The sequence below is a fragment of the Patella vulgata genome, chromosome 1 (assembly GCF_932274485.2).
Source record: "Patella vulgata chromosome 1, xgPatVulg1.2, whole genome shotgun sequence".
In the NCBI taxonomy this organism is placed as follows: Eukaryota; Metazoa; Mollusca; class Gastropoda; family Patellidae; genus Patella; species Patella vulgata.
Window position 1 is genome coordinate 18,432,834 of NC_065879.2, and position 248,347 is coordinate 18,681,180.

Consider the following 248,347-nt stretch of genomic DNA (forward strand, 5'->3'; position numbering starts at 1 on the left):
ATATTATTTCTGAATTCTACAAACAACAAATGTCTTGTTACATAGCGACGACATCATGCGATAATATTTATATAGTGTTACATTCATGTTTTGTGTTCTTTCATCTGGTTTGTTTTACGCAATGATCATAAGGTTTATCATGAAGCCAAGTGGCGTGGTTTCGTTCCCGCACTTGTACGTGACAAGGAGTGAAATCGCCTATCCGATCCTCCGGTTTCCTCCCACTACTAAAAATCCCTACGCGCAAGCAGATTATTGAAATATAAATGAGCTATATGCTAGTACTCTCTGAGATGCATTTCAAGTTACTTATACGATGCGGATATACACATAAAATATCCAAATGCTTTAGTTTCTAAACATTAACACTGGTAGGGATGTTGGCATTAGTGAATTGAAATGAAGTGCATAGGCGTAGGCGGCCAATCTCCGTTGGAGGGGGTGGGGGTGGGGGGGAGCTGATGCTATTTTCCCCGAATATTTCAGAACGAATCAATCTTAAACTAAAACGAGTTTTCCACAAACGTTATTGTGCGAGTCTTAAGTATTATGTATTCAAAACGTAAACTAAGAGCGATTTCATTTTACTTGTATAATTATATTTCTATGATATATCGTCTCATTCTCTGTTTGTGCCCGAAAAACGGAAATACATTGCCCGAATCGCCCCCGCCTTCGAGTATGATGAAATGTACAGCCCGCCTGGTGTGGTCTTACAGTTTGATATGGCCTGTGCTAGAATTACAACTGTCAAGGGTTCTTTTACGTGAACAATATATACACGAGATCTCGTTTTTTTTACGTCCCATGTAATACTATGGTCTTTGCGATCATATAGTATCTTTAATTAATTATCAGATTCACACATTGTAGAGAAGTCATATCTCATGTACTCAAATGAATGAGTGAGTAGTTGACACATATGAAGATGTATACAACCAAAACATATTTGGGGAAATAACTGATGTAAACTTTATGGAGTCAAGGATAATTCATTGTGTAAAATACACGTGACTGGAAATTTACTGATTGCATCATACACTGTAACCATCCAATCATATCAGTAATTGCACAGATCGAGGTTTTTAAAAAGCCTGATCTGTTCGTGATAGAATTCAAGGCCAATGTCAATATTGGTCCTATAAAAGAGACCCTACCATGTCTTTACGATCAGATACCATGCGAGTTCCGTAGAGATGACCATCTCAGTTCCTAGAGGCAACCGCTAAATTCGGGAGAGACCGCCGAGGTTCAAGAGACATCAGCTGGGATGAGTAGATCCAATTGATTTGTAGGAGAACAATATGATGTGGCAGCCAGTAAACTCATCTGCGAGTCAGGGGTAGGAGAAAAAGACATGTTAATTTTAAGCATTGTAGTGTAATCTATTATGCATTGTAACCATATGTATCCAGTTTGACATAACAATGTAGAAACGGACTGCTGTATTGTTAGTCCTGGTAAGACAAATGTCTTAACTACTGAGATAGTAAGAAGAATATACACAACGTGAGTCCTAGCCAAAAGAAGAGAATGACAAATATAACCAGAGACAATGATAGACGATCACAAAGCATTAAAATATGTAACAGAAGAGAGTATGCGTCACACGTTGGAGGTGGCGAGTTTTGTTGTTGTCTTTCCACATCTAACCAGCGACCCATTGCACGCATGTACTACACCCACATCAATGACTACGACTGGAAACTGTTCCTTGTCAGACCATGTGTCCGTCCTGCATCACTAACAAGGGGAAAACCACGCCGCAAAATCCCGGGGAACTTTCGCGGCCAACACTAGTGATACTGTGCTAGAATTCCTGTATAGCGAGCCATCGCCTTACTCATTGAGCCACCGTTGCTCACGGGTGATTTAGTAGCACGTCTTTTACAATAATTATTCGCTTGGCTGCTGCTATCACTTATAGGAATGATATCGGGGCGTGTTATTAACTTTTTATTTCCCGTAACTTGAATTCCTAAACAATAGTATTAAGAAAGAAAATAATAAAGGTGTTTGAAGTATATCCGGGTGTAAGGTGACAAGATGTATTACATATGATTTGTTTAACAATTTGTTTGTCTTTATTACACTTTAGTCCGAATTGTATTTAAATGCATTTTTTACGATCCAAAACAATAAAAAAAACATGCAACGGAGGTCATCTTGCGGGTAACCTTTAGGATGTGACTTCATGCGTAGAAGTACAGTGGTAAAAGAAGCTGTTGTATCCCTTCTTTTCGGAGTGGCGGTGCCTCGGTGAATATGACGCTGGCTCGCTATCCAAAATGTCTTAAGTTCGCTTCCGGTGTTGGCAGAGAAAATTCTTCGGGTTTTCCGGCGCAGTATCCCCTAGCCAGTGGTGCAGGAAATAGTCATTCGGATGTTACGAAAAAACTAGTTACGGTGTACACATTGGTGTGCACGTAAAATATCCGTTGACAATTGGAATTCGATATAATATAAGGTCGTAGCGCCGCTTTCCTGGCAAAATGTCCCTTATAGCACAATAGGACGTTAAACCCATTTCATTTCATTTCTATTGAAGCTAACTAGACAACCAAGCACCTTCTTCTATTACACACATTGGCGTGCACGCAAAATATCCCTTGAAAATTGGAATTCTATATAAGAATAGGTCGTAGCGCCGCTTTCCGGGCAAGATTTCCCCCATAGCACAATATATGGTAATGCCCGTCTTCATTAGCCAAGTTGGAGTAGAACAGTAGGACTTTAAACGCCATTTCATTTCATTTCCTTTGATCTTATAGTTGATTTCATTTCTATTGAGTATAACTAGACAACCAAGTATCTTTTTCTATCACACGTGAGGATCACTGGACAACCAAGCACTTGCTTCTATTTTATGTAATGGAAACTGGACATCAAAGTACTACCCGGGAGCCCAGTGAGGTTTAATCAAAATATTGAGTCCAAAAGGTTTGAGATCTACAACACATATTTTACCCCTAGATCATTTTGGAAAGGCAAGTCTCTAGTTTTGTAACCTGTGCATATATCTGGGAGGGCTCCCCCTAACCCTCCCAAATTTATTGGGAGTTAAAATCCAATGTCCATCCACAATTTTCTTGCAAACGTTTCATACTTAACACTAAGAAACAAAATGCATGACTTAAGAGCATAAAATGTTGTGCTAATGCTACTCAAGAACTTAATTAATTAGCACTAATTAGTGACAGTAATTAAAATTTAGAGTCCATAACTGAAACAAAGCCTAAAAGCTAGCTAACCAAGTCAGGAAACCAAAAATATCACTTAAGAGCGACAAAAGTTGAACAAACCTTGCTTAAGAGTGGTTCAAAGGCGACAAAGGTCAAAGGTCACTAATTAGTGACTGTAATTAAAATTTAGAGTCCATAACTGAAACAAAGGATAAAAGCTAGCTAACCAAGTCATGAAACCAAAAATATCACTTAAGAGCAACAAAAGTTGAACAAACCTTGCTTAAGAGTGGTTTAACGGTGACAAAGGTCAAAGGTCAAATTGTGGGTCACATAATGACGTTTGAGTGGATTTGATTAAATTGTCTTGTCCCGATTGTTTTTCTTTCTAACACCATTTCTATGAGTTTCACTGCACAAAATGACAGCTTCATAGCATAAAATGCTGCACTAATGCTACCAAGAGCTAATTAATTAGCACTAATTTGTGACCATAATTAAAATTTTGAGTCCATGGCTGAAACAAAGCCTAAAAGTTAGCCAACCAAGTCAGGAAGCCAAAAATATCACTTAAGAGCGACGAAAGTTGAACAAACTTGGCTCAAGACTAGTGACAAAGGCCATATTTTGGGCCACATTATGACCAATTTCAGCTAATCAAATTGCTTATCTCTGTTGATCCTAAACATAAAATGCTCATCTTCGAACTCCATCAAGCCATTAACCTAATCAACACCTACACCAAGTTTGAACATTCAATTAGAAGAAGAGTTATTATGCCCCAAAAGGCTTGACGAACAGACAGACAGATGGGCAGGCCCATTTTAAAAGTCACCTGCTTTCTTCGAAAGACGTGTGACAATAATCAGTACAACCAAGAATTGTAAAATTGAAGGAGACTAAACTTCCTTTCAGGCATTATTCGATTTAAAGGAGTAGTTCCAGATATAGTTCAGTGAGTGAAATGTTAGTGAACTGTTTAAAGGGTGGTTAGCTCTATTCTTTTGAATAGACGAAAGTGGATCGGAAAGCACATATTATTAATATGAGTCTAAATAAAATAAAAACCAAGTACGAACAATCCAAACCATAAGACAGAATTCGAAGTCCTAAAAACGTTATAGGCAAAATAGTGTAATCAGCAAATAGACTGCTCCTCGTGTACAAAATACACGACAAACAGTGGTAAAGTAATATGCCCAATTTTAAATTTGTTTTATTGTAAATTCTAATCAATTATTAAGCGTCATCGTGAAAGAATAGATAAAGAGCTGACGCTTCTCACTATAACAGTTAAAAAATAGATAATGTAAAGAGAATATGCTGAAGAGTTCAGTAAAGTTGCTTAACTCTAAGCCGAGAAAAAACTCATTTCAATAACACTGTAGCCTCAGTTGTCATTGTTACTGTTGCAACGATAATAGACAAGTCTCGCTTATCCATTTTTACGAAGTTTGTGTTGAGTGGACGTTAAACCCCATTTCTCTCTCTCTCCATTTTTACGGTTAATCACCATGCATTGTCGAACAGCAGATCAGATTTAAATTTGTGTAAAATCGGACCCATCAGATGGCATCGAGGGTTGATTATGGTCTTGTCATGTTAATAAATGTCTAATTAATTATATGACATAACTAATGAAATACCTGCAACTGACATATTTAGCTCTTGCATAATATGTATGTTTATTATGTTCGGTGAAATAAGCGAACAATCGAAATTAAACGGAAGTCATTTGCGCCTGCCATAGTATATTCTATACGGTATGTTTTGTTCTGTTTTTGACGGGGGTGGGGTGTGTGAAACAGCCATTTTAAATTATTTCCGCATTTTCGATAATGTCTCAGGTGTGTGCGCTGCTAAAATTAAAGTACATATTTATTGTGGAATAAATTAGAATATTGAATTTGGATTGCGCGGGTGCTTAAACACATCATGCTTTCAGATAAAAATAAGTTTGCGAACAAGTTTTTATTTAACAGAACACAGTTTTTATGGGAAACAATAACAGGTTACTATAGCCTGCATGAAGTTTGACAGTACCAGATCCATATTTACAATCGTTAACAATATAATATTGTTACGAACAGATACATGGCATACAGTTAATGAGGAAACAGAAATGTATGGAATACAATGATGACAATACAAATATTATTTTGTAATTAATCACATAGACAGCTCTAAACTACTTGTCATGTGTCGGGCGCAGGAATTGTATGCCTCCTTTGAGAAGCATCTCTGGTGTTGAAATCTCCAAAACAGCACCACATTCCGAAATCTGTGCCTCACTCCACAGTAAATCTAATTTACAATTAGAAATATTTAGGAGCGATAAACCATAATATATAGAATGAAAATTGATGAAACAAGATTGTCAGCCAAAAACAGTATCGCATGTCTGTATGAATGTATTACTTGTGTGTACATGTATGTGTTTTCTATGTTATATGTATTATTAAATATATACGACTATGTCTAAATATATATGTATGCATGTTGTCTTAAATGGACGTTTTGGTGCATTTAACATACATGTATTATCTTATCTTATCTAGCACAAAAATCTAGTAAGTAAACAGTATAAGCCAGTCTTGATAGCATTATACCGAAAACAACCTTCCGATTTCGACTCTATTCCCGTAAATAGCCATGTTAAGGAGAACACATAAATGTTTCGAATCATATATATCTTTATATGGACTAATTTATTATTTAATTGTCTGCGTTTTTTAAAACAAAAGAATTATCCAGTTCTATACTTCCATTCCCAATATTTAGAATAATTGGAAAAACCTTACAGTTTTTGCTTTTCATTTACTATAAGGAATGCATAATTCGTCGCATAGTTTTTCATCGTCTCTTTAGGGCAAGCAGATATAAGCAATTTAACTTGTTGATTGGTCATAATATGGCCCAAAATATGACCTCTGTCACCATTTTTAAGCCAAGTTTGTTCAACTTTTGTCGCTCTTAAGTGATGTTTTTGGCTTCCTGACTTGCTTAGCTAGCTCTTAGGCTTTGTTTCAGCTATGGAGTCTAAATTTTAATTATGGTCACAAATGAGTGCTAATTAATTAGCTCTAAAGTAACATTAGTACAGCATTTTATGCTCCTAAGTAGTCATTTTGTGCAGTGAAACTCATAGAAATGGTGTTAGAAAGAAAAACAATCGGGACAAGACAATTTAATCAAATCCACTCAAACGTCATTATGTGAGTTGTGACCCCAAATGTTACCTTGCCCTTTGAACCACTCTTAAGCAAGGTTTGTTCAACCTTTGTCGCTCTTAAGTGATATGTTTGGTTTCCTGACTTGGTTAGCTAGCTTTTAGACTTTGTTTCAATCATGGACTCTAAATTATAATTACAGTAACTAATTAGTGACCTTTGACCTTTGTCGCCTTTGAGCCACTCTTAAGCAAGGTTTGTTCAACTTTTGTCGCTCTGAAGTGATATTTTTGGTTTCATGACTTGGATAGCTAGCTTTTAGGCTTTGTTTCAGTTATGGACTCTAAATTTTAATTACGGTCACTAATTAGTGACCTTTGACCTTTGTCGCCTTTGAACCACTCTTAAGCAAGGTTTGTTCAACTTTTGTCGCTCTTAAGTGATAGTTTTGGTTTCCTGACTTGGTTAGCTAGCTTTTAGGCTTTGTTTCAGCTATGGACTCTAAATTTTAATTACGGTCACTAATAAGTGCCAATTAATTAAGTTCTTAAGTAGCATTAGCACAACATTTTATGCTCTTAAGTCATGCATTTTGTTTCTTAGTGTTAAGTATGAAACGTTTGCAAGAAAATTGTGGATGGACATTGAATTTTAACTCCCAATAAATTTGGGAGGGTTAGGGGGAGCCCTCCCAGATATATGCACAGGTTACAAAACTAGAGACTTGCCTTTCCAAAATGATCTAGGGGTAAAATATGTGTTGTAGATCTCAAACCTTTTGGACTCAATATTTTGATTAAACCTCACTGGGCTCCCGGGTAGTACTTTGATGTCCAGTTTCCATTACATAAAATAGAAGCAATGAGTTAAGAGTTATGCTCTTAACTCATGAATTCTGTTTCTTTGTGTTAAGTATGAAAAGTTTGCCAGAAAATTGTGGATGGACATTGAATTTTAACTCCCAATAAATTTGGGAGGGTTAGAGGGAGCGCTCCCAGGTATATGCACAGGTTACAAAACTTAAGACTTGCCTTTCCAAAATGATCTAGGGGTAAAATATGTGTTGTAGACCTCAAACCTTTTGGACTCAATATTTTGATTAAACCTCACTGGGCTCCCGGACTATCTAGTATAGTCGAGGCTAACTGTCCAACAAAGTACTTTCTTCTATTATAAAAAAATAAAAATTTAACAAACACGATTATGAAATCCCTGTTAGCATGATTGACGTTTATTACTTTTAAATTAGTTTTGATTCTTAAAAATATAAAATAAAAACAAGAAAGATTGGTTAAAATGTTCAAACGGAGTCGGATATTTAAAGATGGAACTTGGGATAACTCATAAAACTTCAATATTAAGAAAATTTAAATTTCAAAAATTAATATTCGTCTTCTGCTTTCGACAACCCGAAACGACTCTTAGCTTAATATTCATTTTCTCCTTCTCCCCCATCATCGTCACCTCCTTCAGCACCAACTTCTTCATAATCCTTTTCCAAAGCAGCTAAATCTTCTCTAGCCTCAGAGAATTCACCTTCCTCCATGCCTTCACCAACATACCAGTGAACGAAAGCTCTCTTAGCATACATCAGATCAAATTTATGATCTAGACGAGCCCAGGCTTCAGCAATCGCTGTGGTGTTGCTCAACATACAAACAGCTCTCTGGACCTTGGCTAAATCACCTCCTGGTACAACAGTTGGTGGTTGGTAGTTGATACCCACTTTAAAACCAGTTGGACACCAGTCCACAAACTGGATGGTTCTCTTGGTTTTAATGGTAGCAATGGCAGAATTGACATCTTTAGGTACAACGTCTCCGCGATACAACATACAACAAGCCATGTACTTTCCATGTCGAGGATCACATTTGACCATCGAGTTTGCTGGTTCGAAACATGCGTTTGTGAGTTCTGCAACACTTAGTTGTTCATGGTATGCCTTCTCAGCAGATATAACAGGTGCATACGTAGCAAGTGGGAAATGTATCCGAGGATAAGGCACCAAGTTGGTCTGGAATTCTGTTAAATCAATATTCAGGGCGCCATCAAATCGGAGAGAAGCTGTGATAGAACTTACAACCTGTGCGATGATTCTGTTGAGGTTGGTGTAAGTTGGTCTACCAACGTCAAGGTTACGTCGGCAGATGTCGTAAATAGCTTCGTTATCCACCATGAAAGCGACATCTGTATGTTCCAGTGTCGTATGTGTGGTGAGGATAGCGTTGTAAGGTTCAACCACAGCAGTGGATATTTGAGGAGCTGGATAGATGGCGAATTCCAATTTCGATTTTTTGCCATAATCTAAGCTCAAGCGCTCCAAAAGCAGAGATGTAAAACCAGAACCAGTTCCTCCACCGAAGCTATGAAAGATGAGGAACCCCTGGAGACCAGTACACTGCTCTGTCAATTTCCTGATTTTGTCCAGAACCAGGTCGATGGCTTCTTTACCGACGGTGTAGTGTCCTCGAGCGTAATTGTTGGCGGCATCTTCTTTACCAGTGATGAGTTGTTCAGGGTGGAACAGTTGACGGTATGTACCAGTTCGTACCTCATCTGAAATAGAATATGGCTTATAGTGCCCGTGTTTTGTCTGGTAGGCTTGTTTTTTCTTGATCAACCCGGGGCATTTTATCTGTAATACTTATAAATAATGAACCCAGTGACTGAATATGCGGCACTTCGGGACATCACCAACATCAGAGAGAGAGAGAGAGAGAGAGAGAGAGAGAGAGTAGATCAATTCGATACTAACATATGGTTTATTTATATTTGAATGTGCGCGTAGGGATTTGTAGCAGTGGGAAGATCCGGAGGAAACTCACAAGGATGTCACGTTCAAGTTTGGTATCGAAACCACACCACTTGGGATGTTAATGTCCATTCGGCAGGACCTAGGTTATTTCGGGACCTACACAGATCCAAATATCATCACGCGGACTTATATAACCACTGCATCGGATTAACTATACGAATATAAAATTGCTAATTATACACGGCAATGGCAGCTCAATCATCTAGAATTCATATTTAATGATTGGTTCTTCAGATCGCCTGTAGAATGACAAGACTAGGAACTTACCGACAACACTAGATTCGAGATCTGCAAAGATAGCTCTAGGAACATGTTTACCAGCTCCTGTTTCACTGAAGAAAGTATTGAAGGAATCGTCTCCACCTCCAATAGTTTTATCTGATGGCATCTGACCATCAGGCTGGATACCATGTTCTAAACAGTACAACTCCCAACATGCATTGCCCATCTGACATCCGGCCTGGCCCACATGGATATTGATACATTCACGCTGAAAGGAAAACGATTTTACTATGTCAATTGCATAAACAAATCCAACGTCACGTGATCGCAGGTGTTCGATACCTGTGTTGTTTGATATCCCGGAGCGGTTTTATGTACATATTGGCTTGCTCGTAAAACAACCCTTTACTTCTGGACTTTGAAATAAGTGTTAGCGGCAACGGCGCTGTCTGGGCAAATTTTTACGGAAAGTATTTAGTGTATTCATTTTATGACAAGGGAAGACTAGTTTTGGAATACGCCAAGGATCAAATCCGGGACTTTCTGGTTGTACAAACGTCACGTAGCAAATAACCTAGTCCTGCACAAGTAATAGATGATGATCTTCTTATTTAACGTGTATCGAAATTAACCCAGTGTAATTTTGGTGTATATACATCTATTTTTTTCAACGTATAGCTGAAAATGTTAGATACATTTGAATCCTTTCCAGAAACAAATAAGCGATAACCAACGTAATCTCGTCGATTCACAAGAAGACCGTATTGAACAACTGAGCATTCCACAAGGCCAACGATAAAGTTGCCTGGAAACTATATAAAACCAAGGTTACTGCAGGATCATTTTGAAGGTTCGATCGCTGAACACCAAGATAAACAAAAGTCAGAAACTAATAAAATTAGCTGATAGCAGCAGAAGAATACGAATTAGATAGCATCTCTGACGATACTAACGACGAGGAGAAGATCCAGCAGGTTGAATCATCTGCTTTCTGCAAAGTAAAAGCGTTGCAACGAGTCTAATGCATATTATTAGTTATTTTTTCATTTCATGTTATGTATTGTTTGCGCGTTTAAATAAATCATCGGTCAAGTACATTAACTGTTTTGTAAATATTTACCGACCCTGACACTTTATATACATTTTGTTTCAAGTGGGAATTACTCTAGAAGTTGTGGACAATGACTCAGTTGATGCAGAACCAAATAAAAGATGTTGAGTATTGTTTATAATCGATATAGGATTCAATAATTAATAATTCAACCACAAAATATCATTAATTGCCAAAGCTGTTATTGACTAAGTTTGTTATGGAGTTTTATTTTAAAAGACATGCCGTGACGTGACTTCATTGGCTCACTAACTATGAGATCCCCGGGTGGACCGAGAAAGTCCCACGCCTAATACCCACGAAAAAGCTCATTTGTCTTTGTAAATGAAATGAAATGGGGTTTAACGTCATACTTTACTGCTCCAACTGGGCTTCTGAAGACGGGCATCAATCTGTTTGACAGAGAATTAATTACGAAATATCTCTGTAAAAGATGACTGCCTTTAACACGTGCCGTCACACCAAGCGGCGTCAATCATTGGCTGAATGGCGCGTGCATGGTTTACATAAGACGTTACTGCTTCGGGCAGAATGCTGCCTTTTAGTCATTTTAATACCCATTTACACTAAATAGGAAATAAATTTTACCTACAAATACGTCAAACGTCTTTATTTATTTTTCTAATACATCAAAAAATGTTTTAGAATTTAATTTGTTGGTGGAAAAAAGTTAATATTTGAGACTCATTAAGTCGCATTGATGTCATCCTTATCAGTGATTGTAGCGGCCTAGAGAATATTCACTGCTGATCAGTGTGGACGGACATGCGTCATACAGTGTGATATGAGGGACATTTTGTCCGGCCAGCGGTGCTATGGCCTACTCTTATTTCAATTTCTAACTGTCAAGGGTTCTTTTACGTGTACGTCAGTGTGTACACTGGACCTAGTATTTCGTCCCATCCCCACGACTAGATAGCTGAGATCCACATACTAGCGAGTCAGTGTCTTACTCGCTGAGCTACCACGGCTCCTTGTCTTTGTACATTACTTATTAAATAAAAATGACGACTAGTACTTACCATGATGAGGAATTAGATGCCAAGAAGAATTGGTAAAATTAATGCTGAAGTTGAGATGATGCTCAACAATCGCAGAATGAAATGATAGCTGTGTTTTTGTTTGATGTATTCAAGGATGGATGTTTTAAGTTGTTATTATGGAGATATAACTGGTCACCCAGAACACTCGAGACATTACAAATGCAATAGCATGGGGATGCTTCATTGATTATTCCGTTTGACAAGCGACTATTCCGTTCGTGTATTTAAAAGATAGGTGGCCTCAAGCAGTTTGTGAATAATATAGTCAAGTAGAATATAAGTAATCTATATTCTAGAAAACGAGAGTGGGGGCGCAAAAACACCCCCTTAAAAAGAGAAGCATACAATGTGCAGGCCGGTAGATCCGCGCAGCTGATGCCGACAGAGAGAGAATGCATTAATATATTTAAAATGAATAAACAAACTCATTTCTACCTAACGCCTGGGGTGTTTGATGGCCGAATGGTTAGCACATATACGTTATATCATAAGGTCTGGTTTCAATTCCCCGGTTGTACGTGACAAAGAGTGTGGTCACCTGTCTAACCTCGTTGGTTTTCTCCCACTGCTAAAGACCCCTACCCGCAAGCAAATGATTGAAATTTAACCTTGTTAGTCCCGAAATGACCTAGTGTGTGTCGAGTGGACGTTAATCTCTCCCTCTCTATCTCTCTCTCTCCCGCGCGCTCTCTCTCTCAGAGAGGTAGAAAAGGGAGAGAGAAATGGGGTTTAACACAAACACGGTTCATTTTTAATTCAATAATTCGCTTGCGCGTAGGGGTCTTTAGCAGTGGGAGGAAAACGGAGGACCCGGAGAAAACCCACGAGGTTGGACAGGCGACCCTACTCCTTGTTCACATACAACCGGGGAATTGAAACTACACCAGTAGACTCAATGACAGACTGTATGAAACAGCGCGCGCGTGCTAACCATTTGGCCACCACCCAACCCCCCTCCCCCCTCCCCCGCACATGTTGTAAACTAGGAGATAAATTGTCACCAGTGCGACAAAGCCTTTATAAAGATAACTCCACCAAGACGCCAAGGCTTCTGAAATCTAAACCAAACACAGGAACGTGTTCTGTGCTTGATCCGTGTTGAAGTCTGGACAACCTGATACTTCTTTCACCTATTTATTTGACTGTTTGACCCGTACTGTTATTGCCATTAGTAACGGGGACAAGCTCTATATGTTTAATTGTTTTTGTAGCTTGAACGTGGGTTCCAAGCGCTACTCATATTGATGCTGCTCTTTTTCTGATCTGAAAAAAAACCCCAAACCAACGGCTCCACTAATTCAAGTAAAAAAGCGATCTACGGTATTAATGAAATCATGTTTTTTTAGTGACAAACTCCAGGCTTGTCCTGGCAGTTTAAAAATACTTTTTGTTCATTTGAATAAAGTAATACACCATGAAATTATAAAAATAGAAATAAAATAACATCACTAAAGATGGCTGATGTGTCAGATCTGAAGGGTAAGAGAGAGAGAGAAATGGGGTTTAACGTCGTCCTGACACAAACTAGGTCATTTCGGGACTAACATGGTTTCATTTCATTTCAATAATTCGCTTTGCGCGTAGGGGTCTATAGCAGTGGGAGGAAACCAGAGGACCCGAAGAAAACCCACGATGTTGGACAGGCAACAGTACACTTTGTCACGTACACCCGGGGAATCGAAACCACGCCAGTTGACTAAATGACAGACCTTATGACACAACGCGCACACCATTCGGCCATCCACTCCCTGAAAGGTAAGTAAAGGTTCATTTATAACAAAGAGTTTATTAGAAATCGATACAATACAACAAGTTTTAGTGACAACCAGACATTAAGGGCGTCAAGTAGATGATATTTTACATTAATTATTTGTCTTCTGTTCTGTAAGAATGGCTGTCGTCGGGTATATATTGATTCCAGGTAATGAATCACGATGACATTTTAAACACGTTTAAAATTTAAACAGGTACAAACAGGTACACGTTGTTGTGCACGTAAAACAACTCTTCTCTTTTCTTTTTGCAAATAATATTGATTTTCGATTGGATAAAAGGGTATCAGGGAACAGATACTGTTGTGTAAGATAGGAATCTGACAAAGACAGTATCTAGTCGTTCAGATAGGACGAAAACGAAAAACCGAAGTCCCACGTACACAATAGCGTAACAAAAACTGACATTTGGAAGTCGATGTAAGAGAAGGCAACAGCGTCGCTGTCCGGGCAAAAACGTGGTGCCAAAAGGGGGTGGGTGGGGACAAGGATAGTGTCTAATCGTTCGAATGGTATGGAAACGGAAATCCGATATCCCGTTTACATTTGGAATTCGATATAAGAGGACATAGAGCCGCTGTCAGGCAAAATTGCCCCCAATGCACACGGCATGGCACGTATTCTAGAACCCAGTCAGCACAGAAGCGTTACACACCATTTTATTTCGGTACAAAACCGAACACCAATGACACCGGAGAGCCTAGCGACGGACAGCGGCTAGTCATTTGGATGGGAAAAAACGAGGTCCCGTACACACGTTAGCATGCACGCAAAAGAACCCTTGACAGTTGGAACTTGAACCAAGAGTAGGCCGTAGGGCCAAGGTCCGCACACACGTTACATAAGAGCACACCGTATTTAGCTGAGCTTTTAGTGCGCTTTTATATATTTCAAGCGTTCACGGAATATTTGATGTTAAAATCAAGATTACTGCTACATCTCATCTTTTCTCAGCGAGTCAGGCGCCTGTTCACTAGTCAGCATATCGGGGTTCGATCCCCTGCTGGGCGATAAAGTTCCCTGGGATCGCCGCCGTGGGTTTGATATGTTAAAGGTACAGGACCCGTTGTGGGGCTGGGGCTGACAAGGATCGCATGTAATCGTTGAGATAGTAAAAAACAAAACCTTGACAGTAGGCGGGCAATATATTCCGGATAATACAATGCATGACACATGTCCGTCTTCATTAACCCGGTTGGTGATGAAATGTCGCACGTTAAATCCCATTTGTTCACTGGATTTGTTAATTGAATGAAGCCATTAATTAAGTTTACTAGCCGTTTTTAAATGTGTGAGCCATTAAATTATTAATTGTGTGACGCCATTAATTTTGTGGAGCCATTAATTAAGTCAACTAGCCGTTTTTAAATGCGCGAACTATTAAATTGTTAACTGTGCGATGCCATTAAATTTGTGAAACCATTACTTATGTCAACTAGCCGTTTTAAAATGTGCGAATCATTAATTTATTAACTGTGTTACGCCATTAATTTTTTTTAACTTTGTGAAGTCATTATTTTTTGTCAACTAGCCGTTTTTAATTGTGCGAACCATTAAATTTGTTAACTGTAAGACGCCATTAATTTTCTGAATCCATTAAATATGTCAACTGGCCTTTGTTAAATATGCGAACCATTAAGTTTTGTTAATTTTGTGAAGCCAATATATTTTTAAACTGGAACTTCAAATGCGTGAAGCAATTAATTTTGTTAACTATTTGAAGCCATAAAATTCATTAAATTTAAAGTGACATGGAGTGTTCTAGAAAGCCATTAAATGTTACTGCACGAGACCATTACAAATTAACTGTATGAAGATATTGATTTTGTTAACTATGTGAAGCCATTAAATTTATTAACAGTGAGCATCTGAAGTGACACGAAGTGTTCCAGAAAAGAGTAGACATAATTAGCTAATTTTTTCAACGTGAATTTCAGACGACGAATCACTTAATAATTATTTGATATGATCAGTCAACCGAGGCCAGTAAATCGATTATTAATCGATTAATTTAAGAGGCTCCTGTTCAATTGATATTTGTATATTAACTGTTCTATTTGTTAAATAGTTCGAGTTTATTGATTGCATGTTCTGCAGGTTTTGTTTCCTGTTGCTAAGATACAGCCGTTCCGTCGGTTTGTTTGATTTTAAGAAGATGAGGATGCGATATCGCGATGCTATTTGTGTTGCTATTGACATCCAGCGCCCTTCGATCAATCATCAAGTTAAATTCCAACTGCAAGTTGGGACAGCATATTTTCACAATGCAAAATGTTATTTTTAAAAATGAACAGGTTAACTACGTGATAAAACAAAGTCGAAACTCGCCGACGCATGTAGGTTGCTATAACTACGTGATGTATACAGCAGGTTGATATTGCATAAGCTTAAACAGGAATCGCCGCGAGCTTATCTTCATTAAGCAGGAATTGATCATCGCGTCAACTTCAGCCACTGGGCGACTCAATTTTACTTTTAATTTGAAGAACATAATTATTCCCGAAACATGGTAAGTTTGGACAGCGCAGTCAGATATTGATTTTTGTTTTCTCTTTTAATTGTTATTACTTTATTTTATCATTTCTGAAATTGTTACTGCATATTATTGTACTATCGTACCAAATTGGATTGCCATGATCCAATCCTAACCAATGCTCTGTAGTCCGCGATACACAGAGTATGACTAGGAGAGAGAGAGAGAGAGAGAGAGAGAGAGAGAGAGATGGGGGTTTAACGTCCACGTGACACAGACTAGGTCATTTCGGGACTAACATATGTTTTAATTTTATTTCAATAATTCGCTTGCGCGTAGGGGTCTTTAGCAGTGGGAGGAATCCGGAGGACCCGGAGAAAGCCCACGAGATTGGACAGTCAACCCTACTCCTTGTCACATACAACCGGGGATTCGAAACCACGCCAGTTGACTCAATGACAGGCCTCGTGATTCGGCCATCCAACCCCGCAGTATGACTAGGTTCAAATCCTGTCTCCAGCTTGCTATAATCTGTGACGATGTCGCGCACAAGACAGTAATGCTTACTCTGATAACCACTTCACGTTTGAGGAGTTCACATAGCTAACTAATTTTAGTTTTCTTTTCTTGTATCCATTTATTGCAAGAGCTAAATCTGCCTACTGCAGGTCTTTCTTTAGGTCTGAAATGATATCTAAATTATTAACTAGACATTAAGTAACTTATCCAGAACATAATTAACTCTCGATGCCATCGGTAGCCTGTGATATTAACTGGATTTGAATATATTTTGTGATGGATGATGTAACGTCAAAATGGATAATCAAGACTTTGTTTTTTTATCGTACCTACTTTAGTAATGATGATCGAGGCTAGGCCTAAAATTCAATCGCTAATATCTCGGTTCATGGTGGAGCAGTTTGACTGAAATTTTCTGCATATTCTATTTACTTTATCTATTTTTTTTAAACTATTATAGCGAGAACTGTCAGCTCTTTATCTAATCTTCCATAATGCCCCTTTAAAGAACTCCATCCTATCTACCAGAATGCCTGGAACTTGCGCTTATTTCTCTAGAACACGATGTGCTACTCAGTATTTACTGCTGGGACGAAAAACCGAAGTCGCGTCTACACATTGGCATACACGTAAAAGATCCCTTAGCAGATGGAATTCGATAAAAGAGTAGGACGTAGCGCCGCTGTCCGGGCACAATTTGACTCATAACACTGTATGGCGTATAAACGTCTTAGCCCAGAACACTGTAGGACGTTAGATCCCATTTCATTCATTTCCGTTTTTAACTGCGGCTTTTCTGAAACATTTAAAATGTTTTAGTGTTCCTAATTGTCTCTAATGGACCACAAAAGACGCATAAGTATACGCATGTAAGTCGTTTCTGTTATTATAAGTATGTAAAATAATGACTCTTTAGTCGTGGTAAAATAATACCCTTTGTCAATTTTAGAAGCACGCGTCCAATTTCGTTTTGCAAAACATTATACTTTGACTAAATTATAAATCGATTTTTCATTCATAATAAAATGGCGGGTTATACTGTGGTAAATACACGTGTGTTCGTGTTTGTTCCCTCTAAAATACAACTCTCTCGAGATCATCTTCTGAGAAAGCGATTGCATATTCGTGGCTTTTCGTGACTTTAACTTTTTTACTCTCTCCTCCTTTTGTTAAATATTTATCTTTTCCATTATTTCAGCGTGAGTGTATTTCTATCCATGTTGGCCAGGCCGGATGTCAGATGGGCAATGCATGTTGGGAGTTGTACTGTTTAGAACATGGTATCCAGCCTGATGGTCAGATGCCATCAGACACTACAATCGGCGGGGGTGACGATTCCTTCAATACCTTCTTTTCTGAAACAGGAGCCGGTAAACATGTACCGAGAGCCATCTTCGTCGACCTTGAGCCCAGCGTTGTCGGTTAGTTGTTATGACTATTATTCGTTCATACTTTTAACGACATACATTCCACTTTGTTTACGAAAGTAACCTTTTATTTTATGGGAGTGTATTTTCTTTATCTGTAATAGTAAATGCAGGTGGACAAACCGGGGGTCAGGAAAGAAACTACACAGACATTACAATAAACAACAAATATCAAATGGACCCGGGTATACGAACTGCTTCACCAGAACTGATTGACGCCGAATGGTTAGCGCTTGCGGGTTGTATCATAAGGTCTGTCACTAAGTCAACTGGCGTAGTTTCGATACCCGGGTTGTACGTGACAGCGCTAATGATGCAACCACTCGTTAACCATTCCGCCGAACACCCCCCGTCCCCGTTAGTAAGGACAGACGGGTCACACGACATACCAGATATCAGTTAATCATAAACCCGGAAGCTGCGATCAGGACAAAACACAGACAATGTGATACATTTTCTATTTCAGATGAAGTACGAACTGGTACATACCGTCAACTGTTCCACCCCGATCAACTCATCACTGGTAAAGAAGATGCAGCCAATAACTACGCTCGAGGTCACTACACCGTCGGCAAGGAAGTCGTTGATCTGGTCTTGGATCGAATTCGACGGCTATCGGATCAGTGTACTGGTCTCCAGGGTTTCCTCGTGTTCCATAGTTTCGGTGGAGGAACCGGTTCTGGTTTTACATCCCTGCTTCTGGAGAGACTTGGTGTGGAGTATGGTAAGAAATCTCAACTGGAATTTGCCATATACCCAGCTCCGCAGATTGCCACTGCAGTGGTTGAGCCCTACAACGCTATCCTAACAACCCATACATCATTGGAGCATTCAGACGTTGCCTTTATGGTAGACAATGAAGCTATTTACGACATCTGTCGTCGTAATTTAGATATTGGGCGACCCACCTACACAAATCTGAATCGTTTGATTGGCCAGATTGTCAGCTCTATTACTGCTTCTCTCAGATTTGATGGCGCGCTGAATGTTGACTTAACTGAATTCCAGACCAATTTAGTACCATATCCTCGGATACATTTCCCCCTTGCTACCTACGCACCAGTAATATCTGCTGAAAAGGCTTATCATGAGCAAATGACCGTTGCAGAAATAACCAACGCTTGTTTTGAACCTGCAAATCAGATGGTAAAATGTGACCCTCGTCATGGAAAGTACATGGCTTGTTGTATGTTGTACCGCGGAGACGTTGTACCTAAAGATGTTAATGCGGCCATTGCTACCATTAAAACCAAGAGAACCATCCAGTTTGTGGACTGGTGTCCAACAGGTTTTAAAGTGGGTATCAACTACCAACCACCAACTGTTGTACCAGGAGGTGATTTAGCCAAGGTTCAGAGAGCAGTTTCAATGTTGAGCAACACCACAGCGATTGCTGAAGCCTGGGCTCGCCTGGATCATAAATTTGATCTGATGTATGCAAAGAGAGCCTTTGTCCACTGGTATGTTGGTGAAGGTATGGAAGAAGGAGAATTCTCTGAAGCCAGAGAGGATTTGGCTGCTCTGGAAAAAGATTATGAAGAAGTTGGGGTTGACGGAGATGACGATCCTGGAGAAGAAGATGAATATTAAATTTTTACACATAATTTAGACCTTTAGTATGCCTATGTATAATGTTTTTTGGCTATATATCGAGGGTTTAGAAGACAATTGTGATAAGTCAAAATTTCTGATTTTGAGAAAATTGCAAATTAAACTTTTGAATCAGAGAGAGAGAGAGAGAGAGAGAGAGAGAGAGAGAGAGGGATGGTGCTTAATGTCCACTCGACACAAACCAGGTTATTTTGGGACTAATTCTATTTCAATAATTAGCTTGCGCATAGGGGTCTGTAGCAGTGGCAGGGAACTGGAGGACCCGGAGAAAACCCACGAGGTTGGACAGACGACCCTACTCCTTGTCACGTACAAGGGGGAATGGAAACCACGCCACTTGACTCAATGACAGACATTATGATACAGCGCTCACGCGTTAACCATTCGGCCACCCAACAATAAATCAGAGAAACCACGCATGCTTCTTCTAGAATGTCACACCAATTTGGGTTTTTTTCTGCTCTTAGAGTTCTTGATAAATAAATAGTCACTTGAATCACGTAAAAGATATTTTGTTCAAATTTCAAAAATTTGAAATGTAGGATTTTGAACAGTAAGAATGAGTACTTTTCGTTTTTAAACAAGTCATTTTCCCGACGAAATAACCGTCTTCATTAACCTATTCGAAGTAGAACATTAAACCCCATTTCATTTCCTGACGAGAGAGAGAGAGAGAGAGAGAGAATTTTATTTCAGAGACTAACATATGGTTCAATTTTGTTTCAGAGACAGACAGACAGACAGACGTCCACTCACATTAAACGAGGTCATTTCGGGACTAACATATGGTTCAATTTTATGTCAATAATTCGCCTGCCCGCAGAGGTTTTTTGCAGTGGTAGGAAACCGGGGGTAGCGTTTATTCATTTAGGTGGTAATCGCCCGTGGATATGTACCGGAAAATTTGTTCAATAGTGACATCATTCGAAGAATAGTGAATGAGTCTACAGCTGTGACTAACCGGAGTAAAAAATCTCGGTTATAAAGGGAGATAACTGTGTAAATATTTCAATTTTATAAAAATTATCGAATATTCGTTGCAGTCATTATACTGATGTGGTGTTATTTGACGATATTATGTTGTGATTTGATAATATTGGGTAGTATTTGATATTAGTATTCGGTAGTATTAGATTATTATTTGTATGTTTTGGGTGGTATATAGGAAGGCAAATGGTACAACCAGACATCGGTAATCGCAATATAACTCGCGATATTACTCACTATTCTTGAAAAAAAATAATATGCCCATGGCATTTAGCAGCATTATGTTGTGTAGTATTGGGTAGTATGTGGTGATATTGAGGTGGTATTGGCTAGTATTGGGTAGTATTGGGTAAATCGCACCCCACCCCCACCCTTTTAAATTGGGTGATTTTAAGATATTTGGAAATGAGTAAGGATGATGATATCTGCATCAATGAGAATTACATGCTCTTCGTTTCTAAAAAATAAAATAAATGTTATTTTTGACTTTTAACAATTATGTTCTATACCCTCGATATGTTAATAATTTTTAGTTGATTATAATTATAATACAACATTTTTACAGATATTGTGCTTAAATACTCTTAATTCCGTCCATACTTTTTAACCTGTATTATAATTATAATACAACATTTTTACAGATAAGCTACGTCTACATTAGCAGCATTCACCGTCTACACTAGCCTTTTAAATCCCGGTTTTTTCCTAAAAGCCGGCTTTTTCAATTTCTCAATCGTAAAAGCCGGCTTTTTAAAATCCGGCAATTATTTAGGGATTTTTCAAAATCAAAAAGCCGGCTTTTTCAAAAAACCGGCAATTTTATGTGTGTAGACGGTAAATCCGGGATTTATCAAGTACCCGGATGTCATTCGTCCCGAGCTTCCGTACATTCATAACATTGGCATTGCTTCCGGTTCTAAGAAATTGCGGTAAATCTCAAATCCATCTATAGCCTAGCCTATTTAATTTCAACATGCCTAACCTAAAATGGGTTAACGAGGAGTTCTTATTGCTAATTGAGATTTGGGGGCGGGGGAACATTCAATTCAAGCTTTGTTTGATGGAACTGTCAAAGACAATAAAATTTACAGGGTTATATGCGCTGAATTAGCCGAAGCTGGCTTCTCTCGGTCCACCGAACAGGTCAAAAGCAAGTTAAAACGGCTCAAGAAGGAATACGTCGGTGTTCATCGTCTTTTTCCGTTCAGTCAGTGTAGACGCTACACTTGAAAAAGCCGGGTTTTGAAAAAACCGGGTTTTTAAAAAGCCGGCTTTTTCAAGCCTAGTGTAGACGAAGCTATATTGTCCTTAAATACTCTTAATTCCGTCCATACTTTTTAACCTGTACCTAAGCTACACATGTAAGTGGTTTAACTTTGGGACCTGGTTATACCAGTGTAACTGCAGATATTGATAATAGTGTTTTAACTATTGTCCTTAAATCTTCTTCTTTCCGTTTATATTTTTGACTATTATGAGGAAGTCGGGGGGGGGGGGGGGGTGTTTTTTTCTCAATAGATTTCAGTGTCTGAAAAATAATTTCTACATTATGAAAAATATAAGCAAAATACAATAGTAGCAATATACATATAATATTAGTATAAAGTAAACATATTTATACATACAAAAATACAGTTACATTCGTTTAATTTTCAATATTAGCCTATTTATAATTTACTGTGGCCGATGGTGTTTGTTAAGTATTCCTATTTTTCGCAAGAATCGTTATTTAAATTAAGTTCTAAATTCGCTGGTGTCAAAAGTAACTTTCTTTACATGGACTTTTTTTTTCTTTTTTTTTTTTGTTGTTGATAATTTTGATTTTAATAGTATTTAGTTAATATGATTGCGTGTGATTCAAGCATATCATATGGTTAGTATCATTAATTTTATAAGCCAAGATATATTACAGAGGGAAAAAGTTTACTATATATTTCTAATATCAAGACCTACTTGTTTGTAATGTAATGTGTTGCTAATACTTGTGTCCACAAGTGATATCCTTAAATTTCTAACAAAAACAAATTGTTGATAGTATTCCGTCACCATAGTTTTTTAATACACTTATATCACAAACTAGTTTTATTGTATTATGTTGCTATATGTGTGCTCAAATATGTGATTAACACTCATCGTAATGGTCAATCTAGACGATTAGAATTTTTTAAGATTTTTGTTCCCGCCACATCTCAAAAAAGAATGGTAAGTACCCCAAAACATTAATGCCAAAATCACAAATTTTAATCGCCACTCATTTTTTTTATTTTTTTTATCGGAATTTGCGACTTTGGCGACAGACAGTGTGAGTCCGGGTAGTGACTGACTGACAGTAACCGAGACAGCAGAAAAGGTCGACGAGGGATAATATTTTTGGTCCAGATTCCTATCAGGGAGAAAACAGAATATGCATTTTATTTTTAACGAAGTATCGGTATCGAGCTGCATTGAGACCGCTGGGCCACCCCCTTTCCAGATCAGAGGGGTCGGAAGCCTACAAAAGTCCGAAAAGACAACAGCACTTCTATAGAAATCTGAAATTTCTGGACCCTTCTGCTAAAATTATGGACCGCCCCTGGGATGCTGTATTATGTGTGTGGAATAGGTAGTAAATAATACCCTTGGCCGGAGGTTGAGGGATATTTCAAATACCGAACCGAGGGTTAGTTGGGTATTATTTAATATACACATCGACGTTAATAACAGTGTTGCCAGCATAGCCTCATATCACAACATAAACTTATCTGGTTTCTGTCGATTTCGAAAGGTTTTCGGCAAAGGTGGAATAACTCCAGAGCGGAAAGTCACGGAACACTGAATATCGAAGGGTTTGTCCTCTCATTACCACAATGCTTCACACAATGGTGCAGAGTTATGCCCCATTTTCCGAAAACCTTGATAACACGGAAGAGGCTATATTTTAAATTACATTTTGGTGCACATCTAATCTTCCGTTCCGGAGTTTACGCCAAATGTAAAGTAAGTACAAAGTTTGTGGATCCCCTGAGGTCATAATTTTCGTCCGACTCAGATAAAACTTTTGCCTGACCCCCGTCCATAAACATATCTTTGAAGTTTCATCAAAATCGGACAGAAATTGTGACCCTAGGGCTAGAGGTTCCACAAGCTAAAACGGCCATTTTGCGTACAATCAGGGACAGTAATCAGTGACGTTACAGCTAGTCCGCTACCCACCAAAATCGAACTCATCAAGTTTCATACGAATTGGATGAACATTGTGACCTGTAGAGTGTCCACAAACAAATGTGACCAGGCACACGTACCCACGGACAGGGGTGACAACATAATACGTCCACACGTGCACTGCGAAGACAACTCTGCTCGAGAGAATTTGTCAACTTGTCTTGACCTCTGACGTCACACCCGATACGTCATACGCCAATAGACGCGTAGAAGCAACATAAATTATTACTCTGTGGTTATACCCCCCATATTTCAAAAGTTTTCATCAAAGGCTAATATGCATAGTTATCTTTGAAATACAAGAATTTCCGCTGACAACTATCAACCTCTGAAATAACGTTACTTTAGTAAAATTCCTACATTGTTTCGAAATATTGATGTTTGCCACTTATAATGCACCCCACACAGTTGACAGTGTTCGGAAAATCTGATGGTGGATTATTAGTGGTCCATCATGACCAAAAAATAAATTAATTCTGATTCTAGAACACCCCCTGTTTAATTCTACCATACGTTTGAAATACGTTGCAATTTGACCTAGGTGTTGCAGAGGCTAAAATGGTGTATTTGCTACCTTTAAAGGATTGTCTTATCTTTAAAAGGAGTCTTTTACAGTTGTTTCTTACATTCAATACATTTTTGCAACGCAGAAATGTGCTAATCAATATTTCATTATCGCTCTGTAACTTACATGACGGATTTACATAGATATACTTTAATGCCTTCATGTTCACGTGTTTTACAATAATTTCATAAAAAAATCTATTAATAATAAACTAATAACTAACATTTACATACCAGGAAGCATTATTGGCTTTAATAGAAAAATCAATTTCAGATTGTACAACGATATGCAACCTTTACTCTGTGAATGGACTTCGATGGCGGTGTATTGTATGTTGGATAAAAACAACGCTTCATTAATTTAAACGCGAATATTTGTAGTACGACGATAGCTGTGCCACTACATTGGCTTCTGTAAGTATAAAATTATCTTATTTTTAAGATGTTACATGCATTAATAAAGAAATTGAGTTTGCATTATGTTGACACCCAATGTAGCCTGAACTTGAGGCACATCAGTCTAGGCCTATTCGTAGCTAGGGGCCCCCAACCTAACACAAGTGACCAGAACTTACGCAGTATTATTTCACACACATAAATGTAACTATATCAAACCTAATTTGAAATCGGTTAGTGATAAATAATCATATCCACGAAGGCCGTAACGTTACGACATAGTTAGTAACCACCCGGAGTTTATTTTTGACCAACGTGGAACACGACTAACCCAAATTTAAAGTCGCTAAGTTATATATAGATCAGTGCTCTAAGTCTAACCCAATATCATCAAAAATCTTCGGCATTGAAGACACGAATAATTTGTCAATTCAAATCAACATTGGTCTTGTGATCTTACAGGGAAAAGATGGGCTTCTGATATCCAATATTCAAGACAAAATAAACATTTTACCATTAGTACACGAATCGTGTATCATAATGCGTTTCAGCGCCATTTGGAACAAGGGACTCAAAGAACACGGCTAGACTATTCCACAAGTCATGTCAAATGGTGACGCTATATTCTTATCTGGAGAGCACGCGCAATAAATATCATCGGTGTAGACGCTAAAGATTGCCATTCAATTGAGACTTCTGGCGTATTTCGCGAAACATAACTGATTAGAAATTACAGTAAAAACAGAAACGGTTGAATGTCAATCAGTTTATATACATTCACATTACATACATTATTATATGCGTTAATTGCGACCCATTTGAATTTGTGTCAATTTCTAGGCCCCAATAGCAATTTAGCTCCTTTAAATGCGTTTTATTGGGACCAAGAGGCGAAATATCGTAAGTAAATAATGTAGTCTAGGGGCCTATACAGAAATTACACATATTATTATACACACCCACATAATGTGACATATCAAATAAATAGGCATATTTAGGCCTAAGGCCTAAACCAATGTTCACCGACAGCAAAAAGGAAAAACTATGTTTGGAGATTATCAATGACAATAAACGTATATTTTTGACAGATTTTCCGTTCAAAACTTTGAAAATCCGATGGAGGGCCTCGGAGGGCCCCATCATTGCCACTAGCAGATGTAGTCCAGTAGGCCTTAGTCCTCGGTCCAGTCATGCTTACTTTATACTAACAGTCTGAGTCACACATCGCTTTTCCCGCAACTGGGATTTTTTGTGCGGGACACCCTGATGTCGGAGGCCCTGGGCCCCACCATGTCACCTTGTTAATCCGGTCCTGCTCCTACCTATTCCTAATCAAGATATTATTTTTTGCATTTTGCTTTCATTCCCTAGTAAAAGCTTATACACCATACAACTAGAATAGATTCTAGTTCTATGTTATGTTTGCGCCGATTCTTCGACGTCAATTCCGCCTGACGTCAGAGGTCAAGAAACTAAAACATACATTATGCAAGAGTTAAATCTGAGTATTGCAAGTCTTAATTTAGGCTTCAGATGTTATAGAAATTATAAATTAGATCTTTATTTAAACAACAAGCCCAAAATCAACTCTGTAGACCCACGGATGGCTCGGCTACAGCTTGGATTTAAATAGGATTTCACTGATTGATTAAATCATAAATGGCGCCCCATGCGGAGATTATTAACCGTTACGTTGACGTCATCAGTTAGATCGAGGCTAAATGATAGAGTGTACGAAGCGAGGCCGCTGTTGAGCGATGCCGCATGTCAGTCAATTTGATTGAAAGTTCGATATATACGGCCTTGGTATTATGTTCAGTTGTGGTTCAGTTGCGTTTACAGAAAAATTATGGAAATTGATAAACATCGCAGCTAACATCACCCCAGTTGAATTGAAGCCCCATTGGATCACTGTGGTGTTTCCTATTTATTTATCTGCTTCGGGAGTCACGCAGGCTAACAAGAAGTCGGCTATAATTATGCCTTATTGATTTGGTCCATTCCTTTCAAACTTTCGCTTCTTATCTATATAATAAAAGTCTTATTTTTATAGTAAAAATAAATGTGATACGAATTGAACTGCAACCCGGTCTCAAGCCATTGAAAACGTTACTTGATAATCGAGATTATGTAGGTGGAGTTAACGCCTGTCAATCAAACGGTCGGCCAAGGAGAAGATACATTTGATTACCATTTCTAGTAAAATATTACAACGATGATAACTTTGTTCAGAATAAAGTAATTTGACTGAAATTTTCAATATATACTTTTTTCATTGTCTACTTTTGAACTGTTATAGGAAGAATGGCCAACTCTCTATAAAAAATCTCCCATAATGTATCTTTAACAAATTCTCCCGAGCAGAGTTGTCTTTGCAGTTCACTCGAGCGAAAGGGGTTTCACGGTAGACTAGAGCAGATTTATTGTTTAGAATCGTGGAATGGGCCTGGTAATTCTTTTGCAGGGACTAATTTTAAAATTTAAAAGAAATAACGAATCCTGAAAAAATGATGAAAAAAATTAGCCTAATATCTAACGACTCATTAGTAGGAATATTTTATGTTCATCATTTTTTCGGGAATCAATATTTTTTTGTTTTTGAATGTAATAGATTAAAATTTAAAACATTTAAAATCAGTGTAATAAACAGCTTCTGGTGCTACCCAGAACTACATAATTATTTTCCGGCATGGTCGTTATTTTTCTCCACTCTCGTCGGTGCAAAACCATATATAAATACGGTTATATTGGACCACTTTCTGGATGAGTAGGAAACCGCGTTTTCGGCCGTCTAATAAAGGTAATTTGTGACTTGCAACTAGAACTCCTAAGGAGTACTAACGTGTTTCAGTATGTCACGTCGGGCAATCTGAGATTATTTATTGTCCTATCCGCAAAGCACTTCCTGTTTGTCAAAAATGTCCAAATTTATATTTAATATTTAGTTCCACGGTGGCCAACTTCGCCTACGTTGGTAGAATTTTTGCACCATGCACAGTTTGGGCTGCAACTTCTGACTAAAAAAAATAAATAACTAGATCTGCCAGGCAGATATGAAAGCTTTCATATTCACGGTCACATCCTGTCAAATGACATGGGTTATATAAAGAATATCAAAACGGAAAAAGAATTATTGAAATCGGCAAAAAAACTCGCTGAGTTACAACGACAAACATTTCAACCGGGAAAAATTTGTCGTTATTTGTTAAGAATTAAATCGGTCCAAAACTGCCCGGGTTATAACGACCAGGCATCACTTCCCATCAGATGTTATAGATTTTGTCAACAATCTTAAAGAGATTTGAATTATTAACTAGGTTGTCAGGGTAATCATTTCAACGCCCGTTAATGTGGATTTTTCACTTTTTTCATATTCAGTACAAAATGGTGACCCCCAGTTAACCTTAGTCAATATTCTGCTCCGAATGTTTAGCGGCATTCCTTCAAGGATTCAGAAAATGTAAATCCGATGTCTGTTAGTAAAATATCGCAGAAGGCTCGGGGATTTTTCACGTTTCAAGACAAACTCCATATTATGTGTACGCATCAGTAATTTCTTAAGGTCATCTAACCTACTATTTTGTCGACTTTTTTGAAAACTTTGATCCTTAATTTCTCAAAGTGGTCATGTTGGTTTTACTTCAGGGATGAGATGTCAATGATGTAATATTCGGATTTCGAAAATCGGAAATAGCAAATTAAAAGTAAATGTTGCAAAGTACTCAAAGGAAAAATAATTAGTAAAATAGATCAAAAAGTCACAAAAGTACAGCTATGTGTGTCATTTTTTCATTAGTAAATTTCGGTGATTTCGGATTCGTAAAACGTTTTGAAAATATCTTGATTACAAAGCCATCAACCATTCTTGGAAGGAGGCTAACGAGAAATGTATTAATTTCGGAAATCTGAAACGAATTTACGAAATGACCGCCTATTCCAAGCATTTCCAAGACGTTAATGCGGATTTTTCACTCGTAAATAACTTTGTAGGAACGAAAAACGTTAAAGCGGAATTTCGAAATTTTGAATTTTTCAAACACCCAAAATTCGACAATGAATCCGCCTATCCAGAAATGTATTAATTTCAGAAATAGGAGACGAATTCAAACTACGACTTATTGTGTTTATTTACAAGCCCGTTAATGTAGATTTTTGCTATATTTCATATTCAATTCAAAATGGTGACCATCAGTTGACCTAAATCAAAATTCTGCTCTGAACGTTTTTTAGACATTCCTTCAAGGATTCAGAAAATATAACTCCCATGTCTGTACTGTAAGTAAATTATCGCAAAAGCCTTAGGGATTTTTCACATTTAAAGATGGTGGCACTTCCGGTTCGATCAAAAGACTTCATAATTTGTGTACGCATCAGTAATTTCTTAGCTAGTACAGAATAAAAATCAAGGCAATCTGACCTAAATTTTGTCGATTTGTTTTAAAACTTTGATCCTTATCCTTAATTTTTCCAAGGGGAGATTATTTAGAAAGTTTCTAATGACATATTTCAAGTCGCATCAGTAGAATGACTCAATTTATCGTTTGCCATTGACATTTTATTGATTTCAAAGTCTTATACTATTTTAAAAAAACCACTTTAAACGGCACTTTAAAAAATCTTAGTCAAATATCAAACTTCTAAACGTGCCACGATCGATTGCGAATTGTGAATGCTTTCCAAAAATATAACGATATTGAAAATTGAATAAAATTTGTAGCACGAGTGGGATTTTAAAGATTGGTGGCAATATTTTAAAATAAGGAAAAATTTAAGAAGTTAAAAAGGGGGAGATAATTGGAAAAATTATGTTGACATTTTTGCCTTAATCTACCCATTTGTAATGTATTCTGAAATTTTCAAGCCGAAATCTTCAAAAATAAAAAAGTTACGCTCAGAATTTTCACTCTTTTCACTTTTGAGCTTAAAATTAGGCCATACGCGTGCGTCGTAGAGGCCACAATGCCCCCCAACATAAAAACTGAGAAATACGAACAGCTACAAATTGGTGAAAACTGCATTCAAATTGGTTGGAAAACAAAAAAGTTTCCTTTGATGTCTAATATTAGTCTATTTTCGTCGATGACGTCACTCCCTGTTATCGTTTTTAAAGTTTTAAACTAATTAGCTTTCGGATAGTATAGAGTTTAATTTTAATTCTGTAGAATATGTACTTTTTCCAAAAACGCGATGGAAAAAAAAAAAAATAATAATCCAAACAAAAACAGTATAAAAAATAATAATCTGAACAAGAACAATAGTTTTTATACTATGCAGTAAAAATACTAATGAAGTGGGCCTATTCATAATATACAGTCTTTATATTCAGCTACCACAGCTGTCCCTAGGAAAATGACCAAATTTCATTAGATTCCAGATTTAATATACAGAAACTAACAAAAAAACAAAGTGATTTTTATTTAGTAATTTATTTGTAAATGGAGGCGTAACTTGATCAGAACGTAAACAATAAATTTTGTTTCATTTATATACATACGATATGAACTAATAAATATTTAGGTTTACTAAATACAAACCTAAATAAATTTTGGATTTGAAAAATAGAAATAAATAAACTCGTTATAATAAGATTAAAGCACACATAAATTATTAAATACATAAAACATACGTAAAGGGTCTGGAACATTATATGGCAAGCTTAATAGCAACATTAATCTCATACATGTACATTGAAGAATATATTGACGGTCACCTACTTTGGGTAAAGTTAATTTCATAGATTAACATGTTATATCTTATACTCCCTTTGATTATTAAAATGTTTTTTGATAAAACAGCAGTTTTCTATTGTAAAACTAACATTTGAAAAACATACATACGAGATTCTGAAGTAAATGATATTGTTGTCAAATGTACAATAAAAAAAAATAATTTCATTTACTCTGCCAATAGAATAAGTTATTACAATAAATGACACTGATATATCAAAATGGTTACAGTAATTTGGAACTAGAATGTATAAGTTATACAATAAATGACACTGATATATCAAAATAGTTACAGTCATTTGGAACTAGAATGTATAAGTTATACAATAAATGACACTGATATATCAAAATGGCTACAGTTATTTGGAACTAGAAAGTATAAATGACTTCCACCTCACTGATTTGGAATGTAAAATAAAACAATATCTCCAGCACTTAAATTATTATCTAATAATATAATAAAACTTATATTTAAACAATATATAAATAAATATTTAGGTTAATAACCTGCGGAAATAAGTTGGTCCCTGACATAACAAACTTGACTTGTATTATTGGAGGGCTGCACTTGATCATTGTCATATATTCCCAACACAAAGCCTGAAAAGAGAATTAAAATGAATAAATATTTATGATTGACGAGAAAGCAATATGGCAAACTGTTCTACTTATAAACAGGAATCCTTCCTAAGTTCCTTCTGAACGGGTTTAAAAGTGAACACGCAAAATGGGGTAGATCAAAGTAACGCTGAGTATAGATTACAATCGAAATTCCAACGTGTACTGTTACATGTTATTTCAGAAGCTTTTGAGGGGGATTGGATGGCCGAATGGTTAGCACGTGCGCGCTGTATCATAAGACGTGTCATTAAGTCAACTGGCGTGGTTTCGAATCCCCGGTTGTACGTGACAAGGAATAGGGTCGCCTGTCCAACCTCGTGGGTTTTCTCTGGGTCCTCCGGTTTCCTCCCACAGCTAAAAACCCCTACACGCAAGCGAATTATTGAAATAAAATTAAACCATATGTTAGTCCCGAAATGACCTAGTTTGTGTCGAGTGGACGTTAAACCCCATTTCTCTCTCTCTCAGAAGCTTTTAATTCATGATGGTGGGTTGAAGTAACTCGTGATTCTGAATTTCGACAGATTTTGTCCTTATGCCCTATTGAATAATCTCACCTATTTTGAACAACAAAACTACATATTCATGGTAGCAAAGACATGCAGTGTATTTGGAATGATTTTTGTTTTGTTTGTGTTTACCTCATTCATATGTTTGTGTTTACCCATTCATAAGTTGTTTTTACCTTATTTATAAGTTATGGATACTTCATCTATAAGTTATGGTTACCACATTCTTAAGTTTGTAGGCCTATATGGTTTCCCCATGTTACATCGTTTATAAAGTAATGGTTACCTCATTCATAAGTTTGTATACATGTTACCTCATTTATAAGTTTATATATCGTTACCTCGTTCATATTAAAGTTTGTTGGTGTTTGGATTTTGTTTTTGCCTCAGTAGACTATGTTTTAGATAGAGTTTTGATTATAAGAAGACAAAGGTAAGATTGTTCCCCAAATAAACTATTGTGAGGAAAACGAAAAAGGTAGGTTGCCAGACAACGAAACATACGGCCACAACAGCTAACTCGTCCGGGCAGTCAACAAGAGTTGTCGCATTTTTTTTCCGTTTGTCGGTAATGAAACATTTGTACAACTCGTGAAGTGATTTTCAGATAATCCTTAAAAATTGTTTGGCTTCTAGTTCTACCATGCTAATGTGATAGAGTGGTTTTATTTATTTTATGGGTATTTTAATATGGTCAGAATGCTAATGTAATATGTCACACATCACTGCATCTGTAAACTGTCCTATTCTGTTAATTCTTCTTAAAGGTATCCAGTGAGTTCAAGTTCACTCTACTCACTGATGTTTCATTTACATTTGACCCAAAGGTTTTATGGGTTTTTCTGTCAAATCACACTGTTCACTTTTCAGATAGAATCTTGATTCAAGTCTTGAAGTGTGAGGTTGGATATTTCATCCAATCTTGGTATAAGTTTTATATTTAAAGTTAATTATTAGTATATCAGATGTTTTCTTTCATCAACTGGGTGTCTGTGCTAGTATTTGACTTTGTCATCATCCAAACATTTGAAACTTGCAGTTTAAAGGTATGTGTTACTATTAAAAAAACACAACACAGTTTATATGGAAATACAATCACTGGTTTATAAGTATAGCACGACGTTTCGACAAGTATTCTCTTATCGTTATCAAGCACAAATCATCATTTGTGCTTGATAACGATAAGAGAATACTTGTCGAACCAGTGATTGTATTTCCATATAAACTGTGTTGTGTTTTTTAATGTGTTCAATCGCTAAATGCCACTCAAGGATTATATGTATTAATATTAGTTTTATATATTATACATGTATATATATTACATTGTGTAAATAGTTTGAGTTTAAAGTGGCGGCCATGTTGTTTTTCTTTAAGGAATCTGGTTAAGTTAATCTAATTTATTGATTTAACCTAAGCTTTATATATAAATACATAAATCAACTATTTAAAGTATTTCACTTTAAATATACATTTCATACATTGCCCTATATTCCATTACAGAGAATAGAGTACTTTACCTTGTCCCAGAGTCTCTGGCTGGTTCATTAAAAAAGAAACATCTTGGGTAAGAATTTATTATTATTATTATACAAACATATAATACCATGGATTTAGCTGTTCAAATTGAAAATCAATATACTTGTTCATCTCAAGACCTTAAAGTCTGTGTATGTGTCAATCTAAAGTCAATCGAATGATCAGGTACCTCGCTTGGCCTGTAAAGCATTCGCAAGATTTTTTCGAAGTAATCAAGGCTCATAACTCTGGCAGTAATTATCGGAAATCCTTGAAAATCTATAGGTTATCGGATGATAACTTTGGACTCTGGAACATCCACAAGATTTTTCAAAGTGATCAAGAGTCGTAACTCTGGCAGTAATTATCAAAAATCAATAGGCTTCTTCGTCTTATAACCTTAAACACTGTGTATAAATTTAAAGTCAATCGAATATTAACTTCAGCTTTTAGAGCGTCGCCAATAATTTTCAAAGTAATCAAGGGCCATAACACTGGCAGTAATTTTCGGAAATCGTTGAAAATCAATAGACTTCTTTGCTCATGACCTTAAACACTGTGTATAAATCTAAAGTCAATCGAATATTAGAGCGTCACAAGATATATCAAAGTGATCAAGGGCCATAACCCTGGCAGTAATTATCAATAGGGTTTTTTGTCTCATGACCTTTAACACTGTGTATAAATTTAAAGTCAATCAGAGATTAACTTTAGCCTCTAGAGCGTACACAAGCAATTGTGGACGCCAGACCGACGGAACGATGGACGGGGGCGACGACAATATACCACCACATTTCAATGTGGGTGTATAAAAACCAAATCGAAACATTCCGAAGAATCTATGTTATTATAATTATTATACTTACACGACTTGCCCCTTGCAATCGTACAACCCGCCCCTTTTTCAATACAAAGAACCTTTTATCGCCAAATTCTAGTTTACTGACAGCTGCGGCCCCTTTTGCTATGGCATCGTCAACCTTTTTGAAAGACTGTGGATTTATCTGCAGAAGAAAAAAGCATACAATTTCATAAAGAAGCCAATGTGTCGATCGCGGGTGGACATTAGCCTCCGCTCAACGTTTTTACCTACGTTCTCGTAGCTATTGTCCACTCGTCTCAGTCTCATAGGTAATCTGGTGTAGGACCATGACATGGCATTTTGTTTTAGCCTAGAGCATGTTCTAGATATCCTACAACACATGGAAGACAAAAGAGCTCTTTATTCAGTGTTCTTATATACTGGCCACAAGTCTATGGAATACAGTTTCTGCTTATGACTGAGCGATGTTTCGACGGAGACACCTCACTTTCCCACATCTATTGTTTAGAGCCAGGGTCTAAGTATTATAATAAGTAATACATAGTAAGTGCATATATTAAAATGAGTAAATAAATAAAAAAATAAATAAATAAATTTTTATAGTATAAATATTTATAAGTAATAGCAATGTATCACCAATGACCAAATCACCTTATTATCCAAAGGCCTAAAATTCATTCCTGTTTCTAGACCGAAGAATCATGACGATTACATCACGAATACGTCAACTAGCACCAGGTGGCAAGGTGGATTATGTTAGGCATCAGATCTCGAATATACTTTTGAAAACCAAACCTCAAACCAATAACCTATCCAAATCCCAGCAGCTAGCGCTAAAAGAATTGAAAGCAGACTCCAATATCACCATCATCCCTGCTGACAAAGGTAAAGCTACTGTGATTATGGACACCAATGACTATGTGGATACTGTGAACAACCTACTTCAAGACACCAAAACCTACCAAAGAATCAGGAAAGATCCCACAGCCACCCATGAAACCAGGCTGCGAAAATTTCTCACATCATTGAAAGACAATAAGCAGATCACACCAGCACTTTACTATAATCTGAATCCCTCTCACCCCAGACCACCATATGCACGAGCCACCATCAAGATTCACAAGAACCCGGTTAAGGCTCGCTTATTGGTTTGTTCCCGAGAGTCAGTATATTACAATACAGCAAAATTCTTAACCGTCTTTTAGTCCTTCATTGCCGACTCCAGCGACTTTTGCCATAAACTGGCATCCGTCCCATCAACCGGCACCATTCTTTCCTATGATGTAGTAGACCTGTTCACTAATATCCCCACAGCTCAGACACTCCAAATACTTAAAAAGAAAATCAATGAATTAGAGACCCCACTGGACACCAACCTAACCACTGATAATATCATTCAACTTTTACGTCTCTGTATAACTGCCACTTACTTTAAATGGGGGGATGAATATTATCAACAAACACATGGCCTGCCCATGGGTAACCCACTTTCGCCACTACTGTCCGAAGTATTCATGACCAGGTTCGAAACTGAGGCATTACAGACTTCCCCCATCAAACCCCTTTCTTGGTATCGTAAAGTCGATGATGTATTTGTGGTCCTCAATCAAAACGACAACCCAGATACGCTACTCCAACATCTGAACAGTCGACAAACGAGGATAAAATTCACAATGGAAACAGAAACGGATGACAGTCTCCCATTTCTTGATGTGTTAGTGACTAAATCTGACAACAATATCTCCACTGCTGTTTATAGGAAACCAACTCACACTGATCAATAGATTCACTATAATTCAAATCATTCACATCAAATAAAGAAATCCATCATCACCACTCTAACCAGACGCGCCACCAAGATATGTGATGAAGAAAGTTTACCCGAGGAATTAGAGCATTTAAGGAACGTCTTCATAAATTTTAACAATTGCCCCACCCAACTAGTCAATGACGTCATCACCACCACCATAGAGAACCAATACAAGCCAAGAACGCCAAATACTGACCACTTCGTCATCAGAATAACCATCCCGTTTCACGGCAAAATCTCTTACCAGATCAAAAGGTTGATGAAACAAGAAGTGGGCATAGACGTTACCTTCTCTAGTGGCAGAACCATACAGAATTTACTGCAAGCTAATGGTAGATCAACACAAACCAATCCCCCACAGCCCAAAGGATGTATCTACGAGATAACATGCTCCTGCTCCGAACAGTATGTAGGGGAAACTAAGCGCCCGCTTGATTTTCGAATAAAAGAGCACAAGTCACTAGCTTCCACCAATCCCTCAGCCGTAGCAGAGCACATTATTAACAACGAACATCAGACAATCTTGTGGGACCAAACAAGAACCCTTACAGTACATCATCACCAGAAGAAAACCAGAAAACTTCTTGAGGCCATCAATATAAAACGCATCAAGCCCAAGTTAAACCGTGATGTCGGACTATTTATACCAAGGGCTTATGACCAACTTATAGATTGATTCTAATACTTTATTTCTATTTCAGCGCTCATCAGGTTTTCACAGTCTAATTACACATCATACATATCTTTGACTTTCAGCTCTTACCCAACTCCACAGTCTGAGGATATATTTCCCATTTATTGGGTTCAGTTTATTAGAGGAATATATTTACTGTGTCCCTCGTCCAGATTTAAGTCTAATAATACCTTCTTCTCTCATAATTTTCTAGCTTTCAGAATTAACACAATCGAGTGCTTATCCAGTTTCACAGTCTAGTTATAAACTTTACATATCTTGGGCACTATGGTGTGTAACACCCTCTATTTTTCTAGTTAATAATTGTTGAGACCAGGCATCCCATCCGCTCATCCTTGAAAATGACTAGGAAAATAATAGTATTAGAAACAAACGGTAACCAATCTAAAAACACTGAGCCTAGAGATGATAAAGATTCGTGATGTCATTATTATTGTTATCAATGACGTCATGCTTTATCATCTAAAGCCGTTTGTATGGTGGCTGTTAGCGGCGGTTCTATATTAATAATAATAATAATAATAATAATGACTTTATTTAAGAAGGGTTGAAGATTAGGCTATGACAGCCTTTCTAACATCCTGCCCTTGTAGAATTTATAATACAAAAGATATAGCTAATAAATTAAACAACACATCACAATAATTTACAACAGAGAAAAAAAAAATAAATATACAAATCAATTAAAAGATTAATTTAAGTGTGTACATGTATATGCGGGTCATATAACAAAACGTTTGAATACATATAGATATAACATGTAATAACAAATATACAATATGTACATGCTTATAATATGGAGAACACAAGAGATAGGCTTATAGGGTTTTAAGATAAGGTATTTGAAGTAGATTTAAGGTAAAAAAAAAAGAATTTTTTTCCTGGAAAGATTCAGGTTATTTAAAGTTTTTAAAGAGGCTGACAACGAATTCCAGAGTTTGGACCCTTTAAAGCGTATAATGTTTTTAACTATATTAATATTTGACTTGACAGTAGTAAGTTTATTGGTAAGATGATTGTAAGTAGTTCGGAAAATCTGATGGTGGATTATTAGTGGTCCATCATGACCAAAAAATAAATTAATTCTGATTCTAGAACACCCCTTGTTAATTCTACCATACGTTTGAAATACGTTACAATTTGACCTAGGTGATGCAGAGGCTAAAATGGTGCTTTTGCTACCTTTAAAGGATTGTCTTATCTTAAAAAGGAGTCTTTTACAGTTGTTTCTTACATTCAATACATTTTTACAAAGCAGAAATGTGCTAATCAATATTTCATGTCAAACTTAAGTAATTATATGTGGGCCTACTGTTGCGCGAAACTTTGCTTATCCCTCTGTAACTTACATGACGGATTTACATAGATATACTTTAATGCCTTCATGTTCACATGTTTTACAATAATTTCATAAAATCTATTAATAATATCTAATGTTAATGTTTAGTCCTGTGAAATTTGTTTTTGAACTTCTAAGAGAATAATAGACACAATGGATAGACAATGAAAACTGTTATGGACTTTCTGTTTTCGTTGATATCTTTTTGTCCGATACATAATAAACTAATAACTAACATTTACATACCAGGAAGCATTATTGGCTTTAATAGAAAAATCAGTTTCAGATTGTACAACGATATGCAACCTTTACTCTGTGAATGGACTTCGATGGCGGTGTATTGTATGTTGGATAAAAACAACGCTTCATTAATTTAAACGCGAATATTTGTAGTACGACGATAGCTGTGCCACTACATTGGCTTCTGTAAGTATAAAATTACCTTATTTTTAAGATGTTACATGCATTAATAAAGAAATTGAGTTTGCATTATGTTGACACCCAATGTAGCCTGAACTTGAGGCACATCAGTCTAGGCCTATTCGTAGCTAGGGGCCCCCAACCTAACACAAGTGACCAGAACTTACGCAGTATTATTCCACACACATAAATGTAACTATATCAAACCTAATTTGAAATCGGTTAGTGATAAATAATCATATCCACGAAGGCCGTAACGTTACGACATAGTTAGTAACCACCCGGAGTTTATTTTTGACCAACGTGGAACACGACTAACCCAAATTTAAAGTAGCTAAGTTATATATAGATCAGTGCTCTAAGTCTAACCCAATATCATCAAAAATCTTCGACATTGAAGACACGAATAATTTGTCAATTCAAATCAACATTGGTCTTGTGATCTTACAGGGAAAAGATGGGCTTCTGATATCCAATATTCAATACAAAATAAACATTTTACCATTAGTACACGAATTGTGTATCATAATGCGTTTCAGCGCCATTTGGAACAAGGGACTCAAAGAACGCGGCTACACTATTCCACAAGTCATGTCAAATGGTGACGCTATATTCTTATCTGGAGAGCAAGCGCAATAAATATCATCGGTGTAGACGCTAAAGATTGCCATACAATTGAGACTTCTGGCGTATTTCGCGGAACATAACTGATTAGAAATTACAGTAAAAACAGAAACGGTTGAATGTCAATCAGTTTATGTACATTCACATTACATACATTATTGTATGCGTTAATTGCGACCCATTTGAATTTGTGTCAATTTCTAGGCCCCAATAGCGATTTAGCTCCTTTAAATGCGTTTTATTGGGACCAAGAGGCGAAATATCGTAAGTAAATAATGTAGTCTAGGGGCCTATACAGAAATTACACATATTATTATACACACCCACATAATGTGACATATCAAATAAATAGGCATATTTAGGCCTAAGGCCTAAGGGCTAAACCAACGTTCACCGACAGCAAAAAGGAAAAACTATGTTTGGAGATTATCAATGACAATAAACGTATATTTTTGACAGATTTTCCGTTCAAAACTTTGAAAATCCGATGGAGGGCCCCATCATTGCCACTAGCAGATGTAGTCCAGTAGGCCTTAGTCCTCGGTCCAGTCATGCTTACTTTATACTAACAGTCTGAGTCACACATCGCTTTTCCCGCAACTGGGATTTTTTGTGCGGGACACCCTGATGTCGGAGGCCCTGGGCCCCACCATGTCACCTTGTTAATCCGGTCCTGCTCCTACCTATTCCTAATCAAGATATTCTTTTTTGCATTTTGCTTTCATTCCCTAGTAAAAGCTCATACACCACACAACTAGAATAGATTCTAGTTCTATGTTATGTTTGCGCCGATTCTTCGACGTCAATTCCGCCTGACGTCAGAGGTCAAGTAACTAAAACATACATTATGCAAGAGCTAAACCTGATTATTGCAAGTCTTAATTTAGGCTTCAGATGTTATAGAAATTATAAATTAGATCTTTATTTAAACAACAAGCCCAAAATCAACTCTGTAGACCCACGGATGGCTCGGCTACAGCTTGGATTTAAATAGGATTTCACTGATTGATTAAATCATAAATGGCGCCCCATGCGGAGATTATTAACCGTTACGTTGACGTCATCAGTTAGATCGAGGCTAAATGATAGAGTGTACGAAGCGAGGCCGCTGTTGAGCGATGCCGCATGTCAGTCAATTTGATTGAAAGTTCGATATATACGGCCTTGGTATTATGTTCAGTTGTGGTTAAAATGAGTTTGGATGTCGGTATTATACGTTCTTTTGACACTTGCGTTTACAGAAAAATTATGGAAATTGATAAACATCGCAGCTAACATCACCCCAGTTGAATTGCAGCCCCATTGGATCACTGTGGTGTTTCCTATTTATTTATCTGCTTCGGGAGTCACGCAGGCTAACAAGAAGTCGGCTATAATTATGCCTCATTGATTTGGTCCATTCCTTTCAAACTTTCGCTTCTTATCTATATAATAAAAGTCTTATTTTTATAGTAAAAATAAATGTGATACGAATTGAACTGCAACCCCGTCTCAAGCCATTGAAAACGTTACTTGATATCGAGATTATGTAGGTGGAGTTAACGGCTGTCAATCAAACGGTCGGCCAAGGAGAAGATACATTTGACTACCATTTCTAGTAAAATATTACAACGATGATAACTTTGTTCAGAATAAAGTAATTTGACTGAAATTTTCAATATATTCTTCTTTCATTGTCTACTTTTGAACTGTTATAGGAAGAATGGCCAACTCTCTATAAAAATCTCCCATAATGTATCTTTAACAAATTCTCACGGTAGACTAGAGCAGATTTATTGTTTAGAATCGTGGAATGGGCCTGGTAATTCTTTTGCAGGGACTAATTTTAAAATTTAAAAGAAATAACGAATCCTGAAAAAATGATGAAAAAAATGAGCCTAATATCTAACGACTCATTAGTAGGAATATTTTATGTTCATCATTTTTTCGGGAATCAATATTTTTTTGTTTTTGAATGTAATAGATTAAAATTTAAAACATTTAAAATCAGTGTAATAAACAGCTTCTGGTGCTACCCAGAACTACATAATTATTTTCCGGCATGGTCGTTATTTTTCTCCACTCTTGTCGGTGCAAAACCATATATAAATACCGTTATATTGGACCACTTTCTGGATGAGTAGGAAACCGCGTTTTCGGCCGTCTAATAAAGGTAATTTGTAACTTGCAACTAGAACTCCTAAGGAGTACTAACGTGTTTCAGTATGTCACGTCGGGCAATCTGAGATTATTTTTTGTCCTATCCGGAAAGCACTTCCTGTTTGTCAAAAATGTCCAAATTTATATTTAATATTTAGTTCCACGGTGGCCAACTTCGCCTACGTTGGTAGAATTTTTGCACCATGCACATTTGCACCATGCACAGTTTGGGCTGCAACTTCTGACTAAAAAAAATAAATAACTAGATCTGCTAGGCAGATATGAAAGCTTTCATATTCATGGTCACATCCTGTCAAATGACATGGGTTATATAAAGAATATCAAAACGGAAAAAGAATTATTGAAATCGGCAAAAAACTCGCTGAGTTACAACGACAAACATTTCAACCGGGAAAAATTTGTCGTTATTTGTTAAGAATTAAATCGGTCCAAAACTGCCCGGGTTATAACGACCAGGCATCACTTCCCATCAGATGTTATAGATTTTGTCAACAATCTTAAAGAGATTTGAATTATTAACTAGGTTGTCAGGGTAATCATTTCAACGCCCGTTAATGTGGATTTTTCACGTTTCAAGACAAACTCCATATTATGTGTACGCATCAGTAATTTCTTAAGGTCATCTAACCTATGATTTTGTCGACTTTTTTGAAAACTTTGATCCTTAATTTCTCAAAGTGGTCATGTTGGTTTTACTTCAGGGATGAGATGTCAATGATGTAATATTCGGATTTCGAAAATCGGAAATAGCAAATTAAAAGTAAATGTTGCAAAGTACTCAAAGAAAAAATAATTAGTAAAATAGATCAAAAAGTCACAAAAGTACAGCTATGTGTGTCATTTTTTCATTAGTAAATTTCGGTGATTTCGGATTCGTAAAACGTTTTGAAAATATCTTGATTACAAAGCCATCAACCATTCTTGGAAGGAGGCTAACGAGAAATGTATTAATTTCGGAAATCTGAAACGAATTTACGAAATGACCGCCTATTCCAAGTCGTTAATGTGGATTTTTCACTCGTAAATAACTTTGTAGAAACGAAAAACGTTAAAGCGGAATTTCGAAATTTTGAATTTTTGAAACACCAAAAATTCGACACTGAATCCGCCTATCCAGAAATGTATTAATTTCAGAAATAGGAGACGAATTCAAACTACGACTTATTGTGTTTATTTACAAGCCCGTTAATGTAGATTTTTGCTATATTTCATATTCAATTCAAAATGGTGACCATCAGTTGACCTAAATCAAAATTCTGCTCTGAACGTTTTTTAGACATTCCTTCAAGGATTCAGAAAATATAACTCCCATGTCTGTACTGTAAGTAAATTATCGCAAAAGCCTTAGGGATTTTTCACATTTAAAGATGGTGGCACTTCCGGTTCGATCTAAAGACTTCATAATTTGTGTACGCATCAGTAATTTCTTAGCTAGTACAGAAAAAAAATCAAGGCAATCTGACCTAAATTTTGTCGATTTGTTTTAAAACTTTGATCCTTATCCTTAATTTTTCCAAGGGGAGATTATTTAGAAAGTTTCTAATGACATATTTCAAGTTGCATCAGTAGAATGACTCAATTTATCGTTTGCCATTGACATTTTATTGATTTCAAAGTCTTATACTATTTTAAAAAAAACACTTTAAACGTCACTTTAAAAAATCTTAGTCAAATATCAAACTTCTAAACGTGCCACGATCGATTGCGAATTGTGAATGCTTTCCAAAAATATAACGATATTGAAAATTGAATAAAATTTGTAGCACGAGTGGGATTTTAAAGATTGGTGGCAATATTTTAAAATAAGGAAAAATTTAAGAAGTTAAAAAGGGGGAGATAATTGGAAAAATTATGTTGACATTTTTGCCTTAATCTACCCATTTGTAATGTATTCTGAAATTTTCAAGCCGAAATCTTCAAAAATAAAAAAGTTACGCTCAGAATTTTCTTTTTTGAGCTTAAAATTAGGCCATACGCGTGCGTCGTAGAGGCCACAATGCCCCCCGACATAAAAACTGAGAAATACGAACAGCTACAAATTGGTGAAAACTGCATTCAAATTGGTTGGAAAACAAAAAAGTTTCCTTTGATGTCTAATATTAGTCTATTTTCGTCGATGACGTCACTCCCTGTTATCGTTTTTAAAGTTTTAAACTAATTAGCTTTCGGATAGTATAGAGTTTAATTTTAATTCTGTAGAATATGTACTTTTTCCAAAAACGCGATGGAAAAAAAAAATAATAATCCGAACAAAAACAGTATAAAAAATGATAATCCGAACAAGAACAATAGTTTTTATACTATGCAGTAAAAAAACTAATGAAGTGGGCCTATTCATAATATACAGTCTTTATATTCAGCTACCACAGCTGTCCCTAGGAAAATGACCAAATTTCATTAGATTCCAGATTTAATATACAGAAACTAACAAAAAAACAAAGTGATTTTTATTTAGTAATTTATTTGTAAATGGAGGTGTAACTTGATCAGAACGTAAACAATAAATTTTGTTTCATTTATATACATACGATATGAACTAATAAATATTTAGGTTTACTAAATAAAAACCTAAATAAATTTTGGATTTGAAAAATAGAAATAAATAAACTCGTTATAAGATTAAAGCACACATAAATTATTAAATACATATAACATATGTAAAGGGTCTGGAACATTATATGGCAAGCTTAATAGCAACATTAATCTCATACATGTACATTGAAGAATATATTGACGGTCACCTACTTTGGGTAAAGTTAATTTCATAGATTAACATGTTATATCTTATACTCCCTTTGATTATTAAAATGTTTTTTTGATAAAACAGCAGTTTTCTATTGTAAAACTAACATTTGAAAAACATACATACGAGATTCTGAAGTAAATGATATTGTTGTCAAATGTACAATAAAAAAAAATAATTTCATTTACTCTGCCAATAGAATAAGTTATTACAATAAATAACACTGATATATCAAAATGGTTACAGTAATTTGGAACTAGAATGTATAAGTTATACAATAAATGACACTGATATATCAAAATGGTTACAGTCATTTGGAACTAGAATGTATAAGTTATACAATAAATGACACTGATATATCAAAATGGCTACAGTTATTTGGAACTAGAATGTATAAATGACTTCCACCTCACTGATTTGGAATGTAAAATAAAACAATATCTCCAGCACTTAAATTATTATCTAATAATATAATAAAACTTATATTTAAACTATATATAAATAAATATTTAGGTTAATAACCTGCGGAAATAAGTTGGTCCCTGACATAACAAACTTGACTTGTATTATTGGAGGGCTGCACTTGATCATTGTCATATATTCCCAACACAAAGCCTGAAAAGAGAATTAAAATGAATAAATATTTATGATTGACGAGAAAGCAATATGGCAAACCGTTCTACTTATAAACAGGAATCCTTCCTAAGTTCCTTCTGAACGGGTTTAAAAGTGAACACGCAAAATGGGGTAGATCAAAGTAACGCTGAGTATAGATTACAATCGAAATTCCAACGTGTACTGTTACATGTCATTTCAGAAGCTTTTGAGGGGGATTGGATGGCCGAATGGTTAGCACGTGCGCGCTGTATCATAAGACGTGTCATTAAGTCAACTGGCGTGGTTTCGAATCCCCGGTTGTACGTGACAAGGAATAGGGTCGCCTGTCCAACCTCGTGGGTTTTCTCTGGGTCCTCCGGTTTCCTCCCACAGCTAAAGACCCCTACACGCAAGCAAATTATTGAAATAAAATTAAACCATATGTTAGTCCCGAAATGACCTAGTTTGTGTCGAGTGGACGTTAAACCCCATTTCTCTCTCTCTCTCTCTCTCAGAAGCTTTTGATTCATGATGGTGGGTTGAAGTAACTCGTGATTCTGAATTCCGACAGACTTTGTCCTTATGCCCTATTGAATAATCTCACCTATTTTGAACAACAAAACTACATATTCATGGTAGCAAAGACATGCAGTGTATTTGGAACGATTTTTGTTTTGTTTGTGTTTACCTCATTCATATGTTTGTGTTTACCCATTCATAAGTTGTTTTTACCTTATTTATAAGTTATGGATACTTCATCTATAAGTTATGGTTACCACATTCTTAAGTTTGTAGGCCTATATGGTTTCCCCATGTTACATCGTTTATAAAGTAATGGTTACCTCATTCATAAGTTTGTATACATGTTACCTCATTTATAAGTTTATGTATCGTTACCTCGTTCATATTCAAGTTTGTTGGTGTTTGGATTTTGTTTTTGCCTCAGTAGACTATGTTTTAGATAGAGTTTTGATTGTAAGAAGACAAAGATAAGATTGTTCCCCAAATAAACTATTGTGAGGAAAAACGAAAAACGTAGGTTGCCAGACAACGAAACATACGGCCACAACAGCTAACTCGTCCGGGCAGTCAACAAGAGTTGTCGGATTTTTTTCCGTTTGTCGGTAATGAAACATTTATACAACTCGTGAAGTGATTTTCAGATAATCCTTAAAAATTGTTTGGCTTCTAGTTCTACCATGCTAATGTGGTAGAGTGGTTTTATTTATTTTATGGGTATTTTAATATGGTCAGAATGCTAATGTAATATATCACACATCACTGCATCTGTAAACTGTCCTATTCTGTTAATTCTTCTTAAAGGTATCCAGTGAGTTCAAGTTCACTCTACTCACTGATGTTTCATTTACATTTGACCCAAAGGTTTTATGGGTTTGTCTGTCAAATCACACTGTTCACTTTTCAGATAGAATCTTGATTCAAGTCTTGAAGTGTGAGGTTGGATATTTCATCCAACCTTGGTATACGTTTTATATTTAAAGTTAATTATTAGTATAATAGATGTTTTCTTTCATCAACTGTGTGTCTGTGCCAGTATTTGACTTTGTCATCATCCAAACATTTGAAACTTGCAGTTTAAAGGTATGTGTTACTATTAAAAAAACACAACACAGTTTATATGGAAATACAATCACTGGTTTATAAGTATAGTATTCTCTTATCACACTTAGCATGGTAGAATGGTATATTAGCATGGTAGAACTAGAAGCCAAACAATTTTTAAGGATTATCTGAAAATCACTTCACGAGTTGTACAAATGTTTCATTACCAACAAACGGAAAAAAATGCGACAACTCTTGTTGACTGCCGGGACGAGTTAGCTGTTGTGGCCGTATGTTTCGTTGTCTGGCAACCTACGTTTTTCGTTTTCCTCACAATAGTTTATTTGGGGAACAATCTTATCTAAAACATAGTCTACTGAGGCAAAAACAAAATCCAAACACCAACAAACTTTAATATGAACGAGGTAACGATATATAAACTTATAAATGAGGTAACATGTATACAAACTTATGAATGAGGTAACCATTACTTTATAAACGATGTAACATGGGGAAACCATATAGGCCTACAAACTTAAGAATGTGGTAACCATAACTTATAGATGAAGTATCCATAACTTATAAATAAGGTAAAAATAACTTATGAATGGGTAAACACAAACATGAATGAGGTAAACACAAACAAAACAAAAGTCGTTCCAAATACACTGCATGTCTTTGCTACCCAACCCACCATCATGATTTAAAAGCTTCTGAGAGAGAGAGAAATGGGGTTTACCGTCCACTCGACACAAACTAGGTCATTTCGGGACTAACATATGGTTTAATTTTATTTCAATAATTCGCTTGCGTGTAGGGGTCTTTAGCTGTGGGAGGAAACCGGAGGACCCAGAGAAAAACCCACGAGGTTGGACAGGCGACCCTATTCCTTGTCACGTACAACCGGGGATTCGAAACCACGCCAGTTGACTTAATGACACGTCTTATGATACAGCGCGCACGTGCTAACCATTCGGCCATCCAATCCCCCTCAAAAGCTTCTGAAATGACATGTAACAGTACACGTTGGAATTTCGATTGTAATCTATACTCAGCGTTACTTTGATCTACCCCAATTTGCGTGTTCACTTTTAAACCCGTTCAGAAGGAACTTAGGAAGGATTCCTGTTTATAAGTAGAACGGTTTGCCATATTGTTTTCTTGTCAATCATAAATATTTATTAATTTTAATTCTCTTTTCAGGCTTTGTGTTGGGAATATATGACAATGATCAAGTGCAGCCCTCCAATAATACAAGTCAAGTTTGTTATGTCAGGGACCAACTTATTTCCGCCGGTTATTAACCTAAATATTTATTTATATATTGTTTAAATATAAGTTTTATTATATTATTAGATAATGATTTAAGTGCTGGAGATATTGTTTTATTTTACATTCCAAATCAGTGAGGTGGAAGTCATTTATACATTCTAGTTCCAAATAACTGTAGCCATTTTGATATATCAGTGTCATTTATTGTATAACTTATACATTCTAGTTCCAAATGACTGTAACCATTTTGATATATCAGTGTCATTTATTGTATAACTTATACATTCTAGTTCCAAATTACTGTAACCATTTTGATATATCAGTGTCATTTATTGTAATAACTTATTCTATTGGCAGAGTAAATGAAATTATTTTTTTTTATTGTACATTTGAGTCTTGACAACAATATCATTTACTTCAGAATCTCGTATGTATGTTTTTCAAATGTTAGTTTTACAATAGAAAACTGCTGTTTTATCAAAAAACATTTTAATAATCAAAGGGAGTATAAGATATAACATGTTAATCTATGAAATTAACTTTACCCAAAGTAGGTGACCGTCATTATATTCTTCAATGTACATGTATGAGATTAATGTTGCTATTAAGCTTGCCATATAATGTTCCAGACCCTTTAAGTATGTTATATGTATTTAATAATTTATGTGTGCTTTAATCTTATTATAACGAGTTTATTTATTTCTATTTTTCAAATCCAAAATTTTTTTAGGTTTGTATTTAGTAAACCTAAATATTTATTAGTTCATATCGTATGTATAGAAATGAAACAAAATTTATTGTTTACGTTCTGATCAAGTTACGCCTCCATTTACAAATAAATTACTAAATAAAAATCACTTTGTTTTTTTGTTAGTTTCTGTATATTAAATCTGGAATCTAATGAAATTTGGTCATTTTCCTAGGGACAGCTGTGGTAGCTGAATATAAAGACTGTATATTATGAATAGGCCCACTTCATTAGTATTTTTACTGCATAGTATAAAAACTATTGTTCTTGTTCGGATTATTATTTTTTATACTGTTTTTGTTCGGATTATTATTTTTTTTTTTTTCCATCGCGTTTTTGGAAAAAGTACATATTCTACAGAATTAAAATTAATCTCTATACTATCCGAAAGCTAATTAGTTTAAAACTTTAAAAACGATAACAGGGAGTGACGTCATCGACGAAAATAGACTAATATTAGACATCAAAGGAAACTTTTTTGTTTTCCAACCAATTTGAATGCAGTTTTCACCAATTTGTAGCTGTTCGTATTTCTCAGTTTTTATGTCGGGGGGCATTGTGGCCTCTACGGCGCACGCGTATGGCCTAATTTTAAGCTCAAAAGTGAAAATTCTGAGCATAACTTTTTATTTTTGAAGATTTCGGCTTAAAAATTTCAGAATACATTACAAATGGGTAGATTAAGGCAAAAATGTCAACATAATTTTTCCAATTATCTCCCCCTTTTTAACTTCTTAAATTTTTCCTTATTTTAAAATATTGCCACCAATCTTTAAAATCCCACTCGTGCTACAAATTTTATTCAATTTTCAATATCGTTATATTTTTGGAAAGCATTCACAATTCGCAATCGATCGTGGCACGTTTAGAAGTTTGAAATCAATAAAATGTCAATGGCAAACGATAAATTGAGTCATCCTACTGATGCGACTTGAAATATGTCATTAGAAACTTTCTAAATAATTTTCCCTTGGAAAAATTAAGGATAAGGATCAAAGTTTTAAAACAAATCGACAAAATTTAGGTCAGATTGCCTTGATTTTTTTTCTGTACTAGCTAAGAAATTACTGATGCGTACACAAATTATGAAGTCTTTTGATCGAACCGGAAGTGCCACCATCTTTAAATGTGAAAAATCCCTAAGGCTTTTGCGATAATTTACTTACAGTACAAACATGGGAGTTATATTTTCTGAATCCTTGAAGGAATGTCTAAAAAACGTTCAGAGCAGAATTTTGATTTAGGTCAACTGATGGTCACCATTTTGAATTGAATATGAAATATAACAAAAATCTACATTAAGGGCTTGTAAATAAACACAATAAGTCGTAGTTTGAATTCGTCTCCTATTTCTGAAATTAATACATTTCTGGATAGGCGGATTCATTGTCAAATTTTTGGTCTTTGAAAAATTCAAAATTTCGAAATTCCGCTTTAACATTTTTCGTTCCTACAAAGTTATTTACGAGTGAAAAATCCACATTAACGACTTGGAAATACTTGGAATAGGTGGTCATTTCGTAAATTCGTTTCAGATTTCCGAAATTAATACATTTCTCGTTAGCCTCCTTCCAAGAATGGTTGATGGCTTTGTAATCAAGATATTTTCAAAACGTTTCACAAATCCGAAATCACCGAAATTTACTAATGAAAAAATGACACACATAGCTGTACTTTTGTGACTTTTTGATCTATTTTACTAATTATTTTTCCTTTGAGTACTTTGCAACATTTACTTTTAATTTGCTATTTCCGATTTTCGAAATTTGAATATTACATCATTGACATCTCATCCCTGAAGTAAAACCAACATGACCACTTTGAGAAATTAAGGATCAAAGTTTTCAAAAAAGTCGACAAAATCGTAGGTTAGATGACCTTAAGAAATTACTGATGCGTACACATAATATGGAGTTTGTCTTGAAACGTGAAAAATCCCCGAGCCTTCTGCGATATTTTACTAACAGACATCGGATTTACATTTTCTGAATCCTTGAAGGAATGCCGCTAAACATTCGGAGCAGAATATTGACTTAGGTTAACTGGGGGTCACCATTTTGTACTGAATATGAAAAAAGTGAAAAATCCACATTAACGGGCGTTGAAATGTTTACCCTGACAACCTAGTTAATAATTCAAATCTCTTTAAGATTGTTGACAAAATCTATAACATCTGATGGCAAGTGATGCCTGGTCGTTATAACCCGGGCAGTTTTGGACCGATTTAATTCTTAACAAATAACGACAATTTTTCCCGGTTGAAATGTTTGTCGTTGTAACTCAGCGAGTTTTTTGCCGATTTCAATAATTCTTTTTCCGTTTTGATATTCTTTATATAACCCATGTCATTTGACAGGATGTGACCATGAATATGAAAGCTTTCATATCTGCCTGGCAGATCTAGTTATTTATTTTTTTTAGTCAGAAGTTGCAGCCCAAACTGTGCATGGTGCAAAAATTCTACCAACGTAGGCGAAGTTGGCCACCGTGGAACTAAATATTAAATATAAATTTGGACATTTTTGACAAACAGGAAGTGCTTTGCGGATAGGACAATAAATAATCTCAGATTGCCCGACGTGACATACTGAAACACGTTAGTACTCCTTAGGAGTTCTAGTTGCAAGTTACAAATTACCTTTATTAGACGGCCGAAAACGCGGTTTCCTACTCATCCAGAAAGTGGTCCAATATAACCGTATTTATATATGGTTTTGCACCGACGAGAGTGGAGAAAAATAACGACCATGCCGGAAAATAATTATGTAGTTCTGGGTAGCACCAGAAGCTGTTTATTACACTGATTTTAAATGTTTTAAATTTTAATCTATTACATTCAAAAACAAAAAAATATTGATTCCCGAAAAAATGATGAACATAAAATATTCCTACTAATGAGTCGTTAGATATTAGGCTCATTTTTTTTCATCATTTTTTCTTTTAAATTTTAAAATTAGTCCCTGCAAAAGAATTACCAGGCCCATTCCACGATTCTAAACAATAAATCTGCTCTAGTCTACCGTGAAACCCCTTTCACTCGCGTGAACTGCAAAGACAACTCTGCTCGGGAGAATTTGTTAAAGATACATTATGGGAGATTTTTATAGAGAGTTGGCCATTCTTCCTATAACAGTTCAAAAGTAGACAATGAAAGAAGAATATATTGAAAATTTCAGTCAAATTACTTTATTCTGAACAAAGTTATCATCGTTGTAATATTTTACTAGAAATGGTAATCAAATGTATCTTCTCCTTGGTCGACCGTTTGATTGACAGGCGTTGACTCCACCTACATAATCTCGATTATCAAGTAACGTTTTCAATGGCTTGAGACGGGGTTGCAGTTCAATTCGTATCACATTTATTTTTACTATAAAAATAAGACTTTTATTATATAGATAAGAAACGAAAGTTTGAAAGGAATGGACCAAATCAATGAGGCATAATTATAGCCGACTTCTTGTTAGCCTGCGTGACTCCCGAAGCAGATAAATAAATAGGAAACACCACAGTGATCCAATGGGGCTGCAATTCAACTGGGGTGATGTTAGCTGCGATGTTTATCAATTTCCATAATTTTTCTGTAAACGCAAGTGTCAAAAGAGCGTATAATACCGACATCCAAACTCTCATTTTAACCACAACTGAACATAATACCAAGGCCGTATATATCGAACTTTCAATCAAATTGACTGACATGCGGCATCGCTCAACAGCGGCCTCGCTTCGTACACTCTATCATTTAGCCTCGATCTAACTGATGACGTCAACGTAACGGTAAATAATCTCCGCATGGGGTGCCATTTATGATTTAATCAATCAGTGAAATCCTATTTAAATCCAAGCTGTAGCCGAGCCATCCGTGGGTCTACAGAGTTGATTTTGGGCTTGTTGTTTAAATAAAGATCTAATTTATAATTTCTATAACATCTGAATCCTAAATTAAGACTTGCAATACTCAGATTTAGCTCTTGCATAATGTATGTTTTAGTTTCTTGACCTCTGACGTCAGGCGGAATTGACGTCGAAAAATCGGCGCAAACATAACATAGAACTAGAATCTATACTAGTTGTATGGTGTATAAGCTTTTACTAGGGAATGAAAGCAAAATGCAAAAAAGAATATCTTGATTAGGAATAGGTAGGAGCAGGACCAAATTAACAAGGTGACATGGTGGGGCCCAGGGCCTCCGACATCAGGGTGTCCCGCACAAAAAATCCCAGTTGCGGGAAAAGCGATGTGTGACTCAGACTGTTAGTATAAAGTAAGCATGACTGGACCGAGGACTAAGGCCTACTGGACTACATCTGCTAGTGGCAATGATGGGGCCCTCCATCGGATTTTCAAAGTTTTGAACGGAAAATCTGTCAAAAATATACGTTTATTGTCATTGATAATCTCCAAACATAGTTTTTCCTTTTTGCTGTCGGTGAATGTTGGTTTAGCCCTTAGGCCTAAATATGCCTATTTATTTGATATGTCACATTATGTGGGTGTGTATAATAATATGTGTAATTTCTGTATAGGCCCCTAGACTACATTATTTACTTACGATATTTCGCCTCTTGGTCCCAATAAAACGCATTTAAAGTAGCTAAATCGCTATTGGGGCCTAGAAATTGACACAAATTCAAATGGGTCGCAATTAACGCATACAATAATGTATGTAATGTGAATGTATATAAACTGATTGACATTCAACCGTTTCTGTTTTTACTGTAATTTCTAATCAGTTATGTTCAGCGAAATACGCCAGAAGTCTCAATTGAATGGCAATCTTTAGCGTCTACACCGATGATATTTATTGCGCGTGCTCTCCAGATAAGAATATAGCGTCACCATTTGACATGACTTGTGGAATAGTCTAGCCGCGTTCTTTGAGTCCCTTGTTCCAAATGGCGCTGAAACGCATTATGATACACGATTCGTGTACTAATGGTAAAATGTTTATTTTGTCTTGAATATTGGATATCAGAAGCCCATCTTTTCCCTGTAAGATCACAAGACCAATGTTGATTTGAATTATTTGTGTCTTCAATGTCGAAGACCCTGTAAGATCACAAGACCAATGTTGATTTGAATTATTCGTGTCTTCAATGTCGAAGATTTTTGATGATATTGGGTTAGACTTAGAGCACTGATCTATATATAACTTAGCTACTTTAAATTTGGGTTAGTCGTGTTCCACGTTGGTCAAAAATAAACTCCGGGTGGTTACTAACTATGTCGTAACGTTACGGCCTTCGTGGATATGATTATTTATCACTAACCGATTTCAAATTAGGTTTGATATAGTTACATTTATGTGTGTGGAATAATACTGCGTAAGTTCTGGTCACTTGTGTTAGGTTGGGGGCCCCTAGCTACGAATAGGCCTAGACTGATGTGCCTCAAGTTCAGGCTACATTGGATGTCAACATAATGCAAACTCAATTTCTTTATTAATGCATGTAACATCTTAAAAATAAGATAATTTTATACTTACAGAAGCCAATGTAGTGGCACAGCTATCGTCGTACTACAAATATTCGCGTTTAAATTAATGAAGTGTTGTTTTTATCCAACATACAATACACCGCCATCGAAGTCCATTCACAGAGTAAAGTTTGCATATCGTTGTACAATCTGAAACTGATTTTTCTATTAAAGCCAATAATGCTTCCTGGTATGTAAATGTTAGTTATTAGTTTATTATGTATCGGACAAAAAGATATCAACGAAAACAGAAAGTCCATAACAGTTTTCATTGTCTATCCATTGTGTCTATTATTCTCTTAGAAGTTAAAAAACAAATTTCACAGGACTAAACATTAACATTAGATATTATTAATAGATTTTATGAAATTATTGTAAAACACGTGAACATGAAGGCATTAAAGTATATCTATGTAAATCCGTCATGTAAGTTACAGAGGGATTAGCAAAGTTTCGCGCAACAGTAGGCCCACATATAATTACTTAAGTTTGACATGAAATATTGATTAGCACATTTCTGCTTTGTAAAAATGTATTGAATGTAAGAAACAACTGTAAAAGACTCCTTTTTAAGATAAGACAATCCTTGAAAGGTAGCAAAAGCACCATTTTAGCTGATATAATAGAACGTTTTTTTAAATCGGATAAAAATTGTGACTTCTATAGGGTCCACAAACTAAAAACGTGATTTTTCGTACAATCAGGGGCCATAATTCAGGAAGTTACTGTAAGATTTGCGCGAATATCGAAAGGAACTGAGATCTTTGGGTTATAAACTTACATTTCAAGTTTCAACAAAATCGGATCAAAATTGTGACCACTATAGGGTCTACAAGCTAAAAACGTGATTTTTCGTACAAACAGGGGCCATAATCCATGAAGTTTCAATCCGATACATGCCAATATCGAAAGCAGCCGAGATCTTTTGGGGATAATCCTATATTTCAAGTTTCGTCGAAATCGGATAAGAATTGTGACCTGTAGAGAGTCCACAAACAATTGTGTCCGGACGGACAGAGGCGACGGCATAATAGGTTCACATGAAAATGTGGGCGTATAAAAAAACCCTAACCGTTGCATTTTCTTTCTGATCACCCATTAATTACAATCCGTACCTCCGAAAGCGGTGCAAATGACCTTCACCCTTTACAGGCATTACTCCTCGTTCAATGAGTTTTTGGCTCAAGTTTATAATTTGCTTTAATATGTGTCATATTATGTGGCATACTGTTTGACACATATCAGTAAGAGTATGTTGCATGTATTACAATTTGTTGGTGAAGTGTAACTTATGAAATCTAAATTGGCTGTGCCGGACTATTGCCATATTCGCTGCAGAACTCCTAGAAGGTGTCATTTGACCACTATAGGGTCCACAAGCTAAAAACGTGATTTTTCGTACAAACAGGGGCCATAATCCATGAAGTTTCGATCCGATACATGCCAGTATCGAAAGCAGCCGAGATCTTTTGGGGATAATCCTATATTTCAAGTTTCGTCGAAATCGGATAAGAATTGTGACCTGTAGAGAGTCCACAAACAATTGTGTCCGGACGGACAGGGGCGACGGCATAATATAGGTTCACATGAAAATGTGGGCGTATAAAAAAAACCTAACCGTTGCATTTTCTTTCTGATCACCCATTAATTACAATCCGTACCTCCGAAAGCGGTGCAAATGACCTTCACCCTTTACAGGCATTACTCCTCGTTCAATGAGTTTTTGGCTCAAGTTTATAATTTGCTTTAATATGTGTCATATTATGTGGCATACTGTTTGACACATATCAGTAAGAGTATGTTGCATGTATTACAATTTGTTGGTGAAGTGTAACTTATGAAATCTAAATTGGCTGTGCCAGACTATTGCCATATTCGCTGCAGAACTCCTAGAAGGTGTCATTTGGCCTCCAAATGTCAACAATTAAACAAAATCCGCCTATTGTAGGTCCTTCTTTAGGCCTGAAATGTTATATAAACTATTAATTAGACATTAATTAACGTATCCAGACCATAATCAACTCTCGGTGTCAACGCTAGCCTGCGATAATTGTTGGATTATGATCCGATTTGCTGCATAACTTTCCTTCTCGATTTAACGAGTAAATGGATAATCGAGACTATGATTTTTGTCATACCGACTTTAGTAATGAACTTTATATCGCTTATTTCTCGGTTTATAGTGGATCAATTTGATTGAAATTTTCAGCAAATTGCCTTTACATTATCTAGTTTTTAACTATTATAGTGAGAACTGCCAACTGGTTATCTAATCTCCCATAATGTATCTTTAAGAAATTTGGCAAAAACTTTATTTTGTGAATATTTTGAGAGAAATGATTTGTATGGAGAAAATTTATAAGGTACAGTGGCATCATGTAGCATCGATGTCGTTTGTGATCGGATAGCCGATCTCTAGAGATGTGCGTCTTTTTTGATAGGCCTACATGTGGTTTCGTCGTCAAGTGATTTCAAATTCGTCGAATAAATTTTATTTTCATATTGGCATTATTGGTAAGTACACACCGCATTCTTGCATTGCATCTTATATTGTGGTGGTGTCCATTAAAAAAAGTTTTTAATGGCTTATCCTGTATTTTGTTTGGGACTACGCAACGCCACGGGGTTTCCGGGGTTGTTTTATCGGTGTTTGGTATTATGGCGGGGTTCGTGAGTTTGCCAGATCCCGGGGTTTGGTATTATGGCGGTATTAATTTTTTTTCTTTCCTATTCTATCCTCTGGGCCCCAGAGCCTACCCGGACTGGCTTTCCCCTTTCAATACAACCAGCCCGAAATCCCGGCAAAGGACAGACACTTCGACTTTGTATCATACCTAACTCTAGCTTATTCCTCAATCTGGCCATAATACCGAACCCCGATATTTGGCACACTCATGAACCCCGCCATAATACCAAACTCCGGGATCTGGCAAACTCATGAACCCCGCCATAATACCAAACCCCGGTAAAACAACCCCGCTATAATATCAAACCCCGGTAATACAACCCCGGCAAAATACGCCAAACCCCGGCAAGCCCGCCAAATACTAACTACCGGGGTCCCTGAATAGTATAAATAGAACTTCACTTTTTGAGTCCAACCAGTCTGAAGAGTTCAATATGAACGAAACTAGTTACATTACAAAACTTGGGATAACTGGAAGAATCGCCCATTTCTACCTTTTCATTACTCATCTCGCCATCCTTCCAGTTATGGCAAATTTCATGACCCCTATCGGCAGTCGTGACTCCCTGTTCAACTCGGAATCCATTACTACATTAATGGAAGAAGCGCCATTGGCCAAAAGACAAAGAGTTAATTTTACTATCACAGACCAGTCAACTAATGTCAAAGGAGTAAATCTATCGGATAATAGTATCCTACCTGCCTACAAAACAATGAGGAACCTAAGAAGCAAACTTGCTCGCTTACAAGTACAAGGCGACTTTCTAGAATCTTGCTATACAGCTAAGATCATACCTACTTCGTTCAGGCCAAGAATTTACACTGTCAACACGATCTACCAAACTGAAGTCGCGGAATTTAGAGCCCGTGCCACGAAGGAATACTGCCTCACCATGATCAAAATCCACATTTAGAGCAAACCTGCCAGCAGATTAACAAAGATCTGCAAGAAGCTAAGTCCAAGCTTACCAGCTTATGCGACTCCGGCCAACTAAAGGAAGCAGAACAAGCCATTACAGCAGTGATTGAGAGAGAAATCTCCACGGGCAAATCGAGACTTCAACTGAGCCGATACAATCGACTCACTCTCGAGTCCCAAAAAGATGACCCATTCCAAGGGAAACATTTCCTCGGAAAAGGTCACATGTTCCATCCACCCGTAGACCTACAGCACGAGCCCCTAGGTTCAACCAGAACAACAAAAGGTAACTGTTCAGGTCCTCTTCTAGAAAAAGAATTCCAAACACCGAGTTCAACCAATCCAAGATCAACCACATGGTCCAAAAAATTGTTAAACATCTTAATTTTAATCAAAATAGTAATGATTGTTTTTAATAAAACTTCTAAAAATTACACCAAGTCGTTTGTCGTCAATTTGTCAAAGGTGGCGCTTACTACACCACAACACTCCTAAACAAAGGACTCACCTTTAGCCATACACCCATTGGAACAGACCTTAGTAAAACACTACTAGATCTTAGAAACTTAATCCGCAAAATGAGAACCACCTATCACTTCGCGAAATCACCTTTAACGCCCCCAACCTTTCATTCTAAATTGGACCAAAAATTCACACCACGGAGCACCTGGACACCGAATCCAGATGCAAATCGTAACTTAGAGATCTTCTTTAGAGTTATCAAACACCAATTATTCAACACAGAGACTATTAAATTCAAAAGGAACAACCTCTCTAAACTAGAAAGAGAGGCAACTTAAAACGAACTCCGATATTATCATCAAAAAAGCCGATACCCGTGAAGCCGAAAGACAACTTTCCAACACTGCCTTTTATCTGCCACTGGATGAGGACCCCACCTATGAATTCAATACTGAAATCACACTTTTCCTAACCAAAATCTACCAATCGGGACATATCACGGAAAACTCCTAAAAGGCCTCATTGTAGACGACCCCAAACCAGGCCGCTTCTACCTCCTACCCAAAATACATAAATCCTGTGAACGTGGCAAAGTTCCAGGCAGACCTATTGTAAGCGGGTATGGAACTCCCACGGAATTCATTAGTAGTTTCATAGATAAACATATCAAAGATTTCGTCCCTCGATACCCCAGCTACATCAGAGACACCACACAATTTATTCAAAGATTAGAAGACACCGACCTCACCCAAGAAACCGATGTCATTCTTGTCACTATGGATGTTACCTCCCTCTACGCTAACATCCCCACCAACGAAGGCTTAAGAGCAGTCGCCAAAAGCATTCTCACATACTTAATCGCACTCCTAAAACTATGGTACCTACCGAAAACAACTTCGTTTTTAATATTAAACACTACCTCCAGATACTAGCATGGGGACCAAAGTAGCCCCCAGCTTTGCTTGTGTGTTCCTTAGCGAATTAGAACAAATTATGTTAGACAAAATACCATTCAAACCTTTAGTCTTTGTCCGGTATTAGATTTCCTCCAACTTATGAACACCTTCCACAAAACCATCAAGTTCACAGCCGAATACTCCACTCATAAAGTGGCGTTTCTTGACACTATGGTAAGCTTTAACCCTGTAACCAAAAAACTCTCATTTGACCTTTACTGTAAACTCACAGACACACACTCTTACATTTCCTACACATCATGCCACCCGCCACATATCAAACATAAGGGACCTTATAGCCAATTTGTTGGAATCAAACGTATCTGCACAAGCCGACACAGATTATATCAAACATGCAGACAAACTGAAACTTTACTATCTCCAACGGGGTTACCCCAAGAGATATATTCAAATCAAACAGAACTTTAGCCGATTCAATTCAGAGGATAAATCTCCTAACAACTAAAACCACCGCGAGACCAACAAACGTCCAGTCTTTATCACATTGCAGATTTTAATCCTACTTCGGTACACATTAGCAAAATCATCAAGGACAACTGGCATATTCTCCATAGCTCTCAGGATTGCCTCAGGGCCTTCCCCCTTCCCTGTCTTACAGCTTTTAGACAGAACCCTTCCCTAAAAGATCTGTTAACCTCAGCCACCATAAAAAGTCAAACACAAAACCTCAAGTTAGTGGAAAAAGTTACGCATACCTAGACTCTATATGCAACTTACCTAATTGTCAATATTGCAAAACACTCAAACCAAGGACCACGTTCGATCTGTTCTACTCAAACTGGCAAAACGTACAAATCTACCTGTAACACGCACTCATTTTAATTCAGTTTTTAAAATACTTTTAATTCTCTAAATTAATTCTCCAAGGCAGCATGTTTAATGATTGATGTTTAATGATTGACTGAAAAATACAATAATACAACAATAAATATCTGTTATAAATAAAACTAATATGACAGGTAGGGTGTACCTGTAAAGCCTTCTATTGGAATTCAAAACATAGCCTAGATAGGCCTAGCTTCGCACTGAGTGAGAAACATTAATTTGGCACTTGCAGTAGGACATAAATAGCTGTATGGCCGTCAGTTTGCAATTCAGGCCGTAGCCAAGAAAGGCCTAGATCTGCACTGTGTGAGAAACGTTACTATGGAACTTGCAGTAAGACACAAATAATCAATAAGCCTTAAAATACTACAATAATGTATAATACTATAAATGGTAACAACATCGTGCGTGAAACAAAACATTTTAACGGAATTAGGACTTTGGGCATTACTGCGGCAAAACCCTTAAAACACTGGGCAGAGCAACACAGACTTGACTTATATAAAACTGGCTGTTTTGGGGGACATAATTTATGTAGCTGACCTTAAAGCAATAAAGGGTGTAAGCGTAAGGTGTGGGCCCTAGTTTGCATTGTTTCTCACCATTTTGTATGCTGATCTGGGCTCCAAGAAATCTACCAACAAATTTTAAGTCATGGCGTCTCTCCATGCAGACACAACAGCCTCGATTATCAAGACTTAAATATGACTAAACAAGCCAACAGTGAGGCTGATGTCCCCCGCCGAAATCCCCAAATAAATAGATGACACATATTAATTAATCGCACATCTATTTTTTTTCAAAAGTATCCAGCAATCAACTGATTATAAACTATACACTAAGTTTCATCACTCTCTATCAGATAGAATCAAAGTTATCTTGTTCCAAAGCATCGACCAAGGAAATTGCTTATCTCTTCTTAGCTTTAGCACGATATGTTAATCATTGAACTAAGTCAAGATGAACATCTACATCAAGTTTTAACATTCTACCTCAATTAGAAGAAGAGTTGTTATGTTCCAAAGTCTTAACCAATCAAAATGCTTATTGCTCCTTAGCCTAAGCTGAAAATTCTCATCATCGAAATTAGTCAGGGTATTGATGTAATGAAACTATACACCAAGTTTCATCACTCTCACTTAATTAGAACTAAAGTTATCGTGTCCCAAAGTATCAACCAATCAAATTGCTTATCTCTGCTTACCCTAAGCAGAAAATGCTCATCTTCACACCCCATCAAGGCATTGACCTAATAAACACCTACACCAAGTTTGAACATTCTAGCTCAAATAGAAGGAGAGTTATTGTGTTCCAAAGTCTCGTCCAATCAAATTGCTTATCGCTCTGCTTACTCTGAGCAGAAAATGCTCATTGTCGAACTTAGTCAAGGTATTGATGTAATGAAACTATACACCAAGTTTCATCACTCTCACGTAATTAGAACTAAAGTCATCGTGTCCCATAGCATCAACCAATCAAATTGCTTATCTCGGCTTACCCTAAGCCGAAAATGCTCATCTTCGAACTCCATCAAGGCATTGACCTAATAGACACCTACACCAAGTTTGAACATTCTAGGTCAATTAGAAGGAGAGTTATTGTGTCCCAAAAAGTGTGACGGACAGACAGGCGGACGGACAGACAGACAGACGGACGAACCCATTTTAATAGTCCCCTGCTTTCTTCGAAAGGCGGGGGACATTATCAAACTTAGTCAAGGTATTACTGTAATGAAACTATACACCAAGTTTCATCAATCTCACTTAATTAGAACTAAAGTTATCGTGTCCCAAAGCATCAACCAATCAAATTGCTTATCTCTGCTTACCCTAAGCGGAAAATGCTCATCTTCGAACTCCATCAAGGCATTGACCTAATCAACACATACACCAAGTTTGAACATTCTAGCTCAATTAGGAAGAGAGTTATCGTGCCCCAAAGTATCAACCAATCAAATTGCTTATCTCTGCTTACCCTAAGCGGAAAATGCTCATCTTCGAACTCCATCAAGGCATTGCCCTAATAAACACATACACCAAGTTTGAACATTCTAGCTCAATTAAAAGTTATCGTGTCCCAAAGCATCAACCAATCAAATTGCTTATCTCTGCTTACCCTAAGCGGAAAATGCTCATCTTCGAACTCCATCAAGGCATTGACCTAATCAACACATACACCAAGTTTGAACATTCTAGCCCAATTAGGAAGAGAGTTATCGTGTCCCAAAGCATCAACCAATCAAATTGCTTATCTCTGCTTACCCTAAGCGGAAAATGCTCATCTTCGAACTCCATCAAGGCATTGACCTAATAAACACATACACCAAGTTTGAACATTCTAGCTCAATTAGGAAGAGAGTTATTGTGTCCCAAAAAGTGTGACGGACAGACAGACAGACAGACAGACAGACCCATTTTAATAGTCCCCTGCTTTCTTCGAAAGGCGGGGGACAACAAATTACATTAAATTTAGACTGGGCAATCAGGTATCTGTTACAGAAGCTCGCGCAAAATATTGGTCTCGTACAAATTTCGCACTTAAAAAATATTGCGAATTACATATGTGGAACGAAATAAGAATTTGCGTCTTACACCGGCCTCCTAATCGTAAATGATCAAGAAGCGATTACCTAAAACAGGTATTGAAAGCAAATTGTAATAGCGATATCTAACGAAGTTTATAACTCTTAATCCATAAACCCAGAATACATTCTTAAAGGTAACTTAAACATATTTACAGTTATTACTACTTTACTATTACATGAAATACCTCACATAATCTCAGTCACACTATTTCCAAACAGTCTAGTGAACTTAGCTATCAATCTCAAAACATATTAAACCTCTTTCAAAACAGTCGAGGAATAATTTTGCCAAGGTAACACTATTTCCAAACAGTCTAGTGAACTTAGCTATCAATCTCAAAACATATTAAACCTCTTTCCAAACAGTCGAGGAATAATTTTGCCAAGGTAACACTATTTCCAAACAGTCTAGTGAACTTAGCTATCAATCTCAAAACATATTAAACCTATTTCCAAACAATCGAGGAATAATTTATAGACCTCAGTCTATCTACTAGGGATACAATATTCTGATTATACTTAACAAATAGAACACTTTCTTACATAAAATTCTATTCATCATATTTGCATGTACAGATAAACTTAGACTTTAGAGTTTCAAAACATAGTCTTTTGCCTACCCAAGCATTTAAACCCATAATGAAAATACTAACTATTGGGTTTTGGGGTCATTTACATCCATGGAATTTAAAATTCTGATTCTAACAGCAAGCTTAACTTATTTACAGGACGGTTTACTGTATTTGTCCAAGTCTTAACAGTGACAACTCTAACAAGGCCATTTTTGTCGGGGTGAACCTTAACCACACGCCCTAAGGTGTAGGAACTTCTTATATTTCCCTCCACAATTAATACAATATCATTTAGGGAGACATTTCTTTTCGGTGTCAGCCACTTTTGCCTCTCCTGTAGCAATTGCAGGTACTCTGTGGACCATCTTTTCCAAAAGATATCTGCCAAATATTGGATTTGACGCCAACGCCTTCTAGCAAAATTGTCCTTTTTGTCAAAGACACCAATAGGAAGTGATTCCCCAGCTCGCAACAACAAAAGGTGATTCGGGGTCAATACGTCCAAGTCATTTAAATCGTGGGATAGTTTTGTAATTGGGCGCGAAATTCATAATTGCTTCCACTTCACACAAAAGAGTCTGAAGATTTTTGTCATCCAGTGGTATTAGACGTTCACAGAGCAATCCGTATAAGATTTTCGGACAGAGCGAATTAATCTCTCCCATACACCACCAAAATTTGAACCTGACGGAGGATTAAACTCCCATTTTATGTTCTGCTGTAACAGTTCTTGACCAATTTTGGACAAATTCCACTTTTCAATCTCTTCGCGCAATTCACGTTCAGATCCTACTAGATTTGAACCATTTTATGTTCTGCTGTAACAGTTCTTGACCAATTTTGGACAAATTCCACTTTTCAATCTCTTCGCGCAATTCACGTTCAGATCCTACTAGATTTGAACCATTATCACTGACGAGGTACTGCATAGGTCCTCTGCGTGCTATAAATCGTCTTATAGAGTTAATACAAGAGACAGTATCTAAATTAAAAGACATCTCTAAATGAACAGCACGTGATGCGAGACATGTAAATATAACTCCATATCTTTTTACAGTTGAACGAATTGCTTTACTTCTAGAGGACCAAAGAAATCCATTCCAACACGCGAAAAGACGGGTTCGTCAGGTTTAAGTCTTTCCTGTGGTAAATTAGCCATCTTTTGCTCCACAATTTTGGCACTATATATATTTCCGACACAGAACACACTTTGACAGCAAATCTTTAACCAAGGCAGGACCATGAATAATCCACAGTTTTTGACGAATCCTTGACAAAACAGTGACCCTACCTAAGTGACCTACAGCTAGATGGGTGGACCGAACTATCAAATTTGACACAAGTGAATTTTTAGGAAGGATTTAGGATGTTTAGCATCGTAAGAAAGTTCAGACAGAATCAACCTTCCTCCAACTCTCAATAATCCATCACACAAAATAGGGTCAAGTCTCTTTAATGTACTACTCTTCTTGACACTTTCTCCTTTTTTTAATAACTCAATCTCCTCTCTAAAACTCTTACTCTGAATAAAGCGAAAAAGACTTTTCTCTGCTCTTTAGATATCTTCTAAAACCAAGGGACGATTAGTCTTCGTAACATCCTGTGCATTAATGTCTGCTGTGACCTTCACCTGTAGGTGTGCTTGGTCTAAAACACCATATTTTAAAGCTGTGGCGACTTCCTTTCGTTTACTCGCTCTTTCTCTAAGAAAATCAAAACAAATCAATAGTCGAGCGACAATCCGTTTTAATTTCGACCAGCTTGAAACACGTGTAAGCAAACGATCGGTTGTTGAATTAGGGACACCAAACGTAGCTACTGTAACAGCCTTCTTCAATTCGGGATCGGTTTCTGAAAGAGATTCGGTTGACAGATGTTGAATAAGCCATTCATTTTTTGGTTTATGTAAGAACAAAGGTCCATGTAACCAGCGATTCACATTATTAGTGTTTCGTACAGATATGTCTCGGGAAGCCAAATCTGCAGGATTCTCCTTGGTACCAACGTAATGCCACTGTGACACTTTACTTCCATCTCGGATAGCAGCTACTCGATTGGCGACAAATGTTAGGAACCTTGTACTTTCATTTTGAATGTATCTCAATACCGACATAGAATCGGTCCAGTAGAACAGCTGATCAATATTAATCTCTAATTCCTTTAGGATCATATTGGTAAGTTTAACAGCTATGGTTGCAGCCGTTAGCTCCATTCTTGGGACAGTTATCTTCTTTAGAGGTGCTGCACGAGACTTGCCAAACAATAGAGAGCAGTGAATTTTACCAGAACCATTTACCAAGCGAACAAGAGACCATTCCATAACCAGTATCGCTACTTGCATCTGCAAATGTATGGAGTTGACAGGAAACAACATTTCCAAAATTTTCTGGTTTATAACACCGTCGTATGACAAACTCCTGGAGGGTCGGGAGATCTTCCAAGAAATTCTTCCATCTTTGCAGTTCTGTAGGAGGTATTTCGTCATTCCATCCCAAATTTAGACGACATAGATTTTGGAGTATAGATTTTGCTGGAAGTATAAAAGGTGATATTAAACCAAGGGGGTCGTATATGGACCCTACAGTCGACAAAATACCACGTCTAGTTGGCGGCTGTACCTTTAGGTTAATTTTAAAACGGAAGACATCTTTTTCAACCATCCATGTTATACCCAGAGCTTGCTCCACGGGGAGTTCTTCACAATCCAAAATTTAGTTCTCGGACCTCTTTGGCTCTATGATCCGTAGGCACTGACGATAAAACATCACGACAGTTAGAAATCCACTTTACTAAATTAAATCCACCCTTAGCACAGAGTGAACGTAAATTTTTGACAAGTTATATCATCTCAAGCTCATCATCTAAGGACTTCAGACAGTCATCCACATAAAAGTTTCTCAAAATAGTATCAATCACTGATGAATTATAATTATTCACATTGTCAAACGCGGTTTGTCTGAGAGCTAGATTTGCACATGACGGTGATGACACAGCTCCAAATAGGTGAACAGCCATTCTATAGTCAACAGGTCTTGAGTCCAAATTGCCATCAGGCCACCATATGAAACGTAAAAAATCGCGATCGCACTCCGGCACACGTACTCGATAAAACATAGACTCGATATCACCCATGACCGCAATACTACCTTGGCGGAACCGTAACAGGACCCCTATTAAACTGTTCATCATATCTGGTCCTTGTAACAGTTTTTGATTTAGAGATATACCTTCAAACAGCATTGCACAGTCAAATACCACCCGAACTTGACCTGGTTTATTTTCGTTAAAGACACCGTGATGAGCAGTATACCATATCTTTCCTTCTTTTCCATCTAATTGATTTTCCGGTACCCTTTCCGCGTAACCTTTTGATAAAGGTTTATTCATGAAGTCATTATAGTAACCAGAATACACAGGGTCTCTCTTTAGTCTATTGCGAAGGCTAAAAAGACGACGTTCAGCTTGGATTTGATTATTGGGTAACAAAATTCGAGAATCTTTAAAGGGTAATGCAATTGAATAGTGTCCATTTTCAAACTGAATAGAATTAGTAGTCTTTTCAATAAACAACTTATCATCTTGCGAATTTTCCTTAACGTCATTTTTTGCACTTTCCGGGAAATCATGATTAAAAATTTGTTCTAATACTCTTTTTAAGTGCTGTAAATCGGGAATGGCAAGAATGTCTATAGAATTCACAGGTAGTCACATGTCCCTCATCAAATTCCAAATGATCCAACCTAAGGCAGTACGTGTGGCATTGGGGCTCCCCGACGGTCCGGATTTAAGCTCTAAAACTGAATAGGCATCTGGTACATTGTTTCCTATCAACAAACCTATCTCGGCCTTAACAACTGGTAAATTAATACCACTTAAGTGGAGCCACTTACAAATATCATCATTAGTAGGTATGTGATCATTCGTAACAGGCAAACAATCTTTTGTATACAATTCTGGCAAATCAATTTCACTATTTAAAGATAAATCACAAACTTGCATATTTTTAATAGCATAACAATTTAGAGCAAAAACAGAACCCATTGTCTTGATTGACAAATTTGTTAACTTTCCGAAACAACCTAGTTGGCACATCAGTTTTAGGGTACAAAATGATATACTAGAGCCAGGATCATAGAAGGCATAAGTTGTTACAGAATTAATACCATTTCTCATCTTTACTCGTACTGGTAAAATTGCCATTGTGCAAAAATTAGCCCCGGCCTCCATATGATGACCAGCTGATGAGACATGATTTTGACCCTCTTGAATTTGATTAGAATTATTAACAATATTTGGATGTAAAATTACATTGTGAAATTCATTACATTGAGGACATTTTGATTTTTTACTACAACGTTCTAAAATGTGACCTGGACGTAAACAACTAAAACATAACCTTGCCTGTCTTACAAAGTCAAATTTTTCATTGAATGCAAGAGCACTTAAAACCTTACAGACACACAAGGGATGCGATGGGTGTTTACAATACAAACAAGGCCTTTTATATGCTATATCATAAGGTATGAACTTATACTGATTTACAGGGAGACTTTCATGAGAGCGTGGGCTAGAGCTAGTTGCAAATGATCCTCTTGGTTGAATATAACTTGGTCTAGAATGACGACTTGCAGTCGATTACTACTACTACTACTACTACTACTCTTGGATCGGTCACCAGAAAGAGATAATTTTCCATAAGTAGGATCATTTGCCTTAGATGCCTCTGCTTTCACCAAGTTTACAAGTAGTCCGAAATGCACGCATCTTCCCTGTTCCTTGGTATTTTGATAAATGTTCCGCCATTTATCATGAATGTAATAAGGAAGCTTTTGAATTATCTTTTTCAGGTTTTCAGAGTATTCTAACACACAAATAGAATTATTTGACCTTAAAGCGTGAAAACATTCCACTAAGAAAACTGACAAATCTTCCAGTCCCTTCGGGTCATCCGATTTTACTGTGGGCCACCAGCGGGCTTTCTCTACATATCTATTCGCGATCACTTCATCATCCCCGTACTTCTCTTCAAGGACTCTCCAAGCTGTACGAAAGGCTCTATCAGCTGGTAGGTGACTGTAGCTTTTAACGTCGTTATTGGACTTATACCCTGTAAACTGGTCAAGATAATTTAGCCGTTCGTCATCGGTTTCACAGTTCGGCAGAACCACACTTTTAAATTGTCTTATAAACCTGTGGTAGTCCAATACATCCCCTTCAAAGGGGGTTACTCTTACTGTTGGTTTTTTTATTTGTCGAATCACAGACGTTAATGTTTCCTCAGTACTCTGCTGAGTATAAGGTCTCTGACCATATAAAGGTGTTTGCAATGTAGCGTAAAAATCTTGCGAGGGATAATCACCACCACCATTGGTAACTCTAGCTTGCGAGAGATTTCTGTTCTCACGAGTAAGTTCATGCTCCATCAACAACTTTAATTCCTGTTCCTTGAAGGATAATTCAAGCTTCACAGTATCTATTTCCCTCTGTTTATGAACGATATCTATTTTCGCAGCAAGTTTTTCATCAAAACTACCATTACAAGTGGGTCTGTGTAGATCAGGACGCAACAGAGAAATTGCACCATTACAAGCACCATCACTGGAACCGAACAGGGATTCAGATTTTGAAGTACCACTCTCCATCCTGAGCCCAACACAACAGGCCATCACAACATATAAGTCTATGTAGATCAAAGTCGCATCAGAGAAATTGCACCGCTACATCATAAGCACAACAGGGATTCTCATTTTGAAGTACCACTCTCCATTTCCCAACTTGGGCCCAGACCAGCAAAAATGTCTATGCATGTAACACGCACTCATTTTAATTCAGTTTTTAAAATACTTTAATTCTCTAAATTAATTCTCCAAGGCAGCATGTTTAATGTTTAATGATTGATGTTTAATGATTGACTGAAAAATACTATAATACAACAATAAATATCTGTTATAAATAAAACTAATATGACAGGTAGGGTGTACCTGTAAAGCCTTCTATTGGAATTCAAAACATAGCCTAGATAGGCCTAGCTTCGCACTGAGTGAGAAACATTAATTTGGCACTTGCAGTAGGACATAAATAGCTGTATGGCCGTCAGTTTGCAATTCAGGCCGTAGCCTAGATAGGCCTAGATCTGCACTGTGTGAGAAACGTTACTATTGAACTTGCAGTAAGACACAAATAATCAATAAGCCTTAAAATACTACAATAATGTATAATACTATAAATGGTAACAACATCGTGCGTGAAACAAAACATTTTAACGGAATTACGACTTTGGTCATTACTGCGCCAAAACCCCTAAAACGCTGGGCAGAGCAACACAGACTTGACTTACATAAAACTGGCTGTTTTGGGGGACATAATTTATGTAGCTGACCTTAAAGCAATAAAGGGTGTAAGTGTAAGGTGTGGGCCTTAGTTTGCATTGTTTCTCACCATTTTGTATGCTGATCTGGGCTCCAAGAAATCTACCAACAAATTTTAAGTCATGGCGTCTCTCTAAGCAGACACAACAGCCTCGATTATCAAGACTTAAATATGACTAAACAAATTACATTAAATTTAGACTGGGCAATCAGGTATCTGTTACAGAAGCCCGTGCAAAATATTGGTCTCATACAAATTTCGCACTTAAAAAATATTGCGAATTACATATGTGGAAGGAAATAAGAATTTGCGTCTTACACTACCAACAACTGGACCTGTCACAGCAAGAATGTAATATACCTTCTCACCTGTAATGTATGTCACAAACAATATGTAGGCGAAACCAAAAGACTGTTCTGCATTGGGCTGAAGGAACACTATGCTGATATTACCCACAGGAGAGACACCCCAATCGCCTCCCACTTCCATTTACCCAGACATTCCAATCGAAACCTTGTCTATCAAATAATTAAACAACTTGGCACAGACCCTGAGCTATATACTTCTACTACCAATAGACGCACAATCGAATTACATTGGATTATAAGATTAAAAACCACACGGTATCAACGACAAAATCTGAACTTAGGCCCCCCCCCCCCCCCTTTATTATCTTTGTTTTACAACCCTCCCCACTGGGTGTCCCAACTTTGGATCTTTTTTAGCCTCCCAACCCCACTTTAGGTGCCACCGTGCTACCTCTTTTATACTATTCCACGTTAAGTTACTTACTATTACGTCACAATACGATACCCGACGTCATAGCAACTCTTCTACCAAAATGGCCGCTTGCCACATCTGTGGGAAAGTCTTATCCAAGAAATGCCATGTCCTCCGACATCGAGACATGCGGCACCCAGGTTTACATGCGCCCTCTGCAGTAAATCCTACAGAAGGTCAGAATATCTTCAGAAGCATAACTGCAAGATAAGCGAGACCAGCTCCAGCAAGTCATCACCACCACTATAGGGGATCTAGGTACCACCAACCCGGCCATCAGTTTTTCCACGGAAACTGTACGTGTGGTATAACCCCTCACGTGTGGCCCCGCTACAATCTACTACCAGATCCGATGCCACCTTACACCGTCAGGGGCACCGTTCCCATGTTTCAGAAACTGGGATCACAACATCTCCACGAGCCAGTTAGCAGCAGAAACTTGGGACACAGTCTGCTCCAGCCGCAGTGACATCTGGAGGAACAGATACCCGTCCACTGACAAGTTATTCAGAGTCAACAATGAACCACAACTGCAACAAGAACTCGAGCGAGACCCGACGCTCGCGTGCCAACTGACTCAACTTGATTTCGAACACTCCTCTTTTATTTCTGGTCTAATAAATTAATCATCTATATTATTTTTTTTCTTTCCTATTCTAGCCTCAAGGGCCCCAGACCCTACCCGGACTTGCTTTCCCCTTTAAATCCAACCAGTCTGAAGAGTTCAATACGAACGAAACTAGTCCCCTGGCTTTGCTTTAGGTTATTCCTCAATCTAGCCATAATACCGAACCCCGATATTTGGCACACTCATAAACCCCGCCATAATACCAAACCCCAGGATCTCGCCAACTCTTGAACCCCGCCATAATACCAAACCCCGGTAATACAACCCTTGGCAACCTCGCCATAATACCAAATCCCGGTAATACAACCCCGCCAAATTACGCCAAACCCTGGTAAAATAACCCCGGCAACCCCGCCAAATTCTTTTACCGGAGTCCCGGAATAGTATAAATAGAACTTCACTTTTTAAGTCCAACCAGTCTGAAGCGTTCAATACAAACGAAACTAGTTACATTACAAAACTTGGGATAATTGGAAGAATCGCCCATTTCTACCTTTTGATAAAAACATATATTTAGAGTTACATTCAAATCGGATAAAAACTGTGGCCTCTAGAGGGTCCACAACCTTGATATTGCATATTTTTACACTATTTGTGTATAAGGGGCGGCCCTTATGTCTGTCAGTTTTTGTCTGATTTTTTTACGAAATTCGAACTCAACCATCATTAGTGTATAACTGTGATAAATTCACACTTTTTCTTTTTGTCCGGCTGTCTTGGTTCGATTTTCACAAAATTCGAACTCAACCACCATTAGGGTGTAACGGTGATGTACTAAAACGTTTTTTTTTTAAATCGGATAAAAATTGTGAGGTCTAGAGGGACCACAAGCTAAAAACGCGATTTTTTGTACAATCAGGGGCCATAATTCAGGAAGTTATGATTCACTATTCGCGAATATCGAAAGGAAACAAGATATTTGGGTTATACAATATACATCCCCATGAAAATGTGGGCGAAAAAACCCCCATATACACTTGGATAAAGTTTTTATTTTAACTAATACATGGAAAGATATGATCATAACCAGATTATTCTTCTAATAAGTAAGCTGTAGGTGACATTTCCTATTCCTGGAAAATAAACTACTTATAATGCAGTAATGATGGGTTGGTCTGTTGTCCATAGATACCACAACCTGCGTTTTACTTTGATTTGGCTGCCGGTGACACAGTTGGTGACGGAATTACAGGCTGAAATAATGAAAAGACAATGCAACATCAGTGAAATGCAGGCGTATACAAAAATGAAATGAAATGTCTTTTAACGTGGTACTGTTCTGCTCTGACTAGACTAATGAAGACGGGCATACGCCATACAGTGTGCTATGATGAGGGCACTTTTGCCCGGACAGCGGCACTATGGCCCACTGTTACATCGATTTCCAACTGCCAAGGGATCTTTTAGGCCTTTGCTAATGTATACACGATACCTTAGTTTTGCGTCCCATCCGAAAGACTAGACAGCACAAGGAAAATCCCAATGAACTTTCTCGTCCAATGTAGGGATCGAACACGCGAGCCAGCGTCTTACCCACTTAGCCACTGTGGCTCCGTCGGCGTATACAAACAAATCGGCACCAACGATTAGTAGTAACATGACTAAAACAGTATCTACGGTTACCCTGGGTCCTGTTTCTCGAAATCTTAACTAAAGATAAAATCCAAATTTTAGTAGATACTTCAATTTTGATTGGCTAAGAACTAAAATCAATCTAATATTATCCAATCAAATTACTAAAATTTGGATTTTATCTTACTTAAAATTTCGTGAAACCGGCCCCTGGTCGGCAACCATTAAAACAACCACCAACAGGTTAGCGAAAGAGTGGCATTTCGGATTCTGACTCATCCAAGCTCTTTTGGTCCCTAAAAAGGAGAATGCTATAGTAAAAGTTTAATTTTATTATTTACTAATAAGTTCACTGTATAACGCATTTCAGAATTCTTTTAATTTTTTGTTTTGTTTTTAGTAACAAATCGTAACAATTTCACCCGACAATTAATGAGCTGAAGCCAAATCATGTGACACGACAACATAGACAATACTCATGCATTTTCCATATTATCCGATATATGGCATCGACAGAAAGTGACAGCATGTCAGACAATGTTTTCGCTATGAATGTTCTTCCATATCAGTACGAGCCTAGTTGTAAATGCCTGTGACGATGATGGTTCAGAACATTCTAGCGAAGTGTATATGTGTATATGGGTAAACGGTCATAATGTTGTGTTATTTTTTTACATCGAGTTTAAATCATATTAATGTCATTAATTTAACGAATAAACCCCTATCTTTGCCCTAGACACGTATCAGAGAAAATTGTTTCTGTCACACTATCATTTGCCGACTGCAATAATTTCGATATAAGGCCTACTGACGAGGAAGACGCTTCGAAAAGGTGATATTCCCTGTGTTATTTACATTTCGTTGCTAGGGTTACATCAGTCATTTCTATTGTTAGATATTGCAAGCCTGTCCGTTTCACACACTGACATGCACAGTGTTAATAACATACAACATAGTCATAGAAGGAGAACTTGATCACCATATTCCTTCAATCGATCAGGACCACGTTCCTAAGCAGATGACCCCAAAGGCTTCGAACAGAGACAAGCATGTTTAGAAAGAGACTTTTTTGCGCGTCACCTCTTTAGGAAATTTAAAAAAATGACAAATTCTTCCATATTGAGTGTTGGTAGTAGTAGTACATCGCCAAGCAACGCAATTGTAATACTTTATAACTTGTGTCTCATCCTATTGTCATTTAATAAACAATAAAACATACACTTAAACATACATTATGCAAGAGCTAAATCTGTCTATTGCAGGTCTTTCTTTAGGCCTGAAATGTTATCTAAATTATTAATCTGGAAATGGAGACCGGTGCCCCAAGCTGTACTATACAGTGTCTGGATAAAACCAGACTTTTATTTCATAAAAATAATGTGTAGGTGAAATTTACCTTTCGTTATCAAGTACAGTACATACATCAAGCACTGTTTTGACCTCTAAAGACACGGTAATAGATTATTAGGTCACCCAATGAAAAACTGACCTGACGACCCCGACGTCTTAAAAGGTTTACGCGTCATGATGAGCGGTTTTGACGTTCACGTCTCAACGACTCAATATATTAAGCTGAAATTTTTAGACAATTTAATACACCATTCCTCTATATTTTGGCGATTAAATTTCATACGCACGCAGATTTTATTTCTGAGACTCTGTTAAAATCGGGATGGCCCCTTTAAGCTCTAACGGATCGTTATCTGACAGATGCTTGACTTTATACTACAATAATATAACAACAGGGTGTATTACCCGCCATATTGTTTTGACTTGTTGAAATAATTTCGCCTGCTATCATTTCACAATACTCACTAGTTCTAACTCTTTTCCTCATTTATATTGTTAACGAGACTTTATTTGATCATTATACCCCTCCCAATCGAATTAAATTGGCCATTTTACATGGTTATTAATTACAAATCAAACTTGAAGCCTGTCACTTGGCGATTATTAACTGCGTCGGACCGAAAGTAGCACTTATATAAATGAGGTCGATGACGCCGCGTTGAGGAGGGACATATTTTTGATTGGCCGAGGCTATGGGTTATATACTTGGACTGACAGCGGACAAAATGCCATCGTATAACGGGAAGTTAACGACATGTTAAAGTTAATGGGGCATCCAGCAACAGGCTTTCTCTCTGTTAAAAATTATGACACTCCATGTTAACGGGTCGTTTATGTTAATGGAGCTTTGAACAACCGGTACTAGGTCTATTCTTCAAGTTAGTCAAAATGACGGGATGCAGTGCTTAGTTTCAATAGGGATATTCACGACCCATGTCGTCTTTGACGTTTGATGTCACTCAAGGAAAAAATCAAAACGAGGCTACAGATATGCAAAAATGTCAATTAGGGTTATTTTGGTACGTTTTTCCTTTGTGATAATATTCAGAATGACTTTGTAATGGCGCCCAAGGTGGCTGCATGTGTTTTTAGCTCTTACTATTTTGTGTGTTTTAAAGGATATAACAATCTTTAATCCATGCTAATTTTGGCATGTACCTGTGTTTTGATTTGAAGATCAGTTTAGTGGAACTTGTTTATCTATTTTATTGGATATATTAGCAGAAATTGCAATTTAGTTTTTATTCATATTTTACTTCAACTGTGAGTTTATGTGAGTATGATCACCTACACCAAAGCTGAGTTGTTGAAGATTGGTGAGCTCTGTTATCAACATGCGAGGTTGGCAATGTTCTTCAAGATACACAGAGGACTAGTCCACATCAACAAGAACATCCTTGTGCCTCCACTACCGCGTAGCAGAAACACACATACCATTCATACCAAGTTCCATCCTGATGTTCCATAGTGATTACAGGAAATATGCATACTTCCCAAGGACCATCAGGGACTGGAATGCTCTAACACCGAACATTCCTTTTTGATCGTGGACATTATCTGGCAGAAGCAGAAGAAGCATTCGCTGGTTCACCACTCACAAATTTTTCTCCTGCTTCAAATACAGAACTCAAGGATTTGATAAGTAAATCTTCGTCTTCTTCATTCAACCTTGATCCAATACCAACATGGTTACTTAAACTGTGTATAAATGAACTTTTACCAATAATTACACACATTGTTAATACATCAATTATGCATGGTAATGTAAGCCAGTTCACAAAAATCGCCCATGTTAAACCGCTACTGAAGAAACTAAATCTAGACCCGAATAACTTAAAGAACTTTCGACCTGTGTCTGATCTGACATACATATCAAAATTAATTGAGAAAGTTATATCCACGAGACCAAAACATCATTTTGTTATTAATAGTCTTGACGAAAAATTTCAGTCAGCATACAAGAAGGGTCACAGCACTGAAACAGCACTGCTGAGAGTATATAACGATATTGTTACTAACATAGATAATAAACAGAACTGCTGAGAGTATATAACGATATTGTTACTAACATAGATAATAAACAGTCTGTCGTATCATGATATTCTATTAAACCGGTTACAAACACGTTTGGCGTTGATGAACTATGTCTAAAAAGGATAGCTCTTATCTAACTGATAGGTCACAGTATGTAGTTATTGAGAAAGCAACATCGTCTTCAAAAACCCTACGCTTTGGAGTTTCGCAGGGGTCGGTTCTTGGTCCTCTTTTATTCACTGCCTACACAACACCAATTGGCGATATCATCCGAAAACATGGAATTAACTTTCATCTTTATGCTGACGACACACAACTATATCTTGCTTTGAAACCATCGAGTGACTCCACCGAAATCTGTAAACTTGAGGCTTGTATATGACATAAAAAATTGGATGAATCTTAATTTCCTAAAATTACTGTCTGTTCCAGGTAATACTACGACTCAAAAATAGCTTGTCATTTCTTCAAATTTTAATTAAAATGGCTAAAACTTTGTGAAATACCTCGAATGGTCAACCCATTGCTTTCTTTCTTGTGAGAACTAATTCTGGGCCCTGTTTCACAAAAACTTAAATCTCCTTAAAATCGTCTTAAACTAAAATTCCATCCTAACTTAAGATAGATGCGTTTCACAAAACGATTTTAAGCATTTTAGATAAAATCCACTAAAATAATATTGTAAGTTAAAATTGTATCTTAACTTAAAATAGTGGCCTTTCACATAACTATTTTAGGGACAATTTTAACTAAAATCAATTTTAACTTAGGACAGCTGTCACCCTCTCCCAACTTAAAATCACGACATTAACACACATTTATTAGAGCTACGTTGTGAGATCTATTGCGACATATAGATAAGTTTGGAATAATGATAATATTGCCAATGGTATATTTAAACATACTATCATTCACAAAAATAATTTTCATTCAATTTCTTTTCATTGCAGATGAAATATAGCTGCGGCCCACCCATTTATTTTATTGTAAGGCAATATAAGCAATTAGATGACGCCCGAAATTAAAACCCCAAGAACAGAAAAAACCCTCAAAACCCCAGTAAACAAAACTCTTTGTTACTATTTTAACTAAAATCAATTAAAATTGCATTTTAAGTTACAATCGATCTTCGTGAAACGCATAAAATTTAAAATTTCAGTTTGATTTTAGTTAAAATCTATTTTAGTGATTTTAGTTTAAGTTTTTGTGAAACAGGGTCCAGTTCAAGTTTTATAGCCATTCTCCTTTGTAAAATCGAAGTTTGTTGACATCTTACTACTGGAAACAGCCATGTTTAGCCTAGTTATCTGGGCGAGCCTAAATGGACATGGGGTGCTGGGTTTGCTTTAAGTCGTTTCACCCTACTTGGATGTATTGGTGGTTGTTTCGGTCCAGTAGAAGATAACTCTGTTCAAAGAGTTTTTTACTGAATCCCAGACCGCGGTTGTTTGTCCCACTAACTTGAATATTTAATTGCCCTCCATCCGAAGGTTGTAATTTTTTGATATCGATATAAGCTACATGCAAATTTTAACCCGCTACCGTGCTGACATGTGATGGAATTGTGGAAGGAGGCTGCAAGACATACTCAAACGTAACTCGGTCCACAATGTCCATTGGTTATGGCGGTTTACATTATTCAGTGGCTTAAAATTTGCCTTGAGAACTGTTGGAAATTTTTAACTTGAGCTAATACTGGCATGGTGATCAACTAATTTTCTATGTAGGCAATTCCTAATGAAACCTTCAACAAAAATAATATTACTAATATATAAGATCATTTTGACAGTTATTAAATCAATAACATGACATATGTGATTGTTATCTAAAGATTAAGATAAAGAGCTGATAGTTTAAATATTATAGTTTAAAAATAGATAATGATAAAGGAATATATTGACACTTCAGTCAAATTACATAATTCTGAGCCAAGCTATAAATGTTGGGAGTTTTGATAAGAAAAGCGCAATCTCGATTTCCATTGCTACCATTTTTACGATAATAACAATATTCTCGATTATCCATTTCACTCCATTAAAATTCACGACTGGTCATGAGAATAAATGTCTAATTAATAATTTAAATAACATTTAGGGCCTAAAGGAAGACATGCAATAGGCAAATGTGGCTCTTACATAATGCATCTTTAAAAGAAATTCACTTACATTCGAGCCATTACTGTGTAGATTGTGGATGGTCGCTAACTGGTCAGGTCAAATGAATCTAATTTTGGTAAACAGTTTTTAACCGTTCTTAATTTGCGATCCGGCTTTGTATAGTCCCCGTACACAGAATTTACGTGTATAAACTTCCATTTCTTCAACATACCAAGTTTGACATTTCTTGTAAGTATATAACCGACTACATACTGGATAATGGTCCAATTTAAAATTTATTTTAGATTTTCTGTAGTTACCTAACCCTGTCTGAATTACCTCCCTTAATGTTATGCCTTTATAAATACACTTACATAGTACGATTACTTCAACATACCTGTTTTGCATTTCTTGTGTTGGGTATTATATTAATATATCATAAATTGTACAATTACATAACTTAAACATGCATTATGCAAGAGCAAAATCTGCTTATTACAAGTCTTTCTTTAGGCCTGAAATGTTATCTAAATTATCAATTAGACATTAATTAACTTATCCAGACCATAATCAACTCTGGATGGCATCGCTAGCCTTCGATCTTAAGTGGATTGTGAGCCGATTTACTGTATAACTTTCCTTCTCCATTAAACGATTAAATGGATAATCGAGACTATGCTGTTTATCATACTGACTTTAGTAATGATGACCGAGGCTAGGCAGAAATTTGATTCTCTTAGTTCTCGGTTCATAGTGGATCAATTTGAATGAAATTTTCAGCAAATTGCCTTTTCGTTATATAGTTTTTAATTATTATAGTGAGAACTGCCAACTCGTTATCGAATCGCCCATAATGTATCTTTAATAATTCTGATAAGTCGCTAAAACTTATAGTTTTTAAGCCTTTAACGTTATTTTATCTGGATTATCGCCCTTATTATTGTGATTTTTTATCACCTTCTAAGATATGACGTCATTGCCAAAATAACGTTGCAACTCAGTCAGCAGACGACTGTCCCTCGAGACAGTCTACATTTCCTATTTGCTTCTTTGTATTCAGTTTTGTTTTTGTGACGGATGTAACATGTACCCTATATGTATTGAATACTGAATGTCTCTTGATTGAATTTAGAGTTTAGACTACTCTTTTTTTATACATTTCACCGATGTCGGTACTTGTATAGTTGAATTTTACTACATACATATGCTTACATTTGTAATTCGTATAGCATATAGCAGATCATGACTCATGCTGGCATTGCACAACTGGTTCTTTGGGTTGTATTCCTAATTGTTTTCAAATTTGAGTGAAGTCTGTGTCACTACAGACCCGGAACTGTACAGCGCAGTGGACGCTTACGGCTAGCCCCCGGATCCATTCACTTTTTTTTTAATTGTCTGTGTGTTTGTGTTTTCCTGAGTATGATGTCCTGTCCGTGTATTTGTTTTTGTGTAAATTTTGTGTGGTGCAGTCCCCCTGCACTTACTATTAGAACCAGGGCTTCCACTTCAAAATTTTCGCTGCCGGTCATTTTTGATAACGCACAAAAACTTTTCAAGGTAAATTTATATTTCATGTTTATTATTCATGGTAGGGTATTGTGAATTCACGTGTCTATACAACTTTGTCACCATGGGGTGCACCCAAAAAATATATTTGACTTAAAAATGAAATATTAGTAATCCTCAGGATAATTATTTAATAATTAAATATTCCGTTTTGGCTACTTAAATAATGAAATAGTTGAATTGGCCGGAGAAAAACCATTTCAGTAGCTCACACGTAGTTAACATGTGCTCTATAGAAAACACACTGACCTGGATAATTTTGAGTTGTAATACAATAACTTTGAAATGAAGATAAATATATAATTATCCATGGCATATATCTCACATTTTTGGGGTTTTAGACCATCTGTTACGGAATTACGGGCCGCAGAATTGTGACGTAAATCCTAATAATGTATAACTAAATGACTAACGGATAACTAATTTCACGGCTAGCAACACTAGCGCCCCCTAGAATATGGTCGTGTATAAGAGTAACCGTATATACACGACATTTCTTCTACACGTGGAATTATTAATATTGCTGCACAATAGAACTGGAATACGTATTTTTCTTAATTGTTCGGTAAGCAAGTTAACTAATCTCTAGATTTTATTTCAACAATTTCCACAAGGCCGTAATACCGCTATAAACATTTTATAAACGTTGTTGAGGATTTACGTAATTTCTATGCTGTTTTTATTTGACATGACAGTTGGTTGGATTCGAACAGCAATACTGAAAATTCTTATGCGCGTGGACAATACGTGAATGATGAACAATGGGCCGCTTCACGCCGTTGATTAGATTCCCACTTATCAATTAACATTTATTGCTCTACTACCAGACACTCATCATTAATTATCAACACAACACTCAGTATAATCTGATGACGACTATATATACAACTCTATAACACCAATCACGAGATTGGCTTCTAGACGACGTGCATTCTTGGATAGTTACACAGTGAAGGTCGACCGTAGTCATGTTTGAAATTTTTTTTTTATAAAAAAAGACCTTCTTTCCGGCGTGCAAAATGACCGTTAGGTCAGATCTAGGAACGGTCATTTTTCATAGCCGTAGGTCTCGACCGGCATATACGGCTGACGTGGAACCCATGATTAGAACGTAGGCAGTATTTTTTAAAAAACTTTTCATTGGTTTATAATTCACTGTATTATGTTTCTCAAATAACTACAGTAATATAATTGTTTGACACACTCCTTGACATATTGCGTAATTTTTATCTTAAAATTGTGCATAACAATATTCCATTATTTAAGGGACTATATTATTGTCCTAACATTCGTTTGTTTTTCTTTTCTTTTCTACTGCAACATCGGAAACAGATCTGTTGTGCCTAAATCTAAAGGTCTATATTTAAAGGAAGTTTTATATAAGCATTAAGTTGCTTGTTACTGTATCCAACTTATTCATATTATTCCCTCTATGATTGTATATAAGAATTCTGAATAAATACTTTTTTAAATCAAAGGAATACCGGTATGTGAAACTATTGTAAATCCAAAAAATTTTAAGATATCTTACAAATATTTTACACTTTATCTCAAAGGTTACTATTCCAATCCGATTAAAATACAGATCTATATTTCGTTTCGATTTTTATACTTTCGATGGCCTACATTACTTGAAGATCTGACAAGTTATAGTGGAAGCTCACATCGGGGTTAAACAGCGCAGGGGCGCATCTAGGAATTTTGAAATGGGGGGGGGGGGCACCGCAAAATGAGGGCACTGACCCCAAGAAAATTATCCGCCATTCCAAGAGCTATTTGGCTGATATTTTTGTCTAAGTAAACTACATGAAGTTTAACTCATGTGCGTCGGTGATGGGCATGAGTGTATATGCCGCCGATTCCACAAGATGCTATCATTGATATCTGTCTATAGTCACGCTATAGGATTAGGGCACCGTCAGCTAAACAACAAGAATTCGTTTGAAAGTGGAAGCATTAATTAGACCAGACTGGTGTGTTTGAGTCGATGGTTTGAGTCATTTGGGATCCCTGCAACGGGTTGGGAACGGACATATTTTGGTCTGAGAAAAGGCACTTTCAGCAGTAAAAAGGGCACTGTCGAAAATTAGGGAGAGGGGGGGGGCGATGGGCCAACCCCTTGGATCCGCCTCTGCAGCGCGACTTTTGATCTTATGACATCAGACATTGATTAATCAATCAGCGTTAAGTATTACATACTTATATACAATTTGCGTACAAAGAGCAGCCATTTTCAATTTGATTTCCCCGAAATTCGCATTCAACATTCATTATGGTGGAATGGTCATATATCTAAACTTTTTTTAAAATTGGAAAAAAAATTGTGACCTCTAGAGAATCCACAAGCAAAAATGTGATTTTTCGAACAATCAGGGACCATAATCCAGGAAGTTACGTTCGGTTAAGTGTGATTACCACAAGGAACCAAGATCTTTATGATAAAATCATATATTTAAAGTTTCATCAAAATCGGATAAAAACTGTGGCCGCTAGGTGGTCCACAACCTTGATATACCATATTTTTACACTATTTGCGTACAATTTTTGTCTGATTTTCACGAAATTCAAACTCAACCATCATTAGTGTATAACTGTGATATATTCACACGTTTTTTTTAAAATCAGATAACAATTGTGATCTCTATAGTGACCACAAGCTCAAAACGCGATTTTTAGTACAATCAAGGCCATAATTCAGGAAGTTACAGTCCGATATGTGCGAATATCAAAAGGAACCAAGATCTTTGGGTTATAAACTTACATTTTAAATTTCAACAAAATCAGATAAAAATTGTGACCTCTATAGGGTCCACAAGCTAAAAACGCGATTTTTCATACAATCAGGGACCATAATCCATGAAGTTATCGTCCGATACATGCCAATATCGAAAGGAACCGTGATCTGTGGGAGATAACCCTATATTTCAAGTTTCGTTGAAATTGGATAATAATTGTGACCTGTAGAGTGTCCACAAATAGTTGTGGACGGACGGACAGGGGCGACGGCAAAAACAATTCCATAAAGATTAGATTATAATTTTTGTCGTTTGAGGGTTCACAAGGTTCTACAAACTGAAACAAGGGCCCTAACTCTGTAAGTAATTTATAGAAAATTTTGAAATTTGACAGGCTTTTTCATTTTACTAATTATGGGCAGAAATTGATAAAATTCAATAGACCTCCGTTTCACAAATTAAATGATGCATATCAATTTCATACATATCAGACGATAACTTTCATCAATCGAGCATTAACAAGGTTGAACAAATGAAACAAAGGCCATAACTCTAGAAGTAATTATTGTGAATTGCTGAAATTCCATAGGCTTCATGGTTTCACTAATGTAACTGATGCATATAAATTTCATACAGATCGGATGATAACTTTTGGCGTTGGAGCGTTCAAAAGGTTCAACACAGTGAAACAAGGGCCATAACACTAGACATAATAAACTGAAATTGCTGAAATTCAATGTTTCTTCGTTTTACTTATTTAAATAATGCATATTAATTTCAAACAGATCGGATGATAACTTTTGGCGTTAGAGCGTTCACATGGTTCAACAAAGTGAAACAAGGGCGATAACTCTAAATGTAATAAACGGAAATTGCTGAAATTCAATAGGGTTCTTCATTTTACTAATTTAAATGATGCGTATAAATTCCACACAGATCGGCATATAACTTTAGATGTTAGAGCATTCACAAGGTGCAATAAAGTGAAACAAGGGTCATAACTCTAGAAGTAATAAACGAAAATTACTGAAATTCAATAGTATTCTTCTTTTAACTAATCTAAGTGACGCTTATCAATTTCATACAGATCGGCAGATAACTTTTGATGTTAGAGCGTTCATAATGTGCAACAAAGTGAAACAAGGGCCATAACTCTAGAATTAACAGAAATTATTGAAATTAACTAGGTTTCTTATCTCACTAATATAAACAACATATATCAATTTTTAAACAATCAGATAACTTTTGGCGTTACAGCGTTCCAATAAATTGTGGACGGACAGACGGACGAACAGGGGTGACGGCTATAAACGTCCACATTTCCACATGGGCGTATAAAAATGCGATTTTCTGAACAATCAGGGGGCCATAATCCAGGAAGTTACGTGTACATTCGGATATGCACGATTATCGAAAGGAACCAAGATCTTTGTGATATAAACATAAATTTAAAGTTTCATGAAAATCGGATCAAAATTGTGGCCTCAAGAGGGTCCAAAACATTGATATAACCAGCGGCTGCCAGGCAGGATACGCCCACATTTTCGAGAGATGGATAGAGAACAAGCTAAAAAGAAATCAGGGGCCATAATTCAGGAAGTTACGGTCCGATATGCACGAATATCGAAAGGAACCGAGATCTTTGGATTATAAACTTACATTTCGAGTTTCAACAAAATCGGATAAAAATTGTGACCTCTATAGGGTCCCCAACCTTGATATACCATATTTTTACGCTAATTGAGAACGAACGGCAGCCATTTTGTCTGTCAATTTTGGGGCGATTTTCACAAAATTCAAACTCAACTGTCCTTAGGGTGGAACAGTAATATAATAATACGTTTTTTTAAATCGGATAAAAATTATGACTTCTATAGGGTCCACAAGCTAAAAACGTGATTTTTCGTACAATCAGGGGCCATAATTCAGGAAGTTACGGTCCGATATGCACGAATATCGAAAGGAACCTAGATCTTTGGGTTATAAACTTACATTTCAAGTTTCAACAAAATCGGATAAAAATTGTGACCCCTATAGGGTCCACAACCTTGATATACCATATTCTTACGCTATTTGGGACCGAACGGCGGCCATTTTGTCTGTCAATTTTAGGCCGATTTTCACAAAATTCGAACTCAGTCATCTTTAGGGTGTAACGGTTATATAATAAAACGGTTTTTTAAATCGGATAAAAATTATGACTTCTATAGGGTCCACAAGCTACAAACGTGATTTTTCGTACAATCAGGGGCCATAATTCAGGAAGTTACGGGTCGATATGCGCAAATATCGAAAGGAACTGAGATCTTTGAGTTATAAACTTACATTTCAAGTTTCAACAAAATCGGATAAAAATTGTGACCTCTATAGGGTCCACAAGCTAAAAACGTGATTTTTCGTACAAACAGGGGCCATAATCCATGAAGTTTCGATCCGATACATGCCAATATCGAAAGCAGCCGAGATATTTTGGGGATAAACCTATATTTCAAGTTTCGTCGAAATCGGATAAGAATTGTGACCTGTTGAGAGTCCACAAACAATTGTGGACGGACGAACAGACGGACGGAGAGACGGACAGGGGCGACGGCATAATACGTCCACATGAAAATGTGGGCGTATAAAAATTGTTACCTCTATAGGGTCCACAACCTTGATATACCATATTTTTACGCTATTTGAGAACGAACGGCGGCCATTTTGTCTGTCAATTTTGGGCCTATTACCATGAAATTCGAACTCATTCATCCTTAGGGTGTAACGGTGATATAATAATACGTTTTTTTAAATCGGATAAAAATTATTACCTCTATAGGGTCCACAAGCTAAAAACACGATTTTTTGTACAATCAGGGGCCATAATTCAGGAAGTTACGGTCCACTATGCGCGAATATCAAAAGGAACCGAGATCTTTGGGTTATAAACTTACATTTCAAGTTTCAACAAAATCAGATAAAAATTGTGACCTCTATAGGGTCCACAAGCTAAAAACGTGATTTTTCATACAAACAGGGGCCATAATCCATGAAGTTTCGATCCGATACATGCCAATATCGAAAGCAGCCGAGATCTTTTGGGGATAAACCTATATTTCAAGTTTCGTCGAAATAGGATAAGAATTGTGACCTGTAGAGAGTCCACAAACAATTGTGGACGGACGGACGTCCGAATGGACAGGGTCGACGGCATAATACGTCCACATGAAGATGTGGGCGTATAAAAACGTGATTTTTGTACAATCAGGGGCCATAATTCAGGAAGTTACGGTCCGATATGCGCGAATATCGAAAGAAACCGAGATCTTTGGGTTATCAACTTACATTTCAAGTTTCAACAAAATCGGATAAAAAAGTGTGACATCTATAGTGTCCACAAGCTAAAAACGTGATTTTTCGTACAAACAGGGCCCATAATCCATGAAGTTTCGATCCGATACATGCCAATATCGAAAGCAGCCGAGATATTTTGGAGATAAACCTATATTTCAAGTTTCGTCAAAATGTGGGTGTATAAAAAACGAAACAAAATAGAATCTGTGTTTTAATCAGATTACCATTCAATCTGCTGCAATGCAATTCTATGAATATCGATAATGTAATGAACAGTGGGGAATATTAAAAAATCTGTTGATGTATATATTTGCAAAAATATAATTTTTGCCAGAATGACGTCATTATCAGTGACCAATTGGTTACATCTAAGGAATATTCACAGAATGTAAAAATATTGCTAGAATTTTTGCTCTTGAAATAAGATGGCTTTATATTTCATTAATTAATATCTTTGGCAAGATTAGTAATTTCAAACATATTCACATATATAGTGTGCACTAAATCAACTTAGTCTGTAATTGACATTACATAAAAAGAGCTTTTAAACCAAAACATGTGTCACAATTTACCACCAGAATTACAGGTGAGTGGAATTATTCTAATTGCATCATTTGGTTTAAAGTAACCAATCATATCGTTAATTGCACAGGTTCAGGGCCATGAACAGGCTTCCTGTGCATGATAAACCTGGGTGCTATATAAGATATCTATTTGAACCTTTCAAGCCAGACTTGCATTAGATTCCAGAGATCGAGGGTACATCTGAGTTCCTAGACAGCCGAGAGGCTGGATAGGGTGGAGAAGTGGTTTTAGCTATATAGTATTGTAATTTGTGCTATGCTTGTATACCTGTATTCAGTTATATGCTATATAAAATGTAGAAGCGAACTATGCATTATTATTCCTGGTAAGACAAACGTCTTAAGAAACTGGAAGAAGTAAATACACAACGTGAAGCAGAAGTAAAGACAGCTAGAGACAAATTTTAGACGATCACAAGGCTACAGAAATATGTAGTAAGAAAAGATGCATGGGTCGTATGTAGGATGTGGCGACCGGTTTGACAATGTACGCTCTCCACGTCAGACAAAAGACCCATGGTGCTACAAGAATGCTGCAATTTTTTTTATGAAAATCAAACAACTATTTATTCCTTTATGGGCATAAAAAGTTGAAAAGTTATTCCCACAAAATTGCTTATTTCCTGGACATGTCAAAAATTTGAAATGATCTATGGATTTTCGTTTGCTCTTATATATATGACTTATAAATGCCTTCGAAAATAGTTGTGTTTCAGCCTTAAGATCTAAAATGCAGGAAAACGAAATTCGAAAATTGGTTTCAGTCTTGCTCTGCTTATTTACAACAGCAGCTAAATTTTAACCCCTAAAAGTATTCCGAAAAGGTAACCAGCGGCTGCCAGGCAGGATACGCCCACATTTTCGAGAGATGGGTAGAGAACAAGCTAAAAAGAAAGTGATTTTTCCTACAATCAAGGGCCATAATTCAGGAAATTACAATTCGATAAGAGCAAATATCGAAAGGAACTTACAAATAAAAATTGTGACCTCTATAGGGTCCACAACCTTGATATACCATATTTTTAGGCTATTTGAGAACGAAGGGCGGCCATTTTGTCTGTCAGTTTTGGGCCGATTTTCACGAAATTCGAGCTCTGCCGTCCTTAGGGTGTAACGGTGATATAATAATACAGTTTTTTTTTTATCGGATAAAAATTATGACCTCTATAGGGTCCACAAGCTAAAAACGCGATTTTTCGTACAATCAGGGGCCATAATTCAGGAAATTACGGTCCGATATGCGCGAATATATCGAAAGGAACCGAGATCTTTGGGTTATAGACTTACATTTCAAGTTTCAACAAAATCGGATAAAAATTGTTACCCCTATAGGATCCACAACCTTGATATACCATATTCTTACGCTATTTGGGAACGAATGGCGGCCATTTTGTCTGTCAATTTTGGGCCGATTTTCACGAAATTCGAATTCATTCGTCCCTAGGGTGTAACGGTGATACAATAGAACGTTTTTTTAAATCGGATAAAAATTATGACTTCTATAGGGTCCACAAGCTAAAAACGTGATTTTTCGTACAATCAGGGGCCATAATTCAGGAAGTTACGGTCCGATATGCACGAATATCGAAAGGAACCGAGATCTTTGTGTTATAAACTTACATTTCAAGTTTCAACAAAATCGGATAAAAATTGTGACCCCTATAGGGTCCACAACCTTGATATACCATATTCTTACGCTATTTGGGAACGAACGGCGGCCATTTTGTCTGTCAATTTTGGGCCGATTTTCACGAAATTCGAACTCAGTCATCCTTAGGGTGTAACGGTGATCTAATAAAACTTTTTTTTAAATCGGATAACCCCTAAAAGTATTCCGAAAAGGTAACCAGCGGCTGCCAGGCAGGATACGCCCACATTTTTGAGAGATGGGTAGAGAACAAGCTAAAAAGAAAGTGATTTTTCCTACAATCAAGGGCCATAATTCAGGAAATTACAATTCGATAAGAGCAAATATCGAAAGGAACTTACAAATAAAAATTGTGACCTCTATAGGGTCCACAACCTTGATATACCATATTTTTAGGCTATTTGAGAACGAAGGGCGGCCATTTTGTCTGTCAGTTTTGGGCCGATTTTCACGAAATTCGAGCTCTGCCGTCCTTAGGGTGTAACGGTGATATAATAATACAGTTTTTTTTAATCGGATAAAAATTATGACCTCCATAGAGTCCACAAGCTAAGAACGCGATTTTTCGGACAATTAGGGGCCACAATTGAGGAAGTTACGTTCCGATGGGCGCAAATATCGAAAGGAACCAAGATCTTTGAGTTATAAACATGCATGTCAAGTTTCATCAAAATCTGTTCAAAATTGTGACCTCTATAGGGTCCACAAGATAAAAACATGATTTTTCGTACAATCAGGGGCCATAATCCATGAAGTTTCGATCCAATACATGAATATATCGAAAGCAGCCGAGATCTTTTGGGGATAAACCTATATTTCAAGTTTCGTCAAAATCGGATAAGAATTGTGACCTGTAGTCGTAGAGAGTCCACAAACAATTGTGGACGGATGGACGTCCAGACATACGGACGGACAGGGGCGACGACAATATACGTCCACATGAAAATGTGGGCGTATAAAAAAAAAATGCTCATTTCTCTCAATCAGAGCTATAAAGTCCCAGAAAACAAAATTCGGAATCATTTTACCCGCCATATTTATTCAAATTTAAATAAGGGGTAACCTTTTACACCAATTTACTTATTTCTGAGAGTTCGCATGGTTCTGACATGTGCCGACTTTTCAAAATAGCTTTAATCTTTAAGTCACTCAAAATTATGCAATGAGAATTTTTGTGCGAAATAAGCACGGTGGAAACAGAAAAAAAACCATATCAATCTGAACAAAAACAACATTGTTTCAAACTAGACTCTACTAATGTTGCTGTTTTTAAAAAAAATCTTAAAAACCGAACTTTTTAAATAGCTTTTAAACTATGAACATGTTGACTTTTTAATGTTTTAGAACTATTTGTTTTACATTGTATTTATTTTAATTATGAAGAGCGCCGCGAAGCAGCTGTTAGCTGGCGCACTCAGCGCTATACAAATTGATTATTATTATTATTAATTTTGCAGTGAAATAGGCTTTTATTAAACTTCTTTTTCATATTAAAACAATATATACAAATTGTGAGCACTAGAGGGCCCACAATCTAAAAACGCGATTTTTGGCACAATCAGGGGCCATAATCCACAAAGTTACGGTCCAATACATGCCAGTATATCGAGAGGAAACGAGATCATTGGCATAAAAACAAATATTTCAAGTTTCGTCAAAATCGGATAAAAAATGTGACATCTAAACTGTCTACAAACAAATATGAAAAGTGATATTTCGTACACTCATGGGTAATAATCTAAAAAGTTATGGCCCGATAAGTGTCATTATCGAAAAGGCACCGAGATCTTTGGGATATAATCATATATTTTATCAAAACCGGATAAAAACGTGATTTTTCGTACAGTTTAACGTCTGTGACACAAACTAGGTCATTTCGGGACTAACACATAGTTCAATTTCATTAGTAAGTACTACAGTAGTGGGTGGAAACCGGAAGACCCGGAGAAAACCCACGAGGTTGGACAGGCAACCCTACTCATTGTCATGTACACCCGGAGAATCAAAACCACGCCAGTTGACTCAATGACAGAACGTATGATACAGCGTGCACGTGCTAACCATTCGGCCATCCATAACCCACCCACCCCTACCCCAACCCCCATAATTCAGGAAGTTGTAGTCCGATACGTGCCAATATAGAAAGAAATCAAGATCTTTGGATCTAAACAACTCCAAATATAAGGAAACGTTACATTTTCGGCTCATGTTTTTGAACGCTTACATATGAACTAGACTGTTATTAAAAATTTCTGCAATATGCAGAAAGTGCTTACCTTACTCGCACAGTAGAAGTTAAATAAGCTTAATAATAATCCTACTATATTTGCAATAATTATCACAGACAAATATAAAAATAATGCACATCCAAAACAGAGAACACGCAAAGAAAAAAAAATCGTAGTAAGAACATTAACTTTCAGTTTTATAAAATCGGTTCGGCAGCAGTGGTCCAAACGTCTTTCATTTCACCCGGAATTCTGTATAGGAATCAACTCGGAATCCGAAAATGCGAATTGTAACGTATTATGATCTAAACTGTCTTATAGATTATAAAATAAACCATAAATCAATTCAACCCGTTGTAAGGTGGACACTACCTGCTTTCTCGTACCGTGAGTTGTTGGAGCCTGGAGGCGTGGGGTAATCCAACAATAGAAAGACAATACGTCTCGGAAAAATGCCCTACGTGGGATTATCACGGGGCAATTATGTTATTAAAACCAAACTGCATGAACATGACTACATTATAAGTTAAAAGTTCTGCAATGAAGATCGTTCGATTGTAAGCGATGTAAATTTAGGGAAATGCTTAAGCAGTTTTAGTTAAATTCATTTTACAAACTTCTTATAAGTAAAATAAACGATCAGAACCACTTGTTTAGCCATAATATACTATTCAAAAAAAGTAGGGGATATTTGATTTTGGGGGCATAATACTAAAATATGCAAATGACTACGAAAAAAGTCACTATAGAACCTAACAGAAGAAACACTTTCAGTTACATGTGACGCCCAAACGCACCAATAGCTACCGCATGGAATGCAGGTGATGCTTGGGATCATCATGGGGGTCCAACCCAAGATTTGCACGACTCTGACTTTGAATGTTACAGTCATTGTGGCATTGAATTCCAGGGTGGAAACATCAGTTTAATTGTTTTAGTGACCAGAAAACAAATTTTGATATGCGTCGGCTTACCCAAAATGAAAGGTTACGTGCCCTTGGCATGCTACAGATCGGCACAACACAGGCGGTTGTGGCGCGGACGATGAATGTTTCTCAGTCTGTCATAAGCAGGCTATGGTCCAGATACCGTGATACACAATCTGTACAGGACAGACCACGCTCAGGTCGACCAAGGGCGACAACTCAAGCCCAGGATCGATTTATCCGTACCTTGGCCTTGAGAAATCGTGTCATCACAGCAAATCAGATCAGCGCTCGTCTTCAAACAGACACTGGTGTGAGAGTGAGTGGCCAGACGATTCGGAATCGACTGCATAGGGGTCACCTTCGCGCCCGACGTCCTCGCGTGATCCCTTGTTTGAGAGATCATCACATTCAGGCAAGACGTCGTTGGTGTAGGGATCGTCAACACTGGGATAATCGACGCTGGAGCAATGTGATGTTTTCAGATGAGTCAAGACGTAGGAGGGTGTGGCGTCGTCGAAACGAGCGCTTCCAAGACGTTAACGTCATCAGACATGATCGATTTGGGGGTGGTTCTGTTATGGTGTGGGGAGGCATCACTGTTGCTGGAAGAACGGCTTTACATGTTGTTGCAGGGCGTGTTACAGGCCAGTACTACCGGGACAATATCTTGGCAGTCCATGTTGTGCCGTTCGCACGACGTCATGGCCGCCGTTTCATCTTCCAGGATGACAACGCAAGATGTCACAGGGCCAGGATCGTTACAGGTTACCTCCAACAACAGAACATCACCACATTACCTTGGCCAGCACTGAGTCCCGACCTCCCCCCCATCGAGCATGTCTGGGACATGCTTGGACAGAGGTTACGTCAACGTCAACAACGTCCTGCCAATGTCCAAGAACTTGCTGCTGCGTTGCAACAGGAATGGGACAATCTGGACCAAAATGACCTTAGACGTCTCATTAGGAGTATGCCACGTCGGATCAATGCTTGTTTGGCAAACAGAGGAGGATTTACCCGTTACTGACTTGGTTGTGATGCTGTGGTAACTTTGCTGTTTGACCCCGGGTATCATTTTACCCTTATAATGGTCAGTCTGTGCCTTACTTAGTCTAACGATCATTTGGAATAAATCGATGAATGTGAACTTCATTTCATTTTGTCATTTGTTTCTTCGTCAGTTTCATTAGGTGACTTTAATAACACTTAAAAATCAAATATCCCCTACTTTTTTTGAATAGTATATAATTAAAACCCTTATAAGTCTATACCGTATTTTCAACACTGAGGCAATGCTATTGTGTTACTCGATATTCCCACGGTATATAAACAGGGAATTCCACGATAGAAAACACCGAAATACTGTGTTCCGTCAAACCATCGCGATGCCCGTACTGTAACACTAATTTTTCATTGAAAACAGGCGATAGCAGACAAATTTTTTCCAGATATGTACGATATTTTCAAGTTAATATTTTCGACCAATAATTATATGAGAAAATATCACATGGCGAAATATCGTCATTTTATTGGTGAACGGGTTATTTATCTTTACTCAATGGAGATACAACATTTCTAATGCTAAATAATTAAAAAAAAGCGAAGTCATGTAGAGTAGATTGTTTACTATCATAGCAACGGTATTTCACAATCGAGACTAATCTATTTTTATATTTAAATTTTTAAATCTCGGCCATTCGATCGTCTACAGAGGTGATTATAGGCTTGTCATGTGAATCGATGTATAAATAATAGTTAATATAACATCTGAAGTAATAAAAAAGGTCTGCAATAGGAGATTTAGCTCTAGCACAATGCATCTTTAACTTTGATGCAATATTAAATTTACTTTCCTACATGGTTGATTAAAAAAAATTCAATCTTCGGTGAGTGGTCGATGGGTTTCGTTAGGGTTCGGCTCTTTTGAAAAGATCAGCAAAATTCAATCCTCTATTTTCACATAAATCTAAGAAATTTGGCTGCTTGGGTTTTTGTTTAGACTGTTAGTTACCTTTTTCAACATCTTGAGTAAGAAGAATCCACCAACTCCAGCACCTGCTACGGCAACAACGCCTACTACGGCTCCTATTATTATTCCCATTGACCCACCTCCTTCTTCTATAATATATAAATAGAGAAATCAACTGAAATGGGGTTTAACATCCTACTGTTTTGGCCCGACCGGGATAATGAGGACGGGCATATGCCATACAGTGTGCTTGTTATGAGGGAAACTTTGTCCGGACAGCGGCACTACGGCCTACTCTTAATAAGTATTGGAACTATTGTCACCCAAACGACTATACGTTGTCTCTTGCCAGGCACCTAGTCCTTCAGCCCTGACTAGGGGGAAAAATGCTGGAATATACTGATGAACTTTCTCGACTAAAATCCAGATCGAACCTAGCGGTAAAAATTTGAAATTCGAACTCAGCCGTCATTAGGGAGTAGCGGTGATATATTAACACGTTTTTTTTAAATCGGATAAAAATTATGACCTCTATATAGGGTCCACAAGCCCAAAAATGTGTTTTTGCGTACAATCAGGGGCCATAATTCAGGAAGTTACAGTCCGATATGCGCGAATATCGAAAGGAACCGAGATCTTTGGGTTATAAACTTACATTTCAAGTTTCAACAAAATCGGATAAAAATTGTGACCTCTATAGGGTACACAACCTTGATATACCTTAATTTTACGCCATTTGAGAACGAAGGGCGGCCATTTTGTCTGTCAGTTTTAGGCCGATTTTTACGAAATTCGAACTCAGCCGTCCTTAGGGAGTAGCGGTGATATATTAACACAATCAGGGGCCATAGTTACTGTCCGATATGCGCGAATATTGAAAGGAACCGAGATCTTTGTGTTATAAACTTACATTTCAAGTTTGAACAAAATCGGATAAAAAATGAGACCTCTGTAGGGTCCACAACCTTGATATACCATAATTTTACGTTATTTGAGAACGACCGGCGTCCATTTTGTCTGTCATTTTTTGGCCAATTTTCACGAAATTCGAATTCAGTCGTCCTTAGGGTGTAACGGTGATATAATAATATGTTTTTTTAAATCGGATAAAAATTATGACCTCTATAGGGCCCACAAGCTAAAAACGCGATTTTTCGTACAATCAGGGGCCATAATTCAGGAAGTTACGTTCCGATATGCACGAATATCGAAAGGAACCGAGATCTTTGGGTTATAAGCATACATTTCAAGTTTCAACAAAATTGGATAACCAGCGGCTGCCAGGCAGGATACGCCCACATTTTCGAGAGATGGATAGAGAACAAGCTAACAAGAAAGTGATTTTTCCTACAATCAAGGGCCATAATTCAGGAAATTACAATTTGATATGCGCAAATATCGAAAGGAACTGAATGAACGGCAGCCAATTTGTCTGTCAATTTTGGGCCGGTTTTCACGAAATTCGAACTCAGTCGTCCTCAGGGTGTAACGGTGATATAATAATAGGTTTTTTTAAATCGGATAAAAATTATGACCTCTATAGGATCCACAAGCTAAAAACGCAATTTTTCGTACAATCAGGGGCCATAATTCAGGAAGTTACGGTCCAAAATGTGCGAATATCGACAGGAACCAAGATCTTTGGGTTATAAACTTATATTTCAAGTTTCAACAAAATCGGATAAAAATTGTGACCTCTATAGGGTCCACAACCTTGATATAACATATTCCTATGCTATTCCAGAACGAACGGCGGCCATTTTGTCTGTCAATTTTGGGCCGATTTTCACGAAATTCAAACTCAGTCGTCCTTAGGGTGTAACGGTGATATAATAATACGGTTTTTTAAATCGGATAAAAATTATGACCTATAGGGTCCACAAGCTAAAAACGCGATTTTTCTTACAATCAGGGGCCATAATTCAGGAAATTACAGTCCGATATGCGCGAATATCGAAAGGAACCAAGATCTTTGGGTTATAAACTTACATTTCAAGTTTCAACAAAATCGGATAAAAATTGTGACCTCTATAGGGTCCACAACCTTGATATATAGGGTCCACTACCTTGATATATCCTACCTTGTACAGAAAAAAACATAATAGATTTAATATAGACTCAATTTTAACACAAGTAAACAGGTAGGTGATATCTAGGAAAGTGTACTATATTACTACATGAAAATTGCTCAGATCTTACTGACAGCCACAACAGGGATAATATTCCATTATATGCCCTTCGGGCATCTCCGATTTATATTGCATATTTCTCATTGATCTGAATAAATATGTATACTAACTCAACATTCAAAGTCTAAAAATAGCACAATTGCACGTGCAGCACTGTGTCAACATACGCCTGACTATAAATAAGAGGTAAGGCTCGGCTCTAGTTGTCTTTTTCCTTTTTGATCTAGACCATGACTATTAGTAGTAGTAGTGGTGCACTACTCATAGTCATATTATATCGTATACTATTACTTTGCGATTTTGTTGGATCGTAGATTCAATTCCTTTTTTTACGTCATCGCGACCGGTACGCTGTGCCGGTCCATATATTTTTTGTGGCGTTGTTTCACGCCCGTTTATTGCTTTATTCCATGTTGAATTTAGTAAATCTCCAAGCGATGATTTTGAGAGGTTTTGTCCGGAGAGTCTGTTTCTATAAACTTAGCCCCGGACATTCTCATCCTTGATGAAGGTTAGACCTCTTGGTTGATGTAGATACGATCCGTAAAAGAAAAGCCGCCATTTAATTATATATATCTCAACCGGATGTTTACACCGGTAACGAGGCGGCTAAATAGGGACAAGTAATAAATCGTATTTTTAAAAAGAAAGGTATTGTGCCTTCTAAACCTTGTGACTAAAACAAGATTCGTAATGTCCCGACCAGGTAGATAAATTTAGGCCGAGTGGTATTGCCATTACGGATACTGTGGATTCTTTTGTTTCACCATTAATTTCACTCTACCTCAATCTGTCTGTTGATCGCAGTCATTTTGACATTTTCATGTCGGTAATAATCGTGTCGCTTGGTGTTGATAATCATTTTTTTCTATCTACGGGACCACGTGTCCTCTGTTCGGAGTGTATATTTTAATGGAAATAATTTGGTTTTTACTTCTACCGCCGACAAATGGATATATAGGCCTGTGTTATACATCTAAGTCCTATACCGGTAGTTTTAGTAATAATAGTCTTTATATATGACTATATAGTTCAAATGAAAATGAAATAAATGAATAAATGGAAATAATTATGCTTTTACTTCTACCGCCAACAAATGGATATATAGGCTTGTTATGCATCTAAGTCCTATACCGGTAGTTTTAGTAATAATAGTCTTTATATATGACTATATAGTCAAATGAAAATGAAATAAATGACACAGTAGCCTACCAATTTATAACACTTATGTAAGAAGGGATGATTTTAAAATCAATTAAATATTATATTTTTAACGATTTTGTTTACAGACAACAATGTTAATAATAATGTCATTGATGAGAAATAAAATGAAATGAAATGAGGTTTAACTTCTACTGTTCTTCTCCGACTGGGCTTATAGACGGGGTCATTGACGACCAATCTATGGAACCTAATGGTTCATAATTTTTGACCCTGAATCAACAGTATAATGATTTCAGTCCTGACCAGGGGTTCAGTGATTTTGTTTTTTCCCCCATTTTTCAGGGTGACAATGCAGTAAATGATTCGATCGTTAATCTATAAACTAGTTAATATGGTTACCATGAAGCATGTTGAGATAGATTAACTGGTTGTTAAAGACCCTATTTAAAAAGAAAAATTACAAATGCATGTGGCCGTATGTTGCACCTCCCTGGACACTGGACACTACGTCAAGCACAGTCACAAGATGCGGCTATTCAGGATATACAGAAGATAATAGGCTTTGGTGTTTCACCCTTATTGTCATTGCTGTCAAAAAATTAAGATACAAAAAATTCTATTGCTGATTCAGTAAGTGATCCAGGGTAATACCCATTTGAAATTGTCTTTTAAAACTTAGGAATTCCCTTAAACGCTATTTAAGTCGTTGATATCACCCACTCTGTTCTTCCAATCGGCCAGTCGATTCGACTTTATATAGATCAGTCAATCAATTATACGTATTATTTGATAATCATGTTGAGTCGAGTACTAAGCAGCAATCCTTTTACAGGCCTCCGTTTTCAGGGCAGCATCAACCCAGCTACAGTAACACCTGTAGGTAATACTTTTGTAGCCAGCCAGAATTCGAATACTTTTTAGGCAGTTGGTCTATCATGACATCAGATAACTGGAGTCTTAATACAGTTAGCGGGTACTGGTTTGAGTTTTCTTCAACCACCCTTTCAACTTGGCTTGCCTAACCACCTCTGTATATTTCAGAGCAGATGGAGTTTGTTGATTAATTTAATGTTAAGTAAGAAGGCTTTATGTCCAGGTATTCCCTGGTTTTCATACCAATCAGTTTATTTCTAATATCTTTTTAGTTACAGAAAAAGACTGACGATTATCATCCTGTTATAAACCTGAAAAATTTAGATATTTATAAGTTATGGACATTTTACATAAGAAACTTTATGCTTTGCTTCCATCAGTATAATACATAGAGAGGATTTTCTATCATTAATGGATCTAAAAGATGCCTTTTTTCTATTCATATTCGTCAAGATCATCATAAATAATATTTACATTTTATTTGAGATCAAACGGTTGAGATTACATGTCTCTGTTTCAGAGTTTCCTCAGCTCCAAGAGTTCTTTTTAAAGTTTTCAAATCAAATTTTGCAATCCTTCGCAGGCAGTGTATACATTGTACATATTTTACAGACAATTCTATTTTTTCTTTTCCACTATCAACACTGCAAAAGAATGTGGTTTTACACACAGAAAGCTGTAAGATATTTTCGAGAGCTAGGATTTCCTTCTAAAGAAATTATTTTTTAGAATTTACTATTCATTGTCATTTATTTACTGATCTCTTACTCAACGAAGGATAAAGTCATAACCAAGGCCAGAGCTTTATTAACATCGAACAAGCTCACTATCAGACAAAGAGTATTTTATTGGACTGTGTTCCTTTTCTACGAACAGCAATACTTTTAGTACCTTTACCTATATAAAAGAGTAATCTAGAGCTTTAAGTTAAACAGAATGTATTTCCCTCAATGACGTTTGAGTTTAACTGGTGGTTACATATAACATTAGCATTTAAAATGGTAACCATATTAGACCACTCTTGTGTCTTTACTTTGGATGCTTCTCTTTATGTATCGGGTGCTCACTCCTTATGATATTCACATCTATCTGCTTTGGAATAGTTCAGAATATCAATAAATTATCTTGAACTGCTGGCAGTTTTCTATGGATGGACATCATTGTGCAGCAATTTATCTAATACGCTTATACTTGTTCAATGTGATAACACTATATCCTATAATTATCATATATTTATAATATTGGGGAATTTAAAATTGTTTTAAAATAAGCAAACAAATTTGGTACCGGTGTGCTTCTAGAAATATTTATCTGCTAAATATCTATAGATCAATTATGTCTCATAGCATAACAGATGCATTATCTAGACATTTTTCTGACTTCACAGAATTGAAGTTGATTAAGCACATTTTTCAGAGGGTATGTAATCTTTTATCTGTACCGGACATAGATCTATTTACACCACAGATTATTTACCAAGTTGTAAAGTTGACAGTCTGATCCATTTTGTTTGGCTCTTGAATATGATGTATTTAAGATGAGTTGATTTAATTTTCACCAATACATCTTCCTCTTCTCACTGAAAGTTTCAGTGTAGTTGCCAAGTACCGGTATCTCAACCAAATAATCAGAGACCATGCTACAATTATAGTGCCAGGATGGCCAATACCGGTATGGTATTCTAGACTCTTAGCAATGCTAATTTCTAAGCCCATTCATTTGCTTCTACGGAAGGACCTCTTGCGTTTAGTTCACCATGGGATGTGCTACCCCATGGGAGGGAAAATTTTATACACGAATGCTTGTCTCAAGCAAACCCTCACTAATAGAGGACTATCACAACATGATATTGACACTATTCTCAGGTCCTGGAGACCAGGAATTAACAAACAGTATAATCTGGCCTTGAGACGATAGAATTTTTAGGCAGATCGGAAACAAATTGATCCTTTGGATCCCACTGTAGAAAATATTGCAAATTATTTGAGTGATTTGTCGTTGTCTAGTATTCCTATAGTGTTGCTAACACCTACACATCAGCAATTGTTCAGACTCTGAATGTTTCAGGCAGCAGGAAGTTCAGAAACCATGCCATGATTTATCGTTTTTTGGAAGGTATTTTTAATCTTGATCCTCCAAAATCTTGTTTTTGTAGCAACCTGGAGTGTTTCTATTATATTAAATTGTTTTTTTGCCTCAGAAGGTATATCTTTGAAGCTTCTCACTTATATAACAGTGAACTTATTGGCTCTAGCTACAGTCCAAAGGTGCCACATTAAGAGCTTTTAGTATTAATCGCTTTCTAGATTATGGCAATGCTATAAGGTGAGGAAGTGAAAGTTTGGAAAATTTCTTGTCAATCTTCTCATCTATACCAGGTCAAATTGGATTAGTTTACTGATATACTCTCCAGTATTATCTTGAATTAACTTCAGAACTTATTGTATCTCATACATGTATTACACTCAGAGCAGTAACGCCATCTACCATTGGCCGTTGGCTTAAGAAACCATTGTACTGGCAGGAATTGATACTTCTGAATATAAGCCTCATTGAATTCGTTCAACTTCCTGATCTGCATCGTTTAATTCTGGATACTCTATTTCAGACAATCTTAAAACAGTATCATGGAACAATGATAAGTTTTTTTTGTTCTACAGGAAATAATACATTTTTTTTAATTATATGGATAAATTTTAACAGCCTACTATTTGTTTTCTTTTTTGTTGACAACCCTTTCAATGATGCAATATAAATCGGAGATGCCCAAAGGGCATATAATGGAATATAATCTCCTCATCCGAGCGCCCGAAGGGCGCGATGGATGAGAAGGATTATATGAATATATATAGCCCGAGGGCTCGAGGATTTATATACCCTCCCTTTAGCCCTCCCAGTGCTATATATATGGTTGCCAACAAAACTTTAAAGACACAACTAGAGCCGAGCCTTACCTCTTATTTATAGTCAGGCGTATGGTGACACAGTGCTGCACGTGCAATTGTGCTATTTTTGGACTTTGAATGTTGAGTTAGTATACATATTTATTTAGATCAATGAGAAATATGCAATATAAATCCTCGAGCCCTCGGGCTATATATATTCATATAATCCTTCTCATCCATCGCGCCCTTCGGGCGCTCGGATGAGAGGAGAATTTGTGTGATTGGATCTGATTGTTTATTGGATTACTAGGCTTGTCATTAATTAACAATAAATGGTGTGATTAGGGTCTTGTATATTGCTACCGGAGTTTTATACTATAAAGTTTGATTTAATTAACTTTGTTTAATGTGTATATAACTAAGAAAATTTTACACATTTGTCAACCAATTTAGTGTATTTATTCAACACTTGTCTAGATCAGGAAGGTCTCTGTCTCGGCTACTACTAAATAATAAAATATTGGTTTGTAAAGGAATTGAATCGCCACCAAATGTCTCGTTATATGAAATAAAATGATATTTACTAATTAAAATATTATACAAAGAACAATTTGTCTGTCATTTTGTCAACTTCATTCATTACAAAATATCGCATTCGTTGCAGTAATTATACTGATATGAGGCTATTTGATATTGGGTTACAATTTGATTGTCAAGCAAACATATTTAAAACACTCTCGTCATTGGTCTGATCATGGTCCGAATCAGCCAAGAAATCTGGTCCCAATCAGCCAAGAATGTGAAGCGTCTTCTCTGCGATTTAGCTCATTTGTATTTAAGCCGTCATTCACTAATTACACTATTATTTGTGACTAATTACACTATTTATTGTGACTAATTACTCTATTTATTGTCATAGTTGTCTTATTATCAAAAATATGCAAACATATTTTAAATACTCGCGTCATTTAAGTAATGGTCCGAATGAGCCTTGTCGTGGTCCCAATCAGCCATAAATCTGGTCCCAGATTTCGTCGTCAAGTACATTATCATATTCTTGAAATATCAAAAGTAAATAACATAAACATATATGAAGCAAATTTATATAAGCTTTTAGCTTGTTTTTGTATCTTATCTTTAAAAAACTGTAATATATGATATTTTATGAATAAAAATATTGTTTAAACCATATGAAAATTTCGCCATGGATCACATGATAAATATTGCGTTTTCAAAGTTATTACCGGTAAATAAATTTGAACTTATTCACATACTTTGGAATCATTCTAAGTTTGGATCAAAATAATTAATTTTACTACTTGACTTCATGAACGACCTGGCTACCTATTGATTAGTAAATACAACTCCAACTCCCAAGATTAAATACATTTATTTGCAATGCATAACAATTGATTAAGTGTTTAACAATGTATTTAACAATACGTTAAATCGATGTAAATATACCTCAATCACATGACTGATTAAATGCTAGAAAATGACAGGGGATCAAACCGTCCGCGAAGCAACAACCCAAACAAAAAAGTAGGTTGGGTTGAAACAGTCCGGGGTCAAACGATTTGGGGATGAAAGGACATGCATTTAATTTCTGAATGCAAATTTATTCACAATACCTAATATCAATTCGGATTACTTATTGAAACTATTACGTCCGAAATGTCATAAATTCCAAACACTGTAACGCGTGCCTGTGGATTTCACTACCTTTTTTAATTCTTAGAACATGTCCATTCACAGAATTTAAATAGATCATCAAATATTTGCATCACAATACATTCATAGTGAGAACAAATGTTTCTTAATTTGGTTAAAAGTGCGTATGTACGCTGAAACACAGATTTCTGTTTCTGTTATTTAAAGTTAAAAATCGATGCTTATCTCATCATTTAACCCGGGAGGCTTAATAAAGCCTAAAATAAAATCTTTAGAACTCTCATTTTTTTCCTAGTAGATGTGTACGCAGTATATATTATTTATTATATATAGCTAATCGCACAGTACACATACTAATATTACATAACGTTATTGGTAGGGTATTACTTGACAGCTGGAGACCAAATAAAATTACAGTGCCTAATTCATTACTACTTATATTTATTTTCATTATATACTTAATTAGAAGTTTAAAATCTGTTTAATGTTGACATCTAGTACATGTTGAATATCTTCGTGCATGAATTTACAAACCGGGCAATATTCGTCACTTACTTTACCTATCTTAAATAGCTTTTCCGTTAATCATATATTATGTAAAATTTTAAAATCTATATCAATACATTTAGGATTTTTAAAAATACAAAAAACGGTTTTCCATATGATAGTAAAATTACACCAGAAACCCTAAAGAATTTCCTAATAATTTAAACAAATATAGGTTTTACAAATTTAGAGCTGAGCCATTTTTGGTGACAACATTTAGATGTTAATTGATTCGGTGTTACCAATTCATCATCTATCACGTGGTTCGTGTTGGGGAAGACATTGTTGTTATATTCAGTTTGGTTTGATTTACTCTCACTCATAATTGGAGAATGCTTGACTTAATTAATTCTTAATTAAATATCTAATAATCGTGCTATATCATGCAACAGAATGCCAATTTGAGATGTTTTGATATAAGCTTTTTTAAAACCAATGTTTATTTGTAAATTAATAATATTGGATTTTAAAAGTTTACCCGAGAGAGAGAGAGAGAGAGAGAAATGGGCTATAAATTGAACAAAGATGAAAGTGACTGCGCAGCCAGTATAACAGTAGTCCTTCAAATTCAGATTCGGTAGATGTAGGGTAAGTTTAGCATATAGGCGCCATTTAGTAATATTAATATTTCCACTTTTTCTTCAAGATGGTGGCGTATTTGTAGACGATTACTTTAAAGAAAATGTCCCATGCTATAGAGGACAATTGTCAAACTGTATGGAAATAAAATACATGTATTTCAATTTAGATTCGAAATATTGAGCTTGTGGTAATTGGTCGCCAAACTTGCAGTTTGAAAGCGCGTCGCCAATGATAATAAATTTGACTCTTCTTTAAACGGTTATCACCCAGTTTCAAATGAAGGTACTATAAACACGCCTTTCACACATACTTTTCGGTTTTGCTTTTATAAATATATCCTTAGTCGAAAATCAAGTTATTGACAGGTGTATTTCAATCAATATTAAACATTCCAGACTTTTATAATTTCAGTGATCAAGTGTGTTTGAACACGGGTACCACTATGGTTCTGTTAGGAAAAGTCTTGGCCGTTGGGAGTGAGGAGTGTAAGTAGTCATCGCCCTTATTTATTCATAATACTGATATTTGAAGATATTTAATCATATTCTCACTTTGAGAAAGTACCCGTAAAATATGATCATAAACGTTGGTTCTCGGAATTTGAATTATGAAGATCATTAAATAAGATCATTAGCATAAATTGCTAATGGATGTTAAACACCGTTTCCCTGTCTATATTTTTAGTTGTGAACGAAGATAACGAAATGTACGCCGAAATTCAGGTTTTATGCCACAGACCGGGATGTGTTGAATTCCTTGATAATGTTATTCCTGGTCAAAGCAAGGTACAGTAACTATTTTTAGTTGTCAGGAACCCAATATATCTGACACCTGTAATTGGTTAGATATTCTTGATTTATAGTCAATACTATCCATATAATTATGGATGAATTAAAGATGAATTATGCAAGACTTCGCTTATTATCGTGGCTCTATGGTACCCGACAACTCTAAATCATCAGGAACGAACAATTAATTAAGGCTATTTCTTGTCAAATATCCTTCGCGGAGAATAAAGTAATTTGACTGAAATTTTTAATGTATTCAATCAATTTATAAACTATTATGGCAAGAACGATCATCTTTTTATATAAGTAATACATAATGCCTGTTTAAAAAGACTAAGATAGTAAATTGTTATCGTTACAGGAGCTTGACGCCTATGTCCCAATAGTTAGATTATATACAAATCTACTAACCAAAGTATCACGAGGTAAGCTTCAGCCGTACTTGTATATTCAAAATATAAATTGAAACAGAATGATAGAAATGACTGATGGTTATTTTAGGTTTATAGCAGCCATTATTATATGTTATAATTATCTTTTAGATATGAAAACATTGCCAGAAGAACCTCCACGGGCAACGGTGCTTACGGAATTAAGCAATGTAAGTAAACATAACTTATAAATCATTTACAAAGAAAATTGTATTAGATTAATTTATTGAGGACAGATAATAGAGAGTGAAACCGCCGTATATTAGATTCAAAATTCTATATTTGTTAATTTTTAACTTCCAAAATTAAGACACTGTATAATCTAATTTCTGTATTTGTTTAGCGTAAATTTTAATTCTATTACCAAGACGCAAAATGTTTTCTTCACTGACGCGTTATATGTTTTGAACAAACATTTCTTTCTACACGGCAACAATCGTAATGAAATCGTTTGGTTGAATGATTGGACAATAGATCGTTTGGGTCGAACGAGAACCCTTGGCAGTTGGAATTGGAAATAAGACTAGGCGGTTGCGTCGCTGTACGGGCTAAATTTCCACCACAGCACACTGTGTGGCTTAGACCCGGTACGAGTTACTCCTATTTCAAATCGGCCAACTATCAACGGTTTTCGTCCGATCCGAACGACTAGAAACGGTCCTAGCAATACAAGAACGACGCCCTGCGCAAATCACACGGGTGAAACTAATAATGTCAGTCATAAAATAAAGCTTTGCCAGGGCTAACCTTTTTTCAAAGCAAAATTAAATTAGAAACTAGAACTGCGAAGCAGTAATGACGGGTTTCACCGGTGCCACGTTACCCTTGAACTTATGTCACTTACGGTACCAATGAAACCGTTAAACAGGTTTCCACATAAGCATTGCACACATGAAATAAACAACCAAATCCAGCAATCAATTCATTTGCTACATGTCAGTGATCCTGTCAAAATTACATTACTTCCGGTGATAATGAAAATGTTAAATTGGTTTATGAAATCCGAAATAGCATCATCACATGGTGAAAATTTTATGTAAATCCTATAATAATTGCCACCTTTATAGACCAAAAACCTTGAAAAATGACTTGTAGAAAATCGCCTATTTCTCTGCAACCGTACAAGTTAGAAACCATTTTGAGGTATCTGTATGATCGAATGAGTTCATTCTATTTGTTGATTGGAATCAAATATCATAATTTTAAAAACATTACAAATCTGATTCATTTGAATAAAATATCTGTTTTGAAGGCTAAAAATACAGTTTTTGCCAAAATGACGTTACTCCCGGTGATAATGAAAATCTTATATTACTTGTATGAAATCGTAAATGGCATTATGTATCACACAGTGAAAATTTCATGAAAATCGAATAATAATTGACACTTTTATTGACAAAAAACCTTAAAAAGTGACCTGTTGAAAATTGCCTATTTCTCCGCAACTGAACAAGTTAGAAACCATTTTGTGATATCTATATGATCGTAAGGGTTCATTGTATTAGTTGATTTGAATCAAATATCAAAATTTTAAACAAATAACAAATATGACTCATTTGAATAAATTACTGGTTTCGAAGGCTATAAATACAATTTTTGCCCAAATTACGTCATTTCCGGTGATATTGAAAATGTTAAATTGGTTTGACCTAGTTAAAATTGACATTACACATCAAATGGTGTCACTTTTATGAAAATCGAATAATAATTGACTCTTTTACAGGCAAAGTAGCGTAAAAAGTGACTCATGCATAATTGCCCATTTCTCGGCAACTGCGCATATTACAAATTAATTTTCACATACATTCTCTCCGTATAGATTATTGCTACGAGTTTATGAAAGTTACGAAGTAATATTTTAAAATATGAAAACGCTGGATGGGTTGTAAATAGCTTAATTTTACACCTTTTTTCACCTTTTAATCGAAATAGCCCGAAAACGGAATCGAAATTAAAAAAACTGGTCCCAACATTTTGTGCGCCTTTAAAGGGCGCACAATTTCAGTTATACCAGATTTGAAAAAAATAATATTTGCTTTCGAAAAATGGTACCTAACTGTCAAAATTGTAGTTTTTTGTCAATTTACGCCACTTCCGGTGCCGACAGATAACACTATTGGTAACAAAAAAAATGACAATTGAGACAACGGACATATGAACTTTGTTTTATACAAATCGAACAATAAATAATTAATCTAGGACTGAAAAACTGAATTAGCCAATGGGGGCCAAGGAAAATTACCGAGACAAAAAAATTTCACATTTTTGCCCAAGTCAGAGGACTCGTTATATTTGTGTAAAACACGACTAAAAAATATTCATAAATAAAAAAGTTTTTTGTAAAAAGTTAAATTTTCTAAATTTAGCGCCTAATATCTGCGAAGATTTGCCGAAAATCAAAAATCAAAAGTAGCGTAGCTATGTGCCCCGTCTTCGGCTATGCCAAAATGCATCGAAAGTTAAAATCCAATGATTATTGTTAAAATTACTGCAATATTTCTAAAAACGATAGCTTCGGTGATTTCGGACATTTCGCATTGTCGCAGAACGTTCAAAATAGCTTTATCCTCTAAGTCACACCCACTTTTCCGATAAAACCGAAGAAATCGTAACGATCCGACAATCAGTTGCTGAGATCTACTCAAAACAAAAGAAGAATAATAATAATAAGAACTAGAACTGCGATGCAGTAATGACGGGTTTCACCGGTGCCACTTTACCCTAAACATGTTACTTCCCGTACCAATGAAACCATTAAACAGGTTTCCACATAAGCATTGCACACATCAAATAAAATGGACGCCGAATCAACAAAATCCAGCAATATCAATTCATTTTATACATTTGTTACATGTAAGTGTACTGTACTTCCGGTGATAATGAAAATGTTCAATTACTTTTATGAAATCAGAAATGACATAGGGCATCACATGGTGAAAATTGTATGTAAATCGAATAACAATTGCCACTTTTATAGACCAAAAACCTTGAAAAGTGACTTGTAGAAAATCGCCTATTTCTCTGCAACCGTACAAGTTAGAAACCATTTTCTGGTATCTGTATGATCGTATGGGTTCAATCTATTTGCTGATTGGAATCAAATATCATAATTTTAAAAACAATACAAATAAGACTCATTTGAAAAAAATATCTGTTTTGAAGGCTAAAAATACAGTTTTTGCCAAAATGACGTTACTTCCGGTGATAATGAAAATGTTAAATTAGTTCTATGAAATCATAAATGACACAAGATATCATATGGTGAAAATTTTATGAAAATCGAATAATAACTGACACTTTTATAGACCAAAAACCTTGAAAAGTGACTTAAGGAAAATCGCCCATTTCTCTGCAACCGTACAAGTTAGAAACCATTTTGTGGTATCTGTATGATCGTATGGGTTCAATCTATTTGATCAATAGAATCAAATATCATAATTTGAAAAAAATAACAAATACGAATCATTTGAATAAAATATTGTTTTTTGAAGGCTAAAATTTAAGTTTTGAGCAAATGACGTCATTTCCGGTGGCAGCGCAAGGGGTAAAATGGTTTGACATAGTCCACTATGGCATTAGGCATCCAATGGCGAAAGAAAATTGAAAATCGAATAATAATTGATTCTTTTACAGCCAAAATTACGTGAAAAGTGACTTATGCAAAATTGCCTATTTCTCGGCAACTGCTTATATTACAAACTAATTTTCACATACATTCTCTTCGTATGGATTATAGCTACAAGTTTATAAAAGTTACGTAAAAATATTTTAAAATCTGAAAAGCCTGAATGAGTTGTAAATAGGTCAATTTTACGCCTTTTTTCACCTCTTAATCCAATTTGCTAGAAAATGAAAAAGAAATTAAAAAAACTGCTTCCGACATTTTTTGCGCCTTTAAAGGACACACTCTTTGAGTCATATAATTTTTCAAAAAAATAATATTTGTTTTCAAAAAATGGTACCTAACTGTCAAAATTGTAGTTTTTGGTAAAATTATGCCACTTCCGGTGCCGACAGATAACACTTTTGGTAATAAAAAAAATGACAATTGAGACAACGAAGCATATGAACTTTGTTTTATACAAATCGAACAATAAAAAATTAAGCTAGGACTGAAAAACTGAATTAGCCAATGGAGGCCAAGGAAAATTACTGAGACAAAAAATTTTAACATTTTTGCGCAAGTCAGATGACTCTTTAATTCTGTGCACAACACGAGTAAAAAATATTCATCAATAAAAAAGTTTTTTGTAAAATTTTAAATTTCCGAAATTTGGCGCCTAATATCTTCGAATTTTTGCTGAAAATCAAAAATCGAAAGTAGCGCAGCTATGTGCCCTGTCTCCAGCTATGCCAAAATGTATCGAAAGTTAAAATCCCATGATTATTGTTAAAATTACCGCAATATTTGTAAAAACGATAACTTCGGTGATTTCGGACATTTCGCATTGTCGCAGAACGTTCAAAATAGCTTTATCCTCTAAGTCACACCCACTTTCCCAGTAAAACCGAAGAAATCGTAACGATGCGACAAGTAGTTGCTGAGATCTACTCAAAACAAAAGAAGAATAATAATAATAATAAGAATAATAATTTTAACAAAAACAATAGTGTTTCACACAAGCTTCGCAGTGTGAAACCCTAATAACTAGAACTGCGAAGCAGTAATGACGGGTTTCACCGGTGCCACGTTACCCTTGAACTTATGTCACTTCCGGTACCAATGAAACCGTTAAACAGGTTTCCACATAAGCATTGCACACATGAAATAAAATGGACGCAGAAACAACCAAATCCAGCAATCAATTCATTTGCTACATGTCAGTGATCCTGTCAAAATTACATTACTTCCGGTGATAATGAAAATGTTAAATTGGTTTATGAAATCAGAAATAGCATGATCACATGGTGAAAATTTTATGTAAATCCTATAATAATTGCCACCTTTATAGACCAAAAACCTTGAAAAATGACTTGTAGAAAATCGCCTATTTCTCTGCAACCGTACAAGTTAGAAACCATTTTGAGGTATCTGTATGATCGAAGGAGTTCATTCTATTTGTTGATTGGAATCAAATATCATAATTTTAAAAACATTACAAATCTGATTCATTTGAATAAAATATCTGTTTTGAAGGCTAAAAATACAGTTTTTGCCAAAATGACGTTACTTCCGGTGATAATGAAAATCTGAAATTACTTGTATGAAATCGTAAATGGCATTATGTATCACACAGTGAAAATTTCATGAAAATCGAATAATAATTGAGACTTTTATTGACAAAAAACCTTAAAAAGTGACCTGTTGAAAATTGCTTATTTCTCCGCAACTGAACAAGTTAGAAACCATTTTGTGATATCTATATGATCGTAAGGGGTCATTGTATTAGTTGATTTGAATCAAATATCAAAATTTTAAACAAATAACAAATATGACTCATTTGAATAAATTACTGGTTTCGAAGGCTATAAATACAATTTTTGCCCAAATTACGTCATTTCCGGTGATATTGAAAGGGTTAATTTGGTTTGACCTAGTTAAAATTGACATTACACATCAAATGGTGTCACTTTTATGAAAATCGAATAATAATTGACTCTTTTACAGGCAAACTAGCGTAAAAAGTGACTCATGCAAAATTGCCCATTTCTCGGCAACTGCGCATATTACAAATTAATTTTCACATACATTCTCTCCGTATAGATTATTGCTACGAGTTTATGAAAGTTACGAAGTAATATTTTAAAATATGAAAACGCTGGATGGGTTGTAAATAGCTTAATTTTACACCTTTTTTCACCTTTTAATCGAAATAGCCCGAAAACGGAATCGAAATTAAAAAAACTGGTCCCAACATTTTGTGCGCCTTTAAAGGGCGCACAATTTCAGTTATACCAGATTTGAAAACAATAATATTTGCTTTCGAAAAATGGTACCTAACTGTCAAAATTGTAGTTTTTTGTCAATTTACGCCACTTCCGGTGCCGACAGATAACACTATTGGTAACAAAAAAAATGACAATTGAGACAACGGAGCATATGAACTTTGTTTTATACAAATCGACCAATAAATAATTAATCTAGGACTGAAAAACTGAATTAGCCAATGGGGGCCAAGGAAAATTACCGAGACAAAAAATTTTCACATTTTTGCCCAAGTCAGAGGGCTCGTTATATTTGTGTAAAACACGACTAAAAAATATTCATAAATAAAAAAGTTTTTTGTAAAAATTTAAATTTTCTAAATTTAGCGCCTAATATCTGCGAAGATTTGCCGAAAATCAAAAATCAAAAGTAGCGCAGCTATGTGCCCTGTCTCCAGCTATGCCAAAATGTATCGAAAGTTAAAATCCCATGATTATTGTTAAAATTACCGCAATATTTGTAAAAACGATAACTTCGGTGATTTCGGACATTTCGCATTGTCGCAGAACGTTCAAAATAGCTTTATCCTCTAAGTCACACCCACTTTCCCAGTAAAACCGAAGAAATCGTAACGATGCGACAAGTAGTTGCTGAGATCTACTCAAAACAAAAGAAGAATAATAATAATAATAAGAACTAGAACTGCGATGCAGTAATGACGGGTTTCACCGGTGCCACTTTACCCTAAACATGTTACTTCCCGTACCAATGAAACCATTAAACAGGTTTCCACATAAGCATTGCACACATCAAATAAAATGGACGCCGAATCAACAAAATCCAGCAATATCAATTCATTTTATACATTTGTTACATGTAAGTGTACTGTACTTCCGGTGATAATGAAAATGTTCAATTACTTTTATGAAATCAGAAATGACATAGGGCATCACATGGTGAAAATTGTATGTAAATCGAATAACAATTGCCACTTTTATAGACCAAAAACCTTGAAAAGTGACTTGTAGAAAATCGCCTATTTCTCTGCAACCGTACAAGTTAGAAACCATTTTCTGGTATCTGTATGATCGTATGGGTTCAATCTATTTGCTGATTGGAATCAAATATCATAATTTTAAAAACAATACAAATAAGACTCATTTGAAAAAAATATCTGTTTTGAAGGCTAAAAATACAGTTTTTGCCAAAATGACGTTACTTCCGGTGATAATGAAAATGTTAAATTAGTTCTATGAAATCATAAATGACACAAGATATCATATGGTGAAAATTTTATGAAAATCGAATAATAACTGACACTTTTATAGACCAAAAACCTTGAAAAGTGACTTAAGGAAAATCGCCCATTTCTCTGCAACCGTACAAGTTAGAAACCATTTTGTGGTATCTGTATGATCGTATGGGTTCAATCTATTTGATCAATAGAATCAAATATCATAATTTGAAAAAAATAACAAATACGAATCATTTGAATAAAATATTGTTTTTTGAAGGCTAAAATTTAAGTTTTGAGCAAATGACGTCATTTCCGGTGGCAGCGCAAGGGGTAAAATGGTTTGACATAGTCCACTATGGCATTAGGCATCCAATGGCGAAAGAAAATTGAAAATCGAATAATAATTGATTCTTTTACAGCCAAAATTACGTGAAAAGTGACTCATGCAAAATTGCCTATATCTCGGCAACTGCTTATATTACAAACTAATTTTCACATACATTCTCTTCGTATGGATTATAGCTACAAGTTTATAAAAGTTACGTAAAAATATTTTAAAATCTGAAAAGCCTGAATGAGTTGTAAATAGGTCAATTTTACGCCTTTTTTCACCTCTTAATCCAATTTGCTAGAAAATGAAAAAGAAATTAAAAAAACTGCTTCCGACATTTTTTGCGCCTTTAAAGGACACACTCTTTGAGTCATATAATTTTTCAAAAAAATAATATTTGTTTTCAAAAAATGGTACCTAACTGTCAAAATTGTAGTTTTTGGTAAAATTATGCCACTTCCGGTGCCGACAGATAACACTTTTGGTAATAAAAAAAATGACAATTGAGACAACGAAGCATATGAACTTTGTTTTATACAAATCGAACAATAAAAAATTAAGCTAGGACTGAAAAACTGAATTAGCCAATGGAGGCCAAGGAAAATTACTGAGACAAAAAATTTTAACATTTTTGCGCAAGTCAGATGACTCTTTAATTCTGTGCACAACACGAGTAAAAAATATTCATCAATAAAAAAGTTTTTTGTAAAATTTTAAATTTCCGAAATTTGGCGCCTAATATCTTCGAATTTTTGCTGAAAATCAAAAATCGAAAGTAGCGCAGCTATGTGCCCTGTCTCCAGCTATGCCAAAATGTATCGAAAGTTAAAATCCCATGATTATTGTTAAAATTACCGCAATATTTGTAAAAACGATAACTTCGGTGATTTCGGACATTTCGCATTGTCGCAGAACGTTCAAAATAGCTTTATCCTCTAAGTCACACCCACTTTCCCAGTAAAACCGAAGAAATCGTAACGATGCGACAAGTAGTTGCTGAGATCTACTCAAAACAAAAGAAGAATAATAATAATAATAAGAATAATAATTTTAACAAAAACAATAGTGTTTCACACAAGCTTCGCAGTGTGAAACCCTAATAATAATTTTAACAAAAACAATAGTGTTTCACACAAGCTTCGCAGTGTGAAACCCTAATAATTTTAACAAAAACAATAGTGTTTCACACAAGCTACGCAGTGTGAAACCCTAATAACATCAAAAGAATTGAGCATTTGGGCGAAAGCACGACATTAACAAAGTTAGAATTTTTAATAATAAATACCGCCCTATTGTGTAGGTTTTCCTATTTCGAGTTAAGTTGACAGTATTGGGACTCGGCACTCGTTTGAATTGAAGAAATAAATGTAAGTTATATCTTAGTTTCATTTACTAAGGATGTGGTTTTATACGTGATGTTTCACCAACATTATTTTTAAACATTTATTTTGTAAGATATATAGTGTTAGTACCCACATTTTTATCATATTCACAATATAATATAATATAATATATATACACATTTGGTTTGGCTTATTTACATCGAATAAAAGAGTAAACTCTTTTTTTAATTCCCTGTTGCTGTTTTAAATATATTCGAGATGTACATAAATAAATTTGTTTCTAGCCAAGCTCTGCAAAACTAACCATTTGATAACATTATATAAAAAAAAGTAAATTGGTAATGCTACGTTCACATAATGAATAATTGTTTTAGTATACAAGGTCCACCAGATTACGACGAAAGTTAAATTTTGCAACATCTGATACCGTTTTAAGTATTTTGAATGTAAATTCTTTATAATTCTTATTTCTTCTTGTGACACTCAATAAATAACCTGCTTGTATTTAACTTTAACAAGTTCCTAAACACACTTTTTTTCAGTTAAAGGCATGGGATGGCAGTTACAAAACTACAAAAAAGATATGGCAATAGAATGAAATAAAATAAAGGAACCACACCAAATTAATTGTGTGTAATATGGGTCATGGGTCAGACATGTACACTATAGAACAATGGTGTTTTAGACAGAAGATTAGACGAATAAAACTAAACCATGATCATGAACACAACTGACGACTTTGCGGCAAACCAATGGTGGAGTGAAATAAATAAATGTGATTTGGGTAAGATTTGCTCCGGGCAAATTCAATGGTCATTCCTGAATAACTCAATTATTAATTGGCAATCATTACTTGCCAATTATATACTTAAATCCAGATATTCTGTGCAATGTGATGTGTAATGTGATGTACAACGTGGTGTTAAATGTGATGTGAAATGCGATGTCATGTTGTCTGCTATATTTCTTGAATACCGGTAGATAGAAAAAAACTGCCATACTACAGAAGAAACTAGTCAACTAGGCTTTCCGATTTGGACACATTAAGAGTTAGCTGATTTGGAAGAATTAGTTGATGAGTGACACAAAATATTGTTCTAGTGTCATGTATTTTAGTCAATCAGGGATTTGTAGGGCGTCCAATCGCAACATTATTGTACTTTTGTAAATTGTAGATTTTATTTTTGGTGGTATTCATTCATGTAAGATATTTATTACAATTTTATAATAAAATATATAATACACCCCACTTTGAGTTTTGATTAGCATCTGCCACTGAAGTTATGGAAAATGCGATGGCTGATATATGTATAATTCACAAGCAGTATCATAATACAGATATTTGACGAGAAGCGAATATAAATATGGCCTACTAGCGGAGGACCCGGCGCTGCCCGTAACTCCGAAAACGGAAGGAGTAGGCCAACGCCACCTAGCCTGTATTATTCCCCGGTCCGAACTACACATATACACCAAATTTCAGCCTCGGGACAGACAGACAAACGACAGTCACAAATATTAGTATAGATTTTGTTGAAACTTGAAATGTAACTTTATAACCCAAAGATCTCTGTTCCTTTCGATATTCGCGCATATCAGACCGTAACTTCCTGAATTATGGCCCCTGATTTTACGAAAAATCGCCTTTTTAGCTTGTGGACCCTATAGAGGTCATAATTTAAAAAAAATGTATTATTCATTACACCATAATTTGAGTTCAAATTTCGTGAAAATCGGCCCAAAACTGAGATTCAAAATGGCCGCCCTTCGTTCTCAAATAGCGTAAAAATATGGTATATCAAGGTTGTGGATCCTATGGAGGTCACAATTTTTATACGCCGACATTTTTTTGTGGACGTATTATGCCATCGCCCCTGTCCGCCGTCCACAATTGTTTGTGGACTCTCTACAGGTCACAATTCTTATCCGATTTTGACGAAACTTGAAATATAGGTTTATCCCCAAAAGATCTTGGCTGCTTTGGATATTGGCATGTATCGGATCGAAACTTCATAGATTATGGCCCCTGTTTGTACGAAAAATCATGTTTTTAGCTTGTGGACACTATAGAGGTCACAATTGTTATCCGAATTTGTTGAAACTTGAAATGTAAGTTGATAACAAAAAGATCTCGGTTCCTTTCGATATTCGCGCATATCGGACCGTAACTTCCTGAATTATGGCCCCTGATTGCACAAAAAATCACGTTTTTAGCTTGTGGATCCTATAGAGGTCATAATTTTTATCCGATTTAAAAAACCGTTTTATTATATCACCGTTACACCCTAAGGATGGCCGAGTTTGAATTTTGTGAAAATCGCTCCAAAATTGACAGACAAAATGGCCGCCGTTCGTTCTCAAAAAGCGTAAAAATATGGTATATCAAGGTTGTGGACCCTATATAGGTCACAATTTTTATCCGATTTTGTTGAAACTTGAAATGTAAGTTTATAATCCAAAGATCTCAGTTCCTTTCAATATTCGCGCATATTGGACTGTAACTTCCGGAATTATGGCCTCTGATTGTACGAAAAATCACGTTTTTAGCTTGTGGACCCTATAGAGGTCATAATTTTTATCCGATTTAAAAAAACGTATTATCATATCACCGTTACACACTAAGGATGAATGAGTCCGAATTTCATGAAAATCGGCCCAAAATTGACAGACAAAATGGCCGCCGTTCGTTCTCAAATAGCGTAAAAATATGGTATATCAAGATTGTGGACCCTATAGAGGTCACAATTTTTATCCGATTTTGTTGAAACTTGAAATGTAAGTTTATAACCCAAAGATCTCGGTTCCATTTGATATTCGTGCATATCGGACCGTAACTTCCTGAATTATGGCCACTGATTGTACGAAAAATCGCGTTTTTAGCTTGTGGACCCTATAGAGGTCATAATTTTTATCCGATTTAAAAAAACGTATAATTATATCACGATTACACCCTAAGGACGAATGAGTTCGAATTTCATGAAAATCGGCTCAAAATTGACAGACAAAATGGCCGCCGTTCGTTCTCAAATAGCGTAAAAATATGGTATATCAAGGTTGTGGACCTTTTTGAGGTCACAAATTTTATCCGATTTTGTTGAAACTTGAAATGCAAGTTTATAACACAAAGATCTCAGTTCCTTTCAATATTTGCCAATATCGGACCGTAACTTCCTGAATTATGGCCCCTGTTTGTACGAAAAATCATGTTTTTAGCTTGTGGACCCATTAGAGGTCATAATTTTTATCCGATTTAAAAAAACTTATTATTATATTACCGTTCCACCCTAAGGACAGTTGAGTTTGAATTTTGTGAAAATCACCCCAAAATTGACAGACAAAATGGCCGCCGTTCTTTCTCAATTAGCGTAAAAATATGGTATATCAAGGTTGTGGACCCTATAGGTCACAATTTTTATCCGATTTTGTTGAAACTTGAAATTTAAGTTTATAACCCAAAGATCTCGGATCCTTTCGATATTCGCACATATCAGACCGTAACTTCCTGAATTATGGACCCTGATTGTACAAAAAATCGCGTTTTTAGCTTGTGGACCCTATAGAGGTCATAATTTTTATCCGATTTAAAAAAACATATTATTATATCACCGTTACACCCTAAGGATGGCTGAGTTCAAATTTCGGGAAAATCGGCCCAAAATTGACAGATAAAATGGCCGCCGTTCGTTCTCAAATAGCGTAAAAATATGGTATAACAAGGTTGTGGACCTTTATAGAAGTCACAATTTTTCTCCGATTTTGTTGAAACTTGAAATGTAAGTTTATAACACAAAGATCTCGGTTTCTTTCGATAATCGCATATATCGGACCGTAACTTCTTGAATTATGGCCCTTGATTGTAGAAACTTCATGGATTATGGCCCCTGTTTGTACGAAAAATCACGTGGACCCTATAGAGGTCATAATTTTTATCCGATTTAAAAAAACGTATTATCATATAACCGCTACACCCTAAGGATGAATGAACAATTTTTATCCGATTTTGTTGAAACTTGAAATGTAAGTTTATAACCCAAAGATCTCGGTTCCATTTGATATTCGCGCATATCGGACCGTAACTTCCTGAATTATGGCCCCTGGGTGTACGAAAAATCGCGTTTTAAGCTTGTGGACCCTATAGAGGTCATAATTTTTATCCGATTTAAAAAAACGTATTATTATATCACCGTTACACCATTAGGACGACTGAGTTCGAATTTCGTGAAAATCGGCCTAAAATTGATAGACAAAATGGCCGCCGTTCGTTCTCAAATAGCGTAAAAATATGGTATATCAAGGTTGTGGACCCTATAGAGGTCTCAATTTTTATCCAATTTTGTTGAAACTTGAAATGTAAGTTTATAACCCAAAGATCTCGGTTCCATTCGATATATGCGCATATCGAATTGTAATTCTTGAATTATGGCCCTTGATTGTAGGGACCAGCGGCTGCTAAGCAGGATACGCCCACATTTTCGAGAGATGGAAAGAGAACAAGCTAAGAAGAAAGTGATTTTTCCTACAATCAAGGGCCATAATTCAGGAAATTACAATTCGATATGCGCAAATATCGAAAGGAACCGAGATCTTTGGGTTATAAACTTACATTTCAAGTTTCAACAAAATCGGATAAAAATTGTGACCTCTATAGGGTCCACAAGTCAAAAACGTGATTTTTCGTACAAACAGGGGCCATAATTCAGGAAAGTACAATTCGATATGCGCAAATATCGAAAGGAACTGAAATCTTTGGGTTATAAACTTACATTTCAAGTTTCAACAAAATCGGATAAAAATTCTGACCTCTATAGGGTCCACAACCGTGATATACCATATTTTAAAGCTATTTGAGAATGAGGGGCGGCCATTTTGTCTGTCAGTTTTGGGCCGATTTTCACAAAACTCGAACTTAGCCGTCCTTAGGGTGTAACGGTGATATAATAATACGTTTTTTTAAATCGGATAAAAATTATGACCTCTATAGGGTCCACAAGCTAAAAACGCGATTTTTGGTACAATCAGGGGCCATAATTCAGGAAGTTACGGTCCGATATCCGTGAATATCGAAAGAAACTGAGATCTTTGGGTTATAAACTTACATTTCAAGTTTCAACAAAATTGGATAAAAATTGTGACCTATATAGGGTCCACAACCTTGAAATACCCAATTTTTACGCTATTTGAGAACAAAGGGCAGCCATTTTGTCTGTCAAATTCGAACTCAGTCGTCCTTAGGGTGTAATGGTGATATAATAATACGTTTTTTTAAATCAGATAAAAATTATGACCTCTATAGGGTCCACAAGCTAAAAACGCGATTTTTCGTACAATCAGGGGCCATAATTCAGGAGGTTAAGGTCCGATATGCGCAAATATCGAAAGGAACCGAGATCTTTGGGTTATAAACTTACATTTCAAGTTTCAACAAAATCGGATAAAAATTGTGACCTCTATAGGGTCCACAACCTTGATATACCATATTTTTACGCTATTTGAGAACGAACGGCGGCCATTTTGTCTGTCAATTTTGGGCCGATTTTCACGAAATTCGAACTCAGTCGTCCTTATGGTGTAACGGTGATATAATTATACGGTTTTTTAAATCGGATAAAAATTATGACCTCTATAGGGCCCACAAGCTAAAAACACGATTTTTCGTACAATCAGGGGCCATAATTCAGGAAGTTACGGTCCGATATGCGCGAATATCGAAAGGAACCGAGATCATTGGGTTATAAACTTACATTTCAAGTTTCAACAAAATCGGATAAAAATTGTGACCTCTATAGGGTCCACAACCTTGATATACCATATTTTTACGCTATTTGAGAACGAACGCCGGCCATTTTGTCTATCAATTTTAGGCCGATTTTCACGAAATTCGAACTCAGTCGTCCTAATGGTGTAACGGTGATATAATAATACGTTTTTTTAAATCGGATAAAAATTATGACCTCTATAGGGTCCACAAGCTTAAAACGCGATTTTTCGTACACCCAGGGGCCATAATTCAGGAAGTTACGGTCCGATATGCGCGAATATCGAAAGGAACCGAGATCTTTGGGTTATAAACTTACATTTCAAGTTTCAACAAAATCGGATAAAAATTGTGACCTCTATAGGGTCCACAAGTCAAAAACGTGATTTTTCGTACAAACAGGGGCCATGCCAATACATGCCAATATCGAAAGCAGCCGAGATCTTTTGGAGATACACCTATATTTCAAGTTTCGTTAAAATCGGATAAGAATTGTGACCTGTAGAGTGTCCACAAACAAATTGTGGACGGACGGACAGGGGCGACGGCATAATACGTCCACATGAAAATGTGGGCGTATAAAAATTGTGACCTCTATAGGGTCCACAACCTTGATATACCACATTTTTACACTAAATGAGAACGAAAGGCGTCCATTTTGTCTGTCAGTTTTGGGCCGATTTTCACGAAATTCGAACTCAGTCGTCCTTAGTGTGTAACGATGATATAATATTGAATTCATAATAATTTTGTTTGTTTCTTATTGACAAAATATAAACCAAAAAACAAAAATCACTCTACCGAATCAATTCTTTTACATCAAAATTAATTATTTTTACCCTTGGTTGGTGCTGTTTCACTTGGTGTTGTACTTGGACTGGGTTGTGGTGTAGTTGTAGTTGTTGGCGGTGGTGTAGTTGTAGTTGTTGGCGGTGGTGTAGTTGTAGGTGGTGGTGTAGTTGTAGTTGTTGGCGGTGGTGTAGTTGTAGTTGTTGGCGGTGGTGTAGTTGTTGGCGGTGGTGTAGTTGTTGGCGGTGGTGTAGTTGTAGTTGTTGGCGGTGGTGTCGTTGGCGGTAAGGTTGTGGGACCGGTTGTTGTAGATGGAGCCGTAGTAGTTGGACCGGTTGTTGTAGATGGAGCCGTAGTAGTTGGACCGGTTGTTGTTGGAACTGTAGTAGTTGGAACTGTGGCTGTGGTGGTTGCATGTAATAAAATTTAAACATCATTTATTGTAGACCAAGAGACCATGCGGCCCAAATCCATGTTTTAAAAAAAAAAATCAATTTGTGGGTGTGGAATAATCTGGAGTAAATATTCTATAAAAGTTATATCGTCTACAAATATGAACATATAATATATCCTATTTAAGCAAAAGCAACCAATGGGGGTCAATCTAATTAAAATCACATTTTGTACATTACATAAGATATATCATATATTCAGAACTGCCGATGGTGCCAGGGTTATATACACAGGACTTCAGTGAGATTATAAATACACCAGTGGACATTGTTTAGCCATGACTAGAACTTTGTTTTCATTGGATGTTTACAGTAAACAAGTAAGAACGCGACACAATGAAAATGCATTCGAAATATAAGATTTGGTATTTTTAAATCCCAATCATCAATCCCATATCGGCTTTTAGTGGCGTTTGTGGGTAAAGATTGGACAGAACTTTGGACCATCTATATACGGTCTATGATACATGGATATTTAAAGCCCTTTCAATGTCAATATAAATACGATAAAATGTTTAGTATCTATTTCCTAGTATTTTTAGCCTAATTACTGGCTAAGGTTATAGAAAATAATGCCGATTCAGACTGGTGTAAATACTGAAATTAATTTGTTTGCAGAAAACCATAGCAAAACCAATTAAATGGATGACTTGGGAAATCAGGACAAAGGGTTTAGGGTGGAACAAAAGTCCTCTTAATTAGTTCGGAACAGGGGAGAAATGAAAGTAATATGATGTGTGGTTGTACTTACTTGTTATTGGGTATCCTGGACACCAGATAGTGAAGTTATCTTCTACAATACCAATTTAATATCATTGTCAACATGAACAAATTTTACATGTAAACATAAGACCAATAGTCCATTGAGATTTAAATTCTTATGGTATACAGAATATATGCGCATGTGAGTAACAATAGTATGTCCAAGATATTTAACATTGTCGACCGTTCAAATTACTTTATTCTAGCCTGTTATGACTGAAGATTATCGTAGCAGCGGTACTTGACAATTGAAGCTAAGTCTAGATTTTCAATTTTATTGTTAAATCATGCGCGTGTTTCAATGCATTGCGAGTTGTTATTATGCTTGTTGCGTGAATAAGAGTCTCAATAACATTTGAAGCCAAAATAAAGGCCTGCAATAGGCAGATAATGCTGTTACATAATGCATCTTTGAGCTTTCTTACTAATTTTAGTTTGAACATAAAATAGGTTATATCTCACAGATCACGTTAAATCAACATTAATAAAATCAACAATTTATATTAGACTCTTGGAAATGAAAAGGGTTGTTACATTTTAACAATGATTGAGTACAGTGAACTTATACAATAGTAAATAACGAAAATACATTCTGGTTCTCAGACAATCCTTCCTAAAATTTGCTGCGGGATGGAGGTTTATATTTTTGTGGATTTATTTTGTCAGACGATCATACTGGGCTAGCTAAATGACATTTTATAAACATCACATTTCAAAGTATTATATTATTCAGTATCATTTTCGATTGTCAATAGCCTACAGTACATTTTGAGATTCATTCGAATATTTTTATTATAGAGTAACTTCCTGTCCCAGGGAAATCATTTAACCACGGTAATTAATGGTACTGGCAGATACTATCATGATTTCCAAACTGGTGCTATTGCATTTTACTAGTAAATGAAATTTAATACAATTAGATTATCCAGTAGAACTTGATCAATATTCATAAAATTTCATAAATTAAAATTTGAAACTTACTTGAACTAAGTACCACAAGTACAGTAGCATTCACGCCGGTTGCTAGCGTGTCGTTGGTAAACAAATGAAGGGTAAAGTTTTTATCGATGGTTACTGTGTCTGAAGTGAGGTCGTAGTTGCAAGTTGTTCTGTTTGTGGGATATAAGTCAGTACCATCGTCACTTCTTAATTGAATACCTACACAATCTCCATCTCCTCCATTCATTACAAAAACTTCATAGGTGACTGGACTCGTGATTAATACTGAGCAAGAAAGGTTGGTATTAGCGAATGATTCATAGCTGGATTTGGGGTACAAGGAATTGTACAAATGACGAGTAGTTAAATTTTCAAAAAGATAATAATGTTCATCAATTTTATCTGAAATACAAAAATAACTACTGTACATGTGGAATATAACAAAATAACGAAATGTAAAACATAACGTGTGAAATACAAAAACCAAAGGAAGCAGTGGTGGCTCAGTGAGTAAGGTGTTGCCTTGCTAACCTGGAGGCCCCGTTTTCGATTCCGGTGTTGGCCAAGAAAGTTCATCGCAAATTATAGCTTTAAACTATAACACATACATGTACTTATTGAAGAACAATTACTGATTGTTCTTCCGTATCACGGTATATTATAGTTTATTGCTCTATCCAAAAGATCAAAATTATAGCTTATACGAGTCCTCTGTCCATCTCTATTAACATGCAATGTGAAATTAATTTAGACATGATTTAGGGCCAACTTAAATCCCAAAAGAAATTATTAACATGACACATGTGGTTTAAAAACGGCTAAATCATCAGCTGCACTTACATTACTTTAATGATCATCGTGCTCTGTAAAAGACACGAAAGGCATGCACACACTTTGTGCGGTTTAACATGTACAATGTTGAAACGCTTAACATACACATTATATAATTGATTACGAAGGCCCATTAGTGCCAAACTAAAAAAAAAACAAAAAAAAAACAAACAAAAAAACCCACCCAAAATATTATTCCGTGAACTAATTAGTATTTCGTTTGAACGAATTAGTAATAGTATCTCGTAGCTGTTCACTGAGCTAGTGAAAATTCAATCTACCATTTCACTTCTTAAAGATACATTATGGGAGCTTAGATAAAGAGCTGGTAGTTCTCACTATAACTATAATAATTAACCAGCGGCTGCCAGGCAGGATACGCTCACATTTTCGAGAGATGGATAGAGAACAAGCTAAGAAGAAAGTGATTTTTCCTACAATCAAGGGCCATATTTCAGGAAATTACAATTCGATATGCGCAAATATCGAAAGGAACCGAGATCTTTGTGTTATAAACTTACATTTCAAGTTTCAACAAAATCGGATAAAAATTGTGACTTCTATAGGGTCCACAACTTTGATATACCCTATTTTTACGCTATTTGAGAACGAAGGGTGGCCATTTTATGTCAGTTTAGGGCCGATCTTCACGAAATTCGAACTAAGTCGTCCTTAGGGTGTAACGGTGATATAATAATACGGGTTTTTTAAATCGGATAAAAATTATGACCTCTATAGGGTCCACAAGCTAAAAACGCGATTTTTCATACAATCAGGAGCCATAATTCAGGAAGTTATGGTCCGATAGGCGCAAATATCGAAAGGGACCAAGATCTTTGGGTTATAAACTTACATTTCAAGTTTCAACAAAATCGGATTAAAATTGTGACCTCCATATTTTTACGCTATTTGAGAACGAAGGGCGACCATTTTGTCTGTCAGTTTTGGGCCGATTTTCACGAAATTCAAACTCAGCCGACCTTAGGGTGTAACGGTGATATAATAATACGTTTTTTTAAATCGGATAAAAATTATGACCTCTATAGGGTCCACAAGCTAAAAACGCGATTTTTCGTAAAAACAGGGGCCATAATTCAGGAAGTTACGGTCTGATATGCGCAAATATCGAAAGGAACCGAGATCTTTGGGTTATAAACTTACATTTCAAGTTTCAACAAAATTGGATAAAAATTGAGACCTCTATAGGGTCCACAACCTTGATATACCATATTTTTACGCTATTTGAGAACGAACGGCGGCCATTTTGTCTGTCAATTTTGGGCCAATTTTCACGAAAATCGAACTCAGCCATCCTTAGGGTATAACGGTGATATAATAATACTGTTTTTTTAAATCGGATAAAAATTATGACCTCTATAGGGTCCACAAGCTAAAAACGTGATTTTTCGTACAATCAGGGGCCATAATTCAGAAAGTTACGGTCCGATATGCGCGAATATCGAAAAGAACTGAGATCTTTAGGTTATAAACTTATATTTCAAGTTTCAAATAAATCTGATAAAAACTAGATAATGTAAAGGGAATTTGCTGAAATTTTCAGTCAAATTGATCCCCGCTGAATCAAGTATTTAGCGACTGAATTTTGGGAATACCCTAGATCATCATCACTAAAGTTGATACGATAAAAAACATAGTCCCGATTATTCATTTTTTGATTTAATCAGAAGCAGTAGGCCGGGTTCTAATCCAGTATCCAGTAAATATCGCAGGCTAGCGTGTAGGGGTCTAGTTTAGCAGTGGGAGGAAACCGGAGGACCTGGAGAAAACCCACGAAGTTGGACAGGCGACCCTATTCCTTGTCACGTACAACCGGGGATTCGAAACCACGCGAGTTGACTCAATGACAGGCCTTATGATACAGCACGCACACGCTAACCATTCGGCCACCCAACCCCCCCTTCCTGTTTAAGAATATACATGTCATAAAACAATGACTTCACTACAATGTTGTGGCTAACATTAAACATACTGGGCTTTTAAAATGTTGACAACTTTCAACGTAGTCTATACTAATTCCCCTTCTCATAAAGGCAAAGAAGGTTAGGCGTTGGGTTTGTTTTACCAAATTTACAGACAAAATATTAACAAAAAAGTGGCATGCACCAAAATAAATAGTTGCTGTCTTTACGGTATAAATATCCAAAGTTCCAAAATGATCCACTCAGAATTGCAGCCTGTAGATGATAAATACAAAAATTGGGTGTGGCTCTGCCTCTGGGGGTTGAATATTGAACAATATAAATGGGAACCACCCTGTTATTGAAATGACAACATCAATAGTTGCCGCCCTTAGGGTATAAAGAATACCAAGTTCCAAGATAATCCATTCAGTATTGTGGCCTTCGCCCCTGGGGGTCAGGGCATTCACCAAAATCAATAGTTGACGCCCTTAGGCTATAAGGAATACATATGCCAAGTACCAAGTTGATCCATTCAGAATTATGGTCTGTAAACAATAAACACAAAAATTGGGCGTGGCTCTGCCCCTGGGGGTCGGGACATGCAGTTGGCATCCTTACGGTATAAGGAATAGGTATGCAAAGTTACAAAAGGATCTGTAAAGAATTGTGCCCTGTAGACGAAACACAAGACACACAAACATTGGGTGTGGCTCTGTCCCAGGGGGTCGGACATGCACCAAAAATAATAGAGGTCAGCCATAGGGTATACTATAAGGAATAAGTATAAAAAAGTTTTCAAGACGACTGATTAAGCATTGCAAGCTGTAAGTGACATACTGACACACAAAAAGAAAATGGGCGTGCCTCTGCCCCTGGGTGTTGGGCATTCACCATAAACAATAGGGATGTTCCTTAGGATAGAAGGAATAAGTATCATGCAACGTTTCAAGGTAATATTAACTAATATGTTAAGAAATTTGATCTCTAGATAACAAACAAATAAATACAAGAAATGGGCGTGGTTCTGCCACCGGGGGGTCGGGCATGCACCAAAAACAATAGGGATCATCCTTAGGGTATAAGGAATTCATATGGAATTTTTTCAAGACGATCGATTAAGAATTGTGGCCTGTAGGCGATACACAGACACCCAAAAAGAAAATGGGTGTGGCTCTACACCTGGGGTTTGGGCATGCACCCCAAACGATAGGGTTGTTCCTTAGGGTACAAAGAATAAGTATGCAAAGTTTCAAGATGACACATTAAGAAATGCGGCCTGTCCATGCCAAACAAATACAACCAGCGGCTGCCAGACAGGATACGCCCACATTTTCGAGAGATGGATAGAGAACAAGCTAAAAAGAAAGTGATTTTTCCTACAATCAAGGGCCATAATTCAGGGAATTACAATTCGATATGCGCAAATATCGAAAGGAACCAAGATCTTTGGGTTATAAACTTATATTTCAAGTTTCAACAAAATCAGATAAAAATTGTGACCTCTATACGGTCTACAACCTTGATATACCATGTTTTACGCTATTTGAGAACGAAGGGCGGCCTTTTTGTCTGCCAATTTTGGGCTGAATTTCACGAAATTCGAACTCAGCCACCCTTAGGATGTAACGGTGATATAATAATGACCTCTATAGGGTCCACAAGCTAAAAACGCGATTTTCCGTACAATCAGGGGCCATAATTCAGGTAGTTACGGTCCGATATGCGCGAATATCGAAAGGAACTGAGATCTTTGGGTTATAAACTTACATTTCAAGTTTCAACAAAATCGGATAAAAATTGTGACCGCTATAGGGTCCACAACCTTGATATACCATATTTTTACGTTATTTGAGAACGAACGGCGGCCATTTTGTCTGTCAATTTTGGGCTGATTTTTACGAAATTCAAACTCAGTCGTCCTTAGGGTTTAACAGTGATATAATAATACGATTTTTTAAATCGGATAAAAATTATGACCTCTATAGGGTCCACAAGCTAAAAACGCGATTTTTCGTACAATCAGGGGCCAAAATTCAGGAAGTTACGGTCCGATATGCGCAAATATCAAAAGGAACCGAGATCTTTGGGTTATAAACTTACATTTGAAGATTCAACAAAATCGGATAAAAATTGTGACCTCTATAGGGTCCACAAGCCAAAAACATCATTTTTCGTACAAATAGGGGCCATAATCCATGAAGTTTCGATCCGATACATGCCAATATCAAAAGCAGCCGAGATCTTTTGGAGATACACCTATATTTCAAGTTTCGTTAAAATCGGATAAGAATTGTGACCTGTAGAGTGTCCACAAACAAATTGTGGACAGGCGGACGGACAGGGGCGACAGCATAATACGTCCACATGAAAATGTGGGCGTATAAAAAAATGGGCGTGGCTCTGCCCCTGGCGGTCGGGCATGCACCAAAAACAATAGGGATCATCCTTAAACATGCATTATGCACTTAGCAAAATCTGCTTAATAAAGTCTTTCTTTAGGCCTGAAATGTTATCTAAATTATCAATTAGACATTAATTAACTTATCCAGACCATAATAAACTCTCGAAGTCAAGGTTAGCCTTCGATGTTGGCTGGATTAGATTCCTATATGCCGCTTAACGGCCATTGATAATTAAATCAAAACAGTGGATAATCGAGACTATGCTGTTTATATTAAGAACGTGTTCCGTGAGACGACCATGCAAAATCGCCCAAAAACGATAACCTGAGGGGTCAGTGAAATTCTCGTACGGTGCATATTTACTCCCCCTCGACCCAATATTCACCACACAGAGTCTCATGATCTAGTACCCACTGGTTCCTGGACTACCGAAATCAGCTATTTTGGGTGGAAAATACCTGAAATTAATATCCCAGTTTTTTTGTGTACATGACGTCATCTCTTTATACCATTTAAAATAAAGCTCCCTGCTGCAGCTATTTATAAGAAAGTCGCCCCTTTCTTAGTATAAAGGAAAGTTGAGGTTGATAATTATGATTTCGGTTTTTATTTGTTATCTGAGACTAAAAGACTGTTTTTGTCCCATTCGGAAAACTGTTTTTTGTTGTTTTTTTTATTCCATTTACAATTCGTGTAGATCTCTGAAACTAACAGATAAAGTTCTGAATATTGATTTTTCCCTTGTTTTTAACAATTATTACGTATAACTATTGCGAAAGTTGTGGACAGATCGTAAGTTGTGTAAATTGAAAATCGGCCATAATTTTGTTAATACTCAATCGATTTTTGAGATAAGTACATTTTTGGATAGCGGGAGACATTTCCGAGAAAATAGCAGTTCAAAACTGTGGAATTTAAAAACTTTGTCGCTCTCATTTTTTTGGTGAAAAATGGAAAATTTTCAAAATTTTCTAAAAATTTTATTTTTAGGAATTTTGAAATTTCAGTTATATTTTTGGATAGCTGACATCAATCCGATTCCAATAATATAAGTTTCGTTCTGAAATGTTGACTTTGATTTTTCACTTTTTTTCGCATTTTGGTCAAATCGTAGAGTTCTTATTTTTTTAAAACGGCTCCAACGATTTTTCTGAAACTTCAGGAATATGAAGTCGAAGGACCAGACCAGTCCATGAACTATAAATAAAAATCCCCTAATCACCGGAAGTAGTCAAGAAAGGTATCCAACCTTTGACAAAATTGTGAAAAATGGGCGTCTGTGCGGAAAATGCGATGTATCAACAGTGTTCTTGTCGTTTAGTTAAAGTTTTATATCGTTTAATAGCCAATTGAATTGTCTATCAGATGGTACTTCAGCGACAAGTTTCTATCAAAAACTAAAAAAGTTATATGACCTTGAAAAGTAAGGTATTTTGCGATTTCGAGCAACTTTAGACGCATGTTTCTCGGAAACGCCCCCAACGATTTTTTTAAAACTTTCTCAATCGAGAGATAAATGGGTACTCTGTTGTGTGAAATCACTGTATCATTTTTTGAAATGTCAGGGGTAGCCGAAAAATGAGATCGAAAATCGAAAACGTCGTATTTTTACGATTTGGAGCATTTTTAGAGGTCTATTTCTCGAAAAGTCAACATAATATTTTTTTGGAACTTCTTCTACAGAGAGGCCTATCAGTAGTGTTATATATAAAACCATTGTACAACAGTTCCAAATTTCAGGAGTAGCAGAACAAAGGGATCGAAAATTGAACACGGCACCTTTCATTTTTAAGCGAAACATAAGAGGAGATACAATCTGTACGTTTTGTCAACGTATAGAGCCAATTCAAGAGTGCTTTTATCAGTGATGATATTTGAACTAAAATTATTTCAACTATGAGTGTTTTCTTCTATCCAATATATGGGTTTAGTGACCCTGTAACAGAAATAGTTGATAGCTGTGTGTAATAATTAGTCTTTGAATTAATATTGTTGATTCTTTGTCAAAATTATCTTATACCGGTAATCATCTGGATAGAAATCGACGGCTCGCGCTGTTTATAAGAAAGTCGAATTTGTTAAGCGGTTGCAGTAGTATCGTACAGAAGTATCGAATATTGTACCTGTGATAAAAGGCGTGACGCTGTTTGAGCATGGACTCTATCTGTAATTAGTATTAAAATTTTATTAGTGACGTCAAATCTTTAACGTGCACGAAACCAGAAAATTGGCGATATTTCATTGAATATTCAATCAATTTTTGAACCAGTTACATATTTGAGAAGCTGACATGAACGCGATTCCGAAGTCCCGTGTACACATTGGTGTGACCGTAAAAGATCCCTTGGCGGTTGGAATTCTATATAAAAGAAGACTAGCGCCGCTGTACGAGCATGTTTAGAGGTCATTTCGGGACTAACATATGGTTCATTATTTTAATAATTCGCTTGCGCGTAGGGGTCATTAACAGTGGGAGGAAATCGGAGTACCCGGAGAAAACCAACAGGTTGGACAGGCGACCCTACTCCTTGTCCCGTACAACCGGGGAACCGAAACCCCGCCAGTTGACTCAATGACAGACCGTATGATACAGCGCAGTCCCAAAGGATAGCCTACCGTGCAAATTACAGCCAGCATAATGAATCTATATAAGAAACATTTATTCCTACTGGCGAATTACAAACAGTCCCCAAGGCTAGCCTACTGTGGAATTTCCAGCCAGCATAATGTATCTATATAAGAGACATTTATTCCTACTGGCGATTTAGAAATATTGCATGAAGAAATTCAAATCAGAAGAACAGAAACACGACTAATGCACAGTATCATATTGATTATAAAAGAACAATGTATATATTGGTTACACTATATATGTCAAAAAACAACAATAATTAGATAATAATAATTATTTACTAATTATATAAATCATTTTAAGAGGTAGGAGTTATCCGTTGTTTAATTTAACAGTTATATAATTAATTTTCTCGGAAAAGCCACCAATGATTTTTTTCAAACTTGCTCAATCGAGATTCTACTGGGTAGTGTATTGTGTGAAACCCTTGTACAATTTTTCTAATTTTCATGGGTAGCCGAAAAAAGAGATCGAAAATTGAAAACAGCGTATTTTTACGAGTTAGAGCATGTTTAGGGGTCGATATCTGAGTTATGCTAGAGTGTGGATTTTTTTGGGCGTGGGGGGAGTGGTGGGGATAGTCTTTTGTCATGCATCTGGCGATCGTGTGACGCCTTTGCGACAGTGAAAGCCTTCAGTATTGCGCGCAATTCTAGTTAGGCTTTCACCTTCGGTGAAAGACTATTGTTATTACTAAGATTAATATTATTAGGCTTTCACCTTCGGTGAAAGACTATTGTTATTACTAAGATTAATATTATTATTAAGCTTTCATATTACATATGAAAGCTTATTGTTTCTGTTAAGATTATTATTAAGCTTTCATATTACATATGAAAGCTTATTGTTTCTGTTAAGATTATTATTGTTATTTTTTTTTTGTGTTTTGTCCACAAATCGGATTTCTCAGAATCTAACCATAGGATCGTTCTGAAACTTTTACCTATCCCCTCAAAAATGGGTGGTGGCTGTTGATTAAATATATTTTCAAAACGTTTTACGAATCCGAAATCACCGAATTTTACGAAGGAATGCATTTGACCTACAATGCTGTAACTTTGTGACTATTTGACCTATTTTACTAATTCTTTTTTCTTTGAGTATCTTGAAACATTTACTTCAAATCTGCAATTTCGGATTTTGGCATTTCGAAAATTCGTCGTTGTCATTTCGAACCGGAAGTTATTACCAATTTGACAACTTCTTTAATAGTTGTGCGATTTTCGTGAAATTTAGAATGTTAGTAGATCTTGCCAATGCGACTTGAATGATGTCCTTGGAAATTTTCTAAATTATCTCCCCTTGGTGAAATTAAGGATCAAAGTTTTCAAAAAAATCGTCGAAATATAGGTCAGAATGACCTAAAAAAAAAATTCGATACTAGACAAGTAATTACTGATTCGTACACAAAATATGGAGTTTGTGGATCGAACCGGAAGTGCCACCATCTTTAAACGTGAAAAATCAAAAAGGCTTTTTTGCTATTTTACTTACAGACTCGGGCGTCATATTTTCGGAATCCTGGAAGGAATGCCTAAAAATCTATCGGATCAGAATTTTGATTTCGGTCACGTGATGGTCACCATTTTGAATTGAAAATGAAAAATAGAAGCAATTTGAAGGGCCGGGACTTTGGAACACAAGAACTCTCCTTCTAATTAAGCTAGAATGTGCAAACTTGGTGTAGGCGTTCACTAGGTCAATGTCATGATTGAGTTCAAAGATGAGCATTTTTTGCCTAGGGTAAGCAGAGATAAGCAAGCTGATTTGTTGATTCTTTAGGGCACGATGACATTGGTTATAATGAATGGAGGGCGATGAAACTCTTGTCAATCGAGAGGCTAATAGCTGGCCTGTTGTGTGAAATCATTGTATCATTTTTTGAAAATGTCCGGGGTAGCCGAAAAAAGGAGATCGAAATCCAAAAAGTCGTATTTTTACGATTTGGGGCATTTTTAGAGGTCGTGTAAAGTAAAATAAAGCATGCATATACATATATTATTGATATTAAATATATCATATAAAAAACTAAACAATGAATCAGCTGTCATTGACAGATTTTATATTATAAGCATGGTCAGTGGAAGGTCAGCGTATTGTCTAACTTGAACTCACTGACTCCGTAACATTATTGTGGGTATGGTATAAGCTGAATTTGATGAGATGCACATATCTCGTATGACTATTTGGTACTTACAGTGTTAGACTTTGTCGTAACGTAAATCAAATTTACGCTGTATTATTCATTACCAAGGATTTAGAAAGGAACGAGAACAATTATTTACAAAATCTCGCTGGGATAAATTCTGTGAATGTGCCCATGAATGGCTAAAACTTGATGGGCGAGCGAAATGGATAGCTGAACAGGCGACTTCGGGTGATATAATCAAACAAGGAATTTATCGACGCGCCAAAAGATACTGGATTTCACCCAACATGTTACAGGCCTTTTACAGACAAATTCCGAATTGGGTCTGCCCGTAATCGTATAGATAAAGAAAAATTAAAATCCCCGGCTACAATCCAACCAGGGAATAGCGGGAGTGTAGACGATCTGGGACCTAGCTCTCCAAACAAATTACGCTCCTGAAGCAAAAAGAAAGAGTAAATCGGTGCTGCCTGTTGTGTGTATTATATGTAAAAAACGTGACAGATTTGTCACTGTTGGAGAAAATAGGAAGAAGGATGTATTAACACAGACTCAGACCCAAACAGGCTCAGGTAGGCCTAATGTTAATATTATGTTACTTACTAAATTTATAATTATTACTAATAAATATTAAATATATTCATCCTACAGTTTTTAATTATTGTGTTGTTGTTTTTGTTGTAAATGGAATCAGAAGTGCTACTGCAATCACTGTAAAATTGTTATGAAGCTAGCCAGTAAAGCCCTTTACCCCATTTGTTGATTTGGCACAGTCATTGGTTAAAGTGTTGCACATTTGCTTGCACAAGGGATGAAACATAGAGAAGTTAACTTGTTTTTTATTTTCTTGGCCCACTTGTAGGTGCCTTGCTAAGACGATCTGTCTCTAGACCATTTCCGCTCACACAAAGGATCTGAACTAAACCGCATGCCAGAGTTGACCAGCCAGGTACATGTACATGTAGGCCTCAAAGTGACATTCCCTCCCCCACCCTTGAGCACAAACAACATTCAACGCTATATGGTGTATAATTTGTTTGCAAATTTGTTTGTAGGCCAACTGTTGAAAGCTGCTGAATTGAAAGAGGATGAAGATATTTTAAGGCATATCAGAGGGCAAGATTGTGTGGCCATTGAGGTCAGATATCACCAAAAATGTTATAGGCAATATACATGTACTGAATTTCTTAGACAGTTATCAGAAAGGTAAATATTTGTGATGTTTTTTTTATTTGTATTCTCCGCCTTCTTGCCACTGGTATTATTCAAATAAAACTGAACCATGGGTGAGTCCTGAAATTACTATGTTTTTGTCCAGTGGACGTTAAACCGCAATTCTCCTCTCTATCTCTCCTTGTACTGCTAATGCCTTCCTGTCTTCATTAGCTGGTTTCTGCATGAAAATAAGATGTTAACCCCTGTGTAAGTGTCTTTTTCCTCTGTTGTACGAAATTAATGAGAGTAAACCAAGCTCCAGAATTTTGTTTTAATTGTGTACATGTATATGTTTATTTATATTTTTCAGCAAAGATGACTAGCCCTCCGTCGAATATTAAACCACATACAATATATTCTGTGAAGATGTCATAAGAGAAAGAATCATAAATGGCCAGCAAAGTTGTCTTGTACAGAGAGAGAGAGAGAGAAATGGGGTTTAACGTCCACTCAACACAAACTAGGTCATTTTGGGACTAACATACGGTTTCAATTTTATTTCAATAATTCGCTTGCGCGTATGGGTCTTTAGCAGTGAGAGGAAACCGGAGTGCCCGGAGGAAACCCACGAGGTTGAGAAGACGCCTCTATCTCCATGCCACATACGCTCACACCTGGGATCAAAGCCACAGCCACAAGCCAGAGGTGACCGACCAGCTAGAGGTCGAAGCGCGGCACTCTAGGCCATCCCAACCCCCCTTTCTTGTACAGACCTGTGCATGTGTAGTCAATGTGAAAATGAAAAAAAAACTGTTAAAGAGACCGAATTTGATGTTAATACATTTAGTGACAGTGATGATGATAATGAAGATTAACTTTGATGACATTTGATGTGCAGAGTAACTGTTTAATTTTGATTTTCAATGATTGTTTCACTTTAATAAATAATTTCACAACTGTTCATCCTGTTTTCTAACCTTTCCCTTCATTCCAGCCCAGATACACAATTATTTTTTTTAACTTATATCTACATGTATGTTTGTAATTTGACCATTAATCATATCCGAAATAGTAGTTCACAGCTACATGTACAGTTGTAAAAATACTGTAGTGGCTAATTGAAAGGGAACATGTATGTGGGTTTAGTATGTTTATCTTAGTGGAAAAAAATCATGTGGTTCAATGCTTATAAAGTGCTACTGATCTCCATTATTTCAAAAGCATATCACTCAACTACTGTCAAACATATCCCCTGGCTAGAATATGCTACAAATCGACTCGAGCATGTTCCATACAAGCGATAATTTCTGAGCAAACATCCAACAACCAACCCTAACAGGCCCTTGAGATCCAACAAACAAAATAATTATTGGGCTTGTTTGCCCACACCTGGTCTTATGATTCATACAAGACCTGATAGTCTATCAATTACAGGCATTTGACAGAAAGGGAGATAATTCTTTTTTACCGTTAATGGATTTCCACAATTCTTTATTCACCCATGACATTTGTGTTTTGAGCATTTTTATTTACATCAAAATCTGTCCAATAAACTGTTCATTGCCAAGGATGAAGGCATGAGGTGTTTTACCAACTATTTAATTTTATGTCAACTTCAGAATTGTTAGTACACAAATAGCATTTATTTGACAATTTTGACGAATTTCATCTGGCCCTAAATCAATAAATTGCAAACATTTTGCTTGGAACTCCCAGATTTTGTCTTCCTGGCATCATAAGCTTTCCAAAAATGTATAGTTTTTCTTTTATGGAAGACCGTGTAGCGGAGTTGTGTTTCTAAGCTAGCTAGAAATTTTGGCTGCAGGCCTACACCTCCCAAGCTAAATTTCCCTCATGTCATCCTGTATAGCAAAGGCATATGCCTGTCTTAATTAACCCAGTACTAAACACAATTTACTTGTTTAATTTTTCCAGCATTTTTCAGGATAGCTGATGGGATGCGGGTCAAGTTATGCCACTTGTCTATTTAATTATTTACCAGTGAAAAATCGAATTAACTTCACCAAATTTTTACTCATTATAATGATTTTTTTTTTTCTGTTCATATTATTTCTATGACATGTGACAGTGACTGTGAATATGAAAGCTTTAATATCTGCTTAGCAGATCTAGTTAAGCTTTCATATTACATATGAAAGCTTATTGTTTCTGTTAAGATTATTATTGTTATTTTTTTTGTGTGTTTTGTCCACAAATCGGATTTCTCAGAATCTAACCATAGGATCGTTCTGAAACTTTTACCTATCCCCCCCAAAATGGGTGGTGGCTGTTGATTAAATATATTTTCAAAACGTTTTACGAATCCGAAATCACCGAATTTTACGAAGGAATGCATTTGACCTACAATGCTGTAACTCTGTGACTATTTGACCTATTTTACTAATTCTTTTTTCTTTGAGTATCTTGAAACATTTACTTCAAATCTGCAATTTCGGATTTTGGCATTTCGAAAATTCGTCGCTGTCATTTCGAACCGGAAGTTATTACCAATTTGACAACTTCTTTAATAGTTGTGCGATTTTCGTGAAATTTAGAATGTTAGTAGATCTTGCCAATGCGACTTCAATGATGTCCTTGGAAATTTTCTAAATTATCTCCCCTTGGTGAAATTAAGGATCAAAGTTTTCAAAAAAATCGTCGAAATATAGGTCAGAATGTGCCACCATCTTTAAACGTGAAAATCAAAAAGGCTTTTTTGCTATTTTACTTACAGACTCGGGCGTCATATTTTCGGAATCCTGGAAGAAATACCTAAAAATCTATCGGATCAGAATTTTGATTTCGGTCACGTGATGGTCACCATTTTGAATTGAAAATGAAAAATAGAAGCAATTTGAAGGGCCGGGACTTTGGAACACAAGAACTCTCCTTCTAATTAAGCTAGAATGTTCAAACTTGGTGTAGGCGTTCACTAGGTCAATGTCATGATTGAGTTCAAAGATGAGCATTTTTTGCCTAGGGTAAGCAGAGATAAGCAAGCTGATTTGTTGATTCTTTAGGGCACGATGACATTGGTTATAATGAATGGAGGGCGATGAAACTCTTGTCAATCGAGAGGCTAATAGCTGGCCTGTTGTGTGAAATCATTGTATTATTTTTTTTTCGAATTTCTCCTTTGATGTTTTCCGTGCCGACAAGGTTGTTTTCGAGTTTAGCTGGATTTGACTTCGCGCATGCGCTACGCTGGAACCAAAGGTACCATGAGTACTAAATTCCGGCGAGCAACTTTTCACGTTGGTACCTAGGTACCCTGAAAATTTCAAGGTGATACCTGCATTCGTTCATGTCGTTTGTTCTTGTCACCTGCCTTTCGTCGTTTTTTTTCTAAGTCAATTTACGGCTTCCATGAGGGGAAAAAAGTGGAATTTCGCCGTGACACCGACACCGATTGTCCGAAAACCATGAAATTTGGACACAATACGTCCATTACCACCCCGGACTCTGTGCCTTACCCCCATTTTGATCCCATTAAAAAAAAAGGGTTTTAGCAAAAAAACGATTTTCGGAATTTAATATTGGTTTTAACCCTGTACCCAGACAAGATATAGATATTATTATAATCCCTATGAAATATTTTAATTATTTACTGCTATAATATGAATTATCACTTATTCCCCGTTAAATAAATATCGGTCACCGGGTGCAGCTGTACAACTTCAAGGACCCTGGCTTCAAGTCAATTTACGGCTTCCATGAGGGGAAAAAAGTGGAATTTCGCCGTGACACCGGCACCGATTGTCCGAAAACCATGAAATTTGGACACAATACGCCCATTACCACCCCGGACTCTGTGCCTTACTCCCATTTTGATCCGATTAAAAAAAAAAAGTTTTAGCAAAAAAACGATTTTCGGAATTTAATATTGGTTTTAATTAATTTTGAAATTGCAAATGCAAAGAGATTTTATCGCCTCTTCCGTATGTGATAGGTACTGGTACTATACACATTATCCTTAAAAGACAATTTTTTAAAATGACCGTAACGATGTATCGACACTAGAAACCGAAATCGCCTATTTTGACCTTTTTTGACTGCTGAGGCATCCAAATCTCTGGAATTTCTAGCGGTTGGCTGCGCCGCGATGATATTTATCACATACTAAATTGAGAAAAATCCTCAGATATCAAGAACAATAAAAATTCGATAAAATACGGCAATTTTTTAAGCAAAAAACCTTTGATTGTTGGGGGCGGGTTTTGAATTTATTTTGAACGTTCTCGGAATCCAACACTCTTCTATTTTTAATATGTGATAGCTAGAATCCCAAGGTACATTCTGTGCATATTTGAAGGCAATCGGAGAACAGGAACGTTGCCTGGGCAGAGCAAATCAAAGGCTTCTTCGTCTTATGACCTTAAACACTGCGTATAAATTTAAAGTCAATCGGATATTAACAGCAAAAGGGGGGCGACGACAATATACGACCACATTTCAATGTGGGCCTATAAAAAGTAAATCATTGCCAATAGAAAAGACCCACCTTTCCCCCAACAACAACCATGTAATGCACTAGCTATAATGGGGATTTTTCTGGAACACAGCGAAATGGGTCTTTTAAAATGTTCACAAGTGTATCACAAGGAGGGTTTGCTTCTTCTCTATGGGACACCCGATACCACTTCTCAACGAGGAATTCAGTCACACAGCCAACACCATTTTGTATGTTTGTGTAATCTTTATTCAGTATAAATCAAGTAATACAAATAAAAAAATACTTGGATTGATGAAAACATAATTTTTGAGAGTTATTCATACATGTAGCATAATTGTTCTTATTTAAAAAATGTACATGATTACATGTTTGTCATAAACAACATTAAATAAACAATCATGTTTCTTCACGATAACAGTAACAGTATAACAATTGTATGAAATATATTTTCCTTTATTTTTTTTTATTTTTAGAAAGGCCACTTCCTTGGTTTAAAATATATCATAAATTGTAGTTATCTAACATATACTTCCATGTATGTTTATCTAACAGATTACCACGTCGCCTTATCTAACAGAGAGTAAATGGTATACAATATCAAATTATAATCTACCAGCATTACTTGTTTCAGTAATTTAATCGTGTGTTATTCTTGTATTTAAGTGAGAAGAGTGAATAAACTATCATGGGTTGAAACAAATATATTGGAGTAGAAATAAACATTGTATATTGGTTTGCAAATAAATAATTGGTACAGATAATGCAATGTCATACAACATACTTTTTGGATTCGGTACAAATACAACCTTTTTATCATCAATGAAAATAATGTGATTTCAAAGTAACGATGAATAAAAAAACATTGCTTATATAAAGTACATGTAATTGGGTTCATTTAATTCACTTTGTATCTATAATATACATGTAGTATTAAACAATAAATATATTGATTAATGCCAATTCTATACAAATCTCATAGTTGTATTCATGTTTTCTTTACCATAACAAGAAACAGTACAACAGATTTAGTAACAATATATTCCTTTCTACATCCGTCAGAGTGGTTGATGATTCATAGATTCTAATAACCCCTTTTGAAGTTTATATGAAAGCTTTGATATCTGCTATGCAGATCTAGTTAAGCTTTCATATTTCATATTACCTGTGTATTTTTTCAGGATCACCCGGTTTCCCCCCACTGCTAGACCCCTACGCGCAAGCGAATTATTGAAATAAAATTGAACCATACGTTAGTCCCGAAATGACCTAGTTTGTGTCGAGTGGTCGATCAACCCCATTTCGCTCTCTCAATTTTAGCACTCCTAACTCTAAAACTAAATGCAAGGAACGGGCCTATTTACAGAGGTCACAATTTTAACCTACATGCACACCTACATGATATACATATTATTATAATCCCTATGGGATATTTTAATTATTTACTGTTATAATATGAATTATCACTTATTCCCCGTTAAATAAATATCGGTCACCGGGTGCAGCTGTACAACTTCAAGGACCTTGGCCTCAAGTGCATGGGACCAACTCTACATTTTCTGAAATGTCAATAAAAGCCCTGGAATGATTTCATTTAAAAAAAATAATCAGAAAGTAAATCTAGTTTTATTTATATGCTATTTGTTGCCAGAAAATATATTTTGTTACGAGTCTAATTCAAATTTAAAAATAAACAATGGGTCTGAGGCATATTTTATTGATATATAGAAATTAATGCAGTGTTCTCATTATGTGATAAAAGAGTGCCAGAAATGTCTCGAAATTCAGCCATTTGTGTATTTAGTATATCAAGTATATGCGTGTATTACAAAGCTCTGATTTGTGTGATTTGTGTACACCCCGCTCCCCCCCCCCCTCCTCGTGTCACTATCATGTACATATCAATTCTGCTGCCAACCCATACACGCGAACATGACTAAATTATGAAACATTGTCTAGTCGTTTGTATGTTACGACAAAACGAGGCCAGCGTGGCTCATTTGCTGCAGAACGGAAGGCCTTGCAAGGATTAGTGTCTAGTCGTTTGGATGGTACGAAAACCCGAGGTCAAAGTGGTTCCCCGTTGGCAGTGGTGAAGTATGGAAGGCCTAGCAAGGATCTGTGTCTAGTCGTTTCGATGGGACGAAAAACGCCCGTCCCCTCGTCCATGGTACAAGGATTAGTGCCTAGTCGCTTGGATGGTATGCAAAACAGAGGTCCCCGTTCTCTCCCTTTGTCTGTGGTTCTTGACCGAAGGCCCGACAACTAACTTTGCGTGCAGTTTTTTAGGTAGGACGAAAAATCGAAATCCTGTGTGCATATTGGCGTGCACGAAAAATAACCCTTTGCATTTGGAATTTTATGCACCCACCCCACCCTCGAACAACGCTTAACATAACATTTTGTTTTCACTACCTACATTGTAAAATTTGTTTGATTTCAGATGACTTAGCCCCGGTTTTTCACAGTGAAAGATTTTGATGAAACTTGACATGCATGTTTATAACCCAAAGATATGGTTCCTTTCGATATTTGCGCATATCGAATCGTAACTTCATGAATTATGGTCCCTGATTGTAAGAAAAATCACTTTATATTTCGCGTGTTCTCTATCTATCTCTCGGAAATGGAATATGGAAATACACAAGCTAGCTAGTGTATTACAGGTTGGTGGTGGTGGGGATGAGGTCTTCTATTTGCAATGATTTTTTGACTACAAAATATACGCTCTAACTCATTACTCAAACTACAGCAAAAAAAAAGCGGAACGGAAACCCGATTTTATATATTCTTACAATAGCAACGCACTTCGGGATTAACTTAGAAATGGTTCCACTACTGATGTCTTCCGCCTTACTCCTGCCACAGTAGTGGCTTGTCCTACGGAGTTCCTTTCCGCAAGTTTTTTTTAGTCAAATGACTACAAAAAGGTTACTGGCCTATGTATAGCTCCCTTAATTTACACATAAACTGACCTAAAACTGCACTGCACATATAATAAACCAATTCCCATTGAAATAAAGGTGAAGCCGTACCGCATAATTATATGATTTGATGAAACCCAACTGCTACCTGAAGTTTCTCGCCTATCGAAGTTATAATATCCGCCGGTGTCATGGCGGCTCGCACATTATAAGAATCATTGCTTTGAAAATGTAGAACGCATTAACACAAAGAAAAACTGATGGGTAACTAGTTTAGTGGTCCAGTCTTCACTATAATTTGTGATAGAATTACTTATTTAAAAAAAACTGAATGATGTAAAAATAAAAATGGTTGGAGTGCCCAAGTTTAGATTTGTCGTTGATTTCATAAAGATGTTAGGATATAGAACGTTAAATACTGTGTGATTCAACATGGCGGCCGAGGGGTTTAATATGATATAAGTACGAAATACATGTACATGTAGTACCAAATGGTTTATATGTATGAGAGTCAAGGTTTGGACTAAATGTCTTGGGGAAGTAGGGGGCGACTAGCATGTGCCTCTCTTTAGTGGACCGATGTGAGATTGCCCATTGTATTAACTGGACGGGTAGGCCTATTCACCTTCAGTTATGTGTCAATGTCAAATAAGCGGCTTCGTATCAACACGGTCGGCTCTGGGCCGGTTTAATTCTACGTATCTCTCGTAGCTGAGAGAAAACAGATTTTTTAGCCCAGAGAATATCTTCCGTCAGAGTGGTTGTTTATTCATAGATTCTAATAACCCCTTTTGAAGTTTATATGAAAGCTTTGATCTAGTTTTTTTTTGTGTTTTGTCCACAAATCGGATTTCTCAGAATCTAACCATAGGATCGTTCTGAAACTTTTACCTATCCCCCCAAAAATGGGTGGTGGCTGTTGATTAAATATATTTTCAAAACGTTTTACGAATCCGAAATCACCGAATTTTACGAAGGAATGCATTTGACTTACAATGCTGTAACTCTGTGACTATTTGACCTATTTTACTAATTCTTTTTTCTTTGAGTATCTTGAAACATTTACTTCAAATCTGCAATTTCGGATTTTGGCATTTCGAAAATTCGTCGCTGTCATTTCGAACCGGAAGTTATTACCAATTTGACAACTTCTTTAATAGTTGTGCGATTTTCGTGAAATTTAGAATGTTAGTAGATCTTGCCAATGCGACTTCAATGATGTCCTTGGAAATTTTCTAAATTATCTCCCCTTGGTGAAATTAAGGATCAAAGTTTTCAAAAAAATCGACGAAATATAGGTCAGATTGCCTTGAAATTTTTTTTCTGTACTAGCTAAGACAGTACTGATGAGTACACAAAATATGGAGTTTGTCGAGCAAACCGGAAGTGCCACCATCTCAAAATGTGAAAAGTCCATACGGCTTTTGCAATATTTTACTTAAAGACATAAGAGTTACATTTTCTGAATGCTTGAAGGAAAGCCTAAAAATCTATCGGTTTAGAATTTTGATTTAGGTCAACTGATGGACGCCATTTTGAAATGAAAATGAAAATTAGTGAAAAATCCACATTTATGGGCTTGAAAACATACACAATTGGTCGTGGCTTAGAGAATCTGTCTCCTATTACCGAAATTAATACATTTGAGGATAGCCTGGATCATGGACGAATGTTTGGTATTTGAATATTTCAAAAATTCGAATTTCTCCTTTGATGTTTTCCGTGCCGACAAGGTTGTTTTCGAGTTTAGCTGGTTTTGATTTCGCGCATGCGCTACACAGGAACCAACGGTACCATGAGTACTAAATTCCGGCGAGCAACTTTTCACGTTGGTACCTAGGCACCCTGAAAATTTCAAGGTGATACCTGCATTCGTTCAAGTCGTTTGTTCTTGTCACCTGCCTTTCGTCGTTTTTTTTTCTAAGTCAATTTACGGCTTCCATGAGGGGAAAAAAGTGGAATTTCGCCGTGACACCGGCACCGATTGTCCGAAAACCATGAAATTTGGACACAATACGCCCATTACCACCCCGGACTCTGTGCTTTACCCCCATTTTGATCCCATTAAAAAAAAAGAGTTTTAGCAAAAAAACGATTTTCGGAATTTAATATTGGTTTTAACCCTGTAATACCCAGACATGATATATTATTATAATCCCTATGAAATATTTTAATTATTTACTGCTATAATATGAATTATCACTTATTCCCCGTTAAATAAATATCGGTCACCTGGTGCCGCTGTACAACTTAAAGGACACTGGCCTCAAGTCAATTTACGGAGAGAGAGAGAGAGAGAGAAATGGGGTTTAACGTCCACTCGACACAAACTAGGTCATTTCGGGACCAACATATGGTTTAATTTTATTTCAATAATTCGCTTGCGCGTAGGGGTCTTTAGCAGTGGGAGGAAACCGGAGGACCCGGAGAAAACCCACAAGGTTGGACAGGCGACCCTACTCCTTGCGTCAATTTACGGCTTCCATGAGGGGAAAAAAGTGGAATTTCGCCGTGACACCGGCACCGATTGTCCGAAAACCATGAAATTAGGACACAATACGCCCATTACCACCCCTGACTCTGTGCTTTACCCCCATTTTGATCACATTAAAAAGAAAAGAGTTTTAGCAAAAAAACGATTTTCGGAATTTAATATTGGTTTTAATTAATTTTGAAATTGGAAATGCAAAGAGATTTTATCGCCTCTTCCGTATGTGATAGGTATTGGTACTATACACATTATCCTTAAAAGACAATTTTTTAAACTGACCGTAACGATGCATCGACACTAGAAACCGAAATCGCCTATTTTGACCTATTTTGACTGCTGGGGTATCTATCCGTACGTGACAAGGAGTAGGTCGCCCGTCCAACCTGTGTATTTTTTCAGGATCACCCGGTTTCCCCCCACTGCTAGACCCCTACGCGCAAGCGAATTATTGAAATAAAATTGAACCATACGTTAGTCCCGAAATGACCTAGTTTGTTTCGAGTGGTCGATCAACCCCATTTCGCTCTCTCAATTTTAGCACTCCTAACTCTAAAACTAAATGCAAGGAACGGGCCTATTTACAGAGGTCACAATTTTAACCTACATGCACACCTACATGATATACATATTATTATAATCCCTATGGGATATTTTAATTATTTACTGTTATAATATGAATTATCACTTATTCCCCGTTAAATAAATATCGGTCACCGGGTGCAGCTGTACAACTTCAAGGACCTTGGCCTCAAGTGCATGGGACCAACTCTACATTTTCTGAAATGTCAATAAAAGCCCTGGAATGATTTCATTTAAAAAAAATAATCAGAAAGTAAATCTAGTTTTATTTATATGCTATTTGTTGCCAGAAAATATATTTTGTTACGAGTCTAATTCAAATTTAAAAATAAACAATGGGTCTGAGGCATATTTTATTGATATATAGAAATTAATGCAGTGTTCTCATTATGTGATAAAAGAGTGCCAGAAATGTCTCGAAATTCAGCCATTTGTGTATTTAGTATATCAAGTATATGCGTGTATTACAAAGCTCTGATTTGTGTGATTTGTGTACACCCCGCTCCCCCCCCCCTCCTCGTGTCACTATCATGTACATATCAATTCTGCTGCCAACCCACCCACGCGAACATGACTAAATTATGAAACATTGTCTAGTCGTTTGTATGTTACGACAAAACGAGGCCAGCGTGGCTCATTTGCTGCAGAACGGAAGGCCTTGCAAGGATTAGTGTCTAGTCGTTTGGATGGTACGAAAACCCGAGGTCAAAGTGGTTCCCCGTTGGCAGTGGTGAAGTATGGAAGGCCTAGCAAGGATCTGTGTCTAGTCGTTTCGATGGGACGAAAAACGCCCGTCCCCTCGTCCATGGTACAAGGATTAGTGCCTAGTCGCTTGGATGGTATGCAAAACAGAGGTCCCCGTTCTCTCCCTTTGTCTGTGGTTCTTGACCGAAGGCCCGACAACTAACTTTGCGTGCAGTTTTTTAGGTAGGACGAAAAATCGAAATCCTGTGTGCATATTGGCGTGCACGAAAAATAACCCTTTGCATTTGGAATTTTATGCACCCACCCCACCCTCGAACAACGCTTAACATAACATTTTGTTTTCACTACCTACATTGTAAAATTTGTTTGATTTCAGATGACTTAGCCCCGGTTTTTCACAGTGAAAGATTTTGATGAAACTTGACATGCATGTTTATAACCCAAAGATATGGTTCCTTTCGATATTTGCGCATATCGAATCGTAACTTCATGAATTATGGTCCCTGATTGTAAGAAAAATCACTTTATATTTTGCGTGTTCTCTATCTATCTCTCGGAAATGGAATATGGAAATACACAAGCTAGCTAGTGTATTACAGGTTGGTGGTGGTGGGGATGAGGTCTTCTATTTGCAATGATTTTTTGACTACAAAATATACGCTCTAACTCATTACTCAAACTTCAGCAAAAAAAAAGCGGAACGGAAACCCGATTTTATATATTCTTACAATAGCAACGCACTTCGGGATTAACTTAGAAATGGTTCCACTACTGATGTCTTCCGCCTTACTCCTGCCACAGTAGTGGCTTGTCCTACGGAGTTCCTTTCCGCAAGTTTTTTTTAGTCAAATGACTACAAAAAGGTTACTGGCCTATGTATAGCTCCCTTAATTTACACATAAACTGACCTAAAACTGCACTGCACATATAATAAACCAATTCCCATTGAAATAAAGGTGAAGCCGTACCGCATAATTATATGATTTGATGAAACCCAACTGCTACCTGAAGTTTCTCGCCTATCGAAGTTATAATATCCGCCGGTGTCATGGCGGCTCGCACATTATAAGAATCATTGCTTTGAAAATGTAGAACGCATTAACACAAAGAAAAACTGATGGGTAACTAGTTTAGTGGTCCAGTCTTCACTATAATTTGTGATAGAATTACTTATTTAAAAAAAACTGAATGATGTAAAAATAAAAATGGTTGGAGTGCCCAAGTTTAGATTTGTCGTTGATTTCATAAAGATGTTAGGATATAGAACGTTAAATACTGTGTGATTCAACATGGCGGCCGAGGGGTTTAATATGATATAAGTACGAAATACATGTACATGTAGTACCAAATGGTTTATATGTATGAGAGTCAAGGTTTGGACTAAATGTCTTGGGGAAGTAGGGGGCGACTAGCATGTGCCTCTCTTTAGTGGACCGATGTGAGATTGCCCATTGTATTAACTGGACGGGTAGGCCTATTCACCTTCAGTTATGTGTCAATGTCAAATAAGCGGCTTCGTATCAACACGGTCGGCTCTGGGCCGGTTTAATTCTACGTATCTCTCGTAGCTGAGAGAAAAAAGATTTTTTAGCCCAGAGAATATCTTACGTCAGAGTGGTTGTTGATTCATAGATTCTAATAACCCCTTTTGAAGTTTATATGAAAGCTTTGATATCTGCTATGCAGATCTAGTTAAGCTTTCATATTACATATGAAAGCTTATTGTTTCTGTTAAGATTATTAAGCTTTCATATTACATATGAAAGCTTATTGTTTCTGTTAAGATTATTATTGTTATTTTTTTTTTGTGTTTTGTCCACAAATCGGATTTCTCAGAATCTAACCATAGGATCGTTCTGAAAATTTTACCTATCCCCCCAAAAATTGGTGGTGGCTGTTGATTAAATATATTTTCAAAACGTTTTACGAATCCGAAATCACCGAATTTTACGAAGGAATGCATTTGACCTACAATGCTGTAACTCTGTGACTATTTGACCTATTTTACTAATTCTTTTTTCTTTGAGTATCTTAAAACATTTACTTCAAATCTGCAATTTCGGATTTTTTCATTTCGAAAATTCGTCGCTGTCATTTCGAACCGGAAGTTATTACCAATTTGACAACTTCTTTAATAGTTGTGCGATTTTCGTGAAATTTAGAATGTTAGTAGATCTTGCCAATGCGACTTCAATGATGTCCTTGGAAATTTTCTAAATTATCTCCCCTTGGTGAAATTAAGGATCAAAGTTTTCAAAAAAATCGTCGAAATATAGGTCAGAATGACCTAAAAAAAAAATTCGATACTAGACAAGTAATTACTGATTCGTACACAAAATATGGAGTTTGTCGATCGAACCGGAAGTGCCACCATCTTTAAACGTGAAAAATCAAAAAGGCTTTTTTGCTATTTTACTTACAGACTCGGGCGTCATATTTTCGGAATCCTGGAAGGAATACCTAAAAATCTATCGGATCAGAATTTTGATTTCGGTCACGTGATGGTCACCATTTTGAATTGAAAATGAAAAATAGAAGCAATTTGAAGGGCCGGGACTTTGGAACACAAGAACTCTCCTTCTAATTAAGCTAGAATGTTCAAACTTGGTGTAGGCGTTCACTAGGTCAATGTCATGATTGAGTTCAAAGATGAGCATTTTTTGCCTAGGGTAAGCAGAGATAAGCAAGCTGATTTGTTGATTCTTTAGGGCACGATGACATTGGTTATAATGAATGGAGGGCGATGAAACTCTTGTCAATCGAGAGGCTAATAGCTGGCCTGTTGTGTGAAATCATTGTATCATTTTTTATTCGAATTTCTCCTTTGATGTTTTCCGTGCCGACAAGGTTGTTTTCGAGTTTAGCTGGATTTGACTTCGCGCATGCGCTACGCTGGAACCAAAGGTACCATGAGTACTAAATTCCGGCGAGCAACTTTTCACGTTGGTACCTAGGTACCCTGAAAATTTCAAGGTGATACCTGCATTCGTTCAAGTCGTTTGTTCTTGTCACCTGCCTTTCGTCGTTTTTTTTCTAAGTCAATTTACGGCTTCCATGAGGGGAAAAAAGTGGAATTTCGCCGTGACACCGGCACCGATTGTCCGAAAACCATGAAATTTGGACACAATACGTCCATTACCACCCCGGACTCTGTGCATTACCCCCATTTTGATCCCATTAAAAAAAAAGAGTTTTAGCAAAAAAACGATTTTCGGAATTTAATATTGGTTTTAACCCTGTACCCAGACAAGATATAGATATTATTATAATCCCTATGAAATATTTTAATTATTTACTGCTATAATATGAATTATCACTTATTCCCCGTTAAATAAATATCGGTCACCGGGTGCAGCTGTACAACTTCAAGGACCCTGGCTTCAAGTCAATTTACGGCTTCCATGAGGGGAAAAAAGTGGAATTTCGCCGTGACACCGGCACCGATTGTCCGAAAACCATGAAATTTGGACACAATACGCCCATTACCACCCCGGACTCTGTGCCTTACTCCCATTTTGATCCGATTAAAAAAAAAAATGTTTTAGCAAAAAAACGATTTTCGGAATTTAATATTGGTTTTAATTAATTTTGAAATTGCAAATGCAAAGAGATTTTATCGCCTCTTCCGTATGTGATAGGTACTGGTACTATACACATTATCCTTAAAAGACAATTTTTTAAAATGACCGTAACGATGTATCGACACTAAAAACCGAAATCGCCTATTTTGACCTTTTTTGACTGCTGAGGCATCATTCCGGTGGTCCAAATCTCTGGAATTTCTAGCGGTTGGCTGCGCCGCGATGATATTTATCACATACTAAATTGAGAAAAATCCTCAGATATCAAGAACAATAAAAATTCGATAAAATACGGCAATTTTTTAAGCAAAAAACCTTTGATTGTTGGGGGCGGGTTTTGAATTTATTTTGAACGTTCTCGGAATCCAACACTCTTCTATTTTTAATATGTGATAGCTAGAATCCCAAGGTACATTCTGTGCATATTTGAAGGCAATCGGAGCACAGGAACGTTGCCTGGGCAGAGCAAATCAAAGGCTTCTTCGTCTTATGACCTTAAACACTGCGTATAAATTTAAAGTCAATCGGATATTAACAGCAAAAGGGGGGCGACGACAATATACGACCACATTTCAATGTGGGCCTATAAAAAGTAAATCATTGCCAATAGAAAAGACCCACCTTTCCCCCAACAACAACCATGTAATGCACTAGCTATAATGGGGATTTTTCTGGAACACAGCGAAATGGGTCTTTTAAAATGTTCACAAGTGTATCACAAGGAGGGTTTGCTTCTTCTCTATGGGACACCCGATACCACTTCTCAACGAGGAATTCAGTCACACAGCCAACACCATTTTGTATGTTTGTGTAATCTTTATTCAGTATAAATCAAGTAATACAAATAAAAAAATACTTGGATTGATGAAAACATAATTTTTGAGAGTTATTCATACATGTAGCATAATTGTTCTTATTTAAAAAATGTACATGATTACATGTTTGTCATAAACAACATTAAATAAACAATCATGTATCTTCACGATAACAGTAACAGTATAACAATTGTATGAAATATATTTTCCTTTATTTTTTTTTATTTTTAGAAAGGCCACTTCCTTGGTTTAAAATATATCATAAATTGTAGTTATCTAACATATACTTCCATGTATGTTTAGCTAACAGATTACCACGTCGCCTTATCTAACAGAGAGTAAATGGTATACAATATCAAATTATAATCTACCAGCATTACTTGTTTCAGTAATTTAATCGTGTGTTATTCTTGTATTTAAGTGAGAAGAGTGAATAAACTATCATGGGTTGAAACAAATATATTGGAGTAGAAATAAACATTGTATATTGGTTTGCAAATAAATAATTGGTACAGATAATGCAATGTCATACAACATACTTTTTGGATTCGGTACAAATACAACCTTTTTATCATCAATGAAAATAATGTGATTTCAAAGTAACGATGAATAAAAAAACATTGCTTATATAAAGTACATGTAATTGGGTTCATTTAATTCACTTTGTATCTATAATATACATGTAGTATTAAACAATAAATATATTGATTAATGCCAATTCTATACAAATCTCATAGTTGTATTCATGTTTTCTTTACCATAACAAGAAACAGTACAACAGATTTAGTAACAATATATTCCTTTCTACATCCGTCAGAGTGGTTGATGATTCATAGATTCTAATAACCCCTTTTGAAGTTTATATGAAAGCTTTGATATCTGCTATGCAGATCTAGTTAAGCTTTCATATTACATATGAAAGCTTATTGTTTCTGTTAAGATTATTATTGTTATTTTTTTTTTGTGTTTTGTCCACAAATCGGATTTCTCAGAATCTAACCACAGGATCGTTCTGAAACTTTTACCTATCCCCCCAAAAATGGGTGGTGGCTGTTGATTAAATATATTTTCAAAACGTTTTACGAATCCGAAATCACCGAATTTTACGAAGGAATGCATTTGACCTACAATGCTGTAACTTTGTGACTATTTGACCTATTTTACTAATTCTTTTTTCTTTGAGTATCTTGAAACATTTACTTCAAATCTGCAATTTCGGATTTTGGCATTTCGAAAATTCGTCGCTGTCATTTCGAACCGGAAGTTATTACCAATTTGACAACTTCTTTAATAGTTGTGCGATTTTCGTGAAATTTAGAATGTTAGTAGATCTTGCCAATGCGACTTCAATGATGTCCTTGTAAATTTTCTAAATTATCTCCCCTTGGTGAAATTAAGGATCAAAGTTTTCAAAAAAATCGTCGAAATATAGGTCAGAATGACCTAAAAAAAAAATTTGATACTAGACAAGTAATTACTGATTCGTACACAAAATATGGAGTTTGTCGATCGAACCGGAAGTGCCACCATCTTTAAACGTGAAAAATCAAAAAGGCTTTTTTGCTATTTTACTTACAGACTCGGGCGTCATATTTTCGGAATCCTGGAAGGAATGCCTAAAAATCTATCGGATCAGAATTTTGATTTCGGTCACGTGATGGTCACCATTTTGAATTGAAAATGAAAAATAGAAGCAATTTGAAGGGCCGGGACTTTGGAACACAAGAACTCTCCTTCTAATTAAGCTAGAATGTTCAAACTTGGTGTAGGCGTTCACTAGGTCAATGTCATGATTGAGTTCAAAGATGAGCATTTTTTGCCTAGGGTAAGCAGAGATAAGCAAGCTGATTTGTTGATTCTTTAGGGCACGATGACATTGGTTATAATGAATGGAGGGCGATGAAACTCTTGTCAATCGAGAGGCTAATAGCTGGCCTGTTGTGTGAAATCATTGTATCATTTTTTGAAAATGTCCGGGGTAGCCGAAAAAAGGAGATCGAAATCCAAAAAGTCGTATTTTTACGATTTGGGGCATTTTTAGAGGTCGTGTAAAGTAAAATAAAGCATGCATATACATATATTATTGATATTAAATATATCATAAAAATTTGGACACAATACGCCCATTACCACCCCGGACTCTGTGCCTTACCCCCATTTTGATCCCATTAAAAAAAAAGAGTTTTAGCAAAAAAACGATTTTCGGAATTTAATATTGGTTTTAACCCTGTACCCAGACAAGATATACATATTATTATAATCCCTATGAAATATTTTAATTATTTACTGCTATAATATGAATTATCACTTATTCCCCGTTAAATAAATATCGGTCACCTGGTGCAGCTGTACAACTTCAAGGACCCTGGCTTCAAGTCAATTTACGGCTTCCATGAGGGGAAAAAAGTGGAATTTCGCCGTGACACCGGCACCGATTGTCCGAAAACCATGAAATTTTGACACAATACGCCCATTACCACCCCGGACTCTGTGCCTTACTCCCATTTTAGCAAAAAAACGATTTTCGGAATTTAATATTGGTTTTAATTAATTTTGAAATTGCAAATGCAAAGAGATTTTATCGCCTCTTCCGTATGTGATAGGTATTGGTACTATACACATTATCCTTAAAAGACAATTTTTTAAAATGACCGTAACGATGTATCGACACTAGAAACCGAAATCGCCTATTTTGACCTTTTTTAACTGCTGAGGCATCCTTCCGGTGGTCCAAATCTCTGGAATTTCTAGCGGTTGGCTGCGCCGCGATGATATTTATCACATATTAAATTGGGAAAATCCTCAGATATCAAGAACAATAAAAATTCGATAAAATACGGCAATTTTTTAAGCAAAAAACCTTTGATTGTTGGGGGTGGGTTTTGAATTTATTTTGAACGTTCTCGGAATCCAACACTCTTCTATTTTTAATATGTGATAACTAAGATCCCAAGGTACATTCTGTGCAAATTTGAAGGCAATCGGACCACAGGAACGTTGCCTGGACAGAGCAAATCAACCCGGTCGCGAAAATTTACTCATACTTCAAAGTGATTATCATGTTGTGTTATGATCGCCATGTTAGATCAATCTGAGTCTCTGATCCACCGTCATCTACCAAACCACTCCGAAATATACCCAAAATCCCAAAATCGACCGTAATTTCTTTTTACTTCGCGCATGTGCCACGCTGGAACCAAAAGTACGTTGACTACCAAATTACGGCGAGGAACCTTTCACGTTGGTACCTAGGTGCACTGAAAACTTCAAGGCGATACCTGTATTCGTTCAGATCGTTTGTTCTTGACACGGTTCCTGCCGTTCGTTTTTTCCGCCATTTACGGCTTCTGTAATGGCGAAAAAAGTGGAATTTCGCAATTCCAAATGCAAAGGGATCTTATCGCCTCCTCCGTATGTGATTGCTATTAGTACTATACACATTATCCGTAAAAGACATTTTTTTTTAAAATGAGCGCAACAACAGAAACCGAAATCGACTATTTTGTCTTTATCATACATTAAATATTATATGCCATCGGTTAATTTTTATACGCCCACATTGAAATGTGGTCGTATATTGTCGTCGCCGCCGTCCGGACGGCTAAAGTTAATATCCGATTACTTTAAATTTATACACAGTGTTTAAGGTCATGAGAGGAAGAAGCCTACTGATTTTAAGCGATTTCCGATAATTACTGTCAGAATTATGGTCCTTGACCACTTCAAAAAATCTTGTGCACGCTCTAGAGGTTAAATTCAATATCCGATTGACTTTAAATTTATACACAGTGTTTAAGGTCATGAGATGAAGAAGCCAATTGCTTTTCAGCGATTTCCGATAATTACTGTCAGAGTTATGGCCCTTCATCACTTAAAATAAATCTTGTGGATGCTCTAGAGGCCAAAGCTAATGTCCGATTGACTTTAAATTTATACACAGTGGTTAAGGTCATGAGACGAAGTAGGCGATTGATTTTCAGCGATATCTAATATTTACTGCCAGAGATGTGGCCCTGATCACTTCAAAATATCTTGTGGACGCTCTAGAGGCCAAAGTTAATATCCGATTGACTTTCAATTTATGCGCAGTGTTTAAGGTCATGACACGAAGATGCCTACAGTATTGATTTTCAGCGATATCTGATATTTACAGCCATTTCCGATAATTACCGTCAGAGTTATTGCCCTTGATCACTTTAAAAAATCTTGTGGACGCTCTAGAGGCTAAATTCAATATCCGATTGCCTTTAAATTTATACAGTGTTTAAGGTCATGAGATGAAGAAGCCAATTGATTTTCAGCGATTTCCGATTGAATCCATTGAAAATCACACCTAACGCTAAAACTAAAGGCAAGAAACGGGCCGGTTTACATTGAAGCACAACTAATTCCTGTCCTGCGTACTCTGTATATAATATACGGTTTTCTAAATATGCCTTGGATGGTAGCCACAAGTCGACAATTTTTGTTTTGTATTTTTCCCATTTTGTTCATAAGGTAAATGTAACTTTTCAGATACCTGATGACATTTATACTTATTGTTTCAATAGATTCTAATAACCCCCATTGCAGTTAATATGAAAGCTTTCATATCTGCTATGCAGATCTAGTTATTATTATTTTTTTTTTGTGTTTTGTCCACAAATCGGATTTCTCAGAATCTAACCATAGGATCGTTCTGAAACTTTTACCTATCCCCCCAAAAATTGGTGGTGGCTGTTGATTAAATATATTTTCAAAACGTTTTACGAATCCGAAATCACCGAATTTTACGAAGGAATGCATTTGACCTACAATGCTGTAACTCTCTGACTATTTGACCTATTTTACTAATTCTTTTTTCTTTGAGTATCTTGAAACATTTACTTCAAATCTGCAATTTCGGATTTTTTCATTTCGAAAATTCGTCGCTGTCATTTCGAACCGGAAGTTATTACCAATTTGACAACTTCTTTAATAGTTGTGCGATTTTCGTGAAATTTAGAATGTTAGTAGATCTTGCCAATGCGACTTCAATGATGTCCTTGGAAATTTTCTAAATTATCTCCCCTTGGTGAAATTAAGGTTCAAAGTTTTCAAAAAAATCGTCGAAATATAGGTCAGAATGACCTAAAAAAAAAATTCGATACTAGACAAGTAATTACTGATTCGTACACAAAATATGGAGTTTGTCGATCGAACCGGAAGTGCCACCATCTTTAAACGTGAAAAATCAAAAAGGCTTTTTTGCTATTTTACTTACAGACTCGGGCGTCATATTTTCGGAATCCTGGAAGGAATACCTAAAAATCTATCGGATCAGAATTTTGATTTCGGTCACGTGATGGTCACCATTTTGAATTGAAAATGAAAAATAGAAGCAATTTGAAGGGCCGGGACTTTGGAACACAAGAACTCTCCTTCTAATTAAGCTAGAATGTTCAAACTTGGTGTAGGCGTTCACTAGGTCAATGTCATGATTGAGTTCAAAGATGAGCATTTTTTGCCTAGGGTAAGCAGAGATAAGCAAGCTGATTTGTTGATTCTTTAGGGCACGATGACATTGGTTATAATGAATGGAGGGCGATGAAACTCTTGTCAATCGAGAGGCTAATAGCTGGCCTGTTGTGTGAAATCATTGTATCATTTTTTATTCGAATTTCTCCTTTGATGTTTTCCGTGCCGACAAGGTTGTTTTCGAGTTTAGCTGGATTTGACTTCGCGCATGCGCTACGCTGGAACCAAAGGTACCATGAGTACTAAATTCCGGCGAGCAACTTTTCACGTTGGTACCTAGGTACCCTGAAAATTTCAAGGTGATACCTGCATTCGTTCAAGTCGTTTGTTCTTGTCACCTGCCTTTCGTCGTTTTTTTTCTAAGTCAATTTACGGCTTCCATGAGGGGAAAAAAGTGGAATTTCGCCGTGACACCGGCACCGATTGTCCGAAAACCATGAAATTTGGACACAATACGTCCATTACCACCCCGGACTCTGTGCCTTACCCCCATTTTGATCCCATTAAAAAAAAAGAGTTTTAGCAAAAAAACGATTTTCGGAATTTAATATTGGTTTTAACCCTGTACCCAGACAAGATATAGATATTATTATAATCCCTATGAAATATTTTAATTATTTACTGCTATAATATGAATTATCACTTATTCCCCGTTAAATAAATATCGGTCACCGGGTGCAGCTGTACAACTTCAAGGACCCTGGCTTCAAGTCAATTTACGGCTTCCATGAGGGGAAAAAAGTGGAATTTCGCCGTGACACCGGCACCGATTGTCCGAAAACCATGAAATTTGGACACAATACGCCCATTACCACCCCGGACTCTGTGCCTTACTCCCATTTTGATCCGATTAAAAAAAAAAAGTTTTAGCAAAAAAACGATTTTCGGAATTTAATATTGGTTTTAATTAATTTTGAAATTGCAAATGCAAAGAGATTTTATCGCCTCTTCCGTATGTGATAGGTACTGGTACTATACACATTATCCTTAAAAGACAATTTTTTAAAATGACCGTAACGATGTATCGACACTAGAAACCGAAATCGCCTATTTTGACCTTTTTTGACTGCTGAGGCATCATTCCGGTGGTCCAAATCTCTGGAATTTCTAGCGGTTGGCTGCGCCGCGATGATATTTATCACATACTAAATTGAGAAAAATCCTCAGATATCAAGAACAATAAAAATTCGATAAAATACGGCAATTTTTTAAGCAAAAAACCTTTGATTGTTGGGGGCGGGTTTTGAATTTATTTTGAACGTTCTCGGAATCCAACACTCTTCTTTTTTTAATATGTGATAGCTAGAATCCCAAGGTACATTCTGTGCATATTTGAAGGCAATCGGAGCACAGGAACGTTGCCTGGGCAGAGCAAATCAAAGGCTTCTTCGTCTTATGACCTTAAACACTGCGTATAAATTTAAAGTCAATCGGATATTAACAGTAAAAGGGGGGTGACGACAATATACGACCACATTTCAATGTGGGCCTATAAAAAGTAAATCATTGCCAATAGAAAAGACCCACCTTTCCCCCAACAACAACCATGTAATGCACTAGCTATAATGGGGATTTTTCTGGAACACAGCGAAATGGGTCTTTTAAAATGTTCACAAGTGTATCACAAGGAGGGTTTGCTTCTTCTCTATGGGACACCCGATACCACTTCTCAACGAGGAATTCCGTCACACAGCCAACACCATTTTGTATGTTTGTGTAATCTTTATTCAGTATAAATCAAGTAATACAAATAAAAAAATACTTGGATTGATGAAAACATAATTTTTGAGAGTTATTCATACATGTAGCATAATTGTTCTTATTTAAAAAATGTACATGATTACATGTTTGTCATAAACAACATTAAATAAACAACCATGTTTCTTCACGATAACAGTAACAGTATAACAATTGTATGAAATATATTTTCCTTTATTTTTAGAAAGGCCACTTCCTTGGTTTAAAATATATCATAAATTGTAGTTATCTAACATATACTTCCATGTATGTTTATCTAACAGATTACCACGTCGCCTTATCTAACAGAGAGTAAATGGTATACAATATCAAATTATAATCTACCAGCATTACTTGTTTCAGTAATTTAATCGTGTGTTATTCTTGTATTTAAGTGAGAAGAGTGAATAAACTATCATGGGTTGAAACAAATATATTGGAGTAGAAATAAACATTGTATATTGGTTTGCAAATAAATAATTGGTACAGATAATGCAATGTCATACAACATACCTTTTTGGATTCGGTACAAATACAACCTTTTTATCATCAATGAAAATAATGTGATTTCAAAGTAACGATGAATAAAAAAACATTGCTTATATAAAGTACATGTAATTGGGTTCATTTAATTCACTTTGTATCTATAATATACATGTAGTATTAAACAATAAATATATTGATTAATGCCAATTCTATACAAATCTCATAGTTGTATTCATGTTTTCTTTACCATAACAAGAAACAGTACAACAGATTTAGTAACAATATATTCCTTTCTACATCCGTCAGAGTGGTTGATGATTCATAGATTCTAATAACCCCTTTTGAAGTTTATATGAAAGCTTTGATATCTGCTATGCAGATCTAGTTAAGCTTTCATATTACATATGAAAGCTTATTGTTTCTGTTAAGATTATTATTGTTATTTTTTTTTTGTGTTTTGTCCACAAATCGGATTTCTCAGAATCTAACCATAGGATCGTTCTGAAACTTTTACCTATCCCCCCAAAAATGGGTGGTGGCTGTTGATTAAATATATTTTCAAAACGTTTTACGAATCCGAAATCACCGAATTTTACGAAGGAATGCATTTGACCTACAATGCTGTAACTTTGTGACTATTTGACCTATTTTACTAATTCTTTTTTCTTTGAGTATCTTGAAACATTTACTTCAAATCTGCAATTTCGGATTTTTTCATTTCGAAAATTCGTCGCTGTCATTTCGAACCGGAAGTTATTACCAATTTGACAACTTCTTTAATAGTTGTGCGATTTTCGTGAAATTTAGAATGTTAGTAGATCTTGCCAATGCGACTTCAATGATGTCCTTGGAAATTTTCTAAATTATCTCCCCTTGGTGAAATTAAGGATCAAAGTTTTCAAAAAAATCGTCGAAATATAGGTCAGAATGACCTAAAAAAAAAATTCGATACTAGACAAGTAATTACTGATTCGTACACAAAATATGGAGTTTGTCGATCGAACCGGAAGTGCCACCATCTTTAAACGTGAAAAATCAAAAAGGCTTTTTTGCTATTTTACTTACAGACTCGGGCGTCATATTTTCGGAATCCTAGAAGGAATGTCTAAAAATCTATCGGATCAGAATTTTAATTTCGGTCACGTGATGGTCACCATTTTGAATTGAAAATGAAAAATAGAAGCAATTTGAAGGGCCGGGACTTTGGAACACAAGAACTCTCCTTCTAATTAAGCTAGAATGTTCAAACTTGGTGTAGGCGTTCACTAGGTCAATGTCATGATTGAGTTCAAAGATGAGCATTTTTTGCCTAGGGTAAGCAGAGATAAGCAAGCTGATTTGTTGATTCTTTAGGGCACGATGACATTGGTTATAATGAATGGAGGGCGATGAAACTCTTGTCAATCGAGAGGCTAATAGCTGGCCTGTTGTGTGAAATCATTGTATCATTTTTTGAAAATGTCCGGGGTAGCCGAAAAAAGGAGATCGAAATCCAAAAAGTCGTATTTTTACGATTTGGGGCATTTTTAGAGGTCGTGTAAAGTAAAATAAAGCATGCATATACATATATTATTGATATTAAATATATCATATAAAAAACTAAACAATGAATCAGCTGTCATTGACAGATTTTATATTATAAGCATGGTCAGTGGAAGGTCAGCGTATTGTCTAACTTGAACTCACTGACTCCGTAACATTATTGTGGGTGTGGTATAAGCTGAATTTGATGAGATGCACATATCTCGTATGACTATTTGGTACTTACAGTGTTAGACTTTGTCGTAACGTAAATCAAATTTACGCTGTATTATTCATTACCAAGGATTTAGAAAGGAACGAGAACAATTATTTACAAAATCTCGCTGGGATAAATTCCGTGAATGTGCCCATGAATGGCTAAAACTTGATGGGCGAGCGAAATGGATAGCTGAACAGGCGACTTCGGGTGATATAATCAAACAAGGAATTTATCGACGCGCCAAAAGATACTGGATTTCACCCAACATGCTACAGGCCTTTTACAGACAAATTCCGAATTGGGTCTGCCCGTAATCGTATAGATAAAGAAAAATTAAAATCCCCGGCTACAATCCAACCAGGGAATAGCGGGAGTGTAGACGATCTGGGACCTAGCTCTCCAAACAAATTACGCTCCTGAAGCAAAAAGAAAGAGTAAATCGGTGCTGCCTGTTGTGTGTATTATATGTAAAAAACGTGACAGATTTGTCACTGTTGGAGAAAATAGGAAGAAGGATGTATTAACACAGACTCAGACCCAAACAGGCTCAGGTAGGCCTAATGTTAATATTATGTTACTTACTAAATTTATAATTATTACTAATAAATATTAAATATATTCATCCTACAGTTTTTAATTATTGTGTTGTTGTTTTTGTTGTAAATGGAATCAGAAGTGCTACTGCAATCACTGTAAAATTGTTATGAAGCTAGCCATTAAAGCCCTTTACCCCATTTGTTGATTTGGCACAGTCATTGGTTAAAGTGTTGCACATTTGCTTGCACAAGGGATGAAACATAGAGAAGTTAACTTGTTTTTTATTTTCTTGGCCCACTTGTAGGTGCCTTGCTAAGACGATCTGTCTCTAGACCATTTCCGCTCACACAAAGGATCTGAACTAAACCGCATGCCAGAGTTGACCAGCCAGGTACATGTACATGTAGGCCTCAAAGTGACATTCCCTCCCCCACCCTTGAGCACAAACAACATTCAACGCTATATGGTGTATAATTTGTTTGCAAATTTGTTTGTAGGCCAACTGTTGAAAGCTGCTGAATTGAAAGAGGATGAAGATATTTTAAGGCATATCAGAGGGCAAGATTGTGTGGCCATTGAGGTCAGATATCACCAAAAATGTTATAGGCAATATACATGTACTGAATTTCTTAGACAGTTATCAGAAAGGTAAATATTTGTGATGTTTTTTTTATTTGTATTCTCCGCCTTCTTGCCACTGGTATTATTCAAATAAAACTGAACCATTGGTGAGTCCTGAAATTACTATGTTTTTGTCCAGTGGACGTTAAACCGCAATTCTCCTCTCTATCTCTCCTTGTACTGCTAATGCCTTCCTGTCTTCATTAGCTGGTTTCTGCATGAAAATAAGATGTTAACCCCTGTTTAAGTGTCTTTTTCCTCTGTTGTACGAAATTAATGAGAGTAAACCAAGCTCCAGAATTTTGTTTTAATTGTGTACATGTATATGTTTATTTATATTTTTCAGCAAAGATGACTAGCCCTCCGTCGAATATTAAACCACATACAATATATTATGTGAAGATGTCATAAGAGAAAGAATCATAAATGGCCAGCAAAGTTGTCTTGTACAGAGAGAGAGAGAGAGAGAGAGAAATGGGGTTTAACGTCCACTCAACACAAACTAGGTCATTTTGGGACTAACATACGGTTTCAATTTTATTTCAATAATTCGCTTGCGCGTATGGGTCTTTAGCAGTGAGAGGAAACCGGAGTGCCCGGAGGAAACCCACGAGGTTGAGAAGACGCCTCTATCTCCATGCCACATACGCTCACACCTGGGATCAAAGCCACAGCCACAAGCCAGAGGTGACCGACCAGCTAGAGGTCGAAGCGCGGCACTCTAGGCCATCCCAACCCCCCTTTCTTGTACAGACCTGTGCATGTGTAGTCAATGTGAAAATGAAAAAAAAAACTGTTAAAGAGACCGAATTTGATGTTAATACATTTAGTGACAGTGATGATGATAATGAAGATTAACTTTGATGACATTTGATGTGCAGAGTAACTGTTTAATTTTGATTTTCAATGATTGTTTCACTTTAATAAATAATTTCACAACTGTTCATCCTGTTTTCTAACCTTTCCCTTCATTCCAGCCCAGATACACAATTATTTTTTTAAACTTATATCTACATGTATGTTTGTAATTTGACCATTAATCATATCCGAAATAGTAGTTCACAGCTACATTACAGTTGTAAAAATACTGTAGTGGCTAATTGAAAGGGAACATGTATGTGGGTTTAGAATGTTTATCTTAGTGGAAAAAAATCATGTGGTTCAATGCTTATAAAGTGCTACTGATCTCCATTATTTCAAAAGCATATCACTCAACTACTGTCAAACATATCCCCTGGCTAGAATATGCTACAAATCGACTCTAGCATGTTCCATACAAGCGATAATTTCTGAGCAAACATCCAACAACCAACCCTAACAGGCCCTTGAGATCCAACAAACAAAATAATTATTGGGCTTGTTTGCCCACACCTGGTCTTATGATTCATACAAGACCTGATAGTCTATCAATTACAGGCATTTGACAGAAAGGGAGATAATTCTTTTTTACCGTTAATGGATTTCCACAATTCTTTATTCACCCATGACATTTGTGTTTTGAGCATTTTTATTTACATCAAAATCTGTCCAATAAACTATTCATTGCCAAGGATGAAGGCATGAGGTGTTTTACCAACTATTTAATTTTATGTCAACTTCAGAATTGTTAGTACACAAATAGCATTTATTTGACAATTTTGACGAATTTCATCTGGCCCTAAATCAATAAATTGCAAACATTTTGCTTGGAACTCCCAGATTTTGTCTTCCTGGCATCATAAGCTTTCCAAAAATGTATAGTTTTTCTTTTATGGAAGACCGTGTAGCGGAGTTGTGTTTCTAAGCTAGCTAGAAATTTTGGCTGCAGGCCTACACCTCCCAAGCTAAATTTCCCTCATGTCATCCTGTATAGCAAAGGCATATGCCTGTCTTAATTAACCCAGTACTAAACACAATTTACTTGTTTAATTTTTCCAGCATTTTTCAGGATAGCTGATGGGATGCGGGTCAAGTTATGCCACTTGTCTATTTAATTATTTACCAGTGAAAAATCGAATTAACTTCACCAAATTTTTACTCATTATAATGATTTTTTTTTCTGTTCATATTATTTCTATGACATGTGACAGTGACTGTGAATATGAAAGCTTTAATATCTGCTTAGCAGATCTAGTTAAGCTTTCATATTACATATGAAAGCTTATTGTTTCTGTTAAGATTATTATTGTTATTTTTTTTTTGTGTTTTGTCCACAAATCGGATTTCTCAGAATCTAACCATAGGATCGTTCTGAAACTTTTACCTATCCCCCCAAAAATGGGTGGTGGCTGTTGATTAAATATATTTTCAAAACGTTTTACGAATCCGAAATCACCGAATTTTACGAAGGAATGCATTTGACCTACAATGCTGTAACTTTGTGACTATTTGACCTATTTTACTAATTCTTTTTTCTTTGAGTATCTTGAAACATTTACTTCAAATCTGCAATTTCGGATTTTGGCATTTCGAAAATTCGTCGCTGTCATTTCGAACCGGAAGTTATTACAAATTTGACAACTTCTTTAATAGTTGTGCGATTTTCGTGAAATTTAGAATGTTAGTAGATCTTGCCAATGCGACTTCAATGATGTCCTTGGAAATTTTCTAAATTATCTCCCCTTGGTGAAATTAAGGATCAAAGTTTTCAAAAAAATCGTCGAAATATAGGTCAGAATGACTTAAAAAAAAAATTCGATACTAGACAAGTAATTACTGATTCGTACACAAAATATGGAGTTTGTCGATCGAACCGGAAGTGCCACCATCTTTAAACGTGAAAAATCAAAAAGGCTTTTTTGCTATTTTACTTACAGACTCGGGCGTCATATTTTCGGAATCCTGGAAGGAATGCCTAAAAATCTATCGGATCAGAATTTTGATTTCGGTCACGTGATGGTCACCATTTTGAATTGAAAATGAAAAATAGAAGCAATTTGAAGGGCCGGGACTTTGGAACACAAGAACTCTCCTTCTAATTAAGCTAGAATGTTCAAACTTGGTGTAGGCGTTCACTAGGTCAATGTCATGATTGAGTTCAAAGATGAGCATTTTTTGCTTAGGGTAAGCAGAGATAAGCAAGCTGATTTGTTGATTCTTTAGGGCACGATGACATTGGTTATAATGAATGGAGGGCGATGAAACTCTTGTCAATCGAGAGGCTAATAGCTGGCCTGTTGTGTGAAATCATTGTATCATTTTTTGAAAATGTCCGGGGTAGCCGAAAAAAGGAGATCGAAATCCAAAAAGTCGTATTTTTACGATTTGGGGCATTTTTAGAGGTCGTGTAAAGTAAAATAAAGCATGCATATACATATATTATTGATATTAAATATATCATATAAAAAACTAAACAATGAATCAGCTGTCATTGACAGATTTTATATTATAAGCATGGTCAGTGGAAGGTCAGCGTATTGTCTAACTTATACTCACTGACTCCGTAACATTATTGTGGGTATGGTATAAGCTGAATTTGATGAGATGCACATATCTCGTATGACTATTTGGTACTTACAGTGTTAGACTTTGTCGTAACGTTACGGTCTCCATTCATCAAATCGTCGTTGGGGCTATAATACGATTTTGAATCAAGTTATTTATCACTGAGGGACTCAAAATTAGGTTTGATGTAGCTCTGCTCATTTACAGTGGCGAATTTAACGGGCTCATGGGTTCCAGCTCCCTCCTCTAGAAATTTCACAGCACCCGCATGGATTGTGGCTAATTTTGTGGCAGAATTTTATTTTTCTGGGGGAGGTATTTCTAAATGGCTCCGACACAAGTGCCTGAAATGCCATGAAATCACGTTTTCGGCCTCCAATTAAAATTTCTTAGCGGGAGAACCCCCTGACCCGACCCCCTTGCGGGGCTTCACGGTCGGTATCAGCCCCCCTCCCCACCACCATGGTTAATCCGGCGTTGATGTTCCCTCTTGTGCAGCTGCAAAAGAATGTACAAGTTCATTGCCTCATTGTCAAAGATCCCACTTTTCTACCCCAGTTCGGGTAATGAGGTCGAGCGTATATTGTATAGGGGATATTAAACAAGCAAACAGTATGGCTGATGTCTCCCGCCAAAACCCCAAAGTAAAAGATGACACATTAATTAATCGCACTTTCATATTTTTTTCAAAAGTATCGAGCAATCAAACTATACTGTAAATTTCATCACTCTCTGTCAGATAGAAATCAAGGTTATCTTGTCCCAAAGCATCGACCAATGAAATTGCCAAGCTGTAGCTCAAAATGTTCAGTCAAGACCTGATGAACATCTACACCAAGTTTAAACATTCTAGCTCAATTAAAAGCTGGGTTGTTATGTTCCAGTACTTCATTATAACCAAAGTTATCATACCCCAAAGCATCAACCAATTCAAAGTCCCGGCCAATCAAGTTGCTTTGCTTATCCTGACTAAGAGAATGCTCATTGTCGAACTTGGTCAAGGTAATATGGTCAAGGTACTAATGTAATGAAACTATACACAAAGTTTCATCAAATTGCTTATCTCTGCTTACCCATTTTAATAGTCCCCTGCCAATCGAAAAGCCCCCCGACCCACCCACTCCACTCCCGTGTAATACATTAGGTTATAATTGTGTTACAAACGTATCACAAGGAGCATTTGAATATTCTCTCTGAGGCATCTGATACCACTTGTCATTGAGGTGTTCACACAGCCAACTCATTTTTGTTTGTTTGTGTTATCTTTATTCAGTATAAATCAACTAATACAAATGAAAAAAAGTACTTGGTTTAATGAGATTATCTTTTGAGAGTTGGTCATACAGGTATCACTAATCATAATTGCTCTTAACTTCAAATATATACACGATTATGTGTATTCTAAATATCAAATAAAACAATGATGATTTCTTTACAATAGCAGTACAACAAATTTATTCGCAATATTTTCCTTTGATCAGTTGATCAAAAACCTGATTATATTTACAATGTATTCTAGGTCTTTGCTCTTTATTCCACTGGTTCAAAATATGATAAAAGAGGCTTATCAAAAAGTTTATATCATGTAGTCTTATATAACAAATAGAACAATGACATACAAGATGTTTCAAATCATAACTTATATCTACATGTATGTTTGTAATTTGACCATTAATCATATCCGAAATAGTAGTTCACAGCTACATGTACAGTTGTAAAAATACTGTAGTGGCTAATTGAAAGGGAACATGTATGTGGGTTTAGAATGTTTATCTTAGTAGAAAAAAATCATGTGGTTCAATGCTTATAAAGTGCTACTGATCTCCATTATTTCAAAAGCATATCACTCAACTACTGTCAAACATATCCCCTGGCTAGAATATGCTACAAATCGACTCTAGCATGTTCCATACAAGCGATAATTTCTGAGCAAACATCCAACAACCAACCCTAACAGGCCCTTGAGATCCAACAAACAAAATAATTATTGGGCTTGTTTGCCCACACCTGGTCTTATGATTCATACAAGACCTGATAGTCTATCAATTACAGGCATTTGACAGAAAGGGAGATAATTCTTTTTTACCGTTAATGGATTTCCACAATTCTTTATTCACCCATGACATTTGTGTTTTGAGCATTTTTATTTACATCAAAATCTGTCCAATAAACTGTTCATTGCCAAGGATGAAGGCATGAGGTGTTTTACCAACTATTTAATTTTATGTCAACTTCAGAATTGTTAGTACACAAATAGCATTTATTTGACAATTTTGACGAATTTAATCTGGCCCTAAATCAATAAATTGCAAACATTTTGCTTGGAACTCCCAGATTTTGTCTTCCTGGCATCATAAGCTTTCCAAAAATGTATAGTTTTTCTTTTATGGAAGACCGTGTAGCGGAGTTGTGTTTCTAAGCTAGCTAGAAATTTTGGCTGCAGGCCTACACCTCCCAAGCTAAATTTCCCTCATGTCATCCTGTATAGCAAAGGCATATGCCTGTCTTAATTAACCCAGTACTAAACACAATTTACTTGTTTAATTTTTCCAGCATTTTTCAGGATAGCTGATGGGATGCGGGTCAAGTTATGCCACGTGTCTATTTAATTATTTACCAGTGAAAAATCGAATTAACTTCACCAAATTTTTACTCATTCTAATGATTTTTTTTTTCTGTTCATATTATTTCTATGACATGTGACAGTGACTGTGAATATGAAAGCTTTAATATCTGCTTAGCAGATCTAGTTATTATTATTTTTTTTTATTTGGGGGAAGCTAGATCTCAGCAACTATAAGAGATAGTGGTCTGAAGTTTGGTTTTCTCCCGGGAAACTGGGTGGTGGTTAGTGCTTAAATGTAAAACGAAATTTGTGCGCATAGTAGAAATGCCTCAAATCTTTAACGTGCACGAAAATTGAAAATCGACCATAATTCTGTTAATTCTCAACCGATTTTTCTGATATTTACATTTTTACATAGCTGGAGACATTTCTGAGCAGATAGCATTTCAAAAACGTCGAATTTAGAAACTTTGTCGCTTTCATTTTTTGGGTGAAAATTGTTAAATTTTCTAAAATTTGTATTTCTTGGAATTTTTCAATTTTGATTACATTTTTGGATAGCTGGTGTCTATCCGATTCCAACAATATAAGTTTTGTTTTGAAATTCTGATTTTGATTTTGGTCGATATTTTGCGATTTTTAGTCAAAATTTAATAACTCTAAAACGGCTCCAACGATTTTTTTGAAACTTCAATACTATGAAGTCATAGGAGGAAACTAGTGCTTAAACTATACATGAAAATCCTCTAATCAACGCAAGTGGTCAAGAAAAGTATCCAAACTTTGACAAAATTCTGAAAAATGGGTGCCTGTGCGGAAAATGAGATGTCTCCATTGTGTTTTTGCCGATTAGTTAAAGTTTTATATCTTTTGATAGCCCATGGAATTGTCTATCAGGTGGTACTAAAGCTACAAGTTTCTATCAAAAATTGAAAAAGTTATAGGACTTTGAAAAGTAAGATTTTTTACGATTTCGAGCAAATTTAGACGCCATTTTCTCGAAAAATAAGCCTATTTGGGTTTTTTAAACTTTGTCAATCGAGAGTCTAATTTGTAGTCTTTTGTGTGAAACCATTATATCATTTTTTGAAATGTCAGGGGTAGCCGAAAAAAGAGATCGAAAATCGAAAACGTCGAATTTTTACGATTTGGAGCATTTTTAGGGGTCTATTTCTCGAAAAGTCAACATAATATTTTTTGGGAACTTCTTCTACAGAGAGGCCTATCAGTAGTGTTATATATAAAACCATTGTACAACAATTCCAAATTTCAGGAGTAGCAGAACAAAGGGGTCGAAAATTGAACACGACACCTTTCATTGTTAAGCGAAACATAAGAGGGGATACAATCTGTACGTTTTGTCAACGTATAGAGCCAATTCAAGAGTGCTTTTATCAGTGATGATATTTGAAGTAAAATTATTTCAACTATGAGTGTTTTCTTCTATCTAAAATATGGGTATAATGACCCTGTAACAGAAATAGTTGATAGCTGTGTGTAATACTTAGACTTTGAATTAATATTGTTGCTTCTGTGTCAAAATTATCTTATACCGGTAATCATCTGGACAGAAATCGACGGCTCGCGCTGTTTATAAGAAAGTCCAATTTATTAAATGATTGTAGTAGTATCGTACATAGGTATCGAATATTTCACCTGTGTTTAAAGGTAAGACGTTGTTTGAGCATGGACTCTATCTGTAATTAATATTAAATTTTTATTAGTGACGTCAAATCTTTAACGTGCACGAAACCAGAAAATTGGCGATATTTCATTGAATATTCAATCAATTTTTGAACCAGTTACATATTTGAGTAGCTGACATGAAGGCGATTCCGAAGTCCCGTGTACACATTCTTGTGACCTTAAAAGATCCCTTTGCGGTTGGAATTCTATATAAAAGAAGACTAGAGCCGCTGTACGAGCATGTTTAGAGATCATTTCGGGACTAACATGGTTTATTTTTTTTTTATTTCAATAATTCGCTTGCGCGTAGGGGTCTTTAGCAGTTAGAGGAAACCGGAGGACCCGGAGAAAACCCACGAGGTTGGACAGGCGACATACTCCTTGTTACGTTCAACCGGGGAATCGAAACCCAGCCAGTTGAATCAATGACAGACCGTATGATACAGCGCAGTCCTAAGGGCTATAGCCTAACGTGCAAATTACAGCCAGTATAATGTATCTGTATAAAAAAACATTTATTCCCACTGGCGATTTACAATCAGTCTCAAAGGCTAACCTACCGTGTAATTTACAGCCAGCATCACGTATCTATATAAGAGACATTTATTCTTACTGGCGATTTACAAATATTGCATGAAGAAATTCAAATCATAAGAACATAAACACGACTAATGCACAGTGTCATATTGATTATAAAAGAACAATGTATATATTGGTTACACTATATATGTCACAAAACAACAATCATTAGATAATAATAATTATTTACTAATTATATAAATCATTTGAGAGGTAGGAGTTATCCATTGTTTAATTTAACAGTTATATAATTACCCTGGTTAGAGAGAGAGAGAGAGAAATGGGGTTTAACGTCCAGTCGACACAAACTAGGTCATTTCGGGACTAACATATGATTTATTTTTTTTTCATTTCAATAATTGGCTTGCGCCTAGGGATCTTTAGTAGTGGGAGGAAACCGGAGGACCCGGAGAAAACCCACGAGCTTGGACACGCGACCCTAAATGGGGTTTAACGTCCACTCGACACAAGTAGGTCATTTCGGGACTAACATATGGTTCAATTGGTTCATTTCTTTAGCAATGGGAGGAAACCGGAGGACCCGGAGTGATATATATGTGAATGAAAAGAGAGAGAGAGAGAAATTTATTCCTACTGGCGATTTACAAATATTGCATGAAGAAATTCAAATCATAAGAACAGAAACACGACTAATACACAGTATCATATTGATTATAAAAGTACAATTTATATATTGGTTACACTATATATGTCACAAAACAACAATCATTAGATAATAATAATTATTTACTAATTATATAAATCATTTTAAGAGGTAGGAGTTATCCGTTGTTTAATTTAACAGTTATATAATTACTTTTCTCGGAAAAGCCGCCAATGCTTTCTTTCAAACTTGCTCAATCGAGATTCTACTGGGTAGTGTATTGTGTGAAACCCTTGTCCATTTTTTCTAATTGTCATGGGTAGCCCCAAAAAAGAGATCGAAAATTGAAAACAGCGTATTTTTACGAGTTGGAGCATGTTTAGGGGTCAATATCTGAGTTATACTAGAGTGCTGGGGGGGTTTTTTTTTGGGGGGGGGGAGTGGTGGGGATAGTCTTTTGTCATATATCTGACGATCGTGTGACGCCTTTGCGACCGTGAAAGCCTTCAGCATTGCGCGCAATTCTAGTTATTATTATTATTATTATTTATCCCGGGAGCCTATTTCTCCATGATCGAAAACAGATATCGATTTGGTGGCTACTCCTTAAAACAATTTTGAAACTTCTGCGCATACCGGAAGTGACCGAACTTTGTACTTTTTCGCGATATTGAAAATTAGCCGTGGTTTCGTCAATTATTTACCTATTTTCAAACAAATGACATTTTCAGAAACCCTGATTCTTTTCCGAGACAATGGCTATCTCACATTTTTCAATTTCGAAAATTCGTCCTGGACTTCTGTCGTTCGAAAATTGAAAAAACGTAGTTTACGAGACATTTTTGTTATTTTTCAAAATTTTCAAATTTGACCTACATTTTTGGATACCTGAAGACCATCCAATCCCAGAAATATAAGTTTCATTCCGAGTTATCGCCTTTTATTTTTCGTTATTTACGAATTTTGGGCCCATTCCCCAACTCTTATATTTTTTTGAAAGGATTAATTGATGTTTCTGAAAGTCCTGAAACATAAAGCAATATGATCATTCTGTTTTGTAAAGCAATTTCAACAACGATCCGTAAACCGGAAGTAGTCGAAATAATGTCAGGAATTTTGAAAAAAACGCAAAAAATGAGTGCTTTTCTGAAAAACGCGATTCAGTCGGATATCAACTCGATGAGTGGCTCGGGGAATGGACTGTCGTATGATGCCCGATTTATACGGATACTGTGAACAGGCAGCAAAATATGGCATGCTGAAAATCAAGTATTTTCTGATTTGGAGCGTTTTTGGACGCCTGTATCTCGAAAACTGCTCCAAGGATTTTTCTTAAACTTTCCCTATCGAGAATCCATCCAATAAGACATTGAAATGTCTGGAATAGGTAAAATAACGTACTGAAAATCGAAAAAAGTTGAAAAATCGTGAAAGTATTCAAAAAATGAAGAAAAAGGGTTAAAATAAATAGCACTCTTACGAAAAACTTGATTTCTCCATCAGATGTTAGCGGACCAAAAGAACTAAAGTTTCGCTGGATAGCCCCATTAATGGACTATCATATGACATCTGAATGATACGATTTAGATGGCTAGAAAAAAAAATATGGTACGCCGAAAATCTAGTATTTTCCGTTTTGGAGCATTTTGAGACGCCATTTTCTCGAAAACGAACACAACGATTTTTCTTAAACTTTTTTTACTTTTTTTACAATGATCCAAAAACCGGAAGTAGTCGAAAAAATATCCGATATTTTGAGAAAAAAAAAAGTAAAAAAATGTTGATCTTGCGAAAAAAGTGATTACTACGTAAGATTTCAAAACAACTAAAGTGTCATTGGATAGCCCGAACAATGGACGATCGTATATGACATCTAAATGGTAAAAATTCGCCGGTTAGGCAATATATAATGGGACGCTGCGAATCTAGTATTTTCATTTTTGGGGGCTATTCAGATACTTTCATCCCGAAAACTTCTCTTTTTTCCTTTCTTAAACTTCTGTTTATTACAGTCCTAACGGTGGTCTAGTGCGTGAATCCAAATTTAAAAGCCTCAATATAGTATAAATGAATCGTTTCTTCCATATCTCGGTCTTGTCCCGGTCTTGGGGGCGATTCAGATGCTTTCATCTCGAAAACTTCTCTTATTTACTTACTTAAACTTGTATTACTTAGAGTCCTGACGGTGGTTTAGAGTGTGAATCCAAATTTAAAAGCCTCAATATAGTATGAATGGTCCAAAGAAGTTTAAAAATCGTTATATCTTTTTCTAATGGTATAAGGGAGATAAGACATTGGCATCAGACTACCAATTATTTGCTAAATATTGTTAAATATCTTCTAATTTTCCTTTCTTTTAAAAACTGTCCAATGGATCTTTCTGAAACTTCTGGTACAGGAAGTTAAGTTCCCATACAATGTGTTAAATCTATCCCGACAATGATCCGTAAACCGGAAGTAGTCGAAAAAATATTCGATATTTAAAAAACCCCAGTAAAAATCGGTGCTCTTGCAAAAATCGTGATTTCACCGTCGGGTGTGACCGCATCAAAACATCTAAAGTATCGTTTGGTAGCTCGATGAATGGGCTATTGTATGACACACGTCCTGTCTGATTCCTGAAAGCCGGTTCAGTGCTGCTTGCAGGTCTAGTTTTTATTATTACTTTTTTTTTCGCTGGAGCCTATTTCTCAGTGCCTGTAACAGATACCGATATGGGACCTAATTTCCTATCGGAAACCATGTGGTGGCTACTTGATAAACTATTTTTGAAACTTCTGCGCCGACCGGAAGTGGTCGAATTTCGTGCGGTGCATAAAAATTAAAAAACATCGTCACTGACTTTTAGCGTTCGAAAAATGAAAAATTTTGTTTAAAAGACAGTTTTTGTTATTTTTCAAAATTTTCAAATTTGACCTACATTTTTGGATACCTGAAGACCATCCGATTCCAGAAATACAAGTTTCATTCCCAGTTATCGCCCTTTATTTTTCGATTTTTTTCGATTTTTTTCGAATTTTCTGCCCATTTCCCAACCCTTATATTTTTGGGAAAGGATAAATCGATAGTTCTGAAAGTCCTGGAACATAAAGCTATATAGTCAGACCGCTGCATAAAGCAATTTCAAAAACGATCCGGAAACCGGAAGCAGTCGAAATAATGATAGATATTTCGAAAAAAAAGCAAAAAATGGGTGTTTTGGGGAAAAACTCGATTTCTCCGTCCAATATCAATGGATTAAACGAATTAAGCTTTCGTTGAGTGGCCCGAGGAATGGACTGTCGTATGATGCCCAATTTATACGGATACTATGACCAAGCAGCAAAATATGACAAGCCGAAAATCAAGTATTTTCTGATTTGGGGCGTTTTTGGACGCCTGTATCTCGAAATCTTAACCGCAACTTTTTTTTTAACTTTCTCTATCGAGAGTCCATTCGATAATCTTGTGAATTATGCCATCCAATAAGACTTTGAAATGTCTGAAATACGATTAAAAAAGGGACTGAAAATCGAAAAAAGTCGAAAAATCGTGAAATTTTGCAAAATGCTCTATTACTTTATTATTTAAACAAATTTTTACAAAAAGATTACAGATTCTGATTGCTGACCTAATTACAATTCTAACGATGTATAATATGTATTGAGTTACTGAAATTTAATTTTCGATATCTTGACATTTTTGCATTTTTGGCACCTTTGAACATACGATTTCTCAGGGTCATTTTAACTAATCAGATACTGTAATATATCATTACAGAGCCCTGCCGCTATTTAATTGCCCAAACTGGTTATTAAAACTATTCCGACAATAATCTCCATACCGGAAGTATTCAAAAAATGAAAAAAAAAGGTAAAAAAATTGTCGCTATTGCGAAAAGCTGGATTTCTCGGTCAGATATTACCGGACCAAACGAAGTAAAGTGTCTTTGGATAGCCCCATTAATGGACTATTATATGGCATCTCAATGGTACGATTTCGATGGTTAGAAAATAAATTGTGGTACGCCGAAAATCTAGTATTTTCCGTTTTTGGAGCCTTTTTAGACGTCTTTTTCTCGAAAACGACAACTCCGATATTTCTGAAACTTTTTTTAACGCCGAGTCCTATGGGTGGGCTATGGCGTGAGTCCAACAATAAAACCTTTGAAATAACATAAGTTGCCCAAAAAGAGCCTCAATCTTTGGAAAAAAAAGTTGAAAAATCCTTAGATTACTGAAAATGATCTTCTAATTTTCTTTCTTTGGAAAACAGCTGAATGGATTATTCTTAAACTTCTTGTACAGAAGGTAAAGTAACCAAACAACTTGTTAAAGCTATCCGACAATGATCCAAAAAACAGAAGTAGTCGAAAAAATTTCGGATATTTTGAGAAAAAAAAACGTAAAAATTAAAAAAATGGAGATCTTGCGAAAAAAGTGATTACTACGCCAGATTTCACCGAATAAAAACAACTAAAGTGTCATTGGATAGTTCGAACAATGGACAATCTTATGAGACCTAAATGGTAAAAATTCGCGGGTTAGGCAACATATAATGGAACGCTGAAAATCTATTATTTTCCTGTTTGGAGCCTATTCAGACGCTTTTATTTCGAAAACTTCTCTTAATTCCTTTCTTAAACTTCTGTTACTTAGAGTCCTAACAGTGGTCTATGGTGTGAATCCAAATTTAAAAGCCTCAATATAGCATAAATGGTCCAAAAGGGCCACAATCTTTGAAAAGAAGTCGAAAAATCGTTATATCTGTAAATCTGCTTCTAATGGTATAAGGGAGGTAAAACTGTCCAATGGATCTTTCTGAAACTTCTGGTACAGGACATTAAGTTCCCATACCACTTGTTAAATCTATCCCGATAATGATCCGTAAACAGGAAGTAGTCAAATAAATATTCGATATTTAAAAAAAAAAAGACAGTAAAAAAAATCGGTGCTCTTGCAACAATCGGGATTTCACCGTTGGGTGTGACCGGATCAAAACATCTAAAGTATCGTTTGGTAGCTCGATAAATGGGCTATTGTATGACACACTTCCTGTCTGATTCCTGAAAGCCGGTTCAGTGCTGCTTGCGGGTCTAGTTCTTATTATTACATTTTGGCATAGCCGGAGACAGGGCACATAGCTACGCTACTTTTGATTTTTGATTTTCGGCAAATCTTCGCAGATATTAGGCGCCAAATTTCGAAAATTTAAATTTTACAAAAAACTTTTTTATTTATGAATATTTTTAGTCGTGTTTTACGCAAAATTAACGAGTCATCTGACTTGAGCAAAAATCTGATTTTTTTTTTCTCAGTAATTTTCCTTGGCTGCCATTGACTAATTCATTTTTTCAGTCCTAGATTAATTATTTATTGTTCGATTTGTATAAAACAAAGTGCATATGCTCCGTTGTCTCAATTGTCATTTTTTTAGTTACTGATAGAGTTATCTGTCGGCACCGGAAGTAGCGTAATTTTACCAAAAACTACAATTTTGACAGTTAGGTACCACTTTTCGAAAGCAAATATTATTTTTTTCAAATCTGGTATAACTGAAAGGGTGCGCCCTTTAAAGGCGCACAAAATGTTAGGCCCAGTTTTTTTAATTTCGATTCCGTTTTCGGGCTATTTCAATTAAAAGGTGATAAAAGGTGTAAAATTAAGCTATTTACAACCCATCCAGCGTTTTCATATTTTAAAATATTACTTCGTAACTTTCATAAACTCGTAGCAATAATCTATACGGAGAGAATGTATGTGAAAATTAATTTGTAATATGCGCAGTTGCCGAGAAATGGTCAATTTTGCATGAGTCACTCTTTACGCTATTGTGCCTGTAAAAGAGTCAATTATTATTGGATTTTCATAAAAGTGAAACCATTTGATGCATAATGTCAATTGTGACTAGTTCAACTCAATTTAACATTTTCAATGTCACCGGAAATGACGAAATTTGGACAAAAACTGTATTTATAGCCTTCGAAACAAATAATTTATTCAAATGAGTTGTATTTATTGTTTGTTTAAGATTTTGATATTTGATTCTAATCAACTAAAAGAATGAACCCATACGATCATATAGATATTCTAAAATGGTTTCTAACTTGTTCAGTTACAGAGAAATAGGCAATTTTCAACACGTAACTTTTCAAGGTTTTTGGTCCATAAAAGTGTCAATTATTATTCGATTTTTATAAAACTTTCAGTATGTGATACGTAATGCCATTTACGATTTCATACAAGTAATTTAAGATTTTCATTATCACCGGAAGTAACGTCATTTTGGCAAAAACTGTATTTGTAGCCTTCAAAACAGATATTTTATTCAAATGAGTGTGATTTTTAATATTCTTAAAATTATGATATTTGATTCTAATCAACAAATAGATTAAAACCATACGATCTACAGATACCAAAAAATGGTTTCTAACTAGTACGGTTGCAGAGAAATAGACGATTTTCTACAAGTCACTTTTCAAGGTTTTTGGTCTATAAAAGTGGCAATTATTATTTGATTTACATAAATTTTCACCATGTAAACTGTCATTTCTAGTTTCATAAAACTAATTGATTTCATTATCACCGGAAGTACTGTAATCTTGTCAGGAGTACTTACATGTAAGCCATGTATAAAATAAATTGCTGGATTTGGTTGATTCTGCGTCCATTGTATTTGATGTGTGCAATGCTCATGTGGAAACCTGTTTAATGGTTTTATTAGTACCGGAAGTGACATATGTTCAAGGGTAACGTGGCACTGGTGAAACCCGTCATTACTGCATCGCAGTTCTAGTTTATTGTTTGATTTGTATAAAACAAAGTTCATATGCTCCGTGGTCCAAAATGTCATTTTTTTTGTTACCGGTACATTTTCCTGTCCACTTCGGTACCACTTTTTGAAAGCAAATATTATTTTTTTCAATTCTGGCATGACTGAAAGGGTGTGCCCTGTTAAGGTGCAGAAATCATCGCGCTCAGTTTTTTGAATTTTTATTTCGTTTTCGGATCATTTCGATTTAAAGGCGAAAAAATGCGAAAAAATGACCTATTCATAACCCATTCAGGCTTTTCATATTTTAAAATATTTCCTTGCAACTTTCTTAAACTTGTAGCAATAATCCATACGAAGAGAATGTATGTGAAAATTAGTTTGTAATTTGAGAAGTTGCCGAGAAATGGGCAATTTTGCATGAGTCACTATTTATGCTATTTTGCCTGTAAAAGAGTCAATTATTATTGGATTTTCATAAAAGTGACACCATTTGATGCGTAATGTCAATTTTAACTAGGTCAAACCAATTTAACATTTTCAATGTCACCGGAAATGACGTAATTTGGGCAAAAACTGTATTTATAGCCTTCGAAACAATTAATTGATTCAAATGAGTCGTATTTGTGATACCTAATGTCATTTCCAATTTCATACAAGTAATTCCAGATTTTCATTATCACCGGAAGTAACGTCATTTTGGCAAAAACTGTATTTTTAGCATTTAAAACAGATATTTTATTCAAACGAGTCTGATTTGTAACATGTTTAAAATTATGATATTTGATTCCAATCAACAAATAGATTGAACCAATACGATCATACAGATACCCAAAAATGGTTTCTAACTTATACGGTTGCAGAGAAATAGACGATTTTCTACAAGCCACTGTTCAACGTTTAGGTCTATGAAAGTGGCAATTATTATTCGATTTACATAAAATTTTCACCATGTGATGCCTTATGCCATTTCTGATTTTATAAAACTAGTTTAACATTTTCATTTTCACCGGAAGTAATGTAATTTTGTCAGGATCACTTACATGTAACAAATGTATACAATGAATTGATATTGCTGGATTTGGTTGATTCTGCGTACATTTTATTTGATGTGTGCAATGCTTATATGGAAACCTGTTTAATGGTTTCATCAGTACCGGAAGTGACATATGTTCAAGGGTAACGGGACACCGGTGAAACCCGTCATTACTGCGTTGCAGTTCTAGTGATGATTGATTTTTGGTAAATCAACATGTTGACCGTTTTATTTTACACTTGACCATATCTCAGAAACTACTTGGCGTATCTCTCCGATATCTCTGGTTTCACAGGAAAGTCAGCATGAATTAGAGATAAAACCTATTTCGAACATTCTGTGACAATGCGAAATGTCCGAAATTACCGAAGTTGTCGGGTTTTTTAAATGTCGCCGTAATATTTACAATAATCTACAATAATCGACAGATTTTAACATTTGGTATATTTTGACATAGCTATGGTACTTCCGATTTTTGATTTTCGACGAATCTTCGCTTATATTAGGCGCGAAACTTTGAAAATTAAAATTTTTACAAAAAACTTTTTTATTAATGAATATTTTTTATGGCATTTTACACAGGATTAAATGGTCATCTGACTTGAGTAAAAATGTGAACAATTCTTCTCTCAGTAATTCGGGTTAGCCGCCATTGGCTAATTCAGTTTTTCGATCCTAAATTGATTATTTATTGTTCGATATGTATAAATTATATACTATAATAGAAAGTTCATAAAGGTCCGTTTTCCATAATTTCATTTTTTTGTCACTGTTAAAGTGTCCTGTAGGCAACGGGAGTGACATAATTTTACCAAAAAGTACAATTTTGACAGTTCGGTACCACTTTTAGAAAGCAAATATTATTTTTTCAAAATTTGATATTACTAAACGGATGCGCCATGCAAAGGCGCACAAATCATCGGACTCAGTTTTTTTAATTTCGATTTCAAGCTATTTCTATTAAAAGGTGAAAAAAGGTGTAAAATTAAGCTATTTACAACCCATTCAGCGTCTTCATTTTTTAAAATATTTTTTCGTAACTTTCTAAATCTCGTAGCAATAATCGATACGAAGAGAATGTATGTGAAAATTAATTTGTAATATGCGCAGTTGCCTAGAAATAGGAAAGTTTGCATGCGTCATTTTTCGCATTATTTTGCCTGTAAAAGTCAATTATCATTCGATTTTCAATTTGTTTTCACCATTTGATGCCTAATGCCAATTGGGACTAGATCAAGCCAATTTAACATTTTTACTACCACAGGAAATGACGTCAATTGGTGAAAAACTGTATTTTTAGCCTTCAAAATAGATATTTTTTTTAAGTGAGTTTATTTATTATTTGTTTAATATTATGATATTTCATTCAATGGACATATTGGATCAATACGATCATATAGATGTCCAAAAATGGCTTCTAGCATCTTCCCTTGTCGAGAAATAAACAATTTTGTCAGGATTACTTTTATAGATTTTTTCCCATTTTAAAATTTGCCATTAGAAAGTGAAATAAGTTCAAGGATAACGTGGCACCAGAAGTGACATTAGTTCAAGGATCTTTCTGAAACTTTTACCTATCCCCCCAAAAATGGGTGGCGGCTGTTGATTAAATATATTTTCAAAATGTTTTACGAATCCGAAATCACCGAAATTTACGAACGAATGCATTTGACTTACAATGCTGTAACTTTGTGACTATTTGACCTATTTTACTAAATCTTTTTTCTTTGAGTACCTTGAGACAATTACTTCAAATCTGCAGATTCAGATTTTCGAATTTTGAAAATTCGTCGCTGTGATTTCGAACCGGTATTTATGACCAATTTGACAACTTCTTTAATACTAGTTGTACGATTTTCATGAAATTTAGCATGTAAGTAGATCTTACCGATGCGACTTCAAAAATATGATTAGAAATTTGCTAAATTATCTCCCCTTAATGAAATTAATGAAAAAAAAATTTCAAAAAATTATGGAAATATAGGTCAGAATGACCTAATTTTTTTTTTTTCGATACTAGACAAGAAATTACTGATTCATATACAAAATATGGAGTTTGTCGATCGAACCGGAAATGCCCTCATCTTGAAACGTGAAAAGTCTTAAAAACTTTTGCGATATTGCACTTACAGACATGGGAGTTATATTTTCTAAAAAACGTTCAGAGCAGAATTTTGATTTAGGTCAACTGATGGCCGCCATTTTGAAGTGAATATGCAAAATAGCGAAAAATCGACATTTACGGTCTTCTAAACAAACACAATAGGGCATAGTATGTTCAATACGTCTCCTATTTCTGAAATTAATACATTTCAGGATAGCCGGGATACGGCTCGAATGTTTGGTATTTGAATATTTCAAAAATTCAAATTTCGCCTTTGATGTTTTCCGTGCCGACAAGGTTGTTTTCGAGTGTAAGCCCGCGCATGCGCGTCACAACCCTACTATCGTGCACACCAACTTCAAACTTACCGGGTATCTGGCTTATGGTCCCAAGCACAATTCCAAACAAGAAATTTTAGGGCCCGACCCATGGGGGGTGAGCGGTGGCCATTTTCCCGGGGGTACATAAAGTAAAACAAGAAAATAGAGATGGAACTAGGTGTTCGATTTTAATTTGGAGACAATTTTTTGATGCGCTGATGTCGGAAATGGGGGGTTAGCCGAAGTTTCGAAGGTCCATTTTGTAAAAAAATCCCTTCATAACAAACATATTTAGTTGCTTTTGACTTCGCGCATGCGCTACACTGGAACCAAAGGTTCCGGCGAGGAACTTTTCACGTTGGTACCTAGGTACCCTGAAAATTTCAAGGTGATACCTGCATTCGTTCAAGTCGTTTGTTCTTGGCACCCAGGTCACCTGCCGTTCGTCTTTTTTTTTTTCTAAGTCAATTTACGGCTTCCATAAGGGGAAAAAAAGTGGAATTTCGCGCGACACAGATTGTCCGAAAACCATGAAATTTGGACACAATACGCCCATTACCACCCCGGACTCTGTGCTTTACCCCCATTTTGATCCCATTAAAAAAAAAGAGTTTTAGCAAAAAAAATGATTTTCGGAATTTAATATTGATTTTATCGCCTCTTTCGTATGTGATAGGTATTAGTACTATACACATTATCCTTAAAAGACAATTTTTTAAAATGACCGCAACAATGTATCGACACTAGAAACCGAAATCGCCTATTTTGACCTTTTTTGACTGCTGAGGCATCCTTCCGGTGGTCCAAATCTCTGGAATGTCTAGCGGTTGGCTGCGCCGCAATGATATTTATCACATATTAAAAGGAGAAAATGCTCAGATATCAAGAACAATAAAAATTCGATAAAATATGGCAATTTTTTAAGCAAAAAAACTTTGATGGGTGGGGGTGGGTTTCGAATTTATTTTCAACGTTCTCGGAATTCCACACTCTTCTATTTTTAATATGTGATAGCTAGAATCCCAAGGTACATTCCGTGCAAATTTGAAGGCAATCGGACCAAGGGAACGTTGCCTGGGCCGAGCAAATCAACCCCGGTCGCGAAAATTTGCTCATTCTTCAACGTTATTATAATATTGTATTATGACCGCCATCTTAGATCCATCTGGGTCCCCGATCCACCGTCACCTACCAAACCACTCCGAAATATACCCAAAATCGACCTTAATTTCTTTTGACTTCGCGCATGCGCCATGACTACCAAATTCCGGCGAGGAACTATTCACGTTGGTACCTAGGTGCCCTGAAAAATTCAAGGCCATACCTGCATTCGTTCAGGTTGTTTGTTCTTCACACGGTTCCTATCGTTCGGCTTTTTCCACCATTTACGGCTTCAGTAAGTAAGTGCGAAAAAAGTGGAATTTCGCCACGACACCTGCACCGATTGTCCGAAAACCATGAAATTTGGACACAATACGCCCATTACCAGCCATGACTTAATTACTTCCATTTTGATCGGATTAAAAAAAAGAGTTTTAGCAAAAAAAAAAAGAAGATTTTCAGTCAACTGATGGTCTCCATTTGAAATTGAATATGAAGAACAGTGAAAAATCCACTTCAACAGACGTGAAAATAAACAAAATAGGCCGTAATATGTTCAATGCGTCTCTTATTTCTGAAATTAATGCATTTCAGGATAGCTCGGGATCAAGATTGATTTTTTGGTGTTTGAAAATTTTCAAAATTTCGTATTTCGCCTTTGACCTTTTATGTGCCGACAAAGTTGTTTGCAGGACAATTTATGCCTTTAATTTGACATAGCCAGAGACCAGGCACATAGCTGTGCTACTTTTGATTTTTGATTGTCGACAAATCTTCGTAGATATTAAGCGCCAAATTTCGAAAATTTAAAATTTTACCATTTTTTTTTTTTTATTTATGAATATTTTTATATTGCATATTACCCAGGGTTGAAGAGTTATCAAATTTGACTAAAAATGTCAACTTTTTGTTTGCAGGACAATTTATGCCTTTAATTTGACATAGCCAGAGACCAGGCACATAGCTGTGCTACTTTTGATTTTTGATTGTCAAAGAATCTTCGTAGATATTAAGCGCCAAATTTCGAAAATTTAAAATTTTACAATTTTTTTTTTTATTTATGAATATTTCTATATGGCATATTACCCAGGGTTGAAGAGTTATCCAATTTGACTAAAAATGTCAACTTTTTTTGTGTCCGTAATTTTCCTTGGCCACCATTGGCTAATTCAGTTTTTCAGTCCTCGATTAATTATTTATTATTCGATTTGTACAAAAGAAAGTTCATGTGCTGCATGGTTCAAAATGACATTTTTTTTGTTACCGGAAGTGACGTCAAATCAGCAAAAACTGCAATTTTGACAGATTTTGACAGTTAGGTACAACTTTTCGAAAGGAAATATTATTTTTTCAAAATTTGATATTACCAAAAGCATGCGCCATGCAAAGGGGCACAAATCATCGGACTCAGTTTTTTTAATTTTGATTTAGTTTTCGGGCCATTTAGATTAAAAGGCGAAAAAAAGTGTATTTACAACCCATCCACCGTCTTCATATTTCAAAATATTTCATCGTAACTTTCATAACCTCGTAGCAATAACCCATACAAAGAGAATGTATGTCAAAGTTAGTTTGTAATATCAGCAGTTGCCGAGAAATAGGCAATTTTTGCATGAGTCACATTTCGTGTTATTTTGCCTACAGTACAAGAATCAATTATTCAATTTTCCTTCACCATTTGATGCCTAATGCCACTTTTGACTAGATTTTACCATTTTAACACCTTTACTGTCGCCGGAAGTGACGTCATTTGGGCAAAAAATGAATTTTAGCCTTCAAAACCGATATTTTTCTCAAATGAGTCATATATGTTATTTGTTGAAAAGTATGATATTTAATTTCAATCAACAAACAGAATGAACCCATACGGCCATACAGATACCACAAAATGGGTTCTAACTTGTAAGGTTGCAGAGAAATAGACGATTTTCTACTAGTCACTTTTCAAGGTTTTTGGTCTATAACAGTGTCAATTATTATTCGATTTTCATAAAATCTTCACCATGTGATACCTTATGCCATTTCTGATTTCATAAAACTAATTTAACATTTAACATTACGGAAGTAATGCAATTTTAGCAAAAACTGTATTTTTAGCCAACAAAACAAATATTTATTTAGTATTCATTTAACATTATGATATTTCATTCCAATGGAAATATAGATTGGATCAATACGATCATAAATATGTCAAAAAATAGCTTCTAGCATCTTCTCTTGCAAAGAAATAACCAATTTCGTCAGGATCACTTTTTAAGACTTTTCGCATTTTTATTACAGTTTATGGGTTCTAAATTAATTATTTATTGCCTGATTTGTAATTGTATAAAACAAAAGCTCATATACTCCTTGGTGCAAATTCTCAACTTTTTTCTACCTATAATGTTTTCTGTCGGTACCGGAAGTGACGTAATTTTGCCTAAAATTTAAATTTTGACAGGTCGGGAGGTCTTTTTCCTAAGGAAAAATCTTAATTTCTACAAATCTTATCAATGAAGATGAATGCTCCTACTACAGGCGCAAAATATGTCGGCCTTAGTTTTGGGGTTTTTTTTATATCGGTTTTGTATTTGTGCCATTTTGATTTAAGGGTGAAAAAAAAGGAGTAAAAATCAGGTATTTACAACCCATTCATCGTCTTCATATTTTAAATTATTTCTACGCAATTTTCATAATTTTGTAGCATTAATCCATACGAGGACAATGTATGTCATAATTAAATTGTAATATGCGCAGTTGCCGAGAAATAGGCAATTTTGCATGCAACACTTTTCACGTTATTTTGAATGTAAGAGAGTCAATTATCGTTCGATTTTCAATTTTTGTTACCATGTGATGCCTCATGCCACCTTTAACTAGGCCAATCCAATTTAACATTTTCACTGAAAATGACGTCATTTGGCCAAAAAATGTATTTTTGCCCCCAAAACAGATATTTTATTCAAATGAGTCTGATTTGTAATGTTTTTAAAATTATGATATTTGATTCCAATCAACAAATAAAATGAACCCATACGACTATACAGATATCACAAAATGGTTTCTAACTTGTTTGGTTGCAGAGAAATAGACGATATTCTACAAGTCATTTTTCAAGGTTTTGGTCTATAAAAGTGTCTTATGCCATTTATAATTTCATAGAATTAATTTAACAATTTTATTACCACCGGAAGTATAAATGTAATTTTGGCAAAAACTGTATTATTAGCCTTCAAAACAATTGCTTTGAAGTGAGTTATATTTATCATTTGTTTAACATTATGATATTTGATTCCAATGGACATATATAGATTGGATCAATACGATCATATAGATGTCTAAAAATTCCTTCTAGCATCTTCCTTTGTCGAGAAATTTCCCATTAAAAAGTCAGCTAACTTAGCGGTAAGTTAGTAACAAATTTTGTCAGGATCACTTTTTTGACATTTGTAACACATGGTAACAAATGTATAAATGAAATTGATATTGCTGGGTAACTGGCACCGGAAGTGACATAAGTTCAAGGGTAACGTGGCACCAGAGAAACCTGTCATTACTGCATCGCAGTTCTAGTTATTATTATTATTACATGTATATGGGCTTTTAGCAGTAGGGGGAAGCTAGAGGACCCGGAGGAAACCCACGATGGTGGGCTTGTGGCCAGTGAAGTTGTCATGTACAACCTTGGGATCGAAATAACCTCATATGACCCAAAGTGCATGCATTATACCACTCGACCATCCACCTCGTCCTCTTGTCCAAATATGTTCCGTCTGTCACAATGGCTTTGTCCCGTCTGTCACACATGAAAACTCACCCCTGACAGTACATTTTCAACTTATTACTATCGTATCATCCTTGTCCCAGACATTTCTTAATTTATAGGAAACATGATATCATTATCACAAATTGGTTTAATTTTGATCTGAGATAGAATTTTTGTTTTGAATAAATCCTTTGAAAAATGGATGTAAATCAATGTCTCGTCTGTCACGCTCATTCTTTATGTAATGACATCTAGAGATTATTTTACTGAGAAAAGTTTCATATTTTATATGATACTATACGGTCTTTGCTAGGAAATACCATGTTTAAATTCCCTTCTATCCTTAGCATTTTGTGGAGAATGGGCTTGGCATTTTACTTGGTCAGCTTTCTGTCCCGTCTGTCACGCTGGAATTAGCCACCTGTAAAGTCCCCCAAAAGTAAAGGTAACCATCCAAACACCTGGTATATTGATGTCATTCACTCTGAAAGAAATCTCAGACGAAAAGCAGAAAGAAAATGTGTAAAAGCAGGTCTTGAAGTTGATAGACAACTATTCCAAACACAGTCCAAGAAGGTCAAAAAATTAATGTCGGATGCTAAGACAACTTTTTATAAAACAAAGAACATTTCAGAGACTTCTTTCATGACAAGTCAGTGATATCAGACGTACTCTTGACAATACTAGCAGTGGATTAACTTACAAGCACACAATGTGTGTCAAGCTGTTCCTTGGAACCCACTTGTGAGTAGGTAAAATGTCACCATTGGTCTGCCACGCCCAATCCACCATAAATGCATATTTCAGTAGCCTACGTACCTTCAGTAAAGGCACAAAATGGGTTTGATTTGAACACCCCTGATGTTACGGAATAGGCAAATAATGGCAAACGAATCATTATACCCACCGGCTAACTGCTTTATTTACTCACCGTCTATACAGTAGATTTGGAATTCCAACACTGCAACTTCCCTTGAGTTACACTCCATAAATACCCCAGCCGTAAGTTCGGGATAGGCCCAAAAGCCACATTTCCACGGGTTGACATCAAAACAAGCTTTTGAAAACTCTCGAAGGATACGGGATCTGGCTGTCTCAACACATACTTCATCTTCTTGGTCGAATATAGAATGGCAGCATGCCGGTTGACTTTCAAACGTAGAACATTCTGACATTCCTGAACAGTTTTGTGTCTTGCTGTTGAAATACCGATATCTATGGTAAGCACCTCTTGTGCTATCACGGCAATAAACATCGGATGTCATATTAATTGCAAGAATACATTTCTGGCAAACTCTTTCAACATCTGTATATCCTTTAAATAATCCTTGCGTTATGGGTACTCCTGCTTTTGAAGAATAATCCTCTACAAAAGATAAGAATGGTTTATTATGATACTTTCTTCATTGCATAATCAGGCCTGGCGCAGTATTGTTTGTCGCAAGTACTCCTTGCTCCAGGTTATTGCACGCAAGTAATTATGCGGTTAGATACAACGACGCTTGATTTTAACATAGAAGTGAGACCTCTAGTCGGGATAGAGTTTTTTCACTCTTTCCGTATGTCCTTTACCCATCAAATAATTCACTGCTATCAGTTATGACCAACTGAAACAAGCGGTTGCCATGCAAGATACGCCCATACTTTGCAGAAAATGTATGGAGAACAGGTAAAATCAACAGAGCTCACAGGGCTGGCTGGCGGAAGCAATTCCTGATTGTGGAGGGGGGGGGTCTACCATTTTTACATGGAAGTGACGAAGTGAGACTTCTAGACTTTTGTTGAGTTTCCCCAACAAATTCATGCATATTTCAAATTTTGCATAAAAAGCAGGGGCTATAGCTCTAGAATGTAAGGTCTAATGCTTACCAAAGTCGAACTCATCCAAGAACTTTTGATCCTTAACACATAGTTTAACTTTGATCTTATCAATTGGACAAAAATTGTCGCCTTGGGAGGTCTACAAACTTCATTCATATTTCCACTTCGTGTAAAAGGCAGGGGACCAATGCGCTCCAAATTTTAACTCATCCACGAAATAGTGATACTTGTTTTAATTTTCATCTAAATCGGATGCTTTTATACTATTTGTGTTAAGGGAAGCGGCCATTGGACACGAAAGTTTCGGTCGGATTTTCACGAAATTTGGACTCAACCATAATTATTATGTAACGGTGATATATTTCAACGGTTTTGAAAATAATATAAAAATTGGCGAACCCCAGAGGGTCAAGCTTAAAACGTGATATTTCGTACAATCAGGGGGTCATAATCCAGAAAGTTACGTTCCATTACGCGCCAATATCGAGATTTGCACTCAACCGTAATTAGAGTGTAACGAACGATGGTATATTTGAATGTTTTTTTACAAGGGTCGACAAGCTAAAAATATATATATATATATAGGAAGTGACGATCCTATATGGGCAAATATTTAAAGAAACAGAGATCTTTTGGTTATAAACATACATTGTCAGTTTGATCAGAGTGACCCCTACCCCACCAAAAAAAAAAACAAAAAGAAAACCCATAAAATTTTTATTAAAACCTACAAAGGTCCAACAAATTTATTGACATTTTGAAACTTCAGACTGTGTACGATCATTCGACAAAGTTTCAGTTATCTTGGTCGTTTTGCATACGGTTCTTTCCAAAATTTACTGAAATTTTCTGGACCTAAACTTCACTCTGTGTACGATCATTCGACAAAGTTTCGGTTATCTTGGTCGCTTCTATTAAAGCCGTTTCTTTCCAAAATATGCTCCAAATGACTTCCGCCGCGTTGGAGGAAAACTTGCATACATCGCGCAAAATTGTCAATTACTCGAACACATTCCTCTTTGGGGATTTGCCTGATTTTTGCTGTGATTGCTGCTTTCAAATCACCAATCGTTTGTAGGGTTTAAAGGACAATATTGGTCAGTCATTATCACATATGCGATAGAAATCGTTGAACACGTCCCAAATATTTTTAACACAGAGATCATTACTACGATAGATGCGTAATCAAGGTTTCAACAAAAGGAAGTTACGAACACAAAAGGAAAACGCGAGTTATCCTTCTATATAACTGACTGAAGTGACGAGTGATAACAGATACACGAGCAAATTTCTGCTCACTAGGAATTCCCTTCGAAGACCAAAATTTATTATATGAGACTGTGAGATGATATCTGACAATTCAAAAGATAGGTTGCCAGGCAACGAAACAAACACCCACAACAGCTAAATCGTCCGGGCAGTCAACGAGAGTTGTTGCATATTTTTACTTTTTTCGGTAATGAAACATTTATAATACACTAAAATCTGATTAAGAGCAACAACTCATGAAGTAATTATCAGAAAACCATTAGAATTTGTTTGTTTTTATAAAGTTCTGCCCCATGCTAACGTTTTGTATACAAAACTTTTAATATCAAAACTAATATATTAAAACTTTTAATATTGTTCAAGACATAAAAATTCATTGAAAATCAATATACTTGTTCGTCTCAAGATCTTAAACTTTGTGTATCAAACTGAAGTCAATCGGATGATAACTTTAGCCTTTAGAGTGTCACAAAGTGATCAAGGGCCATAACTTTGGCAGTAATTATCGGAAATCATTGAAAATCAATAGGATTCTTTGTCTCGTGACCTTAATCACTGTGTATAAATTTAAAGTCAATCGGATATTAACTTTAGCCTCTAGAGCGTCCACAAGATTTTTTGAAGTGATCAAGGGCCATAACTCTGGCAGTAATTATCGGAAATCGTTGAAAATCAATAGGATTCGACTCATGACCTTAAACACAGAGTATGAATTTAAAGTCAATCGGATATTAAATTATGACCTCTATAGGGTCCACAAGCTAAAAACGCGATTTTACATACAATCAAGGGCCATAATTCAGTCAATTACAGTCCGATATGCGCGAATATCGAAAGGGACAGAGATCTTTGGGTTATAAACTTACATTTCAAGTTTCAACAAAATCAGATACATGCCAATATCGAAAGCAGTCGAGATCTTTTGGGGATAAACCTATATTTCAAGTTTCGTCAAAATCGGATAAGAATTGTGACCTGTAGTGGCTGTAGAGAGTTCACAAACAATTGTGGACGGACGGACAGGGGTAACGGCATAATACGTCCACATGAAAATGTGGGCATATAAAAATTGTGACCTCTATAGGGTCCACAAGCTAAAAATGTGATTTTTTTGTAGGGGCGACGACAATATGAAAATGTGGGCGTATAAAAATCACGGCTTGATGCCCGCCTCAGCTCGAATTTACACTATTCGTTCGATAGAGAGCAAACATATCTTACATCACCCAAACGGAACCCCTAATATAATGACCTCTATAATAGGGTCCACAAGCTAAAAACGCGATTTTTCGTACAATCAGGGGCCATAATTCAGGAAGTTACGGTCCAATATAGAAAGGAACTGACATCTTTGGGTTATAAACCTACATTTCAAGCTTCAACAAAATCGGATAAAAATTGTGACCTCTATAGGGTCCACAAGCTAAAAACGTGAATTTTCGTACAAATAGGGACCATAATCCATGAAGTTTCGATCCAATACAAGCCAATATCGAAAGCAGCCGAGATCTTTTGGAGATAAACCTATATTTCAAGTTTCGTCAAAATCGGATAAGAATTGTGACCTGTAGAGTGTCCACAAACAAATTGTGGACGGACGGACAGGGGCGACGACAATATACGTCCACATGAAAATGTGGGCGTATAAAAATCACGGCTTGATGCCCGCCTCAGCTCGAATTTACACTATTCGTTCGAAGGAAAGCAAACATGTCTTACATCACCCAAACGGAACCCCTATATAACTAGAACTAATAATTCCACACATAAACATAAAAATCACGGCTTGATGCCTGCCTCAGCCCGAATTTACACTATTCGTTTGAAGACAAGCAAACATATCTTACATCACCCAAACGGAACCCTTAATATAACTAGAAACTAGAACTAATAATTCCACAAATAAACATAAAAATCACGGCTTGATGCCTGCCTCAGCCCGAATTTACACTATTCGTTCAAAAGAAAGCAAACATATCTTACATCACCCGAACGGAACCCTTAATATAACTATACTCAGCCAAATTAAAAACTTGACATTGATGAATTTCAACAAATTTTTTTTCTGGTAAGTCAAATAAATTTTAAAGTGTTTCTAACGATTGTAAGTAGTAAGAAGCCTTTAATTTCATAAAATTGTAAAGTCAAGTGGATCACGTGACTTTTGAGCATATAAAGATGAAAAATATGTGCAAACACAAACTCGTGAGGTCAATCGATGCAAGTTTGCTTAAGCTGAACACGCACATGTAACTTGAACTGGAAAAACAAATTAAAATTGTTATTTTCATCTTTGTTAGAAAATGCCACGCCTTTCAAATGTAGAACGTCTACGTGCTATAGGTAGGCTCTATGCTGGTCAGTCTGTGGTCACTGTTGCAAGAGCCTTTAATTGTTCACGCCAGGCAATAATTAATCTTAGAATGAGAGTGCTTCAAACTGGAACTATTGCCGACCGCCCAAGGGCGGGAGCGCCACGTGTGACGTCACTCCAGGAAGATCAAGCAATACGATTACGTCATCTTAGAAACAGATTTGTCACTGCAACCTCCACAAGTAGAGAGATGTTTGGTGGAAGGGTAACTGCACAAACTGTTCGAAATCGCTTGCAGGCTGTTGGTCTTCGAGCTCGGAGGCCCTATAATGGACCAATATTGACACCTCTTCATCGCAGTAACCGACTTGTGTGGGCCACAAGACACATAAGATTTACTCAAAGACAGTGGAATTCGGTTGTCTTTAGTGATGAATCTCGATTCACTTTGAGATTTGCCGATAGCAGGGTCCGAGTGTACCGCAGACGAGGTGAACGTTAAGCTCAAGTATGCGTCAGAGAAGTTGACCGATTTGGTGGCGGCAGCGTCATGGTTTGGGGTTCTTTTTGTGCACATGGACGTTTTCCTCTTGTTGTTGTCCAAGGGAACTTAAATGCTGTCCAGTACAGGGATCAGATTTTGCAACCTGTTCTTCTTCCGTTTATGCAGAGACATGGGCCTGGACTAACGTTTCAACAAGACAATGCTCGACCCCATACAGCAATTGCTACCCAGAATTTTTTAAGAAATGCCGATGTCCAAGTCCTGGATTGGCCGTCGCTTAGCCCCGACCTTAATCCTATTGAACACATCTGGGACGAACTGGGTCGACGTGTTCGTCAGCAAGTGAATCCACCACTGACGTTGCAGGACCATCAACATGCTCTTGCTGAGCAGTGGCGACGTCTTCCTCGGGTAGTGTTTACTAATGTTCTGAGATCCATGAGAAGACGTTGTGTGGCAGTACGAGATGCTAGAGGAGGCCACAACCGTTACTAAACACTTTATTCCGATTGTTCTCCAAGTCTGTGAATTTCATTTTGGGGGGTACTGTGACATCACGAACGTTATCAATGTCAAGGACTTTCGGCGAGACGTATTCTTGTTTTCTGTTGATGTCAAGGTCGTCTGTGCACAACAGAACACTAGAATAGTTGCCTTAAACCAAATATTAAAAATCTAGTCCCAAAAATCCTGAGTGTCAAGTTTTTAATTTGGCTGAGTATAGAAGCTTATAACCTAACTCCAACCATCTCCCTATAGTTTGAAATGCCTGTCTTAGCCCGTACTCGTCCTAAGCGGCGTAATTAGTTAGGACTTGCACGTTACCCAAAAAGACAAAACTTGTCCTGAGCGGAACGATTGATCATTCCTGCGGGACTTGCAAGCCACCCGAGACAAAGTCTCATCTTTGGGATGTTCACCTCGAGCGGAGTAAATAATCACTCCTGCGGGATTCGCATCCCCCGACCGTTCCACTAAGACTGACTTTGACTGTCCTTATATACTCTATCTATATGCTATACAACTGGGAAATGCACGTGCATAACCTATGCACTACGAGTGAGTTACAATTTAGATCCCGCTCTCCCATTGGTTGATTTTATCACATATCGACCAATAGAAAGTTCCAAACCACAAGTCGACGGCGTATTCACAAAATGGCGGCTATTTACGCAATTTCCACATGTAAACAAACCCCTTTACGAGTTCGACATAATATGAAGCACTATGAATAGGATAACTATACTAGGAACAAATAATAAACAGTAAGTTCTAGCTATTGTAATGATCTAAAAATACGAAACCCCCACATTCCCCCCTCGTTAAAACCGAACGCCTGACCAAAAGAAGGCGTGAGAAAAGAGACCCCAGAAACCCCAACGAAAATAAAAATAGATTCCAGTGTTTCATCAGTCCTTACTCCTTGTCGAGAGTTTTAATTCGGGCTCGAGCTGGTCTCGTATTCTGATCTACGATAGGTTGGTAAATTGGTCCTCCTACACCATTACCAGCGCAGTCGAGTAACCGGAGGTGTCTTGTTCCCCATCACCTTCATTCCAACTACCAGCTTTGTTGCTGCCATTACTCTTGAAAAACGGTAACAGAGTTTTATCAAGCGACAAGTTGAAACTCGTCTGTTCAAAATTCTCTTTACCAATCCCTGCCTCACTGAAACCAATTTTATTTCTATGCTCCGAAAAGCTGTCTCTACATTTAACAGTGGGGCATTTACGTGTAGGGCTTCGGGATTCATCCGGTACATGCTTACTCTTATCTGTTAAGGATTTGGCTACTAACAATTTCTCGTTAGATGTACAGTTACTAGGGATTTCGTCATGAGTAAATTCTCTAACTGTTTCGTCTGACCTTGCAGGAATACGCACTGTTTCCCCAAGCATAACACGTGCACAATTTGAAATTACTTTATTAGTATATTAATCCTTTATTAGTACTTAGCATCATCTTTTCAAAATCAATGCTACATAGTCCCAGATAAAATCCATACCCAGAATACCATCCATGCTCAGTCCTAACTAATCAGGTCAAAATGGGTGTGTATACATTTGGCCGTTTATCTCCACCTGTAGATATATAGCCCCTTTTGTAGGGTGGCCCATGTACTCACAGAAATACAGTCCACCGCTGATAGTTCGAGACTACCACTGAAGCGTGCACATTCGCCGTGCCGAGACCAACTTTCTGACAGTAAGATACTATAAATAGCCATGGCACGTGCAATTCTCTACAAATCTATCAACTATTACAGCCGTAAAAAATTTATTGTTGACGATTTTGAATAGCAGTAAAATTAAGCTTCTTGGTTATTACAGCAGATTTAGAAATTACGTTCGTTTCATTTTTTAAATCGCTTTATCATTAACTGTACCGTTAAGAGCGGCATCTTTTGGTTTAGTACAAATAATATCTCTGAAACACTCAGGTTAGGCAAGAACATGATACTAGCAGTAGTTTCATTTTACTTTTACAAGCTTCTTAAAACGATTGTTGAGCTACCTAACGTGCTTATTTCTAAATTCAATTTCTTGTTCTAGCTTTCTGTTATGTTTCGTAAAAAAGTAGTCTTGATTATCCCGACCTGTCAATCAGACGTAGAATGGTCGATAGACTGGTTAAGCGAGACTAATTTCAAAACAAGGGCACGTAACCTATCTTTTACTCAAAAGTGTCTGGATGTTATGGACGACTCTTGGAACCAGTTTTCAGTCTATTATTTATACGTGATTAATGGCCATAGCTTATTAAGTACAACATGATCGTTTATTTAGTGACTATAATTGTGTGGAACTGATTTGAGGCTTGGCATATATATAAGTATTGTGGCGTAATTGTCGAGATATATGGAGATATTTATTTATGGTGGGTCACCCTACCTTTTGGTCAAGGAATTCCCATCTGCTGTATTCAAAACAACATTAGTACCCTGCAGTGCAGGTGGATGGAGACTTATTCTTTCATACCCTGCAACTGATATCAACGAGAAAGCTGATCCTGTGTCCAGCAACATATTTTGTAACTGTATGCCAGGCACATTTACTGAGACGAATACACAAACTGCAGTACCTTTTCTAATGATTTGAGACTTATTTTCACTTTTATTCTCCTTAGTACTATCCTGAGTTTCTTTATGATTTTCCTTCTCATGAATGATACTACTTTGTATTGCCGTAATGCTATCCAAATCGTTTCTAATGTCATTCGATATCTTACATTTATTTTCCGGCTGCCTAGCAGAACTGAGGACTGGTGGTGCAGCGAGATCACCAGTCCTTACTTGTTTAAAGCAGGACCTTCCCCCGAGGTTTGTGGAAACTTCAACTTTGGACAGTCAGGCCTATAATTGCCGGGGTCCTAACAGTGAAAGCAGCGTGGCTGCCTATCAAATTGCCTAATGTCCTGAGTTGGGAAATTCCCATTTGGGTTCCAGCCATCGCCGTTCCAACCATCTCTTGAAATAAAATACTCGGTTATGGGCCTACGATTACCTCCTACATTGTCCCATCGGTATTCATTGAACTTCCTATCAATATATCGGAAATTTGCACCCTGAAGTCCTCACATTCCTTATTTCTGGGTCTAGCCTCCTCATAACTTGGCTTCCGTATGCGGTCTATAGGCCCCTCTACCGCCTCATATTCAACCGCTACGGCGATGGCCTGTTCAATTGTCTGGGGGTGGCAAAACTGAACATATTTCTTATGATCATGATTGCCTAGCCCATGAATGTATTGATCAACCACCTAAGATTCCAGATTTAAGGCTGAAAACTCAGGGAAAGCTTTCGTAGCCAAACTTTTTAAACTATACCCATAATCTACAACTGATTCATCCCTATATCTGCGTCTATTCCTATACTCGACCCTGTGAGTAGCAAGTCGCTCCGCTGGGCTAAACCTACGGGTGAGAACAACCTTTAACTCATCATAGTGCCTTAATTGGTAGGGTGCAAGAGTGCTCAAAAGTTTAAGGGCTTTACCCCGCAGACACATTACGAGCTGCTGCGCTTTCTCTAGTGATGACCACTCGTTCCATTCCGCCACTTGCTCAAACTGAATTAAGAAATCTGGCCAATCATCATTATCTCCATTAAACTTATCTGGCTCCTTTTCCCTACGCATAATTTGACGAGAGGGATATTGTCCCTGGGCCATATAACCTGGGTCACTAGGTCTCATTCCCACATAACCATTTCTATACTGAGCGCCATGGAAAACGCATCACTTAGTTTTTCGTAGAACAAAACTGTTACATCCAGGTCACTCATCTGTGTGACAGATTCCGCCCAGCGACTCGAACAGGTGCAGCAGTCGTCGGAAGACAAGGATCAGTAAGTGCCAACACCGTAAGCCGTCGTCTAAGAGAAGTAGGACTCCGTGCACGACGACCTTATGTTGGAGCTATCCTCAGGGATCATCACCGTCAGCGGCGTTTGATATGGGCTCAAGGACACCAGACATGGAGAAGAGTAGAACAACCTTTAACTCATCATAGTGCCTTAATTGGTAGGGTGCAAGAGTGCTCAAAAGTTTAAGGGCTTTACCCCGCAGACACGTTACGAGCTGCTGTGCTTTCTCTAGTGATGACCACTCATTCCATTCCGCCACTTGCTCAAACTGAATTAAGAAATCTGGCCAATCATCATTATCTCCATTAAACTTATCTGGCTCCTTTTCCCTACGCATAATTTGACGGGAGGGATATTGTCCCTGGGGCATATAACCTGGGTCACTAGGTCTCATTCCCACATAACCATTTCTATACTGAGCGCCATGGAAAACGCATCACTTAGTTTTTCGTATAACAAAATGATCCTGTAAACATATCTTATTTATTTTGCTTCTTATTGTGAACAATATTCAAATGGGAACACATCAATAACAACACATTTGTACACTTATGGATGTTTAATCTGTAATCAACGGTACAAAGTCAGAGGGGTCAAAACCAAAAGTACGACACAGATGTCAGTAGCGCGTGTGTCCTCCACGGGCTCTTACGCATGCTGTGAAGCGACGTCGCATGGAATTTACCAATGTTTGAAAGAAGGCCTGGGGCAAATTGTTCCATTTTTGGACAAGAGCAGCTTCTAAAGCAGCAATGGTGTGCATCTGTGGTCTCTGATATAGACGGCGTCCAATCTCATCCCAGACATATTCTATCGGTGCCATATCCGGAGACATGGCTGGCCAGTCCAAGACATTGATGTTGTTAGCTGCCAGGTAGTCCATACTAAAACGGGCGGTATGCGTACGTGCATTATCCTGTTGGTGGAAGTGCTGAAGTTGTGGGTGCGCTCGAAACATCGGAACAACAATTGGTTGCAAGACATCATCACGGTAGGCTACAGCATTAACGCGACCCCTGCAAATGTGAAGCCTCCCCACCATTACACTTCCCCCACCCCATCGATTCGTTTCGAAGACGCAGCAGTCTGAAAGACATTCCCCAAGACGTCTCCACACACGTTGACTTCCATCAGCGTGATAAAGATGAAAGTAACTTTCATCACTGAAGAGCACACTTTGCCAGTCTACTCTTCTCCATGTCTGGTGTCCTTGAGCCCATATCAAACGCCGCTGACGGTGATGATCCCTGAGGATAGCTCCAACATAAGGTCGTCGTGCACGGAGTCCTACTTCTCTTAGACGACGGCTTACGGTGTTGGCACTTACTGGTCCTTGTCTTAGGACGACTGCTGCACCTGTTCGAGTCGCTGGGCGGAATCTGTCACACAGATGAGTGACCTGGATGTAGCGGTCTTGAGCCTGGGTTGTAACGCGTTGTGGACCAGGACGTTGACGGTCACCAACCTTACAATAGTGAACTGATGACAATTGAAGTGTCTGGCAATAGCACGTGTAGACATGCCAGCCCTGGACGTTCCCATGGCTTCATTCCATTGATTTTCAGTAAGTCTCGGCATCTCTAGCTCGATTCCTTCACACGTCCAACAACAAATTACGACAGATTGACGTTTCACAGTTCATGTACTGCACATTAAGTTGAAAACATGCTTTTAACGGACTCACACTCAATGCTGCACGTGAATATTGGGTTTTTCATGTGCATCTCGTGCAATTTTTTTTTTTGCACACGGGCCGATATTTTTTGGGTTTGGGAGCATTGTGTGAAACAATAGTTCATAGTATTGCATAATATTATACATACAAAACCACCTAGTAATAAAATATTTGGGGAAAAAAGTGATGCGTTTTCCATGGCGCTCAGTATATTTAGGGCCGACTCATAAGGGTGGGGTGTACTGGTATACCTAAGGGCTGACGAGGTGCACGTCTCTGTTGACATATACGGCATTGGAGCTAAGGGAATCTCCTTCAGGGCGATTCCACGCTAAAGTATACAATTAGGTGAAATATTTAATTAGTTGATAAGGGGACAAAAATAGTGTCTTATGGTGGGAAATAATCCATATTTTGAAGAAAAATCTCAATTTGGGTGAAGACTCTTCCAATTTTTTTTTTATTTGGTCTTGTGTCAAGGTTTACGTTGTAAATGTCGAATTTATAATTCTATTGTATTTTCTTACTTTGTGTTTGTTTGATTATTTTCTGACTCATAATGAATGATTTGGCATTAGTTATATGACAATGTATATAAACATAATATTTAAACATTAAATATAAAAATAATATATTTTTGTGAAGGTAACCAACATTGAAAAATATCACGATGAGAATGTACGTCCGTTACCAAATATTTACATTTTTTTCTCTCTCATTCATATTTTTATATAGAATTATTTAAAACTTCATATCTAAAGCTAGAATAACCCATTCTTACTATAATGACCGTAAAAAGAAAAGATTTGCAAAAATTCTCAGAATAACTTGGATTTTCATAGATGTACGTCAGTTACTTTTCACAGTATTTCATGTTACCAAATATTTCCATTTTATCTCTCTCATTCATATTTATTTATGGAACTGTTCAAAAACTCATATTTAAAGCTAACATCACTCATTCTTGTTACTATGACCGTAAAAAGAAATCATTTGCCAAAATTCTCTGAATTACTTAGGGTTTCATATAGATGTATGTACGTCTGTTACAAAATTTTAGGGTAAAAATGTACGGGTCCGTTAACAAAATTTTAGGGTCACAATATTTCATTCAAGGAGTAATGTTTTTAGGAAAGTAACTGTTCCATTAATTCAAATGAGTTAACTATTATTATTATCTATAAGTCCGATTATTTGAAAGTTTACATATCTCATGTAAGGGGTTAGCAATTTGCACTCGTACGTCCGTTACCAGACAATATGTACGTCCATTACCACAATAATTTCTAATTTACTGGGTTACAAGAATCCAAATGTGAGAAGTGATTATGCAGTACACATGTAGTATTAGTGCCCTTTCTTAAAAGGATTAAAACTTTTAAATTCCACAAGACAATTCACAGTTTTTGAAACTATGTTCATGCAGGCAAATTATGGTGTTCATTTCTGTACGTCCGTTACCTATACTTTGAAGAGCCAATATTTATTTCCAGTGTTCATGAACAAATTAAATTATATGTCAATTGATACTTAAATCATGTGTCTTTAATGCTATATAAAACCCAAACAGTTAAATATTCATGGTTAGAAAATATTGGAAGTAATAAAAATATGGCGAGTTCAAAATGTACGTCCGTTACCGTGGAATTGCCCTTCAAACTCGACCTACCGGAATAACCTTCCCTACTATAATAAACTGTATTCGACACATGCCTACGAGAGATGTCCCCCTCAGAAACTAATCCGGTAAACCCTACTCTAGACCTAACCACAGGTTCAGAGACACAACTGTTCAGGATTCCGTAACGTTACAGGAGCAGAACTAACTTTATATTGCGTCGTTGGCGGTACAAGTGAGTAACTAGACCGCCTAAAACAACTACCACGTACACCAGACGTACTACTGGACACCTTAGTGGAAGTCGATAATGGGGGATTATATAAAGACCCCCAATCCATACAATGACCCTTACTTATCATTTCATTGATAGGCCTACTATATGAATATTTTTCCATCTTAAAACTACTTTTATATTTATCCTTGAGTAAACTATACAACTGACTCCTATATCTAGTCCTGTAACTACCTATAACTTAGGATTTATTAAATAAAAGTTTCCCTTTGACCTCAATCCACGGAGAAGTTATCTGACATCCTGGCAAGCTCGCCAAAAATACGTAACAGGACGGGTTGTTGTCGATTGCACTCGAGCGGCGGGAGTAACCGGCTCTTATGCACACCGGAAGTCCAGGTTCGTACGCCGGATGTCAGGTTTCTCACGTGAACTGAAGTAAAAGAGAACACATTTATGGAGTTTCAAATGCTTTATTTCGTAAGATACAGAAAATTACATGTCCGAAACACCAATGGTAACCAAGCTGAAACAAAGAACTTGTGCCAAGTTCGTCAACTATCAACTATATATATGTCTCGTTATACCGAACAGGAAACTGAGCGTCTGCCCACATAAAATCCTACATCTTCCGAGGGAAACCCAAAAAGTGAATCAAACTTAGGGAAGATATTAACAATAATTGACGCCTACCTCAGCCTGAACTAACAATATTCATCCAAAAGGGACGCCACAAATCTTACATCACCCAAACGGACCCCGTAAAATAACTAGAAACTAGAACTAACTCCGCAAATAAACATATATCAAACTCCCAGCCCAAATTTATACTATTCGTTCGAAGGAAAGCAAACATATCTTACATCACCCAAACGGAACCCCTAATATAACTAGAAACTAGAACTAATAATTCCACACATAAACATAAAAATTATGGCTTGATGCCCGCCTCAGCTCGAATTTACACTATTCGTTCGAAGGAAAGCAAACATATCTTACATCACCCAAACGGAACCCCTAATATAACTAGAAACTAGAACTAATAATTCCACACATAAACATAAAAATCACGGCTTGATGCCTGCCTCAGCCCGAATTTACACTATTCGTTCGAAGGAAAGCAAACATATCTTACATCACCCAAATGGAACCCTTAATATAACTAGAAACTCTTAATATAACTAATAATTCCACAAATAAACATAAAAATCACAGCTTGATGCCTGCCTCAGCCCGAATTTACACTATTCGTTCGAAGGAAAGCAAACATATCTTACATCACCCAAACGGAAACCTTAATATACTGAGCGCCATGGAAAACGCATCACTTAGTTTTTCGTATAACAAAATGATCCTGTAAACATATCTTATTTTTTTTGCTTCTTATTGTGAACAATATTCAAATGGGAACACATCAATAACAACACATTTGTACACTTATGGATGTTTAATCTGTAATCAACGGTACAAAGTCAGAGGGATCAAAACCAAACGTACGACACTGATGTCAATAGCGTGTGTGTCCTCCACGGGCTCTTACGCACGCTGTGCAGCGACGTTGCATTGAATTTACCAATGTTTGAAAGAAGGCCTGGGGCAAATTGTTCCATTCTTGGACAAGAGTGGCTTCTAAAGCAACAATGGTGTGCATCTGTGGTCTCCGATACAGACGGTGTCCAATCTCATCCACACACGTTGACGGCCATCAGCGTGATTAAGATGAAAGCGACTCTCATCACTGAAGAGCACACTTTGCCAGTCTACTCTTCTCCATGTCTGGTGTCCTTGAGCCAATATCAAAAGCCGCTAACGGTGATGATCCCTGAGGATTGCTCCAACATAAGGTCGTCGTGCACAGAGTCCTACTTCTCTTAGACGACGTCTTACGGTGTTGGCACTTACTGGTCCTTGTCTTCCGACGACTGCTGAACCTGTTCGAGTCGCTGGACGGAATCTGTCATGCAGATGAGTGACCTGGATGTAGCGGTCTTGAGCCTGGGTTGTAACACGTTGTGGACCAGGGCGTTGACGGTCACGTGTTGATCCAGTAACTCGAACACGTTCCACCAACCTTACAATAGTGAACTGATGACAATTGAAGTGTCTGGCAATAGCACGTGTAGACAGGCCAACCCTGGATATTTCGATGGCTTCATTCTGTTGATTTTCAGTAAGTCTCGGCATCTCTAGCTCGATTCCTTCACACGTCCAACAACAAATTACGACAGATTGCCGTTTAACAGTTTATGTACTGCACATTAAGTTGAAAACATGCTTTTAAAGGGCTCACACACAATGCTGCACGTGAACAGGCCTCGAAATTAACGGCGGTGCCCTTTTCAATTGGCCGCCGTGCCCTTAAAATCGGCCATGTTAGCAGGGATGCCCTTTTCTGATCCAGTAAATAAAAAGTCTACCTGAGGCTGACCTTAAAAATATCGGCTTCATACAGCAATGCATCTTTGTTTATGCTTTTGCGTACAGCGGTCAACTGGACCGTGTGCGAGTTTGGCATATATCGTCTGCTACAACGCAGTATATCGTCTATAAAACGAAAAAAAAAAAATTTAGACATGATTTAAAATCTGTAATTTATTACGAATGCTACACGCATCTTACAACAAGAGTGGCATTCAAGAATACGTTTTCTATTAAAAGAAAAAGACTAAAAAACCCATTTTCCTTAGCATTTACCATGTTAAAGGGACAATAACACTCTTAATTGTCTCGTACAAGCGGGGAATCGAAAACACACCACTTGACTCCGTGACACGTCATAGGTCTAATAAATGTATTAATACCCGGTAATTTAAATTGTAGGCCCTTTTTTTCGGTGGTACTTTTTACCGCCGACTACCGCCGACCGTCGTGTAATTACCGCCGACCAAATACTTTTTACCGCCGACCGCATTGTAATGACTTTCGACCGTAATATAATTACCGCCGACCAAATGCTTAATGATTCCTTGTTACCGCCGACTATTTTACGGTTGGTTTTTTTTTTTATAAAAAAGAATACAAGAATGTTATTTTTTATTTGAGGTGTAATCACGTACAACTGTCGAAAAACATTCATATATATTTTAAAGAATATGGAAGGACAAACTACAATTTAGATATTGAAGTGCAAATAAAAAAAATATCAAGATTGTTTCAGCTACTGGTTATAAATAAATAACATTTTAGGCCTATCTTCTATTAGTGCGAGGGTTAGGGTTAAGGTTGTCGACCATATTTATATATAATAAAATCTATATTTTTATCAAACTCTGTGTATTTAACCAAATCTATTTATTTGTCACTAATAATTTAATAAATTTTATATAGTCGGCGGTAACAAGGAATCATTAAGCATTTGGTCGGCGGTAACAAGTATTTGGTCGGCGGTAATTATATTACGGTCGGCGGTAAAAAGTATTTGGTCGGCGGTAATTTCACGACGGTCGGCGGTAAAAGTATTGGTCGGCAGTAAAAAGTACCACCCCCTTTTTTAGTAGTTTCACGTACGCGAGGCAAGAAGTAGTTGCGCTTCGATGTAAACCAGATCATTCCTTGCATTCTTTATCGCTATGCTATCTACTATCTAGTATTTTCGTAATTTTAGAATTACATGTAGGATCAAATTTTAAAGTAGCTAAGTCTCTAACTCAATATCATCCAAAATCTTCAACATTGAAAACACGATTTTTTTGTCAAATTAAATCAACATTCATGTTGTGATCTTACCGGAAAAAGATGGGCTTTTGATATCCAATATTTAAGACAAAATAAACGAATCGTGTACCATAATGCGCTTCAGCCCCAGTTGTATCAAGAGACCCGAGGGACGAGGCTAGACACATTGCACCAAATCAAACGGCGTATGTAGACTGGAATAACCAGACGCTAGAAATTTGCACTCGCTTAATGAGACTGCTGGCTTATTTCGCCGAACATAACTGATTTGAAATTGGAGTAAAAACGGAAACCATTGAATGTAAATCAGTTTATATACATTCATATTACAGTATTATATGCGTTGCGACCCACTTTTGTCAATTTCTAGGTCCCAAATGTTAGCGATTTAGCTCCTTTAAATAGTAAGCTTTATTGTCTGTAGTTGAACATGTTCTTATCACATTCCATATTTTTTGTAAAAACAAATAAAATCTACAAACACAATAATAGGCCTACAGTCTACCGAATAAAATAAATTTAGATTCATATGTTTAAAAGCAATTGAAAAAGAATCATGTGCAAAGGAACTAACTATATTTTCTGAAGAATCTGTTGTATCCTGGCAAAAGGATAATGGACAAGCCTAATTTTTTCTAAGATTGTGTATCGAAAAATGTTATGCTATACAATGTAGGCCTACAATTACTTATGTAATTATGTGTTAAGTTTATGGTATGTTATATTTATATACCTTTCCAAATTTCATAACAAAAATATTATTTTGCTCAATTTTCAGTTGCAATAAATAAGCTTTTAATAGAACAGTAAGCTATTCAAAATCACATTTCCACTTACTGGTAGGCCTTAATCCGACCAATTAAATATTTACTGACGCACTATCAACTATCACTTATTTTAAACCATTCAGTAATTCAAAATAATTTTAATTTACTCTGTGATTATCTAGTAATAGTATGCTGTATGGTTAACTTCAGTTTGTATGGCAGATAATTCCATAATAGTAGGCCTACACAGTATAAATTAAATTTTCTATTTCTAAATAATCAGTTGACAAAAAAATCACAAAAATAAAAGTAACTTCAAATTTATAATAATTTAATATATTCTTGTGCAGTAGTGTAAAATTGACAATTTCATAGTATGAGGGGGCCTATAAAGGCCATCAAAACATTACATGACACCCAGAGCAATATGCAAAATATTCATTCTCAAGTTGTTTTTGGTTGTTTATAGTATATTTGTTTGTAAAAAGAGAAACCAATCAACTCAAATAATGTTTATTGAAAAATTTTATAGGCCTATTTAAAGGAGCTAAATCACTAATAACGCATAATAATGTAATCTGATTGTATATAAACTGATTTACATTCAATTATTTCCGTTTTGACTCAAATTTCAAATCAGTTATGTCCAGCGAAATAACTAAGGCATGTGTCTCAACCCTATAGCAATTTCTAGCGTCTGGTTATTCAAGTCTATTCAGCAGGCTCTCCAGCGTTCTTTCTGGTCACTTGTTGCAAATGACGCTAAAACGCACTATGGTACACGATTCGTGTATCAATGGTAAAATATTTATTTTGTCTAAAATATTGGATATCAGAAGCCTGCCTTTTCCTGGCAAGATCACAACATCTATGTTGATTTGAATTGACAAATAATTCGCATTTTCAACGTGTAAGACTTTAGATGATATTGAGTTAGAGACTAAGCTACTTTAAAATAGAATTTTAATATCTTTAATTATTTTATTTTTTAAAAATGAAAGCCTATACATTAATTAATAGAACAAAAATCATAAAAGCACAGGGAGAGTCAACGTTGGAGTCAAAGTTATTTGATCTTGGAAAATAACCAATGGCTCAAATCTGTTTATTGGAAAACGTTATATGCCTATTTGAAATTCAATTTTAATATTCTTAAATTATTATTTTATATTTTAATGAAAACTTACTTTATTATTCAGAGATCCCCTGGTTAGTGAGCATGCGCCCTAATCAATGAGTCACGCGGCTTCCCACACACCATGAGGTCCGACGTTCGATCCATCCCCACCCCACCCCCCACGACGTCAGAGCAGGACAAGGATAATCAAGTCCACATGTGCATGTAAAACACTGGCAGGTGGAATTTGACGTAGAGTAGTCAGTAGGTGCGTGATGCATGTCCGTCTTCATTAGCCTGGTCAGTTCAGAAAAGTAAAACATTAAACCGTATTTTATTATTTCATTATGAGAAATCTTTGTGAATCTGCCATTTGTGGCATTTGTAAATAATTTATTCCATGTATGTAGTCACTGTGTTCTCGAATGTCTTTACCGTCCGTAAGGTCTTTACCGTAATGTGTGGATTACGGTAAAGACTAATTAGGATTTATGTAAAATGGATTTATTCATTAACATTTTGGCTTCTTCTTGCATTCACAATTAAGATACAAAATCTACATTGGACAGAGCTTCAATTAAGACGAAGGAAACTAAAATCATTTCAATTTTTTTTTAGCATTTCGTCTTTACCGTAATACTAATTTCATCTTTCTGTGGAAAATGCCCATAAACGCTAACAAAGTTTTGGGGTTTGCAGATTTGTTGGGGGGGGGGGGGTATTTGGGCGGCATCTAAATTCTCAGAATTCTGATGATCGGGGTCTGAGTACAGATAAACATGATTAAAATATGTTATTTTGGGATTCAAGTTGGTTGGAATGTCGAAAGCTAGGGCCTATTTAATTTAATAAGATGCATTCCTTACTCTAATTCTTAGTAGCCTAGACTAGGCCTATTTCAAGTATTTCATTTGTTCTCTCACTGTATCCATCCCTGAAATCTGTTTTTGGTTTGTTTGGGGGGTTTTTTTTAGCCTATTTTACTAAATTTTAGTATTTAAAAATTTGAATAGGCCTATCGAAAAACGAGTCTAGATCTAGCTCGTTTTTTTGTTATTGGCCAATATAGAAAAACGAGCTAGCATGAAATTTGGTGTGAGGTCATGGTTAGTCCACCATCCCCTGCCCTGGAACTGGCCGAGGTGCGAAGCGCCGGCGTGGTACTGACAGTGACATAGTCATCATTAGTGTGGAACCATTTCTACGTCTTATTATAGGTATATATACTCACCTTCGCTCTGTACGGGTACAAAAAAGGTCAATATAATCCCGTAGAATATTACTCCTACTCCCAGGCAAGAACAAATCCATTTTCCCATTTTGTCTTTCGGTTTACTTTTCGCCGTCTGCAAAGTTTGACGTCAATTTCGCCTGCCGCCAGATTTAACAAATTCTCCCGAGCAGAGCTGTTCCTCACGAGCAAATGTCGCTGGATGTATTATTATTTATTACAGTATATTTATAGTGCGCCCCCTTTCATATAACATGTTACGGGGCACTTTAGAAACTGACAATATAATCATATAAACAACAAGATTATGGACATGTTAACTATTGTATACAGAGTCAGTTAAAGCCTGATAAAATAAATGTGTTTAAATAAGAATATTTAAACTAAATGGTAGATTATTTCATAAAACAGGTGCTTGATAACTAAAAGAGCGCTGACCATAACAGACTAGTTCAACAGTTTTGGGCTTTAAAAGTAGTTTGTCTGATGTACGTAATGTTCGGCCAGGTGTATAAAGTTCTAACAGATCTGAGAGGTGAACAGGAGCTAAATTATTTAAACATTTAAAAGTAAGTAATAAAATCTTAAAATCAATTCGATATTTAACAGGTAACCAATGTAAATTATATAAAACAGGGGTTATATGGTCGCATTTCTTAGTTAAAGTAACAAGTCTAGCTGCAGTATTCTGTACTTTTTGTAATTTATCTATAAGCTTTAAAGGTAAACCAACTAAATGTGAATTAAAGTTATCTAACCGAGAAGTGACCGGAGAATAAACAAGTGAATTAGTGGCCTCTACAGTTACAAATTTACGTATTTTACCTATATTTCTGATATTAAAATCGCACAATTTACAAATATTATTTACTGCTCCCATAAGCATAAAACTTTCAAAGATTGCGCCAATATTACGAGCAGAATAAGGTGGAAATATATCACAATTACCAATTACAACGGGGGGGGGGGGGGAGTATCATTTGCAAATTTACTTAAAGTAGCTAAGTCTCTAACTCAATATCACCCAAAATCTTCAACATTGAAAACACGATTTATTTGTCAAATTAAATCAACATTCATGTTGTGATCTTACCGGAAAAAGATGGGCTTTTGATATCCAATATTTAAGACAAAATAAACATTTTACCATTGGTACACAAATCGTGCACCAGATCAAACGGCGAATGTAGACTGGAATAACCAGACGCTAGAAATTTGCACTCGCTTGAGACTGCTGGCTTATTTCGCCGAACATAACTGATTTGAAATTGGAGTAAAAACGGAAACCATTGAATGTAAATCAGTTTATATACATTCATATTACAGTATTATATGCGTTGCGACCCACGTTTGTCAATTTCTAGGTCCCAAATGTTAGCGATTTAGCTCCTTTTAATTGATGCCTTGAATCTAATAACAGATATTCGGTTTTATCATCATTCAATTTTAGTAAGTTCTTTGACATCCATTTTCTAATTTCACTAATACAGTCCTCAGGGTGCAATTTTGATAATTGAAAAATAGGTGTAAATGAAATATATAAGTTAGTATCATCGGCATACAAATGAAAGCTGAGACCATATTTTCGGACAATATCACCTAATGGTGACGTATAAAGAGTGAATAAAATCGGACCAAGAACACAACTTTGGGGAATCCCAGATGACAAAGCAGATTCAGACCACGATTTACAATTAAACATGCATTATGCAAGAGCAAAATCTGCTTATTACAAGTCTTTCTTTAAGGCTGAAATGTTATCTAAATTATCAATTAGACATTAATTAACTTATCCAGACCATAATAAACTCTCGATGTCAAGGCTAGCCTTCGATGTTGGCTGGATTAGATTCCTATATGCCGCTAACGGCCATTGATAATTAAATAAAAAAAGTGGATAATCGAGACTATGCTGTTTATATTAATGATTTTAGTAATGATGACCGAAACTATGCAAACATTTCAACCGCTTCTTTCTCGGCTCATAGTGGATCAATTTGACTGAAATTTTCAGCAAATTACCTTTACGCTATCTAGTTTTTAACTATTATAGCGAGAACTGCCATCTCTTTATCTTATCTCCCATAATGTATCTTTAAGTAATGCCTCGTTTAATATCTTTCTCTTATTAAAGGGACATTATTGGAGATTTGATAAAGAGTTGTTGACAGTTCTCGCTATAATCACAGGAATCTGACCTTCTATCCGTATATCTATATATATGCATACACCATGTCGTACCAGACAATATATAATAAAAAAAATAACAGGAATACAATGCCTTTTAAAGACTCGATTATACCTGCTCTCGCTTCGGCTCTTTTTTTTTCAACAATTCGTAATGTCAGGCAACAAACCTCTGTCCATTATTAATAAGGGAAACTTGGAAATTTTACTACCCCCCCCCCCCACAACTTTATAAAAAGGGACCCTCCCTGGGGAAATCCATTTAACCAAAAAGAATGCCACTGCCCAACCGAGGCCTTACGTACGCTCGGGGGGTGGGGGGGTAAACATAAAAACTTTTAAATTAAAACTGAATTCCGGGGATAAAAATCCCCATACAAAACACTAATTTTAAAACGAATGATATGGATAATAAAATTTTTAAGAGGAATCACAAATGGGACAGGTATATATATCTATACAGTCCGCCTCCTCAGGGGTTAGATTAACACACCGTCCATGGAACCACTCAAAACAAGGATCACACTTGATTCCAAATCCTCGCCCCCATGGTTTTCGGCAAACACAATAGATTTTGCGTGTAGGACGCATTGGGGTATGATTATCTCCCTTCATGATTTTATTTCTATAAAGCTCTACCTGTAGAAGGCAACTACAGTCAATAGTGACTTGCAGAAGCAATCCCGTTGCGTTGTCCCCCTAAGTCAAACACGCGTTCAGTTTGTGAATAGGTTTATTACTTTACGTTTATTACATTGGTACGTTGCGTTAAATACACACAGGAATGAACATTGCGTTAAATACAGGAATGGACGTTACATCATTACGTTACATCATTACGTTGCGTTGAAACACGTGTCCAACATTATTCGTTAATAACACATATTGTAAAAGGCTTAAACAATTCAATGCCCATTATAAACTGAGCGAAGTGAACATAAGTAGAACAATTCAACAAACGAACTTGCGGTTCAATCAACAAACGAACGTAGTTTCACTTCAGCAAACAAACGCGGTGTCAACAAACGAACATGCCGTTTCACTGAAATTATAAAAATAACAGCGAATTACAATACTATTATACAATGAATAATGTAAGTCAAAGATATAAACTTAACTGATAACCAAAGCTTTTGGCTTAATGGAATTACATTATCCTAACATTTTCAAAAGACCTGCGCCTGCTGTAACATAACACATACTCTTATTATTAAACAGATGTTTTATTACTGCATAATATATATACATATGGTGGTTGGATCGGGAGATATCTAACTAAAGATGTTCTCCCTAGGTCACAGAAAACCCAACTCCCCTTTGACTCTCAAAACCAATCTTAAATAACGTAGTGTCATCTCTGCCGCCTGAATCCTGATTGGTTTACAGGTTACATAAACAATTAAACTGATTGGCTAACTCGTAGTCACATTGAGTTTGATTGACAGTAAGATAATCCAACATAAACTAATTACTAGAATTCGCACCTCTAAGCTCTAAAGCAACAATGTTAACACCTGTCATGGATTCTGACTGATACACGTTTGTACAAGCTATCACGTCTTACATAATATTATGTCTTAAGTCTACGACTGATACAGATAAAAGGCGTGCGGAATTTAGAAGTTTATACAACGCAGGTAATTAACAATGAAACTAATTATTAATGGTCACCCATTCTAACTTTAAACAATAGGTGTCAATATCTGTTGTGCTTAAATCTTATCTCATATAGGTACTCCGAGCATACAAGTGAGTACCACCTATCAGCTGTTACATAAGATTAAACTTGTAATTAATCTGTCTATTAGAATGTCAAAAATAAGGAAAGAATGAAAAAAATATAAAATACTGACATAGATTCAAATACAATATTAAATTTTAGGTCTCACATGATATTGTATTACATTCCTCCCTTTCCACAATTTTAAAATAGTGGAATATATAAAATAATATGAAACGATTTTAAAAAGATTAAAGCAAAATACAATAATGGAAGCATTAAAAGATATATAAAAGAAAAGCACAACATCAAAACTAAAAATATTCACAAAGTATAAAAGTCACTGTCTTCCACAATATGCGGGAAAAATCGTCACAAATGAATGCTGTATAAATGTTAAATAAAACACCAAACATAGATGGATATCTTCCACATTATGCGGGAAAAATCGTCACAAATTAATGCTGTATAAATGTTAAATGAAACACACAAACATAGATGGATATCTTCCACATTATGCGGGAAAAATCGTCACAAATTAATGCTGTATAAATGGTAAATGAAACACAAACGTAGATGGATATCTTCCACATTATGCGGGAAAAATCGTCACAAATTAATGCTGTATAAATGTTAAAGGAAACACGCAACATAGATGGATATCTTCCACCAATTAGGCACATATAGTATCCACCATGTATGTATCATTGTGTCCGCATATATTTTCCACCATTTATATCCACTATGTATGTATCATCGTGTCAGCATATATTTTCCACCATAATTGTCCACCATGTATGTATCATCATGTCAGCATATATTGTTCACCATTTATTTACTATGGGTCGTGGAAATTGCAGTCATCTCTGTGGCTGCAAGCTGGAGCGAGGGATACAAGGAGCTTATATTCTCCTGTGGTTTCGTATGCTCGGTTTTGTCGATGGATGGTGAATGGTTAATATCTCCATTTGTAAGCTTACTGCCGCTTGTGGCATTTAATTCAGAGACCAAAGACTTAATAGGGACGGAGTCGAGTTTACGTAATTTTTTCGGTAATGGCGGAATAGAGGTATTAGGAAAAGCATTCGCTAAAGGTTTCCATAAATTAATATTAGAAATATTAAAATGGGTATAAATTTGCTTAAAGATATGAGCCGCATTATAGCGAGTCTCCTTTTGAAAATAAGGCAAAAGAGATAAGTATGCATTAGATGCCGAGCAAGTCATATTTAGATGAATTAAACTTAAAGGTGGGTGGGCTTCAATTTGGAAATTTCTATTTAAAGACTTCTTCCCGTAACAGACTAAAGTAAAGCGTAATGTCTCGTGGGTAGCGATTGCCCAAATTCCATCTACTAAATAAATGGCTATTGGAAGTACAGATGTAGGCTGAACGTTAATTTCACATACCTTTTTTACTAAGTTTTTATCTTTAAGAAATATTGCCACTATGCATTGTTTATTTAGGTTAATCGGATATAGGGGACTACGTAGCGAGCAAAAGTTAATAAGATGATTCGAACATCGAGTGACTTCATCTGCGTTCATTAAAGCGACTTGCGTGCGTTCAGCGTTTACTGCCAAATAATTTTATATGACAATCGTAAAAAACTTTTGACTTTCCTAATCTCTTGAGTAATATTGGCAAGTATGCGGTCAAAATTAGATTCGAAAGATTTTAGATTGGTCACCAATGTATTTATCGATGCTCTAGTCTTAGCAATTGCGATTCGGGACGTATTTAAAATGGACATACTGTCCTCAACAACATGAATCACGTCATTTTGAGTTTCGCTTAATTTTTTAATTTTTGCGTTTATAGAATTTAAATCGGATTCACTAGCAGTGAAGGGTATGAGAGCCCGACGAGGTCGTTTTGGATGTAGTAATTTGAATTGTGAGGCGCTATTTAGTAATTTAACAAATTTCTTTTCGGTACTGCGGAGCTTTTGTGAGGTTGTTTGTAATAATTTAACATAAAAGAAATCGTCCTGGTGTGACGTATATGTGTCGATAATTATATGTAACAAGGAAAATGCTTTTTGCGCATCTCGCTTCAAGGACAACACGAAGTGTTGAGACGGTTTTAAATCCACAACAAAAGTGACAAGCCAACGTGAACGAGAAGTGCTAAACTCGCTAATTGATTGAAAAATAACATTTTCGTAAAAGTGTAAATCCCCGACCGAGCCAAACAGCATAACAACGAGTAATAGGCCATACATTTTCCTATGAAAACAAAACAAAAAATAATGATTAGAATGTATTACATGGACTAAATAAGGGTTGATACAAGGTAAACTATTTATATTTACAATATATACAAGTGAAGCTTATTTATCCATCATGCCGAGGATTCCCGAAAGTAAATTTCGTAAATCCGAATTATTGTGTTTTTCAGTAGTTGCTCCGGTCATTAACGGCGTGGGGGCAGTTTGCGTAGAAACAGGATGTTTGACAACACGGAAACAAGTGTCGTCCGTTTGATTTATAACCACATTATCGAGACATTCTTGAGAGACATCCATTTGGGGGGTAGTTACATGCCTAATAACATTGTTAATTGAAGAAGGGGGATCAGTACACGGTTGATCGATATCCGATGTATTTGATTCGTGGGGTGATAATGGTTGTGTGGGATTAGAACGAATGCGTTTAGCTAATTCCATCAGTGGTATATCGTCCTCTGACGAAGAATCATCGCGAGTTAAGCGATATCGTTGTACTATGTCAAAAGTAGCATTATCTTCTATGTCAGACTCGTTTCCGGACTCGTCACTGTCTGGTGCAACCACATAGTTAGCATTGCGAAGGGGACGGGTGTCGTCTGGTGTAGGGATATCCCAGTTGTCAATTTTAGCTAGCCGTATATGTTCAGCATGAGATGCAGTAGTCTTTCCATCTAACTAATTTCTCAAAATAAATGTGACAGGCGAAGTTTGCTCAATGATCCGAAAATATGGTTTCCATTTTCCTTGTAGTTTGCTAGACCGGGCGTGATTTTTAAGATAAACCGGATCACCTACGTTGAAAGCTTCATCTTTTGCGGTTTTATTTGCATAATGAGCCTGGCGTCGCTTTGCTTGTTTGAGGTGTTTATGAACTAGCATAAAAGATTTATGTTGATTTTCTAAAGCAATCTTATGAAAGTCGTCACCGAGGTATTTTCGACGTGGTTTCAACAAATTGTCTATAGGCAATACCGCATCTCGGTTAAATAACAGGTAAAATGGAGAGAAACGAGAAGATTCGCTGATATTAAATCGAACAGCAGCCAGCGTTTGATTGATAAATAGATCCCATGTTTCTAAATTATCTTCCATTTTTTTTTAAAGCACGTCATGGAGGGTTCGGTGAAATCGTTCAACCTTAGCATTACTTTGTGGGTGGTAGAATGAAGTAGTAATGTGTTTAATATTTAATTCTGCTAGAGTTTCGCGCATGATTTTATTTTCGTTTTCTGAACCGTAACGTGGAAATGTGGAATTCCAGCAAAAGGTGGGCAACGTTAACGGCAGCTTTGTCCTTGACCGGAAAAGCCTCAGGCCAACCACTATACCAATCAACAAACGAAATGATGTACTTATTGCCAGATAGGGAAATTGGATAAGGGCCTGATAAGTCTAACGACAACTTTGCAAAGGGGTATGGAGGGATGTCTGTTTCCTGCAGAGTGGGCTTGGCTTTACGAAGTGACCTGGTTTGACACGGGACGCATGCAGACATATACGTATAAATCTGTTTATACAGGTTAGGCCAATAATACTTTTGTGCAACCATACTGTAGGTCTTATCAATACCAAGATGAAACAAATTGTGATATTGTTGTAAGACTTCAGCTTGCAGATGAACCGGTACATATAATCGGGGAATAGGTTCGCTGTCGACATGAGAAACATAGTACAGAACATGATTTATAATTAGATATTTCTTGAAATTTGCTGATTTATGATCGTTCTTAGTCAACTGAGAGATAATTTTACTAATTTGTTTGTCTTTCGATTGCTCCTGAATAATATCATAACCGGCTATAGATATATCCGTCGTAGTTTGGGACTCGGGCTCAAGCTCGCAATTTGCATATTCGTTGGGGTCAAATCGATTGGAATTAAGAGCATTTATTTCTAATGCATTTTCGACAAGTTGTAATTACTGGTGATCCTCAGTAATAGCAGACTTTTGCGACATGCGACTTAAGAAATCGGCAATAATATTTAGTTTGCCGGGGAGATATTCGATTGTACAATTGTAGCTGGTCATATTTAAGGCCCAAAGTTGTATTTTCTTGTTTTGCATAGGCGAATCAAAGATATACTTGAGGGGTTTGTGATCAGTCCTAATGACAAAATTTGCGTCGTGTAGATAATAGTCGAATTTCTGCAAAGCGTAATGTATTGCATAACACTCCTTTTCGATGGTGGACCACCGTGTTTGAGTGTCAGACAATTTATGAGAGAGTAAATATATGGGAGCTTCGATTTCTTCGCCATGATGATTTGATATGTTTTGCACAAGACATGCGCCTATTGTAGAATCGCTAGCATCGGTATACAGAACATATGGCTTATTGCGATCTGGATATATTAGCAAGGGAATACTGGCTAGCTGATCTTTAAGTTTCTTAAAAGCTAGTCTACATTCTGCATGAAAATTAAATTTAACGTTCTTTCTAGTTAAGGCGATAAGAGGTGCGGTAATAACCACACATTCCTATAAAGCTCCGAACACCTTTTATGGATCTAGGTTCAGCCAAAGAATTTATCGCCTGTACTTTCTCTGGGTCAGGCTTAATTCCGTGTTCCGAAATGATAAAACCAAGATAATTGGTTTCTTTTTGAAGAAAATTGCATTTAGAAAGTTTGAGTTTTAAATTATGTTCTCTTAGACGATGAAATACTTGATCAATATGGGAAATGTGTTCATCATAGGATGAAGAAAAGATAAGAATATCATCAAGATAAGCAATTGCAAAAGCGTTGAGATCTTTTAGTACGACTTGCATCAAAGTTTGAAAAATTCCTGGGGCATTGGCGATCCCGAAAGGCATGGTATTGAATTCGAATAACCCTCTATGACAACTAAAAGCAGTTTTTTCACGATCTTGTTCATCCATTAATATTTGCCAATAGCCAGATTTTAAATCAAGGGTTGTAAAGTATTGCTTATTGTGAAGTTGTGCCAAAATGTTGTCAATTAGGGGAAGAGGATAAGAATTAGGCTTGGTAATTTGGTTAAGTTTGCGGAAATCGACGCAAAAGCGCTTACTACCATCCTTTTTATCTACGATAACGATTGGAAATGACCACGGCGATTGTGAGGGAGATATAACTCGTGCAGCTAACATGTCATCAATAGCTTTGTCTACAGTCTCAAGTTTGTTTAAAGGTGTGCGGTAAGGTCGCAATTTAATTGGAGGGTGAGAACCTGTATCAATTTTCATTTGCACAGTATCAGTCTTCGTCAAGTCTAAATCAGATTTAGCAAATAAATCCTTATTCTGGCTCAAAAAATTTTCTATGTTTAATTTGTGTTCCCTGGGGACATTAATGTTGTCTAATACGTTGTCGGTATCTGGTACGCTTTGCATAGAAGAAGAAAATTCATTAACAGAGTTCACACTAGCTGATTCCACCTTTTCGATTTTACCAACTACGCAACCTTTACGGAGATAATAAGTTCGATTAGAGTTATTTGTAATTGCTACAGAAAATTTGTTATGCGATTTTGCTATATTAATACTATTATTAATTGATAAACCTGCTTGGTGACTTAGATAACCTTGATCGATGGAATTAATCTCGTACATTTTAGAGGGATGTAAATGTGGGGAATGTTTTACACGTGCGGCACATAAAACAGACTGTTGTGGTTTAAGTTTTACCGGAGTAACTAAGCGAAGAATTGAAGAAATATGTGCATCTTGAACCAAAGGAATATATTCATTATTAACACTTAAGCAACCTAAATCATAATACAGACGGACACCTTGACTTGTCAACCAATCACGACCGAGAATAAAGTTTCTATTGATATTAGAAACAACATAAAATTTGTGTGTCAACAGACTTTGTCCTAACTTAAAGGAGAGACTAATAGCACCATGTATAATTAAAGAACCCCCACTAACGGACTGTAAACCTATATCGGCTTTTTCAATGATTGGTTTGTTTGATAATCGTTGATAAATCTTAAAATTAATTAAACTACAATCGGCTCCACTATATATCAATGACCTATAACGTTGTTTATTTACTTTAATGACACAAGAACTCGGATTTTGAGATAAATTCAAAGTAAAAATTGGCATGTTATTCGAGTTGCTCTTTCCATTCGCTTCAACATGGAAAGAGCGTTTTAGTTTAAATGTCGGTCACGATCATACCTATCGTTTCTACGTCGAGAGAATGTTGGCTTGGAAAATCTTTGTCGCTGTGGTTTATTTGGACAGTTTCGGCTTATATGTCCAGGGGAATTACAATCCCAGCAAATAATTTTATTTGAGTGACCGTTAGATGAAAAATTTTGTCGCCCATTATAATTATCACGAGGCTTGGAAAATGTTGAATTGGTATTTGAATAGGCATTTATATGACCATTGTCTCGTCGTTGTGTACAATCTCTCGTATTATCACCGAATCGATTACAAATAGAACATCGTCGATTAAGGCGTACATGATCGATTTCCATTGGCTCAATGTTTCGCATATCCTGAGATGGAAATGCGTCAGTCCTTAACGCAAAGCGTGAGCGTATATTCTGTTCCGCCATCGTAGACACAACTGCATCTTGTAAAGTTTGAGGGTTTTCTCGGATTAATTTTAATTTTAAGTAATCTTTGTTTAGACCATTTGAAAATATCGAAATCAATTGGCGCTGAACGGGCGGTAATAACATTTCTTCTGTCGAATATGCTCTATTAGCGAGATTAATTAGACGTTCAGCATATATCTGTACCTTCTCGTCATATCAATTATCAAATCATACCGTGAAGCCAGTTCCCGCTTAACTTCAGTCCGTGACGCGTTTGGATTTGCGGGTAAATATCGGGTTAAAAAATCACTAACTGGGCCCTGGCTAGCTTGGTAAGCTATATATTTAACTTTTTGGTCCGAAATTTCTGATAACGCATATTTTTCGATACTTTTTATCCAATTAAAATATTTACTTTGATCCCCAGAAAATGATTCGACTAAATGGTTTACCCCATGATGTTTCAAAGTAGTGGACAATCCTATCAATTCCCCAGTTAAATTCGAAAATAAAGTGTTTATATCCGGTTCCGTGGCCATGATATCTACTACAAAAGAAAGGACTCACCTTGTATATTCTGAAGAATTGTCCACCACTGTCGTCAAATCAATCTGGAAGCATCATAACCACAGGTCCGTCGATCAACGGCACCACTTAAGAGTATGTAACATAACACAGACTCTTTTTATTAAACAGATGTTTTATTACTGCATAATATATACTATTCAAAAAAAGTAGGGGATATTTGATTTTTAAGTGTTATTAAAGTCACCTAATGAAACTGACGAAGAAACAAATGACAAAATGAAATGAAGTTCACATTCATCGATTTATTCCAAATGATCGTTAGACTAAGTAAGGCACAGACTGACCATTATAAGGGTAAAATGATACCCGGGGTCAAACAGCAAAGTTACCACAGCATCACAACCAAGTCAGTAACGGGTAAATCCTCCTCTGTTTGCCAAACAAGCATTGATCCGACGTGGCATACTCCTAATGAGACGTCTAAGGTCATTTTGGCCCAGATTGTTCCATTCCTGTTGCAACGCAGCAGCAAGTTCTTGGACATTGGCAGGACGTTGTTGACGTTGACGTAACCTCTGTCCAAGCATGTCCCAGACATGCTCGATGGGGGAGAGGTCGGGACTCAGTGCTGGCCAAGGTAATGTGGTGATGTTCTGTTGTTGGAGGTAACCTGTAACGATCCTGGCCCTGTGACATCTGGCGTTGTCATCCTGGAAGATGAAACGGCGGCCATGACGTCGTGCGAACGGCACAACATGGACTGCCAAGATGTTGTCCCGGTAGTACTGGCCTGTAACACGCCCTGCAACAACATGTAAAGCCGTTCTTCCAACAACAGTGATGCCTCCCCACACCATAACAGAACCACCCCCAAATCGATCATGTCTGATGACGTTAACGTCTTGGAAGCGCTCGTTTCGACGACGCCACACCCTCCTACGTCTGTCCAAAAAATCAACAGTGAACCTTGACTCATCTGAAAACATCACATTGCTCCAGCGTCGATTATCCCAGTGTTGACGATCCCTACACCAACGACGTCTTGCCTGAATGTGATGATCTCTCAAACAAGGGATCACGCGAGGACGTCGGGCGCGAAGGTGACCCCTATGCAGTCGATTCCGAATCGTCTGGCCACTCACTCTCACACCAGTGTCTGTTTGAAGACGAGCGCTGATCTGATTTGCTGTGATGACACGATTTCTCAAGGCCAAGGTACGGATAAATCGATCCTGGGCTTGAGTTGTCGCCCTTGGTCGACCTGAGTGTGGTCTGTCCTGTACAGATTGTGTATCACGGTATCTGGACCATAGCCTGCTTGTGACAGACTGAGAAACATTCATCGTCCGCGCCACAACCGCCTGTGTTGTGCCGATCTGTAGCATGCCAAGGGCACGTAACCTTTCATTTTGGGTAAGCCGACGCATATCAAAATTTGTTTTCTGGTCACTAAAACAATTAAACTGATGTTTCCACCCTGGAATTCAATGCCACAATGACTGTAACATTCAAAGTCAGAGTCGTGCAAATCTTGGGTTGGACCCCCATGATGATCCCAAGCATCACCTGCATTCCATGCGGTAGCTATTGGTGCGTTTGGGCGTCACATGTAACTGGAAATGTTTCTTCTGTTAGGTTCTATAGTGACTTTTTTCGTAGTCATTTGCATATTTTAGTATTATGCCCCCAAAATCAAATATCCCCTACTTTTTTTGAATAGTATATATACATATGGTGGTTGGATCAGGAGATATCAAACTAAAGATGTTCTCCCTAGGTCACAGAAAACCCAACTCCCCTTTGACTCTCAAAACCAATCTTAAATAACGCAGTGTCATCTCTGCCGCCTGAATCCTGATTGGTTTACAGGTTACATAAACAATTAAACTGATTGGCTAACTCGTAGTCACATTGAGTTTGATTGACAGTAAGATAATCCAACATAAACTAATTACTAGAATTCGCACCTCTAAGCTCTAAAGCAACAATGTTAACACCTGTCATGTATTCTGACTGATACACGTTTGTACAAGCTATCACGTCTTACATAATATTATGTCTTAAGTCTACGACTGATATAGATAAAAGGCGTGCGGAATTTAGAAGTTTATACAACGCAGGTAATTAACAATGAAACTAATTATTAATGGTCACCCATTCTAACTTTAAACAATAGGTGTCAATATCTGTTGTGCTTAAATCTTATCTTATATAGGTACTCCGAGCATACAAGTGAGTACCACCTATCAGCTGTTACATAAGATTAAACTTGTAATTAATCTGTCTATTAGAATGTCAAAAATAAGGAAAGAATGAAAAAAATATAAAATACTGACATAGATTCAAATACAATATTAAATTTTAGGTCTCAAATGATATTGTATTACACTGCCTCATTGGGCAAGTCGCCAAATCTTACAAAACCATGTGCGCGACAGACATAACTTTTAAATGCCTAAAATCATCATATACATACGTTAGCAATACATGAATTTGACATAAAAATGATCTACAACTTCTTATAGCATATTTACACCAATATAAAATCCACTTACAACTTGTGAGGGGACTTAGGGACAGTCTATGCGAAAGCCGTGGGACCGTCGGTCATTATCGATAAAATAGCTCTCGGTCCGGTATTTTCATCATGAATTCCGGCCCAGTTGTCCGGAAAGATTCTGGACCCGGTTTACTGACTGCTGACTGTATTAAATCATCGCCGTATTGGCACTGACTGGCGGCACTTCGTGCACGGACTGTTGAATTCTCGTTTAATTTATTGTGTTAATTTCACTATTGTTTAAAATGTAAACAAAATCTTATCTCGAGTACGTAGTACCGTATATCGAGCTAGTCTAGTAAGTAGTAGGCTAGGTTAATCCAGACTAAAACGAAAGTCCTTTTATTGTATTAATAACATTGGGTTCTGGTAGACTCGATTGTCATCTAAGGGATTATATTTTCTTTGCGCGGTCTATTTATTGTTATCATTAACACAAAATGACAATTAAGGAAGTGTGCGAAAAAGTCTTTATACAATAGATAATCTTTATAATAAAGTAAAGTATTTTCCCCCTTATATATACTGTTTGTTGTTTTTTTCTAGTTTTAGGCCATTATTACTTATTTTATGCATATTTTTGGTATGAACTTTTTTGGACCAGTAAAATCTCATTCGGTCCAGTAATAGTTGGAATAATACCTGCCCAAATGTCCAGTAAAAAAAATATCATTTCGCATAGACTGCTTAGGGACGTTATTCATCGTTGCGTTTTCGTTTTACTGCTCAAACGGCAGCCATTATGGCGTTTACACGGTTACGTATAGTACAAAATATGCACTAGGATTCTGCATCGTCTAATTTATGGACACGGATCAAATATTGATGCAAATAAGGACTTCTGCCGTAACATACCGGCCCCTAAACAATTTATTGTTTACTATAAAAGATTACGGTAGAAGTGAAAAACCCATAACATATCATTTTACATACAAATTAAAATGGACAAATTAAATTTAAGGCATTAAACATATCAATTTGGTAACAGGTCTGCGAATAACTGATGTCTGTGTTTTAACAACACCACTACGTACTAATCCGTTTGCGTCACTAAATGTTTCAATTATTCGTCCCATACACCATTGATTTCTGGGAGCATTGTCATCAACTACTAAAACTATATCGTTCACTGATAAATTACGTTTTGGCTTTAGCCACTTTGCACGTTCTTGTAGCGTAGAAAGATACTCTTTTTGACCGCGTCTCCAGAAGGTATCCGTAAGATACTGTACTTGCTTCCAATGTTTACGAGCAAACACATCTTCTCGTTGAAAGTCACCAGGAGGTAAAATCCATTTAGTACGCATCGTAAGTAAGCGGTTCGGTGTTAACGGATCTAAATCGTTCGGATCATCTGATACGAAAGTCAGAGGACGGCTGTTGATAATAGCTTCTATCTCACACATGAACGTATGAAAAGATTCATCATTCAGGACAGGATTACTAATAGATAAAAGCAATGCGTTGAGAACTTTACGTATAGTCCTAATTTGACGTTCCCATATTCCACCTTGATGGTTTGCTGTTGGAGGGTTGAAGGTCCACTTAATATTACGTTGCAATAACTCACTATTGATTTGACGTTGATTCCATTTTTCAATTTCTAAACGTAGTTCACGCTCACCACCACAGAAATTTGATCCATTATCGCTACGTATTTCCTCACATTGCCCCCTTCTGGCGACGAATCTACGGAGCGCTTGTATGAACGAGCTGGTATCCAGGGAAGATGCAACTTCTATGTGAATAGCACGAACGGATAGACAAGTAAAAACTACCCCATAGCGTTTAAGTGATTTGCGACCTTCTCTTATTATAAACGGTCCAAAATAATCTACTCCTACTCTAGTAAAAGGAGGGAAAACTGTCACTCTGTCCTTAGGCAGATCCGACATTTTTTGAGTCATCACAGGTGCACGTAACTTACGACAAAGAACACATTTAGACAACACGTTACGAACAACAGAATTACAGTTGATCACCGAATACCTTTCCCTCAGCATAGCAATAGTATGTCCTCTACCGGAATGTCCTGAAGCTTGATGAGTATTCCTAATAATAAGATTAGTAACATGTGCATTACGTGGTAAAATAATAGGATGCTTCGCATTCTCAGGTAAATCAGAATTTCGTAGACGTCCACCAACACAAAGCAGTTCACCTACAACAATTGGATCTAAGCGATACAAATTACTGTTCTTTGACACAGTTTTGACTCGTTCGTTTCTCGGTATTCCACTGTTATTAGACAATAAACGCAATTCTTGAAGAAAATGCTGTTGTTGAACAAAATTGATTATAACGTTTTCGGAATTTTGAAGCTCTTCCGCGGTAAAGTCTTTAAACACATGCTTACTGTTTCTTAGATTCTTAATCTTATTGGCTAGATAACGTTCACGTTCTGCACCAACCAATACAACTGGAACATCTTGTTTAAGTATTTTAACATCTCGTACACGTTTTAAGAGAAGAGTTCGTAAACAAAGAATGTGAGCAATAGCACGTTTGAGTTTGAACCAATCGGAATAATATTCTATTAATCTTTGCAAGGGATCATTTTCGACAGTCATCGTTGCTAACGACGCAAGTTCAATTTTGACCTCAGGATCACTTGAATCAACATCACCAAGCATTGGTTGTTGTGGCCAATTCTCTGTTGTTGTCCATAAAAACTCCGGCCCCATGAGCCAACGTGGGTTCTCTATGAAATCATTTGTGGAAATTGTCCTTGAAGAATCATCGGCTGGATTAAGCGCTGAGCTCACGTACGAGCTTCTTATTTCATTAACACGATTTGCGACGAAAACATGAAACCGTTTAGATTCGTTCCCTATATACTGAAGAACAGTTGTACTGTCTGTCCAAAATGTAACAGTTTCCGGAATCAAATCAAGTTCATTCTTTAACATGCGGCTTAAACGTACTGATATTGTGGCGGCTGATAATTCAAGTCTCGGAATTGTCTTCGACTTTAATGGAGCTAATCTTGATTTGCCGATAAGGAAAGCACAGTGAATCTGATTGCGATCATTTAAAACACGTTGATAGCATACTGAACCATAACCTATCGATGAGGCATCTGAAAAAATATGAATCTCTCTTTTCACAATTTGACCGAAATTTGAAGGAATAAACCATCTATTAATTTTCAATTCATCTAATTTTAGAACCTGATCTCTCCACGAAATCCATTTTTGTTTATAATCATCTGAGATTGGATCGTCCCAACCTAGCTTAGCTGCACACAATTCCTGAAAATCCGTTTTGCTTGTAACGTTATAGGGCACAAGAAACCCAAAGGATTGGACACAGAACCAATTACAGAAAGAATACCCCTTCATGTGAAAGGCCTGTCTTTAAGAACAATATTGAAGTTAAAAGTGTCACTCTCGACACACCATCTCACACCAAGAGCATGTTGAATAGGCAAATCATCATAATCAATGTTTATATGTTTAATATCTTTGGCGCGTTTGTTCAAATCAATGCTGTTAATAACAGCTCTGTTATTGCTGATAAATTTGGTAAGATTAAATCCACCAGTTTCACATATACCCATTAAGTCATTCGCAAGTTGAGCAGCTTCTTGCTCCGTTTCACAAGATTTCAGTAAGTCATCGACGTAAAAATTGCGTTTAATTGTATTCGTTACAGCAAATCCAAAATTAATGTTATCATCTGCAGTTTTCTTAAGAGCGAAATTTGCCACACTTGGGGAAGAAACAGCCCCAAAAATATGGACAGTCATCTGATATTCCTCTGGTGGTTTGTCTGTATTCCCGTTGGGCCACCAAAGAAAGCGCAAGTAATCCCAATTATCAGGTGAAACGTTTACCTGGTAGAAGATTTTCTCCACATCCGCCATAAATGCAATAGGGTGTTCGCGAAATCGAATAAGAACACCAATCAATGAATTTGTAAGGTCCGGTCCCTGGAGGAGACAATCGTTTAATGATACACCGTTCCATTTAGCACTACAGTCATAAACAACTCTTAGTTTATCTAGTTTCCTGGGGTGATAAATACAATGATGAGGTATGTACCATGTCTGGGCGTTTAACTGTTCGGGTGATACTTTAGCCGCATAACGTTGATCTAATAAATCATCAATGAAATTAATATAATCGTTTCTGAACTCAGGGTTACAGTCCATCTTACGTTTAAGAGAATTAAGGCGTTTCAGTGCATGTTCTCTGTTATTTGAAATGTGAGCATAATTATCCCTAAATGGAAGCGGAATTTCGTAGTGACCATTTTTAAACACTGTTTTGTTTTCAACTAATTCTATGAATTTTTTGTCTTCTTGAGAATAACTAGGTTGATCACTTATACATGTATAATCTTTAAAATCTGACTCGACAATTTGTTCGAATAACTTTGGAATCTCGGTTTCACGAACTGTGGTGTCTACAGCCACTTGGCGTACATACGAATCATTGCTGATATCTTTTAAGAAAATGCGATTACAGTTTACATTTTTTGATGAAACATCAGGCTTAATTGGGCCTATTACAGTCCACCCTTACCGAGTTAAAACAGCATACGGACCGTTGTCATGACTAGATATTACTTTCAGAGGTTCTAGCGCCTGTGGACAATTAGTTCCTAGGAGCATTCCTACTTTAACGTTAGGGAAATATTTATGTATGACTATATCACGAAGATATTCCCATCGTTGTACAATTTCTGGTCTAGGTATTCTCGACGTAGACATAGGAATTTCATCTATAGAATAAACAGGAGGAAGATCAATTGTATTTGTCCGAGATAAGTCTGCAACTTTTAAATCTTTAAGAATAGTACTTCTAGTTTTACTTTGTCCATGCATTGTTCCCAGCACAATCTCAGTTTCTTTACCATTAACATTTAAGTCATTCTTTAATTCGTCAGAAATAAAACCACCACTCGAGCCGTTGTCTAAAACTAAATAAGTCAATACTTGAGCATTATTATCTTTACTAATAACGTTAACAGGAACAACTGCCATCATAAGGTCAGAGTCATCATTATGAGTATTTGTGAATTCCTCAAATGTATCAACACAACCGTTTTGAATATCAGGAACAAAGTTAGATCTTTGTTGTGCGTTGTAAGATGCATTGTAAGATGCGTTATCGTTGCGTTGAAATGCGTTTGATGCCGGTAGATGTGCGTTTGATGAACTTGTAGCATTAGCTAAGCGTTTAACTTGTGTAGATTCATGATGCGGCTGTACGTTTCTGTTGACATTGGAATAAATGTTCATGTCTTGCGTAGATGGAGATTGGTATGCACTCGAAGTACCGATATTAGATCTTGTGGGAGGAACAAAAGTTTCTAAATGAAATGCGGTGGGATGACTCCTTCCACATTTACGGCACGTCCTTTTATTTACACAGTTTCCAGAATCATGAAATTGACGTAAACAACCAAAACAAAGTCGCTTTTCTCTCGCAAAGGCACGGCGTTCTTCATACGACAGCTTCTGAAATTCAAAGCAATAATCTAAATTATGTCCCTTAGCACAAAAAAGACATCTTTCTGCGTTACTACTGAAATTTGTTGGAGGAGCACTGTTAATACCTGTGGCGAAACTTTGTTTAGGTTTATATTCATTAAAAGACCGAGGAGTATTATTGTCATTTATTTTACCAAACACTGGATTTGTCAGAATGTCTACTTCACAATTAACAAACCTAACGAATTCCTCATAGGTAGCGAGCTTAGCGGCATATTCATCTGACTGTAAACTATACACTTTACGACGCCATCGATCACTCATTGAAAACAGTAATTTGTCCATAAGATCACGTAAATTTTGTGGATTATTTAACTCCTTGAGATAGTCAATGTCAGTCATAGCGTTCAAACACAATAACAGCTGCTGCGAAAACTTCTGAAGTAAATTTAAATTCTCGGGTTTCATAACTGGCCACTTCAAGAGTTTATTCATGTAAGCGGATGTAATTCTGAAATTATCACCAAATTTCTGACCTAATAATTGTTTTGCCCGTGCATAGCCTACTTTAGGTCCATATGTAAGCAAATTTTTACACTGTATAACCGCATTTGGATCACCAATCGTGTACTGATCCAAGAAGTAAAGTTTATCACTATCATCATTAGCGTACTTTTCTATTCTATTTTCAAAGGCTTTAATAAAAGTTCTGTACTGAAGCGGGTCACCATTAAATTTATGAATTTCAGGTCTTGGGAGAAGATTTCTGCATTGCTGATTCAGAATAAGCTCTGACAATTCTATTTGTCTCTGAACAATGTTTTCTACAGAACTGTTTGAGGCATTTACTAAAGGAGGGTTGTCACGCAAATCATTCGGAGGGGTCGTAACAGGAGGTCTGACAACCAAATTACTCGGAGTGTATGCAGACGTAGATTTAATTTGTTGCTGTGTAGAATCTGGCTCTTCTATGAGTTTATTCAAAGCACGTTGCCTGGCTCGGGATACATTCAATTCTGTTTGTAGCTTTAAACGTTCCCTTTCTGTTAATAGATATAGCTCTTGTTGTCTTAATCGTTGCTGTTCGGTAATAGCCGCTGCCCTGGCCTCGAGCTCGGCCTGTTTTGCATGTTTCTTCGCGACAAGTACACTTGTGTTAGATTTTACTGAATTCTTTGACGAGGAAATAGAAACCTGATCATCGTTGATTATTAACTGTGATTTCATTTCTGGGCCTGTATCATAAAAACCACCCTCATTCCATGGAATTTCTTCAAGCCATGTATGAACGTTTCTATCCGTAGGCTTTGCCATTTTTTCGCGTTTACGTTAATATTCACAAACCCACGAAAGGGTTCACGAAAGTTTGAAACTAAAATGTAGAAGGCAACTACAGTCAATAGTGACTTGCAGAAGCAATCCCGTTGCGTTGTCCCCTAAGTCAAACACGCGTTCAGTTTGTGAATAGGTTTATTACTTTACGTTTATTACATTGGTACGTTGCGTTAAATACACACAGGAATGAACATTGCGTTAAATACAGGAATGGACGTTACATCATTACGTTACATCATTACGTTGCGTTGAAACACATGTCCAACATTATTCGTTAATAACACATATTGTAAAAGGCTTAAACAATTCAATGCCCATTATAAACTGAGCGAAGTGAACATAAGTAGAACAATTCAACAAACGAACTTGCGGTTCAATCAACAAACGAACGTAGTTTCACTTCAGCAAACAAACGCGGTATCAACAAACGAACATGCGGTTTCACTGAAATTATAAAAATAACAGCGAATTACAATACTATTATACAATGAATAATGTAAGTCAAAGATATAAACTTAACTGATAACCAAAGCTTTTGGCTTAATGGAATTACATTATCCTAACATTATCAAAAGACCTGCGTCTGCCTCATTGGGCAAGTCGCCAAATCTTACAAAACCATGTGCGCGACAGACATAACTTTTAAATGCCTAAAATCATCATATACATACGTTAGCAATACATGAATTTGACATAAAAATGATCTACAACTTCTTATAGCATATTTACACCAATATAAAATCCACTTACAACTTGTGAGGGGACTTAGGGACGTTATTCATCGTTGCGTTTTCGTTTTACTGCTCAAACGGCAGCCATTATGGCGTTCACACGGTTACGAAAAGTACAAAATATGCACTAGGATTCTGCATCGTCTAATTTATGGACACGGATCAAATATTGATGCAAATAAGGACTTCTGCCGTAACACTACCCACGGGGGGTACTTCTCTATCCTTACAAGGCTTTATTCGGTCATGATGCATAATGGACTGAGCGTTTTAACCCGTAAGAGATAAGGGGTCACGACCTTGTCAATCACCCCGGGGCCTTTCCAATAGGGACTTAATTTCTTATTCTTCCCCTTGAGACATGCGGTATCCAAGATATACACACAATCCCCAATATCATACGATTTTTTCCAGATTTTAACATCGTAATCACTTTTCATTCTTTTTTCACATCGTAATCCTTTTTCATTCTTTTTTGGCGAGTTTGCAAAGTCTTACGTGCCATTTCATGGGATATAGTAATATTTTCTTTAAGATTTTTTAGATACACATCAGGCAGGGGTTCCTGATCCTCCGATGGAGATCCAAACATATTAACCTCTCTCCCCAACATTAATTTATTGGGCGTATACCCTGTACACCGGTTTACAGAGGAACGAAGGACACCGGCTAATTGAGGCAAATAAATGTTCCATCCCAATCTGCTTGCGTATCCTCCATATAGCAGCGTAACGCATCCATTATAATGTCAGATTGTACCGTTCTACCTGGCCATTGGATGAAGGACGATAAGGGGTAGTGTGGACTCAATGTATTTTCAATAAATCACACAAGGAGATAAATAGGTCACTTTGGAAATTCCGACCCTGGTCCGTAAAGATGTGGAACGGAACTCCAAATCTCGAAAAGAATTCATTGACAGCAGCCTGCGCTGTTATTTCCGCAGTTTGAGATGGTAAAGGGATACATTGTTCCCACTTGGTGAATTGATCCACCATCATCAAAATATATTCATTTCCTTGGTTTGATTTGGGCAAGGAAGGGGCCTAAAAAATCCAAATGAACTCTTTTCATAGGGGCTCCTGCATGATAATTGACTAAATTATGTCTAGCTATCCTAGTTGCCTTTTTACTTTGATTGCATTGCTTACATGATGCGACATATAGCTTAATTTCTTGGGTCATCCCATACCAATAGTATTTTGGTCTTATTCTATGTCTAGTCCGATCCATCCCTTGATGGCCAGCCGTAGGGACATCATGATTTAAACGTAATAGTTCGGAGACTAAGGACTTGGGCACTACTAATTGAGAATGACCGTCCGGGTCTTTCCTATACAAAATTTGATTTTCATCTAAATTATATAAGTTCTGATTGATCCAGTAACTTTAAGAAGCAGGACTAGCTAGAAATAATTCACCCTCCCCTGATTCTATTTAATTAATCATCCAATTTAACACAATAGCCAAATCGGAATCTATCTTTTGGCCTTGTTTGATTTCCTCTTCTAATTTGCCTGATAAACCAATTCCTGAATCATCTGAAGTCAAAGTTAACACTTGGGGATTTCCCAGGGTATTTTTAGGAGAAACTATTAGAGCACAAGTTGTTAGCAACCTATCTAAATCGGTAGTACCAAGATTTTCATTAATTTTGTCTTGTCATTCCCCTTTAAAACTATTTAGGTCAATATCAATAGTGGGTTTACTATTAATTTTGGGGGGAATTAAAGGAACAGCTTCCTCGACACTAATTTGGTATTCGTACCAATTTTCATGGGCTCTTATACAATATTTACAACCTCCACAGGGCAAATCACTAGGACGTACATTCAGGGCAAAATCAGGACAAGGACCTGGCACAGGTATCCTAGACAGGGCGTCTGCATTTAAATGTTTGGAACCTGGTCGATATTTTACAGTCATATCATATTGGGCAAGTTCTTCCATCCACCTAGCTAACTTTCCATTAGGGCGTTTAAACTTAAGTAACCAGGTGAGACTACTATGGTCAGTCCTGACCGTAAAAGGACGACCCAAGAGATAATGCCTAAATTGACGGGTAAATCGAACAACCGCAAGTAATTCTTTTCGCGTTGTACAATAACGCTGCTTTTTAGAGGTTAGAGAAAAACTTGAGTAGGCGATTACTCTCTCTTGCCCATCTTGGACCTGACTTAATTCGACAGCTACCTCGAGATTACTGACGTCAGTATCCAAGACAAAGAGATCTGTTTGATTGGGTAAAGCTAAAAATGGGGTAGCTATTAAAGCAGTCTTTATATACTGAGCGCCATAGAAAACGCACCACTTTTTTTTCGTATAACAAAATGATCCTGTAAACATATCTTATTTATTTTGTTTCTTATTGTGAACAATATTTAAATGGGAACATATCAATAACAACACATTTGTACACTTATGGATGTTTAATCTGTAATCAAGGGTACAAAGTCAGTGGGTTCAAAACCAAAAGTACGACACAGATGTCAGTAGCGCGTGTGTCCTCCACGGACCATCATCACGGTAGGCTACAGCATTAACGCGACCCCTGCAAATGTGTAGGGCGGTCCGGTGATGAAATGTGAAGCCTCCCCACACCATTACACTTCTCCCACCCCATCGATCCGTTTAGAAGACGCAGCAGTCTGCAAGACGTTCTCCACACACGTTGACGACCATCAGCGTGATAAAGGTGAAAGCGACTCTCATCACTGAAGAGCACACTTTGCCAGTCTACTCTTCTCCATGTCTGGTGTCCTTAAGCCCATATCAAACGCCGCTGACGGTGATGATCCCTGAGGATAGCTCCAACAATAAGGTCGTCGTGCACGGAGTCCTACTTCTCTTAGACGACGTCTAAAGGTGTTGGCACTTACTGGTCCTTGTCTTCCGACGACTGCTGCGCCTGTTCGAGTCGCTGGGCGGAATCTTTCACGCAGATGAGTGATCAGGGTGTAGCGGTCTTGAGCCTGGGTTGTAACGCGTTGTGGACCAGGACGTTGACGGTCACGTGTTGATCCAGTAACTCGAACACGTTCCACAAACCTTACAATAGTGGACTGATGACAATTGAAGTGTCTGGCAATAGCACGTGTAGACATGCCAGCCCTGGACATTCCCATGGCTTCATTCCGTTGATTTTCAGTAAGTCTCGGCATCTCTAGCTCGATTCCTTCACACGTCCAACAACAAATTACGACAGATTGACGTTTCACAGTTCATGTACTGCACATTAAGTTGGAAACATGCTTTTAAAGGGTTCACATACAATGTTGCACGTGAATATTGGGTTTTTCATGTGCCCTAGTGCAATTTTTTTTTTTTTTTTTTTTTTTTTGCACACGGGCCGATATCTTTTGTGTTTGGGAGCATTGTGTGAAACAATAGTTCATAGTATTGCATAATATTATACATACAAAACCACCTAGTAATAAAATATTTGGGAAAAAAAAGTGATGCGTTTTCTATGGCGCTCAGTATATTTTCAAAGCCTCTTGCTGCTCCTTTCGTGATAGAGTACAAGGCCAGCGCCTTCTCTGCATATCCTTTTAAAAATACTCTGTGATAATTGGCAAATCCCAAGAATTTTTCTACCTCCCTGGTATTCCTAGGAACCGGCCAATCTCTCACCGGGGCTAAGTGTTTATCACTCATTTTTATACCATTATTGCTCACAATACGGCCTAGGAATTCTACTTCTTGTCGGAATAATTCACACTTTTTAGGTTTCATTTTTAACCCGTACTGACGGAAACGAACTAAAACTGTTATAAGATTAAATATGTGATCTTCAAATTTTTGGCCCATGACTAGCACATCATCAATAAAGGCCAACGATATATTCCAATTAAGGCCTTGTAAGACTAAATTTGCAGCGCGACTGTACGTGGAGGGACTATTGGAAAGGCCAAATGGCATACGCTTAAATTCGAAGAGCCCAAATGTAGTCAAAAATGCTATTTTCTTTTGATCCTCAGGTTTGACTTTGATCTGCCAATATGCAGAGTTCGCATCTAATTTAGAAAACCATTGATTACCTGCAAAGGTATCTAAACATTCTTCGATAATAGGTAACGGATATACATTAAGAGCTCGATAGTCAATACACCATCTTACATTTCCGTCAGGTTTGCGTATCAATACCGGGGCCGACGCTCAATCCGTAGTGGAAGGTTCAATAACACCTGCCTTTAACATTTTCTTTAAGTGGGCTTCCTCCTCCGAGGCAAAACACAAAGGTGTCCTACGCATCCGTCTTTAATGGGAAGGGCATCTCCTGTGTGAATGGCATGTTCTATAGAAGTGAAATTCCCAATGTCATATTCAGTTTGAGCAAAAACATCACAAAACTCAATCGATAATTCAGCTAATTGCTTGGCTTGGACGCTTGACAAATGCTTAATTGATCGTTCATATAAAGAAATTAAATGTTCAGGCCATTGACGTCATGGGTTAAGGGTTGGGGACCCCGGGAAAGAATCTCCTAAGGGGATAGGAAATATCGATTCCTTTCCAACCTCATAAGCTTGTCCAATTATGTCATTAGATTTCAAAACAATTTCCTTATCAGACGCATTAATCAAACATACCGTGGGATAATCAGTATTCGAATGAAGAGTACGACCGATAAGTAACTGTTCACTTTCTATAGGCTCTATCATATAATCTTTTAACGTCCTATCCATTTTACAAGGTAGACGAGTGACTGACCTAACCGTCCTATCCATTTTACAAGGTAGACGAGTGACTGACCTAGCCGTAATAATAGTTTTAGTAGGGACCATAACTTGGGCAGTATATGGAGTACTATCAGTATTACACGTAGGCTTTAGTCCTGTTACTATGGGTATGGTCTCATCACCTACTATTAAACATTTAAACTAAGAAGGGCTGTATCAACTATGGGAGCTACATAGACATTATCCGTGAACGTAAAAGACCCTATTCGGAGAGTAACGGGACCAATCAAGAATCCAGGAAAGGTCAAATTTTCGGCTGCTGCATGTATTGTAATATTCCTAATTTTGGGTGGCTTAATTCCCATTGCAATTCAAATCACAATTACCCTTATCAATTATTTGAAACTGAATTTCAATAACTACTTAACTGAAAAGGGCAAATATAGTGAATTCTCCACTGAGCAGATCAGGGAAACACGGAATTTAACAAATTCCACAACACACCCTACCAGCGAAAATTCTAAGCTGCAGCGCCATTTGTTATCATCCAACTAAGCATAGGGTAGTAGAATTTGGCTAGTAAGAGTGAGAGAGCATGTGAATATAAAAACTAACCCAGTCCATTATTAATAAGGGAAACTGGGCAATTTTACTACAATTATTTCATCTAGTTGGCAAAATAAAGTGCGCGAAATCTAATAAAACACCAATTTTACTTTTCTTTTAATTGAATACCACGAATTTGTACTGAATTGACTATGAATTAAAACATTATCGGGCATCGATTATTATTTGTGAATGCAGCGGCAACAGTCTGATTGAATGATTGAAATTTGGGTCGGCATTGAGTGGGATTTCGGTTACAAAACCATTGGACAACTTTGGAGTTGCTTATCTCACGGGCAAGAATAGCAGAAAACGCATTTACGGCGGTTACATTTTCAAAATAATTTCCAGGAGGGCGAGGCCCCCATATCCCGCGACGATTGGTTGTTCAGTTTCATCAAAATGGCTAATAATTGTGATCTCTAGTGTGTACAGTCAGGGGTCATAATCCATAAAGTTACGGTCCCATAGGGAGGCAGACCACCATTAAATTTCACCATCTCGGTACCCACAAATTGTAGTTCGTCTATTTATAGCAATTCTATTTCTGTCTCTTTTATCCCCTTTTGCCTGTCGATTTTTGTTGATTTTTTGGTCTAGAATGGATCAAGAGGGTTTGAATTAACATTTTCTGCCAGGTTTTGGTAAATATTTATGATTTTGAGGCGGAAGGATAATGGGGTTATCAGGTTGGCTACGGTAACATGTATGCTTCTTCAAGTTTGTGTATCTTAAAATTTTGGTGATTAACCTCATACAAATTTTAGTGCAAAGACATGACCATTTGTCTGTAGTGAAAAGCATTCAGCTCAACGAAAATTTGGAGAAAAGTGGGAGGTGGGCAAAGAGGCCAGAATTAACATTGAAGTCAATAGGGACATTAATGGTGGTCTGCCTCCATAGAAGCCAATATCGAAAGGAACCGAGATCTTTGGGATATATACCTATATTTCAAGTTATGACCTGTAGAGTGTCCACAAAGAAGGTGTGATAATGTGGGCGTATACAAAACGTATCATCGATCTAGTGTCGAACGTACTATTAAACGGACAACTTGTGACATATAATGGACGGATTTAAGTGGAATTCTTTATGTAGACAAGGCCAGAATTAACATTGAAGTCAATAGGGAAATTAATGGTGGTCTGCCTCCATAGAAGCCAATATCGAAAGGAACCGAGATCTTTGGGATATATACCTATATTTCAAGTTATGACCTGTAGAGTGTCCACAAAGAAGGTGTGATAATGTGGGCGTATAAAAACGTATCATCGATCTAGTGTCGAACGTACGTGTACTATTAAACGGACAAGTGACATATAATGGACGGATTTAAGTGGAATTCTTTATGTAGACATAAATCAAATGTCGCGTGACATTTCGGTAACTATGAGGTTTTAAAGTAATTTCATGTTCTGTAATTTAATTTGTTCAGAGAATAAATTATCCTGAAATACATGTTCATTTTTCAGATACGTGTCTATTATTGGTATTTTCTTAAACAATCGTCTTTATTTATTGAAAATAATGGACAGTTTTATAAATAATAGACGATTGTTTAAGAAAAGCGTACATTCTTCTATATACTGGTTAAAAACATCAAAGGGTGACGCCATATCTATGTTTTAAAGTCTGAATAAGTTAATTAATGTCTAATTAATAAGTTAGATAACATTTCAGGCCTAAAGAAAGACCCGCAATAGGTAGATTTCGCTATTCTATAATGTATGTTTAAGGCAACATTAGATGAAACTTAAAATATGTATTAAAGGAGCTAAATCCCTATTCTTTGGCACATAACTGATTAGAAATTATGGTACGGTAATTACTTTAATTTCAAATAAGTTATGTTCGGCGAAATACGGGAAGAGTCCCATTGATAGCCTTTGGCGTCTTGTTATTCCAGTCTACACCGTTCAGCCCCGTTCACCGAGTGGCTTCATAACAAATCGCGTTCGAAAGCATTCTGACACGCGATTCTTGTGCATATTTTAAAATTTTCATTATGTCTTAAATATTGGACATATGAAGCCCATCTTTTCAAGGCAAGATAACAAAACCATTGTTGATTTAAATTGACTAATAAGTCGTGTTTGCAATATCAAAAACTGTGGATGATACTGAGTTAAAGACTTGCCTGAAATGTTATCTATAAATTATTAATTGGACATTAATTAACTTATCCAGATCATAATCAACTCTTGGTGTCATCGTTAGCCTGTGATATTTACTGGATTTGAATACATTTCGTGATGGATAATTTAACCTAAAAGTGGAAAATCGAGACTTTGTTTGATATCATACCAACGTCAGTAATGACGACCGAGACTATAGTCTAAGATTCAATGGCCAATATCTCGGTTCAGAGTGAAGCAATTTGACTGAAATTTTCAGCATATTTTGTTTTCATTATCTATTGTTTAATTATTAAAGCGAGAGCTGTCAGCTCTTTATCTAATCTTACCTAATGTCCCTTTAAGTATCAAAAGTTCTTGGATGAGTTCAATATTGGTGCACATCCGACCTCTCGTTTTGGAGTTATGCACCCTGCCGTTTGCAGAAAATGTGAAATATATGCAAAGTTTATGTACCCTCCGCAGGCAAAAATTTCTCATGTTGCGAAAAAGACAAGGGGCATAACTCCAGAACGGAAGTTCCGATGCACAACAAAATCAAAATCATCTACTAAAATCTTTTGATACATAACACATATTTTCAGTTTCGTATCGGACAAAAACTTTCACTTATGGAGGGTTCACAAACAAGGTAAATATTTCACATTCAGTTGTAGCGTCAAAGAGGTCTACTACATTCATTTAATCATTGATGGTCTGCATTAAGTAAAGATAGCCCAATATATCTATATCAACGTCATTCGTCAGAGCATAGATAATACGGTTAGATCTATTTCATAAGGCCACCTGAAAATTTGGTTAAAAAAGGTAACGAGATGTATACAGACCTAGCGTTAACCCTAACCCAACCCTAACATACAATCTCGTCAACAATCACGTGGCCTAACCCTATTTACATCTCGCGACCTTGACGAAATCTGCAGGTGGCCTTAGCATTTATCCTGGCCCTGTTTAAAGGGGTGATATATCTTTTAACGCGAGGAATTGGGTTTATGCTGCCTGGTAAGGTAAAATAAAAACGTATCAAACGAACCTGTACACGATCGTACTATGGACCAGACACCGAACATGGCCACCGGCTCGCCACCATCTTGTGAGTTGACACGTCACAATTGTCCAAGTTTCATGTCATGTTGAAGAACAGGAAGATGACTGGCGCTTGGGGAACAAACTAGATACAGATGTTTTCATTCGAAACTACACATGGAACATAGTCAAACCAAATACCGAGTGAAACCGGGACATAAATTATGTATTTAAGTCTATTATAGTAATTGCTTCTCATGCAGTGCCTATTCTCCGCCTTTGCCATGGCAATTTCTGTTAGTTTTTTTTAACTAAAATCAACGAGGGTATTCGAATTTCCATTTTCTGCAAGGTTTAGTTGACTATTCATGATTTAGAGGCGGAAGGATCAAGAAGTAAACAGTCGTGAATTAGGGTGCTCGCTTACTAAAATGACGTCACTTCCTATAGGTTCCTTTGACCAGGCTTAGTGAACACTCGAAATGGTCAACCATGTTGGCTTTTTGTGGTTATAATGATTAAGGTCACCGGAATGTTAAAAAAATGTCATGGATTGAACATTGATGTCAATGGGGAGATAATTACTAGCCTGAACCCTGATGGCTCAGACTAGCAATTATTTGCCCATTGACTTCAATGTTAAATGGCAGTAACATCACAAGCTGTAGCTTTTTGCTCATCATTCCGTTGGTTCCAATCTTTATAGGCACAATGGGGACAACATTGGGCAATCTCCTCATCATAATTTTGTAGGGGGTTGACCATTTAGATTTTTTGCTACGCGGATTTGAAGTTGACTGGGGTGAAAATCTCACTTCCGACACAATGATTGCTCTGCAGAAGGACACTTTACACCCCCTATCCCTTCGCTGTAATATCCTCAGTATAACCCAAAAATGCAGGAAGAGGGAAGAAAAAAATTAAGGGAAAAATTGTCTATTTATAACTCGCACTTCATGGGATATGATGGTTGTATCCCTTGTCACAGTACACCATTAAAGGACAATATTGGTGCCAGTCATTATTACATATGTGATATGTGATACTTATAAAAACATGGTAATGCACGGACTTTTTCTATTTTTCTTTCATGTTCTCTTATCTAGTGACAGTCAATTTTGTTTATGAATTGTCAGATATCCTTTCACAGTCCCATACAACAACTTTTGGTCTTCGAAGGAATTATTAGTGAGCAGAAATTCGCCCATGTATCTGTTAGTTATCACCCGTCACTTCAGCCAGTTTTATAGAGTGATAACTCGTGTTTTCTTTTTGCGTACGTCACTTCCTATTGTTGAAACATTGATTACTCATCTATCGTAGCAATGATCTCTGTGAAAAAATAATATTTGGAACGTGTTTAACCAGTTCTATCACATATGTGATAATGACTGGCACCCATATTGTCCTTTAATTTCCTCATTGACTCTTCTAATGTTAATTCTCGCCTTTTTGAGCGGCCCTAACTTTTCCCTACAAATGGAGTAACATGTTGGGACCTCTTATATAAGCATGTATGAGGTTCACCATGGAAATCATGAGATAAAAATACTGGAATTAGCATACTAGTGAACATGTAATGATCCGCCCTACTTTTCATCGTGACCAACCTCAAATTGGCAGACAATGTATATATATTCAATTCCCTTTCTTCGATTTTACACCAAAACGCCAACACAAATCACCATGCAAAAGGAAGAGAGGGGGCGAAAGACTATAAATAACTGTGCAGGACCGGAATTGGATGAAGAGAGGCCCTGGGCTATTCCACTTATGAGCCCAATCATCTCCCCCACCAATCCTGCATCCTTGGCTGGCCCCCCTCTCTCCCCTCCTAGATATTGTGTGTCGCGTCTCCATCCATCTTTATCGTTAAAAAGAATTAAATTACGACCATCTAACTATGACTATTAATTATGTAATGGGACGAAATGGGGTTTAACGTCCTACTGTTCTACAGCTAGACAATGTCCGTGCCAGGACCCTCCGTCCGTTAACTGCCTGCAGGTACTATTAATCACTCGAGCCCGAGACATTCTGGTCAGTAGGTCAGATCTCTACCGTTCCCTTATGATACAGCGCGCACGTGCGAACCATTCGCCCCACCCCCATATATATTTTAAGAATATTTGTTTCAGTATCTCGACAAAGCATACAACTTAAACAAATACAGCATGATTTTTATTTACTACACCAGAAACAATTGACCTTTTTAAGGAGGGTTTTGCTTTGGTTTTGAGATAAGAGTTTTCTAATATTCATCCCCTTCTTCGTCGCCTTCGCCGTCACCACCATCCACGCCAACTTCCTCATAATCTTTCTCAAGGGCAGTTAAATCTTCTCTAGCTTCAGAGAATTCACCTTCTTCCATACCTTCACCAACATACCAGTGGACAAAGGCCCTCTTAGCATACATTAGATCAAATTTATGATCCAGACGTGCCCAGGCTTCAGCAATCGCCGTGGTGTTGCTTAACATACAAACCGCTCTCTGAACCTTGGCTAAATCACCTCCTGGTACAACAGTTGGTGGTTGGTAGTTGATACCCACTTTAAAACCTGTTGGACACCAGTCCACAAACTGGATGGTTCTCTTGGTTTTAATGGTAGCAATGGCCGCATTAACATCTTTAGGTACAACGTCCCCACGGTACAACATACAACAAGCCATGTACTTTCCATGACGAGGATCGCATTTTACCATCTGATTGGCAGGTTCAAAACAGGAATTAGTAATATCCGAAACTGATAACTGCTCATGATAAGCCTTTTCAGCAGATATTACTGGTGCGTAGGTAGCAAGGGGGAAATGGATCCGAGGATATGGTACTAAATTGGTCTGGAATTCAGTTAAGTCAACGTTCAGCGCGCCATCAAATCTGAGAGAAGCAGTAATAGAGCTGACAATCTGGCCAATCAAACGATTGAGATTTGTGTAGGTGGGTCGCTCAATATCCAAATTACGACGACAGATGTCATAAATAGCTTCGTTGTCCACCATAAAAGCGACTTCTGAATGTTCCAGGGTCGTATGGGTGGTGAGAATAGCGTTATAGGGTTCAACCACGGCAGTGGATATCTGAGGAGCTGGGTAAATGGCGAATTCGAGTTTTGATTTCTTGCCATAATCCACACATAGTCTCTCCAAAAGTAGGGACGTAAAACCCGAACCGGTTCCGCCACCGAAGCTATGGAAGACAAGGAAACCCTGAAGGCCCGTGCACTGGTCAGCTAATTTTCTGATTCTGTCAAGAACCAGATCAATTATTTCTTTGCCGATAGTATAATGGCCTCGAGCGTAGTTATTGGCGACATCTTCCTTACCAGTGATGAGTTGCTCTGGGTGGAACAGTTGACGGTATGTACCAGTTCGTACTTCATCTGAAATAACATAGAACAGTTTCTGTTAAATAGTGTTATTTTATGAATGAACGGATCAAATGAAAATATAGTACTATAATTATAATGGGTATTTCTTAAGGCATAGAAAGAGAGAGAGAGAGAGAGAGAGAGATGGGGCTTGACGTCCACTCGACACAAACTAGGTCATATCGTTCAATGGTTCAATGATTCGCTTGCGCATAGGGGTTTTTAGCAATGGGAGGAAACCTTGTCACGTAGAAGCGAGGAATCGAAACCATACAACGTGACTCAATGACAGACCTTATGACCTTACTCGCACGCCTTAGACCATTCGGCCCCTCGGCCCCAGAAATTTCTCAGCCAACAGCGGCATCGAACCCAAGGATCCCTGGTTAGTGCGCCAGCGCTTAACGTACTGACGAATGGCAATGTAATGGAGGATAATTTTACCCGGACAGCGGCATTTGTGTCTAGTCTTTACCGAATTCTAACTGTGGAGGCTTCATTTATGTGCACCTCACATGTTTATGGGTGGACTCCCAGGCCACCAGTCCATATCTGTCTTGCCATTCCTACGGAACACAGATTGAAAATCACATGATTATTTGCGGCCTACGACGGAATTCGAGTCTGGGATATTCTGTTTCAGAGTTTCCGCTAGGCTACATCAGTTGTAATTTACAAATGTATAATCTAATTACCAACAACACTTGGTTCCAGGTCTACAAAGATAGCTCTTGGTACATGTTTACCAGCCCCTGTTTCACTGAAGAAAGTATTGAAGGAATCGTCACCACCTCCAATAGTTTTATCTGATGGCATCTGACCATCAGGCTGGATACCATGTTCTAAACAGTATAACTCCCAACATGCATTGTTTATGGTTATAAAGACATCACGTGGTGTGCTACTGTTGATTGATGACAGCCACTTTGTGTCAGGCCCCGTGGCCAGCGGGGGGCATTGCCCCCTGAACAAATGTTTTGCCCTCGCCCCGAAAAAAGATTTTCCGACCATAGCTCTAAAATACCTACAGTAGACTGTGCCGAGTGTGCCCCCCCCCCCTCTAAAAACTTCACTGCCCCTCCGCAACCAGCAAGCTACATGGTACGGGCCTGCTTTGTGTATGTAATGAATGGCAATAATCGTGAATTATTAAAGGAAAGGAGAACAGGTCACGTGATGATTAACCGAGTTTTATTTCGCCCTTATTGATTTTATTGCTTGCAATTAAAATGTAATACAACTACATTATGTAAATAAAGACTGGATAACCTAGTCTTCGATGTCGCACTAGATTAACTTACCAATACGTCATACTAGTAAACCTAGTCTAATATGTCACACTTGATAATCAAGTCTAAAACGTCAAACTAGATAACCTAGCCTAATACATTATATATTATTTATGTATACTTGATATAACCTAGTCTAATATGTCACACTGGATAACCTACTGTAGTACGCCATACTGGCTAACCTACTCTAATACCCTAGACCTCGCTCCTTTTCTTACGCGCATGTCGACCAGATAGCTTGCTCTTACACGTCAGACTTAGCTCCCATGGACACACACAATACACTGGCAAATCAAGTTCGAGAAGAAATAATTAATATCTTTTAGTTCTTATTTTTTACCAAAATAATGTATAAAGATTCTCCTCACAAAGTGTACATTCATTCGACAGACAATGTCAGAATAACATCGAGAATGCATTGTCGCTTGACCGATCAAAAACGGTATGTATCTAGTTGGGTCTATCAAAAGCTGGATGATGTGTCAGGGCTTTAACTGAACAGATTACTGATCAGTTATGCCGCCTGGTGTGCGTGGGCCTTTAGGAAACGAATACAAAGATTTTTTAGCAATTTATTTCTATAGGGGTCCTACAAATTTTACGTAGGTGTGTGGACACTAAATGGGCAATGATAACGGTATGAGCACTATGGTAGTAGGCTGACATGTGCGGGACTTTAGACAAAATAATGATACACCTTCATTGACCTTTCTGTAGTTTTAGTAACATGGCGATGATTGGTTGCGGTTTTTGATCGTCGTTGTAAACACGGCGATGGTTGGCTGCTATATGATTTGTAGTCTCTATCATCCAGAAAAATATTTCAACGGAGGTAACTAGTCCTAAACAAGATGTCAACGGCCATGAAATTAATTTAAGCATACATTTGATGGCATTGCCAGTTCAATATCCAAACTCTTTATTTTTTTTATTGTAAAATTTCTCTCTTCGTGGGCATATTTATGTTTTTTAATTAATCCCATTCGTCGTCAAGATTTATGCTTGTTTATAATAATGCAAGAATTATGGGATTTATTGCGGGAAGGGGTACAACTCTTACTGGACTTGACCAAAGATACTGGATAATCAACCATATAAAAAAAAAAAACGGTTACGCATGAGTGCAAATTGAATAGCAGACTTTGGCGTCTGGTTGATCAAGTCTAGACCGGTAGTATTCTCCTTTGGGTATGTCCAGTCTCGTTCATCGAGTCGCTTCATTACAAATGGCACTCGAAAGCTTACTGACACGGGATTCGTGTGTCAATTTTAAAATTTTCACTTTGTCTTAAATTTTGTCACAAAAACCGATGTCGTTTAACTGTCTAAATGTAAATAAATATGTAAGTGTAAATGTAAAGTTGCGAAACCTCTCTATTGCGTTAGTGACTTGCCTCCTTTAAGAGGTGGGGGTTGGATGTCCGAATGGTTAGCCAGTGCGCGTTGTATCATAAGGTCTGTTATTGAGTCAACTGGCGTGGTTTTGATTCCCCGGTTGTATGTGACAAGGAGTAGGGTCGCCCGTCCAACTTCATGGGTTTTCTCCGGGTCCTCCGGTTTCCTCCTACTGCTAAAGACCCCTATGCACAAGAGAATTATTCAAATAAAATTGAACCATATGTTAGTGCTGAAATGACCTAGTTGGTGAGTTAAACATTACTGTGAATTGTCATCAGTTATGTTCGGCGAAATACGCGAGAAGTCTCAGCCGCATGCCAGTTTCTAGCGTCTGGTTATTCCAGTCAACACCTATAATATTTATTGCGCATGCTCTCCAAATAAGAATATTATATCACCGTTTGACATGACTTGTGGAATATGTCTAGCCTCTTTCTTTGAGCACCTTGTTTCAAATGGCGCTGAAACGCATTATGGTACACGATTCGTGTACCAATGGTAAAATGTTTATTTTGTCTTAAATATTGGATATCAGAAGCCCATCTTTTCCAGGTAAGATCACAACACCAATGCTGATTTAAATTGCAAAAAAAATCGTGTTTTCAATGTCGAAGATTTTGGATGATATTGCATAATATTGAGTTACGGACTTAGCTACTTTAAATAAAACCCTGCAATATTGAAAGCTTTTAAAGATGGGTTCCCAGAAAAGTATTTATCGGGTGGTTATTTCCAATAAAAGTATGGTAATTTTGGTATATATGGAAAGTAGAGATATCCAATCTTACTAGAAAAATACTGGATTCCCCGAAAAACACTCATGGAGCGTATACAGGACAAAAATGTAAGGGTTCCCCTAATCAACAGCCCGACGATTAGAAATTTCTGCACGCGTGATGTCAAAGGGCACATGCGAACATTGAGCGCTTGATGTACAAGTTGATAAACTTTATGAAGAGTTAGACGTACAACACTTTCTGAGATAAAAATGACGGAAAAAGACGCGGGTTGTGGATAATCCGAGAATTTAATTAGGATTCGAAATTTGTAATAAAGAGTAAGCGATTAAAGACAACATCGTCTTATGTATGCAATGAATTCTCCTCTGACTTCCAAGAGAGGTAATTCAAGTGACGTAAACATGACCTGGTTTGATCGAATTTTTATAGCAGGACATTCCTTCGCAATTACAGTGTTTGAGAAGGATTTGAAGCAAAGCTATGACAAATTAATTAGTTCGAATATGTTTTTAGTCCATATTTACCATTAAATCATCCAGTTTGTACGCGGGAACCCATCTTTAATAAAGACACTTAACGGTATGTAGATACAAACAATTGGTGATGCTCTAAACAATGGTTTGTCATCCCCAGACATACGTATCCGTTCATGCATAGAATAATAGCAAAACATCAAAGCAACCGAGCATGGGGTAAAACGATCTAACAGGAGGTAACCAAAAGATGTTCTTACCATTTTGAAGAAAACGTTGAAAATTTTTAGCCACAAAAAATACAAAAATCATAACAATTAGGAGACGTTGTTGATGTAATGGTCAACTAAAGCTCATAGAGAAATATGAAAATCTCTCCTTATTTATGCATACTCTTTTTTTTATTTTGATGCGTTTCTATGGTAACTATTATTGATTGGCACTGGCATGACTCTTAAGACCACTAATATATTAATGAGCGCATGCATAGGCGGTAGTAGTGTACCGGACAATATGATGGGTTGGTTATCTGGTTGTCAATGGTTTCCACAAGGCTGTTGATAAATATAACACGTGTTCACACAAACAAACGATATTGTTATAAATAGTTTATATTAATGATACTATCACTATCTACGAGGAGATAATAACATTTTTAATGCATTCACTTGTCCAGACCTCTGGGACCATTAAAATAAGAGAGAATATGTTTCAATTTAAGTCAGAAATTCACGGGAGAGGGTGGGGGTGGGTGGTGCTCAGTGAGTAAGACGTTTGCTCGCTACAGAAGAGGTCCATGGTTTATTCCCAGTTTTGGCCGAGACGATACTTCCAGATTTTCCAATGTTTCACTTGTCAGTTGTGCAGGACATGACAAGGAACAGTGTCTAGTAGTTCGAACAGGACGACGACAAGGGTATACCGTGTACATGTAGGCGTTGTCGTAAGAAAAACCTTGACAAATGGAATTAGAAATAAGCATAGGCCGCTGTCCAGGCCAAATTTCACCCCAAAGCACGTCACATGGCGCATGTCCAGTTGTTGAAGAAAAGTAGGAAGTAAAACCCATTCCCATTTCAAGACAGGTTTCAAAGAAACACCATTCCGCGGCAGGCCGTAAAGGTAGAAACGCCACCCCGAAGCCGATCGTAAAGGTAGAAACACCATCCCGCGGCAGGTCGTAAAGGTAGAAACGCCACCCCGCGGTAGGTCGTAACGGTAGTAACACCATTCCAGGGCCGGTCGTAAAGGTAGAAACACCATCTCTCGGCCGGTTGTAAAGGTAGAAACACCATCCCGCGGCCGGTTGTAAAGGTAGAAACACCATCGCGCGGTCGATCGTAAAGGTAAAAACAACACCCCGCGGCCGGTCGTAAAGGTAGAAACACCATCCCGCGGTCGGTTTTAAGGGTAGAAACACCATCCCGTGGTCGGTCGTAAAGGTAGAAACACCACCACACGGCAGATCATAAAGGTAAAAACACCGTCCCGTGGTCGTGTGTAAAGGTAGAAACACCATCCCGCGGCCGGTCGTAAATGGAGGAAAACTATCCCGCGGCTGGTCGTAAAGGCAGGACCCCCCCCCCCCCCCGCGGCCGGTCGTAAAGGTAGGAACACCATCTCACGGCCGGTTGTAAAGGGTTGGAGTTTAGCGTCTCCCCAAAACAATTAAAAATTCATTTTGGATGTCTATTTTATTTTATTCTATGGCCATGTGTGCAAAGCAAAGGACCATAATGATGAGAGTGTTTAACGACCACTCGACACAAACTAGGTCATTTCGTGATTAACATATGGTTTAATCCTATTTCAATAGTTTGTTGAGAAAACCCACGAGGTGGACAGGTGACCCTACTCCTTGTCACGTTCAACCGGATATCGAAACCACGCCACTAGTAGTGGGAGACTGGAGACAAAAACGGATAACTGGATAGATGGAGTTTAACGTCGAGTTGTCCACTCAAGTAGGGTTCTTTAGCAGTGGGAGGAAACCGTAGATAACCTAGAGAAATCCCACGGTGTTGGACAGGCAATCCTACTCCTTGTCAAGTACAAGGATCAAAACCACGCCATTTGTAAGAATAGATTAAACAATGCGTGGTAATTCACGGGATTGCAATTAAATATCGGTGATTATTGATGATAAGCGGAATCACACTAGATTAGAAAAAAGAAAAAAAAAACATCATTTAGAGGTGAACGACATAAAAGAACCAAATCATACTGAGTTTAGATCAGAAGATAAACCTTCTGAAAAAAAAAGAACTAGAACTCAAAAGTGGTACTGACGTGTTTTGGTACTTCAGGTCACGCCTTGTCACATTAACAATTAAGTTAAACTTGTATTATTGAGTACAGTAAGAATCAAATGTCAAGGGTCATTGTAAGGCTCGGTCATCAGATAGAAGGAGAGATAGAGAAAAATGGGGTTTAACGTCATTTAGGTCATTTCGGGACTAACATATGGTTCATTTTTTTTCGCTTGCGCGTAGAGGTCTTTAGCAGTGGGAGGAAACCGGAGGGCCAGGAGAAAACCCACGAGGTTGTACAGGCGACCCTACTCCTTGTCACGTACAACCGGGGATTCGAAACCACGCCAGTTGACTCAATGACAGACTTTATGATACAGCGTGCACGTGCTAACCATTCAGCCATCCAACCCCCCTTCAGATAGAAGGTCAAAAGTCGAACAAAATCCAAAGTGAAGCCGGAGGTAAACAAAATCGAAATTCAAAATTCGGCTCACTAAGAATTGTTGCCATTTGGAGTAGGTTCAAAACATTTTTTTTTATCGAAAATCGGAAATAAAATGGCGGCTGAATATCGATTTGAAGATTTTTTGTAAAATCCAATATGGCGACCGAATGGTTAAAAATGTTATTGAACAAGGCCTCTGAAAATGAAAGGTAATATCTGGGGCTAACACCACCATATGTCCTTTTTTGGTATGTGTTTAAAATGGAGAGAACTATCCAGGTTCGAGAAAAATCGGTAGGACTCGGTAATTTCCGGACGTTTCCGAAAGCCTGTCACAAAATTTTTGAATATGCCATTTTGAAGGCATCGGTCTGTTCCTTATTCCTACCAAGTTTCAACCTGATACCAAAAATAGTGATGGAGATACGCCATATTCTTGAATCGAGCGAACTTCCGAATTTCGAAAAACCGTCAGCAAGAGCCCATATGGGGTTCGGCCAAAGAATCCAAAAATGAAAACCCGGAGAAGATCCGTTGAGAAATATCCGAAATATAGACAATCTGAGATTATTTTTTGTCCCATCCGTAAAACACTTCCTGTTTGTCAAAAATAGCCCAATTTATATTCAATAAATGGATCCACGGAGGCCAACCACGTCTACGCTGGCAGAGTGTTTGCACCCTGCACATTTTTGGCGGCAAACTCTGACAAAATTCCCCATAAAAATAAAAACACTTACGAAAACAATACGTAATAATAATTAGCGGTTGATTCACAATTTGTATTGGCCGATGTTTTAGGTGGGTTGCAGTCATGGAGGTGTATATATTGACAATATATACACCTCTATGATCGTAGTAGCAACGGCTACATGTAGGTTCTTTAACGATTACCATGTTACATTGTTCTACTTGTCTTAATCTTCTTCGTGGAGGCGGGTCGCGGATTCGATCCCGGTGTTGACCCGGATTTGTCGGCGTGGTTTTCCTTTGTCATGCCTTTCAGGAGCATCAACAATAATCTGCTCCAGTCTACGTCCAACCCCATGTAGTCCGGTGGCTGAAGGGGGGGGGGGATCGCCACCCGAGCTGTGAATTTATGAGACCAAGTTTTTCTAGACCAGTTTTTTGCGTAGATTCCGAATCTGGGTGGTGATCAGGCGTTTGAGGGGGCGTTTTCGAAATATGGAGAGTCCGATGTCTACAATTGGGGGAAATGTCATTATGTTGATATAAATGATGATCATTTTATATATTACTAAAACATAAATTTCTCAAGGACTGTCCATCGCTAAAGAAGTGTATATTATGCCCCCCCCCCCCGGTCAACTGTTTTGATTTGTGGGGAGGTGAGGTGGGGGTAGCAGGTGTGCGTGTATGGGGGGGGGGTAGCGGGAAATGAGTTCACGTTGATTTAAATGATGATTTTCTTAGAGCTTGGTAAAAACATTACTTTTTAATTTCGCTGCACATCTATAAATATGTGTGTAAGATTCCCATTGTATGGGGCGGGGCGGGGCGGGGAGGTGAGGTTGGGGGGGCAAAATGTAATTTTGGGGACAGAAACTATTCGGTTCAAAATTGGCCTGAAAAGTGTTTTCTTGTTAGCTTTTTCGTTCAATCTGATTAAAACACACAGATGCTATTTCGTTTCGTTTTTTATAGTTCAAAATTTCGTTTTCCTTGTCTTCACAACACTAGGATCTGGAAGAGTTGTTATATAACAGGCGATCTAGTTGATGTGAGGGAATTAGCCAATAAAACGGTCTGTTACGACGAGTTCTTGGCGTGCTCTGCACTGAACTGTGGGGTAAACCCCTGGAAACGTCAACGCTGATTTGATTAATCAATGTCTGACGTCATAGTGTCAAAATCCGTTCGTATAACCCATGCAGTGTAGGCCATCGAAAGTATAAAAACAAGAAACGAAATATACATCTGTATTTTTAATCAGATTGCTTTTTCGTTCAGTACCAATTTCGTCATTCCAAATAATAATATTAAATTATAATGGTACTTTTCAAGTATCTGGAAATGTCCATAAAATACACAGTAAATTAGAGACATGTTTAGATATTAGTTTATTCTTATTCTTCATCAGAAGATTCAAAATCAAAGTTCATAATATGAGCGGGATAGATATCGTCTTGATAGCTAATCAACAGCTCGCATATATCCTTTGGATATGCTTCAGATACCCATTCACATTGTAAATCTTCATTCCAGCCTTGTATCCCAGGGGAAGAGAAAATATCGCAGAAGGCGACTTACATCAGTAGATGACGCTAGAAGACAGATTTTTCTGGATGAAAATACAACAGACCTTTCTTTATTACCACTTTGCCGTAGTGATCTTTTGCTGCATGGCTGGAATGAAGATTTGGAATGTGAATTGTTATCTGAAGCATATCCAAAGGATATATGCGAGCTGTTGGTCAGCAACCAAGAAGATATTTATCTAACTCATATTATGAACTTTGATTTTGAATCTTCTGGTGAAGATTAAGAATAAACTAATATCTAAACATCTAAACATTTTTATGTACATTTCCAGATCTCTTGAAAAGTACCATTATAATTTAATATATTGAATTACGAAATAGGTAATGAATGGAAAAGCTAACGAGAAACCACTTTAAGGTCAATTTTGAACCCAAATGATTTCTGTCCACAAAAACACATGTTACCCCCACCCCCTCTCCATAACCCGCCCACCCCCGCGGGCACCCACTCCGGCGTCCATCCCCACACAATGGGAATATTATAAACATATTTAGAGATGTTTCATCAAGCTCTAAGAAAATCATTATTTAAATCGACGTGAACTCATTTCCCGCCAATTTTACCCCCCCCCCTTCCGTACACACACGCACACCTGCAACCACCCACCCTACCAAGCCACAAACCAAGACTTGGTCTCATAAATTCACAGCTCGGGTTCCGATTCCCCCCCCCCCTCCTTCAGCCACCGGATTTTTTTAATTTCGATTTTGTTTACTTCCAGTTTCACATTGAAGTGTTTTCGACTTTACCTTCAAGACGGTGACCTAAGCTTTCCGTGACCCTTGACCTTTGTATGTATGATGACCCTGATGTCTACTAACAATTAATTAATTAATATAAAAAAGTTCGGTCGTGAAGTATAACTTCCGGTTTTATTAACAGTTCAAAATGACAGGTTTTTCCACTTTAATAGGTATTGGATGTTACTATACTCAATAATTCATGGTGTAACTCGAATGTTGTCGTGACAAAGCGTGACGTGAGGTGACGTGACATACCGAAACACGTCAGTACTCCTTAGGGGTTTTAGTTTGTTGTTTGTTTTCTTTTTGCCGACTTTGGTCTGAAGTTACCGCTAAATCAGTGCAAGGTGCAAACATTCTGCCAACGTAGGCAAAGTTGGCCACGGATGGGACAGAAAATAATCCCAGATTGCCCATATCTCGGTTATTTCTCAACGGATCTTCTTCGTGTTTTCATTTTTGGATTCTTTGGACGAATCCCATATGGGCTCTGACTGAAGGTTTTACGAAATTCGAAAGTTCGCTCGATTAATATTTCCATCAAAGATTTCCGAAAGTTTTTTCCGTCACTATTTGAGGTATCAAGTGGAAACTTGATAGGAATAAGGAAAACATTGATGCCTTCAAAATGGCATATTAAAAAAAATTATGACGGTTTCCAGAAACTTCCGGAGATTTCCGACGCCTTCCGATTTTTGCCGAACGTGAATAATTCTCTCCATTTTAAAAAAAGACTAAAAATGACACATGGTGGTGTTAGCCCCAGATATTATCTTTCATTTTCAGAGAACTTGTTCCATAGCATTTTCAACCGTTTGGCCGCCAAATTGGATTTTACAAAAAACCTTCAAATCGATATTCATTTTTTGTCTGTTTTGAACCTACTCTAAATGGCAACAATTATTAGGGAGCTAATTTTGAATTTCGATTTTGTTTACTTCCGGCTTCACTTTGAATAATATTGTGTTCGACTTTTGACCTTCTATCTGATGACCTATCCGTTTAATGACCATTGACCTTTGCATATATGATGACTCTGATGCCTACTAACAACTAGTATCAAAATGTTCGGTCTTGAGGTATAACTTCCGGTTTTATTAACAGTTCAAAATGACAGGTTTTTCCACTTTAATAGGTATTGGATCTTACTATACTCAATAATGCATGAAAGCTTATTGTTTCTGTTAAGATTATTATTTTTTTTTTTCTTGTTTTTTTTTTTGTGTGTGTGTTTTCTGCAAATCGGATTTCTCAGAATCTAACCATAGGATCTTTCTGAAACTTTGACCTACCCCACCCCACTCCACAAAACAAAAATGGGTGGTGATTATTGATTAAATATATTTTCAAAACGTTTTACGAATTCGAAATCACCGATTTTTTTTACGAACGAAATACAAACAATGCATAGTCGTAATTTTGACATTTTTGCTTTTATGGCACTTATGAACATAGGATTTCTCCTGGTTATGTCATCTGCGCAGATAATGTAATATATCATTACATTACATTTGTCGAAAAACGCGATTTCTCCGTTGGATATTACCGAATCAAAACAGCTAAATTATCGTTGGATAGCCCGGTGAATGGACTCTCGTATGATTCCTTCTGGTCTGTCGCCTGAAAGCCGATTCAGCACTGCCATACAGGTCTAGTTTGCACATTTTTACTCACTTGATTAATGGGAATACATAGTGGTTTGTAGACGTTAGGTGATGACCAGGGCAAACACCTTGATTGTACGCTCCAAAAACCCAAGTATATGGCCTAATACTAGGAATGTGGGAAAGGAAGACAGTATAAGTATGTAAAAACACATGTAATAAGCTTTCTATTTTTGATTTCACTCTGTGACACGCCACTGTGCAATATATCTGAATTGTTTGACTATTACTTTAATGATTCACATAAGATGCCCTCCACAACCTTGATATACCAGAAGTTTACATTTGCGTACGAGGGGCGGCCATTTTGTCTGTCAGTTTTGGTCGGATTTTCACAAAATTCGCACTCAAGCAAGATTATGGTGAAACGGTGATATATTCGAACGTTTTGTTAAATCCGATAATAATTGTGAACTCTAGAGGAACCACAAGCTTAAAACGCGATTTTTCGTACAATCAGAGGCAATAATTCAGGAAGTTACGATCCGATATGCACGAATATCGACAGGAACCATTAACGTCGGCTAATAAGTTTGACCTTTAGAGGGTCCACAAACTTGATATACCAGATATTTACACTATTTGCGTACGAGGGGCGGCCATTTTGTCCGGCAGTTTCACGAAATTCGAACTCAATCCACATTATGGTGTAACGGTGATATATTCGAACGTTGTTTTAAATCGGATAATAATTGTGACCTCAAGAGGAACCACAAGCTAAAAACGCGATTTTTCGTACAATCAGGGGCCATAATTTAGGAAGTTACGATCCGATATACGCGAATATCGATATGAACCAAGCTCATTGGGTTATAATAAGTTTCATCAATATCGGATCACAATTGTGACCTCTAGAAAGTTCAAAACCTTGATTTACCCGATGTTTACAAGATCTTTGGGTTATAAACATGCATTTCAAGGTTCATCAAAATCGGGTGAGTGTCCACAAGATAAAAACGTGATTTTCCGTACAATCCATGATGTTATGGTCCAGTACATGCCAATATTGAAAGGGACCGAGATCTTTGGGAGATTGATCTATATTGTGATCTGTAGAGTGTCCAGGATCAAATTGTCAACGGACGAACGTCCGGATGGACGGACGGACAGTACGTCCACATGAAAATGGGGAATTATAAAAAGGAAATAATATCGGAGTGAATGTAATTTAATGCAAATGTTCTGAATAGCTCTTTTACTAATCACTGCAGAATTGATAAGTTGTGTCAACGTGACTGTCCCTTTAATTTATGTTTATGGAGCGTTTAACTGTAGTCTGCCACTTTATAGTTTTTTTTAGCCGGAGTGGATATTCGCCATTCAAATAGCGAATAGCCTAGAGCCATAAGGATGGTTATTCGCCATTCGTTTTATATAATAAACCTAACATTCTTGCAGATTGTTTGTGCTTTTATTCAAATTACAGACCCAGAATCCCTTTTTAATTGTTATTTGTTATTTGAAGCTTCATAGTGCATATGAACACCTTCGTTCACAGCGAAGCGTAGACAGCGAAATCGACATCGTGTGTAGATGGAAGTAGCACGCATGTGAACAGTTCCGTATTCTGTGAAATTTTGAATCTTTACTAATACATTGAAAACGCATTTCTTTGCACTTTTGTTTATCACAAAGTAGATACAATACAAAC

At 36.7% G+C, this 248,347-nt stretch overlaps 3 protein-coding genes and 6 long non-coding RNA genes across 14 annotated transcripts; 4 read left to right on the forward strand and 5 right to left on the reverse strand.

The window, feature by feature from the left end:
* Positions 1-7,778: 7,778 nt before the first annotated feature.
* Positions 7,779-9,651, reverse strand: LOC130010233 (tubulin alpha-1 chain-like). The gene is made up of 2 exons (XM_050533974.1): positions 9,435-9,651; positions 7,779-8,908 (listed from the first exon to the last, which is right to left on the reverse strand). Exons 1-2 carry the CDS (start codon positions 9,613-9,615, stop codon positions 7,779-7,781), a joined length of 1,311 nt encoding a protein of 436 aa, XP_050389931.1. The 5' UTR covers positions 9,616-9,651.
* Positions 9,652-15,721: 6,070 nt separating this feature from the next.
* Positions 15,722-21,814, forward strand: LOC126808910 (tubulin alpha-1 chain-like). Its single transcript, XM_050533976.1, has 3 exons — positions 15,722-15,824; positions 17,506-17,728; positions 18,201-21,814. The coding sequence occupies exons 1-3, from the start codon at positions 15,822-15,824 to the stop codon at positions 19,322-19,324; spliced, it is 1,350 nt and encodes a 449-aa protein (XP_050389933.1). The 5' UTR covers positions 15,722-15,821; the 3' UTR covers positions 19,325-21,814.
* Positions 21,815-30,577: 8,763 nt separating this feature from the next.
* LOC126808927 (uncharacterized) lies at positions 30,578-61,688 on the reverse strand. 2 transcript variants are annotated; one of them, XR_008789217.1, is made up of 4 exons: positions 44,807-44,891; positions 44,000-44,092; positions 33,731-33,868; positions 30,578-30,819 (listed from the first exon to the last, which is right to left on the reverse strand). It is a non-coding gene; the product is annotated as an uncharacterized LOC126808927 (long non-coding RNA). The 2 variants fall into 2 exon arrangements; XR_007674828.2 differs by lacking the exons at positions 44,000-44,092; positions 44,807-44,891 and adding an exon at positions 58,895-61,688 and having other exon boundaries at positions 30,579-30,819.
* LOC130014248 (uncharacterized) lies at positions 32,181-113,066 on the forward strand. The gene is made up of 7 exons (XR_008789216.1): positions 32,181-32,395; positions 32,850-32,913; positions 102,301-102,374; positions 102,574-102,674; positions 103,039-103,102; positions 103,220-103,278; positions 112,428-113,066. It is a non-coding gene; the product is annotated as an uncharacterized LOC130014248 (long non-coding RNA).
* Positions 70,908-118,557, reverse strand: LOC130014247 (uncharacterized). Of its 5 annotated transcripts, none has more exons than XR_008789210.1 (3): positions 118,480-118,557; positions 92,022-92,128; positions 70,908-71,128 (listed from the first exon to the last, which is right to left on the reverse strand). It is a non-coding gene; the product is annotated as an uncharacterized LOC130014247 (long non-coding RNA). The 5 variants fall into 5 exon arrangements; XR_008789212.1 differs by lacking the exon at positions 118,480-118,557 and adding an exon at positions 94,953-94,972; XR_008789213.1 differs by lacking the exon at positions 118,480-118,557 and adding an exon at positions 94,279-94,297.
* Positions 118,558-118,796: 239 nt separating this feature from the next.
* On the reverse strand, positions 118,797-182,757 carry LOC130014438 (uncharacterized). Its single transcript, XR_008789442.1, has 4 exons — positions 182,682-182,757; positions 120,625-120,984; positions 119,633-119,674; positions 118,797-118,830 (listed from the first exon to the last, which is right to left on the reverse strand). It is a non-coding gene; the product is annotated as an uncharacterized LOC130014438 (long non-coding RNA).
* Positions 130,518-132,579, forward strand: LOC126808928 (uncharacterized). Its single transcript, XR_007674829.2, has 3 exons — positions 130,518-131,090; positions 131,574-131,724; positions 132,044-132,579. It is a non-coding gene; the product is annotated as an uncharacterized LOC126808928 (long non-coding RNA).
* Positions 156,657-158,839, forward strand: LOC126808929 (uncharacterized). The gene is made up of 3 exons (XR_007674830.2): positions 156,657-157,229; positions 157,713-157,863; positions 158,183-158,839. It is a non-coding gene; the product is annotated as an uncharacterized LOC126808929 (long non-coding RNA).
* Positions 182,758-234,288: 51,531 nt separating the features above from the next.
* Positions 234,289-236,279, reverse strand: LOC126808914 (tubulin alpha-1A chain-like; the record flags this gene model as incomplete). The annotated part of the gene is made up of 2 exons (XM_050533980.2): positions 234,289-235,418; positions 236,102-236,279. Coding segments are annotated over 2 exons (1,308 nt in total), but the record flags the coding sequence as incomplete, so codon positions are not given.
* Between the last annotated feature and the right edge of the window lie 12,068 nt (positions 236,280-248,347).

Coding starts and splice junctions, on each gene's coding strand:
- LOC126808910 (XM_050533976.1), top strand. Junction 17,729..18,200: donor CCTTGAGCCCAGCGTTGTCG/GTTAGTTGTTAT, acceptor TTTCTATTTCAG/ATGAAGTACGAACTGGTACA.
- LOC130010233 (XM_050533974.1), bottom strand. CDS start 9,615: ATGGGCAATGCATGTTGGGAGTTGTACTGTTTAGAACATGGTATCCAG. Junction 8,909..9,434: donor TCTCGAATCTAGTGTTGTCG/GTAAGTTCCTAG, acceptor ATTCTATTTCAG/ATGAGGTACGAACTGGTACA.